At 35.4% G+C, this 288,358-nt stretch overlaps 1 protein-coding gene and 1 non-coding gene across 2 annotated transcripts; one reads left to right on the top strand and one right to left on the bottom strand.

Moving 5' to 3' along the window:
- Positions 1-183,825: 183,825 nt before the first annotated feature.
- On the bottom strand, positions 183,826-277,021 carry Gabrg1 (gamma-aminobutyric acid type A receptor subunit gamma1). Its single transcript, XM_048415233.3, has 9 exons — positions 276,784-277,021; positions 245,076-245,224; positions 217,528-217,595; positions 207,357-207,577; positions 205,872-205,954; positions 204,511-204,648; positions 204,247-204,399; positions 201,143-201,354; positions 183,826-186,331 (listed from the first exon to the last, which is right to left on the bottom strand). Exons 1-9 carry the CDS (start codon positions 276,885-276,887, stop codon positions 186,062-186,064), a joined length of 1,398 nt encoding a protein of 465 aa, XP_048271190.1. The 5' UTR covers positions 276,888-277,021; the 3' UTR covers positions 183,826-186,061.
- LOC148121154 (U6 spliceosomal RNA) lies at positions 195,772-195,878 on the top strand. Its single transcript, XR_015738657.1, has one exon. It is a non-coding gene; the product is annotated as a U6 spliceosomal RNA (small nuclear RNA).
- Positions 277,022-288,358: the final 11,337 nt, after the last annotated feature.

Raw genomic sequence — 288,358 nt, 5'->3', positions numbered from 1 at the left:
TCTGAAAAATTTTTGAATACCAACTTTGAAGAAATAAAAATAGATGATTAGATTGTCAAACCTGAAAAAATTCTTCTGAATAACAAACAAAATTAGGTAATATTCATTTCAAATACTGAAGAATTTTAGATGCAATTTTGAAAGAATTCTGTTGTATGTAAAATGTAGCAAGGAATATCTTCAAAATACAGCTTCTGATTTACGAAGTACACACATATCCAATAAAGAAGCAAAAGTGGGATGTAGAAAATACCATTAATAATTTTTTTTCAGGATTTGGAAAAGAGTCGAAGTTTACAGCTAACACTAGAGGCACTTGAAGAAACAGCACAGTAAATACATCTATAAGAAGTAGTCATGCCAAATATTTAGTAATTATCTAAAAGAAGATATATAACCAAATTATCTAAACTTAATTATACAATTACATAATTATATATACTTATATATATATCAATTATATATTTTATATATACACCAAATAATTATATATGTATATGTGTATATGCATGTATATAATTGGCATATGTAATATATAATACAAACATATAGATATATAAGTGCTCATTAATTAAAGAAAATACTATGAAGTGGGGATACATGGAAGTGTTTAGAGGAAGGAAATGAAGAAGAAAAATGATGTAATTGTATTTTGATTAGAAAAATAAAAGGTTATAAAGAAAATAAATTTAATCACAGATTAATTATTAAAATGCAAAAGTTATATATATATATATGTATATATATATACACACACACAAAGTCAAATATTATTCAGCCATAAACACATACTTATGTCTTTTGGTGGTAAGTAGATGAAACTGAAGATTTTAAATGTAGTTTAAATAACCTAAATTAAGAGATAAAATAATCATTTTTCCTCCATGTGTAGAATAAAAAATTTAAATATAAAACCCAGTATGACTTTTCTTTTTGCAAAGGCAGTTTTATTGAAACATAGATTACTTTATTCTGGCCATTTTAATTCACAATAATCATAATCAATGGCAAAAGTCTAGAGGTTTTATCTTAAATTGCATATAGTCTGGAAGTCTTAAGCATATGCATTCTTGATTTGTTTAAGAGAGTTTTGAGAACTGACTTAGGAGAAACTCTACTCTATTTTATTTTTTTTAAATCACTCCATAGCTTTATTTTTATTTGTCTTGAGCTTTTGTCTTTTTGTTTTTCTCTTCTAAAGTATTCTGGAAAAGTGGGAGACACTGCTTCAGTATGATACCATGAGTCTGTCCCAAATAGTGATAATTCTGGATCCATGTTCCTTTATTTGTGGTGAATCAATTGATCCAAATATGAGGAAGAGGGAAAATCATTCCTCATTTTCAGAGGAAAAATATGTAAATTGAGTAACTTACATTTAGGATATTAAATATTATACTAACATTCTTAAAGCCAAAGTTAGAAAACCCATTTCATCTATTACACTTTACATTTATGAACTGAAATAGGAAATAGCTTGTGCAGACATAGATGTGTACACACACAGGATCATCTGGTCATGGCATATAAACTCTGGAAAGTCAATAATCAAAATTACTTGGAATTTTTGAAAGAAAAGCATATAAGAAAATAAAGAAAAGTAAAAGTAAAGTGTTTTATTATAGGTGTACAAAATTTTGTAAAACCTAAATATTCATAGCCTTACTCAAGGAGTCATGTTTCTTCATAGAGCTGTAGATTTGCTCTTCTATGTCAGTGTTATATTAATTCTTTTCTACTGTGTATAGTATAGACTTTTACTCAAGAATATTTCATAACTCTGGATAAGAAAATAAGTTGTGATTAGTATTTGTGTAAAACTATGAAAAGATAGAATAAATTTGTTGCCTCTTAATGGACTTCATATTTAAGACTCTTTTAGGACCTGAGGAATTCAAGACATTTAATCTGAAAGAAAATGAAGTAAATATCATATTATAAATGCTGAACTTGTGTCTTCTAAATTAACAAACCCTACCTGCCTGCAGCATCACACAAGAGCATGGTGGCACATCTTCTTGCTTGATTTTCTGCATGAAGTCACAGATACAGAAAGAGAAAGAGAGACATAACCCTCCACTCTAAATTAGAAACCCAACTTCATTTCACAACAGAGATGCAAAGTTCATACGCAAGCATTTAAATAACTAGAAAATTAGCAATTATTCCATTCTCTTTGAACCAATGTAGATGAAAGAAAGCATAAAGTGTAATGATTATCCAATAGTTAAATATAAAATCAAGCCCCCCCCCCATCTATTTTCTTGTCATCAGAAAGATTTTAAGACAGCAGAGCTGAAGACCCAGCTTTTGTGGTAAAATAATTTGGTTCATATAAACAAGTACAGAAAAAGAGAAAAGAAGAGAGTTTAGTTCTTATAAAGAGTGTAGTATGACATCCTTAAATTTGTGCTTTTCTAAGAAGAGCAGCACAACCTGTGTGCATCAGATTTTACGAGTTAGTTAACTTTTCATTCTAACATCTGATTGAAACCAGCCTCCCATAGTGAATAATAAAAGAACATACATTTTTTTTTGTGGAATATGGACATAGTAAAAGCAGGAAAATTTTAACCAATATCAATACTAACAAAACAATTATAGTAAGCAATGAAATAAACCTCTCTAATAAAATGATTGCCTTTATTTGAGGAGATTGGAGTTCAGTATGTTGTGGAATATTCATTGTTGCTATAAAAAAGTATTAAAGAATTTAATGCACTGAAGAAACTATAAGTGAGTCTCATCAAAATTATATTCAGAACATATAATAGGAATCATAAAAGAGCAGCAGAGAGATTTTACTGTGAGTGTTGGTCATCCAGTTCACAATTAAATGTCATTTTTGTAAAAGATTATATCAGCAAAACTACATGCAAAGAAGTGAATAGCCTGAGATTGTAATGAACCGAGGAGTTGTTTCTACATAATGATTGCTGTGTCTGCCTACACATCACAAGGCAAGGCCATCATTTAAATACAATGAGGGAAATAAGAAGTCTATCTGTAGAACTGGTGTTTAAATTTCACTTTCAGGTAATGATCTCTCTCATCATATAGTATAGCTTTATAAGATGATTTTGAAGACATTGTGACTTTGTAAATGCTAAACAAAATGATAAATGAAAATGGGAAATAAATGATAGAGAAAAATTACAATCACCATCTCTAAAAATAGTGGCCCTTTTAAAGTGTGTGAATTTATTATATATAAGCACTTTTTCTTTCTTTTAATACATGTAAATTTTAATACAAAAGATAATTAAATTGACATTCCTCTTTGAAATTATATTAATATTAATAAACTAAATATAATTATAATTAAAGCTTATGAGGACATAGGTTTTATTTTCAGAATTTGAATTAGTTCTTATTTATAATGTATACCAGTTTCATAGAAGTCATCACAAGAATCAATGACAAGAAATTTTTTCTCCATATTAGATTTTTAGAACAGCATTATTCTCTTTAATACAATTTAGGATACTTAAATAGCACAAACTTAAAACAGAGCGCAGACTGTTGCATCTCTAATTTTTCCAAGCAATCCTTTACTAATGTTTCTAAGAACAAAACTTGCTTACAAATTACTATAAGAATTGCCCAAAATTCAGTTGTTAAGGAAAGACTTCTGTCTTAACCCTGCATATAAATAATTGGAGATTGGTCATTTGCATGGAATATAAACAATCTCAAGCAGTGTAAAAGGGGGTCTGGGTTAGTTAGACCCCTAGTCAAGGCTGGGTCTTAAGCCCTTCTTTTTCTAAAATCACATTTATCAAAAAATGTCTTGTGGCCAAGACAAATACTTTGGAAGGAAATGACACATAATATTTATTAAGAACATTGCAAAGACAGTAACAAAAGTCATCTTACAATATTAAATTTGAGCATTTGAACAAAATCCAAAAACTGAGTATTTAGAGAACTGCTAGATAGTGTATGAAATTTATTTTATTGAAATAATCTTCCTACATAAAATTCCTATCTACCATATTATATCATGGGGTTTTTGTTTGCATAATTTTAGGTTAAATAAGGTATTTAGCTTTTTTTTCTTGGCAATCTTTCTGGATAGAGCCACTGTGAGAAACTGTTACTCTGCCTACCCGTCTGTGTCAGAACTCGGATAAATATAGCTTTTCCTCTATCATTTATCTATCTGTCTGTCTGTCTCTCTGCCTGCCTGTCACTCCGTCATCTCCCTATCTCCCCTCTCCCTCATATCCACATTTCCTCCCTTTGTTTTCCTTAAAAAGAAAAGAAGCAGGCCTTCCAGGCATATCAGGGGAACACAGCATGACAAATTAAAGACTAGACATAGCCCTCCTATCATGGTTGGATTCATGCCATCCAGAACATAACTATGATCTCTCTGGTACTTTTGTGCTTCTTCAATCTTTTTCTGAACCTACCAAACATTGTAAATGCACATGTGATCATTCAAGTAGAGGCTAAATTAGTAAAAGCATTATTTTTCACAGGAAGACTGTCTCAAAGTAATATTGAGGGATATTAGGAAAATAGGCACTCTTGATTCTGTGTCTGATTTTGAAGGACCGATTCTCTACTATTTCAGCAAATGTTTTCTGCGAAGATAAAAGCAATTAATGTAATGGGCATACTAAGAAGGTAACATATACAAACATTTTAGATCAAGCCATTTATTGTTATCACATATATATGATATATATATGCATATATATATGTATATATATATGAATTTGAGAAGGGGTTGATAGGACAAGGGAGAAGTGTGAAGGAAGAGAAGAGAAAGAGAGCTCATGTACAAGGAGCAATCATATTCCGTTCCATCCAGATAATAAAAATATATAAAAATTGTCTGTTAAATTAAGTTACAAATTATTTATCTAACTAAAATGGGATAGCATAAGCAATATTATATCTTATACCAATGCAAGATTAGGTACATATAAAGATTTTAATCTTTGGAAGCTTCCATATGCATGTTGGATTTTATGGAATTATTTTAATAATCAAGTTTGAATCATTCATCTTTATATCATATGCCCCTTTACTTTACAAATTATTCTTTGCATAAATTCACTAATATTCATTACTACAGTATAACCCTGTGCTTACACAAATTCATACACACACACACACACACCTATAGGAGAGATTTTCATTTAAAGTAACTAAAAAAATATGTTTATTGAACAGTCAGGATTCTTTAACTGTCTGGTAGCTGTCATCTCTATTATAGTGACATTTCCAACTTTCAAAACACAATTAATTTATTAACAAAAACAACATGCGAATTTCACTATTTGCCTTTTGGACTTTGATTTAAATACCCATGTAAAACAATTTGTATATATAAATTGATATTATTATAAATAAACATATTTTCTTTTATTTTTATCATAAAATTGTAATAACCACATTCATTGCTTGATTTACAATGCATATATAAATGAAAGAAGAATAATATAAGCTTCATGTTAGGTCTCAAGCATTCACATATCATAATGGTGGATTATGTTTGTAGTCTAATCATATTTTTGTATTACATATAGAAAGAAAACATCCCATAGTATTTAATTTTAGTATTTGGAGCTTGAATCTGAGGTCGAAGATATTATTTTTATTTATTTTTTTTTGAAAGTAATTTTATTAAATTATAAAAGTTTCTATTTATGCCCCTCTTCCCAACACCCTCCCACTCCCCCCACTCCCTCTCCTCCTCCCTCTTCATCCCTAAGGGCAGTCAGGGTTTCCTGCCCTGTGGGAAGTTCAAGTTCCTCCCCCCTCCCTCCAGGTCCAGGAAGGTGAGTATCCAAACAGACTGGATCCCCAAAATCCAGTATATGCAGAGGAAACAAGTCCCAGTGTCATTGTCAATGGCTTTTCAGAAAGACTCCGCGCCAGCCACATTCAGAGAATCCGGCCACATTCAGAGAATCTGGTTGGATCACTTCCTCGTTCAGTCGCAGTCCAACTGGCCTTGGTATACTCTCATTAGATCCGTCCCCTTGTATCAGTGGGTGATAGCATCCCTCGCAGTCCTTATTTCCTTTTTCATTTTCTTCGTCCTTCTGCTCCTCATTTGGACCTTGGGGGGCTCAGTCCTGTGCTCCAATGTGGGTCTCCATCTGTATCGCCATCCATCGCCAGATGAAGGATCTGGGACTCGACTATTTCCTGCCTCCTGGCGGATAGCTAAATTTTTTATTTTTTTTTGAATGACACAAACTCACCATGAGCTTATGTTTTAATAAACATGATGTCCCTGTTTCCATGGTTACCTAATTTTCAAGTGAATGTTCTTAAGTGCATACTTCTGTGGCAAATGTTTGGAGATGTGTTTGTAAAAAAGTTTTGACTCTCACTGTCCATCCCTTGGTAGATGTAAGGAAATTGTTCAGTTAATACACCAATAAAGACAATTCTTATAAACTGTCGGCGTTTTTCAGTGGTTGAGTCAAATTTTCAACTTTATTTCTAGCTTGGGATCTCATAACTCAAACATCTAGGTAAGAGATAATTTTAGTGTGAATCAAAGATATTTGAGTTTTATTGCATGACGATGGTACAGTCATATGCTGTAATGATTAAAAATTCCTTTTGTGTAAGTATTCTAATAGATGAGTGCATTAAACTTTTATAAAGCAGCTGTTTATTCTCAAACACCAGACTTTCAAATGCACTCGTAGTACGCAATGGAGGCAAGAGTAGAGTCCTGGTTAATGAATTGTTCAATCTGCAGGGCTGTTTTTGGTGTTATTCAACACTTCTGGAGGAAAACGTGGGAAGGGCTCTATACTGATTGACTGTAAATCTGATGTTCCAGTTTTTATGTTTCATAGAGGAGCAAATTTTAATAGATTTATTTTATGGAAGTGCTGCTTCTGTGAAGAAACAGTAAAATTGCCTGAAAGGAAAACTCACCATTTTACACTAAACTATTCCATTATTCCCTCTTTGTTCCATTTTATTTACTTTATTATAAAAATTAACCTAAAATAGAATTCCAGTGCTCAGATGAAATATTGTGTAAGGGAGTAAGGATGTGGGATTTTGTTATTTAAAGAAGCTGCATCATTGTTTTAAATGTGCATGAAATTGAAGTTTTATGTCAGCAGGTGCCGTTTATATTGTGTCAATTCAGTTATCAAGTGTCTCTAAGCGAGGACTTACAAAAACTCTTTACACATCACATATGCAGACCTAAGACTTGACTTCACTGGATTCTTCCAAAGATCCATCTTTTGTCATGTGTGCTAGGACTGAGACATCACAGTCTACTATAGGAATTCCTACCACAAGTAGCCTTTAAGTTACCAGATTAATAGAAATGGGTTAAATTAGTATGTAAGAATCAATCAATGAGAGTTATAGCTAATGATCCAAGCAGTGATTTAATTAATATAGTTTCCGTGTTATTATTTCGGTTCTAGCCGGGTGGCCAGGAACAAGATGACCCTCCTCCAACAACAGTCTAATAAAGCCTCATAAAACTTATTCTACTTTCAACTCCCATTTCTGTTATACATGTGTAAGTAAGTTGGTGATGGGATCATGAATAATTTACAAAATAATGTTATTTTGCTTTTCACATCTTTCCTCTCTGCAAAAGACATTAGTGATGTTGGACATTCTTGCAACTATGGCAGACTAAATACAAAAATAAGCCTCTCTGTCTTAAAGCCACTGAAATTCAGTTAAATTTTGTTAATGAACAATGATTTTTAGTCAGTGATACACTACTGAATCCTTAGGAAACTGTTACATTATATTCTTAGTGAGAGAATCTAGAGAATGAAATAGAGTCAAAGTTTCAACTAGAAATAAGTTGAATCCAGGTTAATTGCAGCCCCATAGAAAGAGTTTGGCAATGTTCCTTCTGTTTATATACTGTGTAACAATTTGAGAAGTATTGATAATGGTTCTTCTGTGAAAATCTTCTATAATCCTGTGCGGAAACCATCTGGATCTGGGTTTTCTTGAGTTGGCACACTTTTGATGACTGTTTCTATTCCTTTAGCAGTTATAGGTCTATTTAATTTTCTTATTTGAACTTGATGTAACTTTGGTCAAAAGAACAAATAATCCAATAAAAAGAATAGCGTACAGACCTAAACAGGGAACTCTCAACAGACTAACTTAAAGAAATGCTTTAAAAAATGCTCATCATCCTTAGTAATCAGAGAAATGCAAACCAAAACTCTGAGATTCCATCTTATACCTGTAAGAATGGCCATGATAAACAAATACTGATGACAACTTATGCTGGAAAGGATGTGGGGTAAAGAGAACACTCTTTCCATTGCTGGTGGGAGTACAAATTGGTAGAGCTTCTTTTGATATCAGTATTGAGATTTCTCAGAAAATACCACTTTTGGGTATATACTCAAAGAATGCTCAATCATACCACAAAGGCATGTGCTCAACTATGTTCATAGCAGCATTGTTTGTAATAGCCAGAACCTGGAAAAAACCTAAATGCTCCTTGGATGAAGAGTGAATAAATAAAATGTGGTAATTTACACAATAAAGTACTATACAGTGTAAAAAAAATAATGGCATCTTGAAACTTGCAGGCAAATGGATGAATTTAGAAACCATCATATTGAATGAGGCTTGACTCAGAAAGACAAATATCTTATGTACTCCCCCATAAGTGTCTTTTAGATATAAAGAACAGGAAAACTAGCCTATACTTCATAGTCCCAGAGATCCTTCATAACAAAGAGGACCCTAAAAGAGACATACAAGGATCTAATCTACATGGAAATTAGAAAAAGAGAAGATCTCCTAAGTAAGTTTGGATCATGGGAGAGAGTAGAAGGGGAGGGGAGAGAAAGAAGGGGAGTGAAGAAAAATATACAGCTCAATAAAAACATTTTTAAAGCAGAAAATAGTAAATCCATGTAATAATACATAAAGAAGATATTTAACTACACTTCATCTATGGTTCCCTCACTTCAAGGTCCCAGCATAGTTACATTAATGGGCTAACACGCCAGTGTTAAAATCCAATACTTTGTTATGTCTGTGACATTTTTTTCTAGCATTAGAATCAGTGCTGAAACTTAGAAAAGTAAGTCCATTCTCAAGGGACCTGTCTGTCTGTCTGCCAACCTGCCCACCTGTCTGCCTCCCTGCCTCCCTCCTTGTCTCCCTCCCTCCTTCCCTCCCTCCCTCCCTCCCTCCCTCCCTCCCTCCCTCCCTCCCTCCCCCTCTCTCTCTCTCTCTCTCTTTCTTTCTTTCTCTCCTCCACATCTCTGTCTCTCTCTCTCATTGTGTGTGTGTGTTTTGTCTGCTGATCCTTCTCTTCCCAGTCATTTCCTCTCTCCCTCTTTTACACCCTCAATAACCTCCTCATCCCTTACTTTTCTGCCCTACCTCACTTTCATTGTTAAAAGATACTTTTACTTGTTAATCAAGAACAAGAACTTGTTAAGCAAGAACAAGAACCAGTAACCCTCTGGGTTTTCAGACCTGCACATTAGAGTTGAACTGGCTTGGCAGTTGTTGTATTTGTTCTGACTAAAGCTATCAAGTTATAGTTTGAAGGTGGCCATTGTGGGGACATTTTTTCTTCTGCACTCATGCAAAATAATTTTCTTATTTAATAATAAAATTAATAATTTTCTTGATAAAAGGCAATCCCTCCACTCCCTTTCGATATCTATCTATCTATCTATCTATCTATCTATCTATCTATCTATCTATCTATCTAGATATAAATATTTATATAGATATAAATAAATAATATATATAACTAATCTGCCAACTATCAACCCTCCACATACATATATATCCATTTATATTCATCTCTTTGTGTTCTCTTGCAGATATATTTGCAAAAACATCTTAAGTATATACTATTTTGTTTTCTTCCAGTAATAAAAAATAAGAATCATCAGTGAATTCATTTTTCATAATAAGCAAAAATACTTTATTATTTTCTTTTTGTATTTTTCATCCTTTTGTGTGGAGTGATTTAGGGAAATATATAGAATCTATTTAACTGCTGGCATGACAATTAATAGGCATATATCTGTAGTCTTCAATAAAGCTTCCCTTCATCTGAATTCTTGTATTCATATCAGAACTGTCCAATTTATAAAGCTACTTCCAGGCTTCATCTGCCAACAGTAATTCTTAAGTGATTATTATCCTAAGAGTGATCATATGGAAATTAATTTGTGTGAATATAATGAGATAAGTACTGAAGTGTATAATTTTGTTCAGTAGCAATTTGTTAACAGTCTTTAACTGTTCAAATTATTCCATTTAATTCAATAAAAAATACTCTTCCACTAATTTTATTTCCTGAATATCAATTTATTTAATACAGTTTTACACTTGTTTTTCCTTAGGTTTATTAGAAATATTATAAAATCAAGGGAAAATAAATATAAAATTCTAAGAGGTCATAATCATCTGTGCATTTTGATACCACAATTTAGCATTCAAAACAAAAGTTTTCATAGAGTGAAAAATATGTTAATGTTTAAACAACTAGGATTTAGCGTTTTAAAACTTTTTTTTGTTTTGTTGTGCATATTTCTTTATTTAATTTTCTTTTAATTTGGACAGGATCTCACTCTGCATCCCACACTTGCCTGAAACTTTAGATAGCCCAGGCCTTGGAATTCATGGCATCCTCCTGGCTTTCCAAGCACTAGAATTACAAGGATTAACATACACAACCATTTTGTTCTCTCAATGATTCTTTATTTCTTTAAAATGGTTTATATATACATAAACACACACACACACGTATATATGCGCGTGTATGTGTTTGTGCATGCACAATTGTGTCTGTGGAATTCCAGCCTTTTGTGACAAAGTATTTTCTTAAAATAATGATGCACATTACATTTATCATGCATGCTTCCTTCATTGTTATTAATATTAAGTTATAGCATTTAATTCTTCAATCTTCTAAGAAAATGTATTCTGTGCTATTAAACGGAATTCCTTCTATAACAATATATTTGAATATATTTTAATATGTAGAAGAAAAATAGCTCTCTGTGCTATGTATATTTTGCCCATTTTGAAGTTGTGATTCATTATGCAGATAGCCTTTAAAAAAATTTATAACCCATAATTAATAATATTTTATTACTTCATACAGAGAAATATTTCATATTTCATTCAGGGAAAGTAGTATAATTGAATTTATATACATCTCACCTAAGTTCAGTAATTATTCAGAATTTATCAATCATAGTTTTTTGTGTTACTACCTTTATCTGAAAAATTTTATCCATTTCTACATCCAGTCACATTCTCTAGATATGTTTGTCAATGTTTCATATGTTTTATGATGGAAATGTTATCATTATTAAATTCTTCTTGAAATGAATTAGTATTCCTTGTAAATACTCTTAAATTAACTGGTATCCTATACGTCATTTTTAAATACTCTATCTATTTTACACACTTTAATTCTTTGGTTATTTAAAGGATGATTTTTTTACTCATAACTTCTTCAAACTATAAGCCAAAATGTGTTTTTGCATGGCATTTAATTATGATTTATATTATATAAATCCTCAACTTTACTTTTTATACTGCTGAGCTACTTTTATAATACTATGGTCTCAATTCAACAATGAAAATATATAGACTAACAGAATAGTTGTGGAAACAGGATCCACCCTTCTGTTGTATCCAAGAAACATACCGAGCATCCAGAATGGACATCATCTCCAGTTAAAAGAATACAAAGAATACAAAGAATATCCCACGCAAATAGACCTAATAAGAAAACTAGTATATCCATTTTAAATCTAACAAAATGGAATTCAAACCAAAAAGAATCAGAAGATATGAGGAAAGACACTTCAAACTCATCAAATAAAAAATCTACCAAGGAGACATTACAGTTCTTGTCTATTCCCCAAACACAAAAGCACCCAAGTTCATAAAAGAAACACTGCCACAGTTTTAATCGCAAATTGACCCTCACACACTGATATTGGGGGTCATCACTAATACACTCTCACCAACAGACAGTTCATCCAAACAAAAATATACAGAAATGTTGGGGCTAACTGGCATTATAAACCAAATAGACCTATGAACAGAATATTTTGGCCAAACAAAGCAAAATTAACTTATTCTCAGCAGTCCGTGGAATTTTACTGAAAATTGTTCATATACTCAGTTACAAAGCAAATCTCAGCAGATACAAGAAAATTAAAATAGCTCCCTGTATTATATCCAACCACCTCGAATTAAAACTAGATAGTAATGACAACAGAAACAACAGAAAGCTTACAAATTTATGAAAACTGAACAAGTCACTACAGAATAAAATGGGTCAAGATAGAAATTAAAAAACTAAATACTTTCCATAATGGAATGAAAATTAGCATATGATATATCCAGGCTTCTTTTTAACTTTATTTTAAACACAATCTTATCTCATTTTACTTACCAATCCTAGTTACATCTCTATCCCCTCCTCATACTACCCCCACCTTCAGTCCACTCCACACCCTTCTACTTCTCAGAGAAGGTAAGGCTTCCTTCCTTCCCAAGGGGAGTCAACAAGGTCGAGCATATCACTTTGAGGCAGGACCAAGGCCCTTCCCCTAAGTATAGGCCGAGCAAAGTATATTTCCAGAAAAATGTACTCCACAAAGCCAGTTTAAGCACTAGGAATAAAATCTGGTCCCACTTCCAATAACCACACAGACAGACCCAGTCATACAACTGTCACCCACATTCATAGGGCCTAGTTTAGGCCTATGTAGGTTCCCATACTGTCATTTCTGAGTAGGTGAGCTGCCATAAGCTCAGGTCAGTAGTTTCTATGAGTATTCCCATCATGATCTTGACCCCTTTGCTTATATTATTGCACCTCCTTCTCTTTGACTGAACTTTGGGAGCTTGTCCCAGTGTTAGCTGTGGATTTCTGCATCTGCTTCCATCAGATACTGAAGGAAGTTTCTAGGATCATGATTAAGATAGTTATCAATCTGATTACAGGTTAACCCTCAGTTCAGGTACACATTTCACTATTACTTAGGGTCTTAACTAGATTCATCCTTGTGGATTTCTGGATATTTCTCTAGTGCCAGATTTCTTGCTACCCCCATAATGGCTCCCTCAATCATGATATCTCTTTCTCTGCTTTCCCTCTTTGTCCTTTGCTCAACTCGACCATCATCTTGTTCCCTCATGTTCTCCTCCCCTTCCCCCTTATGCTCTCCTCCACCGTGCTCCAAATTTTCCCAGGAGCTTTTCTCTATTTCTGCTTCCCAGTCTTCTAAGAAGCATACTCATAAGTACTAAATTCATATGTAATATATACATATGTGTGTGTCTGCGTGTGTGTATATGTAGTATATACTAAATGCACACACACACACACATATAGTATGTAATCTCATAATAGTAACTTAATAATAAACCTGAAAACTCTAGGGAAAAACAGAAAAAAATAGCACTCATAAAGAATAATTGCTAATTAATCAAATTCAGGGATGAAATCAATAAGGTAGAAATAAAAGAAAATCAATAATAAATGTGACCTCTGAAAACATTCTGCACAGCAAAGAGCACCATCATTCAGTGAAAACAGCAGCTAGCCAGATGGCAAAAGTTCACCAACTGCATGTCTAACAGAGGGCTAACATGCAACATACATAAAGAGCTAAAATGTTATATATCAAGGAAACAAATAATCCAATCTGAAAATGAAGTACTTAGGAAAACAAAAAATTAACAAAAGTAGAACCCCAAATGGCTAACAACTGCTTGAAGAAATGTTTAATATCCTTAATCATCAGAAAAATTGCAAATCAAAATTCCTTGAGATCTCATTTTACACACATCGCAATGTTTAAAATTAATAAAGCAAATGACAGTTGAGGCTCTATAGTATAAGAAGTAATTGGGCTGCTTATCTATTTCTGGTGGAAGTTCAAGTTCACTTGAACATACATTCAGTCACTATGGAAGACTATGGTGTTTCTTTTTCAGGAAAATGGAATCTCAAAATCCAGCTACATTACCCTTGTGCATATACCCAAAGACACGACATCCTACCACAGAGACACTTGTTCAATCAAGTTCATTGCTTCTCTATTTATAATAGCCAGAAATTGGAAACAACCTAGACGTCCTTCAATAGATGAATGGATGAAGAAAATGTCAAACTATGGAATATTATTCAGCTGTTAAAAACAATGAGATAATGAAAATCACAGAAAATAAATCATTACAAGTAAGGTAACTGAGAAACAGAAAAAGAAATATGGTATTTATTTGCTTATTTGTGAATATTATCTAAGCCAATGATAAACAATTTGTAAAATGTCAGAGGGTAGTTTGCAGTAAGGGATTAGAGGAAATAGAAAGATCTTTTTAAGAAAAGGATATTAAATAGAAAATTATGCATGAATGGGGGAATTATAATGGGAGTTTCAAGTGGGGAATGGAAGAGAAAGGGGGATCAGGCAGAGAATACAGAAAGAGACAGCTAAAATTAAGGACTGTATGTGGGGTAGTATGAAAAGCTTAATACAGGAGAAGCTTAGTAAAATATATAAACATATGAAAACAATCTAAAATGAAGTCATCAAATAACAGAGCCCAAACTGGTCGTGTCATGTCACCAAATGAAACTTACAGTACTGACATTGGGTTGCATTTAATTGACTTGTTTGCTGGAGGATCCCATGGGAACCCTCAAATATTCTAAGCTGTTGCCAAAACTAATGTTGCTCTCCACAACCCAACAGCAAAACTTACTGCTGAAGAGAACACCTACACCATTCATTGAACACAAAGTCAAACTAGTGCCTACATAGAAACTTGAGCCCACATGCTAGGGTCATTGGTACATGTATGTACTTTAGAAATGTAAACACCAACCCAGGTAAAATTCCTTTGATCCACAGTGATGTCATGTCTGCAAGACATGCTATTGCAATGGTAGTAAAAAGCTCATTGGAGTAACCAACCAATATCTGATTTGATCCACTCCACAAGATGAAACCCAGACCTGATACTGCTTGGGTGAGACTAGATAACTCTGCTCTCTAGAGTAAAACAGAAAACAAAGTTGAAAAATAGCAATAAAATAAATCTAGGGGCACTCATTCTGCTATTCTTAGTGTTTTGCTCAGCCATCCTCAGAGAAGCTTCCTCCTGAAGCAGATAGGAGCAGACTAGAGACGCACAACTAGATATTATACAAAGAATGAGACCTTGGAACACTTAGCCCTAAATAGGATATCTTCATCAATACCCTCTACTCAGGGCTCAGGAAATTCCATGGAAAAGGAGACAGAAAGTGTGTAATAGCTAGGAGGAATGGAGGACACCAAGTAACCAAGACTAAATCAATAGGATAGATACATGTGTGAACTCCCAGAGGCAGCATGCATAGGGCCGGCACATGTCTTTACCAGTTGAAGTCCCAGAGGCTAAAAGAGATGTGGACACATGTCCCCATTCCTAATCCAGAAGCTGTCTCCATTTGCTAATCATTTGCAATTAAAAATACTGCTTTCTACAAGGGACTATCACTTGGGAAATACTACTATTAAGCATAGGCTAAATGCCCAACACTAACTGGCCAACAGAAAGTAAACTCACTGGTATCATTGGAAATCCTAGTCTCATAATGCTATGTCATGTCTTTTAAAAAATATCTTATTTATTATTTTATATTCTTTTATTTCCAGTTTTCTCCATTTTTACCTCATAGGTATTTTGTATATTTATTATGGCTTCTAGTTTAGTGTTTTCATGGGATTCCTGAGTGTGTGACCTAGAGGGTCTCTGTGTCTTTATCAGCCTTAAATGACTTTTTTATGTTCTATTCCTTCTGTTTGTTTTATACAACTCTAGCATGTTAATTTTTGATTTATCTTTTTATAATTTATTTTATTATTATCCCTTATAGGTAGATCTAGATGAGAGAGAAGATGGGGAGAAACTGGGAGGAGTAGAGGGAGTAGCAACCATATTATATTAATATTATATAATCAGGGTATATTATATAAGAATAAAGCGCATTTAAGTAAATAAAAAAAGAAAGTGAATCAAATACAAATAAAATGAAAACAAAAAAAAAAGAGACAAGAAAAATTTGTGTCCTTTCTCTTTTTCTTCTCCAACACTGGAAATAAAATCCCATAGAGAAGATTTTCATACACAAGGAAGGAAGTTCCATTCCTATTATAAGAACGAAAAGTTAAACTGAAACAATATTGTACAACACACTTTGTTAAAATGGACCTCATCTTCTTTCCACCTTGCCACAGTTTCTGTTTTTTCCCCCCTCGTCTCTGTTCAACATAGAAAATAAACATTCACGTTTTCTTATTTAACTAACTATTAGCTTCCTTTTGAGGGCTTTCTTGGTCTTTTGAAACATACTAAGTAAATGTGTACAGTTTCTTCTTGTTAAAGAAATAAAGAAAGAAAAACTAACAGACAGGATAGGTTTTTTAAGGAATAAACAAACCACATCCTTAGTGCTGCTGAGCAATTTTAGTAGACCGAAACCATTTGGTTAATAAAATGATGCTCACATGGTTGAAGGGGAGGGGAGAGGCAGGGAGTGGAGTAGAGAAAAATGTATTGCTCAATGAAAAATGCTAATTCTCAAAAATATAAAATGTTGCTTACAGATGTCAGTAACTACTAGCAGTGTGAACTCCTTACAAACATCTCAGTGTTACTATCTTAAATAGTTGTCTCAAACTTTGGTTAACATCTGTTTTTGTTTATATGAACAGAATATTTGGAATTAAAGCATGCAGTATGAAGTCCTTTGGGTTTGTAAACTATTTCTCAATTGAGTGATCTAGCCCTGCTCAATGAGACATAATTATTTATGTGCTACTTTTAAAGTAATTATGTTCCACATAAAAAAACATTTCTCCAAAGAGAACAATGAATTTCTCTAAGACTAAGAAAACAGATTTCACAGGTAGCAGACCAGAAACATACATAATCTATTAACAGTGAGAATGATATCAATCAGGAGCTCTGGGACCATTATTAGCTTGGGAAGCTTTTCAGCAGCAGGTAATGAAGAGGTGTGGAACACCAGCACAATGAGGCTCATTTTTCACGGGGGCTGTGTAATAGGCAGCAGGAAGCATTCTGGGACATAACAAAATAATTAGGGGATATAGTTATACGGACAGTCGTCTATCTTAACAATGACAATAACTGAACTGGCTGAAAGGATCCTTAAAGTTTCCTAGAATGTGACAAATGTTTGTATTTACAGTAGTCTTTATTGAATTTTAAGTATTTTTGTAAAATCCCTCATCAATTTTAGAATGCCACATTAAGCATAATGCTCTACTTTCCATTTACTTCCTTAGTTCATGCCCTTCATTTCTTAAGTTTAATAGATGGTCATTGAGCATGATAGATATTAAGTAATGTGCACTGAATCGAGGTCCTCTCATATCCTAGATAATCTAGACATGCCATTCAGCACTGAACAACACCAAGCTTTACTGTATGGTCTATTTGTCTTTTTGCTTATTTATTTTAATTTTTTTCAAGACAGGGTTTCTCTGTGCAACTCTGGCTGTCCTGGTACCCACTCTGTAGATCAGGTTGACCTTGAACTAACAGAAATCCTTCTGCCTCTGCCAGTGCTTGGCTTAAGGGCTGACACCACCATACCCATCTTACTGTATGCTTTCTCAAATGACAGTATAATATAGAAAGTGGGCAACTTTTTTACAGAATAATATGAATATCATGAAAGACTGAGAGTTCACAGTAGTCGCAGAAGTTTCACTAGCATTTATAAAATGCATGAGTCTATTTCTATTGTCTAAGAATTCTGCATAGCTTCAGAAATAGGATGAACAGTGTCTAAGTCTTGGAACTAAACTCTCTTACAGACCGAGAGAGAAGATGAGGCAAGAAAGTGGACACCCCTGTAGGAAAAAACACACTTATAAACAGGAAAATAAGCAATGGTCAGAGATTGGAGACCTTTATGGAGGAATGACCTTCATGAGCAGAGAGTTGGAAATATCTGGAGAGATTAACATGTCAACGTACTTCTTTAAGTTTGCTTTATACTTTCCCAAAACCTCGTAAACAGTCATTTCTTGACGGTGCCTTCCTATTAAGGTGAATGACAGGCTCATTTGAATTTACTGGTCAGAAAGAGACAAGGGAGTACTTTTGTTCTTTATCAGAGTATATTCTGGTAGATAATGATTTTATGATCTTTTGGGGAGTTTAGAATATCATGTCTCAATTATGACAAGACTTGTGATTCAGGTGTTAGGATTGTCTTTTATTTTCTTTCTTTCTGTGGGTGTATTTGTGTATATGTGTGTTTTGGCCAAAGTCATGTAACATAACAAATTGAAAACTATTAAGGGAATGAAATTAATACATAAAAATACTCTAGTTTGAGTGAAGAAATAACCTTCCTTTGACTAACTTCTACAAAATCCTTCTGACTATATTTTCATCCATCTTATACAATATATTTGGTCTCAGAGCAATCTGTGATATTTCTCCCTCTGTTATCATGAGGAATCCAGGCTCTTCATTGGCTGGGTTCTCATCTTACAGGAGGAACATCATGGAATCATGAGAGGGCTCCCTGAGGATGGTTCAATCAAAGGCCTATTTATTTGTTGGGACGTAAAACTAGCAATTTAGTCTTTAGTTTCACAAGGATTTTTAGGATAAATCTTTTTCTGATGTCTTCAAACACTTTTTTCCTCATCACCAATAAGTTTATAATTTTCTTATTCAAAATTCAGATTTGTTACGTTGCAATAAAATTTGGGTTGCACTGTTTTCTATTTTTATTTATATCTTATTAATTTTTATGATTTATTTATCTTTATTTTATGTGCATTGGTGTGAAGGTGTCCGATCTCCTGGGACTGGATTTTCAGACAGTTGTGAGCTGGGAATTGAACCCGGGACCTCTGGAAGAGCAGTCAGTGCTCTTCACCGCTGAGCCATTTCTCCAGCCCGAGTTGTACTGTTTTCTTTTTAAGATTTTTCAAAACAATTTTGCTGTTGCTATTTCTCTTGTGGATTCTACTTTCCATTAAAATTCAGAACTCAGTTTGACTCTGGAGTACTTTAGGGGTTTCTGGTTGCATTTCTGTCACTGATTTCTATTTTCATTTCATTGAAGTTCAAATAAGTACTTCCAATTCTATATTTCCTCATGTATTTTTGATGTGTTTAATTACTACATGGGTCTGTCTTAGTGAATATTCTGTATAATGTTGAATCGAATGTATATTCTGCTGCCCTGCAGCATTCTGGTAACACCATTTGAGTGACACCCTTGCTCAGGTCAACTATATCTTCCCTAATTTTTGCTATGCTTTTCTTCCAAAGAGAAGAAAAGGATCAAAATATCAAATATCAGTGTAGTAGTACATTTTATTCTATACCATTGTATATTTGTAGCGCAAATACCATATATTTTGTATATTTATTGTTCATAGTCTACATATTGAATACTAGTATAATAGTATATGTTCTTTTATTTTTCTTAATCATTCTAAAAGCATTTGCTAATATATTTTAGTGTTATATAAATGACATACCAAGTGTACATACTAAATATATATATATATATATATATATATATATATATATATATATATATATATTCTTGGACAATTGACCACAATCCCTAGCATTTGAATACTCACATAAGATTATTTTTTCTTGTTCTGATCTTGACTTTAACTAAAATTGTTATATTTTATGAATTTAGTTTGATTTTTATTAAGGCAGTAAGTGTTTCTTCATTTATTTATTTTTAATATATACATTTTACTGTATTTTAATTGTGTGTTGAAAAGTAAAATTTTCTCTGTCTCATTTTAACCCACTATGATGATCATTACCTTGTCATTGGAGTACTCAGCCCATGGTCCTCACATTATTGTTGAACATGGAAACCTTGGTAAAAAGGATAGAGAGTTCAAGATCAATCTGAGATGCATTGTGAGTTACAGATCCATCTACCCCACACAGTGAGATCTTAAAAGTAAAAACGCCAGCTATCTTAGAAATAAAATCAAATGAAACAAAAATAATAAAACTTTAATACTGACAAAATTATATATGTATTTAAAACTTCATTTTATCATTTATGCTTCGACAATGCTTAAGCATGCATGGGCAGCCCATTTATGACCGTTCTCCAGTTGTTCCTCTCCTACTATCCAGTCCTAGAGACTGTGTTATCATCTTATTCAAGATGCCACAGTCTTCTGTTATGTTGTCTATTCAGTGTTTATTTTCTTTGGTTCTTCCTCTTTACCTTATCCCGTGCACTCCTCTAAGCAATGTTATCTTCGGATATTTACCATCATTCATTTCCATAACATGACCAAAGTATCTCAAGTACTTTGCCATATCCCATAGTTTGCTTCCATCTGTAGATGGAGATGATTTTTAATGCCATCATTTTGCAGCCTGTCTCTTTGTGTGATGCCTAGAATCCTCCTGAGACATGCCATCTCAAACACATAGCTGAATTTCATTGTCTAAGTTTCAGAGTTTTAATGAAGGCAGCTCAAGACAAGCATCCCATATAAATGTAATTTTGTTGTTATGTATATTGCTGTCCAAACCACTTCTGGTGCCTGCAGTGTAGCCCTTGATATACCTATGTGCCTCTTGACATCTGAAATAGTTCCTCCTTTGAACTGTGGTTTCTCCCCAGGTAGACAAAGTTGACTGTTTGCCTGAGGTTCTGAATATTTATTACAATGACACATCCAGTAACTATGATGCAGGTATATGCACAAATGGCAGGCGCAGAAGAAGATGCCATCAACAGTTCTACACAAATCTACAGAACAAGGTCAACAGTGCACATAAGAATGACATACTAGTCACGATGGGTGACTTTAATGTAAGAATGGGATCTGAAGAAAGAATAGACTATGGTGTCATGGGAACATGTGCATTGGAACAAAGGACCAAAAGAGGGACACAACAGTTTGAACTTCTGCTATGCAAATTGTTTGTACATATCCAGCATAAAATTCAAGCAGGTTAAACCTTCAAGATGCTGGACTTTTGAGAATCCTCTGAAAAACACAAGTACAGCCAAATTGACTACGTTCTGGTCAGCAGGATACTCTTATCTAGCATCAAAAACTGCCAGTCATTGCCTAGTGCTGACTTCGTGTCAGATCACCAACTTGTTCATTCAAATAAAACTTAGGAAAGTCATGCCAGTCAAGACAAACTGGCATATCAATTGTAAACAACTGATAAACCCAACTGTATGGAGGGAGTATAAAAGAAACATTGAAAAAAAAAAGGATGAGAGCAATCATTAAATAACCCTTTACAAATGTAGAAAGAGAATGATAGGAAATCAAGAGAGCAGGTTTCAAAAGAGACGTTTGGTTATGCAAAATAGTTTACTTGCAGAGATGATTGACCTGGCAGAAGAACGAAGGAAGTTAAAAAGAAATGAAGGATCAATATGCAGGCAAGAAAACACAACTACCTGTGAAGGAAGGCCAAAAGAAGAGCAAAGAAGGATAAAGAGCTGTATATACAAGATATATGTAAAGAGGCTGAACTCCATAATAAAACACATCTTGTCTACAAATCTATCAGACGGATAACTGCCAGAGATGCTCCTCAGATTCTGGTGATTACAGATGGGCAAGGTCATTTATTAACAGAACCAGGTGGAGTAAAACAAAGATGGAGACAATACTTTGACACCCTGTAAAATGACACTAATGCTGTCAATGTAGGCTATAATGAGAAACATTTAGGCAGTCCCTTGAACAAAATAGTAATCATATTTATGTTGAGTATATTGATTAGTAATTAGAACCTTAGTACTATAGTTGAGTTTGCTAAGTGCCTTTGCAGTGTACCTTTCAAAAAACGGGTAAATAATATCTCCATATATTATGGAATGCTTAGATAAATGCATGGACATATACTTTTAAAAACAAAAAAATGTGAGATTCTCTGCAACCACCCTGGTCAGTAAAGTAACAATAATGGGAGGAGAGAAGATATTTGGGTCAACCAGTATCTACTAACCAATTCAGTAGCCAGTTTTGGTTCAAAATCTGGAGTCTAACACCTAATTGTTTATTTCTGGCATAATTAAGCAAAGCAAAACTTGGTAAAATTTTTCCTTCTGGTAAGTCACTTGTGCACAATAAATCTTTAGACATTACTACACTGAACTTCTTTGTAAAGTTTCATGACATCTTCTGTAAATATCTAGTGTATAGTCTGAGAGCATATGACACCTTCCATAAAGACAGTATCTATATATTGACAAGCTGATGATAGCCTTATGAGGAAGGATCTAGTTATGGCACAGCCACACAGATACCACAAAGGTCATCAGGATTTTAACTACATCAGTTCCCAGTTTTCTGAGTGGGAAAGAGATTATTCATCTCTCTTGAAAAGATAAACCCATGTATTTACTATTCCTGTTTCCCCAAATGATTATTTGTGAAAACAAGAACCTGTGTATCTCCCACAAACAGTTTATTGTCTTAAAGAAAATTTAGGTGTAAGTAGCAAGGATATTCATTAACTTTCATGATACTGCTTATACACTATTTGATTTTTAAATTATTTTACATTTTATGATAAAATATGACATTACTTGGATTAAGAAGTATGAACTGAATATAAATATTGTGACAAGCACTTTTGATTTATATACTTGTTTATGTTTCATCCAATTCAAATATATTGGAGTCTCTTATTTAGTCAGTGTTTCTGAGAGGAAATATGACTGAGTGTGCCACAAGCTTATTTTACTCAGTGTTCTTTTCTCTGCTTATACTCAAGTTTGACACCATTCATGTTTATCTTACTTCATTGATTTAGACATAGATAATACATGCAGGTTTTTTTCAAGTAAGCCATTTTGATTGATAAGAGATATATAAGTAAATCACAAATAAATTGAATATATTTTACATATGTTAAGAAGCTTTGTAGAGGTGTACGTATATAATTAACTTTTACCAGGAAATCCTATACATTTGTTTTTAAAATTATTGATCTTAAAGAAGTTAACATATAATTTAACTGTTAATAAATATTAACTACTTTAGCCTACAAGGTATTTTAACTACTGCACAAGGATTCGAATGTAAATATTTCACGTTTTCTCAGTGTAATATTTTATTTTGAACAAGGTTATTTTGGTCCCTGTTTGTTTGTTTATGTGCAATTTCTCGAGTAGCTGATGTTGGCCAGGAAACCACTATGAACCTGAAGATGCCTCTGTCTTTCAAAGGCTAGGATTAAAGGCACATACACAGAGCTCCTAGTTTTAATTTCAAATCCTTAGTGACATCTCACAAAGGGTCATATAGAGAGGCAATAGGAATTTTCCTCTCCAATATTTGTATTTAATGTTCTGCTTTTTACTGTTCCAACTTTGTCTCCCTTGGACTCTTTGAAATGTCTCTAAACACAAACACACAAACAAACAAAATGCCCTCTTTTCCTATAGCATGATATTAGTTTTTAAGTTGCAATTATAATGGCATTTTTTCTTCTCTTTACTCAAGTAATTCTTGACTATCTTTGAAGACAGGGAACACTAGTTCCTGAATGCTACTTGCACTCTGTTACATACATATTCCCAAAAGCTTTATCATCATTCCATTTGCCATCACATAACCAGATTACAGTGACAAAATTAATAGAGCAAATTAACCAACCATTAAATTATTATCTGTAGCCCAGACTTTTTTCCTGATGCAAGATTTACATACAGATAATACAGTGTCCCTATAGATTTTTGAGAGAACTCTATAACTCAGCACACTCAGATTTTATTTCCTGATTTTCATACAAATTGGTTTAACCATTGGCCATGTCCATATTAGTTGTTTAAAATCTCAAAGCCTTTCTAACTATCATCAGTATTTCTGGAAGGAGTTCTAAAATATTAGGTTACATTTTAAAAGACACAATAGATCACAAAAATAGTCCTGACTGTAGTCTAATGGTTTCACAAATTCTGTTAAAGAACAATATGAAATTATACACAAAATTAGAGGTCCTGTCTGGTGTGGGAGAATTGTCTGTATTCTGTCAATTATGTTTAAAAAAATGCTGATCATCCAGGCAGGAAGTATAGGCGGGTCAACCAGACAGGAAGTAGAGGTGGGGCAATGAGAATAAGATAAGGCTAGGGAGGAAGAAGCCCACTCCTCCCATTTCTGCCCAGATCATGGAAGAAGCAAGATGTAATCTGCGAGGCTGAGAAAGGTACTGAGCCATGTGGCTATCATAGTTAAGGATAATGGGGCAATATACATTGAAGGAGCTAATACGAAGCCTGAACTAATGGATCAATCAGTTTATAATCTTATTGCGGGAGAATTGTCTGTATTCTGTCAATCATGTAATTATAAACTGATTGACCCATTAGCTCTTGTAGTTTATATTAACCCATTATTCTTATCTATGTTAGCCACATGGCTCAGTACCTTTTTTAGTGGACAAATCACATCCTGCTTCTTTGGTGATCTGGGCAGGAATGGCGGAGGGAGCTTTCTGCTTCCCAGAATACTCCTGTTCTCTTTGCTCCATCTATACTTCCTGTTTACTTTTCTCGCCTATACTTCCTGCCTGGCCAATAAGCATTTATCTAAAACATGATTGACAGTATACACACAATTATCACATACCACTTTCCCCTCTTATTTTTTTAAACAAAGGAAAATACTCATAGTTCATTTTTTTGCAAATCTGGCATAGTATTCCAGGATACTTCCGGCTGGTAGGGGGTGCTGATAATCTTATGGAGTCCTCTGTGTGATTTTCTTTGGGGCTAAATGGCTGGGGAACAGGGCAGACAGAAATCCCAACAAACAGGCCCTCATACTACACCTATCCATGCTAAAACTGTAAAGGGAAGCAATGTTGGTCAGCATTATGGCCTAATTTATAATTGCACAGTTTTTATATTATTGTATCCTTAATTTATCTTTGGACAATATGATATTATAATTATTATACAAGTATAATAAAAGAGAAAGCAATTTAATCCTAGTATCATCTGAATTAATATCATTAAATAATTATTGTATTTAATGGGTTGTTGAAAATATACTGATGCCAATTATTCAAATATTTTTAGTATTATACATCCTTTTTAAAATGTAGTTTTCTATAAACTGAATTGAAACTTGAAAACATGAAACAAACCAGTTTACTCTTTACTATTCTGTATCAATGTTTATTAATCATGTTCAATAGATTAGATTCCTTCGTATTGCTATGACTAAACAACATGACTGAAGGTATTTAAGGATGATAGAGTTTGTTTTAGCTTATAGTTACTCAGGGAGATGAGTCTATCATGGTGGGGAAAATATCAGAAAGAGTATGTATGACAGCAGAATAGGGAATGGAAATATCACATCTTCATCCATAAACATGAAGCAGATATATCAATGGAGAAGTGGGGTGAGGCTATGACATTTCAAAGCCCATTTACAGTGATGTACTTCTTCCATGAAGGCCAAACCTCATAAAGCTTCCCCAAGCTGCATCATCAACTGGGGACTAAGAGTTAAAATTCCCAAGCCTTTACTGAAATTTTCTTTCAAATCACCACAATTAGTATACGTAATGCTTTTATTCTTCATGAGGAAGGTTGTTTTATTCTGTCATAGGCAGTTCTTATCATGTGCAAATCTACCTTATTTGCTAAGAATATTTGCAATTATGGGGCAGTCAATATGTTTGGGAATGTTGGGGACCACTTGGCTTTAGACTATAGAGACAAGATTCAGACATCATTCCATTTGGCTTCTGCAGATATTTATCAGATTCAAGTACCTTACGTTAACTAAAGGCCTGGGGAAAAGTCAATACAGTTAATCTAGCTTCCAAAAGAAACTTACAATGAATGCCTATATCAGTTTTCAGGTTGTTCATGCTTTTGAAATGCCCAACATTTCTAGATTTTGATGTCTTTATCCCACCGTGACCACTTTTTTATCGGTACATAGTATTTGTTTGGAAGAAAACAGGCTCTCTATTTTTCACTTTGATTACAATGTATATAACATTCTTTCATTTATAGCAATCCTCAGTAGTTAATTAAGCAATTTCTTTTTTCTAGATAAATGTTCACACTGTTATCATTTTCAAGGAAATATAACATGACATCAGACTTCATCTTAATAGAATTGTGGAATATGTTTTATTTTTTAAATCTACCTTTAAAAGCTTGATTAAATTTAGAAAACACGGGGAAAAACCTGAAACAACTTTATTAAACTATGTGTAACATGAGGGGCTGGCTTATTGGTGTATCTGTTCCACCCAGCACCCCACAATCGGCATACCCCAAAGAAAATCATACAGAGGACTCCATAAGATTATAAAACTGATTGGCCCATTAGCTCAGGCTTCTTGTTAACTCTTGCAGTTTATATTAACACATTATTCTAATCTATGTTAGCCATATGGCTTGGTACCTTTTTCAGCTGTTAGCTCACATGTTGCTTCTCCAGTGATCTGGGCAGGAATGGCGGAGGGAGCTTCCTGCTTCTCAGAATATTCCTGTTCTCATCGCCCCACCTCTACTTCCTCTCTGGTTGATCCACCTATACTTCCTGCCTGGCCAAGCAGCATTTATTTAAAACATGATTCACAGATACAGACAATTCTCCCGCACCAACTATGAGTCTTTTAACAAAACAGTTCATACTCAAAAGGTTAATGTTCGTGGGAAAGAAGTAGAGAAAATGGGGGATAAAGGAGAATAATAATATTTTATTTATGTGTAGAATGAATATTCCTTCATGTATTCCCTATCACATTGAAGGAAAATACCCTAACCCACATTTTTTCATTAAGTAAATGAATTGTACCAGGTAGTAGACTATGCTTTTTTCATTTCTTTTTGAGTTTGTTTTTCTACTACCATGACAATGACCATAATCAAATAAACTTTGGTAGGAAAGAGGTTTAATTTCCACTTACAACTGTACTAACCCTGAATGGAAATTGAGGTGAGAATTCAAGGAAGGAATTTAGAGGCAGGATCTACAGTAGAGGCCATGGAGAAATCTGAGTGTTGGGTTGCAACCTATGACTTACTCAACCTATTTTCATGCACAATCTAGGACCCCATTTCCTGGGGTGGCATTTTTCCCAGTAGTTCGGACCCTCCTCTATCAATTAATAATCAAGAAAATGCTGCAAAACAAAAAATAAATTTCCATGACTTTGCAAATTTAAAAAAAAACAAGAGAAGAATTAAGACAGAAACTAGGAAAGAAGCTAAATTCAGAACTATTCATTTCATTTCAGAGATTAATTTCAATAATTAAGTTCAAGTGTTAAAAGAAAATGTTCAAAATTTCATATAGATATTAAGTAAGGATCAATGTAAAAAGTAATAGAAAACAAAGACCTAAGGGATGAAGAAACAATTCACAAAAATTATCACAAATAAAAGGATCAACTGTCCTCATCTTCCTACTAACTTGGCTGAAATTGAGTTCAAGTAGGGGAAGAGTTGGAAGACACAAGTCATAAGTCTTTCTTCAGGGAAGTAATAGAAAATAAAAGTACTGGATTATATTCACATAACACAAAGTATATACATATAATTAGAAATCTATCAAATTATTATACAAATTCATAAGATATTATTTGCAAAAGACTAAATGGAAAACATACAATTTTGGTTAGCAAAGATCTAATGAACTTAAAAATTTTGAGGACTTATTATGAGGTCAGCAATTTGGCCAAACTGAAGCTACAACATAAATATAGTACATACTAATGCTCTGGAATTAACAACCTGAATTGGGATGTCCTTCTGTTTATGTGTTGCTTTTATTGCTTAATGAATAAATCTGTTTTGGTCAATGGCTTAGCAGAATATAACCAGGCTGTAAGACATAGAGTAGGTGTAATGAGAAAGACATTATGTAGCTGCCAAAGGAAAAAGGCACCTGCCACCAGACAGAACCTTACCGGTAAATCATGCACCTGTGGTAAAATTAATAATAATAATAATAATAATAATAACAATAGGAATAGGTTAATTTAAGATGTAAGAATTAGTTATTAAGAATTAACTGAGCTAAAGGCCAACCAGTATTTTAATTAATATAATTTCTGTGTGATTATTTCATGTTTGGGCAGCTGGAAATGAGCAAATGGTCTCAGTCTACAACAATAACAAAGCTATATTGAAGTATGTTCTTTATTCCTTTTGCTAGCCAAGAAAAGAATGGCTCATCTAAAAACACTTATCAAATACAGGACAGCTTCAATGAACTAAGGTACTCTATCCTTAACAATTATATTTTTTATTTCTGAATGTAAGCCTCATGGTTTTATACTTAAAACCTCTAAAGGTCACTTGTACTTGTACTCAAATGAAATCTAATTTCAGAAAACTTTTTTTGAAATTATGATTTCAGATGTGTCAACATATAATTTACGCAAACTAAAAAGAAAACTTCTGAGTAGTGTTTTAAGTGCTTTCACCAATCTACATTAGGTAGCTCAGACAACAAACTTTTCCTAGCATTAAGATTTGGAAGATTCCTGGTTCTCTATTTCAAAGTGAAATTACATGATGGTGTATAAGTAAGTTTGTGTGTGTGATAAAAACATTCAGAAAAGGCACATTTGGGTTTTAGGAAGAGTACCAAGAATAGCAAATCAAACAAATGTACAGAACCACTCCTACTTCCCAAATCTCTCCTTTTCTTTCCCCTCTTCCTACCTCTCCCAACCTCACTCCTCTCTGCCTCTACCTTCCCCTTCTGCCTCTCGTTCCCTTTGTCCCACAATTTATGTTTCGCCAGCTTTTGATTATTAATAATAGGAAAGTATTGCACTTATTCCTTTGCAGTTATAGGTAAGAACTGTGTCAAATTCTTGCTAAGATGATGGAGAGAAATTTTGTGAGACAACATTTGACTTGCTGATTAAAATATCAAAAGTATGAGGACAAGGAAGATGGCTCAGTCAGTGAAGTGCTTCTCCCAGGAGTGTGAGGACCTGAGTGTGTACCCTGACACCCAATTAAAAACAGGGTTAGGTGGTGAGTCACACAATACTTGTCTTGGGAAACGTGACAAGGTAGAAGTTTTAGAGCTGTCAATCTGCTAACCTTGTTGAATAGGTGCATTCATAATGCCCTGGTAGATTATGTTACACCCATGTGTAAATGAGCAGCACTAATCAGAGTAGTGGTATCTTTCTCAAACTCTCCACCTGCATTAGGAACATATTAGTGGCTACGAAAACAGATAAAGGCACAGTTCCTCCAGCAGTCATCAGCAGCCAATAGTTTATTAGTTCAGGTTGGGACTTCTGTAGCTCCCACCTTCATACCATATTCTTTTAATTGGGTTGATATTTAACAGGGCATGTGTGGGTAACCAGAATGACTGTGAGTCATGTGTGTAATAGCTATGTTATGTTTAGGCACTTCTCCCTTATCTCCAGTTCTTATAAATGCTTAGTCCCTCTTCATTGATATTCCCTGAGTCTTTTGGGGGCTGGGTATTGATATAGATGTCAATCTACAGCTAAACCCTCACAATTGCTTATCATTGGCACTTTGAATGCTAAGGATATGGCATTGACCACTATACATTGAAATAAAAGTGCTCTTCCCACCCACCAATGGCCTGTTTCTATCTTCCTTATATAGGCTAGGTCAAATGCATGGAAGAGGACGATCTGCAGTAAAGTTCCACATATAAGAAAATATATAAGGCATTTGTCTTTTTCAAATCCCCATCTGTGTCATGCCTTTATTTAAAGCTCTCTAATGAATTCTAGTTGCTCTTGTGACAACTTTTTAACAGGATTTCTAAACATAGGCTGATTTGTATTTACTTCTCTACTGCAAGTTTTGCTTTCTCCTAACTCCCCATTCTAAATTCATGTTAAGTGCTTTACCACCTCTCAGATATACAATATTCTCTTCCATTTCTACAATCCCTGGTGTTAGATTGGATACACATAAAACAATCTTGAGATCTTTACTTCTGGGGAGTATTCTGTGTGGCCACATCTGTAAAGGTTTAAGACACATGAAACTTAGGAAATCAGAGGCATCCAGAAACTCAATGAATTCAATTACTTTTTGAGTCTCTGACAAATTGTATGGAGGATTCTGGAGTTCAGGTATTTTACTAGACTGGCTTTCAGTGGAATAAGGAGATTACACTTGTGTATCATTCCGTGAACCAGTTATCTAACTCTAGGCTCTTCCCTTGAGAGTGCTATGATATTGCTTATAAGACAATCCTCTTCGTTGTTTGGAATGATTACATATATGCCATTTTACCAGTCCATATTTCCAAAGTGACTCATGCATGCTTCCATACTGAAGATATTTCAGAGAGGACTGTGGCAGTATTGTTTTTCATTATACTTCAATGTAAGTTAAAAATCTTATCTACACAGGAATCATATCAAATATTACTTACTTTCTGTTACAAAATGTGTTTCTGAGACAGAGGGCAATTTGATTTTTTTTATATCTTTGCAACTTTCTGATTTCTTTAAGTATGGACTCTGAATGCACTCGTTTATTAGGGTGGGTTTACTTCACCTTCCATGTCTCAAACTCTGTATTGTCTCTCATAAAATATTTTCAGTGTACTCAGACTGGATAAGGAAATTTCTCACTTCATAATGCTTTGGTTCTGCTACACATAATCTTCCTATCCAATAATATATTATATGACATTGTATTGAAGGTTTTTATGTCTTTGTTTAAACAGAAATTGTCTTTTGTACTTGGATGCTCCAAGATGTCAAAATATTAACTGACAATAACTTGCTGCAAAATGAATACTTGTCTGAGTGATTGAATTTTACATGTTCTTTCCTTTTTGTTGGGCTATTGGTATTCCTGAATATAGTCACTTCAATTGAGAAGATATAATGAAGCCATGAATTGGTGTTGTGCTCAGTTTCTCCATGCTTCTGTTATTATTTACATTACCCACTAAGAGTACCATTTCACAGATTATACTGAAGATTTTATAAGCATTGAAAAGAAGTTTATGTACTGTGTGATACTGCTCTTGTACCCTATAAAGATTTCTCACTTGTATTGGTTTAATAAAATGCTGATTGGTCAGTAGTCAGGCAGGAAGAACAGGTGGGGTGACCAGACTAGGAGAACTTTGGGAAGAGGAAAGGCTCAGTCTGCATTTGACATCCAGATGCAGAGAAAGCAAGATGGTAGTGCTTCATTAAGAAAAGGTTCTAAGCCATATGGCTAAACATAGATAAAAATAATAGGTCAATTTAAGCTGTAAGAACTAGTTAGTAATAAGCCTGAACTAATAGACCAACCAGTTTATAATTAATATAAGCCTCTGTGTGTTTTGTTGGGACTGAAGAGTTGTCGAACCCAGAAAGACAGAAACATGTGTCTTCATTTGTCTGTCTGAGGTCCATGGTAAAATCAAAGTACATATTTTTACATTCATATGAAACACAAAGCACTCTTATTTAAAAGTGGAGAGGAATATAAATATTTCGGGGAATTTTAAAAATGACAACTTTAAGGAGCATATGTTGAAATGGGTTTCTCCATCTACTTAAGTTAGAATTGCTTTAGCTTTCTGTGATTTATGATTCTATAAGCCAGATATTATGTAATTACAGCCTAAACCCGAACTTGTATAGTGAACTGCATAAGTTAATCCTGCTAATTTTCTGAAGTATTAATACCAGGATTAATCACCTACTCGTCCATGCACATCAGGTGATGTTAACACTTGAAAACTACAGTTTGTTTAATTCAATTTTAAGATCAAAGAAAGCCACATTAGCTTAATAATCACTGGTTAATTGAAAATCAAAGTATTTGAATCAATTATTTCTAAATCCAAATATGTCCTTTGAGCATACTATTTCTATTTTAAAATTATTTTAGATATTCTATATTTCATTTTAGAGAATCCAATTTAACAATAATTTTTTTAACCAGGAATTCTCTAATACATTCTTAAGCAGAAGCAGAAGGAATGCTGCACCCTGTATGGGGGTTGTATTTTCCAGCTGTGCAACAAAGTGCCTTGTGTGAGAACAAGCTTCATTTCTCATAGGAAAGACATATCACTCCTGTAAAATATTCTCTAATAAGAAGAATGATAATTTTAACTTGTTCTTTGACTCTTCAACTTGTTAACACAATTTTCTTAATTTCCTTGACCTACTGCCGAAGTTCCTCAAAGGAGAGTTGATCAGATGCTGGAATAATTTCAAATTTAATGCCTTTAAACTATCCATTTAAATGACTACTTATTTTACCTTGCCTCAAGGTAACATGGTTATGAAAGTTCACTTTCCATGGTCCTTGAATAGCAATGTTATTATCCATAACTACTTAGTGCACTGTCCAAGAGAGCAGTGTGAGTAATTCAGTAAGTCTACGCACCATTTTATTAATGATACATTTTTTTCAATGCAAAGCTAAGCATGGCAGCATTGTAGAGGCATTTCAAGGGCATTTATTTCCTTCAAAGATCAAGTTTTGAAATTTTATGTGCAGCACAAGTTCATCCAACTACTGTTACGCTATCTGCCCCTTCATTTTGTGTAATTAATATTATTAGCTTGCAGAAGTCACATATATTCTTACATTTTTTTCTAGGGTTATGTGAGGACAATAGTATGTATATATATATATATATATATATATATATATATATATATATATATATATATATATTATTGTGACTAGGAATACAATGTGTCTTATCTAACTTCTCCTAGGAGCAAAATTTCATAAAAGTTGCTAAAATACAAGGTAAGTTCTAATTATATGTAATTGACTAAATTTCTTTCTGAAAAGGTTTTGTGACTCATACTAGGTAGAAAGTGACTTCCTACCAATTAATAATCAGTTTTTCTTTATCCATTATAAAATACTAAACAATTTCAAATCATTATTATCAGATAATGTGCCTTTTTAAGGTTGCTCTGAAGTAATTATGAAAACCAGTCATCCTTGTATGACAGATTTGAAGATTCTATTAGCAAGACCAGTTAACAAGAATGAGGCTGGTACAACTCAGTTAAAAATCATCTGAGCCTACAAAGATACTATTGCTTTGTGGATTGATTCTTGGTTTTCACAGCATGCACATATTAAGTTTTAGATTTGTTATCATTGTTCTCATGTATTTTTTAAACCAGGTTATAAAATTCTTAGGTATCTAGAGAAAGATGTGTTACTAAACTCCATCTGCCTAGGTTTTATGTTCAGTTTAATTTTCTTAAATGTTGCTTTTTATTGTGTTTGGTTCACTATTGGGATAGCCTCACAGAAAAGCAGAAAACAGACTGTTCTTTCAACACGTAGACAGAGTGTGCCTTACTGATCAAATCCCTAACAAACATCCCAACCTTCTGCTCATATCTTCATGTAAAGATCCTTTTATTTTTTTTTCTGTCTTCGTAAACTGTGGTCTTCGTAAATTCTGGAGTAGTTTCTCCTTGTCTATACTCACTCTATCGTAAACTGTGGTCTTCGTAAATTCTGGAGTAGTTTCTCCTTGTCTATACTCACTCTAAAATGCTCCCGAGCACCAGAACAGCTTTCTGTTGAAGTACTTCAGGACCACTTACCAATCCTCCTCTAAACCTGTAACACAACAAAATACTTCAAGCTTTTGAATAGGATTTTCTAAAAGTTTTTCTATTGGGCAATATGACACACTTAACATTAAAAAAATATTTCCACTCCTTCCGTATCCATAATGACCTTATTGTGGTAATCTAATATTAATTTCTACCTATAGCAAACTGAGGCCTGATGAGTACAATTAGTCTTTTCTCATTCCTAAAAACCCTACATGCAGTCTAAATAGAACAATACTATAAAGTTTTGCTTACATCAAAATTAAAATGACAATTATTTATTTATTTTTATTTAGTGTGAGTGTTATTGAATATCTGGGAGATGAAGTTACAGGTGGCAATTAACAGTCTGATAAGACAAACCTAAATCTTTTGCAAGAACAAAAAACATTCTTAATCACTGAACCATCTCTTCAGCCCATTATTGTTTATCACATTAAACACATAAATACATTTAATTCTATCTCATAGAAAGGAGTACAACATATTTTAGACTAGAATAGTAGAAACAAAATTATTTATGGTGTTATAAATAAACTCAGATGATTTAAAGTAAGTTCTTCAATATTCTGTGTGTTTTTAAACTGCCTTTTAAATATCTATACCTAGCCCCATAGTTAATTGTTCTGGACAACATGTAGATATTAGTGATAGTAATCTATAATAATTATTTTGAGAGTAATAATTATTTTATTTCCTTTAAAATTTTATTGACAAATTTTACCCAAGCAATTATTAGAGTTGCCTCGGAGGATTCATACATTGCATGAGATAGAAATAAGACATCAACACATCTTTTACATTAATCAAGACAGTTTTAATTATTTTTGATTCTGGAATGATAATTAGAAAGAAGTTAACAAATTGCTTTGCTTTTTTCTTTCATTTTGTATCTAGAGTCTAGAAATGGTGGGGGGGGGGCTCAGCACCCTCTCAGGGCTCAGAGCAGGATATTTATGTCAAGTGAAGATCTGATTCTAAAATCTGAGGGTAAATAAATTAACTCAGTACTCAGTACATTGCCTCTATATGATCTTTATTTCTTTGAGTGAAGAATCAGAGAGAGGTATGAGCGAGTAAGATCTCTACCAGGTTTTAGTTTTTAAACACATGGATAAAAAATTCCATGAAAATAAACAATGGTTTCAACATGCCTGTCAGAATCACAAAATAAGCAAGTAGGATCTGACAAAGCAGCCCTCCAGGAACACTTGACACCACCCAGGAAGGGCCAGTGTCCAAGGGGATACCTGACATTCCAAATAATTAGACAAAGTTAGCAAATGTCCCTGAACCCTGCACTCGCCCCTGCCCAGTAGTTAAGGGCACTGTCATCCTATCTTTTTGAAAATAGACTTTATGTATATTTGGTTGTTAAAATAATAAGTGTATGTTGTTGCTAAGGCCTCATAGTGTGGGGGAATGGAACGGTCATTCCATTGGCCATACAGGAAACTTACACTACTGAGGTATTTTAGAAATGGATTCCATTTTGAAGGGAAGAATCATGACTTCACAAGGTTTTTACAGATTTGACAGCAATTTTTCCAAAAGGCAGGTGTTCCTGCAGCTCTGCTGAATGGGTCCTCCATGTGTAGTGTCCATACTCGCATGGATTCATCTAATAGATGGATCAGCTATATATTTACTGTATAATACTTGTCAGATCACCACAATACTGTAGCATTTGGGCACCAGAATGTTAGGGCTTTTGGAATTAAATAGATGAGTATGAAAAGAATACAGCAGATGATTCCTAGCCATTAATGCAAATGGCAATAAGAAATCTTGTCACTGTTTTTAGACAAATAAGAACAAATTATAAAAAGAAAATAATGTTTAATATAATTTAATTGAAAGCATTGATGAAATGCCAAAAGGGTTCAGAGATAACTTCTGGAAGGATTCTGGTAGATGGAGGCTGAGCATGTGAACTTATTTTTTTCTATTTCTTTTTTTCTAAGAATGGTGTACTATGTACAAAAATAAAGGTAATTTCTCCAGTGGTTCGGAAAAAATAATGCCACAATATATTTTTGCTTTAAAAATTTCTAAATATAGTTATGTTGTTTATAAATATTGCAAAATTTCTAAACATAGTTGTAAAAACATGTAGAAGAAATAATGTGAAATAATCCTACTAGATCATTAATAATCTAATAAAATTAATCAATTATTAATTAATAATAAATAAATTAATTAAAATTAATTAATTATTAATAAAAACAGAGATCATGAATGATAATCAAATGTGAATCAGCACTTTTCATTTTATTAATTCAAAGTAGACAAATCCAAAACTCCTTCACTGTTAATTAAAAAGTAATTTGAAATAAAACATAAGTTAAAATCTAAGTATATAACAGCTTATATTCATACAAATAAAGGACATATTAGAATGGTCCTCACTAAAAGTGATTATCCACTCTGCAAAATGAACCATTACAAGAGTTTGTAATATTACATTCAGCAAAGAATGTACTTAACTTGTATGGTGTAGTCTATGATACAATATGAGATATTTGATATATGAGATTATGCTGCACATGCTGTCATTGACCAAAGTATTGTTGTGCAGTACATAACCATCTTCATGTGCATAGTGAACTTATCATGTGTAATGAAAGACATGTTTACAGCCAAGGTAGCTAATAGCTACTAAGTTCAGACAGAAAGAGAGAGAGAGAGAGAGAGAGAGAGAGAGAGAGAGAAGGGGGAGAGAGAGAGAGAGAGAGAGAGAGAGAGAGAAGAGAGAGAGAGACAGGCAGAACTTGAGAGAGGAGAGAGAAAGAATGAACCACCTAGTCATTAAGAGAGTCTCACACTTTATTTTAAGATATAGTTATAATTTTAAAATTGTAGAAGATCTGGGAAGTATTTGGTCTTAAATGTCTTTAATTTTGTAATACAAAATGTTATAATGATTCTAAAACTTGTATTGCCTAACATTGTGTATAAATATTTATGATATTCATAATTTATAAAAATATAATAGAATGTCTGAACTTTTATTGAGCAGGTCATCTGTTGTTTTGCTTTTTGTATTTGTTTTTTTGTTGTTGTTGTTGTTTATAGTTAAATTGCCACATCTCCCATTTGTCTACAAACACACCTTAAGCTGGAATCCATACAGGTGATGTTTATTTCCTTTGTTTTATTTCCTTAATTTGTACTTGATGCTATATCTTTGTTTTTGTTCAAAGAAGAAGTGGAATTTTGGAAATAATAGGATAAAAAATGTAGAGCATGTCATAATACAGTTGGAGGTATGCAAATGGGTTTTGACAATGTCAGTAATTTGGGAATTTAAGGACAGGAAAACAGTGTAAGTGTGGGTAAGTAGAGCAGGATGGCAAAATGATTATAAATAAGGACTAAACCTGAGTGGCAGCAAAAGTGACAGTGTGAGTTAATACGAAATGACTAAAAAAGGAGTACAGGACTTACAGGAGTGAACACAGTCAAATGATTCAGCAAGGATTCTGAATCAGAAGCCAGCCCTGTCCACTTCAGGGAAAGGTACTTTAGATTTCTGCCTTTTAATATGATAAGATAAAATAAATGTATGCTGTTTGTTGGTAATAAATTTGTTATGATTGATAACAACCATTGGCCACATTTTGTTATTATAAGAAATAAGGGAAGGACTGGGAGAGGAAAGAAGGAAGGAAAAAGATGGTGGGAGGTGTTGGTTGGTGGTAAAGTCCGTGCCTAAAAAACACAAGGCCTTGGCCTATAACCACAGCACTGTAGGAAAGGAGAGATGTGGAGGTAGATTCTTCATGGCAGTCTCTAATTCAAGAATTATGCAAAGAATCCACAAAACATCCACAGGGATTAAATGTAACCATCAATACTCTTTTGAGTTGCTTGTGCCATTGTAGGAGAAGACAGTGAAGCCTATTTTATTGCATTTAAGAGCTGTTCAAATTTTAGCCTGATGGAATGGTTTCTATGGAAACATACTTCAAATTCCAACATAAAGGAGAAAAGACAATATTTCCAGAGAGCAAATTAAAATGATTTCTGTAGCTTTGAAAATTGGTTAAAATTCAAATGTCAATTTGAGCACAAGAACAAAACTGAACAAAATCTGTTCTAAAAGGAATTATCTTTGATTGATGGGCCAGTAACAGAAAGCGTAAAGACATTGACATTGTTTATGTCTATTGGTTTGTCAACATTAATATGTTATTAGACTTTGTTGCATTTGATGAATCAGCTTGCCTCCATCTTAGGCTAAAAAGGAATCTTAAAGTAAAGATAAACTAGGTTCATCCTGTTTATGGTTAACCCTCTGTTTCTCAAGTATTGGGCTATGCCTACTACAAAAAGGTTCTATACTCCTGTTCCAGGAAAGAGAAATCATACCATGTTTCAAAAAGATATAACAACCTTGCCACTCTAACTTAGTTTCAAAAAGTTGTATATGGTATTATGAGTACCTTGTGATCACTTTGCAGTCACGTTTAGGAAGTTGTCAGAGCTGACTCCTGTGTTTATGCTCTGCTCATGTAACATCACCTATTTGTCTGCAAATCACCCATCTAGAAACACCCGTGAGCTTTAAAAACCCTGTTGTTCTCACATCCACTATGATCTTTAACCCTGCATTAGGTTAAATTAGAGATAACCTGTGTACAACAACAAAAACTTTCTTTAATTATTTTTGTCATGATGATTTGAGTCAGGGATCTTTCTCCTCACATATTTGTGATTTAACTTTCTTGACAACTAATGTTGTATTTATTCGCATTATCCTTGTTTGTACTCCTAACATTTTTATCTTAAACATTATGATTGTTTAAATTCGCAAAAGTCTTATCATTGCAATGAATTGAATGAATACTAAAATCTAGTCTGCTTTATTATAAAATTTGTTGATTTGAAAACATTTTAATGTATTTTCTTATTATTTTACATTTCTTAGTATTATATTCTCCTACCCAAACTCTGTAGTTACGCTTGGAAATTTTGTGATTCTAGTATCAAAACAAGAACTGTTTAAATACATGTCCTTTAAAGCACTAGGTTTACTGAGACCACAATAGAACACGTAATGTTTCCACATAGCAAGGCACTAAAGGTAATGATCCATAGCACCCTGGTACAAATAAAGTTTCTGCACCACCAGAACACTGCTACCATAATTAGACTAACAATTAAAACCTCACTGAGCTTTTTATCTCTAATAACTTACATAGCATTATTCATTCTCTTTTTTCTTTTGGAATAGGAAAGAAAATTCTGAGCTAAAGTCAGTACAGAATGATTTTATCTTAATCTTTTCTTTTGTAATTTGTTTCACCATTTTATCCTCAGGAATTAAGGCCAATTCTTAATAACCCCTTGATTTATCAAGAATGTCAACTTTTGTCTTTGAATCATCACCTCAGTCATCTTTCATTGCATTTAATTATGAGTCAAATACCTTGTTCCAGGATTTGAATGTGAAAGTTATCAAGATATAAAAATTTTAATCCTTTTATTACAAACCATAAGATGGGTACTGGGAGAGTTGTTAGCATGACATGGTTACATGATCGGTAAATAACAGACAGGCTTTAATTTCGTGCCCTGACTGATGAGAGCAGTTTCATCAACTGCCAATCTGCATCCTTTGCGATTTGTATCTCACCTTATCGCAGGCAGAGGGAAAGGAAAAATAAGAATATTCAAAATCTAAGAAAATAGGAAAAGGTAAAAAGATATTTAAAGAAACTACAATAGAAATAGACCCAGGAGACAACAGAGTAACCTAGCAAAGATGGAAGAGCAAACATTCTCGAAACACAAAGCCAAGCACAGAACATTCAAAGAGATTCCTTCGACACATTGTCTGTACATGTTACTTCAAATTATTCACAATAAACTAGTTTCTCAGCCATCCACGGCATCCCATCTTTCACCTACTTGTAAGCAGCACACTTAGCCAACTGTCCTACAACCACTTCATCCACATATAACTGATACCCAAACCTCTGCCCTGAACCAATTCTCTAGAGAAGGGGTGGGAAGATTTGTTGGAATTAAGCATGTGGAGGACACCATGAGAACACAGCCCAGAGAATCAGCTAAGCAAGGCTCATAAGGGCTCACAGTGACTGAGGTGACAATCATAGAACCTGTGCGGGTCTGTGCTAGGTCCTCTGCATATGTGTTCTGGTTGTGTAGCTGGATGTTCTTTTGGGACTGCTAACAGTGGGAGGGGGGATTGTCACTGAGTCATTTGCTTGCTCTTGGAACCCTTTATATATTACTGATTGTCTCATCCAGTTCAGTATGAGGGTTTGTATGTAGTCTATCTTGTACATGCTGTGTTTGGTTGATATCCATGGAAGGCCAGTTTTTATGAAGGGAAACCAAGTTGGAGTGGATATCGGGGACAGGAGCTATATTGGAGGGAGTGGAGAAGGGAGGGACAGGAAACTGCAATCAGGTGTAATGTATGAGTGAAGAATAAAATAAAAAAGTATATTAAAATAAAAATAAATGATTCACCAAAAAACCAGATCTTTGCTTTTTTTTTTCAGTTAGACTTGTTTATTCAAGTATCCAAAAACACTCTTTCCACTTCCTCCCCTCCTCCCAATACCCTCCCGCTCCCCCCACTCCCTCTCCTCCTCCCTCACCATTCCCAAGAGCAGTCAGGGTTTCCTGTCCTGTGGGAAATCCAAGTTCCTCCCCCCTCACTCCAGGTCCAGGAAGGTGAGCATTCAAACAGGCCAGGATCCCAAAAAGTCAGTCCATGCAGACGAAACAAGACAAGTGCCATTGTCAATGGCTTCTCAGCCTTCATTTGGCCTTGGGGGCTCAGTCAGCCCCCATGTCAGCCACATTCAGAGAATCCGGTTTGATCACATGCTCGTTCAGTCCCAGTCCAGCTGGCCTTGGTGAGCTCTCATTCGATCAGTCCCCTTGTATCAGTGGGTGAACGCACCCTTCACGGTCCTGACTTCCAGTGCTCCAATGTGGGTCTCCGTCTCTATCTCCATCCATCATCGGATGAAGGCCCCCTCTGATTTTGCCTTCCTTGCTCACGATCTCCCTCCCTCTGCTTCTCATTTGGACCTAGGGAGTTAAGTCCAGTGTTCCAATATGTGTCTCTGTCTCTATCTCCATCATTCGCCATATGAAGGTTCTATGGTGACAATGAAAATATTCATCAGTATGGTTATGCGCCAAGGCCAGTTCAGGCACCCTCTCCTCTGCTGCCCAGAGTACAATCTGGGAACCTCTCCTTGGGCCTGGGAACCCCTCCAGAATCAAGTCTCTTGCAAACCCTAAAATGGCTCCCTTAGTTGAGATATAAACTTCCCTGCTCCCATAACCATCCTTCCTCCCTTCCCCCCTCCCAGTCCCCCAAGCCATCCCCAATCCTCCCCCTCACCCCTCTCCCTAACCATCTTCCCTTACTTCCATCCCCCCACCCCCCCCCCCTTGCACACAAGTTTGCCTGGCAATCTTGCCTACTTCTAATATCCAGGAGGATAACTATATGATTTTCTTCAGGTTCACCTTCATATTTAGCTTCTCTAGGATCACAAATTAAAGACTCGAAGACCTTTAACTATGGTAAGAATCCACATATGAGTGAGTACATACCATATTCCTCTTTTTGGGTCTGGGTTACTTCACTCAGTAAAGCGTTTTCTATTTCCATCCATTTGCATGCAAAATTCAAGATGTCATTGTTTTTTACCGCTGAGTAAAACTCTAATGCGTATATGTTCCACACCTTTTTTAACCATTCTTCTATTGAACAGCCTAGGTTGTTTCCATGTTCTGGCTATTACAAATAGTGCAGCTATGAACATAGTTGAACAAATACTTTTGTAGTATGATAGGGCATCTCTTGGGTATATTCCCAAGAGTGGAATTGCTGGGTCCTGAGGGAGGTTGACTCCCAGTTTCCTGAGAAACCGCCACACTGATTTCCACAGCGGCTGTACAAGTTTGCATTCCCACCAACAATGAATGAGTGTTCCCCCACACTCCACATCCTCTCCAGCATAGGCTATCATTGGTGTTTTAGAGTTTAGCTATTCTGACAGGTGTAAGATGGTATCTCAAAGTGGTTTTGATTTGCATTTCCCTGATCGCTAAGGAGGTTGAGCATGACCTTAAGTGTCTTCGGGCCATTCGAAGTTCATCTGTTGTGAATTCTCTGTTCAGATCAGGACCCCATTTTTTAATTGGGTTAATTAGAGTTTTAGTGTCTAGTTTCTTGAGTTCTTTGTATATTCTGGAGATCAGACCTTTGTCTGATGAGGGGTTGGTGAAGATCTTCTCCCAGTCAGAAGGCAGCCTTTTTGTCCTACTGACAGTGTCCTTTGCTTTACAGAAGCTTCCCAGTTTCAGTAGATCCCATTTATTCATTGTTTCTCTTATTGTCTGTGCTACTGGGGTCCTACTTAGGAAGAGGCCTCCTGTGCCTAAATCTTGTAGACTACTTTCCACTTTCTCTTCTATCAGGTTCAAAGTGGACGGATTAATGTTGATGTCTTTAATCCATTTGGACTTGATTTTTGTGCATGGTGATAGATATGGATCTACTTTCATTTTTTTACAGATTGACATCCAGTTATGCCAGCACCATTTGTTAAAGATGCTTTCCTTCTTCCATTGTATACCTTTAGCTCCCTTGTCGAAAATTAGGTGTTCATAAGTTTGTGGGTTAATATCTGGGTCTTTTATTCGATTCCATAGGTCGACTTCTCTGTTCTTATGCCAATACCAAGCTGTTTTCAATACTGTAGCTCTATAATAGAGTTTGAAGTCAGGGATGGTAATGCCTCCAGAAGTTCTTTTATTGTATAAGATTGTTTTGGCTATCCTGGGTTTTTTGTTTTTTCATATAAACTTGATTAATGTTCTCTCAAGGTCTGTGAAGAAGTTTGATGGGATTTTGATGGGGATTGCATTGAATCTGTAGATTGCTTTTGGTAGAATTGCCATTTTTACTATGTTGATTCTCCCAATCCAAGAGCAGGGGAGGTCTTTCCATTTTCTGGTATCCTCCTCAATTTCTCTTTTCAAAGGCTTAAAGTTCTTGTCAAATAGGTCTTTCACATCCTTGGTTAGAGTGACCCCAAGATATTTTATGGTGTTTGTGGCTATCGTGAAAGGTGATGTTTCTCTGATTTCCCTCTCCGTTTCTTTATCCTTTGTGTATAGGAGTGCCACTGATTTTTTGGAGTTGATCTTGTATCCTGCCACGTTACTAAAGGTGTTTATCAGCTGTAGGAGTTCTTTGGTAGAGTTTTTGGGGTCTCTTATGTACACTATCATATCGTCAGCAAATAACGAAAGTTTAACTTCATCCTTTCCAATTCTAATCCTCTTGATCCCCTTATGTTGTCTTATTGCTATTGCTAGAACTTCAAGCACTATATTGAAGAGGTATGGAGAGAGTGGACAGCCTTGTCATGTTCCTGATTTTAGTGGAAAGGCTTTGAGTTTCTCTCCATTCAATTTGATGTTAGCTGTCGGCTTGCTGTATATTGCTTTTATTATATTTAGGTATGATCCTTGTATCCCCAGTCTCTCCAACACCTTTATCATAAATGGGTGTTGAATTTTGTCAAACGCTTTTTCAGCATCCAATGAAATGATCATATGATTTTTTTCTTTCAGTTTATTTATATGATGGATTACAAGATAGATTTGCGTATGTTGAACCATCCCTGCATCTCTGGGATGAAGCCTACTTGATCATAATGGATGATTTTTCTAATGTGTTCTTGGATTCGGTTTGCCAGTATTTTATTGAGAATTTTCGCATCGATGTTCATGAGTGAGATTGGCCTGTAATTCTCTTTCTTGGTTGTGTCTTTGTGTGGTTTTGGTATTAGGGTGACTGCAGCTTCATAAAAGGAGTTTGGCAGTGACTTTTCTTTTTCTATATTGTGGAATACATTAAGGAGTATAGGTATTAGCTCTTCCTGGAAGTTCTGGTAGAATTCTGCATTGAAACCATCTGGTCCTGGGCTTTTTTTGGTAGGGAGATTTTTGATAACAGCTTCTAGTTCTTCACGACTAAAAGGTCTATTTAGATTGTTCACCTGTTCTTGGTTCAACTTTAGTATATGGTACTTATCTAAAAAAATATCCATTTCTTTTACATTTTCCAACTTTGTGGCATATAAACTTTCATAGTGAGATCTAATGATTCTCTGAATTTCCTCTGTGTCTGTGGTTATGTCCCCCTTTTCATTTCTGATCTTGTTAATTTGCTTGTTCTCTCTCTGCTGTTTGATTAGTTTGGATAGGTGTTTGTTGATCTTGTTGATTTTCTCCAAGAACTAGCTTTTTGTTTCATTGATTCTTTGGATTGTTTTTGTGTTTCTATTTTGTTGATTTCAGCCCTCAGTTTGATTATTTCCAGTCTTCTAGACCTCCTGGGTGAATCAGCTTCTTTTCTTTCTAGAGCTTTCAAGTGTGCTGTTAAGTCTCCAATGTGTGCTTTCTCCGTTTTCTTTAATTGGGCACTTAGTGCTATGAACTTTCCTCTTAGCACTGCTTTCAGAGTGTCCCATAGGTTTGAGTATGTTGTGTCTTTATTTTCATTGAATTCAAGGAAGACTTTAATTTTTTTCTTTATTTCTTCCTTGACCCAGGGGTGATTTAATAGTTGACAGTTCAACTTCCATGAGTTTGTTGGCTTCCTGGGGTAACATTGTTGTTGATTTTTAACTTTAGTCCATGGTGATCTGACAAGACACAGGTGGTTACTAATATTTTTTTGTATCTGTGGAAGTTTGCTTCGTTACCAAGTATGTGGTCAATTTTTGAGAAGGTTCCATGAGCTGCAGAGAAGAAGGTATATTCTTTCCTATTTGGGTGGAATGTTCTATAGATATATGTTAAGTCCATTTGATTCAATACCACCAATAATTCTCTTATTTTTCTGTTGGGTTTCTGTCTGTTTGATCTGTCCATTAGTGAGAGAGGTGTGTTGAAGTCTCCTACTATTAGTGTGTGTAGTTTAATGACTGCCTTGAGTTCCAGAAGTGTTTCTTTTACATAAGTGGGTGCCTTTATATTAGGGGCATAGATAATTGGGATTGAGACTTCCTCCTGATGAATTGTTCCAGTTATGAATATGAAATGTCAATCTCTATCTCTTCTGATAGATTTTAGTTTGAAGTCAAGTTTGTTAGATATTAGAATGGCCACACCTGCTTGTTTCTTAGATCCGTTTGCTTGGAAAACCTTTTCCCAGCCCTTTACTCTGAGTAGATTTCTGTCTTTGTGGTTGAGGTGTGTTTCTTGGAAACAGCAGAATGTTGGATCCTGTTTTCTTATCCAATCTCTAAGTCTGTGCCTTTTCATAGGTGAATTGAGTCCATTGATATTAAGTGATATTAATGACCAGTGGTTGTTGACTCCGGTTATTTTTTTTGGAGGGGGGTAAGTAGAGTGTATGTTTTTCCCTTCTTTGAGTTGTGCTTGTGAAGGGTTGCTAGATGTCTGAGTCATTGTAGGCGGTGTTAGGAATGTTGGATTCCTTGGGTTGTGATTTGTCTTCTAATACTTTCTGTAAGGCTGGGTTTCTAGCTACGTATTGTTTAAATTTGTTTTTATCCTGGAATATTTTGCTTTCTCCGTTGATAATGAACGATAGCTTGACTGGGTATAGTAGTCTGGGCTTGCATCCATGATCTCTTAGTTTCTGCATTACCTCTATCCAGGACCTTCTGGCTTTCATGGTTTCCATAGAGAAGTCTGTTGTAAGTCTGATAGGTTTACCTTTATAAGTTACTTTATCTTTATCCTTTGCAGCTCTTAATATTCTTTCTTTAATCTGAATGTTTTGTGTTTTGATTATTATATGGCGAGGTGATGTTTTTTTTTGATCCAGTCTATTCGGTGTTCTGTATGCTTCTTGAACCTTCATTGGGATATCGTTCTTTAGGTTGGAAAAGTTTTCTTCTATAATTTTGTTGAATATATTTTCTGGACCTTTGATCTGCAGTTCTTCTCCTTCTTTTACCCCTATTATTCTTAGGTTTGGTTTTTTTATTGTGTCCCACAATTCCTGAATGTTTTGTGATGAGAATTTGTTGGATTTGCTGTTTTCTTTGGTCAGAGCGTTTAATTTCTCTATGGTGTCCTCAGAGTCTGAGATTCTTTCTTCTATCTCTTGTATTCTGTTGGTTATGCTTGTTTCTGTAGTCTCTGTTTGTTTACCTAGGTTTTCCATAGCCAGCCGGCCCTCGGTTTGTCATTTCTTCATTGACTCCATTTCAGTTTTCAAATCTTGAACTGTTTCCATTACCTGTTTGATTGTTTTTTCTTGGTTTCCCAGAATTTCATTTACGGATTTACTCATTTCTTCAAACTTTTTGTTATATTTCTCTTCCATTTCTTTACTCATTTCCTCAATCTTTTTGTTATACTTATCTTCCATTTCTTTATGCCATATTTTCACCTCCTGTTTAAGTTCCTCTATTATTTTCATAAAGATCTGCTTAGAGTCGATTTCTTCTATTTCTTCTGGAGTAGGGTGTTCAATTCTTTTAGTTTCGTGCTCCCTGGATTCTGGAGATGCCATGTTGCCTTTCAGGTTGTTGGAGGAATTCTTGCATTGGCGCCTGCCCATCTCCTCCTCTCTGGATGAAACTCCTCAACACTCTCTGGATAGGGATCCTCAGCTCTCTCTGGGTAGGACTTCTCAGCACTCTCTGGATAGAGCTCCTCAGCACTCTCTGGATAGAGCTCCTCAGCACTCTCTGGATAGAGCTCCTCAGCACTGCAGCTGGGATAGCTGGTATTTCCAGGACCCAGGAGAAAAAAGGACGGCAGCAGTGGGGACAGGGAGGGGTCCTGTGGAACAGGGAAGACCCTGCCACAGAAGCTGAAGGGGGAGGGGCTGTGCTCTGTTCCCAGACAGACCGCTCAGGGGAGTACTCACTCAACTCTCTGGGTAGAACTCCTCAGCACTGCTACAGGGATAGCTGGTCTTCCCAGGACCCAGGAGACAAAAGGGCGGCAGCAGTGGGCCCAGGGAGGGGTCCTGTGAAACAAGGAAGACCCTGCTGCAGATGCTCCGGTCTTTGCTTTTTTAATGCATTAATTTTTTAAGCAATGGGTACTTATTCTCTTCTGTATATTAGAAAATTCCTGTCGGTGATTAATGCATTTTGGGGGACCATTTTATGTTAATATCCACTAAGGAATAGTGATTTTTTTGGGAGAAAATTACCCAAATAGGTCTTACTCATATAAGAAGGTATTTAAAGTGTGTTCTATTATTTTTGTATTTCTATGAATGTTTATATGTTATTTTATTTTTATGTTTCTAATTATAGACCCATTGCTGAGAAAAAGAATTTTAGATGTATTTTGTCTGCACTTTCGTTGACCAGATGTTTAGACAATCTTTCAAAAGTGTCAACAACTTGTGTTATGCATAGATGGTCTGAGAAACAGAGTAAATTTTCAGAAAATATTTGTTCAAGAATAAATCAAATAACAACACATATAACTTGCTTCATTGTATATTTTGAAATTTATTGACTCAAGTAAGTGATATTATCTCTTTATTTTCATAGCATGAGCAATGACTATCATATATATAGACAGTAAATAGCTTTAAAAACATCCAAGTTCACTTGGATAATAATAAAAAACATTATATTTTAAATAGGGCCTGATGAAAATACTTCTTGATTAGCTGCATAGCAAACCTGTTACAAAGACCAGAAAACTGTAAGTAAAATTGGTAAAAACTTATTGCATTATCTTGAATAACCACATAATCTAAAAAAGCATTGAAATAAAGCTGCCAACAGCAATGGAGGAATGTTCTCCTTACTCTACACCCTCTCCAGCACATAACCATTCTGACTAGTATAAGATAGTATCTCAGAGTTGTTTTGATTTGCATTTCCCTTATGGTTCAGGATGTTAAGCAATTTCTTAAGTGACTTTTGGCTATTTGGAATTCTTCTGGTGAGACTCTGTTTAGATTGTATCTTATTTTTAATTGGATTATTAGGTATTTTTATGTCTAATTTCTTGAGTTTTTTATGTATTTTAGAGGTCAGTCCTCTGTCTGATGTGGGATTGGTGAAGATCTTTTCCCATTTGGATTTAGTTCGCTGCCACATTCTCGTATTGACTGTGTTCTTTGTCTTACAGAAGCTTCTGAGTTTTAGCCAGTCTGTGGGGCCACTGGCAGTGGGACTACATTTTGTCCCTACCACTTGTACCTCAAAAATGGGGTTTTCAAAGCTATTCATTTCATGAAGATCCTTTACAGTTGCTGGAATTTGCTAAACAAATGTATTTCACTTCCTCTTTCTTACAAAATCTAAAATCTTGAGTGGTTTTCTAAGTGTTCCCACAGGTGCAGCTGGATCTTCATGTGTCTAGTGTCTGAGGATCTAGATCAGGTTCACAACCTGATTACTTCCATGAACTTTTAATACAGTTTTTCATGTTGTGGTGACCTCCAAACATAAAATTATTCTCATTGCTACTTTATAACAATTTTGCTATGATTATTAAAGGTAATGTAAATATCTGGCAGGCAAGATATCTAATAGGCAATCCTGTGATAGGGTCATTAGATCGCCAAGGGGGTCATGAACCACAGGTTGAAGACCACTGATCTAGGTATTGACTTGAGACTGCAGGTGGAAGTCATCTGAAGGATCACTGTGGCCCCTAATCCTCCATGAACTCATCACGACAGCCCCACAGTGTGATTATTGCATGACCCGTACAAGAGAAGCTCTTTGGCCTGTTGTCAGAGCTCATTCAGATCTCAAGTCACTTTTCAAAACATCTGAGCTCTAAATAAATGATACGTGGATTGGCGTCGTGATATACAGCGAGTCTTACTTGATATTTAAAGCTAAAAACAATAAAAAAGTCCATGTAGACATGGATTAAAATGCCAGAATTAAAACATTTAGAGATTTGGATGGCTACTAGTTAAGAGCTATCAAAATACAATACCTCACTCTCCAACTTGACGAATCAATTTTCAAAAACATTCTTTCCATTTTCCCGAAACCATTTAACGTTCCAAATTCCTGAACCACTGTATTTGGGCTTAGGATATGATGTGCAGTTGACATCATTCATGTTCACCTTTGAGACCTCATAGTAAGACTGCAGACCAGGAGGAGACTAGCCCCAGAGAATGAGTCCCCAGTATCAGTACCTCACTCATCATAAACTCAAGATTCTAAAAAGAAAGTCTTTAACACTGAAATACTCAAAGGATGTGTTTGTCAGGCACATTGGGAAAATTGTTAACCTGTTCAATGGGAGCTTCTATACCTTTCACTGTTTAATAATTTTATTTGTTTATTGAAAAACAAACCACATTAAGACCCTTCACAACTAATATCACCTGAATTTTTAATTGCCACTTTTAAAAGTTGTTATTATGGTCTTCTTATTAAATATGATTTTAAGTTGAATATGCTATAATAAACTGGAAGTTTAAAAGTATATGTCATATAATAGAAACATAGTAGAATTTCTGTGTTGATTTTGGATAAACTTAATAAGCAAAACAAGTGCTTACCAGCCTTATTTTTTTTTAATTTTCCATTTGTACATTCTCATAATGGGTTTGAATTCACTTTGATTAGAGCAAATTGCTTACCCTCATGAACAAGAATGACATGAAAATTTTCCACTTTAGTAGTTTCTTTTGACATCAGTGCTCCATTACATCTATACAAAAATCTGTTTCCTTGGCAACAGGAAGCAAACTGTTCATTTCAAGAAAACCAGTAGCAGGAAAAGAGACATTTAATAAAATATCAGTGCTTCCTATGGGTATTATAATAATATAGAATATAGTGTGACTCAAATAACTTTAAATCATCCTTAAATAGAAAGTAAAATAATATTTTTTCCAACTTATATTCATTAAAATTTTTCCTTGGCTAAATTCAATATGCTCGAATATGTATATAATTAGACACATTTTTGCTCACAGTGTATCAGTTATTACATACATCCTTGAGACAGGAAGTCACCTTACCATTCTCAAAGTGTGTTTCTCCTCAGTGGAATAAGATAGCACTGATAGCTATTTACCTACTGTTGCTATAAAACAGAGTCTCTGCAGGTTCTGGATATACATCTTTCAAGTTTCCTAATGAAGATTTCATGAGACTGGAACTTTGTAGCAGCACATCAATTCTATTAACCCATAAAACAAATGAGGTCATGCAGTTATATGCTACAAGGCAGGAACAGTTGAGTATAGTACTCATATTGTCTATGTTCGGGCACTTAGTGATGGTTTGTTGGTGGTGATTAATAATATCTGAGTTAATGGAAAACAAGAAAATGCACTAGTAAGTGCATTTAATCTTAGAAAGTATCAAGAGCTGCAACCTTAGGCAAGCACAGTTTGGATAAATGTCTGTGTTCTCAAAATAAAGTCTAGGCTTTAGTATTGGTGTGAGGACTGACATCTGACAACGACTTATAACTGTTTTCCTTTGAATTATACTTAGCGATATTAAGAATGCTACATAGAACTTTTCATTCTCCACGTGTACTGCTTTCTTTTGTATCCTACTATGATTAACTGCTTGTGTTGTTCCATGTATTATAAACGTGGAAACTGAGGCTGCCATGCCTTATTTAAAGAACTTCCTGTCTTTCCCAGTTTAGATCCTCTCCTTTAAAATTTGTCTCCTTCAATAAAATAATTTCATCCAAACCATAGATAAAAAGAAGAATAAAGAAATATTAAGCTAATTGTTGATTCAGTACAAAGATGATTTTGCATACTAGATATAAAAGTTGATTCAGTAAAAGAATGATTTTGTATACTAGATATACACTTTGCTAAACTCAGTTTAAAAAGTGTATCTATCAAATACATAGGCTGTAATGTACAGTTTAGTAGCAAAACCCAGCTGGTTAAAGTACCATGAATTTTTCTTATTTTTCTATAATGGTAGGTTCTACTTCAAATAAACAGCAGGAAACATTGTTAAATTCATAAGGCTGTCATAAGCATCAAACACATATTACCTAATTAGCATAATGTCGAGTTCTTAAGGCTCATTCATTTCAGGTTAGCTATCATTATTTTTATTATACTCACATTAATCCCATGATAATCATCATGATTATAAAGCACTAACCTACATAAACTGTGTTTTACATTTATGAAGTGGAAGACAGTAGCCTTGATAGACAACAAGAGGCCTCAGGATTAAAACGTCTATTTCAAGATACATCCAGCCAAATGAGGGAGAGATCCAGCATTTTATTTGGAAGTCAGTGGTCCTAAGGATATTCATCAGTTTACCATAATTTTGGAGTATCTCTTTCCTATATACAACTTCTGTTAAACACTATCTCAGTAACACTAACAATATAAGAATGTATTAAAAAAAGAGAAAAATCTTGAAAACATTGCTAGTAATATGCTGAAAAATGTTTACTAGGCTGTCACAAATAATACTGACTGACATTAATCATAAACAAAATGAAGGTAAGGAAAGATCATCTATCTTCTAAAGCTCTAGGGGATAATAACCATGAAGAAAAAAAAATTCCTAAGAAATAGTGACACTTTGCTAGAGACATTATGCAGATAGAGATCCAGTTTCTTCTACCTTTGAAATATCTTTCTTTTCAACACTTATAAACATCAGCTATTGGAAAACACACACACACACACACATATGTATGTATGTATATATATATATATATATATATATATATATATATATATATATATATATATTTCAGAGAACATATCCTCAGGTTGTATTGGTTGGGATCCAAAAGTGTCCTGAAGAAATAACACAAAATAGATGACTCCAAGCTAACCTTTAAAAAGCAGGGTGGGTGCCCAAAACAAAATAAAACAAGAACAAAAAACAAATTGTGTCTTTTTTTTTCCATTCAAATATTTACACTTCCTTCCCTCCTCTCAATTCCCTCCTGCTTCCCTAGTCCTCCTCCTCCCTCCCCCTCCCTGCTTGAGAGAGGGCAGCGAACCCTGCCCTGTGGGAAGTCCAAAGCCCTCCCGCCTATATCCAGGACTAGGGAGCTGTGCATCCATATAGACTAGGGTCCCAAAAAGCCAGAACATACCAGAAAAACAAGTCCCAGTGCCTTTATCAATAGCTTCTCAGTCAACCCCCATTGACAGCCACAATCAGAGAGTCTGGGTAAGCTTCTGTAAAGCAAAGGACACTGTCATTAAGACAAAAAGGCACCCTACTGAATGGGAGAAGATCTTCACCAACCCCTCATCAGACAAAGGTCTGATCTCCAAAATATACAAAGAACTCAAGAAACTAGGCACTAAAACTCTAATTAACCCAATTAAAAAATAGGGTACTGAACTGAACAGAGAATTCTCAACAGAAGAAGTTCAAATGGCCAAAAGACACTTAAGGTCCTGTTCAACTTCCTTAGTGATCAGGGAAATGCAAATCAAAACAACTTTAAGACACCATCTTACACCTGTCAGAATAGCTAAAATCAAAAACACCAATGATAGCCTATGCTGGAGAGGATGAGGAGTAACAGGAACACTCATCCATTGTTGGTGGGGATGCAACCTTGTGCAACCACTTTGGAAATCAGTGTGCGATTTCTCAGGAAATTGGGAATCAACCTACCTCAGGACCCAGTCAAACCACTCTTGGGAATATACCCAAGAGATGCCCAATCATACTACAAAAGCATTGTTCAATTATGTTCATAGCAGCATTATTTGTAATAGCCATAACTGGAAACAACCTAGATGCCCCTCAATGGAAGAATGGGTAAAGAAAGTGTGGAACATATATGCATTTGAGTACTACTCAGCAGTAAGAAACAATGACATCTTGAATTTTGCATGCAAATGGATGGAAATAGAAAACACTATCCTGAGTGAGATAACCCAGACCCAAAAAGATGACTATGATATGTGCTTATTCATTTGTGGACTCTAGCTAAAACAAAGGACATTAAGCCTATAGTTCACTAGCCTAGAGAAGCCAAATAACAAGGTGAACTCAAAGAAAACCATATATAGATACTCCTGGAAATTGGAAGCAAACAAGATTGCAGGGCAAAAGTTGTGAGCATGAGGGTGGGGGAGAGGGAAGGGAGAAGGGAAGAGCTTGGGGGAGTGGGAAGGTGGAGATGGAGGAAGGGCGGATATAGGAGCAGGGAAGAAGATACCTCCATTAAGGGATCCATTTTAGGGTTGGCAAGAGACTTGACTCTAGACGGGATCCCAGGTATCCACGGGGATGTCCCCAGCTAGGTCCTTGGACAGAAGAGGAGATGGTGCCTGAACTATCCTTGCCCACTATCACACTGATGATTATCTCGAATATCACCATAGAATCTTCGTCCAGGGACAGATGGAGATAAGAGACAGAAACCCTCATCAGAGCAAGGGACTGAGCTCCCAAGGTCCAGTTGAAGGTCAGAAGGAGGGAGAAGATACTAGCAAGGAAGTCAGGACTGTGAGGGGTTGGTCCACCAACTGAGGCAGTGTGCCTGTTCTAACTGGAGCTCACCAAATCCAGCTGGACCGGGTCTGAACAAAAAATTGTATTTGTAGTCAGAAGAGAATTGACAGGTACCAAGACCTCTGAAGTTGTTCGTTAAGAAAAATTTCATTTAGTAGATTATTTTTCCCTGAAGACAGAGACACAAGATATAATTTACAATAATGGCATCAAAGTCCAAAATAGGAAAGTTAGGGCTGGGGTGATGTGTCAGTGCTTAAGAACACTGATTGCTACTCCAGAGGGTACACATTTGAATTTTAACGCACATATGACAGCTCAGAGGCATTTGTAACTCTAGTTCCAGTGAACAATACATGCTCTTTTAGTCTCCTCTGGCATTAGGTATGCAAGAGTTACACAGGGATATATGCAGGCAAAAAAACTTAGAAACATACAATAAAGAGATTTTTTAAATTGAAATATAAAATTTTATGATGACAGTCACCACAAAATATAAACAAAAAATGAATAATAAATTGAAATTGAGAGTACTTGTAAAAAATCTTTTTTATCTGATATAAATATGAGGTACAAATAATTGAATTAAATCATATATTAATAAAGTTGATGCATGCTGAAATTTAAAAAATCAAGTCTGGTAGACTCCTTAATGAAAAAATACAAATTTCTTATTTTATTAAGTATTATTTTTAAATTGATATAACTATCAAATAAATAATTTATTTAGTTTGGCTTTTCTGGACTTGTAGCTATGATTAGTTATGAAAAGCTAGCTAAAAAGAATTGGCCTAAAATTTCAGGTGTACAGAAGATAAAATTGGTGTACAAGCATTTGGTAATTGAAGATACAGATGGTATATGGTTCAGTTGTAGACCTACCTGTAGAAATTTCCCTTACTAGGTCATACTAAGTTGCTGAAACTGCTAAAAATCTTCTCTCTTCTGAATTCAAGATAATCATAACCATTTTTTGGCTTCAATTTTCTGTAGCAATGTTAAAGATCTGTGTATTGCTATGAAGTTTCCAACTTTAGTCTTAGAAATCAAGAGGTTTTGTATGTCAATCTGTTTTTCTTAGACTGTACTTAATTATAAGCAGGAAGTGTATAAAATTTACGCTTATTGTAAACATCTTTTTTAATATAGCATTTTATTAAATTTCTTGTTTGGCAATTTTGTACATGTACACGGCACATTTTGTCGCTGTTATACTTTGTCTCTCTGAACTCACCCTGCCCTTCCACAAGTACTGGAAATCTTCCTTACAAGCCCGCATTGGTGGTGAGATACTTTGGAGACAGCACTTTACAGCCATTTCCACCAGTTTGTAATGTTTGCATTATTTTGAGTCCATCATCCAAGATGTTTCTATACTTTGAAGGGATGATATAAATGTTCTGTTTAGTGCTGAGCCCTCAAAAGTCACTTATTTTCAATACTTTGAATGACTATGCATCTTTGTGTTTTGCAGATGTTGTTGCTGAGAGAAGTTTCTCTGTTTGAGGCTAAAAGTAGCAGCTGACAATGGATATGCACACAGATATTTAGAAGACAACTTGGTGCCTAATAATCTAACAGAGCAACAAGAGTAAAGACCTGGCTAGTTAGTGCCTAAGATCTCCCACGCTATGGGTCCTTACCTGTTTTATGCTAGCAGACATTAATTTTCTCTTTTGGAATGAGCCTTATACCCTATCAGCGAGCAGTCCATTTTTTCCATGACATTAGTGACAATGTTGCAAAAGTGAAAGTAATTTGCATGCCAGGTTAGTATTGTAGTTTGTAGGGAGCAAGGAAGCTAAACAATTGATTATTTCCATGAATCCTACATAGAATACTTCTTGATTTTTTTCTTCTTCCTTGAGACTTTGTAAGGGCATCAAAATTCATTAAGATAAGCACTTTAAATACATAGTGAGATTTTATTCTATGCCAATGGTAATGCTAAAAAAGCACAAGAACAAATGCTGCTGAGCCCTCAATGCAGCACAACTCACAAAGCTGAGTGATAATCAAAACCAGTAGTTTACAGGCTTCATAAAATATTTAGTTTTCTAAATAAAGAAACTTCAAGTTTCTGTAGAAACAGGTAGTGTACCCCCAGGACTTAAGTCCTGAAAGAATAATGAAAGGAGAGGTCATGAATTTGAAAGAGAGCAAGGAAGAATATATTGAAGGGCTTGGAGGGAGGAAATGGAAGGGAGAAATGTAGGCATATTATAGTTTTAAAAATAAAAACGTAAAAACCATTGTGCATAGGTATTTAGTTCATAATAGTGTCAAAGCAGAAACTATCCACATGTCTTAAGTCTGCAACACGTTATTGTCAGTTACGCACCTGTACCTCAGAATACTACTTGGCATAAAAGCAATCGAAGTTCCTGATAGGCAGTCAATCCAGACAACATCAAAGTACAATAAGCCAACATCACTGGTCTATTGTTCCATTCATTGGACCTTTAAATGATAAATTAATAAAGATGGAGAAGAAATGAGTGGTTGACAGCAACCTTCAGTTAATGGACTTCAAATAATTACCCAGAAGCAACAGAAGACAAATTTTTAATCACAGACCAGGCTGTATCTTTTTTGTCTCAATGTGAATATCATGTTTTAATATTTTGTTATAATCTTGTCAGATTATTTTACTGGAAAATAGGGTAAAAGCTTCTGTTACCACTGTCGAACATCATGTGAACCTATAATTATTTCAAAGTAAGAAAGAGTAAATAGTATTTAAAAATTCCTCCTTACTGCCACTATTTTAATGCTCTGCAAATTATGCGCAAGGTCACTAAAATATACATGATATTTAAAATGATGCAGTGAATCCAGATGGTATATGACAAAGACCATTTTCATAATATATTGAGAGATAAAATGAAATTAACATATCTGATCCGAAACAAGCCTACAGTGTTATTAGTTTCTAATCTGGTCTTTAATAACTTGAAAAGGTAGTTAAGGAGATTCATGTTCTTTGATGTTACTGATTCAAGCTTTTACATTTTGCTTGTATGAAATTCATTTCACAAATACAAAATTCAGCTATGAGCTCTTAGTACTGTAATTGAAGCCTGTGAAGTTTCCTAAATGAAAATCTACAAAGAGGAATCTATGGAACATTATGAATTATGAATAAAGATTCTCATATCAATCACTGACAAGGGTGTTACTTGGATATAGCCTTTTAGAATATTAAATTCCTGTTTGTTGTGTATTTGTCACCCAGAGGCACATATGAATCAGGGTTTCTGTGCATAAGTTAGTTTATGCAAATTCTTTGTAAAGCACATGAGCTATTATATTCCCTAGTCATAAAACTGCCTTCAGGCTTCAGGTCAATTATTTTGCATGCAAAATTTCTTGTGATTTGCAGAAGGTATCATATCTGTTTCTTAGCCTAAAACCTAAGAAGAAGTGGTTTTATTAAACAACAAAATGTGTTTGTTTTATTGAATGCCAGACAGTCACTCAATGTTAGAATCTGAAGAGGTTGAAACTTGTTTATTTCATATTTATCTAACTGAACTTCTTATAGAGTTTGATTATGACTGTGGAATGATATGGTTTATTTTTGTTACTGATGGATGCAGAGGATCATAGAAGTTTGATAGTACAAAACAAACAAGGAATAAATTTCTGGCTCATATTTCACAGACAGGGAAGTAGAAGGGAATCTTTATGTAACCTTCCAAAATCTTAAAAATAGGCAGAGTCTGGTAAAATGGGTGGTAAAGTAGATTGAAAGGAAAGAGATCTTTAAATTATTAATGGAATACATTTCAAACTCTTCTCAGATTTTATGCCATTAAAATAGCTATTGTAAAAAGAATCTTGTTGCTTATAATTACATTATCAATTTAAATTTAATTACAGTTGTAATGATTACCTAGACTCCATAAAAGCATATTAAATACTGATGAGTTTTGATGGGCTACTTATGGGGTAATTTAGTATAGAAAACAGAATTTTTTAAAGAAGCTTCTTTACAACTTTGATATCTTCACTAGGTGGGTCATTGAGGGAGATTGTGGAACCTAAAGACCTACCAAACAAAGAATATTTTAAATGTCGATACTAATAAAGCAATAAACATATTGCATATTTCAGAGAGGTAGCTTAAGATAATCCAGCTAACATAGGATAATCCTCATAACTGGAAGTCCACCGCACAGCCCATGGACTAGAGTAAAACACAGCAATATGCTGAAAACGTGCCAACAAACAAAGAAACTTGCACTGCAGAGACGTGTTCTTTCTTTTATTTGTAGACCTGTAAAAAAGAGAGTGGAGGATTCAACATGTTCTAACTGCCTCTATGTATACTTAAACCTAAGGAGTCTTCAGAATTATTACTCTTTATTTTTAAATCAAGCACAATTCTGTCATATAAGATAATTGATTACATTTTTATCATTTAATCCATTCCCCTTGAGAATTTCTTGATGCCAGAGAATTATGTAAATTATCTCTATGCTTGTTTTCATAGAGCACAGAATAAACATTATTGTAGCTACTGTATAGGAAATGGTCTATGTTATTTGCCAAATAAAATTGTTAGTAGATGAAAATGATTAAATATCATACCATTTATTGCATAATCTAGTCAATTAATATTTTCATATGAAGTTTAGCATGTAATATCACATTGAGAACAGACTATATTTTATAGTGATTTCCAACTCCAAATTAAGGGCAAGACTGAAATATGTGGTAGCCTTTGCATTATTATTTGAGGCTCTTCCTTTTTTCTAATGAAGAGAACGTGAGGGTAAAGCAAACAATTAATAAGACAGGTATATTTTGTTTCACATCCTGGTGATTTTTCCCTCAATTATAGTGATTACTAGTGAAAACACTGGCTGTGTATTTTTTCCAAGGTAGTAAAACAATTTGAAGGCCTCTCCTTAGATATTTTGCTCACTGTTTTACTAGCTACAACACTTACATTAAAAATAGAAAATACAGTGTGTAGAATGCGAAACATGAACTGTTGGTTTGAGGATACATGAACTGTTTCAGAGTTCAAGGAGAGTTAGTGAGGATGAGGTGCAAATATCAAATCATCACGTGGTGTCTAAAGATATTGAATATTCATTAAGTCAGTCTTTTTTAATATTAAGACACGTACATTTCAACTCTGTACCAAAGAATGTACAGGATCATTTTTACTCATTCTCCATGATCTAAAATCTTAACTCCTCCTCATGAAATATGTAAATCTATAGCAGTGGCTTGAAAATTGTTAAAAGAAAAGGGGTCAATTAATAGAGGAAGAAAGGTAAATGTTCATACTCAGGATTGGAAGACACAGGGATTTTCAACAGGGTGGGTTCTCTGCATCAGGACTGTATTTTTAGAAATAATAATCTGAAAAAGGGGCTGTGTGGGTTGTTTAAGAAGAACTGAGCTTATAAACAAAGACCAGAATATAAGGACAAGGATGTTAGAAATTCATACACCAGTTTACTTATTTTTAATATATTATAGATATATGAAAAATAGAAAATGAAATTCACTTTTAAATATTTAGTATAACATGAAATCATAGTCCTGTCATAGAATAGATGTATAATGAACAAAAATTGATTGAATACCTGAATAAATTTCAGCTACAAATAAGGAACAAGCAAAGATAAATCATTTTTCATTCATAAAAACCAGAAAATATTGCTTAAACACAAAGAGATAAAGGTCAAGGGTAAATATCAGGCATTGACTAGTAAGTAGAGAAAGAAAAATGTAGATAAAATCTATAAGGCTTCCATCCATCTATCTATCTATTTATATATCTACCACCTTTATTTATATATCTACCACCTTTCATTCTACCTCTGTATACATATATGTATATATAATTTACTGAGTCCATTTAATTTGCTGAATATACTAGTGTCCTAGGCTGGCCAGTTTTAATTGGAGAACTTATAGAGAGTTCACCTCTGGGGGAAACTAATTCTTGCTCTCAGAGTACACCTGTACTCTTCATCCATATGTGTGAACATGTGGAATTTCTCAAAGTTGGCATAGTAACTGGTGTCATTACGCAGGTATTGTCCAGGTAACTACATTGTGTAGAGTTCAGGAGGGCATTTTCTCTGTCATATTAAAGAGGCACAAACATTAAGCGTTCTGTGCCTCTTCCTTAAAGCATATATGGCCCCAATTTTGTGATTTTCCTTGAGATTTATATGCAGCAATGAAATGCAGATGTATCAATTTGGGATGGGCACTTACCATAATGTATTGTCTGCATTTTGTACAATTGTTGATCTCTGTGAGAGTCTGCATCTGTTGCAAAAGGAAGCTCATTTGATGAGGGATGAGTGCTGTAACTTACCTATTGGTATAAGGATAAGTATTTTAAAACAAACTGACAGGTGTCGGTTCTAATCTCAAATTTATGACTCTCAAGTCACAGGTACTTGGCTAGGTATACATTGTCAGGCACACATTTGCTTCTGTTAAGCAAATCTTAAGTCCATTTGTGTAATGTTTGGTTACCGACAATATAAAACCACCTCTGTGGCATCATTGTGGATATCATGATGGTCCAGTCATTGTTGTGGTTTCTGGCTTTACAGCTAGATAAACAGATGAATGTTCCTTTTCCTCAATAACATCCTCACTATGTTCTGATTCTATGAGAGATGCGTCTCGGAGAGGATAAGTCAGCTCCAGTCTGATACCTCCATGTACAGTGCCCTAAGTATGTTTAGAAATAGGGCCTAACCTTCCAATTTGGAGAAACAACCATAGGCAACAGCAATGCCTGTACCGTTGTGAGGAGCTTTTAGATTTTTCTGTTCAAAATAAAATTGAGAAGTTTTTTATGTCTGGCTTTAGATTATGTTTTTAATTAGAAATGGATGATTAGGGGAAGGACATATTACACTGTCATAATTTTATTTAAATGTATATCTATGTACATACATATATTAAATGTAATAGAATTTAGATGAATATAAAATATTAGTTTCTATGTCATTTTCAAGCATCCATAGTGTTAATTCCCCTCACTTTTTCTCCCTTCCTCTGTATTTTTCTTCTTTATAATATCCCTCCTTTTTTCCATTTTCTTTTTTAAAAAACTTATATTATATATGACACAATTTACTCTCTCATTCTCTCTTATTATATCTGTAGGTGTTTATACAGCTCAAATGTGAAGGTCAAAGGACAACTTGTAAGATTTCTCCTCTACTTTCCTGGTTCTATTAATGTAATTTACATCATCAGCATTGATTGCAAGTGTGTCTACATTGTGAATCATCTCACTCTCCCCCGCCTCAGTCTTTCTTTTAATGTGTTGATAATTTAGGCAAACTCCAGCAACCACCAAAGTGTATATTTTTCATTGAATTATAAAGTAAGTATATTTGACTCACAATGTAATCAGTGGTTTCTGTCCCACCCACCAGTTTCCAAATAACCATCCAGAGGCTTCATATTAATTATAAATATTTGGCCCATGACTGGGGTTTATTACTAGCTACCTCTTATAATTAATTTAACCCATTTTTATAAATCTATGTATTGACAAGTGGTTATGGCATTACCCCATTTTCTACATGTCTTGCTTTCTTGGTGGCTGGCTGGCATCTCCTTCTCATTGTCTCTCTGCTTGGATTTTCTGCCTGACTTTATTCTGCCTTGCCATAGGCCAAAGCAGCTTTATTAATCAATCAATGAGAATAATACATATTCACAGTGTACAGAAAGATCATCCTATAGCATCATAATATTTTGATCAATACTTCTCAGTCAAGAGTTGTCTTTTGTTCTGTAAATGTATAATGTAGATACAGAAAATTAGTAGGTTATTACCATCTTTGTACATTTTACGCTGAAAATAATTCTAAACTAGGCCTCTGAAAATTTTGAAAATCACTTTACTTAGCTGTTCTTATAGAAGAAATTTTCAATTTTGACTCTCGTGTTTCCTTTTCTTTCATTTATTTTGTTATGTAGTGTTTCATGGAAAAGACAGTGAGTTAAGAAATTAGCCATCACATTCATCAGAGACGAATTTGTTTTTTCTCCCATCCCTTGAACTATGTTGTATTTAGATATGAGACCTGTACAAAGGGGAATTTACAAATAGCTAAGTTGTAAAGGACAACAGCAGAAAGGATGTAAATGTATCAACAGGAGATGAATTAGATAAATATAACACATAAATTTTATATTGGAAAATTACTAACTTGTTTGAAGACACATTCTTATCAGATAGCTCTTCCCAGGAGCTCAGATCTCTGAGAAATGGGAACTACACAACAGGTTAAAGAAATCATGGGGAGACTGCCTGGTGGTGCTTTATTAGGGCTTAAAGTTTTACACTTTAAAAGGTAAATATATGAACATATTGATTGAGTCATTAGGCATCTACTCTACAAGCTAATAAGCACATTCCCTGAGCTTTTTCAAAGTGACATTTCAAAATGTCACTGAAGTCATTTGTCTAATTTCAAATTATATTTTTATATTTTCACATAAATCTAGCTAGCCTTGTATCTGTTAGGAATTTTAATATAAGTTCTATTTGATTCATAAAGCAGTGACTTTGTCCCTATCATTTATATTGTTCTGTTTTGTCCTAGAGTCTGATCATAATTGTGTGACAAGGTCTAGTAAAACATGAGTTATATGACACTGTTTTATACTCAATATTATTTGATAACTTAAAAGCTAGAAAACTATGTTATCAAAATATATTGATTTTGTTTCTAATTGACATTTTATTCCATTTTTTTGTTTTGATAGATATTTAACTATTCTTTCTACTAACCACCCATACTGTAGAAGTTCATAGACGTTTCTGTATCTAAGTTCTGAACTAGAAATTGTTTTATGTGTTCTTCTTCTTTGTTTACATACTTGTATATGTGTACATACATTCTTAAGTATATCAAATCATTTATTGATGCATGTATATGCACACATTTCTACTTATACAGCTATATAAATATGTATCTGGTAAGTCGACTCAATTACAGATGTTTTCAGGGATGGGAATGTTGTAAAGCACAGAATAATGGTACTGAAATTAATTGGATAGATACAGCAATTAATATATAACAAATAAGATTTGGAGAATATATTTGTATTTATGTTTACATATACATGTACACATATACATTATATATATAAACTTGTTAATTCTTTATCAATAATCACATTCAATCCTTTCATACATTGACAGTGTGACCCTGAAGCTTCTCTCAAGAAAAATTATAATTCATTTTCTCATCCTTCAATCCTGGTGTGATTTTTATGTTGTACATTATCAAATACAGTGAAAGAAAAGTGGTGATATCTAGTCTCAAGTGGAGTTTACCTCTTCTGGTTACTATAGGAAAGCTGCTAGTCACATGCTAAATGTCCTTCATATGTAGTGGAGAATAATATACTACATAAAATGCATCCAAGGTGCTCCATAAGGTAGCAAGAACACTGCTGTCATGATAGAATACTCAATGAATCTCAATATGTTGGTGATAATACATTGCATATTGTCAAATCACAAGACAGATATGTAAGTACTGTATTTAAGGACTAACTTTTGAAGACGTGTGCTATGGAATATGTAGCAGATTGTCTCAGCATACGGGAAATTGTAGAAAAGACTGACATCTTTCTTTATATCCCTGAATCTCCATGAGTACTCTTTCAGTGCAAGCACTCTAGTACTTAATAGTATCTTCCTTCTTAGCACAGAATTGCTTCTCAGCCTCCATTTCATTTAGAGATAAACCATTTGATTAAGCTTTCATAATTATACAAACAGAAAATTTTTAAAAAATATTTTTTTAATTTTTTAAAACTTAGTTTGAATTTCAACCATAGTTCTCTCCCCTCCTCTCACTCCCATTGCCCCCCCCCGCCCAGCCCACTCCCATCCACTCCTCCCAATGAATAAGGGCTCCCATGGAGAGTCAACAAAATCTGGCACATTAAGTTGGGGCAGACTCAAGCCCCTCCTCTCTGCATTAAGACTGAGCACAGCATCTCACCACATGGAATGGGATCCAAAAAGTAAGCGCACGCATCCTGGTCCTACTGCCAGGGGCCTCTCAGTACAAGCTTTAATGCTGTCTCCCACATATAGAGGGCCTAGTTTGGTCCCAAGGAGGTTCCATGACTGTTGGTCTTGAGTTCCCTCATGTTCTCAACTTCTATTTCCTCCCTTTTACCACACTCCTTGTCCCCAGGTTTCCCAGGAGATCTTATCTTATACTCCTTCCCAGGGCAAACCATGTGACCTCTAAGGATCTTCCTTGTTGCATAGTTTCTCTGGAGCAGTGGATTGTAGTCTCATTATCCTTTGCTTTATGTCTAATATCCACTTATGAGTGAGTACATACGATGTTTGTCTTTCTGATTCTTGTTTACTTCACTTAGGATGTTTGGATTTTTTGTTGTTGTTTGTATTTTTCTAGTTTCATCCATTTGCTTACAAATTTCATGATGTCATTGTTTTCTTTAGAGCTGAGTAATACACAATTGTGCAAATGTACTACATTTTCTTTATCCATTCTTCAGTTGAGGAGCATCTAGTATCTAGGTTGTTTCCAGGTTGTGGATATTATGTATAATGCTGCTATATAAACATTGTTGAGCAGGTGGTCTTGTGGTGTGATTGAGTATCCTTTGCATATATGCTCATGATCGGTATTGCTGGATCTTGAGGTAAATTGATTCCCAATTTTCTGAGAAATTCCCATACTCATTAGCAAAGTGGCTATACAAGTTTGTACTCCTACCAGAAGTGAAGGAGTGTTTCGCTGACTCCACATCCTCTCCAACATAAGCTATCCTCAGTTTTTTTGATCAAGAAACTTCTCATAAAATCTACTTTTAAAAAAGAAGGGTTTAAGGGGAATAAATATAGAGACCCACAAGTAGACATCATGCAGAGAGTGACAGACTTTGAAACACTCAGTCCTAAAAAGAATTTCTCCCTCAGAAGGCAGGAAACCTTGTAGAAGAGGAGGCAGAAAGAATGTAAGAGCCAGAGGGGATGGATAATACCAAGAAAACAAAGCCTTCAAAAAACAGAGGCCTGAAGCACAGAATAACTCACAGAGACTAGCCAAAGGCAGATGGCCTTCACAGTTCTAAGTTAGATGGAGTCACAGTATTAAGTATACAAGTACTCCCATCCCTACCCCATAAGCCTTCCCTAACTGATATTTGATGACAAAGTTTACTGAAGTATGGTATCTCATTCCATATACAGACCACACTTAAGAGCAGACCCCATTCCCTGCAGGAGATGACCAAATAAAACAAACTAAACAGTATTTCTGGAAATTCTTTACCTCATAGTGCTTTATTTGGGACATTTTTTTGTCTTTTTACCTAACAGGTCTTTTGTATCACATTATGGTTTCCGGTAGAGTGTTTTTATGGAATTTCTGTGTGTGTGAACATGTGTGTCTGCATTTATGTGTGCTTCTGGTGCTTAACATTTGGCTATATTTTCTTTTGCTTGTTTTATCCTATTACACCATTTTATTTTTTATTATTACTTCTTAGATGCCTGTATTCTAATAAAAGAAAGAAAGGGTGTGGATTTGAGTGGGAGGGGAGATGAGAAGATAAGGAAGGATTTAGGGAAGAAAAACTGTAGTGAAAATATATTGTATGAAAAATGTATTTTCAATGAAAAGGAGATAAATAAAATATAAAGAAGAGTTTAAATCTCTTGGTTTTTAATGTTTAGTTTTCAAAATTTACTTTGATAATTAGAGTTCTAGGAGCTATGTTGAACCAAGAAAAATACCCCTGATGTTCAACTATGTGTTGAAAAAAGCTAGAGGAAAAAAGTAGACGACTATATTATTGATTTTATGTAAAAGCCATCATGATTTCACACCAGTATCAATTTCAGATTTCTTTGAAAATTAAAAGTTAATTCATGGTGTAATTAGACCACTGTTATATCTCTTATGCAAATGACTCCAAACCTAATAAACATTTTAATGATTAGTAATAATTGTTTATTTATAGCAAATAATATAGGAGTGACTTACATATCAACAGTTAAAATACAAACAATGTGGTGGAAAACTTCACTAAAATCTATTTGTAACATTAAGGTAAGCAGACAATGAACAGAAAATTAAAAAATAAAAATAGGGTATTCATGACTTCATGTCTAATAGTTTTAGCTGTAATAAGCTTGGTACACCTGTGTCAGTGTGGTTGTATTTATAATCATCTTTTCTACAACAAACCTGAACAAGTTTAGGCAAGTCACCAATTTTATCCAGTATGTCAGAGAGATTTCTGAAACCACACACATATCTGAGGGGTTCTGGGGAGCCAAAGAGTGCTGAGAAAAGGAATGTCTTTTAATTCATGGTTATAGTCAATATTAGTTTCTTGTGTTCCAACAAGTAGCCCCAACACTCAAGCTCATGCAACAACATGGTTAATCTCAATAGATGAAAATATAAATGCTTGTAATCCATTAAAGTAGGAGGGGTTGTGGGAAGATGAAAGGTTTAAGCTGGAGAAATAGACAATAGAAGAGGGTAATGGAGGTGAAAATGACCAAAATTCAGTACAAACATGCTTGAAAGTGTCAAAAAATTAAAGAACAATAAAATAGCCAAAATATAGAGAATAGATGTTTTACCCCATTAAATTTCTGGAACTCTAAAAAAAGCAGAAAACATCAGTTCAGCCTCATTAGATTAGTAAACACTTTGATCTCATAATGTGGTCTCATAATGTGAAATGAGACGACCGTATAAGCCAAGCCCCTTTAGACTGATAGAGAGACTGTAAAACTAATTTGGTTAGTGATTTGACAACATCTAATTTATTTAATTATTCATTTTCCTCTGACTTTATATCTTTACTTATTGTTAACACATGACAAGTAAGTATCTTCACACTTTTAACACCAAAATCTACTTTTCTAAATATTATTTTCATCAAAGTACAGCATTTCTGCAATGTACTTCTGACAAAAGAAAAGGAAAGCTCATTTAACACATTCACATATAAAAACAGGATATTTTATTTTCATTTTCAAAAAACCAATGACACATGGCAACTGACCAGAAGGAGCTCAAAATGGTGCAATATGTAAAATATCAGTAGTAATAATAAAAATGAGTATAAACAATCCTGCCAAAAATATTTGTTAATCAGTATTAATGCAGGTTATTGTCAGAGTGAAAGAGTAGAGAAAAAATGTAGTTTGTCTTTTTAGAAAAATTACAATTATAAAAAACAGAAGTAAGGTTAATAGAAAATCATCAATAGAATATCTTTGCAGAAATTATTGCTGCAAGATTCACCACTAAGCATTAAAATTAGTATACGAGAATTTGGAAAGAAATAGGAAACTAACAGAGTCCACAAACATCTTCTCTGGGAAATTTATTGCCAGAAGAATGCTGTAGTGTTATAGCTGAGAAATTTAGTGAACACCATTTAAACAAGATACCAAGTTAGCATCACCATTAGGAAGACAAATTGACCAGATAAACCTCCTGATTTAAGGCACAGTGAAAGGACGAACTCTTCATCAGTTTTCGTGCCAAAAATGGAACCTCAATTTAATTATGAGAAAACATTGCAAAAGCCATTAGCACAGGACATTGTACTAAATTACTGGCAAGTAATCAAAGAAATGTTTCAAGGTCTTGAAAGACAAGAAACAACAAAGTAACTATTACAATCAAACAACAAGGACATATGAAAATTGAATGTCAATCCCCGATTGAAACTTGGAAAAGTATGTTTTCGAAACTTGGAAAAGTATGTTTTCGATAAGTACTGAAGAAATTGCAAGAAATGCACTCATTACTAGTAGGCTAAAGATAATTCTTAGGTCTTGGCCATTGCATTGCTGTTTTACACATTTTATATGTTAAATGAGGCTCACTAAAGATGTAAAGAAATTATCTGTGTAGTTGTGTTTTTTTTCAAGATTTCTGAAAATCTAAAATTGCATCAAAGAAATAGGTCAAAATTTGTAATTTATTTTCACTCTCAATGGAAATATACATATATATTTCCATTGCAGCAGTGGTTGACATCATAAGCAAATTCTATAGCCATTATTGAAATGCTACTAACGAACTATAGCTATACAATGGCACAGTTGCTAAAATGAAGGATTTTAACTATATACATTAAGATGAAATAGTTTGTATAGCTGAGTGTAAAGTTAAAATATAAAATGGCTATAATATTTAATTTAAACTCCACAAAATATCAAAACACCACAATCATGTCTATTTGTAGATAAAAATCCCACAAAAAGAGTGTGGATAGTGATCATAGCTTATAAATACAAACTTTGTTTTTTTTTTTGTTTTTTTTTTACATGCATATAATGCAATTTGTTTTTTTTTTTTTGGAGAGTAGATTTTATTAAATTATAAAAGTTTCCATTTCCGCCCCTCTTCCCAACACCCTCCCACTCCCCCCACTCCCTTTCCTCCTCCCTCTTCGTCCCTTAGGGCAGTCAGGGTTTCCTGCCCTGTGGGAAGTTCAAGTTACTCCCCCCTCCCTCCAGGTCCAGACAGGTGAGTATCCAAACAGACTTGATCCCCAAAATCCAGTATATGCAGAGGAAACAAGTCCCAGTATCATAGTCAATGGCTTTTCAGAAAGACTTCGGGCCAGCCACATTCAGAGAATCCGGCCAAATTCCAAGAATCTGGTTAGATCACATCCTCGTTCATTCCCAGTCCAACTGGCCTTGGTAAACTCTCATTAGATCCGTTCCCTTGTATCAGTGGGTGATAGCATCCCTCGCAGTACTGATTTTCTTTTTCATGTTCTTCCTCTTTCTGCTCCTCATTTGGACCTTGGGGGGCTCAGTCCGGTGCTCCAATGTGGGTCTCCGACTGTATCGCCGTCCTTCGCCAGATGAAGGATCTATGGTGATAAGCAAAATATACATCAGTATGGTTATGGGCCAAGGCCGGTTCAGGCACCCTCTCCTCTGTCCAGAGAACAATCTGGGGATCTCTCCTTGGACCTGGGATCCCATATATAATCAAGTCTCCTGTAAACCCTAAAATGACTCCCTTATTTGAAATATATTCTTCCCTGATCCCATATTCATCCTTCCTCACTCTCCCCCTCCCAGGCCACCAAGCTTTCCCCATTCCTCCCCTACTCCCTTCTCTCTAACCCTCTCCCCTTCCAACAACCCTCCCACCCCCCCCCCCATGCACCCGAGGTTACCTGGGACTCTTGTCTATTTCCTACCTCCTGGTGGGTAGCTAACTTTGAAATAAATGTCTTAACTGCGGTGGGATGGAGATAAAGAATAAGATGAAGTTGTGTAGGTAGGGATATGGTAGGATTGGAAGAAGTTGGGGAGGAGTCAAAATATGTTCATGAAAAAATAATAAAAAGTCCTTTTGATATGTAAATAGCCTCTGTGTTTGTAGCCAGTTCCTGAGTACTTCCTGCTGCTTTACTCCTGCTCTGAGGCCATGTGCTGAGGTCAGTCCTTATTGCCTAGATCTGACACTTTTTTTTTTTTTTTTTTGGTCCCTGGAAAAAGTAAACAAAATTTACCAGCAAGGCCATGGATTCAGGAGAGACCTACCCAAAATGTTTTCCGGCCTCTAAAGTGTACCCAACCGCAGGAAAGAGGAAACTTTATTATGGCCCGAATGCTACATAGGATCTAGAACCCTTGTTTTGTGAGATTATACCTCCATCAGCACTGAAACCAGATTTTGTTTTCTTAGTATCATCTCTTTTTCTGTGATCGCAGCCCCCCATGCCCTGACACTTTTGCCTGAATTACTCACTGAGCTATTACATCTCTTCTCCATTACAAGTGCTATCTTTTCTAATCTTTGTTTTGCTGCTGCCATCTATTTTTCACAAAGTTGATGCATTTGCAACTGAAGTTACAGTGTTTGTTATTTCAAGATCTGCTGTCCTTTCTGCCAGTTCCCTCTTTGGTAGATGCGCATGCTCTGGAACCGACCTGAATATTGTGCATCTTGGAACATTTTTCTCATCTTGGGCCCTCCCCAAAAATTTGATATTTTTTTCCTGTCTGCTCGCTATTGAAATTTGTATGACTTTCCATGTTCTCACTATCACAATCTCAGAGGATAGCCTCTCTAAAGATATTTTTGAGGTCCAGGAAGTTCTTTGAACCATATATTGTAGTCATCCACTGCTCCAAGAAAATATCTACACCTGAATTCAAGTATGATGAGGTCATTTCTATTTCTTTGTTCTTTTTGTTCTTCTTTATTGGATTTCTTTGGGGAAAGAGTGAGACACAAACTTTTTTCTAAGTATCTCAAACTGATGTGAAACTCACCTGGTAATATAAGCTTTCCTTTATCTAGTGACCCCCTTCCAAATGTTACATAAACTATAAATAATATAGATCACAGACTATATCAGGGAGATGTTTGAAGACTTACTAAATAATAAGTGAAAAAACAAATAATATTCATTCTTTAACACATTATAGACTTCAAATAAAATAAAAAAACAATGACAAAGAAGCATTACTAAAACTTAAATCACACATAAAACCCCACATACTAATAGTGGGAGGCTTCAACACCCCACTCTCACCAATGGCTACATTTGCCAGACAGAAACTTAACAGAAAAATAAGGGAACAGAAGTTATGATACAAATGGGCTTAACAACCATCTATAGAACATTCCACCCAAACAGAAAAGAATAAACCTTCTTCTCAGCACCTCATGGAACCTTCTCTAAAATCAACCACATACTTGGTCACAAGCACATCTCAACAGATACAAAACAACAAGAAATACCAGGCCTCTCAGGGATACCCACCAAATATGGCCAACCAAGTTATAATAAGATTAGGCACAAACCATCATATCAAGGGTGAACTAGGCAATGCAGTAGGAGGAAAAAAGTCCCAAGAGTAGTCAAAAGACTCAGAGACACCCCACACTCACACTGTTGCAAGTACCACAAGAACACTAAGCTCCACAGCCATAACATATAAGTGAAGGAGCTAGCTCAGACTCATGCAAGGTCCATGACATAAAAAGAAAACTGTTATATTTTCTATTATAACTTACTTTGCAATGTACACAAAGGAGTCTGTATTTTTGGCTTACATTAACATCTTCGGGTTACCTTTTTCTAGTACTATAGGTTTAACTAAAGAAATAAGACATCTGAAGGATATCAAGGGTATAGAAATGGGAAAGGAAGAAGTCAAAGCATCCTTATTTGCAGATTATATGATTGTAAGCATAAGTGATCATAAAATTTCTATCAGGAAACTCTTATAACTGATAAACACTTTCAATGAAGTGTCTGGATGCAATATTAACTGAAAAGAGAATCTGGAACTCTCCTAATAACAAGAGACAAATGGACATAGAAAGACAGAGAAACAACGCTTTACACCATAGCCTCGAATAATATAAGCTATCTTGGGCTAATTTCCTTAAGTAAGTGAACGACATATATGACATAAAAATCAGTCTTAACAAAAAAAATTGAAGAAGATATCAGAAGATGGAAAAATCTTCCATTCTCATGGATTGGCAACATTAACACTTTCTCAGACAATTCAACAAAATACAACCCAGTTCTGCCACTAGTAGCCATGTCTGGCTATAAGAGATAGTCAATTCATTGAATGTGGAGATGTTGAGCTGGTGCCTGCGTGGTGCCCTCACCCACACATTATAGTTTCCTTGGGGCAGGAAGGTACCCTGCAGGCTATTAAAAGAAAAAAAATGGGCACCATCCAAGACACAAAGCTTTTTTACTCCAGTCTGTCCTGCCTGCAAGTCATACTGTGGCAATGGTGGTGTAGAACTGTTGAAAGCGACCAATAAATGTCTAATATAACTTGAAGTCTATTCCTAGAGAGGGAGCCCAGACCCAACACTGCCTGGATGGCCAGGAACCAGAGACTGGATAGCCCAGAGATGTAGGGTAGAACCAACAGGACGTGTCTAAAACAAACAACTCGAACAAAACAATGAAATGATTTCTGATGTTATTTTGTTATTCTCGTAGATCACTTCCTTGCCTATTTGTCATTAGAGAGGCTTCCTCTGTCAGCAGATGGGAACCCATGCAAGACCCACTGCCAGGCATTATGTGTATAGGGAATCTAAATTGGAGTTCTCAATTGGTTTCTTCCCCTTTGAGCTCAGTGAATTTGTCAAAAGAAGAGGAGGAAAGATTGTAATAGTCAGAGGAGATGAAGTACACCAAAAGCACATGGTTCACTGAATTAACTATGTAAGGCAGATATGGGCTCATAGAGACTAAAGTGCCAAGTCTGCACTAGAGATCTGGGGGCTGTGCCAGGTCCTCTCTCTATATGTTGTGGCTGCTTGTGTGATAGTTTTGTGGGACTCCTAATGATTGGAGGAGGTGTTTTATTGACTCTTTCCCCCTGGTTGGGTTTATGTGTCCAGCCTCAATGTGAGAGTTTTTTCTTTTCCTTAATGTATATTGTTTTGTGGTATTTGACTGTTGTCTCTTAGTGGCCTGCACTTTTCTGAAAGGACATGGAAGGGGAATGGATTTGTTGGGGAGAGTGATGGGAGAAGTGGAGGGAGTGGAAACTGTTGCTGGAATTGAATGACTAAGAGAAGAATCTATGCAAAGAAAAAATAATAACAATGGAATAAGCTACTAAATAACTACCAACACCAAAAATTACCAGAGAGTGATGATGAGAAGGAAATTGAAAATTTTACTTTGGAAAACAGTTGGTCTATGCATTTCTTCAATTAATTTTCTATTACACTGTCCAATTGTTCCCCTATATATTTACACAAATGTAGAATGATGTATTTGCAATCTGAATACAGAAATGGGCTCATAGTGTTTTTCTTTTTTTTTCCTTATTTATTTATTTAAAGAATTTCCACTTCCTCCCCTCCTCGCAATATCCTCCCGCTCCCCCACTCCCTCTCCTCCTCCCTCACCATTCCCAAGAGCAGTCAGGGTTTCCTGCCCTGTAGGAAATCAAAGTTCCTCTCCACTCCCTCCAGGTCCAGGAAGGTGAGCATCCAAACTGACCAGGATTCCAAAAAGCCAGTCCATGCAGAAAACAAGACCCAGTGCCATTGTCAATGGCTTCTCAGTCAGCCCCCATGTCAGGCACATTCAGAGAATCTGGTTTGATCACATGCTCGTTCAATCCCAGTCCAGCTGGCCTTGGTGAGCTCTCATTCGATCAGTCCCCTTGTATCAGTGGGTGAACTCACCCTTCGAGGTCCTGACTTCCTTTTTCATGTTCTCCTTCCTTCTACTCTTCATTTGGATCTTGGGGGCTCAGTCCAGTGCTCCAATGTGGGTCTCCGTCTCTATCTCCATCCATCATCGGATGAAGGATCCCTCTGGTTCTGCTTTTCTTGCTCATGATCTCCCTCCCTCTGCTTCTCATTTGGACCTAGGGAGTTAAGTCCAGTGTTCCAATATGTGTCTCTGTCTCTATCTCCATCCTTCGCCATATGAAGGTTCTGTGGTGACATGCAAAACATTCATCAGTATGGTTATGGGCCAAGGCCAGTTCAGGCACCCTCTCCTCTGCTGCCCAGGGAACAATCTGGGGACCTCTCCTTGGGCCACGGAACCCCTCCAGAATCAAGTCTCTTGCAAACCCTAAAATGGCTCCCTTAGTTGAGATATAAACTTCCCTGCTCCATAACCATCCTTCCTCCTTCCCCCATCCCATTCCCCCAAGCCATCCCCAATCCTCCCCCTCTCCCCTCTCCCTAACCATCTCCCCTTACTTCCACACCCCCACCCCCCAACCCCCGTGCACCCAAGGTTGCCTGGCAATCTTGTCTACTTCTAATATCTAGAAGGATAACTATATGATTTTCTTCAGGTTCACCTTCTTATTTAGCATCTCTAGGATCACAAATTATAATAGACTCAAAGACCTATAAATATGGCTAGAATCCACTTATGATTGAGTACATACCATACTCCTCTTTTGGGGTCTGGTCTCAGTAAAGCGTTTTCTATTTCCATCCATTTGCATACAAAATTCAAGATGTCATTGTTTTTTACCGCTGAGTAAAACTCTAATATGTATATGTTCCACACCTTTTTTAACCATTCTTCTATTGAGGGGCACCTAGGTTGTTTCCATGTTCTGGCTATTACAAATAGTGCTGCTATGAACATAGTTGAGCAAATACTTTTGCAGTATGATAGGGCATCTCTTGGGTATATTCCCAAGAGTGGAATTGCTGGGTCCTGAGGGAGGTTGACTCCAAGTTTCCTGAGAAACCATCACACTGATTTCCACAGTGGCTGCACAAGTTTGAATTCACACCAACAATGGATGAGTGTTCCCCTCACCCCACATCCTCTCCAGCATAGGCTATCATTGGTGCTTTTGAGATTGGCTATTCTCACAGGTGTAAGATGGTATCTCAAAGTTGTTTTGATTTGCATTTCCCTGATCGCTAAGGAAGTAGAGCATGACCTTAAGTGCCTTTTGGCCATTCAAAGTTCATTTGTTGTGAATTCTCTGTTCAGTTTAGTACCCCATTTTTTAATTCGGTTAATTAGGGTTTTAGACGTTTCTTGAGTTCTTTGTATATTTTGGAGATCAGACCTTTGTCTGATGAGGGGTTGGTGAAGATCTTCTCCCAGTTGGAAGGTAGCCTCTTTGTCTTACTGACAGTGTGCTTTGCTTTAAGGAAGCTTCTCAGTTTCAGTAGGTCCCATTTATTCATTGATTCTCTTATTGTCTGTGCTACTGGGGTTCTACTTAGGAAGTGGCCTCCTGTGCCTATATCCTGTAGACTACTTCCCACTTTCTCTTCTATCAGGTTCAAAGTGGACAGATTAATGATGATGTCTTTAATCCATTTGGACTTGAATTTTATGCATGGTGATAGATATGGATCTACTTTCATTCTTCTACAGGTTGACAACCAGTTATGCCAGCACCATTTGTTAAAGATGCTTTCCTTCTTCCATTGTATACCTTTAGCTCCCTTGTCAAAAATTAGGTGTTCATAGGTTTGTGGGTTAATATCGGTGTCTTCTATTCGATTCCATAGGTTGACTTCTCTGTTCTTATGCCAATATCAAGCTGTTTTCAATACTGTAGCTCTGTAATAGAGTTTGAAGTCAGGGATGGTAATGCCTCCAGAAGTTCCTTTATTGTATAAGATTGTTTTGGCTATCCTGGGTTTTTTGTTTTGCCATATAAACTTGATTATTGTTCTCTCAAGGTCTGTGAAGAAGTTTGATGGGATTTTGATGGGGATTGCATTGAATCTATAGATTGCTTTTGGTAGAATTGCCATTTTTACTATGTTGATTCTCCCAATCCAAGAGCAGGGGAGGTCTTTCCATTTTCTGGTATCCTCCTCAATTTCTTTCTTCAAAGACTTAAAGTTCTTGTCAAATAGGTCTTTCACTTCCTTGGTAAGAGTAACCCCACGATATTTTATGCTATTTGTGGCTATCGTGAAAGGTGATATTTCTCTGGTTTCCCTCTCTGCTTCTTTATCCTTTGTGTATAGGAGGGCAACCGATTTTTTGGAGTTGATCTTGTATCCTGCCACATTACTAAAGGTATTTATCAGCTGTAGGAGTTCTTTGGTAGAGTTTTTGGGGATCACTTATGTACACTATCATATCATCTGCAAATAACGAAAATTTAACTTCATCCTTTCCAATTCTAATCCCCTTGATCCCCTTATGTTGTCTTATTGCTATTGCCAGAACTTCAAGCACTATATTGAATAGATATGGAGAGAGTGGACAGCCTTGTCGTGTTCATGATTTTAGTGGAAAGGCTTTGAGTTTCTCTCCATTCAATTTGATGTTAGCAGTCGGCTTCCTGTATATTGCTTTTATTATATTTAGGTATGATCCTTGTATCCCCAGTCTCTCTAACACCTTTATCATAAATGGGTGTTGAATTTTTGTCAAATGCTTTTTCAGCATTCAGTGAAATGATCATATGTTTTTTTTCTTTCAGTTTATTTATATGATGGATTACATTGATAGATTTGCGTATGTTGAACCAGCTCTGCATCTCTGGGATGCAGCCTACTTGATCATAATGGATAATTTTTCTAATGTGTTCTTGGATTCGGTTTGCCAGTATTTTATTGAGAATTTTCCCGTTGATGTTCATGAGTGAGTTTGGCCTGTAATTCTCTTTCTTGGTTGTGTCTTTGTGTGGTTTTGGTATCCGAGTAACTGTAGCTTCATACAAGGAGTTTGGCAATGACTCTTCTGTTTCTATAGTGTAGGAATTCATTAAGGAGTATAGGTATTAGCACTTCCTGGAAGTTCTGGTCAAATTCGGCATTGAAACCATCTGGTCCTGGGCTTTTTTTGGTAGGGAGATTTTTGATAACAGCTTCAAATTCTTCATGACTAACAGGTCTATTTAGATTGTTCACCTGTTCTTGGTTAAACTTTGGTATATGGTACTTATCTAAAAAAATATCCATTTCTTTTACATTTTCCAACTTTGTGGCATATAAACTTTCATAGTGAGATCTAATGATTCTCTGAATTTCCTCTTGTCTGTGGTTATGTCCCCCTTTTCATTTCTGATCTTGTTAATTTGCTTGTTCTCTCTCTGCTCTTTGATTAGTTTGGATAGGGGTTTGTCAATCTTATTGATTTTCTCCAAGAACTAGCTTTTTGTTTCATTGATTCTTTGGATTGTTTTCTGTGTTTCTATTTTATTGATTTCAGCCCTCAGTTTGATTATTTCCAGTCTTCTACTCCTCCTTGGTGAATCAGCTTCTTTTTTTTTCTAGAGCTTTCAAGTGTGCTGTTAAGTCTCCAATGTGTGCTTTCTCCGTTTTCTTTAATTGGGCACTTAGTGCTATGAACTTTCCTCTTAGCACTGCTTTCATTGTGTCCCATAGGTTTGAGTATGTTGTGTCTTTATTTTCATTAAATTCAAGAAAGACTTTAATTTCTTTCTTTATTTCTTCCTTGACCCAGGGGTGATTTAGTAGTTGACTGTTCAATTTCCATGAGTTTGTTGGCTGCCTGGGGGTAGCATTGTTGTTGAATTCTAACTTTAATCCATGGTGATCTGACAAGACACAGGTGGTTACTAATATTTTTTTGTATCTGTGGAAGTTTGCTTTGTTACCGAGTATGTAGTCAATTTTCGAGAATGTACCATGAGCTGCAGAGAAGAAGGTATATTCTTTCCTATTTGGGTTGAGTGTTATATAGATGTCTGTTAAGTCAATTTGATTCAATAACTCCAATAATTCTCTTATTTCTCTGTTAGGTTTCTGTCTGATTGACCTGTCCATTGGTGAGAGAGGTGTGTTGAAGTCTCCTACTATTAGTGTGTGTGGTTTGATGACTGCCTTGAGTTCTAGAAGAGTTTCTTTTACATATGTGTGTGCCTTTATATTAGGGGCATAGATATTCAGGATTGAGATTTCCTCCTGATGAATTGTTCCTGTTATGAGTATGAAATGTCCATCTCCATCTCTTCTGATTGATTTTAGTTTGAAGTCGATTTTGTTAGATATTAGAATGGCCACACCTGCTTGTTTCTTAGGTCCATTTGCTTGGAAAACCTTTTCCCAACCCTTTACTCTAAGTAGGTGTCTGTCTTTGTGGTTGAGGTGTGTTTCTTGTAAACAACAGATTGTTGGATCCTGTTTTCATATCCAATCTCTAAGTCTGTGCCTTTTCATAGGTGAATTGAGTCCATTGATATTAAGTGATATTAATGACCAGTGGTTGTTGACTCCGGTCATTTTTTTTTAGGGTAGTAGAGTGTATGTGTTTTCCTTCTTTGAGTTGTGGTTGTGAAGGGTCGCTAGATGTCTGAATTATTGTAGGCAGTGTTAGGAATGTTGGATTCCTTGGGTTGTGATTTTCCTTCTAATATTCTCTGTAAGGCTGGATTTGTAGCTACGTATTGTTTAAATTTGCTTTTTTCCTGGAATATTTTGTTTTCTCCATTGATAGTGAATAATAGCTTGGCTGGATATAGTAGTCTGGGCTTGCATCCTTGGTCTCTTAGTTTCTGCAGTACCTCTATCCAGGACCTTCTGGCTTTCATGGTTTCCATAGAGAAGTCTGTTGTAAGTCTGATAGGTTTATCTTTATAAGTTACTTGTCCTTTTTCCTTTGCAGCTCTTAATATCCTTTCTTTAATCTGAATGCTTTGTGTTTTGATTATTATATGGCGTGAGGATGTTTTTTTCTGATCCAGTCTATTCGGTGTTCTGTACGCTTCTTGAACTTTCAAAGGAATATCGTTTTTTAGGTTGGGAAAGTTTTCTTCTATAATTTTGTTGAACATATTTTCTGGACCTTTGATTTGCAATTATTCTCCTTCTTCTACCCCTATTATTCTGCGATTTGTTTTTTTTATTATGTCCCATATTTCCTGAATCTTTTGTGATAAGAATTTGTTGGATTTGCTGTTTTCTTTGGTCACAGTGTTTATTTTCTCTATGGTGTCTTCATAATCTGAGATTTGTTCTTCTATCTCTTGTATTCTATTGGTTATGCTTGCTTTCGACGTCTCTGATTGTTTACCTCGATTATCCATATCTAGTTGGTCCTCGGTTTGTGTTTTCTTCATTGCCTCCTTTTCAGCTTTCAATTCTTGAACTGTTTCCACTTCCTGTTTGATTGTTTTTTCTTGGTTTCCCAGGGTGTCATTTACAGATTTCCTCATTTCTTCTAACCTTTTGTTATATTTCTCTTCCATTTCTTTACTCATCTCTTCAATCTTTTTGTTATACTTCTCCTCTAGTTCTTTAAGTGAATTATTCATACCCTGTTTAAGGGACTCTATTGCTTTCATAATGACACTGTTTTCTACTTCTTCTGGATCAGGATGTTCAAGTCCTTCTGTCATAAGATCTCTGGGATCTGATGTTTTCATGTTGCTTTTCAGATTGTTGGAGGAATTCTTGCCTTGACACCTGCCCATCTCTTCCTTCAGATGCTCTCCAATGACTCTTCCCTTAGCTGGGTCTTCTGCTACAGAATTAATGCCCCTTGCTGGACAGGAATCACTTTGCCTGCAGTCCTACCTTGCTGCAGGCAGGTTATTAAAACAAAGGAACTCCCTCCCATTTGCACTCACTGCCCCATTCCGGCGGCGTCCACACAGGCTGAATTGGAGGATTTTATGCCCCGAAAAAGGGAGAGAGGAAGGGATGTGTTCCTGCCTGAAAGCGTGGATGGGGTAGGAGCAGAGAGGGTTTAGCTGAAGGAAGCTGCCCCTTCGGAATACCCAGGGAGATAAAGATGGCAGGAAAATTGTGTGTTCCCTTACCGGGCTTGAGTGGCGGGTCAGGAACACACTTACCCCTCCAATATATCTTCTGCTACATGATCAGTGCCACTTGCTGGTCAAAAATCTCCCTGCCTGCAGTCTTACCTTGCTGCAGGTAGGCTATTAAAACAAAGGAACTCCCTCACTTTTGCACTCACCGCCCTGTCCCAGTGGCCCCCACACAGGCTGAGTTGGAGGATTTTATGCCCCGAAAAAGGGAGAGAGGAAGGGAAGGGGTTATTGGATGAAAGCGGGGATGGGGTAGGAGGCTCATAGTGCTTTTTCTTTATGCAGTTATTCAAATCAAGATTTGAAATGAAATTAATATAAAAATTGACAATATGATTTTACATATTTACACAATAAAGATATTGCTACAAGAATATAAATATATATAATAACATATTACTTTAAAATTAACGGACTATGAAAATAAGCAAGATCCAAAAATTTCAAGTTGTATTTTCTTTTATTTTTATGGCAAATTTCACGCATTCATGTTAAAAACCTTCACATTTACTCTTTGAAATTCCAATCTATCTCTTCATACCACTTTTCTCTTTCAACTTTATTTGGACTTTTTTAAAAAAAATTACTGACTCCTATTAGTGCTGCGTGTATGTGCATTGCTATGGTATTATCTACTGGTACATGGGTAGACAATCAAGGACCACATTTCTGAAGTAAGCCTCTACTCCTTCCACAAGTAGACATTAATTTTCATTAATTTCTCACCTACGTGTAAGACTTCAAGAAGCCCTTTTCATTACATGGTAACATTTGTCTCGGTACTGGCTTGGTCTTATACTGATCTTGTGTATGCAGTCACAGGTATAGCAAACTCTTGTGTGCAATGGTCCCATCATTCCAGTATATTAGGCTTTGCTGTAGATGTACACTAACTCCAGCTTTACTTTTGCTTTCTTTCACACATTTTTTTTTTTTTTGCCTCATGAGAGGAATTGAAACACAGAAACTCTTCTGTCTGGTTATTGATCATCTTGCTTTGGAAGATGTAGTCTCTGGGGGAAGAAGAGATGTCTCAGTAAACATGCTTGCCTTGCAAGAGTGAAGATCTGAGTTTGATCATCAGAACTCATTTAAGAAATCTGCAAATAGTGATTCACTCTTATAATCCCTGTGGAAAGGAGGTATAAAGAGAAGTTTCCTTGAAGGTCACTCATTAGCCACAGTGGCCTACTCACCAGTAGGAGACTATCTCCAAAGCTAAGGGGGACAGGGCATGAGAAATAACACCTGATATTGACCTGGCCTGAAAATAGTCATATACATACACACAGATAGCCTTCCCCACATGTCGTCCATAGAGTTAGAATAATAAAATTAATTAATTAATTAATGAAATTGGGTGGGATCTTTGTCAACATTATTTTGGTATATATCTAATCAAATTTAATATATAGCTATATCATTAGGAGAATTTTTTCCTTTCAAACTATCTAGAATTGTTTTCAGCTTTTATAGATTAAAATAGAAAAATTACACATACGCAAAGATATGATATAATAATATGTGTGAGAAAGGACTCAGAGTCCCTCACAAAGAATGAACTTTCTAAAAAGTATGACCACAATAGCAATAATCATCAAATTACATAGACACAAATCAAAAGAGAATTATAATTTTTCTTGAGTTTTTCTTTTGGGGGGGAGAAGAATTCTGCTTGTTTAGAGCAACGGAATGTATTTTTCTTATTAAACCTCCACCCCTACCACCAGTACCAAAATTTAATATATAATATTAATTCATTTATCTATAACTAGTTCAAAGATTTCTGTCATGCAGTTTAAGATTTCTGGTATGAGATATTTGACTAACTCAGCTAAAGTATTTTATTATGAAAACTGTCCAGAGTGAAATTTTTAAACAGAAACAGCACACTCTACATATTGTCTTCTGAACCTCTGACACAGTTTGAAAGCTACAGAATTATAAAGAAGAGACCATCTGTTTTTCTTTTTCTGGTGCAAAGTGGCAAGACATATTTAGAAATGTATTTTTCAGCAGGATGACATGTACTATGAAAAGTATTAGAAGAAACAATGATGCCTTTTGCCAGAGTATCACAGCAGAGTTTACACTAAAGTAACGGAAAGAGCAAAAGATTCTGTGGCAGAGCATTGGGTGTATGCATCGGTTCTTTTCTATTTACTAGAAAGGGAGCAATGGTGAAGACAAAGCTTGAGAGACTGATATCCCACACAGCAAAATGCATAAAGCACTTTTAAATACCAGTGTCTTGAGTCAGTTCTAAATCTTAATGGAAGAAGAATTTCAGAGACTATTTTGCATTATATTATGAATATCTTGGTTCAAAATATTGTGACTCTTTCCTATAAACAAAAGTAATGAAATGAGCTAAGTAAATAGAGAGCAGATGGTGCTAGGAGTCAGTATAGTCCATCATTGTGTTCAAATGCAGGAATCAGTCTTGTGCTTCTATGAATAGTGACAGCTCTTATGACTTTACCTGTGATAATTTAAAGATAAGCCCAAGCAACATAATATTAAAAGAAAGTGTGAATATGTATGTAGTCATGGGCAGAACTTAAGTTGCTTTTTACTTCTCCATAATTCTATATCTATTACATAAATAGTCATGTATAATAATTTGCATGGGATATTCTACTTTGAAAAATAAAATTCCACCTCTCTACCATATGAATTATCCTTGCCTTTCCAAAATTTCATGACGCTAGTGAGGCTTCTTTGATTTGGTGATCGATTTTTTTCCCACACCGAGGACAGTATTAAAATATAGGTATTTATCAGAAACATTGAAATGTTCCTTAAGTGAACAACTCTTTTTTATTTTAATTTTCCAAGACGAGCAAGATTAAACATTCATACAGTAGGCTAACATTATACCAATGATCCCTTAAAACAATATCTTGATATGTATGTAGATAATAAATTACTTATTTTGTTTTGAAGTAAAACTAACAGTTGTGAATTTATAGTGATAAGGAAAAAAGTAAAAGGCTATGCACAAAAGCAGGGTAGTGCAACATTCATTGTTGCATCTTCTTCCTTACATATTTTATGTGCATGTTATATCGAAAAACATGGATTTTTCACTGTTATCACTCAGGTTTCTTCAGAGAAGCAAGTTGTTTGGGGCCATAGACAAGATAGATTTTTGGAGCTGAATTATAGAAATGATGACAATTCATTTGTATTGCACATACTTCTCTAATTGGTGTTTGTGATTTTTAGTAATGTTCCGATTACCAGAAAGGACTATTAAAGAATGATTTAAAATGTGAGCATTTCTTGTACTAATAAAGATAGTAAATGAAATTATCCTTAGTCCCCTTTGTAGTCTATGTATTATGAAATCTAGGTTAATACTTCAAAATTGGAGTTTAGTATATTGAAAAGATTGTTATATTGCAAAGTAGTTCTGACTAGCCTAACCTCATAATAGACACAATTAGAGAGGTAAGGATAATAGAGTTGAGGAGCATATAGCTTTGGAAGATGATAGAGATTAAAACCTATCCTTTAAATAGGGTGGAGGTAGCACATGCCTTTAATCCCAGCACTCAGTAGGCAGAGGCAGGCAAATCTCTGTGAGTTCAAGACCAGCCTGGTCAACTAGAGCTAGTACAGGACAGGCACCAAGGCTACAGAGAAACCTTTTCTCAAAAAAAAAATCCAAAAAAACAGAAAGGAAAAATCAACAACAACAACAACAACAAAATTTTTGCTAACTATGGAGCTACACAGAGACTCTACTCCTTCATCTGCTATTTAGTTAATGATGAACTCACATCAAAGTAATGCTGTGAAACTTAAATGGTAGAAATGCATCCAGTTTTATAACCTTAAGCTTTGCATATTGCATATCATCAATCTTTTATCTTTTATGTACCCCATTCATTTTTATAAATTTTTTTCTATTTAAACAATATTTAATAACTCTTTTTGAATATGAGCTATCTCTATTGAAATCGTAAATGCGATCCTAAATTGCTTGAAGTATATTCATGGTGATTAATTATTACAAATCATGACTTTATTGGTTCTAATAATTAGATTCAAGACTACTTGGAACATAGAATCATGCTTCAATGACTATAATTTTATGCAGTTATTGTATTTATTTCAACATGCTTGGGCAATATAAGAGATCTATCTGTTCATATATTAATGAAGTCCAATTAATTTCTGATATCTAAAATGTTAGCAGATTATTTCTTGCTTACATGCAACAACTCAGAGAGATTTTTTCCCCTATGAGTTTAAATTGAAAAAGTTACCAACAACACTTGAAAAACTTAGAAACTCCATTGGGTGATCATTTACACACTTTCAATTTCAGTGTGTTAGTCTTACAAATTTTCTAATCTTTTTAAACTATGTATTAAGTAGTACTCTGGTTTTGGTACTTATGTCCATACAAAGTTCATGTGTAGATCTAATTATGAATAAGCTAATATGAAAAAAATGCAAATCTTCTAAAGGTGGTTTGGCTGTAATGTGATACCTTCAGAAACAAATACAGTGCTTTTATAAAAGGGGATCAAAAAAGTTTACTCATTGTTTTCTTCATCAAAGAATGTAATGAGAAACGTTGAGAATATGCAGCTCAGCTGGGAAGTAGACACTCAAGACAGCAAATCTCCCAATCTCTTAACTTTGGAATCTACAGAGTCCCCATAATTTGTCACATCTTTGTGAAAATTAAATCTTTGATACATCTCTGCAGTTTATAGGTTATCAGGTTTTTAGTTTTGTTTTGTTTCTTACAATCTTATTTTAAGTTCCAGTCCCAGTTCCTTCCCTCTCCCTCCTGTCCTACAGCTCCCCCTACCTTCTCCTTACCCCACTTCTCCATCCACCCCTCAGAGAGGGAGAGGACTCCCATAGTGAGTCAACAAAGTCTGTCTCATCACTTGAGGCAAAAATCAAGGAGTAAGGAAGGAAGGAGAAACATGAGGGATTCAGAAAGTCAAGTTGGGTGAAGGACAAAGAGAGCAAGGAAAGAGATACTGTTGGAGGGAGAGCCGCTTGTTGGTTCGCGGCTTCTCAGCAGCTCAGATCCGAAATAATCACAGGAAACTATGTTATTTAAATCACTGCTTGGTCCATTAGCTTTAGCTTCTTATTAGCTAACACTTATATTTTAATTTAACCCATTTCTAGTAATCTTTGTATTGCCATATGACTGTGGCTTACCTGTTAATGTTCTGGTGTTTGTGTCCAGAGGGGCTATATGGCTTCTCTCTGGCTCTGCCTCTTTTATCCCAGCATTCAGTTTAGTTTTCCCCACCTACCTAAGTTCAGTCTATCAACAGGCCAAGGCAGTTTTTTTTATTCACCAATGGTATTCATAGCATACAGAGGGAAATCCTACATCTAGATACCTTGAAAGCCATCAGGTTTCTAGTATTTTATTTTAGCTATCAAAATCTCTATGATAAATGACAATTCAATTTTGTATATATTGGCCAAATTTGGTAACAAATATGTCTTCAGTTTAGTTTTCAAAGTACCTTTAAAATCATAAACAGTTAACTTACATCTAAATACATTAAATGCAGCTAAGAAAGGAAAATAAAATTTGACAAATACATTTTTATGAGGATACAGAAGTGTATACTACATTAAATTGACAATTTTATATGTTTTTCTATCCTTTAATATTAGCAAGTGAGCAGATGTGTAGAGATGTACAGTTTGCACATGGTTAATGTAAATCACACCTCCTTGAAGTTTCAGTGGGAAATGACCCCATATCCTTGTATGTTTGAGCATTAGACTCCAGCATTTGTCACTGTGAACCCTTTCATCGTTGGATTCTCACTGGAGGAAGTAAATCTCTGGGGAAAGGCTTTAAAGTTTATAGCCTGACTCCCCTTTTGTTTACACAGTACTTCGTGAATGTCAGTGCATTGTGACCAGCCAGCCTCTTTCTTCTGCCACCATGCTGTCTCTGTCTGTTGTCTCATCTTTCCCTCTAAGATAGACTCTATTCCACTGAAAATATAAGTCAAAATTAACTATTCTTTGTTTTTTTGTTAGAGTGTTTTCTCCAAAATATTAAAAGTACTATCCAAGAAATACCTCATGCCTGTGGTAAACATTTCTATCTAGTTTTATAGGTGAATAAAAGAACACACTTTGTTCTACAGGGAGGATTAAATCTAATATATTGTTAAGTATATTAACAATATGCTTAAAGCCAAAATAGTGATTCAGTAATTGTGGTATCCTACATAAATGCATAATAAAAGACCCCATTCCCTAATAAATCAGAATTTAGAACTCTAAAATTAATTTTGGAGAATAAATCTATAAACGCAAAAATCAAGATATTTAATATTTCATTTTCACTTTCCAGTGTTTACTAAATATTGTAATAGCTAACTTTTGTTGAACTCAAGATGTATATATTTAGGAATACACTGCCTTCTAAGTAACTTGATTAAGAAGCATATAAGTTAGAAGCTTATTTGAAAATTTACAGAATTACAAAGCAAATTTATAATTCTGGCTCTAATGTTCACTCACTTGGTAGAACTCCATTTAACTCTTTTCTTGGGGTTTGATGAATTATTTATTCTCAATTATACCTGTATTCAATTGGGACCATTTGCCAACTGTTTCTTCTATAAGGAGGTTTTAAGCCAAGCAATTCATAGAATAACAAGCTTGAATATCGTGTTTATTGGAGTTTATATGTCTTGAAGCAGTCTGTGTCCTCAAACTCATAGAGCAATTTACACCACAATGCTAAGAGATAAATAGCATCAAACTCTAGGAGACACTTAAATTGGCTTTATGATATTATTGCAACCAGCATATGTCTACTCCATGCTGCACTGTGGAACACAATTAGAGAATGTTTTAGCCAATGTTCTATTGCAGTGAAAATACAACATGGCCACAGCAACTTTTTGGGGGGGTGGGGGGCAGAGTTAATGGGCTCATTAACTCTGAAGATCAGAGAAGCAGAGCAGTAAGCCACTAGAGCGACATTTTACCTCTACCTTTGCTCAGACTGAAGAGGCAATCCACAGACTGCAAGACTGCACTTAGTCTCCACCAAACCTCAGGCTCCACACTCTTCCCCTTTACATTCTCCTCTTTGCCCAGCCATATTGCTCTTGTCTCCACTTCCCTAGTCCTGGGATAAAAAGTGTGTGACTCCCAATCACTGGGATTAATGGTATGAGCAACCATCACCTGGATCTGTTTCTGGATCAATCTTGGTAACAAACTCACAGAGATCCATCTGCCCTCTATCTCTGAAGTCCTGGAATTAAAGGTATGTGCTAACACTCTCTGGCCTTTAGTGGCTTGGCTTTGCACTCTGATCTTCAGCAAGTTTTATTTATTAAAATACAAATAAAAAGACCATTGCCTTTTCCCCTTTTCTCTATAATAAAGAAAGCTATAACTAATATAAGAAAAACTATAAAAATAAATGCAATAACAATATACATGGTACTTATACACAGCAACTTCTATACGGGACTACATAAAATACATGCAATAACTATATACACGGTGCTTATATACAGCAACTCTTATAAGGGACAATGTTTAGTTGGGACTGGCTATTATTTTCAGAGGTTTAGTCCATCATTGTTATAGCAAGAAGAATGGTTGCACAACGGCAGACTTGACGCTAGAGAGATAGGTGAGAGTTCTATATTCATATTGACAGGCAACAGGAAGAGAGAAAGAGAAACTGGGCCTTGCTTGAGCATTTCAACCTCAAAGCCCACTCACTGCCAGTGACATACTTCATCCTACAATGCCCCACCTACTCCAACAAGGCCACACCTCTTAATCCCTGTTAAACATACTCATTCCCTAATGATCATTCAAATCTATGAACCTATGGGGTCCATTCTTATTTAAATCCCACCAAAAGGTTTCTGAAACTTTCTAAATGTGATTTTCATCTTATAAAAGAAAAAAGAAGAAAAAAAAAAGAAAAAAAAAGAAAAAAGAAATCTTTAATCTTTTGCTGGAAATAAAATACCTCTTCTAGTTTAAGAAGAAAAAAATCAGATGTATACATGCTGGATGGACATATGAAAATGAATCTAGCTAGAGAATTTCTTTGCTTCTCCCATTTCAGGGAATAGCAATATAGATCTTTACACAGCAATCGTGAACTCAGGAACCCATTGCCTAGGTTAACTAGCCTCTTGCTCTTGTTTCTTGTCTCCGCCTGTTGTTATCTCCCCTGTCATGATAGCCTGAAACCTCTTGAAACTGAAAGCCAAATAAAGCAGTCCTCCCTTAAATCGCTTTTCTCAAGGTATTTTATTGCAACAGAAAAGTAAACAAGACAGTACATTTCTGAGTTAGATATTACTGTTCTCTTTGACAGGTAAGAAAGTTCATGCTGAATGAATCTAAGTGATGGCTTAGATGCTTTTTAAATTGCCAAGTCCTGACTACAGTTCTTGCTGTGACTTAACTTGTGATGTTTTGATCAGTCAGTGTTCTTTTATCTTTTATTTCTACTCATCTCTAGAGATGTAAATTATTACATTACATTGATGTACATCAATAACCTTCCTACACGGGAAGAAATAAAATAATGTAAAAACTGTTAATATGTAGAAGCAAAAATGTTTAGCATAAAACCAGATACTAATATTTTATCATTCTTCCTCATGTAAATTAGTTCAAAATTTCAAATAAACACACACAGACATACACAAATACATACACATACATACACACCATAGAAAAAATATAAAAATCCAGAAAATTTTGTTACAGGGAATTTAAAATGGGTAACATCTAAGTTCTCCCAAAAGAATAACAGTGAGGCTGAGCTGTGGTGGCACATGCCTTTAATCCCAGTGTTTGGGAGGCAGAGGCAGGCAGATCTCTATAAGTTCAAGGTCAGTCAAGTCTACAGAGTGAATTCCAGCACAGGTTTCAAATCACAAAACTACACACATAAACCCTCAAAAAAAATAAAAAAGAATAAAGAATAACAGTAGTAAAGTATTATGATACATGGGAATCCTAATGGTGGAAGAAGAATCTGTCCTTAAGGCATTGACTGTCTTCCAGGGAACTATTCCTCATAGTAGATTGCTTTGCCCAGCCTTAATACAAGGGAAGGAGCTTAGGAGCTTAGTCCTACCTCAAGTTGATATGCCGTGCTTTCTTGATACCCATGAGAGGCCTGTCACTTTCTGAACAGAAACAGAGAAGGTGTGCATCATGGGTTGGGGTGGAGGGAGGGAATATGAGAAGAAAAGGGAGAGGAAGTGTATTTAGAATGTAAAACAAATGAATAAATTTAATTAATAAAAAATTCAATGTTCGTCATCTTGAAGCAGCCAGTCTATGAGGTTTAAAACAAAACCAAAAATCTTCAAAAATCGTTAGGTTTACCATATGGTACAATGCAGATAATGTCCTTTAGCCATACCTTGTATGTAATAAAGGTTCAGTCATTGCTAGCATGTTTTTACTCATAGTAATGTTATTCATCTTAGAACATATATTACATATCTCTCATTGTTTTCTCTTTTATTGAGAACACACTTGTGATCATTTGGGACTTTATCTTTTGAAAGCAAAGTCAAGATAGACTATGCTTAATGTAACCTTCAAGCTGCAAACTAGACACAGTGAAAGCAAGTATTCACTGAGTTTTCAAGTCGGTAGGACCCAAGAGATCCTCACTGGCACAGTCTCCATTTCTGTAAACTTCAGTAAAGAGACTAATGTTTTTTCTATTAATGATTTCTCTTCTTTCTAAGTAAAAGACCAAATAAAGAAATTTGTACTCTATCTGTATGTAGGTACCCAGGTTTCTTCCCCTTTTGTTGGTGGCACTATGCAGGGCCATTTTACCTCTGGCTTCCTGGCTTCTCTGTTATTGCACCGGCCTGAGGGTTTAGCTTAGAAAGAACTTGGCCCTCTTTTGTTATGGTAATTCCACCTGCAAGCAAGGATCCCGCAATGGGCCCTCCCTCCCCCGCAGCTGCTCCTGGCCTTGGGTGCCAGACACCTGACAACCTCTTCCACTGCTCCGGATGGGAGGGGGCTTTGCCCCTTTGCCCCCTAGTATATATACCCGACTTGTGTTTAATAAAGTGGCCATTTAATCTTTGGTGAATGAGCATGGTCTCTTTGTGCCTGTCTATTTCAACCCTTAGGATATTCATCCATTCTCGTGGGCTCGATTCGGGAGAGTGCGCGCCTGTTTCGGGTTTGGGAATTCACAGAAAAGTGCAGGCAACATCTGTATATGAAGAACTGCAAAGATACAAGAAGCAGTAAATCCAGCCTTTCTTCTCTGATAGGACTGACACCAGTCCCTGCTTCTTCTCTTCTGCAATTTTCACAAATTCTATCATATTTCACAGTAACTAAGCATAGTTGATAAAGTGTATCATGAAGGTAAACAGACAGAAATCTCTCGGGGGTCATGCTCCAGAAAACTACTAATAAAATTATAAATAGTAAAGTTCCAAGAGTCACTAACGGCAAGAACTGAAAAGGGAAATGGTGTAAGAGAAGCAGATATGAAATTCTGAAGGCGTGCTCCTAAGGTCTTGAAGGGATTGTGGGGTTACCAACTGGAAAGCCAAGTCCTAACCTGAACATTGAAAGAAAGTCACAAGTGCAGTCCTGTGGGCATTTTATCAACTTCAGGTTTTTCGATTTTGAGTAACTGCATCATTCAGCTCTGATTCTGGCCTTTGTTTGTGTGTCCTTTCTAGTCTTCAGACTTCCTTATAAACTCTGGTTTTTGTCTCTGGTTCCTTGGGTTCCTCTTTGCTTTAAATAAAGGCCTTACTCCAACTTTGTTGTATAGAAAGCAGAAACTCAATGATCAATCATTCCTCATTAAAAAAGAATACTCATTTGGGGAAAATGGAGTCAGCTCATCAGTATAAAGTTACAAGTAAACCTAGATCAGACAGATGGATCTCTAATTTCAAGGAACCATTTGACACAAGTAATCTGCACCTTTTTCTAGAAGGTTCAATACCATCAACTACAAGATAGAGCAATATTTTCCAAATCTTGCTAGTTTTCTTTGTACATGAAATAAAAATATAAATCTTCGTATTAATTGTTCAATTACTAGATTTCTGCTAGTGCTGTCTTATTGGGATGTTTTCCTTAGCATCCTAAGTCTTCCTGGGGGAGTAATGTTGATGGTGATTAATGGAGATGGTGACAGTGATGGCTTCCTCAGGGCCATTCTCAGTCTATAGTCTGGGAGCCTTAGGACACAATTCAAGTTCTATGAGAATTTTCTGTACACTTCCCTAGGATCACTTTGAAACTTCTTTAACATTGGTAGTTTCATCTAGTGTTTCCTTAAAAGTATTTCCCCTGCGATGGTCTTTTAGTTAGTACTGCCAGAAGACTCCATCAAGTCAGATTATTAAACCATCTATCAACAGGTATGCTATTGGAACAATAAGCTGGAAAGTGATCTAAAAATCTAATCAGCAAATCCATAAATAACAAGATATTGGATGTTTCTATCATCTAGATGTAGTTGATATGCATTCCTATAGATGCCTTGGAATTATGAGTACTCTGTTATCACCAAGGACAATCTTTGAACAACACCATCAACTGCAGGATGTGAGAATTTCCAAGAGTATTTCATCACCACTTAGAACACCATGTACTTTCCTTTTCTTATGTATATGGGGAGATGAAGCAAGAGTTTCCCTATGATTTACTAGCTTAAAAACTTTCTCTCTTCTTAAATAACTTTATAGCTTAGAATCTTTAAAAAAAATATAGTCTTTGAGGGAAATCTGTTGCAGAAAAGAAAACAAAAATTGAAGATTTTGATTTTATAGAAGAAACCTTGTATTATTTATGTTCCCTGACATTCCCCTCTAAATAAAAATCATTTGTTTCATGCATTCACTAGATATCACTACAAAAGCACTGTTCTCAGCAGGATACACTTATAAGAGCTTGTACTCTGCTCTGCCCTGTGTCACCTCGGTAATATGTGCTAGAAGAACTAACATGGCTGTACACAAAATGTCCAACAGAGCACTGTTAGTAAAATAGACATTATGGGGGTAGAATGCTTGATGAAAAGAGAATGAACTCCACAGATGGCACATAATACAATCCAGGGATGTTTATGTAAGGAGACCCTGAGCTTTGATGCAAGGACTATCCTGTAAAAGAGAATATGAAGGGCACCGTCTGGAGCCATCAGCACAACAATGCTACTACATTTTCTCAAATCATTCGAATTCTGTAATTGCCTACTCATAAACTCTGTTTTATTTTAAAATATTTGTTTAGCAAAGACAAATGGTAAATTCTACCCACCCAAGAGCATGGGAGACTTTTTTCGTTTTCTGGTGTCTTCTTCAATTTCTTTCTTCAAAGATTTAAAGTTCTCATTATACAAATTTTCCCCATGTTGTGTTAGAGTGATTCCAAGATATTTTGTGTTATTTGTGGCTATTGTGAAGGGCAATGCTCCTCTGATTTCTTTCTCACACAGTAGCTCAGTCTCAAGCGGGCCCCAGGCTTATTGACTGTTACCTATCTGATAAAACTTCTAAATTTGAACACTCTGCTTATTTTTCAGTATGTATATGAAGACAACAGAGAAAGAGCATAAACATAGAAATAACCCAGATTAGCCTGTGCCTATATAAGGGCAATTTAGAGATCCTGTGAGCCATGACATTGCCTATGCCCATTGCAACAATAGCTGAGTTAGGTGTAGCAGCAGCAGAGCCATGGGACAAAGACAGGATATCTACAGAGGTAGCACAGAGCACCCAGGGTCTGTGGTGAGAGGTCAGCATGCTTGCCGGTTTGTCATTCTCATCTTTAGATAGTTCATGCAAATATTAAATCTTCTCCAGGGTGCTCTGAAAGGAAGAACTGATCCTCAAGCAATAAGCCTTGTCAGTAAATAATGAAAAGTTTAAACTATGTGTGTGTGTATATATATATAAATATATATATATATATATATGTGTGTGTGTGTATTATATACAATATATATTTCATATATACATGGCATATTGACCAGTAAACATGTTTCTTCAAATGATTAGGATATAGATTTAGAAAATGCTACAAGGTTGTAAAGTGAATATACACAGGATTACAAATATAGATAAAATTTTATGATTGTCACATTGAATAGGAAAGGATGCTAATCTTACATAAAGCTTTGGATAAATCAATTACTGTTGAAGAAACAACTTTTAAATTAGTTATTCCTTATAATAGAAAGTATATACACATACATGCACCCAGACATGCACGCACACATATGCAGGCATTATGAACTTTGTTCAAATCAAAGAGTCAGTTTTTTCATTTTTTTATGAGCAATACAAACTACAGAACCTGGAAGTATCAGGTTTTATTGTATAAACAGTATTTGAAATTAAATTCAGATTTATAAGAAACTTTACTGAAAATATTCTTTAAAAGTCATTCTGAAGATAATTGGTTTTTGATATAGTAAAATGGTTATTTGAAAACACTTTTCCTACATATGTATGTGTCAATGTGTTTATACGTATTGTGTGTGTGTGCCGTCTGTATGTTCAACTTTATGCATGTATATGAAGGTCTGAGGCTGATGCTGAACCTCTAGTCTGTGATCTCCAGAGAATGTTTTTTCTCAGTCTTTCACTGTAATCCTGGATACAAACTGTTCATTATAAAGGCTTGATACATTCCAAGGGATCATCCTGTTTCCAGTTTTCTAATTTTGGATTGTAGGTCCTCAATGCCATCCCTGGCTTTTCTATTTGAGTTCTTTGGATCCAACCTTAGGTCTTCATGCATACTCAGCAGCTGCTTTCCAACTGAATCACCTCCCCTGCCACATATACTTCAAAATAATGTATCACCAATTTATTTATTTATTTATTTTTGTAATTTTATTAAATTATAAAAGTTTCCATTTCCGCCCCTCCTCCCACCACCCTCCCACTCCCCCCACTCCCTCTCCTCCTCCCTCTCCATCCCTAAGAGCAGTCAGGGTTTCCTGCCCTGTGGGAAGTTCAAGTTCCTCCCCCCTCCCTCCAGGTCCAGGAAGGTGAGTGTCCAGACAGACTGGATCCGCAAAATCCAGTATATGCAGAGGATATAAGTCCCAGTGCCATTGTCAATGGCTTTTCAGAAAGACTCCGGGCCAGCCACATTACGAGAATCCGGCCACATTCAGAGAATCTGGTTGGACTGCGTCCTCGTTCAGTCCCAGTCCAACTGGCCTTGGTAAACTCTCATTAGATCCGTCCCCTTGTATCAGTGGGTGATAGCATCCCTCGCAGTCCTTATTTCCTTTTTCATTTTCTTCCTCCTTCTGCTCCTCATTTGGACCTTGGGGCGCTCAGTCCTGTGCTCCAATGTGGGTCTCCGTCTGTATTGCCATCTATCGCGGGATGAAGGTTCTCTCTGATCTTGCCTTCTTTGCTCACGTTCTCTTTCCTTCTGCTTCTCGTTTGGACCTAGGTAGTTAAGTCCAGTGTTCCGATGTGGGTCTCTGGCTCTATCTCCATCCATCGCCAGATGAAGGTTCTGGGACTCTTGTCTATTTCCAATCTCCAGGCAAATAGTTACATGATTTTCATCAGGTTCACCTTCTTATTTAGCTTCTCTAGGATCAGGAATACTAGGCTCAAAGACCTTTAATTATGGTTAGAATCCACTTATGAGTGAATATATACCATATTCCTCTTTTTGGGTCAGGCTTACCTCACACAGTAAAGCGTTTTCTATTTCCATCCATTTGCATGCAAAATTCAAGATGTCATTGTTTTTTACCGCTGAGGAAAACTCTTATGTGTATATGTTCCACACCTTTATTAACCATTCTTCTATTGAGGGGCACCTAGGTTGTTTCCAGGTTCTGGCAATTAGAAATAGTGCTGCTATGAACATAGTTGAACAAATGCTTTTGTAGTATGGTAGGGCATCTCTTGGGTATATTCCCAAGAGTAGAATTGCTGGGTCCTGAGGGAGGTTGACTCCCAGTTTCCTGAGAAACCGCCACACCGATTTCCACAGTGGCTGCACAAGTTTGCATTCCCACCAACAATGGATGAGTATTCCCCTCATTCCATATCCTCTCCAGCATAGGCTATCATTGGTGTTTTTGAGTTTGGCTATTCTGACAGGTGTAAGATGATATCTCAAAGTTGTTTTGATTTGCATTTCCCTGATCACTAAGGAGGTTGAGCATGAACTTAAGTGCCTTTTGGCCATTCGGAGTTCATCTGTTGTGAATTCTCTGTTCAGTTTAGTACCCCCATTTTTTAATTGGGTTAATTAGAGTTTTAGTGTCTAGTTTATTGAGCTCTTTGTATATTTTGGAGATCAGACCTTTGTCTGATGAGGGGTTGGTGAAGATCTTCTCCCAGTCAGAAGGTAGCCTTTTTGTCTTACTGACAGTGTGCTTTGCTTTACAGAAGCTTCTCAGTTTCAGTAGGTCCCATTTATTCATTGCTTCTCTTATTGTCTGCGCTCCTGGGGTTCTGCTTAGGAACTGGTCTCCTGTGCCTATATCTTGTAGACTACTTCCCACTTTCTCTTCTATCAGGTTCAAAGTGGTCGGATTAATGTTGATGTCTTTAATCCATTTGGACCTGAGTTTTGTGCATGGTGATAGATATGGATCTATTTTCATTTTTCTAAAGGTTGACATCCAGTTATGCCAGCACCATTTGTTTAAGATGCTTTCCTTCTTCCATTGTATACCTTTAGATCCCTTGTCAAATATCAGGTGTTCATACGTTTGTGGGTTAATACCCGGGTCTTCTATTCAATTCCATAGGTCGACTTCTCTGTTGTTATGCCAATATCAAGCTGTTTTCAATACTGTTGCTCTGTAATAGAGTTTGAAGTCAGGGATGTTAATGCCTCCAGAAGTTCCTTTATTGTATAAGATTGTTTTGGCTATCCTGGGATTTTTGTTTTGCCATATAAACTTGATTTTTGTTCTCTCAAGGTCTATGAAGAAGTTTGATGGAATTTTGATGGGAATTGCGTTGAATCTATAGATTGCTTTTGGTAGAATTGCCATTTTTACTATGTTGATTCTTCCATTCCAAGAGCAGGGGAGGTCTTTCCATTTTCTGGTATCCTCCTCAATTTCTTTCTTCAAGGACTTAAAGTTCTTGTCAAATAGGTCTTTCACTTCCTTGGTTAGAGTTACCCCACGATATTTTATGCTATTTGTGGCTATCATGAAAGGTGATGTTTCTATGATTTCCATCTCTGCTTCTTTATCCTTTGTGTATAGGAGGGCAACCGATTTTTTGGAGTTGATCTTGTATCCTGCCACATTACTAAAGGTGTTTATCAATTGTAGAAGTTGTTTGGTAGAGTTTTTGGGGTCACTTATGTACACTATCATATCATCTGCAAATAACAAAAGTTTAACTTCATCCTTTCCAATTCTAATCCCCTTGATCCCCTTATGTTGTCTTATTGCTATTGTTAGAACTTCAAGCACTATATTGAAGAGGTATGGAGAGAGTGGACAGCCTTGTCGTGTTCCTGATTTTAGTGGAAAGGTTTTGAGTTTCTCTCCATTCATATTGATGTTAGCTGTAGACTTACTATATATTGCTTTTATTATATTTAGGTATGATCCTCGTATACCCTATCTCTCCAACACCCTTATCATAAAGGGGTGTTGAATTTTGTCAAATGCTTTTTCAGCATCCAATGAAATGATCATATGGTTTATTTCTTTCAGTTTATTTATATGACGGATTACATTGATAGATTTGCGTATGTTGAACCTGCCCTGCATCTCTGGGATGAAGCCCACTTGATCATAATGGATAATTTTTCTAATGTATTCTTGGATTCGGTTTGCCAGTATTTTATTGAGTATTTTGGCGTCAATGTTCAAGAGTGAGATTGGTCTGTAATTCTCTTTCTTGGTTGTGTCTTTGTGTGGTTTTGGTATCAGGGTAACTGTAGCTTCATAAAAAGAGTTTGGCAATGATTCTTCTGTTTCTATATTGTGAAATACATTAAGGAGTATAGGTATTAGCTCTTCCTGGAAGTTCTGGTAGAATTCTGCATTGAAACCATCTGGGCCTGGGCTTTTTTTGGTGGGGAGGTTTTTGATAACAGCTTCTAATTCTTCGTGACTAACAGGTCTATTTAGATTGTTCACTTGCTCTTGATTTAACTTTGATAAATGGTATTTATCTAAAAACCAATCCATTTCTTGTACACTTTCCAACTTTGTGGCATATAAACTCTCATAGTAAGATCTAATGATTCTCTGAATTTCCACTGTGTCTGTTGTTATGTCCCCCTTTTCATTTCTGATCTTATTAATTTGAGTGTTTTCTCTCTGCCGTTTGATTAGTTTGGATAGGGGTTTGTCAATCTTGTTGATTTTCTCCAAGAAACAACTTTTTGCTTTGTTTATTTTTTGGATTGTTTTCTGTGTTTCTATTTTGTTGATTTCAGCCCTCAGTTTGATTATTTCCAATCTACTACTCCTCCTGGGAGAGTCTGCTTCTTTTTTTTCCAGAGCTTTCAAGTGTGCTGTTAAGTCTCCAATATATGCTTTCTTCGTTTTCTTTAATTGGGCACTTAGTGCTATGAACTTTCCTCTTAGAACTGCTTTCATTGTGTCCCATATTTTTGAGTATGTTGTGTCTTTATTTTCATTAAATTCAAGGAAGACTTTAATTTCTTTCTTTATTTATTCCTTGACCCAAGGATGATTCAGTAGTTGACTGTTCAACTTCCACGCGTTTGTAGGCTTTCTGGTATTCGAATTGTTATTGAATTCTAACTTTATTCCTTGGTGATCCGACAAGACACAGGTGATTACTAATATTTTTTTGTATCTGTGTAAGTTTGCTTTGTTACCGAGTATGTGGTCAATTTTCGAGAAGGTTCCATGAGCTGCAGAGAAGAAGGTATATTCTTTCCTTTTTGGGTAGAATGTTCTATAGACATGTGTTAAGTCCATTTGATTCATTACCTCTAGCAATTCTCTTATTTCTCTGTTGAGTTTCTGTTTGATTGATCTGTCCATTGGTGAGAGAGGTATGTTGAAGTCTCCTACTATTATTGTGTGTGGTTTGATGACTGCCTTGAGTTCTAAAAGTTTTTCTTTTACATAAGTGGGTGCTTTTATATTAGGGGCATAGATATTCAGGATTGAGACTTCCTCCTGATTAATTCTCCTGTTATGAGTATGAAATGTCCATCTACATCTCTCCTGATTGATTTTAGTTTGAAGTCAATTTTGTTAGATATTAGAATGGCCACACCAGCTTGTTTCTTAGGTTTGTTTGCTTGGAAAACCTTTTCCCAACCCTTTACTCTGAGTAGATGTCTATCTTTGTGGTTGAGGTGTGTTTCTTGTAAACAGCAGAATGTTGGATCCTGTTTTCTTATCTAGTCTCTAAGTCTGTGCCTTTTTATAGGTGAGTTGAGTCCATTAATATTAAGTGATATTAATGACCAGTGGTTGTTGATTCTGTTTATGATTTGTGTGTGTGTGTGTAGTAGAGTTTGTGTGTTTCTCTTCTTTGAGTTGTGGTTGTGAAGGGTCGCTAGATGTGTGGGTTATTGTAGGCAGTGATGGCAATGTTGGATTCCTTGGGTTGCGATTTTCCTTCTATTGCTTTCTGTAAGGCTGGATTTGTGGCTACGAATTGTTTAAATTTACTTTTATCCTGGAATATTTTGTTTTCTCCGTTGATAGTGAACGATAGCTTGGCTGGGTATAGTAGTCTGGGTTTGCATCCATGGTCTCTTAGTTTCTGCAGTACCTCTATCCAGGACCTTCTGGCTTTCATGGTTTCCATGGAGAAGTCTGGTGTAAGCCTGATAGGTTTACCTTTATAAGTCACTTGACCTTTTTCCTTTGCAGCTCTTAATATTCTTTCTTTAATCTGAATGTTTGTGTTTTGATTATTATATGGCGAGGGGACTTTTTTTTTGATCCAGTCTATTCGGTGTTCTGTATGCTTCTTGAACCTTCATAGGAATATCGTTCTTTAGATTGGGAAAGTTTTCTTCTATAATTTTGTTAAATATATTTTCTGGGCCTTTGATCTGCAGTTCTTCTCCTTCTTCAATCCCTATTATTCTTAGATTTGGTTTTTTTTATTGTGTCCCAGATTTCCTGAATGTTTTGTGAAGAGAATTTGTTGGATTTGCCGTTTTCTTTGACCAGAGCATTTATTTTCTCTATGGTATCTTCAGAATCTGAGATTCATTCTTCTATCTCTTGTATTCTATTGGTTATGCTTGATTCTGTAGTCTCTGTTCATTTACCTAGGTTTTCCATATCCAGCCGGTTCTCGTTTTGTGTTTTCTTCATTGCCTCCATTTCAGTTTTCAATTCTTGGACTGTTTCCTTTACTTGTTTGATTGTTTTTCTTGTTTTCTCAGGGTATCATTCACGGATTTACTTATTTCTTCAAAGTTTTTGTTATATTTCTCATCCATTTCTATACTCATTTCTTCAAACTTTTTGTTATAGTTCTCATCCAATTCTTTAAGGGAGTTATTCATATCCTGTTTAAGGGACTCTATTGCTTTCATAATGGCACTTTTTTCCACTTCTTCTGGGTTAGAGTGTTCAAATCCTTCTGTTGTAGGATCGTTGGGAACTGGTGTTTTCATGTTGTTTTTCAGATTGTTGGAGGAGGTCTTGCCTTGGCGTCTGCCCATCTCTTCATTCAAATGCTCTCTATTGGAACTTCTGGTAGCGGGTCAGGTTCCCTTGTTGGGCAGGGAATTCACTGATAGAATGCCTACCTTTCCTCAGGCAGGCTATTGAAGCACAGGCACTCCCTCTTTCCGGCATGTGCCTACAGAGCAGGTCCAGTGTGCAAGGCAGCTGAGCTGGGGAAATTTTATGGCCCCAGTGGGAAGGGAGAAATATAGGAATTTGTACCTGGATGGAAGCTGGGATGGCAGGCGGGAGAGCTTAACAGGGTGGAGTCAGCACTGCAGGGTGACCTGGGAGTCTATGGGTTCGGGGAAAGTCCGAGCTCCTCCTCGCAGGGCCCCTGCCGCGGGCCCAAAGCAAACTCACCCCTCCGATGGCCCTCTGGATGGAAGCTGGGATGGTTGGCAGGGGCGCTAGCAGGGTGGAGCCAGCAGAGCAGGGTGACCTGGGAGTCTATGGGGTCGGGGAAAGTCCGAGCTCCTCCTCGCAGGGCCCCCTGCCACGGGCCCGAAGCAAACTCACCACTCCGATGGCCCTCTGGATGGAAGCTGGGATGGCTGGCGGGGGGTATCACCAATTTAACTGGATACTTTTTTATTAATTTGACACAAGCTAGGGTCATCTGGGAAGAGGGAACTTCAGTTAAAAAAAAAAAAAAAACCTTCTATCAGATTGTCCTGAAGGCAAGTCTGTGAGCCATTTACTTGATTAATAATTAACATGCAAGGTTGCAGAAAATTGTGAGTTTTGTCAGCAATGGACAGGTGGCTCTGGGTTATATAAAAATAAGCTGAAAAAATAATGGGGAAAAATCCAGTACAAAGCATTCTTCCATAGTGTCCAACTCCAGGCTCCTCCCTTCTTTTGTTACTCCCTTATCTCTCACAGTGATGGTAATGGAATGTGGAAAGAACATTTAATAAAAACGAATCCTCTCCTTCCCAAACTGGTCTATGTTAGTGTCTTTATCACTCAACAGACAGCAAGTAAGGGTAGTGATGATTGTTAGCACACAAAAATATGCTTAAGAGTTCCATTGACATTTGCATCCGAGCAAAGATCGTTTTAGCAAATTAAAATAAGTAAAAACAAACTTTTGATCTTACAGATCACACCAAAATGAGGTGTGATATAGATGTTTTCCTACTGAGGACTAAACAATGCATAGTCAATTACTCTCTGTATTTTCACTATTTGTGAAACTTCGTAATAATCAAAGCTAACTTCAAAACCAGGTTGAAAGTTATAGTATTCAAAGGATAAAATATTTAGAAGGAATTTTATATATACACTTACAACAAAATAATAGTATTAGATTCTCCTCTAAGACCTAAGAGCTACTCAGCCAAGGACTCCTCACTCCATTTCCAGTGCCAGAAAAGTGTTATGTCTTAGATGACTTTAAATTCAATAAGAAAGTAGCTTGCTATCCTCATAACATTCTTACCACTCTTGTGCCAATGGGCATAGTGTGCCAGGTTGTAATTTTTGTGGCTTGCAGTGTCCACAGTCAGCAAGCTTTGATAAATTATTAAAGCAGCCAATGATGTTAATAATGCCTTATAATCTATCAACAAGAAATTTGGGGAAAAGAATGTTCTTATTGAAAAGATAGACTCCATCTTTATTCAGAGTAGTTAGGTAGCATATATTTAAGATGGCTTGTTCTCAAATAGTATTAAAGTTTCCATTACACTTTGTGTTTTGAACATAATATTTGGTGAGGTTTCTGAATAAGACCCTAAAGTGGAAGTAAGGAGAACCTATTATCACTAAGCTCATCATCATGAACAAAGTTGCTTCACTGTAGCCATGGTTTTAGTGAGAGTTATGCAGTAGCAATACAGGAATGAGACAACATTTGTGAGTCAAACTCCTGAGGGCAGAGCTAGACACCTGGAGATTCAAGCTTACATGAAATAACAAAGAAATGTACTTAAAATTCTTGCAAGTTAACAAATAGCCATTTAATCTCATGTTAGCATAATTTCCTATTCACATCTAAGATACCAATTTCAATCATATAAATATAGGAAATAAAAAGACTTCTATTCTCAAAGCTTCAGAACTCTTTATCTAGACCTTTGGTGATGTAAATGAAGTCTTTGAGACTGTCATACTGTGGAGTGATGCTCACTCTCCATTGTGTGAAATCTGAGCTCTACATTTCTGATATTTATGATGCAAATGCTAGCAGGCAAAGTGCAACTGAAATCAATATGACTTTGTTTAGTATTCAGGCAATAGGCTCCATCTGTACAATATTCCCCAAGCTGATATTTTACAGAACTATAGAAACTAATGACTGCTCAGATATAAATGACACTTGATTTTAACTGAAAAGCAATCCTACAATACCAAAGAAGTGCCAGTCATGTTCATTCTAAAGAGTGTCCTGTTTATTTAAAGTACCAAAGGCTTGGAGGAACTCAGATCGCCCACATATGCTTATGAGAAGCCTGACTCATCGTTGTCTCATAAACACTGCCAGTTTCAGGAACCCTCACAAAAATACACAAGGGGATGATAGTGTCTTAGTGCTCTAAGAGAGCACTCTCTAATGTTTTCTAATCTTGCCACGATACACCTGCTCCTCTTACTTCTCATGCCTCAATTTATGTCGAGCGTTAGAGAGCCTAACCACCCTGCTGCCAAGTCTGTCACTAAAGTGCACAATAGGCACCAGTGGATAATTCAGTGTTCATGGTCACACTCTGGCCAAACACACTGTGTACCAAAACAAAGCAAAGATTCATGAACATGGTGAGAGTGATAAAGGGATGTTGATGGGGTACAAAAGATATAAAAGAGTGAAGAGGATGAACTTTTCAGAATACATCACATCAATGTATAAAATTGCCAGATGACAAATTACAAACCATCTAATTCAATAATTACTTATGTATTTACTTTAATACCTTGAAATGGATAGAACTTATTCTACAGGAACTAATTTACCTTCTAACCCATTCATCCTTTAGGAGGTTGATGTCATCCTGACAATAACTAAGTACTTCAAAGGTTTCCATTATACTTTTTCAAAATTTGTATTTGTTCTTGGTGGGCCCCTGTATGGTTCCCCCTTGCACTTTAGCTGGTCAATTAACATTGCCATTCTTCAGGTTTTGATTGGGTTGCCATGTTTTTGAGACTTCATAGGTGCAGCTTCCCTGTAATATCCAGAGGATACCATCTCAAAGCATCTATTCTGCTCCTCTGGCTCTTATCATTCAGACTCTTCTCCTGATGATGCTTGAGCCTTAGATGAAAGATTTTCAGTGAAGTTTTGATCAGGTACATCACACTGAGTACACCACTCTGCATTTTGTCAAGTTCTGAATTTCTATAATAGTCTTCCTCTATTGTAGAATAACGTGTCTTTGAGAATGAGAGATGGTTACAGTTTTCTGTGAATAGAAGCATATACTTCCAGTATAGAGTTAAAAGTTTCACTGGTTTAGATAAGTGACAATAGGTTTTCTTCTTGGATTCATGACCCATCAGCCTTGAGTAACAGTACCAGGCATGAATTCCCTACTATGGCATGAGCCTTAATTACAATTAGAAAACATTTGTTTTCTCCAAGGTATGTGTCTCTATTATAACATTGATACTACCCTGGCAGTTGGTCATTGAGGTGTGTTGTCTGGACAGATCTTCTGTTTGTATATGCAGCTTGCATAGTAATTTTAGATACTATAAGAGGTAGTTTATAGCATAGAGATTTATAAATCAATTTCAACTCAAGTCTTCCAAGTTCTGGGTCCAAAGTAGGTTGTGTTTTCAGCAATATGGTGTTATCTTCACATTCCAGGAGAAACAGGGAGCAAGAACTTATATTGTTTTGGTAGAGTCTTTTGAAATCACTCAGGTAATGACTCAAAGGAAGGTTTCTATACCTGGCTTTGGGGTTTTGAAGATAGTCTTTAGTGCTTGGGAAAGAATTATTAACACAGTTATAACTTTACTAAAATATAAACTATATACATATACTTCCTCATCTATGTTATATTATATATATATAAACATAATATTGTATATGTCTCTACAGCTTCTTCAAACATCATTGACTGTCTATATTCCTCCCTTTTTCTCTGTAACACTCTCTTCCTCCATAGTTAAGACTCCATTTCCCTTTTGTCCTTCTTAGCTCCTTTTCTTACTATCTTCTACTCTACAATTCCTTTTTGCCACCCACAAATATTTGTTTTTATTTACATGAATTTATTTTGTTATTCCAGGTTATATGCTCACAAGTAAAATTTTCAAGCTAAGATCAATAAATAAGAAAGAAAATGTACCCTTTGTGTATCTGAGTCTATATTATCCCATGCATTATAATAATTTCCAATTTCATTGATTCACCTGCAACTTCTTAGTTTAATTTTTTACAACTGAATAGGAATTTCACCATGTATTACATATTTTAAAATCAGTTCAACAGAAGGGCAATTAAGTATTTTTGTTTCCTAGTAATAAAGTGAATAAAGCAACCTGAACTTCACAAAAAAGTGCATATGAAAGAAGATATCCAGTCTTTAGGACATATACCAAAAACTGATATTGCAGAGCAGATCTACCTTTAGATTATTTATGACTTTTTTCATACAATGTACTTATTCATTTTTCTTCCCTCTATCAACTCCTCTTAGATCCTCCCAACCTCCCTATCATTAAACTTTATGCTTAGTGATTTTTCCTTTGTGTTTATTTTTTAAAACAAACACAAAACATAAAGCTGAGAATCAAGATTTTAAAAAAAGTCATTGAGACAAAAAACAACCAAACAAAAACCCTACAGATTTCACTTTGAGTTGACCAAATATTCTTGGATATCGGTCCTGCCCTGAAGTGTTATTGATATACCTAGTGACATTTCATTTTAGAAACCCAATTTTCCCCTTCCCAGCAGATATCAATTGCAAATAGCTTTTTGATTAGTTTAGGAGATTCTATGTCCACTTCCAACTCTCAATGCTGGAACCCCCACTGCCTTGAACCTGTTCACGTTCTATGTATGCTCATAATCTCTGTGAATTCATATGTACACAAGGTTGTTGTAGTTGGGAGGCACTATTTCTTTGGAGTACAGCTTCACATTTGAACCTTACAATCTCTCTGTCTCCTCTTCAGCATAGATCCTTAAGTATTGAAGGCAGGTATTTGACATCTCATTCAGGACTAAGTGCTAAAAGGTAGTTCACTTTGCACATTGTACAATTATTGGTCTCTGTTCTTTACAATCTACTGCATGTAGCTTCTCTGCTGAGGATTGAACAAGGCACTGATTCTCAGTCAGATATATATCTATTTTTAGCTTTTTGAGATTTATCCACACTGACCTCCACAATGGTTGCACCTGTTTGTCGTCCCACCAACTGTGTATATGGATTACTTCTTCCCTTTCCTAACATTTGTTGTGAGATGTTTTCTAGATCTCTGATATTCCTAACAGAATAAAATAAAATCTCAATGTGATTTTAATATAAATTTGTAATTGATATGATGTTGAAAATTTTTAAGAGATTTTTCAGCACTTTTTTTCTTTTTCTCTGGGAATTTTTTATGGGGCAGTAACACAAAACAATTACTTGGAGGTTAAATATGTACAAAATCTATATGATGAAAGTATTGTCCTCTACCCATGATTCTATTGGGATCTGATAGATGTCCATTGAACATATTCAAAAGGATATTCGGAAAGTTACCTATTCCAAGGGGTGAGTTATTAATTGAATATATATGCTGCTGAAAGATTAATGTAATACCAGCTCATTTTTCCTTCTTTCTCATTCTTTAAAGTTTTGATAAAAAAATGTACATTGAGCCATGTCTCCTAAGCAATGATATACTGTCTCCACACAAGCACAAAATGAATAAGCCAAGACGCATCTACAACAGTGAACCAAAATACATCTTTTATTTATTTAAATGTATTCCCTTTAGTATTTGTCATGATAACATGCTTATGTTGACACAGAACAGCTATATTCTGTCACCAGAACCATTCCTTTTCAAAAAATTTGAATTAAAATATTGTTACATTGCTTGCTTCCTTCTACTTTCCTCTAAGCCTTCCATGTTCATCTGCTGCTGCAACTTCTTCCTAAATTTTGATCTCTTTTTAAAAAAAAACTATTATTGTGTTTTATATATATATATATATATATATATATATATATATATATATATATGAAGAACCATATAAATACAACCTGCTGATTAAGTGTTCTCTGAGCGTATATGCTTCCAGGGCTGACCATTTTATTTAGAAAACCAATCAGTGGCTAATTCCTCATGGAAAGTAATTTTACTTCTTGTAGTTATTAATTGCTTACAGCTATTTATGTAGGGATGAAGCCCCTTGAGATTTTATCAATATACCTTGGGATGTCAAGAGTTGTTTTCATTGTCCAAGTCTTGTTTAGGAAGACATATAGCTGATAGTTCAGTGGTGTGGCTTCCTTCCCATGGCTAGAATGTCCAGTCCCACTGTAAAGTTCCTGATCATTCTTAGCAACAGATTAACTGGAAGAGAATGCTGAACAACATAAACTACAACTACTATAATTGCATTTAATTTCTCATATAAGCCTATTATTTCAGTTCATTCCTAATTGTTTTCTACCTTCATATTTTAAAAATATTTCTTTAGCTATATATTTTCTTGTGAAGAAATAATTGGCATGTAGTTTGTGTGTGTGTAAGAATATCTTGCATGACATTTTTCCCTCATCAATATGGATCATGTTTTGGTCTCTGCCATCCTCTTCTACTCAAATGGCTGCCTCTAACGTCATTTGCACTCATCTGCTTATAATGCAAGATGCAGTTGAATGATTCCTAAACTATGCACCATAAGAAACACTAACTGAAATTATTTATTCTTGGCATGATTTATATTTATTTAGGAAAGAGCATACAAAAGGTAAATGAAATCTTAGAAATAGAACACTGGATGAAAAATATCTGTAACTACCTCTCATTTCTATCAGTGTAAAGTGTCATGTACATTGTAAAATATTTAATTCAACAACAAGAAATAGGTTTCCATTAGTTCAAATATTGGAATCTTTTCACTTTCTAATATCAAAGCTATTAAGACAAAACTTCAAGATTCTGGCAAGTATATTAGACAAAAGCTGTTGGAGTTAGTTTGCATTATTTATAAGAAGGGCATGCTAGAAATCAGTTAAGTTCTTTGCTATTTCTAGCACAATGACTAATACAATATGTCATAAAAAATTCACTGAATTTGAAGTTTGGATTGATCTAAAACCCATAGCCCATCTTCAGAGCTGCTTTATATAGTCAAACAGTCTCTGTGCTCATGAGAACCTGAATCCCATTTTCCCTGGTGAAATCCAGTTACCTTTCAGTGAACACAACAAACTTTTCAAATTGCTTAGCTTTCTACCACATTTCCTTTTTATACCAGTGAATGAGAAATAAAATGCACATTTCTCCTAATATACTTTTGAGTTTTTGTTGTATTCAATGATCAATGAACATGGAGTAGGTATGCTTAAAAGTATATAAACAGCCATCAAGGAATCAAGGTTGAGAAAATACTCATGTATTATTGGCTTGTTTGAATATGAACATAGTTAGCAGCTCTTCACTACATATTACACCCCATAGGCATTATCATTTTGTCTGGATTCACTTTTAAACTAACATACCTAGTGAATATAGTTACAACTTCTCCCTCATGAAAGCACATAGTAATATTTCTAAACAACATAAAGTAACAAAATGATATAATAATACAAAATAACCTTAGAAAACATTGCTATGTGTCATTTAAGAAAGAGGGGGTTTTCTATCTATTATTCATATGAAATTGGTTCTAGAAGCTAAAAGGTACTAAAGTCAACAGATTTTTCAATTTTTTCATGTTAGTCACAGAAACACAAATCTGTATAATTTAGAAACCAAGATTACATATAATATGTTAAGCAATGAAAGCATCTTTTGATATAATAAACAGTTGTTATACTTCATTAAAATTTGAGAGCATATGCTCACTAAGGTGTTTTAATAAATATATTTAATTTTAAGATCTTTGATATCTATATGTATAAAGCTAATTATGAGGTATGTTTTTTCTTTCCTCCCCATCTTTCTCCTTTCTTCCCTCATTTTGCATGATTTTTGTTTATTTGACTGTCAACATGTGTTTGGGGTTGGTAGTATGATGCATTACTTTCATTGTCTTAAGCTCTGCAATGTCCATTTTACTTTGATTAAATGTCACTCTTAGGTGTTTTATGATCAGACATACCACTTATAAAAAATGAATTTTAATTTTTGCCTCTAATGTTGCATTGTATTTGAAGAAAAAACCAGGAATGACATGAAACTTCTTTCTAATCATCAGTTTACCCATCTGAAACCTTGTCACCTCCATGAAATTACTATCTAATATTCTGGATAAAGCCTTCTGAGGCTGAGGCATTTAAAGTCATTTATGTGCAGATTTAACATTTATTATCAATAATTTTTAATATTTTATTATTAATGCAGTTTTAAATCAAAAATCAGAGTGACTACAGAAACCTAGACATTTTGTTTGAATACTAGAGTCTAATGACTATGTATGCTAGTTTCTATAGCTACAAACAAGTCATTATAAAATTTGTACCTTAAAACTTACTTTATAAATTCTGAGAACAAGAAGAAAACTGGTTCTTAATAAACTGTATCTAAAATTTTAACTGAGGCGTTTCATTTGTAAAGCATCTTTCTACATATAACTTAATTTCTAAATATTTTCCAGTCTTGTCATTATTATTAGTTTTGTGGTGGAATCTGGGAATTTGTGTTTTAACAAGTTCTCGATGAACTTCAGAGATATATTCACTAGAGCAATACTCTATAGATATTAAAAAGTAGAGTTGGCAATGAGTCTCAGTCTTGTGAATCTTTCTATTAATTCAATATGACATATAAGAAGCTTAGTAGCCTGGCAAATAGTGCCTCAATGGTTTTTTCACAGTACCTGTGAGGATACTATAAGATTCCCAGTTTCCCAGACAGGAAATTCAGTGAGTAATGTTGTATTCATAACAGGCAAATGAGTTAGATGTCTCGAAGACACTAGAAAAAAATTAACTTAGCTGACATAATAATATGTAATTATGAGGTCACTGTTATCTGCTTCTCTATCACCAACATTTCCAAAAGTATTTCCCTGGTGTAATGTCTAAGTACCGACGCTCTGCAGAATGTCTAAATAGACGTCTGTGTTGAGTTCTTTCTCAGGATCTATTTACCAAAAATAAAGTTAAAGTCTTAGAAATTATTAGGGTTTCAAGTTTTGAGACTTATATTAAGACATTGTTAAACCTACTCCTACCACAAACCAGAGTACTAACTCTGGATCTAGCTGAGATACCACAGAAATGGAGATAGAAGTGGGGAACAAATAGAGGTTGGACAGAAAAGAGAAGGAAACAGTATGTTGTGATGGTTTCAGTGAGAATAACCACATAGGCGTACATAGTTAGGTACATGGTTTGCAGTTGATAGAACTATTTAAAGATGCATTGTGCTGTAGTTGGGTAGGAGAAAGTATATCACTGGAGATAGGCTTTGAAGTTTCTTTAGACCCCTATCGTTCCTAGTAAACTCTCTTTCTTTCTCTGCTCACAACTTACTACTGAAAGATTAAAGCTCTCTTCTACTACTCCAGTTCCATGCCTGCATGCTTCTATGCTGGCTGCCATCAACACATTCCCTGAAACTGTGAAAATCCATCAAATAAATATTTCCCCCTGTAACACAAGGGGGCCGGCTTGTTGGGGTTTCCATCCCTCCCAGTACCCCACAACCGGCAAATCCCAGAAAGAAATCACACAAATGACTCCATAAGATTATAAACTGATCGGCCCATTAGGTCAGGCTTCTTATTAGCTCTTATAACTTATGTTACCCCAATATTCTGATCTATGTTAGCCACACGGGCTCAGTACCTTTCTCAGTGTGACAGCTTACAGGTTGTCTCTTCGGTGGTCTGCACAGGAATGGCTGAGGAACCTTCTTCCTCTGTAGCCTTATTCTATTCTCATTGCCCTGCCTCTACTTCTTGTCTGGTTGACCTGCCTATACTTCCTGCCTGGCCAATCAGTGTTTTATTAAAATACATGATTGACAGAATACAGATAATTCTCCTGCACCATTTCCCTCTTTTTTTTTTTAAACAAAGGAAAATACCCAGAATCCATTTGTTGGGAATGTGGACGTAGTATTTCAGGCTACTTCCTGCTGGTTGGGGGCGTTGATGATCTTATGGGGACCTAAAGAAAATTTAGAGTTATAATCAAGTCCTGACTGGAATATCCTGTGAGTCTTGATCATCTCAGGCAGCAGTCTTGAATCTGTTCTGGATGTAGAATTCAGACATCTGGGTCATCTGTTCCTACCGGAGATTGCTCAGGTGGTCTCCCTTGGCCAAAGATGATTTTTCTTAACTCTGAATAAATCCAGAGTATCTCATTTTCTGTGGAAACAAAAGCAAAATCTCTTCTCCAAAGTAACATACCTTTTGACTTCAATTTTGAAGCCAAGGTATTTTCAAAATACCTATCTTGGGTTAGTTCAGCAGTATTTATAAACAACAGTCCTTTAGCAGCTGTTGCTCCTTCCTCAGCATTCAAACAATTCAAAGAGAGCATAATAGCATACAGTATCAAGATTCTCTGTGTATTTTCCATCTTTATGCAGCTTTATTTTAACCTCTATTTCTTTTATTTTTACTTTTACTTTTTGAGACAGGTTCTCTGTATATCTTTGTCCTGGAATAACTCTGTAGACCAGGCTGTCCTTGAACTCACAGAGATCTGCCTGTCTCTACCTCCCCAGTGCTGGGATTAAAGTTGTGCTACCACACCTTGAACTCACAGATATCTGTCTGTCTCTGTCTCCCAGGCATTGGGATTAAAGGCGTGTGCTACCACACCTTGAAGTCACAGAGGTCAATCTCTACCTCTGTCCCTTGAAGTCACAGAGGTCAATATGCCTCTGCCTCCCAGGCATTGGGATTAAAGATGTGTACCACCACACCCTATTTCTCCCTTTCTTTTTTTTATATTTTTAATGACTTTAACCTTTAGCCTGCATATATTTTTAACACACTGTAAACTCTTGAGATGTTTTCTTCATCTTTGAACCTCTCTTTACTGTATCTCTCTTTCTTTTTTGACTACATGAGTCTTTAAGAAGAAGACTAAAACTGTGGCTTTTACGGCTGGAATTAGCCCATTCCTTAGCTTTCCAGCCCCGTGGCTGAGATACCAGCCAGAGCTGTGTTCACTGCCACAACTCTATGGCGTTTCAAGGTTCTTGCTAGCAAGCAAGCTGCAGCATTCTGCTCACAGACCACACTCAGTCGGACTGCCTGCCTGAAAGAGTCAGAGATTGCTTTGGCAGGACAGCCCAGAAAGCCGACATTTTAAAACAGCACAGATTTTTTTCCTGCTACAGCTTAAAACCGAAAAGCATGCGTTCAGCTTTTCATCAACACCATTTAAGTGTTTTGTGGCAACACCTCTTAATGAGCTGCAAGGTTTTGCAGCGAAAGCTGAGTCAGGAAGCCTCTCTTAGATGAGAGCACTTGCTTGCCTCTAGCAAGCACAGCAGACCTGAGAAATTGCTGCTACCAAGAAAACATGCTTTACTCTATTCTTTCCCAATCTTTCTCAAGCTTTCTGTGGATTCAGTTATCCATGTCTGGGCACCATATGTAACATGAGGGGCCGGCTTGTTGGGGTTTCTGTCCCGCCCGGTACCCCACAACCGGCAAGTTCCAAAGAAAATCAATCACACAGAGATCTCTATAAATTATAAAGCTGATTGGCCCATTAGGTCAGGCTACTTATTAGTTCTTATGACACATATTACCCCATTATCCTTATCTACATTAGCCATATGGCTTTGTACCTTTTTCAGCATGACAGCTTACATGCTGCCTCTTCGGTGGTCTGTGCAGGAGTGGAGAGAGAGCTTCCTGTGTCCCAGAATACTCCCAGTCTCTTTGCTCCACCCCTACTTCCTGTCTGGTTGATCCGCCTATACTTCCTGCCTGACCAATCAGCGTTTTATTAAAATACATGATTGACAGAATACAGATAATTCTCCCGCACCAGAGTTTCCTTGTTCGTGGTGTCTCTTTGCAACATTAAAATTGTGACTAAGATACATATCTTCATCACTGAAGTCTGAGAGAGTCCAGTTTCTGGTAAGTAAGCCATATTATCACGACTGACTTTATTTAATTGTCTTAACACTTTTTAGAGGAGCAAAGCTGAGAATATTAAATATGGTTTGAAAAATGATTAGTGTGAAAATTTCATCATTGCGAAGTTCAAACAAGTTTTTAACAGTATTACAACAAATATGTCAATATTTCCTAATATTAAACACACTAAAAATATTTAAAGGAAATTTAATTAAGATTAAAAACATAAATACTATGCAATTTCTGAACATATAGTACAATGCGAAGATTTAATATCTGTATAAAACCAAGATAGCTACCAATTAACTTGTTTATGAACCAATACAATATGGCACTAAATCTTAATATATGAGTCAGATAGTCTCAGAAGTAGATGTTGAGGAATATGTAAGGAACACAAGAGATTTTATTTGAAACATACTGCTTAAGAGATATGGGAAGTAAGATTAGACAGAGGAAGTGTCAAACTGCCATGAAAATATAGGACGGTGTGCAATAACCCACAGGACAGTCTGTATTGAAATTTACCTGCTGAAAAAGCCATGAATTAAGGAAATTTACTTAATTTTGGTGTTCCACTATGCTCAGCAACTGGCTTGGGGCTTCTCATGATGAATAGAGTTAGGTAATGCATGGTGTTAAAAGCCAGAGGCTGCCAACTAACTGTACTTGTTGCCATTGAGTCGGAAGCCATTCATGACAACAGATCCAATTGTTCATTTCCCTGGCTGCTACAATTTCTCTCTGATAGGGGAGTTCAGCCAATCACATTCTGTCCGTGGGGCGTGTTGCCCTAAGGCAAAAATTTACCTATAAACCTGGTGGGTGCGTTTCCCCTCCCTCTCTCGCTTGGGCCCTGCATTCTTGGATGCACCATTTGGACTCTGGTGTAAGTTTTCCTTCTGTTTATTAAAGCTGTATTTTTATATTAAGTTAGTCTGGCTGGTCTTTAATTACCGATCGACCTCGCCCCTTCATCTCTCTCTCTAAAAAAACATAGGCCAGAAAATCCTGACAGTGTCATATGCATATAAATAGGAGTAATCAGTCCTTTTAACAAATTTAATTGTGTGAGTGTATGTGTGTGTGTGTGTGTGTGTGTGTTGTTTCATTTTCTTTCTACAGTAGCTGGCAGCTGTTACTCCTGAAGTTAGACAGGACTAATAACTAACTCATTTTAAATATGTGGTCTACAGAGGCAGAGTGAAGTGAGGATTGTCTGAGATATCTCTGAAAACCTCCCACAATAATCTAAAAATAGAAAGATACCTCAAAGCCCAGTGCATAATGCTTCGCACTTAAGAAAGGAAGGAATTGTGTGGCATTTGACATAGCAGGAGGTCGGGGCTGGGAAAGTTACAAAAGCAAGCAACACCCATAATGACACCATTGTATGCAAAATGTGCATGTCATGGAACTTTCTGCAAAGTACCAGACCCTGACAATTTTTAAATTCTGTGCCATTATTACAGAGAAGAAGTTTGTTTCATCCTATGTACTTTTGTAGACAAATCTCCTATGTTGGTTTCTAGACTGAAGAAGGTGGCTGAGTGTTTGCCACAGATTTGCCTTTAATTTTTAGAATTTTTGCTGATAACTTATGAATCACTTTTACCTTAGCTCAAATGAAATTTTGAGGGGTCAAATGAAAATGCCAACTATAAAACACAATTATTTAAGAGAATTAGGCCAGTTTTCATGACAATTTCCTAAGAATCTGACTTTGACATTTTAACAAGGTCCACACATTCTTTCAGAATATGAAACAGTGTTTGTTGAATTTCCTGTGCTCTGTATTGAGTGCAGCCCAGCTTAAATGGTATTATCTGCAAAAGTTTGGAAGGAAAAATGAGTCAGTGGATAAAAAAAAAAGAACCAAGATGACTGGTACAGAAGATGTAATAATTTCATAATCTTTCAAATAGAATGCATTTTTAACTAGAAGTTTCTTTATAGAAACAGACAGCATGATGCAATTGCCCTGCAGCACATGGTTTGCCTTTCTTTTTTATATTTATTTATTTATTTATTAAACATTTCCACATCCTCCTTACCTCCCTTTTCTCTCCCCCTTTCCTCCTCCTCCTCCCTCACCAATCCTAAAAGCAGTTAGGGTTCCCTGCCCCGTGGGAAGTCCAAGGTCTTCCCCACTCCATTCAGGTCTATGAAGGTGAGCATCCAAACAAACCAGGCTCCCACAAAGCCAGTCCATGCAGCAGAATCAAAACCCAGTGCCATTGTCCTTGGCTTCTCAGTCAGCCTTCATTGACAGCCACATTCAGAGAGTCTGGTTTGATCACATGCTTCATCACTCCCAGTCCAGCTGGCCTTGGTGAGCTCCCATTAGATCAATCCCATCATCTCAGTGGGTGGACGCATCCCTCGCGGTTCTGACTTCCTTTCTAATGTTCTCCCTCCTTCTGTTCCTCATCAAGGGGATTCAAATTGGAAAGGAAGAAGTCAAACTTTCATTATTTGCAGATGATATGATAGTGTACATAAGCGATCCGAAAACTCTAACAAAGAACTCCTACAGCAGGTCAACACCTTTAGTGATGTGACAGGAGACAATATCAACTCCAAAAAATCTGTTGACCTCCTATACACAAAGAAGAAAGAAGCAGAGAGAGAAATCAGAGAAACATCGCCTTTAACGATAGCCACAAATAGCATAAAGTATCTTGGGGTAACTCTAACCAAGGAAGTGAAAGACCTATTTGACAAGAACTTTAAGGTTTTGAACAAAGAAATTGAAGAGGATACCAGAAAATGGAAGAATCTCCCATGCTCTTGGATTGGGAGGATCAACATAGTAAAAATGGCAATTCTACCAAAAGCAATCTATAGATTCAATGCAATCCCCATCAAAATCCCAACAAACTTATTCACAGACCTTGAGAGAACAATAATCAATTTTATATGGAAAAACAAAAAACCCAGGATAGCTAAAACAATTTTATACAATAAAAGTACTTCTGGAGGCATTACCATCTCTGACTTCAAACTCTATTACAGAGCTACAGTAATGAAAACTGCTTGGTATTGACATAAAAACAGAGTGGTTGATCAATGAAATCGAATCGAAGACCAAGATATTAATCCACAAACCGATGAACACCTGATTTTCGACAAAGGAGCTAAAATTATACAACGGAAGAAAGAAAGCATCTTTAACAAATGGTTTGCCTTCCTTTAGAACAATATCATAATAGTTAAGAAAATGGAAGTCACAGATTGAAATTTCACATCTAGTAAAATCTTGTCCCAATACTTAGCCATAACATCATTCTTCTTAGAAATCTAAGTAGTTATGAACCAATCAAATATAAACAATTGTTTTTAATCTTTTGAGATAGCTAGCTTTTCATTGTTTATGGAAAATCCATGTCAGGAGTTCCAGTAATTTCAACCTATTGGAATTGACCCTCCATTTTTTGGCTTTGATTTCTATTTTTTGTGTACTGACCACCACCTTTAGGCTTAGTAGAGTCCTTTCATATAATAAGAGGTCTAATTATATCTAGTTATGTATCCTTGCTTGATACATCAGTGAGAAAAGAACAGCTATTCGTGGAAGGCTGGATTCCAATATACTCACTCAGTTAAATTTACTGAAAAATAAAAAAAAATTAATACAGGATTCTATAGCTTGAAGAAAATATGCTTCAGAATTACATGCAGAAATTCTGGGAAAACATAACTGATCCTAAAGCATAACTTCATCTTAGGAGGAATCAAATACATGGTCTGCCTTGAAGTGCATGAATTGACTGACAATGTATGGATCTGTTTGAATAATGCACTAAGCACGGCTTCTTAATTAGGTTTTTATGCTTGGAAACTCTTATAAAGGATATCATTTAATAGGGATGAGATGGCTCACATTCTCAGAGGTTAAGATAATTATTGTCATGCCAAGAAGCATGACAACATGAAGGCAGACATGGTACTGCTGAAGGAGCTGAGTATTCTACTTCTCCATCTGCAGGGCTTAGAAGGAGAGTGCCACACTAAACCTAACTTGAACATATAAGACCCCATTAATCCCCACTTAGAGTACTCAAATTTCTAATCCACGGTCCAAATTATGCATTATTCCAGGCCTCTCCAGAACCTTTTCATTTGTTCTCCTTCTTTAGCTTCATGTTTTTGCTGGTTTACTTCACTGACTAAGTTTGTCTGCCCTGTAAACCAGACTGGCCTTGAGATCAGAGATCCTCTGCCTACCTCTGTTCTAGAGTGCTGAGATTAAAGTAGTGCACCACCACACCTAGGTCTGAGCTTTCCTTTAATTCTTTTTCACAAGTTGGAAGTTTAGCAAGATAGGTTTTGTTTTGAGGATCTATCCCTTTATTCCATTCACTATCAGGCTTTCCTTTAATCTATTTATCTCCTCAATTACAAGACGTAACTCCATTGTACTTCCTGCTGTGCCTTTTCTCCTTGAACTGTACATTTTGTACTTTTCCTTGTCTAGTTAGCTCCTTTAATAACAGTGAACACTAATAACCATACCTCAGAGTCAAAAGTAGGCTGTTTTGAGATTTCCTCTGCCAATAGAATTAACCCAAAACTCTTCAATTTAGCCTCAGGCAGACTTTTCAGACAAAAACAAAAAATCCACATTCTTTGCCAAAACATAACAAAACTGATCTTTAGGTTCCATATTATCATTCACCACTAAAGATTCTTGAACAAGGCCCCCAACAGTTCAAATCTCCCTCAGCTCCACTACCTTCAAGGTTTCAAATAATAGGATGGCTCATTAATCCCCACTTACAGTACTCAACTACCTTTCTAATCTACAGTCCAAAGTATGCATTACTCCAAACAAAAACACAGTCTGGTCTATCTCAACAATTTCCAATTACCTAGTACCAACTTCTGTCTCAGCGTTTCTATTGCTGTGAAGACATCAGGATCACAGCAACTCTTATAAAGGAAAACATTTACTTGGGGCTGGCTTACAGTTTCAGAGGGTTAGTTCATTATCATCATGGCAATAAGTATGGTGCATGCAAGTAGACATGGTGCTGGAGAAACTGAGAACTCCACATCTTGATCTTAAGATAGCAGAAGGACACTGCCACATTAAGTCTAGTCTGAACATTTAAGACCTCAAAGCCTGCTTTCACATGACACACTTTCTCCAAAAAAAAAAAAATCACACCTATTCCAACAGTCCATAACTCCTAATAGTACCAGCCCCTGTAAACCAAGCAGTCAAACACTTGAATCTATGAGGCTACTCTTATATAAATCACAACACAAACATGAGGCTCACCTTCTCTTATTCCATGAAGGGAAATAGTATATTTTGCATAGCCAGGGACTTGAGTTGATAACACAGTGACATTCACTTAGGCAAGAATCATCATTTTCATTTAAGTACTCACTCCGGAAGAGGGCCATTTCTCTCTTTGCACCGTCACTCATCTCCTGTCCCCACTGACTTGATACAAGAGGCACTCAATTCCAACATCTCCTTAGGTTTATAGCTATTATGTCTTTTCTCAGAAAAACAATTCCAGGTGGTTCTGCACAAAGTCTTCTTAGGAAAATGCAAGAACAGTGACAAAAGAAACTTTTGTCTCAGATTCAAAACTTTCTGTCGAATGTCTGGCATAAAATATTCTCTTGTATCAGGTTCTTCTGAATTTATTAATTCTGCCTCATTCCTATGGTCATTTGTACTCTGAGGATAAATTAACATATATATATATATAAAAGTTGCACATGAAACTTATCTTCTTCATTCACATTTTCAGTATTGGATATGCTGTGAGAACTCATTTAGCCAATAGCATTTAACATACCAGCCCACTTTGGGTGTGGTCTCATGTACTATAAATGCAGACAAAAAGCGTAGCTAGACCCGTTGGCTGCTGGAGTTGGTTCCAGTTCCCTGCTCACAAAGAGGACTGCTGACCACTGCTTTTTCTATGTGTCAACCCTTAAATAAATAAACCTTTATTATACTCCTTTCTGAGCTAGTATGAAACTATTTTATTGTAAATTGCAACAGATATGAACATTGTGCATTAAACCAAGGGATGCTTTCATTAAGAATATGAAGGCATAATGAGTTGGTACATGTATTCTATTTCTGACTGTCCTAGTAATTACAAACATCAATTTAAAAACTATCATGTATTGAATAGCATGAACACAGGAAGCATGTTGCTAGTAATTTTTAATTTTTAAACTTGTCATGCAAAAAATATTATTTAGAGGAAAGATTCTCAGCTCGGATAATCCAGGTGCTTAGCTGATTTATGAATGAAAATAGACACCCATACCGTGTTTTAATTCCAGACCTGTTTATGGTTAAAGTTCCTCATTTGCACGCTTTGGCTGACGTTTCTGCTGTGTCATCTCTGCCAAGAGATGACATAAAATATTTCCTTTCCAGTTTCAACTTTTCAAGTTTTATCTTCTTCTCACTGGCAAAAGGGCTTTCTCTCTGAGCTGCTCCTGGGTAAAAGGGTGCCCCTCTATAAAAGGCAAAAGGGATTCAATTATATCATTCTGCTCAGGAGTCCACATGTTCTTCAGGCTGTGCAATAATAAGCAATGGTTTGTATGCATCTTGTTCTAGAGAATTCTTAATATCCAAAAGTCTTTCGCCAGTAATTTCTGTGTCTGCAGGTGTGATTACACTGAGTGTTTTACATAAATTGTTATATTTAATTATATATTGGGCCTTGCACAATCTAGATAATTCTCTACCACTTAACTATATGCCCATTCTCTTTAAAAACCTCAGTATAGCTCTCTATTGAAATAAATACAGAGTCATACCATGAGCAAAAAACTAAGGAAAATAAACCTGTATTTGAAAATACATGTATGGAAGGTGAACATCCAAACAAACCAGACTCCCACAAAGCCAGTCCATGCAGTAGAATCAAAACCCAGTGCCATTGTCCTTGGCTTCTGTCAGCCTTCATTGCCAGCCACATTCAGAGTGTCCAGTTTGATCACATGCTCCATCACTCCCAGTCCAGCTGGCCTTGGTGAGCTCCCATTAGATCAGTCTCACCATCTCAGTGAGTGGACACACCCCTCGTGGTCCTGACTTCCTTACTCATGTTATCCCTCCTTCTGCTCCTGTATAGAGTGGGGAGGACCTTGTACTTCCCATGAGGCAGGGGCAGGGAACCCTGACTGCTCTTTGGACTGGAGAGGGAGGGATGGGGAGAGGGGGAGGAAAAAGGGAGGTGGGGACGAGGTGGAAATTTTTAATAAATAAGTAAATTTTAAAAAAAGAAAATACATGTATGAAAATGATGATGTGAATTATAAGTGTGGAAGAATTCAGTATAGAGCTGTAGGAGTTGTACTGTGATATATGAATATGACAAAAGGATTTATGAATAAAGTTAATCATTCTTTCCTTTTACTCTTATAGAAAATGTTTAATGCATATATTCTTATTCACTATGGAATTATGACCCCGGTTTTGACAAGCTCTCTTCCATATACATGAAGATTATCTGAGGCCTCATCTATCACAAGGTCCTAAATTACATTTGGTGGGCCACAGATGATGAAGTTTTACCATATGAAAAACATACATAGGATGACAAGTATTTATGTACAAACAGTTCAGTCTTTTGTTTTGTCTCTCTGTAGTTAGGAAATGGGCTAAGCAAGGAAAGGAAGGAACTGTACAGAAAATTGACTTTACCAAGATTCTGTGATTCTAGAATTTAAACATTAGAAGGAGATATTGAAAGTGCCTGTTAAATTAATTTTCTCATGCAAAAGTAAGTTACAGATATATCTATCCAAAACATTAGAGGAAATTATTACAAGTTTTGTTTACAAATATCAAATCGTTTTTGATTCAAGATTTTGTTCATAACAATTAGACAAATGTGACTTATAGGAACCTTTAAACTTACTTTAGTATTTACATCCAATTGTGTTTATCAACTTTGTCTTAAAGTAGATACTGATTTTGTATGTTCCTGAACTCCATGACAAAGAAAGTAAGCCATCTACAGGTTCTTCTGAAATCTTTTTAAAAAGGAAGTATAATATAATACATTAATTAAAAGTACAAAAAATCATCATTTTTTAACTTTAACTGACATTAGAAATGTTTCAACATTAAGAGTTTTGACATCAATGTGAAACAGACTTTGAAAAACAGCTTTAAAAACATTATTCTCATTTATTTGTAACTGTTTCGACCTTTGGTTATACCAACCAGTTTTTAATAGAATAGTAGAATGCATTAAACTTAGCAGGCAAAGGAATCCTCGAAAAACTTGGACACAAGATTTATTCAAACATTTAGCGACTCAGAATGGTAAACGTTGGCTTTCTGCATCCTCAGTAGGAAATGCAGCCTTACAATCTAAATTACTGTAGCACTTTGATTAGTAAGCAATCAGTGAAGCAGAGAATGAGGAATGGGTGAAACATTTGGTGACTGTGAACTAAAATCTTGTCTCCAAAGAGTGTTTCCATAGCTTACAGCAATTGCTTTAACCTTTCATATTTCATTATGAAAAATTAATTGAAAATAAATTTAAGATCTGCAGAGATACGTTCAGAAGGATGGTATATATAACAGAATCCACAGAGTTTGGTACTTTAATGCTTTGTTCATTTGGAATCAAAAGATAAGATGTTTTATGGAAGGTGAGTTGACTTAGAGAATTGACTGAACTCTTCTTTTGGCCCATAAATAATTTTGATGATAAGGAAAGCGTCTTGACAAACTAAAACACCTACGATAGTCAAATATTCAAAAAAGAAGTCTATTCTCTAGTAATTTAATAATTCAAATTCATCATCAGTGCCACCATGCTGAACTATATGAGTCCAGTGTCTCTCTTCTTCAAGAAAAACGAGAGGAGAGAAGGGGTTTGATTTTCTCTAAAAAGAAAAAATACAACAAAAAATAAGCATTAACTCCATTGACACACAAGATACTGATATTCTTTGCAACATATAATAAAACTATTATATTTGAGGAGTAATTTTCACATTTGTGTTGTTTCCATGTTTTTTTTCCTGGTTGGAAAGTAAAGAAAATTTAGATGCTCAGAACTGTAGAAATTTCTACTTGAACTTTCCAATAGGACATAATTAACAAAATAACAAAAAGAAGTTTTACAACCTCATAAATAGTTCAATACGTTGACTATATTGATATCTAATTAGCCAAATCAAGCTCCAAATCACACCTTACCAATTCTGTGTTGTCACTAAGCTGTATAAATTAGTCAGGAATTAATCAAAAACTGATGAAGGATATACACTTTGTAATAGATGGAAGACAAAAACAAACAAAAATGATAGTAGTAATACAAATGATCTGGTATAATTCTGATTTAATTGTTTTAATCATTCAGACAGACAATTTTCTGTTAGCAAATAAATGAGGCTGACGAACATATTCATATGAAGAGATTCCATTATTGGAGCTTAATTATGATTAATTATTAAATTATTAAGTAACATGTATGTGAGAAAGAGCAACAAAGAGAGGGATCCAGAGAAGGAGAGAGACAGAGAAAGACACAACAAACTCTAAATTAAAGCAATTTTCCAAATTGATACCTATTTATAATGACTTACTCTATTTTACCTTCTAGAATAAGGATATTGATATATATTAATAGAATAAAAAATAGGGTATTGTAAAAAATATGATTTCTAGGTCAAATGTGATATGATCTAGATATATGTGATTCACAGTTCTAGAAGCAGTTTTGTGTGGCAAAGAATCTTAAAACTGGAATTAAGAAATATATACCATGGGGAAAATACATGGCATAGAGTCTAGAATATTTTACCACCTGACACTTGAAAGGAAATGGTTGCCAGAAGAGTAATGTGCTTGTTTTCCAAAGGCTGTAACATATTTTTCAGCACAGTAAGAGACTTCCAAAAGTGGAAATTTATTCTCTCATCTCTCTGGAGTCTACAAGTATAGGATCAAGGAACTGGTCCTGTTGATTCCTCTTGAGTCTCTTTGGGACAGCATGTCCCATGCCTTTTCTGGTGTCTGGTGATCAGCAGCAATGTTTAGAGTTTCTTGCCTTATAGGACATCACACCATTAGAAATAACTTTATTTACCCTGTGAAAACAGTTTAGATACTTAAATTTTCCAAGACTCATTTATACACACACACACACACACCCATGTGCGTACACACACACACAAACACACACACACACACACACACACACCCCAATCACATTGTGAGGCTCTAAGTTTCCATCATGCTTAGAGGGTGGATGCTCCATGTTGATAGGTACAGATGTTTTAAGTTTTGGTATTTTGCAAGTATACAGAAGTCCTCAACACTTCCCAGTATCTGACCAAGAAAAAAACAGTTGAAACTTTGTATCCTGATTTTGTCATAAAAAGTTTTCTAAAGTCTAGAAATTATCTTAACACACCCTTGGTTGAGAAGTCCTCCATGAGGAGCTGTGCCATCACTATCACTTCTCAAGAGATACTGAACATCTAAGATCATTTATCTGAGGTTGTTGTTTAAGTCATAATCTCCATAAGAAATCCAAACCTAAAGGGATGGGCACCTTTATTATGACTGCACCATAGCCAAGCTAAGCTCACCATACTCCTGTTTAATGCAACCTTATCATTCTGCGTTCACTTCAGTAAGAGTAAAGGCATCTCAAGCAATCATTAAAGTATTTACTTTTGAAAAATTACTCCTTGTGATAGAACTTTGTAGGTAATTTGAGGCATCATGAGAAATTGTTCAATTAGATACAGAGATTAAAAAAATAATGTCTGTTTTTCTACAATGAACGATGATAATTAGTAACTATATCTCAATTAATCATTTGCAATTATAAAAATTCTCTAAAAGGAAGGAAGTTATGCATAAAACATGGCTTTTGATACAATAAGTTCCACAAAGGATCTATTTGGGCCATGCATAAAGCAAATATTAACAAATTAAAAGTTTGAAGATATAACAGACTAGAAATATAAATATTGTGAAAACATCTTCTAGTGTCTTTCAAATATGAAACTTAGAGGAAACACCATGCAGTATAAATCCCAAGTGTTTTCTTCAAATACTTAGGATAGTTTTTGGTTTTATTGATTTGATAGCTTTCCCCTGCAACATTTCCTTCATAAATAGTTTCACTGTTTTTAAAACTTGTCCATCATAAGAAGCACATAGAGCTAATAAAAATTAAAATTATGAGGCCTAATTTTCCTTCCTTAAAGAACAAAAGAAAACCTTTCTTTTATGCTTAAATGTTTGCTTAAATATCTGCTTTAGAAAATGCAAACCTAAATTATTCCTCCTGTTGTTTAGAATGTATAAAGGTTTTTGTTGTTGTTTACTTATTTGTTTGTTAAACTTTCTGTTTCCAGATCTTAGGCCCATAATTCTACTTTTCAAGGATCTAGAAATCATCTATTTCAAACACTGTCGTTTAAAAAACATACTCCTATCTCCCAGTTTCTGTGAGACGGGAGATACCAAAAGTTTACAACACAGGTCAGAAAGTACCTACCTATAGCTGTGAAGATGTTTTCCTTCCTTGTGGATTGTCAACTGATCAACCTCTAAAAGGTAAATGTTAGTATAGGACTCACTATATGTGACACGTGGTTCTGTCACGACTCGTGAGGAGTCATCACTGTGCATGTTAGCATGTATGTATCAGTTATATTTACAGAACTACACAAAAGGTAAGCATTTTTCTTATGATCTGTTCACAAATTACCTAGGAGTCATAAGAAATTTCATATGATCTTTTTTGTTTTGTAAAATATTTTCTACATTAGATAGAAATTTTGTTTGTAGTCACAGTTTCTAAATATACAAAATACTTAGCGTTCCATGTACTCTGAGTTATAAACCAATTGCACATAGTACTTACTTCATGTGCTCATATATATTACCTTACTACATTTATTGCTCAAATGGAATTTTCCAAAAGAGAACAATTAGGAGTCAAGTCATTTTTAAAAGTCTTATTTTGTGATTAAGTAAAAATAAATCCTTAATATCATATTACAAATTCACACTTAATAATTGAAAAAACACCTTATAAATATTTCTGACTTCTCATGTTATATTTTCAGTACTTTGTCTTATTATTAGCTTTGAAGTTCCTTACTAGATTGTGCAGCCTTTGTCTCACTGCACAGCTTCAGTAGTTGCCTGTTTTACACACGCAGCAGTCAGTGCTCTGCGAGCAAGCATTAAGTATAAAACACAGAAATGATTTTGATTACTGAAACCACACTAACTAAAAGTCTGCAAAGGCAAGAAATGGCAAGAGAAATTATCTTACTGTTGGCACCACAAAGACCATTGTGAAACTGTGTTCTACATTTCATACAAATTTTGCTTTGGCACCATAATCTTTATTGATTATGCAGAATGAAGACTCTTTGACCTTGAGTATAGTTTCAGAGGGTTCCAGGCTCTAGTCTTCAAGCTTCAGTAAAATTACTGTCACTGTGAAGGTCTTGTTCCTGTAAAATTTAGAGATGAAACACGCAATAGTGTGTTAAATAACTGCCAACTTCTATTGTTTCCTTGAGCTATTACTGAGCTAATAGTGTGACTTATTCTAGAATATGGATTCAGTAGAAAGAGCTTTAGAGTTACCTTAAAGATTTCCAGAACTAATGTGTATAAAAACATTTAGTCAATCAGGTACAGATTCAGTCAATCTTCTGGCATTAATTAGGTGTGTTAACTAGGACAAGGCTTCTGACTTCTCTGCTCATATTTCTCTGCAGCAGTACAAACAGCATAAGAATAACTGTGCCATTTAGTTAAGGCAATAATAGGATAAATTAATTCATTTCAGAGAACTAATTGAAAACGCCTAGAGCAGGCAATACTAATAACATGAGACATTTATACTTTACATTGAAGGGAGAAAGCTTACAGGGTAACATCCCAGCAGCAGATGTCTTCTCTAAATCCTCCTTCTCCCATTAATTATTTTACCAATGTATTCAAACTGTGAACTGTCATGTAGAATACTGGAGCAAACTATATAGAATGTTATTCTCCACTCCCTTTTCTCTGTTTTATAAAAGCAACTAAGGAGCGCTGATACTGGAAGAAAAAAAACCTTCCTTAGGTGAGAGGACACCAGTTGGTTTTCCAAATCTAAATGGTCAGGCCTTAGAAGATATACAGTCACACAACATTATACATAATGAATAAACTGTGTTTATACATTTAGGAATACACACAAACACACATAAACACACACACACAGAAGTTCTCATATGCTTGTTTGTAACAATAGTTTAAGAAAAAAAGATTAGAAAGAAAACAGGTAGGAGTTATCTTGAGAGGTTTGAAAGACTGATAGTGTAGAGAAAACCATAATTTAATTGTAATTTAAAACATACACACATGATGATGGAAGTCACAAAATAATCCCACACAAGTTCAGAACTATGAGTAATTAAAGAATTATTTATTTAAGGGAAAGCTTACAGACCACTGTCCTAGATAACAGTCCTTTGCATGAACAGAAAAGAGTCTAGCAGCTAGAAATGGGACTCAGAAGCAAGAGAGTGGGCAGAGTGGGCAGAGTGGGCACACATTTTACAGCTGCTTTTACAATATAAGAAACCATGCTCAAGTGGGCTAGTATCTTAAAAACTATTGGCTAAAGGAGTGGAATGTGTGCGCACACTCACACATATTTTATATTTAAATATATATATAACCCCCATCAAACCACGCCAGCACGCTCAATCTGCTGAACCATTCACTACTAAAATAGCACAGCCCCCTCTAAAAGTAGAATGTTCTGAAAGTAACTTATTGAATAAGGTGTTAAAACTTTAGGACTTCTTTTTGAGTGTTTTGAAATCTGGTGACATAATCAGTTTAACTTCTCCTTATTCTGTTTATTGTGAAGAAGACATTGATAGTGATATAAACATGGAATAAGCAAGGGGAGACACTAGTCATTCCTGCAGAAATGCAAGCATGTGAATGAAGGAAACAGACCAGACAAACTTTTAAATGATTTTAGCAACTGTCAATGGTATCTAACCAAAACAACCCATTAACCATCAATGAAAATTGCTGAGTCCAACAAACACATATGAGAGATTTATTTTCAAATGAAACTGTGTCTTTTGGAATACAGAATTGGGACCATAACAAGGATGGTCCTTACATGTAAAATTAGCATGTTGGTGTCTTCATGCAGGTGAAAATGATGCAGATGATTTTGTTCTGGCTTTTGTACTTGTTAGTCTGATGTTTTTAAGCCCGAGTTCTAGGAGATAAGATCACCCACGTAATAACTGCATTCATTGCTGTTGATCTTTGTTTGTGCTTTCCTTTTGTGGGAAATGCAGAGGTTTTCTGTCTCCTGATATCATTGGTACCTGTGCCAACAGAGCAATCACTGATGCCGTTCTACAACTGTGTTCTATCCTACTGCTGATTAGGCTGCCATCTTAAACTGTTTCACTCTGTGCAAGGTGTGTGTGTGTGTGTGTGTGTGTGTGTGTGTGTGTGTGCTAAAACTTAATATAAATTAAGGTAATCATAAAAGTGGAAAATTCATTTGAAAATATGCCTCCACCTAATTGACCTGCAGGCAAGTGTGGGAGGTATGGGTATAGTTTGATTAATGCTTGATATAGAAAGGCCCCACTCATTGTGGGCAGCCTCCTCTGGACACATGTTCCTTGGTAGTTTAAGAAAGCAGGCTGAAAATGGTGTGGAGAACAAACCAGTAAATAGAACTCCTCCATGATTTCTGCTTCAGGTTCTGAATGCAAGTTCCTGCACTGAACTCTAACTTTCCATCATGATGGACTGAGAAATGGAATGATGAATCAAGTCATATCATTACAACCAAGTTGTTTTTGTTCATGGTTTTCATAGCAATAGAAACCTAACCAGGACACCCATGCTTCAACACATCTACTACATTCTATCAACCTGGACCTACATCCAGTTTCTATGATGTTGCATACTGCTCTTTCTCCAAATCTCTATTATATAGGGATATGGTCTATACCTTAAGTATTCAAATATGGTGAATTCAAAATAATTAAAACTTAATTATGCATTCAAGCTCCTTGCTCATAAATTATCTGTGTGTCTTTTATTATTTCTCCTGAAATTTATCCCCAAATATGAGATGGGTCAAGAATCAATAACTGTTATTTAATTCCCCTTGCTCCCTACTCTACTTTTCTTTTCACTGAATATATAAATATGATTTCTATTCTCAGGATCATTGTTTTGCTCTCACTTCCATCCTCTATTTCTTCTCTCTCTTTTCTCTTTCATTCTCACCTCCTTTTATCCTCTTTCTCTCTGCTCTCATCTTTCTCTTCTTACTTTCTCTCTTGTTTGCTATCTTTCTAGCTCTCGTTTCTAGTATACTGTAAAGTAAGAGCCCTTATTAGATGCTGACCCTTTCAACTTGAACTTAACATTGTCCTTAAATGTAAGGCAAATTAATTTACATTTGGGATGGTTTACTTAGTCCATGATATTTTGCTACAACAATATGAAGCTGATAAAAGTAATCTCGAGTCTATGGAAGAATTTCTGCTTTAATTTTTATAAAATATTTTAAAGCCCCTAAGTATTTACTCATCAAAATAATTTTAACCATTTCTAACATTTTCATGTTTACCTGTAAGGAAAAACAATTTTAGCTGGCATTTCTTGATAGTTTATTCCAAATCCCAAAGTTTCTTCTATGAATATTATATGAATATTATATACATTGGTCTATGGAAATGCCACATTATAATAAAAATTAGCAAAAGGTAAGTTTTAAAAGGTGAATAAAATTACTGGATATTACATACTTAATATTAGATACTGTTTGATTTCAAAGTCTATAGATTTAATCACTAATAGTCACACACAAAATTTGATTAAGGTAATAACTAATTTGACATGAACTTTACAGTCTTTCTAAACTACTTTCATATAATATAAATGTTTCCCCAAAAGCTCATATGCTAAAATTTTAATTGTCAAATTTGTATGTTAGTATTTGAAGATTGTGACTTTGGGAGATGGTTATAATTAAAGAAGGTCAAGGGGGTGAGTAGGGACTATGTTGAGATTAGTGACTTTATAAAAAGAGGAAGTACTATACCAGGAACACAGATGGACATATGTGAGTCATCCTCAATGAAAGAATTTTTTTGAAAAGCAATAAACATGTAAGTTACATTAATACTATTGGCTGTGATTTGCCAAGAAGTTCAATTTTTCTTGGTTAATAATTGAAGAAAATTTGACTTTATTCACTACAAACTTAGCTACTAATATTAAATTTCAGGTCACACATTACCTCTCATAGCATCAATCTATCTATCTGACTGTCCATCTGTCTGTGTATCATCTATCTACCTATCTATCATTTTCTCTTTATGCTTCCATTTGTCTATATACCTAACTGTGGGGTTTACAGAATGACTACGAGGTACAAGAACACCAAAAACAGTCTGATGGCTTCCAAATAGTATTCACTGGATAAATAAAAATGTTAATAGAGATGGGTATTCATGTGGGAATTAGGTAGGGAAACCTGCTGATTTTGTTGTTGCCAAACAAAGCCGTTTGATCAGAGTACTGACAAGCCTTTCGATAAAGTTAAGCTGCAGAACTAAGTTGAACCTGGAAGACACTAGACCCTTAGTGTAGAAGTTCAAGCCCAGATCTGGATGAGTGAGTAAGAAAATGGACAGGTCAGATTTTAGTAGCCATATCAACTTGGGGACAAACCAAGATATGCCTCTTGACAGCATTTCTCTATGTAGTATATACGTGTACCTACATACCTCCCACACACAGTGTTGATGAAGTGGCAGGTTGGTGCCACTATAGGGTCTAGTGTCCTCCTCTTGATAGTTTGCAAATGAGGGTACTGCACCCTAGATTATTTGTTATGTTTTCAGTTACATTTTCCTAACATGACTCTAATATGCCTAGTTGGTAATTTCGTCCTAATTCAGATTTATAAATTTATGGGGTGGCATTAATTTTACTTTCAGTCATTAGCTATTTTTCTGCCTTCTATATGGTGACAGCCAGATGGTGGTCTTTACACAACCACCAAAGTATTGAACATTTGCATTCAAAGAAATCAAATGTTGTTTATAATATGGAGTCTCTCAGAGTAAGACACACCATAAAACCTCACTGACTTATATGCTATAAAGTAATTTGGAGCAGGTCTTGCTCTGAAATCAATGTCAAGCATACACATCCACTTATTATTAGAATATGATGCTTTCTCCCATGTTATGATGGATCAAGGAAGTCTTTTCTGGCTACTGGCATCTTGATACTGAATTTCCTAAGTTCAACATGCTTGATAAGCGTGCACTCTCACATTATAAATGTTGAACTTAGGAAATTCACTCTCCGGTCTTCTGTTACAGTGTGAAACCAAATAAACACTGTATTAGTAGATATTTTTAAAATTGGCTGAGCAGAAGCATACATATTATTCTACTATAGTAAATAAATTAGGAAACATAAGAATCAAACGATTCTACATTATGTAATGTCATGGAGTTTATTAATGGTAGAGGTTAGATACAAACATTCGTGATTCTTGTTGTAAGTTTTATGGCCATCTTTTTGTTCCTCTACTGTCCTTTGCCTCATACATATCCTACTTGCTTTGAAGAATGAATTCACTCATTTAAGAGGACTCACTATGTTATAGTTCCAGATTTTGAATTATGAATATGTACTTCTTCGTGCTCTTTGACAGATTAAAAGGTGTGGATTGATAGACACCACATGTAGGGCAGAGGGGAATACCAGAACTTGTCATTGTTTCTCTCTGAAGGTCTACAATACTGCTTTCTACAAATTATCATCCAGTTTCTTCGTCCTTGTTCAACATTTTCTCAAGTGTATTTGTCTGCAGTATGAATATTCTCAGTAGTTTAAAATCACTGACATTTTTGCAAATAAATACCTCAGATTTCTGGATTTTAAAATTTTATTTTTTGTGTTTTTCTTCTATTTAGTAAGATATTTTCTTAATTATTATAAATTTATTCAATATGTTTCAACTTCTTAATATTACATTAAAAATAAAGAGTATTTTTAGTACTGAACAAAAGGATAAAGTACTGTGTTAGAGGAATCTGTGAACAGAGCATTTTTCTTGGCATTGGGGATTTTGTACAGGCTTCATCTCATTGTGATGGCTGTTATTGCTTGTTAACTTGATTACATCTGGAATGAACTATAACCCAGACATGGAGGGCACACTTGTGATCCAGAGGATCCATATCTTGAGGTTGAATAACACAGGTCTTTAACGTGGACCTTGAGGCTCAAAGACTCACTTTAATCTGGACCACACCTTCTGTTAGAAGCTTATATAAGGACAATGAATAAAGATGTGTTCTTTGCCTGCTTGACCTTGATTTGTCAGCACGCCCATTCCTTCCTCCAGACCCCAGAAAACCAGTTGGGACACCCAGACTGAAGAACTACTAGATTCTTGGACATTCCATTCATAACTAGCCATTGTTGAACTGTAGCCTATCAGTCATTTCACTAAATTCCCAAGACGCTCATTCCATAAATTCTGTGACTCTAGATAATTCTGACTAATACATTCACTTTGTCAGAAAACAGTCACGATGCTGTTAAAGGTGCCCCAGTTATCTAACCTAAACACAAATGACCTTTGAGCAGGTGGCAGTGTGCTGCACACACCTGTACTCAGATCCTGGCATCGTGAATGTATGTTGATTGAATGACTTCACAATAAATAGCCAAATAGGAAAATGTGTTTCACCAGACTGAGGAATAAATTGTGGAATTAATCCACGTTCTTGTATTATTTTCGTGAGAGGAGAAAGATACAGAAGCACTTTGTTTATAGAAATCAATCTGGAGAGTGTTTTCAGAAGGTCCACTGATCTTAAAGAGCATATAACTTTATTTAGACCTAGATTTTCAGTTTGTTAAAAACCTAGGAAGAACATTTTTGGTGAAATTGACAGGGAGAAAGCAAACAGAAATGGTTCTGACTTGAGAGGTACATGTTTACTTTTCCCCAGGGACTATCTTTTAATAAGCATGATTAACTGAGAGGATGTAGGACTATGAGATTTTCCTATTTTATCTGATTTGAGTCTTGTCTCAGCACATTGATTTTTTAGAAGGTAGTTATGTAGAGAACCTATACAATATTGGTATTCAGGATAAGTAAATACTTCTAGATCATGTACATGTTATGGCAATTAATGGACAGCTCATTAGGTTTCTAAATAATGCTATCAAGTCATTTAGTCTTTACAAAGTTTACAGGGAAACAAAATATTTCTCAGCTGTATAATAAGGAAGGAAGATTTTACTGTTTTATATCTTTTGCTATCTTTGGTTATCATTTTTCTAATGGCTCTGCATCTGATAGATAACTATTTTCCAAATATATAAAGAACTCAAGAATGGAATATCAAGAAACAATTTATTTAAAAAAATGGTGTACAGATCTAAGGATAAAATTATCAATAGAGGAAACACAAATGACTGAGAAGGACTTTTAAAGCAATGTTCACTATCCATAGCCAGCAGGGAAATGTAAATCAAGACTACTCTAAGATTCCATCTTACGTCTGTCAAAATGGCTAAGATCAATAACTCAAGTGACATTCATGCTGGTGGTGGATATAGAGCAAGGTGAACACTCCTCCACTGTTTATGCAAATGCAAACTTGTATAACCACTATGAAATCAAAAATAGTGGTACCTCAGGAAATTGGGAATCAGTCTACCCCAAGATCCACTTGGTGCACATATCCAAAGGATGCTTTATCCAACCACGAGGACACTTGCTCTACTAAGTTCAGGCACCCTCTCCTCTGCTGCCCAGGGAACAATCTGGGGATCTCGCCTTGGACCTGGGAACCCCTCTAGAATCAAGTCTCTTGTAAACCCTAAAATGGCTCCCTTAGTTGAGATATATACCTCCTTGCTCCCATATCCATCCATCCTCCCTCCCCCCAGCCCATTCCCCCAAGCCATCCCCAATCCTCCCCATCTCCCTTCTAACCATCTCCCCTTACTTCCACCTCCCCCACCCCCCGTGCACCCAACTTTGCCTGACAATCTACAGCTCTATTCATAATAGAAGTAAACTGGAAACAACCTAGATGCTCCTCAACAGAAGAATAGTTAAAAAAGTGTGGTACATTTATACATTCATCTGTTAAAAAGAAGACATCATGAAAATTGCAAGCAAATGAATGGGATTAGGAAAAAAATCATCTTTAATTGGGTTGCCCAGACTCAAAAAGATAATGTAGATGAAGATATGGATTTGCTTACATAATGATATTTCTGTGGCTTGAGTATAAGCTATGTGTTTCTTAGGTAGTCTTCTTAATTAAAAATTGTTCAGAATTTAAAATGTAATTGAATAAAATATGAAAATATAGTTAATACTCATTTGATCTTATTTAATAAATTCTAGTAACCTGGGTAGAGTCTTAAAACAATATGTTCACTAATTAAAGACCAAAACATAAAATAAAAGTGGACATCTTTAGAATAGTGAAAGTGTTGTTTACTTTGATAAACTTTTTTTGAGAGTCCTTCCAAAAACATCTAACTGAAATTTTATAGACTTAAGAACTGGCTGGCATTTTTAACTAAACCTTTTATTAGAACTAGATGAGTATGACTTTGTTAGAATATATTACTCATATAAAATGAAAATGATACAATTACACTGTAAACTTTTATTTTATGTTATGCTTAATACTTCATCTCAATTTACGTAGAAATTTAGCTTGTTATGAAATAACTCTGTTAGTTTATATTAGCCATAATCAGAATTCCTCAAGCTTCAGTAGTTTATACAATACTACTATTGTATATTTGTTTTATTTAACAAATAGCCTATGGGGACATAATTATTTTCTCAAATGAGGAAGTACAATATTTAAATATGTCCTAGATTTTTTCTTATTCTTTTTGAGATTATAATTTAATTACATTTCCCTTTCCCTTCTAAACTCTCCTTCAAATCCATGACTCTTTTTCTACTAATTGTTACTGTATGCATATATGTATATTGTATACATATATTTCTAAGTATAGCCTATTCCATCCATATATTAACTGTATTAAGATTTCAGGACTGACTATTTGATGGCCAATAGCTCTGATCTTCCAAGGGGAAAACCACATCTCCTGCTACAAATTTTCTTGATTGTAATTTTATTTATTTCCTTTAATTAATTATGAACTCACACTATAGCTATAATTTTTATTTTACAGGTGATAACAATAAGATAATATAGGAAACTAACATCATACCAAACACACAGGCAATAAAAAGTCACAGAATGAATCAAAGAAAGTTCTTAACTGTTCTAAAGATAATTCCAGATCATGGTAGTGTATCTGCCTTTGTGATGAGTTAAATATTGACATGCCATCATAAAACACACACATACCGATATATGTGTATACATACACACATATATACATAGGTATAGGTATATATTTGTGTGTGTGTGTGTGTGTGTGTGTGTGTGTGTGTGCAAATACTTAGTTTGGTCTTTAAAAATGATACATTTAATATGGAGAAAAATACTCAAAGTAGTCAGGTGAGTTTTGTTTTTTAGCTTAGATATATTAAATGTCTTCGCATTACTTTTCCAGTGATGAAATACTGACGTCAAGCCATAGACCCTTGTTTTATTAATCAGTATATTAGATACACATTCCATTTGTCTACAACAAGCATGGCTAGGACAAATGCTGTTAATTTGAGAGAATTATATGTATAGGTGAACAGAGTCCTTCATGCCTAAAAATGAGAAGTATTAATTGCCTTTCTGTCTGAATATAAGGAAGGACTGAAAAAATAGAACTCATTGTGGGTGCATTTGACTTTTTTATCTTCTGTTTAGTAGGATTTTCTTTTACTTTTAAAAAAGTCATTGTTGTCACATTAGAAATGTGAACTGATGTCCCAACTCCAAATATACCAATCAAAACAAAAAAGAAGGGGCTCACTGTGAAGCACATTTGGTTGTGGAGCAATGACTTGAAGCAGCTCAAGTACATGCACTGAATGAAGAAAAGGGGACACTAAAAAGGAAATTGATCCCACCTTAGACTTGACTGCACAACAATCCCATAGGATAAATTTATTGTTTCAAAAATGTAATTTTGCAGTTATAAAGTTATGGCTCTAGGACTAATGGCAGCGTCCATGCAGGTAAAGGGGCTCCCGATTTCTTCTCAGACAGTGAATGTAAAGTAGTCATCCCAGGGTTCTAATTTGGAATACTGTGTGCATTCCGTTCCCAAAGTGTGAAGAAAACTGAAAGGAGGTAGCAAAACACTTAAAAGGAAGACAAAAATGAATGGAGATTTGGTGGTTTAAAAAATTAATCTAGGAAATAAGCAGAAAACAGAAAATGTATGTTCTTCTATCATACGCAGATGGAATGAACCACATATGTGTAAACTCTCCAGTTACTTGGCAGCACTCATTACGCCCATAATGAATTTGTTTTAAATTTTGACTTGCCTTTTTATTACCTGTGTGTTTGACAGAAAGTTACTATATATATTATATTATAGAACAAATAATATGCTATGTATAAATATTTCAAGCAATATTTAAATGGAAAACTGAACAATTGTTTCTTTGTTATTTATCTATGTGTGTATGTATGTGCCTGTGCAATCTTATGTGCAGGTGAATATGTGTGGATATGAGTGTGGAAGCCAGAGATCAACATCTGGTGTCATTCTTCAGGTGCCATAAATCTATTTTTTCTCTTTCTTTTCTTGAGAGGGGCTTTTCTTATTTGCTTAGATTAATCAGCTAGGCTAGTTTAGATTGTTTGGCCAGTGAGTACCAGGGATCCACCTGTTTCTACTTTTCAAGACTTAGGATTCTGCCACCATCCCTGGCATTTTGTGTGGGTTCCAGTGGACAAACTCAAATCTTCGTGCTGGCAAATCAAAGACTTTATTTACTGAACACTTTTCTCAGCCTAAAGAAATGTTAACTAATGTATGGACGTTTAGTGTAGGGAAACATGTTTTTACTATAAAATACTAATATTGGGGCTCTACGCCCCATCTAGAAGTACAATAGGGCTGACCCTGCTATCAGGGGTCCAAGTGAGCTGGGCTTGAGAACATGAGAGCAGGAGAACTGACCCATCTCCCCATTTCACATACAGCAATCAAAAGAGAAGGCTCTGCACCTTGACTGGGAAAAGATAGGATCTGGTCCTGGCGACATGAGTGAGATCAACCTGTATACAAAGGCCCTAGAGCAGAACTGTGCAGGCTCCTGGGTGTAGGCTGCATTGGGTAAGCTTGCTGAGGAAGTGGAGGAGACCTCTCCCAGGCAGTGACAATGAGGGAAAGCTAGTGAGCTGACCAACCCTGTTGCAAACCAGGCCTAGAACCCAGATTATGAGTTAGCCCACCCCAATGTCCACCATATCTGTGAAGGGGATAAATCTACAGATCCAAAACCGCAGGATCTCACAGACACAGCCCAACAACAGGATATCTAAGAGGAGCACAAGTGACAGCCCATAATCTGTCCTTTAGCAGAAACCAGGGCCCTCAAGCCAGACCAATGACTCCTGGAAATGAATACTTGCCAAAAAGATGAACGGGCTGAATGTAATATGTGACTCAACAGACCACACTACAGCTGCCAGGCAAGATATTTTTTTTAATGTTGTTTTTGTTTCTGTCATTTTTTAAATCTCTTTGTTTTGTTTGTTGCTTGGTTTTTCTTTTTAATTGGGTTTTAATTTGGGGGAAGATTGCAAGGGCAGAGAGCACATGTGAGTATATAGGAAGATAAGTGGGATTGGAAGGCATGATGTGAAATCCATAAATAATCAATAAAAATTATAAGAAAAAAGGCTAATATTTGAAGTTAGGATTCCCAAAACAGTATGCAAAGGATATTTCAGAACATAAAGTCGTAACAAGCAACAACAAAACTGAAACTGATACCTGGACTTTTCAAGAAGAGATGTCGGAGGAGTCAACACATGATTATGTTAGCCCTACCTACCTAGCTACATCCACCTGGGACTGGTTGAAGCTCCAAGAAGAAATTAGTGAATATTTTGGGTTGCTTCTAAAGCCTATATTCACTAAAAAAATGGCTGGAAGATTGGTCTCATTTCATCCTGAAAAAGAAAAAAATAATAGCAGAGGAAATCTGCTTCTTAAGAAGAGCAAAGAGAAAGCAAACACTCTGAAAGCACTTTGTGAAACTTTTGTAACAAGCTGAAAACTAGAAATGTGATTTTAACTCTAATAACCACACGTTGGGCTGATAGTTAAGAGTTCTATTACTAAAGAGACATGACAACAGATACTGAAATAAAAAGCTTTCTTCTCAGCCTCCCCAAAATATGTAAATTAATATCAGATGATTTTTAGTAAGGTCTTAATTGTAATAGGGCTTTAATGTGAAATGTCTGCTAAGGATGTTGTGTTAAACATTTATTCCCAAGCTGCTAGTGATGGAAATTTAAGGAAGTGGGGTCTGGATGAAAGGGTTAGATTACAGAATGTGCTACTTTGAAGATTATGTCGTCTCCTTTTCTCTCTGTTCCCTGTCCATATCAGGTGAATGAACTCGTCCACCACATAGTAAACTTAACATGTGACTTTTCGGAAGTATGTATAAACAGTCATCATGAATTAAATCCTATGAAACAATGGGAAAATTAATCTTCCTTAGTTCTGCCACATATGCTGCTCTATTAACTAGAATACTGCCACAACTTGCATTTCCAATTTCTTTCTATTTAAAAACCAAAGTGTAAAACCAAAAGCAATTCTGATATTCTTCCAATTTGTCACCAAGTCACTTATTTTGAAATCAAGTGAGTCCACAAGATCTAACTACATTTTATCTCCTCCTCCAAAAGAACTGCTAAATGACTCTGGTAGCCTGTAGGCTGCTGATGTCAAGAAATCCTATAGAAATGTCAAGAAATAAGAGGCGCTGAGTCACGGTTGGTGATTTCTTTCTTTACAGTTAACATGAGGAGAAACAAGTTTTCTATCAACATTGCTCAGCGGAGTTTTGATGACTTCTTTTCTCTCTCAAAAAAAGGTGCAATTCTGGAAAGATACAGGCCTGACAGTCTCAAGAGCCTGGAATTTATCAAAGTCAGTTTCACGGAGACTATTTTTCTTCTTCTTTTTGACATTTTTTTAAAGCAAGACAAATGTAAAAGTCTTTGCTCATTTGAAATCTGTCCTATAGTATCACTTTTAAGAATATTTATTATTGAATTCACTAAAAAATTTATAAAATCTGGTCAATAAAAATTTCATCTTACTGATCTTTGCAACCTAAAGGGCTATTTTGGTTATCATTGCCTGAATTGAACCCACCTGGCCATCAAAATGTTGTTCTTTCCTGTTCTATAAAGTCCCTGGCAATCTGATTTAGAGATTACTGTCTTATATATATATAAAATAAAAACCCAAAATATCTGTCTTCAGAGAATTTAGATTACAATGGTTGTTAATTAACAACCATGCTACTCTAATACAATACTAACTGTACAAATGGAGACTTATTGCTCTTCTAATGGCCGGTTTCATGGAACTCAGCCACTTTGGTCTGCCATTAAATTCTTTATCCTTGTGACTAGCATCCAAGTTCATTCTTGAATGTCTCATCTTGAAATAAAGGCCACCTATGACCAGATCACACATTTCCCAACCCAATGCCAACCCATCCTCATGAATGGCAAGGCCCACAGCCTGGAGATTCTGGTCTGTTATGGCACTAACAGCTTTCAGCAGGGAGACATTCACCTGACACCTTCAGCAACAGAAGATTTGTGGTCTTTGCCTTTTTATTCCTCCTGAGATAGGAACTCCTATAAGGCTTTTGGAGAAACCTTCAACTTTGGGCTTTTGTAAAGGGGCTTAATGTGACTGAAAGGCGAAACCTACAAGTGTGGTGTGCGTCTACTTTGGGGTGAACTTAGCCATTAACAAAGAGTAAACAGAACATGTCTAAAGCACAGCAGCATCTCTACAAGAGTGAGCAGCTGTCGCCAATTCAGAAATTCACTCTTTTAAGTAAGAATTCTCACTTTCCAATTTATTCTTCTTGTGATTTTTAAAATTTTTATTGGCCTATGAACTCACATAAAAACCACTAACTCAGAATATTTACATTTTATATTCTAAGAAATATTTTTCTATTTAAATATTTTCTCAACCTTTATTACATTATTATGCAAGTGTTATCTATAACTCAAGTAATAAAAGAATAATAGCATTTTTGTTTTTTTAAATGATTCTTACATCCCTCCTTTTTCTTTGTCTTAGTAAATTTTTTGTTACTGTGACAAAATGCCAAGGACAATTGTGTCAGATGGTAAAAACTTGGTCATATGATACATGGGGAATATGCACTTTGTTGACAATTTTTTTAAGAGTTTTATAAGGAACATCAATCTATAAGGAATCTCTTTTGATGAGAGGACTTTGAATGTGTTATGTAAAATTAAATTCTGGAGGCTGATAAGACTCCAGTCGGCTTCTCACCCTGATGATCACATTAGGCAATCAGTATCAGAGGGATAGACTGACTTTTGAAGACTCACATTTCCACAAGTTCAGAGACTCAGAATCAAGACCTAGTTATTCTCAACCATGACCGAAACTTCAAGGTACTTGAAGGTGTTTTCTGTACACTGCAGATTTAATACTTTTTCTCTACATTGATTTTGAAACAAAATCTAGTGTGAGGGGGAGTTTTATTATGCAATTTTCAAAACTTGAGGAATTAGGTACTATACTTTGATTTTTAACAAGATTTTAACAAGACTTTTTGAAAAGTAGACTATGAAATCTCTTAACCATGTACTGGAAAAGGAATGGCTGTATATTTTAAATTATTTAAGCTTCTGTCTTCAGAAGGCATGGTTAAAAAACCACCGAGAATAAAGCTATCGGCAGTGTTTGAGATTTTCTGACCTATGATCAACTGAAATATTTAGGTATGCTTTTTAAACCCGTCCTCATGCTCCCAATGAGGGATAGATTTCTGAAACTGTCCTTTGTTAATAAAAAATCACAGCAACTAGGGTAAATTCTTGCCTGCCTGTGTATGTTCTTCTTCAGGAGTGTGTGCAATATTAGACATGGTGCTGGTCTGTTTTATTGTTAAATTTTTTTCTTTTACATTTATATTATAGTATAATTACAATATTTTCCCTTCCCTTTCCTTCTTCCATATCTTGCCCGTATCCCATCTTGCTCTCAAACATTCATAGCTTCATTTTTTACATTTATTGATCACATACATATACACATGTGCACATGCACACATGTGCACACATACACACAAACGCACACATGTTGAAATCTAGTGAGTTTACCCCATCCATGTTAGCATGCCCATTGGTGTCATTCTCGTGCAACACATGTTTAGAAAGCCATGCATGTAGTTGAGTCTTTATGCATATAGATTCTTGTAGCATGATTCATAAAACCCAGAAACAGAAATTGGGGTTCAGCCTTAAGATCAGAAAAGCAAAACATCTAGCCATGGACCTTTACATCTACCTCAGTCTAAAATGATTATTCTGCCCCCAGGAATCACAGAAGGAGACTATCAGTGAGAGCTGTCTCTTCCTGTTTTGTATTCCTCTCTACTGCTGGGATTAAAGGCATGCACCATTACCACCCAGTTTCTATGACAAACTAGTTTAACTACTGGGATTAAAGGTGTGTGTCATTGCTGCCTTTTCTGTAAGGCTGACCAGGGCAGCTCTTTTACTCTCTGAGCTTCAGACAAGCTTTATTCATTAAAATACAGATGAAATATCACTACAGATTCTGACATTTATAGGAGAAACAATATCACAGAAACCCCCTGTTTTGCTGAGAGCTTGTATTCTTTCTTTCTACACTTCTGAAATGACCTGAAACCTTTGGTGCGGTCATTGTGTTGGAGAAGTATCCAAGTATCCACAACCCTGAAATTTGATTGATTATAACTTATAATTAATGATAATTGTAACCATTATAAGTAATGGTCTACTTATGCTGCAAAGAGAAGTCTTTTTGATTGTGGGAAAAGATTACACTTATCTGTTGGTATAAGAAAAATGTTTAGAATATAGTTCGTCATTATGTGTTAAGTTAATGGTAATTGTAGGTTCTTTGTCCAAGACCATGACTTCACTAGTCCAGTGATGTTGATTATATTTCTAGTACTAGGATTAATTCTCTTCTTGTTGGGTGTGTCTTAAGTTCAGTTAGAAATATATTGGTTGCCACCAAGGTATTTGTACCACTTACCATGTTGTGTTAGTTGGTATAGTTCATAAGCAACACAGATTTGTAGGACTGTTGGTTATTTCACTTCTTTGGAAGCTAGCATGCCAACCATGATTAAGCTAGTCCTCAGGAAGGAGACTTTCAGTTCACTTCCAGCACAGGGGTCCTCTGGGCTCTGCCTCTGTCAGGCACCCGTCTTCAGCAAAAAAGGGATTACTTTCCACATCTGGAGGGCAACCTGATAGGGGAGTTCAGCCAATCATATTCTGTTCGTGGGGCGTGTTGCCCTAAGGCAAAATTTACCTATAAACCTGGCAGGTGAAAGCCCCCGCCCTCTCTCGTCCTCTCGACCTGGCCTGGATCTAGCGTTCCAGATGGGTGGGATTTTGTGTAAGTTTTTCCTTCTGTTTTATTAAAGCTGTATCTTTTGTAAGATTGTCAGGGACTTTTCATTACCGATCGCACTGCATCTTCATCTGGCGCCCGAACGTGGGGGGTTGATGATGGGCTAATAATATATTGGTATTTGTGAGTTATTGTTTTTAGAAAATTGTATTGGTGTTGATTTTTGTACATTGATATATTGAATATTGTATGTGAGTATGCTTCTACCTCTATTTGTATTGATATATATATATATATACACATATATTTACATTTCTACCTCTGATTAAGGTATTTATGTAATGATATACATTGTTTACATTTGGAGGTCATTGTCCTCACTCATTACACAGTTGTTCATTCTCTTAGTCTTCAAGTTAGATAGATAGAAATCAATAGTCATATATGTTTGTTATATTTATATTTAGGCTAATCAGGTTATTTAGATACATAGAGATCATACTTAGTATAGGTAGTATAATCTTCAACCTCTTCGAAAAACTGTAGAAAACGGCCTTTAATCTAACCCATTGTTCTATAGTAATGAGACACAATCGGTCCTGGCATCACCGCTCTACTCCCGAGAGAACATTGAGCACCAAAGACACTCCACTTGGAGCTTGTCTTCTTCCTGGCAGAACTGGCCTTTGGGCAAAGAAAAAGCCCATACCTCGACCACTGACAAAATTACAGAATATCCATAAATAGATAAAAGCAGGATTGTCTTATCTTGCCAAGACAGGATGAGAGAGTTCTAAAAATTTTCTTGCCTTTAAAAAATGACATGTCAGTTACATCAGGCCTTAGCCAAAGTTGGTTGACTCAACATTACAAACGAGACTCTGGGTGATTGCCAGGTATTCAGTTGTCTCTTCCATTTGTTCCACATTTCAAAAGTTTCCCGCTTGTACTTCTGGGCTGCTTGAGTAAAATTCTTTCCCTTCTCTGATCTTTGATGGAGTTGAAGATTAGATAGTTGTAGTTACCATCTACATTATATAGATTTCTTGAAATAGAACATTTAGTAAAACTTTTGTTATATATTTCTTGCTTAATGTTGTTTGTTGTTTGTAACTTTATATTTATTATTTGATTCTATTATATATAGTTGTATTTGGTTTTGTTCTGTCTTTTTTAGAAAAAAGGGGACAATGATAGGGGAGTTCAGCCAATCACATTCTGTTCGTGGGGATTGTTGCCCTAAGGCCAAAATTTACTTATAAACCTGGCGGGTGAAAGCCTCCGCCCTCTCTCTCCCTCTCGACCTGGCCTGGATCCAGCTTTCCAGATGGGTGGGATTCTATGTAAGTTTTTCCTTCTGTTTTATTAAAGCTCTATCTTTTGTAAGATAGTCTGGGGACTTTTCATTACCGATCGCACTGCATCTTCAGCAACCAGAGGCAATAGCAATGCTCTATAATGTTTTGGGCATCTTTGAGACAGCCTATATCAACAACTCAAAAGAGGTCTTCTCAGATTGGAGTTCGGATTCTTTTCGATGATTATTGATTCCGGAAGGAGTATTCTTGCCTGAAAAGTGAAATTTCATATAATCAATATATGCAATACTAATATCTGACTTCCTTGTACTATAGATATTTTAGATAGAGAAAAATAGCATGAATCTGCATAATTTTAAGGCATTTTTATTGTTGTCTTACTCTCTCACTTCCTTAATTTGTGTTTATATCCCTTCCCTTCCCTAACTAGAGTGCATTACTATGTTTCCCATTTTCCTATTCAGACCACTTTTTCCCTACGATTCCCTTCTCCATTGTTTCTGCATACTCACAATGATCCCTTTGTTCTGGTGTTTCTACTTGTGTAGTTTTTCAAAAATTATTCATTTTATCTTTTAAATCATGAACATAAATTATAATAATGACCTAAGAAATAGAAATGCATATCAAAATAATAAGAAAGTAGCACTAGTTGTCATTAATTGGAATTTGGAGATCCTAAAGCTAAAATTTTGAAACTTATCTAATAGGCATTTATTATTCGCTTTTATAAGAAGTTTTCTAAATTAATTTAATTTTTATAAAGATCCAATGTTTAAAATATCCAGTGAACCTATATTGTAAGTCCTATATATTATTAAACTCATATTAAAGACCGTTTTGCTTTTGTTTCTATATAAGGTCCTCTTGTCTGTGATGGTATCCTTGTTCTGAGGTCTATTCTATAGTAGCACAGCGTCCTTATCATCTGTTATAGTCTCTACACAACTTGATATTTTAATGTCAGTCTTCCTGCTTGAAATAATTTTTTGCAAGTATATGGTATTTATTTTCTAGGTGATTCAACAATTAATGGCTTTCAATAAATTTTAATGATTTACAGGTAATGAAAATATTGGTATGTATTTTCCTTATTGTATTTTTAATCACATTCCTAATCACAATCACTTGAGGAAATTCTAATACCATAATTTAGCTATCTCAACAATATTTCAGTATAGTCTTGTTGAATATATATAATAATTCAAATTGTCAATATCTATAAAAGGATAAAACGTTTAAGTCTTCTAATTTGTCTAACTCTTTCATTGAGGAAACATTTCATTTTTGTTATCTATTGTAAATGTGACTGGATGTTAACAAATGAGTGGTCTAAGCTCCTATTTTAGAACAATGGCTTTGTAAAATATTTGTTTTGTTGTTCACTTCCTTTTTCAGAGATGGCCTTTACTTATATCCAAATACTTGATCCTCCTGTCTCTGCCTGACCCCAATTTTATTAATTTCTAAATCTAATTTCTGATTCTTATATTTCATATCAAATTTCCTTAGTCAAAGAAATGACAGGAATGGGCTTGCTGGACATACATAATCTAAGAAAAGTCGTAAGGAATTATCTAGAGCCGAGGTTTTCAACATGTGAATTTTGAACCTTTTGTGTGGTCACAGGGCCTTTTTACAGAGGTCACTGAAGACAAACAAAAACCCAGGATATTTACATTACAATTAATAGCAGTTGCAAATTTAGTAATAAAGTATTAAAGAAAAGAATTCTATGGTTGGGGCTCACAACACAAGGAGCTGTGTTAAGATTTCACAACGTTAGGAAAGTTGGGAACCACTGTTCTACAGAGTAAGACAAGTTCCTCATATACTCCCCAAAACATCGTGTTAACTGGAGTCTCGTCATCTTATTTCTCTAGGCTTATTTGAAGGGAACTCATACTTCTCGATTGTTCAATCGCCCATTTTTCTTATTTACCTTGAACACATGAGTGATTCAAAGTGACAGAATTTTATTTAAGAGAGATGAAATTTTTGGGGACAGGGTTGTGTTTTGTAGTCCATGCAGCCCTTGAATCACAAGCCTCTGGCCTCAGGTTCTCCAGTGCTGGGTTCATCACATGAGACACCATATTATCTTAGAAAAAGGAGATATGGAGACAAGTGACAGTTGCAGTATGTATAACTTGATTTAGTGTATTTTGTTCCTTTAGGCCATCATTTATTATTTTGTGATTTAGAAACAGAAGTACCACCTCCTGGCACTTATAGATATTTGAGTTAACTGTGTGTACTGCCTAGTATTATATCAACTGGACACAGCTATACTCATTTGAAAGGAGGGAGTTTCAGTTGAAAAAATGCCTGTGGAAAATTGGGTTATAAACAGACAAGCTTAAATTAATTTTTTTTAAAAAATTTGTCTTGTAGTTATTTATTTGTATTTTTTCATTTTACATGCTAACCACAGTTCCCCCTATCTATCATCCTCCCCGGGCACCATATCTATTTCTTAGCAAGGGTAAAACCTTCAGTGGGGAGTCAACAAAGCCTGGCACATCGAGTTGTGGCAGGACCAACTCCACCCTGCCTGCATCAAGGCTGAGCAAACATCAAACCAAAGGGAATAGGCTCCAAAACTTTTTCTCATACACCAGGGATAGATCCTGGTTCCACTTCCAGGGCTGCCACAAATAGACCAAGCCACACAACTGCCACCCACATGCAAAGGGCCTACGTCAGTCCCTTGCAGGCCTCCTAGCTTTCCATCTAGTCTGTGAACTCCAACAAGCTCAAGTCAGCCATCTCTGTGGGTTTCCCTTTCATGATCTTGACCTCTTTTTCTAATATAATCCCTTCTTCCTGTCTTCAACTGAAATCTTAGAGTTCAATCTGGTGATGTAGATTGTAGCATGGTTATCCTTTATTTTATAACTAATATCCACTTATAAATGAGTACATACATATTTGTCTTTATGGATCTGATTTACTGCAGTAAGGATTATTTATTTTAGTTCCATCCATTTAGTGGAAAATTTGTGATGTCATTGTTATTAATAGCTGAATAATATTCCATTGTGAAAATACATCACATTGTCTTTATCTGTTTTCATTGAGAGACAGCTAGGTTGTTTTCAGGTTTTGGCTGTTAGGAATAAAGCTCCTATGAACATTCCTGCACAAGTATTCTTATGGTATGATGATGCATTCTTTGGATATTTGCACAAGAGTGGCAGATCTGGCTTTTGAGGTAGATTGATTCCCAATTTTCTGGGAAGTCACCATATTGATTTCCAACTTGACTCGAGAAGTTTGCATTCTCACCAGCAATGACAGAGTGTTCCCCTTACTTCACATCTTCTCCAGTATTACCTATCACTTGTGTTTTTGATCTCCACCATTCTGAGAGGTGTATGATGGATTCAGAGTGAAGCATAATTAATAAAATCACAGAGAGAGAAACTGGGGAGCAACCTGAAGATTTAAAAATTAAAGCAATCAGCCACTGGCTCTTACCTTGAAATCATTCTGAAAACAGTGATCCTTCCTCCAGTAATCTCTGAATGAGACTCTGCTTGACAGCTGTCTCCTCCCGTTTTATAATCCTCTCTAGTTCTGGGATTAAAAGCATGTACCACTATTGCCTGGCTTCTATAGCAAGATAGTGTATCTACTGGGATAAAAAGTGTATGTTATTGCTTCCTGGTCTGTAAGACTGGTCAGTGTGGATGTTTTTCTTTTTTGATCCTCAGGTAAGTAATTTATTAAAATATAAGCAAAATGCAACAACACCAGAGTCATTTTTACTTCATTTCAATCATGACTAAGGAATTTAAACATTTTATGTGTTTTATGGCTATCTGAGTTTCTTATGCTGAGAATTTTCTGTTTAGATGTACCCCATTTTTCAATTGGATTATTTGTTTTGTTTTTTGATGTGTAGTTTCTTGAATATTTAGTATATTTTGGAAATTAGCATTCTGTCAGATATGGTGAAGCTCTTTTACAACTCTGTAGGCTGTTATTTTGTCTTATGGACTGTGTCCTTTCCTTCCAGAAGTTTTTCAGTCTCATGAGGTCCCATTTATTAAGTCTTAATCCTAGTGAGTGTGCTACTGGCATTCAGCTCAGGGAACTGTCTCCTGTGCCAGTGTGGTCAAGGCTATCCCCTACTTTCTCTTCTATCAGGCTCAGGGTATCTGTATTTATTTTGAGGTCCTTGATATACTTTGACTTCATTTTTGTGCAAAGTTATAGATTTGTATCTATTTGCATTCTTCTGCGTGTTGATGCCAACATCTAGTTATCCCAGAACCATTTGTCGAAGATGCTTTCTTTTATTCCATTGTAAGTTTGGTTTCTTTGCGGTATTCATAAGTGCATATATTTATATATGAGTCTTTGAATCAATTCCACTGACAAACCAATATATTTTATGCAAATATCATCAGGTTTTTTTTATTACTGTGTCTCTGTATTATAGCTTGAAATCAGAGATGGTGATAACTATAGAAATCTTTTGTAGTACAAGACTGTTTTAGCACTTCTAGACATTTGTTTTTCCATATAAAGTTGCAGATTCTTCTCTCAAGGTCTATAAAGATTCGTGTCAGGATTTTATCAGGAATTTCAGTGAAGCTGTAGATTGCTTTTGGTAAAATGGCAATTTTTACTATGTTAATCCTACTGATCCATGAGTATGGGAGATCTTTACCTCTTCTGTTATCTTCTCTAATTTCTTTTTTCAAGGACTTGAAGTTCTTTTCATACAAGTCTTTCACTTACTTGGTTAGAGTTATACAAATATATTTTGTATTATTTGTGGCTATTATGAAGGGTGTTATTTCAGTGCTCTCTTTCTCTGCCCATTTATTGTTTTTATAGATGAGGACTCCTGATTTTTTTTCAGTTAATCATGTATCTAATCACTTAACTGAAAGTATTTATCAGCTATAGGAGTTTCCTGGTAGAGATTTTAGGGTTGCTCATCTATGCTGTCATATCATCTGAAATAGTGATACTTTGACTTCTTCATTTCTAATTTGTATCCCCTTGATCTTCTTTAGTTGTCTTATTGCTCTGGCTAAATCTTCATGTACTAGAGTGAATAGATATGGAGAAAATGGGCAGCCTACTCTTGCTCCTGATTTTAGGGAAATTGCTTTGAGTTTATTTCCATTTTAAATTTGAGGTTGGCTATCAGTTTACTGCTATAGAGCTGGGAAAGATACTGGGGTTACTGGATCACAAGAGTAGTAAGGGAGGTTTGGATCTGCCTTCAGTCTACTTATTTGCCTGGGAGAAAAAGTGCTCAGGTGTCTGATGAAGTTGTGGTCTGGGCCAAAACAACAACTGGAGGTTAGGTTAGATGGGGAGGATCTGTGGGATCCACAGGGGAAGGGAACAGGGGACAGGGAAGTCTGACACTAGTCTGCCGCAGAATTGGGGATGAGATTGGTGATTTGGTCTGAAAGAACAGAGAAAGAAGGTCTGCAGGCAGCTTGCCTGGTTTTCTGGCAGGCATGGTCTATGGTACCATGAGCAGAGGTAGGTACCTACTTGAATTGGAGGATGGAATACAGTGACCAGTTAGAGAAAAGTAATTAGGAAGGATGGTCCGTTGTTTCCACAGGAGATGTAGGCACTGGGGGAAGGAGAATGCTGCTGGTGATCTGTTGTAGTGCTAGGAATGAGACTGAAGGAGTGGATCTAGGGGAACAGAGAGAAAACAGAACATCTATAGGCATCTTTTCTCATTTTACATGCCAAATCCAGTCCCTATATCCCTCCTCCTGTTCCCACCACCTTCCCCTCATCTCACCCCCTATTCTACCCGCATGCACTTCTCACAGAGTGTTATACTTCCCATGGGCAATAAACAAAGTCTACAACATTGTTTTGAGGCAAAACCCAGGCCCTCCCCACGAAATCTAGGCTGAGCAAGATCTCCCTCCAGAGATAATGGGTTCCAGAACAAGCAGTAGGATAAATTCTGGTCTCACTGCCAGTGGCTCCACAGTATGTCCAAGACACACAACTGTCAGCCATATTCAGAGGGCCTAGTTTGGTTCTATGCTGGTTCCTTTGCTGTTAGACCAGGATTGACAAGCTCCCATTATCTCAAGTAAACTGTTTCAGTGTGTTAAAAGTGCTGCAAGATCCCCGGCGCCAGTAGGCAGCGGGCCTGCAGAGCAGCTAGTCCCAGGCAGAGACATCTGCTGGCCCCAGCGGTGGCTGGTTCCAAGCAGGGAGACACATGGCGGGGCGGGCTGGTCCCAGCAAGCCCAGAGGTATGAGCAGGCGGCGGGTAGAAGGCACATGGACAGACACATCATACAGAATAGAATTGAATATTTATTACTTAGAGGAGAGGGCGGAAGAAGGAGAAGAGGAAGAGAGAGGCAGAGAAGGGAGCGGGAGAGAGGTAGCGAGCACACCTGCAAAAAGGGAAAACAGTGAGAATCAAGATGGCGAGAGGAGGGCAGCAGTCGCCAGGAGTGGGCATGGCTTGTCTCTTAAAATGACAATTAACCATAACACGGTAGATATATCCATCATGGTCTTGACCTCTTTGCTCATATTTTTACTCCTCCTACTGCAATGATTAACATTACACCTACTCTTTGACTGAACTTTGGGAGCATAGCCCAGTATTCTACTGTGAATCTCTGCATCTGCTTCCATCAGTTGCTGGATGTAGCAGTAGTTCACTTCCTAAATATAACACCAATATCACAGACACAGAGAGCAACAACAAATAAATGGAACCTCCTGAAACTGAGAAACTTCTGTAAAGCAAAGGACACAGTCAATAAGGCAAATGGAAGTCTAAGTCACTCATGAATATGTGTGTGTGTGTGTGTGTTTCTGTGTATTTAACACTGATCTGTGCCAATAAATATTCTAAAATATATGTGTAAGAGGAGATGTTAATCTTACTAACCATTAGAAAGGGTCAGATTGCATAAATACTGGCTTCATATACTCCGCAGATAGTCTGCAAAATAGTTGATAAAAATTGTTTAGGGTCATGTGACAAGAAATTTCTTTGTGGAAAGTCTTGTTAGTGGAAGTGAAAACAAATTCAAGACTAATAGAATTTCTTGTGTGTATTTACATGAATGAGCACTTGTAGTCCTAATTCAAGAGAAGACTTGAAGGAAAAAAAATTAAGGAATTCTTACCACAACATTTTTGTTTGTTTGTTTGTGAGGAGTAGAGAATTGTAAATCTTCTAGGTGTAAATTAGAGTCACTGTGCAATGACAATATCTTCAGACCCCTGAGCCTGAGCTGCAGTTTAAGACTTGCCAAAGGCGCCTGATGAAACATAACCCATGTGTTGATGGGCACTTAGGTACATAAACTCAGCACCTCAATATTCTTGTATTTTAAAAGAATTAATAAACAGAAGTTTCTAAAGAAAATGGACAAATAGATTTTGACAAAATATAATATAAAAGTTTAATGTCCTTTCTTCTATGTCTATGGCCATTTTAGCATTTGTATAAAGCCTTGAGACAAAGCCTAGAGCACATGTAATTTAGTTGAGAGATAGATTAAGAAGTCTTTTCCTTGGTTGAAGAATTTCTAAGGCCCAGGTTACTTCTGTGGTCTCCATTGTGTTACAGGCATTTATTATTCAAGTGTCATCTGGGAGAAATAGGGTTTTAAAGATCTTCCTTTTTTGAAATACTGCCAGTGTGATATAGAAGTTGCTAAAGTTTGCACCAATCCCGAGCCTGGGAAAATTTTTGTCATGAGGCCCATGGTCCATTCCTTTACAGACGTATGGAAGAAGCCTTTTGCACTTTTTTTTTTTGAGCACAGTTTTCCAATCAGATCATGTTGTGTCTCACTTTGCAAGTGAGAGACGGTAGTGGTCTAGCAGCCAAAGGAAGGAATTTCTGAACCTTTCTCCTATTAGGAAAATAGAGCCAGGTAGTTCTGAAATCAAGATGTGTGGGTTTCATAACTTGTAGGAGAAGCTCAACAAGCCTGGAGCAAGAAAAAATTACTTATGGTTGGGGTGAGGGACCAAGACAGGCAATGAGAATGCAGTGTCCAAGAAAGGAGCTTTCCCTTTTTGGGGACATATGATCTAGAACTGGACACTTCCATAGCATAGCACCTATGTGTTCCTATGCTCCTCTAGTAACCTTTCATCTAATTCCTGAGAATAATTCCAATTAATATCATTGATTCACAACCAGAACTTGGGTGGAATCAATTTATTATTTTGTTGTCAACACGCTGGTGTATAGGTAAATATTTACTTTCATATAATATGAAATAGCCACAAGCAGAGAGCCCCAAGTGTCTTTTTTATATTGTCTCATCCCATAGCAGACACTAAATATAAAGTCTCTCTCTCTTTCTCTCTCTCTCTCTCTCTCTCTCTCTCTCTCCCTCTCTCTCTTCTCTCTCTCTCTCTCTCTCTCTCTCTCTCTCTCTCTCACACACACACACACACACACACACACACACACACACACACATAAACCTGAGGTCACAAGAGCTTGAACCCAAACATGCAACACAATATGAGTACCTGCCCCCCTCCAAGATCAGAATATCTAGAGATTGAAGATAGTCATGTGTGTATGCACCAGCAATCTCTTGACATTGTAAAATTAGGGGAGCTGCTCCTCAGTGTCCTTCAGCAAGTGGGACAAATGTTTATGATATTCCACTGCCACTGGCAAATCTGCAACAAGTGTGGCCTGTGGAGACATCCAGACTTCTGTGTTAACATTTTAGTACAAGATTGTCTCCTGGCATCTCCTGGGGAAAATGTAACAACTGTACAAAATGTAATGGCCCTTATAGCATCTAACATAATAAAGAAAAAATAAGCTTTTGTAATATCTCTTGGTTGATTAAATACAATATGACTTATCATTCAAAACCAAGATCAGTACTTTTAATAATTGGGATAGAATTTACTCTTTTTAAAAATTTATTTTAATTGGTAGGCTTTAAGTAGTATCTTTTATAGTGACAGTAGTTAAATCCATTTTTAGTTTATAAAAATTCAGGTCTAGAGATTTATTTTATGTACCACTCTGAGCAATGTAAATGAAAAGTTGTTCAACGAACATATCTTGTAATAAATCATATGGTTTTCTGTTTACATAGAAAGCACTATCACAAGCTTACGGCATTTTTCTCATATAACTCATGGGAAATCTGAATTCTTATGAAACCATGTACCAAATATTTATGAATAATGATGTTTCAAAAAATACATGGTTGACATTGTTGAATTTCATTTTTAAGAGTAAAAGTCAAAAGCAATTCTTGCAGGTCAGCAACTGGGTTCATGCTTCAAAGTTGAGAGCAGAGTGAATTAAAGAGAAATTGTTCCTCTCTGCAGTATCTGATGTAAGATCCTCATTTGTCTATATCCATCTAAAATACAACAGACATCTGAATCTTTAACAATTAAATGTATCATGTGAGTCCAAGGTTGAACATAAAACTGTATTTTTTTATATTTTAAAATAGATCAATCTATTATAACCTTAAAAACTCTTCTATGTTGTGCTAAACTCAAAATAAAGTTATATTTTTTTGAAAACTTTTGAAAATTGTAGAAAACAGATAGTAAAACCAAGAATACATTTAAATACAGGAATATTTTTATTCCTAGTTAGATACCTTAGTGACAATGTGACATACTAAGAAGGAGCAGAGATTCTGTGCTCTGACACCTGAGTTAAGATTCTGAAAGGGCCACTATGGAGCATTGAATCCATTTGCATGTTCTTTGTCTTACATTAAAAGGGTAAGGTGATGAAAAAAGGTACTTGCTTGGGGTGACTGTGAAGATGAGCTCTGGTCAGACCTATAATTCAGGGAAAAAGTGACACCTGCATTTTAAGTGCAAAAATAATTCTAAATATAGAGTCAACAGAAAGAATGAAGCAGGATAAATATATGCTTAAAGTAACACCCTATGTGGCTATACTAACTTTTTCATTAATCCAATTGAAATATTTAAATAGGGTAATGTAGAAAAACATACACAGCTAATTAAAAATGAAGCATAGGTATTACTTGCAGAAAAAGTGAACTTAATCAGGAAGGAAAGAAATGTACACTTAAAAATGATAAATAAACTTTATTTCTATTGAAGTAGTATGGGTCTGTAAGTATATAAGAATATTCTAAATAAACGGTTTATGCTGAATAGACCTTTTTAAATTTTATATTACCTTCTCAGAGAGAAGGCAAATTAATAATCACTATTATGCAAATAAGTTTCAAAATATTTATCATGGGATTTGAAACATTTTAATTATTTTGCCTAAAAATAAAATTTTATAATTTTGCTTTCAGATTATAAAGCACTTTGGTTATGTGAAGGTGTAACAACCTTATACATCTTATAAACTTAATATTTTTGAAACTACAAAAATGCAAAAGTTACTGTTAAAGATAATTCATTAATTTAAATTACTAAAACACATTATATAGAATACATTTTAATATGTGCCATGTTCATGAAGAATTGTTGACTTACAAACACAGCATAAGTTATATAACATGATCAAGGCAAACTAAAATACGAAAATAAAAATGAATTATTAACAAAAAGTGAAAGATATACATTAAAAGTTAATTACATTTCTGTGGTAGTTTCAATGAAGACTGCCCACATAAGCACATATATCTGATTACTGGGTTCCAAGTATGTTGTATTATTTGAAAAATATTTAGAGACTTGGCCTTATTTGAGGAAACTCACAGGGTATGCTTTGAGGCTTGGAAAGCTTGTGTCGTTCACAGTTAGCTCTCCATCACTGTTCCCAAAATGTGAGCTCTCAGCTACTGCTCCAGCGACATGCTTTTGCACTTGATTCTCAACATCAAGTTATGGACTCACCCTATCTGGGCTCCAATAAACTCTTTCTTGTATTATAATTGCCTTAGTCCTGGGATCTCTTCACAGTGTGGTGGCACATGCCCTTAATGACAGCACTTGGGAAGCAAAACAAGGAGATTTCTGTGAATAAGGCCTCTTCTCATTGTTACTCAGCTAACACAATGTATTATTACAGCTTTACTGTGCCATATTGGAGTATGTTGTACATGCCCCAACACAACAGAGACATTTTACCATGGACTCACATACCTAAAATCATGAATTAAAACATTTTTATACTTTAAAAGGTAATTCTTTCCGATATATTTTTAAAATAACAGAAATCCAATGAGCATACAGCACAAATCTGCAAATCTTGAAATTGTTAATTTATGGGTGTATGCAAAGAAACAAAAATGTTTCAAATACATATAATAATGGAAATGTTTGCCAGCTTCCCTGGAAGTGTAGCAGAAGCACAAAATAAAAGATGCTTAACCTGAGGTTCTGACCTGGCTTTGGAGATGGTGATGTATAAATAGCATCTGAAGGATCAATAAGAAGATAGGGGACAAAGAGCAGCTGTCACTTTAGAGAAATGATAGCTAACCAAGAACCTGAAAGCGCCGTGTACTAAAGAAGCTCTAAATCAAGTCAAGAACATGAAGATACTTGCAGACCTTCTGTGGGAACTCCTGAGAGATTCAGAAGAGATGGAAACAAAAGGAGTATAGAGCATTAATCTAAAAAGAAGAGTATCACTTTCGTTTCAGAGTTTGCCACACATGATGTGTATTTGTGGGAGCATAGAGCACAGTGTAATGGGTAAAAATTAAAATACACAGGCACATATTATACCTATAATTGCTAAGTAGAATGTGGAGCAAGGACTTTATGGATAACTTAAGCACTATACAGAATGGAAAACTGACAACTGTGTTCTGACCTGTGGTTTGTAAAGGTCATATTTAAGATGATATGTAGTAGGGGGAGGAAAAAAACACTTTGCAAGTCCCAGAAACTTTTAAGAATGTAGGTAGAAGATAGAAGGAGGTAAGAGGATTTTAAACTGTTTAATCAGAAGTGACATGGTAAACCACAGCCTTGTAATGGAAGAGAAGGAATTGTTTTAGGACATGAGAAGACATGTGTATTTCTGAGTGAGGACCCACATAACAGCATGGGGAGTAGATTGGATAATGTATTTGGTATTAGTTAGATGTGTGTTATAGTGAAGAAGCAAAGAAAAGTAACAGTTTAAGCTCAAAGGGAATAGTGAAGAAGTCAATTTAATTTAACATTCCTTGGCTTCCCTTAGGTCTTCCAGCAAATAAATATCTCGACTAGAAGAGCCCATGTCACCTTTCTGATGAAAATGTTGAGACAGCTTGGTTAGTTGTTCTGCCACAATGAAAAGAGCAGTGGTCCCTACCACGGGAATCAGAAAGTAATGCAAGGAAAATTAGACTTAATGTGGAGCAATGAGAGACCAGACAGAGTTAATTGGAAAATGAAAGATAAAAAACAGCCCCAAGAGGAAGAAGGAAGTTCTCTAACACACCTGTAGCCTAAGAACTAGGGAGACTGGGGTAAAGATCATTATTACTTTAAAGTCAACTTACCTATAGTGGAGTCAGGGTCATCCAGTGTTGAAGGAGCCCACTTGTTGGTTCCCAGATGTCCATCCCCGAAATAACCACACAGAAATTGTATTAATTAAATCATTACCTGGCCCATTAGTTCTAGCATCTTATTGGCTAACTCTTACTCATTAATTTAACCCATCTCTATTAATCTTTGTATCACCCCCAGGCTCTAGCTTATCGGGTAAAGTTCTGGCATCTGTCTCTGGTGGGGCTACATTGCTTCTCCACTCTTCACTTTCCTTCTCCCAGCATTCAGTCTGTTTTTTTCTGCCTACCTAAGTTCTGCCCAATCAACAGGCCAAAGCAGTTTCTTTATTCACCAACAGTATTCACAGTGTACAGAGGGAATCCCACATCAATCCAAGACTACATATTTAGATCCTGTCTCAAAAAAAATCCTCCAAACTATAACAACAATAAAATTAATAATCTATATATTCTACAGATACATGCAGTATCACCACATCTCCTATCAGGCTGGACTCTTCTGTATTATCCATTTTAATATTTAATGGAGTTATGAAAATATATGTAAGAATCATAACCTTCACTACATAACAACATTAATGAACTCATACAACTACTTTTTGTAATCAACAGAGTTGAAAGGTCATGGCGCCTTCTACTTTCTCAAATATTCCCTTAAAATAGAACTGAAAAAATAGGCAAAGATGCTACATGCTTTATTTCACAATAAGAGCCTCCTTCAGCATACCCAACTCCACTTTTCCATGGATACAGCATCTTTTCAAGTCTTCTGATGCTCATGTGCTAAAATAGTAATGGTATTATTTTCAAGAAATTCTCTGCTCTAACATACATATTGTCATCACCCTTCTAACATGTAATCCCACAACTGATTACATGCCTCACTTCATTTTTGCTCAAAGCTACTTATTAGCAGGGCTTAAGTGTTCTTCATTTTTGAATCTCAACTGATTGATATTGTATCTGGTGAAATATAAAAACAACATGAATATCTGAAGCAAGAATATATACTTCAAAATACTGACAAAAGTAAGTATTCTGTATTAAATCAAGTAAAACATGCAAAGACTGGGGAGATGGTTCAGTTAATAAAAACACTGGCTGTGCAAACCTAAGAACCTGCTTTTGAAATCCAAGACACTTTATAAAAAGCCTCTGTGGCTATTTGTGAATATAACCTCAGTTATATACTTTAATATATGGGAGGTGAAGTCCAGAGAATCCCAGTTAAATGAGAGATCCTGTTTCTTTTTTTTAATATACCAATTCAAATTCCCACTCCCTCCCCTCCTCCAATTTCCTCCACATACCCTCCTGCCCCACCTCCTCTAATTCTAAGAGAGGATAAAGTGCTTTGCTTTGTGGAAAGTCCAAGGCCTTCCCTACTCATCTAGGCTGAGCAAGGTATATATCCAAAGAGAATAAGATACCCAAGAGCCAGTACAAGCAGTAGAGATAAAATTTCAATGCCACTGCCAGTGGCCCCTCAGTCTGCCCGAGCCATACAACTGTCAGCCTCATTCAGAGGGACTTGTTAGGTTCTATGCTTGTTCCTTCCCAGTCCAGCTGAGGGATCCTGTTTCAAAGGAAAAATACAGAGAATTAGAAGTTAAAGGAGGGCACTTAACAGCCTACTGTGGTTTCTGCAGGCAGGTGAGTGAGTGCACATACCTACATACATCTGCAAACAGTTTTAAACAAAAGAAAAAAGAAAAATTAATTCGTGAAGAGATATATCAGGACCTGCTTTCAAGAAATCCAAAATTGAGAATTTTTGTGCTTAATGGTATCTATGTGATTTTGTTTTAGGGATTTTTGTTTTTTCAATGTGTTCCAAATCTTTTTATGTTAAAAGAACAAAACAAAAAAGGAGGTAAGGTAAGAAATGATACTAGGTCTTGTCAGTTGAGTATCTGTTCATGTAATGATATTATACACTTTAATATGTGTTTGTGTGTTTATACATTCACACTCTTGTGTCCACATGTGTTTGTGCCAATGCACACAGTGAGTAAAATCTGATGTCAGGAGTCCTGTACCTTTTTGTTTCTACATCCAAGGGTCTGCGCTTATTTTTTTATTTAGTGCTGTGATCTGAACTCAGGCCCTCATTTTTGCACAGCAAATGCATTTTATTCACTGAAACATATAATTATCCTCTTCCTTTCTCCTTCTATCTCCCACAAGAATGTTCTCTCATACGTATACACACACACACACACACACACACACACACACACACACACAACAGTAACTTTAATTTCTTTTTATTTATTTATTGTGTGTTAATACAACGTCTCACTGTGTAATCTGGGAAGAACAAAGCTTCAACGTAGAGATAAATCTGGTATGAAGGCAGTAGTTCTAGGCAAGCAAGACAATTTGTCCATTGTAATCCCAAGTCTTCGTAGCTGGAATCACTGCTGCTACACAAAGAAAGACACTTGTTTCTGCGTGAAGAAAATGAAAATTATTCTCCTGAATTCGATTCAAATTAACAATCTTTATACTACTGGTAATTATGCTAGCATCTGGGACAGCACACCCTGTCTAAGCCTTCCTTGAATCTTTATTGAAACAACAAAGATCAAAAAACTCCCTTAGTTTTCCCCATTTCCCAACCCATAAAAGGAATTATTTTGTACTGTTTGATGTGTGAATAAGCTATGTTCTTTTTAGTTTTGCCCCATTCGTATCATTTCTCTGGAGAAATGTTCTAGATTGTCATTTTTTTTCAGAATATATTTGCACCATTAGAACGTGATTAGTTTCCACTTTTGCAAAAATGGAAAAAGACGCTGCTGTGATCAAATAGTTTAGGGACCTTTGTTAGACATCTCTGATGTTTGTCTTCGTAGGGAAGAGAGAACACACTCTCCAGATTTAATGATTGCGATTCAGTCTGACAATGTCTTATGAGGGAAAGAATTATTTTTAAAACACGTATAAAACTTTTTGTGTCGGTGGGAGTGGAATGGAAACGAAAAGAGAAATATTAGTTGAGAAAACTGAGCTGAGTTAATAGATAACAGTTGCTTTATAAAATTATCACTGTATACAGATATATTGAAGCCCAGCTCACTACAATGAATTTGGTTTTTTCCTGTTTCTGTGTTCATTGTCATGTCTCTCATGGTAAAACCCCTCACTACAATACTCAGTGCTATCACACACACACACACACACACACACACACACACACACACACACACACACACATATTCTGACTTTATATACTATTAAATAATTTACAACAAGGGGATTTCAGTCACAATCAGCACGCATCACAAATGTGTCTAGCTTCCCAATAAAGGGAAAGGACTAACCCACTAAACTTCAGAAATGTCTTATTGATCCAAAAATTTTATACTCATTCAAAAATAAGGACTGGTTCTAAAATATCCAAATAAACATTGTGCTGAATTTCTTGTTCACCTCCAAAACAACTAATGCCTCCTGAATGAATATTAAATTTTATGAACTATTACAAATTGAATATAAAGAACAACATGTATCACATATAACATTAATCATTTGAGGCAGACACATAATTTTAACAGGTAATATTTGGGAGAAAAGGGGTTTGAATTTTTCTGGGTGAAATATATATTTATATCAGTTACTTAATAGAAGAAAAGAAAAATATATCATTCTTCTTAGATATAGATAATTCTTTATCCAATCAGTTGAATACCTGGAAAAAAAGTTCTGTCTTCTCATGGTTAAATGTTGACACTGGCTCTCTACATCTGTTTTCATCAGCTGCTGGAAGAAACCTCTCTGTTGATGATTAGACTAGGCCCGAGTCTACCATAATAGCAAAATATCAATTGGGATCATTTTTTTTAATGGATTGTCCTGTGTGGTTCTATCTGGGTCTCTGGACTAACCTCTGGATCCTGGCACTCCAGGTAGTGTCAGGGGTAATCTTCCTCTCATAGGATGAATTTTAGGCTGGACCAGTCATTGGTTTCAAACCCCACATCTTGTAGAAAGGACAAGTAACCAAAGAAGGGAAGAAAGTATTATAGCAGCCAGAGGAATCAAGAATATCAACAGGAAAACCAACAGAATTTACTAATCTGGAATTACAGAGGCTCATAGAGACTGAACCAACAACCAAGGATCCTACATGGGACTGACCTCAGCCCTCTGAATATATGTTATAACTGTGCAGCTTGGTCCCCTTGTGTAATTTCTAACACTGGGAGTAGGGGCTGTCTCTCACATGGGATTTTATGAGCTTCTTCTCTGCTTATGCTGGAATCTGTGGTTTGATCTTGTATATGTCTTGTGCATATAATCACAGATGCTGTGGGTTCACGTGTGAAACAGTCCTATAATTTGTAGCAAATACTCATTCATTGAAGACATCCACTACCTTTGGCTCTGATATCTTCCAGTTCCCTCTCCCTGAGCCTTAGAGGGATGGAGGCAGTGATACAGATGCCTGAGTCAATGCTTGGTATTCACTTTTTTTTAGACTAGAAATATATACATGTGTATTATACACCCAGAACCTATTATAGTTTGGATATGAGATCAAAACTATACTTTATTCATAGAAATAGACTGTTTTCCTAATTTGGATATCTTTGATGGATATACATGCACACCTAGAATATCATGAGTCAGTCCAGCATTCTGTCATGATGGACATCCATTTTGTCATCACTTATAATTTAATTTGAGGTAACCTCCAATATGCAGCTATTAACAGGAAAGCTTATAAGAACAAAAAATAAAGAAAATGTATTGTTTGTTTTAGTATGAATAAATCTGGCCAAAATTAAAATTGTTATACAACTCCTTGATTTATCAAATTTGCTTTTTTCCTTTAAATGTGAAGCTAGACACTAAGGTGTTTCAAAGTAGCTTCTCAAAAAGTGTATCCTGTGGAGTAAAATGTATCCACCTAGTTCTGGAGAGATGGTTCTGCTGTTAAATGTCAAACTCACAAGCAAAGGGACAAAATATATCTATCAAGAAAATTTATATTCTTACAGATTATAGTAGCAATTAGGATTTGTAGTGTTGTCAAAACTTATTCAAGCTTTTAAGACATTTTGTATAGATCATTTTTAAAAAATATTTTGTTAGTGAAAGAATGTCAATATTTTTTATTATCATCCAAGATCAAAAGGGTATCAACTTAGACCTTATTTTTAAAAATTCTCTTACATTTTCCAATTTTGTGGCATACAGGCTTTTGTAGCAAGATCTAATGATTCTCTGAATTTCCTCAGTGTCTGTGGTTATATCCCTTTTGCATTTCTAATCGTATTGATTTGCGTGTTCTCTTTCTGCCATTTGATTAGTTTGGATAGGGGTTTGTCAATCTTGTTGATTTTCTCCAAGAACCAGCTTTTTGTTTCATTGAGTCTTTGGATTGTTTTCTGTGTTTCTATTTTGTTGATTTCAGCCTTCAGTTTGATTATTTCCAGTCTTCTACTCCTCCTGGGTGAATCTGCTTCTTTTTGTTCTAGAGTTTTCAGGTGTGCTGTTAAGTCTCTAATGTGTGCTTTTTCCATTTTCTTTAATTGGGCACTTAGTGCTATGAACTTTCCTCTTAGCACTGCTTTCATTGTGTCCCATAGGTTTGAGTATGTTGTGTCTTTATTTTCATTAAATTCAAGGAAGACTTTAATTTCTTTCTTTATTTCTTCCTTGACCCAGGGGTGATTCAGTAGTTGACTGTTCAGCTTCCATGAGTTTGTAGGCTTCCTGGGGATAGCATTATTGTTGACTTCTAACTATAATCCATGGTGATCTGACAAGACACAGGTGGTTACTAATATTTTTTTGTCTCTGTGGAAGCTTGCTTTGTTACCGAGTATGTGGTCAATTTTCGAGAAGGTTCCATGAGCTGCAGAGAAAAAGGTATATTCTTTCCTATTTGGGTGGAGTGTTCTATAGATGTCTGTTAAGTCCATTTGATTCAATATCTCCAATAATTCTCTTATTTCTCTGTTAGGTTTCTGTTTGATTGACCTGTCCATTGGTGAGAGAGGTGTGTTGAAGTCTCCTACTATTAGTGTGTGTAGTTTGATGACTGCCTTGAGTTCTAGAAGTTTCTTTTACATAAGTGGGTTCCTTTATATTAGGGGCTTTAAAAATTCTCTAAAACAATGTGTTAATCATTCTTGAATAATTGCATCAAATACTAGAAAATTTGAATTTCTTATAATTGGTGTCTGTTTATCTTAGAAAGAGGCATAAGTGGAAGAAAATTCTGCCAGGTACCTTGATAAGACAGACAGTCCAATAATAGACTATATTCATTATAAATGGTAACAAAACAGCTTTCTATGAGGCATCAATATAAGAAATATCATAAAATATCACTTATGTGAAATTACAAACAATTTTGGATTTCCAAAAACTCAGAAACACAGGAAATGAAAATCAATAATTTCTGCAAATCAAAGACAATTTATTTTCAAATAATATTACCATATAAAGACTTTTCATCTGGACTTAACTAAGTGGTAAGACCACAAATCATTTCCATAGTAGATAAGTTGAGACTGTAGGAATATAAATCAAAAACTGTGCTTCTTCATGTATGTAATGACTGACTAAGGGACTGATATGAAAGATGAATGTTCTCTGAATACAGGAATGGCTGAATACTCGGCTGAAGAGATTAAAGATGTTTGTTTTGTTTGAGAATGATACCTTCAATGTCTTTTTATGGCTTGGTTTGAATCTGATTGCCACTACAGCTTCATCCTTTATATTTCCCAGGTAATGACAATATTTTCTCAGTCCTAGACTGAGTCCTAATATGGTAAACATCCAATCCATCATGGTTTGAACAACCTCCAATATACATTCCCAAGCTGTGATGTACATTGATCAGGCTTGGCTGTTCTAACTTTTTGGAAAGAAATCAACAGAATCTTTGATACAAATATAAATCTTCAATGTGAGGATAACTAATGCAATACATTTTATGAACATTTTTACATGAAGTTTAATTTTTATTCCAAATGTTAGATTTGTAGGAAAATTAATACTTTATCATAAGAAGATAATTGAAGAACAATCTAAAGAAGGTAAGATAGTCAAAAGAAGAAGAAGGAAGTGATTTCAGAAAGAGAGAATGAACTGTACCACCTCCATCACATCTCACTTGGTTAGATGGAGCTTAGTTTGCTTCCTCTATTTTCGATGCCATAGCAAGAGTATGAAGTACATGAAAATCAGATGATTCTAGTCCTACACTTGAAACATTTAATGACTGCTTATCTTCTTATCTTGCTTGAAGTAATAATTCAAAGTCCTAAAAATTTTCTTCACTATTTTATGAACTACTTTATTACCATCTGTCCCCTTTCTCATCCATTCTGCTCTAGCTGTATTTGTACAGCCATACATTGTTGTGACTCTACATTTGACAAGAAAGAAACCAAGAAAGGAGGACTTACTTGGCTCATTGCTTGATGGTGCAGTCCATTCTGGTGGAGAAGACACACAGTAGGAGGAATGACTCAGAGCTTTAGTGAAGGAAACATGCTCACATGAGGGGCGAGCAGGAGGCAAGGTCGGCAATCAATTATCTTTTCCCTTCTTCCCTTTAATTACCTAGCTATGGTGTGGTGCCATCCATGACCTATATACAGTAGTTCCCCTGTCTAAAAATATTCCACTGTCATATTTTCCATTAATGTCATCGGTGTTTTGGAATCTAATTAAATTGTCAATCAAAGTTAAGCATCATGCTTGCCTTTCACAACTTGCTAAACGACACTGTGCATTTTCCAGGATAGTCTTTGTATATGTCATTGTGTTGTTCTGAAAAGGCTTCTTTCGGCTGTATTTCCATAGTGTCACTATGAATAAAACCATAAAAGAAATTTTAGACACGACAATCACAGTTTAGTGGAATTCATGCAAGATAAAACCAAATAATAATAGATGTCAAAGTCTGTTTCTGTCCCACCCTGAAACTTACTATCAGATGAGTTCTGTTAAAATTCCCTTGTCTCTCTGAGTTTCAATTTGTATATCTCTAAAATAAACTTTATTTCAAAATTGTTATGGGAATCAATAATCTTGTACAGTTAAAATGACTACATTATGCCACCAAATGCAGTATGACTTTTACTTAGTATGAGTTTTAAGGCATTGGTAAAATATATTGGGTTTGCCATTGTACAACAAAAGTCCATGATTTCTGAAAGGTCCAGCCATATTTCCTCACCATTGGAGTCTGCTCTATATAACTTCCTATCCAATATAATGTCTTCAGTTATTGGTTTATTAAAATAATATTCATTTTATCCCATTCATAGAGCATCCTCTCTTTGAGAATCCCCTATCTGCTCCCTTGGACTTTACCCTTCAAGAATATGTTAACTAATCAGGTTAAAATGAGGGCTCAGTAACCAAGGAAATGTGAGGCACTAGAAAAAAGAAACAAACAAACAGAAAAACCAAAACACAACACTGAAGTTGTTATCTAAAGTCATTAAAACACTTTGTAAAAAAAAATTAAGTGTTTCTTATTTCCTTAAGTGTATATTATGCTACTGATAATTCTGGCTGTTCTTAGCTCTATTAAAATAAAATGATATGCTTCCCCCAAAGTAGCTTGCATAAGCAAAGCACACAAATAGGGGATACTATCCATAAGATAAAATCATCATTCATAGAAGGAAGATATTGATGATTCTCTAGAATATTGTAATTGGTCAGAAGAGGTATATATGTGTTTAACACAGACCACATTTCCAGAAACAAGAAAGAAAAAGACATTCTGATTTGTTGAGTACATGAGTAACTAAAAATTGGTGGCATATTTGACTGGAGAGGTATTAAACATAATTTATTAAAAGTTGAAGTGTATATATGCCACCCATTCAAATATTTATTTATACACACGCAAGTAATTTTATGCTAAAAGAATGCAAGGTACAGATAGTAAGAGCTGTCATTGTATTTATTGTTACAGCTTCCTAGAAATATCTTTTTTTATGGATAGTAGAGTAGCAAGCAATATTTGCATGATTGCTACTTTGTTAACATAGGTTTCTATATAACTACAAGGAATGCTGCTTACAGAAACTCCAAATAAGAAATTTACAATCATAGTTCATAAATTTGGCATTGTTTGTTGTCAATATAGATTATTCATTCTTGCCAATACATTGTACATATCTACTCTATAAATATTAATATTGGATAGGAGGTAAAGTTTGTTATTTGTGCATATATATACAGTTTATATGTAATAGATACCAAGAGATATCAGCCTCTAGCCATGTTCTATATAATACTAATGGCAAAAAAAAAACATGAGATGATGTTGATTGTCTCTCTGATTAAAGCTTTGTGACCAGTCCCAGACAACACCCGGAAGGTTGTTCAAAGCTCTCGACATACGTTAATTATCCAGAGAAACATGACACAAGAAAAGGATGTAGCAGTGTAACCCATAGTAAAGAGACAGGCTTGGATAAGAAAATGGGAAAAACAGATTTGAAGTCAAGTAGTTTATTAATCTCTTAAAATAAATTGATAAAGCAAGGTAGTTTCTCTTTTTTGCAGTAGTCACATTTTTGAATTTGTGCCACCATAAAAACTAATATTGTACGGAACCTCCTCCATGGGAAATATAATGAATAACTCCCATATGTTTCAGTCCCTGGACTCCATGGAGTCTCATGACTCCAGGGAATCACACGTTTTTACAGGATTCAGAATTGAAACAGTACATGTGAGGATCATTTTATAAATTATAATCTTTACAAGGGGAAGATAATGCAGTCAAGCAAAGGGTGAGTTTTTGGGACAAAGCTGTGTCTAATACTAGGTGATAACAAGTATATCTGAGGAGTAAAGAAAGCAATAATTTGAGGAAAAGAATGAAACACATGAACAGAATGTATACTGTGTGCCACAATACATTCATAGTAGCAGGCCATGGTTAAGAACTTGTATTTGTTAGCTTTCTCACCAAAAATTTGATAATGTAATTGAAAGAAAAAACAAAAAAGCAGCACAGTATTATAGTTTAGGTTATTCATACCATTGTATTTTTCTAATTATAACATTTAAATGTTTGTGATACAACTATCTGTGTGTGTCTCATATATATATATATATATATATATATATATATATATATATATATATATATAGAGAGAGAGAGAGAGAGAGAGAGAGAATGCCTGTCTTTGCATGGGTAAGTGTGCACAAGTACAAATGTCATAGGAGATGAGACACTTTAGAAACTCCTAGAGCTAGACTTGTTGGTAATTGTGAGAAACTAGCCATGCATGCTTGAAATCAGTCTTGGGCTTCATGCATATTACTCTTACACATAACTACTGGGAATATCTTTAGGACCATGAGAATGCTTTTTCACGCAATAATGTCATCCTGCCATACTAAATTGTACAGACTAAAGAAGAATAACGGCACTTGAATCAGCAAATCATCTCAGGTTTTCTGTAAGCTTGGCCAGTGGATGACAGGTGACATAACCCAAACTTCTAATGTGGATAGTTAATTCTATCTGCTCACTAAAGAGAAAAATGGGACACCAAGCATTCCTTCAAATGTTCTCTCAAATGCAGAGTTCTCTGTGACCACCAATAAGCCTCAGTATAAACTCTATCATAAAGAAGAAAGTAGTCCTTCTCAGAGGGAGAGAGCTAAAAGCCAGGAAAGGCTGCTAAGCTTTTAGTTGAGAAATTTGGATGAGTTCTTAATGTAAAGTTTGTAGAATATTCCTTTACACTGTGTGAACATATGACACTGTGATTGGTGTAAGAAAGAAGCCGACTGACCAGTATCTGAACAGAATAAGGATACGGGGAGTGCCAAACAGAGAATGCTAGCAAGAATGGAGTAGTCAAAGGAGTAGCAAGTAGACACTAAAGGAAGCAAGATGGGTATGCTGTACTGAGAAAAGATACCAAGCCACACAACTAAGCATAGATAATAAATATGGGTTACTTTAAACATAAGAGTAAGCTAGTAACAAGCTTGAGTTATTGGCGGATTATTTATAGTTAACATTAAGCCTCTGTGTGTTTACTTGGGAGCAGTTTGCAGTACAGAAACTTCTGGCAATGAGAGTCATTAACAGAACACTGCACAGATCTCCCAGTCAGGAATTAGTGCTAGCTGTACATTTCTCCAAAGTGATTCACAGGTGCTGTATTAGAATGGCAAGAGCCCTAAGGTTTTGTCCCTTTTGAGTCTCAGAACTATTCTAACTGGAGAAATGGTTTTAATATTCCTCTTTGGTGTTGCCAAATCTTTCTTGAACTTGGACTGTAGTTATAATTGTTCTAACCCGTTTCTTCCCACTCCATTTCTTTCACAGATGTTTAACACCCACGGTGACTGGATGCTCTTCGTCTTCTCTTGCTCATTTCAATTGGCGCCTCTTGGGCACTGCTCCCAATAATCATTTGCATGTTTAGTCTCATGGCAGCTTCTCTGTTTGTTGTAACTCAACTATAAAATTATATATTTTTCCTGCACCACACCATTGCATATACACCAAGAAATAGACTTAATGTGTAGATTAAACTTTCAGAATTTACCTCATCCCTATAAATTGTGTGAAATAATCTAGTAGTGTGGAATGCAACAAGAGAAATTCAAAACTATTGGCTCTGTGATCTGATAAGTCCATAGTGCTGTTCTCAAAGTATGAATTACAGGTGAAATTGCTGGGTTGTTTGATTTTCCAAAGGTTGATTCCCGTAAGAATTAAATTGGTTTAGTTTCCGTTCACTTTTGTTAGCATTGTTTACTTTTTTTCTTTCTGGGTATCAGGCTCTCTTCCCCTTGCTATGTAGCTGGGGATATCCTCCAGTTCTTGACCTTGCTGTGTCTGCCTTCTGAGGGCCTGAAATACAGGCAGTGTTATCATTCCTGATGTACTATGCTAACACTCCCACAATAAAATTATTGATTGATTGATTTTTGTATATATGTGTATACCTATGTAAGTATTCATTTGTTCCTGTGTACATGTGTATAATGTGAGTGTGGATGCACCTTTGGTGTGCTTGTAGGAATCAGAGGAAGATTTTGTAGAGCCATTTTCCCTTCCATCTTTCATGTGGGCTTAAGAATTTAACTCAGCCTGTTCAGAAAATACCTTGATCTGAGCCATATCCCCGCCCTTGTCACGCTGATTCTTCATATTTGCTTGATGTAATTTTTTTTATCTGGATACCTACTGAAACAGAAATGATTAACAGATGGTTTCTTACTGGAGGGGGAGTATTGATGGAACTCCAGATTAAACTTCTCAAAGCAAGTTCAAAGTACATGAACATATTCCAAGTTCCTTTTCTGTTTAAAACAAAAAGAAAACACTACCTTAAGTAACTTGGGGAAGGAAGGGCTTATTTGAATTAGACTTCCAGTCAGTCCATCATGAAGGAAGTCAGGGCACTTACCCAACTAGGAACTGAAGCAGAAACTGGCCTGCTAATCTTGGCTTGCTTCCTTATATAGCCCTGGCCCCCTACTCACTAGCTGAACCCTCTTACATCAATTAGCAATTAAAATGTCTCACATGCATGCACATAGACCAGTATAAAAGAGACAATCCTCTGAGATTCCTTCAGGTAACTCTGGGCTATTTTGAGTTGACAGTTGAAGCTAACAGGGAAAGAATTGAATCCTGTTGTGTTGAAAACAGTAAACGGGACACTCATTACCCCGTCTGTGAGGCTTGAAAAAAGTAGGACTCCCCACAACTTTATGACCACTCTAGTCAATTGGTGAGCTCCGAGCTCAGTGTGAGGACTCTTAAAAATATGAAGGTGGGAAAGATGCAGAAAAACACCTGACAGTGACCCTTTGTGCACATGTGCACTGGCAAATGCATGTAAACACACACATAGTTCACACACATCAGAACATGCACTCCCTTGTACAATATATACACATATATACATACAATTCTAAAGTGCATTTATTATAACTTAATATTCTATTTTAATACTTTTCCATTTGACTCTAGTGGATTTTTATCAGAATTCTTAAAACTACTACACATACTAAACATGAACTAGTTACTATTAACAGAAGTATGAATAGCCTTAGTACTCAAGGTTTAGAAATATCAACCACCACAAAACACAAATGTAATTACCACACACTGGGTTTTATTCATGAAAATTCAGAGAAGGATAATATATTTAAAGTTACGGAGGCAAAAGAAAAAGAAGTGAGTTGGAGGCTTATGTTTATTTATTTGTTCATGTTGGCTGATCACCACTGACAGTCATCACCCAAAGAATCTAAGTGTAGATTATAATAATTTGAATAGGAATTAAAATGTTATCGAGACTACTCAAGTAGTTAATTGTTATTAAAATATTATTTCATTTTCTGATGCTCACTAGGAAATTCAGACTTTGTTGACATTACTCACTGTTTTTCTTTTAAATGTATCATTTCACCAGCAGACGGCTTCACCAACCCTGAGACTAATGCTCCTTCAGTCTCTTACTTTGTCCATGTGCTTCGAAAATGACAGTATCTTTGTGCTTATAGCTGTTTGATGATTCGGAAATAAGATATCTTCAGAAACAATATCTTTTAGAAGAATAATGCTTTGTTCACATTGCTGCTGTGTATGGAGTCTTACTGTTTGTGGAGATTTGAATTTAATAGAGCCCCCCATAATCTCACAGGGAGAAGCACTATCAGGAGGAGCGGCTTTGTGGAGTGGTTATAACCTTGTTGAAAGATGTGTGTCACTGCAGGGTCAGGTTTTGAGGTTTCCTATGCTGAGGATATGGCCCACTGTCTTGGTTGACTTCCTGGTGTCTGCAAGATGTAGGACTCTCAGCTAATATTCCAGCACCACAACGGCCTGATGTCACTGTGCTCCCTACCATAATGATAATGAACTGAACCTCTGAAACTGTAATCGAGTCCTTTCAAGGAAATATTTTCCTTGTAAGAGTTGCCATGGTCCTGGTGTCTTTCTACAGCAATAGAAAACCCTAAGACACTGTTTCCAGTGTGAATATACACTCATTGTTTTTCTCTTTATAGTCAGTGAGTTTCTAGTAGAAAATGTTTTTACTTTGTTTCATTTTGGAAAGAAATTGTTTTTGAGAATTTCACATGAGAACTGTGTTTACATCACATGCAACCACCCTCCTCCTCCTCAGGCTGTAACTGTGCCTCTCTCACACCACCCTTTCAAATTCTCATTGCCTTCAATAATTGACATTACATATATACATGCCCACATATTATATTATTTTATGATGATTGTGAAATAGCAGATTATGGGATATGGAATAAAGAATGCGTGTATGGTTTCTGCCATCAGGCTACCTCCAAATACAGATCTTACTACCATGCCCTTAACCAATATCTCCGGTACCCAAATTTTGTTCCTATTTTAAAAATAGCTTCACAGGAGGAGCTAAAAGAATGGACTGAAACAATGACCAAGTGTTGCTAGTGTTCAAGCACATGAAACAAAGAGTGCTTTTTCTTCGCACGGCTCTTTTCTTCCTTCATCCCCTCTCCTCACTGCTGCACTAGGCATTTTAAAGAAATTGAACCAAATCATTCACAGAAAGAGTCCACGTGGTTAAGATGACCTTGAGAAAAAGGAACCTACGGCATGAAGCTTGTCTGTGGGAAAGAAAAATTAAAGAGGTAGGATTTGGAGGTTTAATAGTCAGTTTAGTGTTAATTTTTTGAATTAAAATGATTTTAAATCATCCCTTAAAACACATTTTTCTTTCTTTTTTGTGATGTCTTCAACACTTGTAAAATTGTCTAAAGTAAATAGCAAATCAGTTTTGCATAATTTTCTTTGAAATGCTAAAGTTAAATTTGTATATGAACATATATATTACTATCAAACTTTCTAAAACCTTATGCAAGTTATGCTTTTTAAAATTATCTCTCTTAGTTTTTGAAATTATAATATAAATGCATCATTTTCTCTTCACTTCCTTTCTTCAAACCCTGCTATACACCCCTGCCTTTTCAAATTCATGACTTTTTTTTCAGTAATTGTTATATATATACACACACACATACTCATACACACCCACAGAATCTCTCAGAGTGACAACCTGTTCAGTCTATATAACACTACCTGTATCCTTGTTTTCAGGGCTGTTCATTGATTGGCATTGAACAAGTTTGTATTCTCCTCACTGGAGAAGGCTATTTCTCCTTCTCTCAGTATTACAGTGTTGCTTGCAGTTCTTTGTGGATGGCTGAAGCCTCCTGGGCTTTCTTCCATCCATGTTTGCATGCCTATTGTCATCCTTGTTCAGTTCACATCCAGTCATCTTCCTGGTACTTTATAAATATAACTTTTGACATTCCTAGAACATTACAGAAAATTACAAGGAATCAAAAATGCAGTTATAGAACTCAATCTAAAGATGAACTTCAATACATCTTCTGTACCTGAGGCTCAAGGATCATTGTAGAAGACAGTGGAAAAATTATACAAGCCAGAGCATCAGGGAGTTTGCAATTAATTTGTGTCTTCTATGAACAACGTGCCTTTATTTGTTATTGTAGGCTAACAACTTAGCTTGGCGCATGAAGTCACTTACTGCCAGGACTGGAAACAAGAGTTTGATATATGTGATTCACTTGGTAAATGAGAGAATGGACTTATCAGATGTATTTGTTGACCTCCAAAATATGCTAAGGCATCCACGTGAATAACCCCGCCCCACATACACAAACATATCAACCACATACATATGCACACAGAGACACACATAAACAATACACTATGTAAAAACAGAAAAAACTTTTGAAAAGTTAGATTATTATTTGCATGAAGTCTCATTTCTGTATTCAACGCATATTTTTAGAAATCTAGTCTCAGGAACTTGTTTGTGGAAGCCACAGCTTGTGATCGCTGAGAGTTATTGCTAGTCACAGACTTCATTATCATTCCAGAAGACCACGGTAATATTTAACTAGTACTTTGCCTGCCATGAATCTCTAGTTGACGAATTTCATTTGCTAGAATTTTATATAAGGATGTATCGACTACATGCATTAATGCTGAAGCTTGAAGCACAGTAAAGGTTTCTGAGATCTGCTTTTTCTCTTTTGTATTTTAGCAGGCCATTCCCATGACAACAAAAATGTTTGGTCTCAAGGTTTTACCAAAGGTACTCACTGAGATGTTTTAATAATTAACTATTGAATTTCTATGGCCCCAGTGCCATTGTCTCTTGAAGCACACTGGTGATGTTACTGTCCCAGCTGATGTTTACACATCAATTCTAGACCTTCCACGCTTCACTGTTACTGATACTACCCGAAAATGTCTTTCAGGTGCCATGGGTTCAACTGTAATATTTTGCCTTCCTTTTAAGTCTCTCTAGATTTTCAAGAAGCATCCCAGGTATGACTTGTTCATGAGACTCCTCAAAGTCTTACTATTAGAATATATGCATTGGGAAATATTGCTATAGCCGTTTCTGGAAACCACGCTGGAACATGCTAGTTAAGTAAATAATGAGCTCTGAAATATGTTAGGGCCTATGTCTCTTTTAAAGAACCAGAAACATCTTTACTTCACTGAACAACACATTTTAATTTAAACGCTATCTTAATTTTCATCCTGGAGAGATGAAATCAAGGTCATGGTTGAGAGCCACACCATTTAAAAGCCATTAGGAAAGACACATATTCCAGGAGAGCAGAAAAGGCATCCAAGGTTTTCATTAGCTTTTCCTATGATAAATTATAAAATGAATCAGCTTTACACTAGGAAGTCAGCACAGCTCAATAAACCAATCATTGAACTAAGGCTTGAGCATATGGCAAGGACACTCTACTCTCCATGAGATATTTTAAGATTCATCAAAATAGTCCAAACCGGATGTACTTTGAATATTTTTAATGCAACAGTGAAATTCATATTCAGAATGATTTTGTCAATCCCTTCCGAAGTTTTTACATTACACTGTTATGATCTTGGAGATTTGTTTCTATAACATCCCAATGAATCAATCAGGGTATATTGGCAGTTGGCAACTGTGGTAGTGCAGGCATGTATGGGAGACAAAATAGGAAGATTCTAAGAATAAGCCATCTTGCACATCTTAGTAAGATTGTGTCATGAAAACAGGGGCTGGAGATGTGGCTCAGGAGCCTTACATTCACTATCCAGTGCCACAAAGATGAAAATCAAAATCACAGGTTGGAATAAACTCTCATGAAGCTGATAAAACCTATGGTACAGTTGGCAATCCTTAGTACTGTGACTGAAAAGGGTTAAGACATTAGTACAAATATTGATCACCATATAACTATTGATTTCTTGTAAACACATCTTCTCACCAGTGCTCAGCATCAATGAATGTGAAAGATGAAACATCCGAAGTTCACTTCCTGGCCTGCCTATCTGCTGTGGGCGTGAATGAAGTCACCATACAAGGCGCTCTCTACCATTGGCTCCTTTTAGTCTTGTAGGCTTGGCTTCTGCTATTTCAAATACACGTGACTTTTTTCTTTAAAATTTAACCCATAAAGGCAAGAAGTTCTAAAATAGGTGGTCTAAGATTTAAACAGCAATTACATAGTACCATAAATTCACTCTTTCACCTCTGGTGCTTCTGTCTTAATTGTTCAAAGGATTAAAGAGTAAGGCAAGCGATGATAGTTCTAAAGACTGCTTTCATACATCAGTCCAATAAATTTATTAAGAAAAACAATAAACACATAAGAGCCTAGTTCTTACTTTAGATAATGTTAATTGTTACTAGATTACATACTCATTCTTATACTGTAAAATCATTTATTTCATTTCAGTTTAAACACGTATTTTGTGTTTATGTGTGTATGCATGTGTATGCTTGCAAACTTGCTCATGTGACATTCAGACCAACATTATAGAATTTGTTTTTAACCCTTCACTTTACAGGTTACAAATCAAACTCTAGTTACTTAATTGACAGTTTGTTTTCATTAGTTAGTTGGTTTATATTGTTTGCTTTCATTTTTTTTTTTTTTGGAGACAGGACCTTTGTTGCTCTGGATGGCGTCATATTAACAATATAGTTGCAGAGGACTTTGAATTTCCCTTAATCCTTTGTCAACCTGCCAAATATTGGGATTTCAAGCAAACACCACCATGGGCAATTTCATGGCAACTGGAATATACACCCAGGGCTTTCGGGATGCTGTAGGAACACTCTACAAATAGAGATTCATCCAGAGTGGCCAAAAGGAATCTCAGGAGATATTTTTTCTTCTCTTTAAAGAAAAACAGGGAAAGCATTTGGTAGGACTCAGTGTACAGTGTCCATCCTTGGTGCTGACTGAACTAGAGTTCTGAATCAAGAGATTACTGTTTCCAGAGATCTCCTTTTTCTAAACGTTTTACATAAGCATCAGTGATGATGCCTGAAAATTTTAAGTGTCTGCAGGATGCCGAATATTTTCACGAATATTAGCTTTTTAAAGTCATCAGGAATATATATTACTCTTGAGTTAAGGTGAAAAAGCAAGATTAGAAGTCTAGGTGATTTCTTTATAGTTATGTAAATAAAAGAAGCAGCAAAAATTCCATTCTGCAATTTTTCAAATTTGTTTCCTGAAATGGGATATCATGGGTATATCATGAGGTGAGCACCTGCTGAGTAATCACAAAGCTATGGGTTCAATCTGAAGTGTGAGTGAAAAAGGAAAGTTGTTTTCATTTATGCTACTCAGCAAAGCTTGCAATTTTACTACCTCATAACAGCTCTTGACTGCACATGCCTACATCCTGTATGGAAGAGCATGGATATAACTATATATAACTATATAAATAGATAGATGGATAGATAGATAGATAGATGCATACCTATATATATTCAAAATTATATATACATGTTCAAAAATATATATCCATATATACCTATGCATGGGGACAGAAGTGTTTAATCTCAAAACTTCAGGAGCCTGATACAGATGATTGTGAGCTCAGTAGCCTAAACTGTAGCAGAAGATTCTTCGTCCCAAAGCAAAACCAGAAACAAACAATTAAAATATACAATGTGTATCGTGCAAGACTGAAACCCCCAACATAGTCTCAGACCAGACCCCTCTTAGCTGTCATTTTACTTCTCAGTTCTAGAGTTTGACTACATTAAATTCATTGTAACAACAGGATTGTTCTTTGATTTTCTTTTTGTAACAGACTACCTTAATTACCTTAATTTAATTACCTTAAATACTAGCTTCAACACCCACCCATATTGTTATGTATCATATTTTCTTTCTTTTTAAAGAACTAATAATATTTCAGTGCATATTCCACCCACATTTTGGTCATCCAACCAGCCTCATATGAGTTTTTGGGGTACTTGGACAGGCTGACAATTTCTCCAGTGAATTCAGGTGTACAGAATCTTTTTGACATTCTTTGTAACATGTGCATTCACACACAAATATGAAACTCTTGAAACACCAAGGAGGTAATTTTTAGCTAAGTACAGAATTTAAAGCCAAGAATGATGTCTCTTGCCTGCAATGTCAGAGTGAGAAAATGGGGAAGACTAACTGGGGTAGGGGAGAAGAGATAGCACTAAGGATGGTTGAAAAAGTCAAAAGGAAACATATTTTACGGGCCTACTCAAAACTAAAAATGTGTATGTGTGTGTGAGTGTTTAATGGAATTATGTCTCATGGGTGATAAAGTTTACTCCACTACAAAACATAGACTAACTAAGAAAAACCCTAATGTCAGGCATGGTGAACTTTTTGGATTTTGGGTCCAAAGAATAACAGAGACTTCTGAAAGCAATACTAACCATTGCTATAGCCCTTCCAGAACTTGAAGGTAGACTCTCAATGCTAAAGGTAATAGACACTTTGACTCTAGTGTTGGAAAACTGGCTCTCACATTATGTGAAGGTTCTAGGCAAGCGTCCAAGGAATAGTAACAATTGTTAGTCTGACACAGGTATAAGTTCTTTTTTTTAAAATTGATTTTTATTGAGCTCTACATATTTCTCTGCTCCCCTACCTGCCTCTCCCCTCCCTTCAGTCCTCTTCCAAGGTCCCCATGCTCCCAATTTACTCAGGAGATCTTGCCTTTTTCTACTTCCCATGTAGATTAGATTCATGTATGCCTTTCCTCATTATTGTCTAAGTTCTCTGGATTGCAATTTGTAGGCTGAGGTTTTCTTTGCCTTATGTTTCAAAACCATTTATGAGTGAGTACATATGATAATTGTCTTTCTGTGTCTGGGTTACCTCACTCAAAATGAGATTTTCTAGCTCCATCCATTTGCCTGTAAATTTCAAGCTGTCATTATTTTTTTCTGCTGGTTAATACTCAATTGTGTAAATGTACCACATTTTTCTTATCCAGTCTTTGGTTGAGGGGCATTTAGGTTGTTTCCAGGTTATGGCTATGACAACCAAAGCTGATGTGAACATAGTTGAGCACATGTCCTTGTGGCATGGTTGAGAATCCGTTTGATATATACCCAAAAGTGGTATTTCTGGGTCTTGAGGAAGGTTGTTTCCTAATTTTTTGAGAAGTTGCCACACTGATATCCAAAGGGGCTGCACCAGCTTGCATTCCTACCAGCAATGCATGATTTTTTTCTCAGTCCAGTTATCATTTGTGTACAGGGGGGTTACTGATATTTTGAGTTAATCTTGTATCCTGCGACATTATTGAGTTTAGGCGCTGTATATGTTTCTTGGTAGAATTTTGGGGGTCGCTTGTATAAACTATCATATCATCAGTAAATAGTGAAAGTTTGACTTCTTTTCCAATTTGTATCCCTTTGATCTACTTTTCTTGTCTTATTGCTCTATCTAGGACCTTAAGAACTATATTGAAAAGATATGGAGATAGTGGACAACCTTGTCTTGTTCCTGATTTCAGTAGAATCACTGGGAGTTTCTCTCCATTTAGTTTGATGTCGGCAGTTGGCTTGTTGCATATTGTCTTTATTACATCTAGGTATGTTCCTTGTATCCATGCTCTTTCCAAGACCTTTATCATGAAGGGATGTTGTATTTTGTCAAAAGATTTTTGGGAATCTAATGAGATGATCATGTGGTTTTTATTTTTCAGCTTGTTTATATGGTGGATTATGTTGACAGATTTTGTATGTTGAACCATCCCTGTCTGGGATGAAGCTGACTTGATCATGGTGGATGATGGTTCTGATGTGTTCTTGAATTCAATTTGTCAGTATTTTATTTAGTATTTTTGCATCAATATTCGTGAGTGAGATTGGTCTGTAATTCTCTTTCTTAATAATGTCTTTCTGTGGTTTAGGTATAAGGATAATTGTAGCCTCATCAAAAGAGTCTGGCAATGTTTCTTTGGTTTCTATTGTATAGAAGAATATAAGGAGGGATGGTATTAGTTCTTCTTTGAAAGTCTTATAGAATACTGAGCTGAAACCATCTGGTCCTGGGCTTTTTTTGGTGGGAGACTTTTGATGACTGTTTCTATATCTTCAGTAGTTATAGGTCTCTTTAATTTGCTTCTCTGGCCTTGATTTTATTTTGGTAAATATTTATCCAGATAGTTGTCCATTTCTTTAAGTTTTCCAATTTTGTGGAGTACAGGTTTTCAAAATATGATCTGATGATACTCTATATTTTCTCCATTTCTGTTGTTATGCCCTACTTTTCATTTCGGATTTTGTTAATTGGATATTCTCTCTCTTCCTTTTGGTTAGTTTGTATAAAGGTTTGTCTATTTTGTTGATTTTCTTTAAGAACCAACTCTTTGTCTCATTGATTCTTTGTATTGTTTTCTTTGCTTCTATTTTGTTGATTTCAGCTCTCAATTTGATTATTTTTACAGTCCATTTCTCTTGGGTGAGCTTGCTTCTTTTTGTAATATAGTTTTCAAATATTCTGTTAATTCGCTAGTGTGAAATTTTTCCAGCTTCTTTATGTAGGCATTTCCTCTTAACTCTGCTTTCATTGTGTCCCATAAGTTTGGGTATGTTGTGTGGTCATTTTCATTGAATTTTAGGAAGTCTTTAATTTCTCCCTTTATTTCTTCCTTGACCCATTGATTTTTTCAGGTGAGCATTGTTTAATTTCCATGTGTTTGTGAACTTTCTGTAATTAGTATTGCTGTTGAATTCTAGTTTTAAGCCATGGTGATCTGATAAGGTACATTTGATTATTTCATTTTTTTTTATCTGTTGAGGTTTGTTTGCTACCAAGTATGTGGTCAATTTTTGAGAAGATTCCTTGAGGCACTGAGAAGAAGGTATATTCTTTTCTGTTTGAATGGAATATTCTATAGATATCTATTAAGTCCATTGAACTCGTGACATCTGTTAGTTCTGCTATTCTCTGTTCATTTTTTTTTTTTGTCTGAGTGACCTCTCCAGTAAGGAGTGTGGAGTTTTGAAGTCTCCCACTATTAGTGTGTGGAGTTTAATGTATGATTTCAGCTTTAGAAATGTTTCTTTTACATATTAGGGTGCCCTTGTATTTGGGGCATAGATGTTCACTATTGAGATTCCTTCTTGATGGATTTTTTTCTGTGACTAATATGAAATATCCTTCTTTGTCTCTTTTGATTGATTTTAGTTTGAAGTCTATTTTATTAGATATTAGGATAGCTACACCAGCTTGTTTCTTAGGTTCATTTGATTGGAATTTTTTTCCCAACCCTCTACTCTAAGGTAATGTCTGTCTTTTAGCTTAATGTGTGTTTCTTTATGCAGCAGAAAATGGATTCTGTTTTCCTATCCAATATGTTAGCTTGTGCCGTTTAATAGGTGAGTTGAGCCCATCTATATTAAGGGATATTATTGACCAGTGATTGCTATCTTCTGTTAATTTAGTTTTCATTGTTGATGATGTTAATTTTTGTGTTTTTTCCCTTCTTTGGGATTTGTGGGTGTGAGATCTTCAATTGTCTGTGTTTTCCTTGATGTAGCCAACTTCCTTGGGTTGGAGTTTTCCTTCTAGTACTTTGTGTAGGGCTGGGTTTATGGCTAGGTTTTGGTTAAATCTGGTTTTGTCATGGAATATATATATATATAGTCCTCCTATGGTGACTGAAAGTTTTGCTGGTTACAGTAGTCTGGACAGGCATCTGTGGTTTCTTAATGTCTGCATAATGCTTGACCACGACCTTCTGGCTTTTATTGTCTCCAATGAGAAGTCAGGTGTAATTCTGATAGGTCTACCTTTATGTTACTTGGTCTTTTTCCTTTGCAACACTTGCTCCAGGTTAGTCCTGCAAAGGTCTCTGGCTCTGATCTACTCTCTCAGAGTTCCCAGACTCGTGCCCAGACCTACAGAGGCCCTGGCTCAGGTATACTCCCAAGAAAGTTCCAGATTTACTCCCAGATCTGTGGTGGTCTCTTACAGCGGCCCACATGCTCAGCAGCTGCTCCCCTGTACCTGCTTCAGTGGAGCTCACTGCCCCAGCCCTGTTCCAGCCTACCATGCTGTCCTAGGCCTGGATCCACTTTTCTACCCTGGAGTTCACATTCCCAGGGCCACTCTGGCCCAGGTCACTGGTTCAATCCTGCTCTTGTGAAGTTTGCTGCCTCAGACCTGTTCTAGCCCAAGGTTGCTGGATCAGACCTGCTTCTGTGGCTTTCAGCTATTGCAGGCCTGCTGCAGCCCTGGTCACTGGTTCAGACCTGCTCCTGTGCAGTAAGGTGCCGCAGGCCTCACAGGTATATTTCTAAGAACCACAGATGTTGTTGACCTCTTTCTCTACCTTCTTTCTATCCCTTAGTTCTATGTCCTATTTTTTACTATCTAGCTCATTTCCAGAATCTGAGAATTCTTTGTGTGAATTTTCTGAGTCTTCCCTATATCCTTTAAAGTGTGAAATTATTGTGAGCTTTCAAATCAGACAATTTCAGCATCATAAAGTACACCTAAAAGCACATTGAAAGCATTTTGAGATGAGTATAAATTCTCTAATGTTCCTTATTCATCCTTGAGTAGCAAAGTTAGGAAAGGAGGGAGAACTAAAGCCAGAACCTACACCCTTGCACTTAATGGTATGTAAGCTCCAGGGATCCCTGCATTTTGCCAAATAAGCTATTTAATATAGGTTCATCCTATTCCACAGGTTAGCGGATGGCAACTTGAAATCAATAACAGAAAAATTAATATGTTACGTGAAAAGCCTTTCAAGTTATAAATTTTGTATTATTAGTAAGCCTTTTAAGTGACATATTTGGAGGAACTGGGAAGAATAGAGGGAGGGGAAACTGTAATCAGGATATATTGTCTGAGAAAAGAATGTGTGTGTGTGTGTGTGTGTGTGTGTGTGTGTGTGTGTGTGTGTGGTTTTTCAAGACAAGTTTCACTGTATAGCCTTGGCTCTCCTGGAAGACACTTTGTAGACCAGAATAACATCAAACTCACAGAGATCCACCTGTCTCTGGCTCCTTAGTCCTGGGATTAAAGACATGTGCCACCACTCCTGGGCTAAGATTCAATTTTCTTTTCTTATTTTTTTATTTTATCTTTAAAACAATTTTATTATAATGCAATCCCAGTTTCTTCTCCCTGCCATCCTCCTGCTCCCCACATCCTCCCCACCCCCACCCCCATCCTTATCTCAGAGAAGATGAGGCCTCCCATGGAGAGTCAACAAAGTCTGTTATATTACTTGAGGCAGGACAGAGCCCCTGCCTCAGTATCTTCAGGGCACTAGGGAAATTCCAGGAATCCCCCAAATGACCCAAACCAATATTTTAAGGAATAGTGGAGAGGGCATTTTAACTACCTTCCCTTGTAACCAGATTTATGGCTACCTTAATTGTCACCATAGGACCTTCATACAGTTACTAATGGAAGCAGATGCAGAGATCCACAGCTAAGCACTGGGCCAAACTCCTGGACTCCAGTTGTAGAGAGGAAGGAGCAATATGAGCAAAGGGATCAAAAACATGATGGGGAAATTCACAGAAACAGCTGACTCCTCTCTGAGTGCTGGGAGAACATGCACAAGACAGAACTAGGCCCTCTGAATGTGGATGACAGTTGTGTGGCTTGAGCAGTTTACTTACAGTGGAACCAGTATTTATCCCTAGATCAAAAACTGCCTCTTTGGAGTACATTCCTTATGGCAAGATACCTAAAAATACATTTTGAATAAAAGAAAAAATGTAAATAAATAAACAAAAACAAATAATAATGATAAAGAAAAATTGATGAAGCATCTTCAGTGAAAGATAAATAAAAGTAGGGGTTTATTTTAGACATATTTAGACATCTGATTTTGACATAAAATCTCAATACTAATTTTTAGCATTTATACTTAGGGGTAGTTTTTAAAGCCTCCTATTAATTTTTATAATTGTCATTTTTAAAATTTTGAATTTTAATTTAATATTTGTTCGTAAAATATGACCAAGGCAGGCAGTGGTGGCACATGTCCTTAATCCCAGCACTCCACAACTTGGAGGTCAGCCTATTCCACAGACCAACCAAGACAACCATGGCTTCACAGAGAAATCCTGTCTCAGAAAAAATAAAAACAAAATCAACAAAACAAAACAAGCAAACAAAGTACCAAAACTTTACAAATTCAAGTATTGAAATGGAGTAGACAATCTACCATACAGCATCAACTTCAGAAGTATCTCCTACTTTTTCATAATGTATGTTTTCTTAGAAACTGTTTGTGTGTATTTGAAGCACTTATTGGATTGGTTAAAATATACACAGTGAAGTGAAGAGAGGAAGCATGATGTTGTGCAATGTGAAATAAACCTGATGTCAAAAATGTTCATGTATAACTGCTTGGATTTAGTGATAATGCAAGTGTTTAATAATGTCATAAGCTATTTTAATGAATAAATCACATGTTGTCTCAAGGGAGAAGGCATGAAATATTATTTACAGCTATAACTTATGTTTTATTTAAAGAATTTTGTGTCAACTTAAGTGACAAAGAAGTTATAAACTCAACTGTAGATTATCCTACTGATTTATCTATGCCAAGTTACATGGATATAATTTTAATTAACCATTTCTATTAATAAAACAGATATATATGTTGATGTACAAATCTTCTCAAATGGATGTAGATGTGATTTATCAATCTTTGTCAGATAAATTGACAGGCAAGGGAAAAAATGAATTTCACCACTTTATAAGAAACTCAATTTAACCAAGATCTTTTGAAAGTTTAAAAATTAAGAAAAGTAGAAGATAAGTTATATTTCAGATATGGTGCTTTCTAATTGGCACAGTAAATCTGTTGTTAAATGGGAGAAGTAACTCTGGGTTGTTGTAAGGAGTCATTTGTTTGTTTCCCAGCTGCTCAGTACCACAATAACCACACAGAAACTGTATCAATTAAATCACCATTTAGCCTATTAGCACTTCTTATCGGCTAGCTCTTACATATTAATTTAACCCATCTCCATCAATCTGTGCATCACCAGTGGCTGTGGTTTACGGGCTAAAGTTTCCATGTCTGTCTCTTTCAGGGCTACATGACTCCACCCTTCTTTCTCCCAGCATTCAGTTTAGATTTCCCCTGCCTAGCTAAGTTCTGCCCTGCTATAGGTCCAAAGCAGTTTTCTTTATTCATTAATGGTAATCATAGCCTACAGAGGGAAATCCTATATCACTGGGTGATACGTAAATGAGCAGTTGTGCTTATAACCTAAGAATTAGTAGCCTGTATTTTATAGTGTCTTTTCCAAAAGTCAGAACATTTGTATTTTGATTTGGTTCATTTTTATTTGTTTATTGGTTTGTTTGTTTGCTTGCTTGTAGGAGGAGGCTGTTTGTTTGTTTCAGGAGCCCAGAACTGAAGTAACCACACAGAAACTGTTTTAGTTATATCACTGCTTGGCTCATTAGCTCTAGCTTCTTATTGGCTAATCCTTACATCTTTAATTTAACACATTTCTATTAATTTGTATATCGTCATGTGGCAGTGGCCAACAAAGAGTTGGCATGCCTGACGTTGGCAGCTCCATAGAGTCCCCCTCTGACTCTTTCTTTTTTTTCCCCAGCATTCAGTCTAGTCCTCCCCGCTTATCTAAGTTCTGCCCTACCAACAGGCCAAGGCAATTTCTTTATTCATTAATGGCAATCGCAGCACACAGAGGGGACTCCCACATCACTTGCTTACTTGTTTAACTTTACTAAAGGGCCTCTATGGGTAGCCCAGTTGCTTTCAAACTTATGATCATTTTATCCAAGTTGTCCAGGGCTGAGATTCAAGGCATGTGCTACCATTTCCAACTAATTAGTCTTTCTAAAAGCTTATTCACTATAGGTGGATTTCAGCTGAAGCAAAGTGCATTTTTTAAATAAGGAGGTGATTATGAAAATATTCCGATGGTATCAATCAGTAGCTTGCAATGTTGATTTTATCCTTTAAACAGAAAATAACAGCTGTCTCTTTTTGGAACTCACTTCTTTTTTGTGAAAGTAACATATTCAATAGTTAGAAAATGAGCAATCACTTTGCCATCAGAATGACTCTGTATAATTGAAAAATAGTTTATGTGAGCAGAGGTACACAAATTCAATTTATTTCCAAGTACATGAACTTGTAGAGCTGATGCTCCATTCTAAGTCTCTGTTTTCTCATTGTGAAACAAATCTCCTCTCCTTAAATTTAAAACACTAACATATAACTCATTAAAGGTCAAGCACACCGAAGGTATCCAAGCAACCACACTCTCCTTCCTTCCTTCCTTTGAATTCATCTCAAAAATTCTGATTTGACTTACCAACTTTTAGAAAAGTCCAGAAAAACACACTTAGCAATGAAAATCATGAACAGACATATTTACCTGATCTCCTGTAGCTTAATTCTTTTAAAAATTTCCTAATAAAGATGATTGATTTTTTTTTTTATTTAAAAACCATGAAACAACCTTAACCACTATTTAACTTTATGCTGATGTCACCAAAGCAAGGGAATCATTCATGAAACTATCAAAAGGAAACATTTTAAGAAAATGTAACCTGGAACTCTTTATGTCATAAAAAAAAGTTACAGGATTTACTTTATATTTAGAATCAGGAAGGTACAAAATGTTTTCAAAAATTGCAATTTTTTTCTGAGACATTTGCAAATGTTCTGCAAAATGAGGAGGCAGAAGCGTAACAAAAGTCACTGTAATCACAAGCCTGATACTTTATTATGCAAAGTGGCTGTGCACACTTAATGGATGCAAATAACTGTTATTACAGTGACTTATCAAGACAGGAACTATTTTCTTTTAGGTAAATTTTGTCTTACAGTCTTTGTATAATCCCTCCTTGCTTACCTGTTTTTTAGTTATCACAATCTTTCTTATTCACAGACTCATCTAGTCCTTATAAATTTCACTTCCGAATAATAAAATATTCATTTATTCTTGTGACAAATAATTACAGGTTGTTTTTCTGTCAAAATTTTTAAAAAAATCCACTTCATGGATTTATCAGGTCCAATAGTAGTTTATCTATATAAAAATCATATGTGTTTGTGTGTTGGTCTGTATGAAATTGTATATGTGTTTGTTGTATGCATGCGTTCATATGTGTGCACATGTGTGTTTATAAGTGGATGTGTGGAGTCCAAATGTCTCCTGAAGTGTTTCCTTGATTGGTCCCTAACTCAACACTTGAGACACGGTTTCACATCCATCCTCAAGTTCACAGATTTGAACATATTGAGTCACTAGTGACCTTGAGGCTTCTGCTTTTCTCTGGCCCCTAACACAGGGATTTATAAGCAGATAGCACCATGTATGATATTTTACAAGGGTGCTTGGGATTCAAAACCAGGTCATCACATCTGTGCAACAGCCATTTTACAATCTGAAATATAATAATATTTTCTTTCTTTTTGTTCAAATGTGTGGGAGGAGGGAGTGTGTATTTCTTGGTTGTAAAGAATTGATATTTGCAGTGGGGAAGTTTTAATAAGGAAGATATTTATAAAAATTGAAATTAATCAGTAGATCACCTACCATTTATATTTTGAGATATAATTTCTTTTCTTCATCCATTAGACAAAAATACAGATGATAAAATAGATTGCAGTAACAGCAAACATGACTGTAATACATCCAAAATTCATTTTAGTGTCTATTCACAGACATGCAAGAACTGAACTTAATATGCTTATTAATTTTGTCTATTATTTGAAATTTATTATCTAACCCTTTTCTCTTGTAATCCGTGCTAACATCTGTCAACAGTGTAATCTTCCTCTTTTAGTCCTAGACTGCACTTCACTAATTTTCTCATTTCACTAATTCTTCACTAATTTCTTCGCTAATTTTCTCAGCCTCAATATACATGCACATTCTTAGTAAAAACCTCTCCAATGGTATTAGTACTGGCTTCTTTTGTACTCATATATCTCAATGCAATGATCATTAACCTAAAAATAATTAACTAATCTAAAAATGTAATTAAGTTAACAGAAAATTTAATATATTTGAATTAAATCTCTATAGTTTCAAATTGTTTAAGAATAGAGGAAGGAGTAGAATATCTGAAATTTCAGTGGGCAGAGAGGAAACTTCTCCAACTAACCTAAATAATGAAGCTTAGCTGTAAAAGTTAAAGAATTCATTGAATACAGTTCAAACTTAAAGAACTCATAAGTACATTTTAAAATTCATAACTAGACAAAATTAAAGTAAGCAAAAATGTTTTCATTGTGTTCCCATATTCTGACATCTTTGTTCCAAATAGATTGGTCAATTCTTTCTTCTTTCAGAACAGCCAACGTTGAAGTTTTCATTTTTGCAAATTTCTCAGCATCAGAAAAGCAGAATCCTTTCAAGCAATGGATATCTCTCAGTAAATGTATCTAAAGTAAAGACATTTGACTTTTTGATTATTATGAATGTATCTAAAGTAAAGACATATTTGATTATACAAGAAATAACTTTAAGCATGATCAATAAAATTTAAACTCATAACAAGGGATTAAATAAACAATAAAATAGCAAGTATATCTTTATATCTGTATTCCAATTTTCTCTGTTTATGCCTATTTCTATATATGCACTAAATCAAATTTCTGTGACAGTGCTTATTTTCACCCTGCCACATTTTCTGCAATAGGAAAACCCATTCACAGTTATCTTTTTGTTCGAGATTTGGGGTTGAAGTGCTACAACATCCATTTTAGGGTTTTTAGAATTTGTTCCACTAGAAATTGAAAGAAATTTCTTCATTTTTTTTCTGCACATCGTCAACACAAAATATTCAGCTCTTCAGAGTCTTACCATTTGAAGGGCAGACTCAGTTGGCATTGTGTTCCTGATTGCCATCACTTTATTTCTATTGTGAGATGATATGGGCATGTCACTTAACATTGGGAGAAAACAAACTCAGTCACAAAGGTCATTCCAAATGGTCAGGCTTTGCTAGCAATTGTTCTTGTGTATGCATTTTAACATGTGAGGGGCACATTACTGTTTAAAATAATGTTTGGATACAATAGGGTATATAGAGAAAACCACTTAAGACGCAAATCAAGAATATATAAATGCTACTATAAAGATAAAATGCTAGTATGCTGTTATATTTAGGTGGATAAAATATTTCTATGCACATTCTGCTTCCCAAAATTTTTAAATATTGATTGTGTAAATGGAAACTGAGTCTATATGAATTAACACCTTTTCAAATGATTTTACATCTTTCTGCATGACATTTACTTGTCATTCCTAGTGATTGTATTTTTGGTTTATGTTAGTATTAAAAATAATTTTCCCATGTGTATAGGAAAAAAGTCCACAAGAACCTAATTAATTATTTCAAATCATCTAGATAAAAAAGTCATATTAATTTAAATAATTCACCATAGTTGACTTTAAATTTGAAAATATGGACTAAAACAAGAATTGGGTTTTATTCCCTTAAAAATAAGCTATAAGTTTTATCTGTGTTATTAAGACCTAAATAAAATTTTACTTTTTTGGTTCTAGTTTTCAATGTAATTAGGTTTGTGTGCCTCTTTTTCTAATCTTTCTAATTAAATATAATACCACTGGCTTTGAAACAAAGTGCTTATTTGATAATCTACACACACATATACATATACACATGTGTGCATGCATATATACAAGGAATATATGTAAAAGCACATAATAATTTTAACAATTTTATTTCTACTGTTAAATATTGTCAACATTATAGCCTAGTTAATAAAACAACAATGAAAAACTCCAGGGTACTTATATCAAGCATTTAAAAGTATTTTAACAATTAGTCATGCTTAGATACAATTCAAAGAGCCACTAAATTAAACACCATTAACGAGGAGCAAGCCAGCACTACAAATATGGAAAATAGCCATAAAAATATACTGAAGCATGTTATGTCCTAACAGATACTCCATATTTCATTTATCCCTTATGTGAATGTTCATCTTACTAACATATATAAATACTTAATGTTGTCAACAAAAATGAGTGGAATATCTAAAAGTTATAACCAAAACTTTATTTGGCACTTTATTTTTTTAAAGTTAATATTTATTGTCCTTCAAACCCTGTGTATGTTTTAGAGGTTTGCGAGAACGATGGAACATTACTTAGCTTGCAAATGCACATTGTAATACATTCGAAGCTCCGTCCAGAGACTGCCACACCATATGGAGCAATTATTGAAATACAAACATGTGTGTCAAACACGCCCATGGCAGCTTCCTCTCCAAACTCAACATGCCCTTCCATATGAAACCTTTCATTATAATTTATGGCTGCTGTGAATATCGAACATTTCTTCATTTCTGAGATTTACGTATTTATTTGTACTATATGCGAGCATTTGCCTGCATGTCTGTATATATACCATGTACATGCGGCAAGGCTCAGCCACACCAGAAGAGAACTTCTACTTTGAAGCATTACAAATTGTTGTAAACTGTCATGTGGATGCTGGGCTCTGAACCTGGGTCCTCTGCAAGAGCATAAAATGCTCTTATATGCTGAGCCATCTCTCTAGAACCACAGTGAAAATTTCTACTGTTTATATCCAAGCTGAAGCCTCTGCTTCCAGATGTAGCATTGACTTTCCCTACAATGAGTCTCTCTACAGTCTTTCTTCTGCTCACTGGAGGGATTTTGAGATGTCCTTACTCAAGTCCATTACAGATAACTCTCACAAAGTCCACTTGCAAGGTGAATTTTGCGGCTTTCCACATGTCTAACAGAGAGAGCCCAGTGATTGTACTACATCTGTAAAGCTCACCTCGGATTTCATTGGGTATATAAAACATTCTGACAAAGTTTCCCAAATATATCTGCCTTATAAAATGTCAATGGAATATATTTAAGTCTACCTTCAAAGACAACCTGCAGCTTAGATTGCCAGAAGACTCTTTAAGCAGAGTTAAATCAAACACTTTGACGTAATGCTTCTTTGAACTTGTAATACTCTTTTGTAGCACATAATGAGAAAAGGAAACATTTCCCACTTGATTTTTTTGTTGGTACATTTTTAACCTCTTTATACCTCATAAATCCTACAAGGCAGAAAATAACTTTGATATTTTTCTCACCTTGCATAACAAACAAAGTAAAAAAATGGCTTTAGTATTTTCTATCCAAGTTTGAAAATCTTCAAATTAAATGTGGCTTGATTTTTTTTTAACACTTGAGCAGGAAAGCAACTGGATTACAGATAAAACTGTCCATTTTAAAAATTGCAATTGACAAGGAGCTTGATTTAATTGTTTCATATATCCATCATAAGACATAATAGCACTTTTTATACTGTAAATCCATAAACATGTACAATTACAAATTAACAGTTCACAAGGGAAATTATTTAAAAAGGCATTAATACACATATTATTTTCTTCTCAAGAGTAATGTATAATGTAAATAAATCCGAGAAAATCATGGCTTTGTTTTAAACAATCTAAATCCCAAACAGAGCAAGTAAAAACAAGAAATAAAATCAAATTAATGACTAATCTAGGCAAAGAGTACTTTAATACTAGGCATTAATCTTTCATTATAAGCAATAATTATATTTAAATAAAATATGTATTAAAATTATTTCATATTCAAAATATGTCTCACAGAAGTATTAAGTTTCAATATTAATAGAATACAAGCAAAACTAAAAAAGTAAAGTAAAAATATATGCTATAATTTCAGTGTGTTATACTTGACAATCAATTTTTATGTCCATTTAGATAAATTAACCTGAATACTTCTGCCTTACTCTTGTATAAAAGCCCTAGTCTTATAACAGTATGATTCAGATTTTGATCAAAAGACTCTTTTCTTTTAAATTTAAACTTCATATTACTGGAATATATCTGAGTCTATTGGACTAAGCCATACATTTGTGATTTTTATCTATTAGTGGAATTTACAGGTAAAGGTATGCAACCCAATAAACCAGATTGAACAAGGCAAAAGCTGTTGGGAAAAAGATTCTTGAGTAGGAATCAATTTTGGCTATGCGTATGTGTATCCGTCCTTCCCTCCAGGACCCTGTCCTGCAGTCTTCGAAGCAGCAGAAAAAGCTAGCACAATCTTTGCCCTCCAAACATTGGTAGCCGTAATCATCTTCTCCTTGAGGCAGAGAAATGTTATTCATGGGAATCAGAGTGGATCCAGCATGGAGACCTGGGGATACCTAAGAAAATGATAAATGAGACTTTGAGACCAAAAAAGAGGATCTAAGAAAATAAATTTATCCCTGCCAGGGAGGCACTAGAAAACTGAAAACCAATAAAAAAAAATAGTGTGATTTCCAAATATTGATTATTTTCAACTGTAATGTATTTTTAGATTTTACATTACTGGCATAATTAACTTTTCTTCTCTTCCAAAAGGTATGTAAAGAAAAAAATAACTTTAGAAATAAAACTCATTATATGCCTCTAGAAAGTTAATCTATGAAGATATTGTCAACCATTAATCTAAACATGAAATGACAATAAACTTTATGTTTCTATGGTGTTGAACACATATAATCATAATGTCACAAATGTTTTTTATACTGAATGTTATATAATTCACTTAGTTACAATGAGAATCAATAATGGAAAGAGATACTCTGATGTTGAAAAGAGTTGGAAATGCCAGAAAAGACAGAAAAAATATGACATATATAGGAGTGAGTGAGTGCAAAGAGCCATGGTATAAAAATTTAAAAACACAGTTTCAGAACCAATAGATGTGAAAAACTAGGCTTATTTGAGCAGTGCAGCAATTCTCTCTGCGTGCAGCATATGAGCACCTATGTAAATTTTTAGCATATTATAGACAAATCAAGCTCAGTTTGATGGTATCTATAATTTCTATTTTACCAGGATTATTTGAGGTAAATACCAAACTAAAATCTCATAATAGGTTCTGAGTAAAAGTTTTATTTTAATATATGTCTTTGTGCATTTATTTATGTGTACATCTGTAAGAACGAACATTCTGTTACAGGACACATGTAACAATTTTAAGACATGATACTGAACTCAGATTGCCAGTCTCTGTAGCATCTATCTTTAGCTTCCGAGAAACCATACTGACTCAGGATCTGAATAATGAACTGTAGTCAAAACAATATTGGAAAATCTCATAGTACTGGCAAGATTCAAAAACTGTGCAACATAAACCAAGCACTTAGAGTCAGACCCACTTGGGAGAGATGTTTCCCATGAAACAGTGCTTGTGTGAACTTGAACAGAAAATGTGGCTGCTCTTCTGCCTTTGAGATGCCTGTATTGCAAAGGTGGTTATTGCCATCCTACAGACCAGACTGATGATTAAACGGGGCATGTATAGCAAGAAGACAGCCCTGACTACTGCCGTTGCTTTTCTGTTGCTATTGCTCTCTGAAAAGGTAGTGTCACAGTATACTACACAACTCATGGCAAAGCACACATACTCACACTGCTAGCAAGAAGAGTAGTTACTAGAAAAAAAAAATGAATCACTCAAAACAGCCAAAGGACTGCCATTTAGTCATCCTTGATACTTCAGAACTTCTGAAAGTCTTCATTTAACTAAGCTGTGCGTTGGAAATCTCACTATAATCATTGTTTCATTGTCATATCGGCAGCAAATTAGAAGTCAAGACTATAAAAATCCTTTCTCTGAGCTTAATTCTTTCTAATATAGATGTTTACCAATTTTTTCTTTATGTTAAAATTTGAAAAACTGTATCTCTCAAACATGAAATATTTTATGGGAAATGTTTAAATATCAAACAGATAAAGGATTTCTTAAAATCTGAACTTTCATTCAAAGCTATTGGGCTTGTAATTGTAGGAAACAAAGACTAATTAATACTTACAATCGAGCACACGCAACACATGGAAAATGGATCAGCGGATAGAGCATTGGCTCTGCAAATTCAAGCAGTCAAGCACAGATTCTCAGAACCCAAACAAAATGATGCGCAGGTGTGGTGGATGCTGGTTACAACAGAGCTCAGGAGCCAAGAGACAGAGGCTCTCATCGCAAACCAGCTACCTCTACTAGCCTACTCCGTGAGCCTTGGGTTCAGTGAGAGATCACATCTTAATAAAGTGGAGGATACTAACTTCTTACCTTCTGTTCTGGAGTACATGTGAAAGTTAGGAAACTAGAAATGGTCCAGAGAAAGGGATTCAGTGAGGAGAGAGGGGGCAATGAGAGTAACCTGAAAATGAAGGTAGAGAGGAGGGGGAGTAGAGGCACAAAGATCCAGGTTGGTTATAAAACGATGGAGATTGTGGAACAAGGGTTGACAGAAGGGGTTAACAAAATGAATTGTAGACATTTTGTAATGTAAACATATAGATGTGAACATATGATCTTGCCACCAAAGTAAAATTTATGAAAGCAGGATAGAACACAGATGATATGAAATACAGGGTCTGGACAATATTAGGGGCTAAATAAAAGTTTATGCTAGAATTAAAGCAGGAGATGGGAACAGAATTAGGAGAGAAAACTTTTAGGAGGCGTAGGATAAAATTATAGAAGAGGGAATGGGTATCTACTTGATCAAAATATAAGCAAGCATACATGAAATTTCCAAACAAGAATAAAAGAATTAATGACTACTTTTAGAGAATAAAATAGATATTTTCATAATAAATAACCAAGAAAAGACTTTAAAACGCCTCAGTATTTAAGAGTACATAAGGCATATGGTTTTTTCAGAGGAGCTGAGTTTGAGTCCTAGCACCCCCTTTGAATGGTCCGCAAATGCCTGTAATTATAGTTCCAGAGGATTCACTGTTCTCTTTTGAACTCTAAGGTCCCCTGTACTCATATACACATCCATGCACAGTCAAAGAAGATAAAATAAATATTTGAGAAAATTAATAAAATTCACATCAATAAAAAGTAACAATATCAGGTAAAAAGATAGACAATAAACTGGTCTTATTTATTATTTTACATTATAAAACTTGATAGAATTTAGAGGTAATAAGAAACAAAAGTGACACTAGAATTGTTCATAACCATGAATTTAAATTTAACGTATATGAGATAAGATATATATATATATATTATATTAAATATTTTTTATATATACATGATAAAAAGGAAAGAAAATGGCAAAAGTTACCTTTCATATAAAATAATTACTCTCCCTTTTTTATTATTGATGCTTTGAAATAATCTATACAAATATTATAAACAAGTGAAAGTATCCATCAGATGAAAACCACAAAAAATATTTTAATTCTGAAATCTATGACCGAGAGTTATAGGCAGTGCCTTCATTCCTCATATAAAAATTATTTGTTTATATGATTCATTTTCCATTTGATTCAAATTCATTCAAATACCACTATTCATACAAATTTAGATTTTTAATGAGAGTTTTATGCAGCGATCAATCCATTTATCGAGTCTGTGAAGAGTAACGTGAAAGGCTGCTATTATGATGTCAGAATGGAAAGCAAACTGTGAGCGGGGCCCAGTTGCACGTAGAAACACGTCACCTGACTGCCGTTGCAATCGACATCTAATGATTACTGTCTCCTAAAATATCCCACCGTAGCTGACATTTTATAATTAATTAAGCCGACCTTTTTTGTTGTATTTCTCATATTACCAATATCACAAAAGACCTCCTGGGAGCTTTGCCAAACACCATTTAAGAAGAAAAAAATCTTTTATGATTTGTGAAATTGCAGATTGACTCAGGTGTTTGTAATTCCATTACATCCTCTGAAGGGTAGATGGATGTTGATTCATGTAGACATGTACCAGCTGGAAAAGATGTTAGCCTTTTATAGAAAGGAGTCTGTGAATTGAGGAGTTGGGAGACCCTGTCACACGCTGTCTTCCCTTGAGGGTTTGGTTCTTATTTTCAGTAATACATTACTTCTTAAGCTATTCAGTGGTCTCCAAATTGAGGTGCCACCTCATCCGCAATTTAAGAATACACACTGTGTACTTACCTCCAGTTATCTTTACAGCACATAGATGAAACTTTGCCATTCTGTTTCGAAGTTTCTCTGGCACACCAGAGTGAAAAGAGCAATGTCTTAACATGACATTGGAAATCCACAAGCTGCCTACAAACACTGTTCTGTCTTCCACATGGATGATTTTGTCCCTAAAGCTTCTGTGCTGTATAAGCCAGTGGTGTCCAATGGAACTGCGAAAATACCCCATATTGACGATGCCCAGGATGAAAGTCACATGTGACTATTAGGCACGTGGTGTAATGATGCTATGGAGATAGATGGTACATTTGGAACTCTGTTCAGTTTGTATCAGTTTGGACACACCTAATCAGTTTATAATAGCTACCATATTAGAAATTATACAACTGAGCAGAAGTTTATCTTGCCCCCATTCCAATCTACAAGCCTCAACTAAGGTCATGTGATTTTTCTCGGTTTTAATTCCCCCAAATTTATTCTTCCGCCACTTCAGCTTATTCTTCAGATGACTGCTTCAACAGTGTTGCACTGCCTCTGAAGTTTTTCCCTGCCAGATTTCCTTTCGACTGAGTGTAAATGTTTTATAAATGAATTCTTCTCACTTGAAATGAAAGAAAGACTTTCTGAGTGCCATGTGACCCACATTCTCATGACCTTCTTTGCAATGCTGTGTGTCTATGAATCTATACCACATAGAGCATATTTCACAGTGTCTTCTGCAATTCTTGAATGCTAGGTATAGCCAGTGTGGTCACAGATTCATCGTGGTTGTCTGTTTCGGTAATTGCAGCTCTTGTGCTCTTTTAAAAATGACTTCACCTTCTTGGTATTTCTTTTAGTGAAATACCTTGCTTTTAAAAAAGTTTTAGAAACTACCATTATCATTGATAATTTTTTTCATAGTCTATATAATTACTTTGGGTTTGCAAATTATTTTCTATTTTTATGTGTATGTATGCATGTGTTTATACATGGGTGTACATGAGTGCATAAATGAATTCACACGCATAATGTACATCCTCAATTGGCAAAAGAGGAAAGGTGAAAAATTTGGAGACTATTGTAATAGCTCGAGAAAATGTGCTATTGAAAATAGGAACTGAAACCAAGTGAAGATAGCATGTGGATGTCCTCCTAACCCTCTAAATCATGGTCTGCATTCTTTTAAAAGCTGATGTTTGTGTCTAAGGGAGTGAGAGGTCACTCTTGAGTGCTAAACATGAAGTTTCTACATGTTTCTTTTTTAAACAGCATCTTCCACTGGGGGCTGAGGAAGGTAAATGTGCAAGACTTCCTGCAGAGAGCATTTCTACATTCAGTCTTTACATGATGGTTGAGGATATAATTCTGGACACCTTACTTATCTGTCAAACTTGTCTACACCTAGCTCTAAACACTCCTGGAAGCAGAGTACACATTCAACTTCTTTTGTTTAAAAACTGTCTTTGCATTGGTGAAAAAATAAATACCCATAATTTTACACTTTAAAAATCTTGAGAGCCTAAACTTCAGCCAGTACTGTCCAATTCTGCAACCAGTCCCAAAGTGTAGTTATCTCATGGCTTTATGAGATTTATTATAGCCTATGGATATTGAAGCTTCAACATGAAATGTTCATCATTTGTGATGTGATGGGGTTTACTGATATTACATGTCTACAATTCTTACCTCTTTTGCAAGTGTCTGAATCAAAGTCCAGTACACTTAACACAACTTTTCAAACTTTATTTTCAATAACTACACACAAATAACTTAATAGTGTATGTATTAACAGATAAAACTCACATAATGAATGGGACTTTTTTTTAGATGACAGGTATAGAAAGAGTAAAAATAATAATTCAGATAAAGCAGAAATGAGAAATAAAGGAAAGATTAAATGAATAAAGAAAAGAGAGAGAAGGGAAGAGGGAAAGGAAGATAGAATCAAATATTTAATGTGAATAGTAGAAGATATTTTTTTATTAAATGCATATCATTATTATTTAATGATTGTTACTCAGACGTCATCTCTTAATATATGAATATATTCATGTGATTATATATGAATACATACACATATATTCATATCCATATTCAGGACACTATTTCCTATCATAAACAATTGAGAGGGAAAGTTATGAACTACAGACTATTCAGATTTTCTAGCTTCTTAATGAATCCTCCCATATGGAAGGAGAAAGAGAGAGAAAAAGGGTAGTTGTAATCTGAAAGATGAGAATCAGTGTAAGCACACATGCTGCAGGAGGTGAGTCTGGGTTGGAAAAAATGGAAAATGTAGATTCCACAATATGTTTAATGGAACACGTGAGCCAAAATGGACAGAGCTGTCTATCCTCTATATCAGTGCATTAGATTAGCTAGGCCATTTGGCAGAAAACAAACCAGGCAGGAATACAAATTTGATTGCTGGCCCCAGTTTTTCAAATTGTCACTTAATGCTGTAAGAGCGAATGAAGTATGTATCTCAGGAAGCATGAAAGACACATAAAGGCTGTACTGAATGTCTATAAAGTACTTTTACACTCTCCAGTCAATTAATATGTCAACTGTGAACTATTGCTATTTGCCACTTAATACTTCAATACTGTCATCTCATTGTTATTTCTTTTCCATTTTAGTATTTAATTTGCTGAGGTTGTTGCTAAATTTAACAGACTAAATATGATTTTGTTCTTGAATATCTGTAGTAAAATTATGTCTAGACTTTGGGTGGTACTTAATATATTTTTGATAAATTAATGAATAAAAACACCATAATTTTAAGTTTCCATTTTTATGCTGCAGCTCTCCTGAGTCAACATGACACTTGGAGCTATGCTCTATATTTTATTACCTGACGTTGCACTCAGTAACTGTTCAAACACCCATAAGGTGTGTTTCAGTAATACACCTGGGTTACATATCTGTGTAAAGAAACCATAAAACTCATATGACATTACATATTGCATGTGTGTTAATGTCATTTATTTTTATTCTTAGAATCTCTAACAAAAGTTATAAAAATTAACTAAATCAAATATAATAGTTACATACAAGTGTGGGGATTTACATTTTAAAATGAGGACTAAAGAATGAGATGAAAAGCAGAAAAGAGGTTCGGTTTGTGTGATAAGAAAATAGTAAGAACGTTCGGTTTCTTTCTTTAAAATTTATCAGTGGACAAGCAGGCAAAACGACTCAGTAGGTAAAATCCTTGCCTTGTAGACATGACAATCTGAGTCTGATTTCTGGAATCCACACAAAGATGTAATGAGGAAACCTATCCTGCAGTGTTTTCATCTGACCTCCTCATGTTTGCTCTGGTATGTGTAAGAACACACTCCACATAATCAGTATTCACATGATAATAAAATTTATTTTAAATCTAATAAATCTAGCACTGATTATTCAATTGGAAATCACTGTTCTTTTGTACTTTTCCATAAAATCATAAACATGATCTTTTAAATTGTTGTTAATTTGTGACAATAACAGATCTGTGGTGTGAAGCAAATTCTCAGATCTTTATACTGGAATACAAAGTTTACTAGCCTTAACTCTTAAAATATTATTATGAAAAATAAAGAATTAAGATATATCCACATTTCTAAAATAAAAATAATAAAAAAAGAAAAAATAGAAAAAAAGTCCCCACACTTAAAGAAATCTGATCCCTTGAGTCTCATGGTATACATATTATAGCAGCTTTACAAGCTGTTTGTCAAGGATGGATGTCTTGCACTGTTTTTATCTGAGTTTTGGCATAATCTGTTCTGAAAGTATGTACGGAAATTTGTAGTATAATGTCACATTGTCAATATTGGTGAAATGAAAGTCTACTTTTCTAGTGTTTGGAACAAAAGAAAATGTTAAAATGAAGGCTTAAAACAATGGAGCACTCAGCTCACAAAGAGACCTGAGCATGAATCTTGGATCTATCACTGACAAAGCCGCCTTGTGAAAGGCAATGAACCTGCATTTGTAGGGTTTCTTTGAGCACAAATGAAACCATGTAAAATGCTCAGATCTGCCTGGAACCCTCAACGAATGTTAGATATTGCATTCAGGTTGCTATAATTGCTATTATAAACCTAAATTACGGTCAATCATTTTATCATTCAATCATTACATATATTAGAGCTATTATAATCAATTTTAGCATATAATTTGACACAATATGAAAGTTAGTCATTGTGATTGGGAATGTGGATTAAAAGTATATAATTCTACAGAAACTAAAGAAAATGTAACAACTATGACTTTCTACTCTTGGTAGGCTTTAGCCTTAAAAGAGATCTTATTCTCTAAAGGTGAGTTAATTATGTATGCTATTCATTCTTGCAAATTCACAGGTACTTGTGAAAGAGAAATCTATTAATATTTTGTTTTGTTGTACTAATGCAAGGTCTGAATTTATAGCTCATCATGCAAGACAGTCTCCCTATCTCTGCCTTCCAAATGCTGGGATAGCAGGTGTGAAAAACCATAACCAGCTTCAAAAATATATCATAAATAAGTTTAGATACAATTACACTTTTTATAAAGAATGTAGCATTAAAGAATCTTGTAATTGAATATAAATGATGAGAACACATGTCTTTTCTCTAATCTTAGTAGAAATGCTTGAGTTTGTCTTTCTTTAGAAGGATATTAGCTATGTGTTTTTATTATACATACCTTTATTATGTTGAGGCATGCTTCTCCAATCCTATATCTCTGTAACTTTTGTCATTTAGAAATGTTGAAGTAATTTTGCCAAAGGCATTTACATTTGTCGAACCATGTTTGCATCTCTAGAATGAAGCTTTCTTGGTCTTGATGAATGGTCCTTTCATATAATCTTGGATTTTGTTAGTCAGCATCACATATTATTAATGAGAGTATAAACTAGTTCAGCAACTCAGAAAACCAGGAGGCAGGCTTCTCCAAATGTTAAAAAGAGATCTACAGATGTCCAAGTTTAAATCACTCCTACACATACGCTCAAACCACTTTATAGCTTGCAATAAAGATACTTAAGCAAGTCATATGTTTTGCTACTTTATTCACAGTGGCTAGAAATAGAATCAACATTTATGTCTGTCAACTGCCAAATGAAATGTGAACAATGTGGTACATATATGCAGTGGAATATTACTCAATTATAAAGGAAATAGAAGGATGAAATTTGCAGGCAGATGACAGAACTAAAGATGCTATACATTGAAGTCACATAGGCCCCTACAGAAAAGTTTTGCATATTCTTCCTCAATTATTTTTCGCTCTATGTGTAACAAACATCATATGTGAAGACTAGAAAACATGAAGAGGGCTTTTGCTGAGGAAGATACATTTAGAGAAGGGTGTGTCAGAACACATTTGAAATGAAAATAGAGAAGGTGAATTCTTGGGGCAGAAACACTGAAGAACTTAGTGGATTAATGGGGATTGTAGATAAGATGGCCCATGGGAAGGCTTAACTAAAACGAAGTGTGCATGAAAAGCATATTGGGAACCTATGATCTTGTAATTCACATCAAATTACAGCAAGAGAGGATGACAGAAAACGTGGAATATCAGGTTACAGTGGCACAATAAGGATTAAGTGGGAATGGGGGATTGTGGTGGCTTGAATAAGAATGGCCTCAGAGATTTGAGTGGTTCCTTCCCAGTTGGACTGTTAGAAAGGATTAGCAAGTGTGGCTTTGTTTGAAAAGACAATGGGGTGCTCGCTTCGGCAGCACATAAACTAAAATTGGAACGATACGGAGAAGATTAGCATGGCCCCTGCGCAAGGATGACACGCAAATTCGTGGAGCGTTCCATATTTTTTACCATTTACCAAAGTTAAATCAAGACCAGGTGAACAATCTAAATAGACCTGTTAGTCACGAAGAATTAGAAGCTGTTATCAAAAACCTCCCGACCAAAAAAAGCCCAGGACCAGATGGTTTCAATGCAGAATTCTACCAGAACTTCCAAGAAGAGCTGATACCTATACTCCTTAAGGTATTTCACAATATAGAAACAGAAGAGTCATTGCCAAACTCTATTTATGAACCTACAGTCACCCTGATACCAAAACCACATAAAGACACAACCAAAAAAGAGAATTACAGGCCAATTTCAATCATGAACATCGACGCAAAAATTCTCAACAAAATCCTGGCAAACCGATTCCAAGAACACATTAGAAAAATTATCCATTATGATCAAGTAGGCTTCATTCCAGAGATGCAGGACTGGTTCAACATACGCAAATCCATCAATGTAATCCATCATATAAATAAACTGAAAGAAAAAAAGCATATGATCATCTCATTAGATGCTGAAAAAGCATTTGACAAAATCCAACATCCCTTTATGATAAAGGCATTGGAGAGATTGGGGATACAAGGATCATACCTAAATATAATAAAAGGTATTTACAGCAAGCCAACAGGTAACATCAAACTGAATGGAGAGAAACTCAAAGCCATTCCATTGAAAAAAGGAAAAAGACAAGGCTGACCACTCTCCCCATACCTCTTCAATATAGGGCTAGAAGTTCTAGCAATAGCAATACGACAACATAAGGGGATCAAGGGGATTCAAATTGGAAAGGAAGAAGTTAAACTCTCGTTATTTGCAGATGATATGATAGTATACATGAGCGACCCCAAAAACTCTACCAAAGAACTCCTACAGCTTCTAAACACCTTTAGTAATGTGGTAGGATACAAGATCAACTCCAAAAAATCAGTTGCCCTCCTATACACAAAGGATAAAGAAGCAGGGAGGAAAATCAGAGAAACTTCACCTTTCACGATAGCCACAAATAGCATAAAATACCTTGGGATAACTCTGACCAAGGAAGTGAAAGACCTATTTGACAAGAACTTTAAGTCTTTGAAGAAAGAAATTGAGAAGGATACAAGAAAATGGAAAGATCTCCCTTGCTCTTGGATTGGGAGGATCAACATAGTAAAAATGGCAATTCTACCAAAACAATCTATAGATTCAATGCAATCCCCATCAAAATCCCATCAAACTTCTTCACAGACCTTGAGAGAATAATAATTAATTTTATATGGAAAAACAAAAAACCCAGGATAGCCAAAACAATCTTATATAATAAAGGAACTTCTGGAGGTATAACCATAACTGACTTCAAACTCTATTACACAGTTACAGTATTGAAAACAGCTTGGTACTGGCGTAAGAACAGAGAATTCGACCTATGGAATCGAATAGAAGACCCAGATATTAACCCACAAACCTATGAACACTTGATTTTCGACAAGGGGGCTAAAGGTATGCAATGGAAGAAAGAAAGCATCTTTAACAAATGGTGCTGGCATAACTGGATGTCAACCTGTAGAAGAATGAAAATAGATCCATATCTATCACCATGCACAAAACTCAAGTCCAAATGGATTAAAGACCTCAACATTAATCTGACCACTTTGAACCAGATAGAAGAGAAAGTGGGAAGTAGTTTACAAGACATAGGCACAGGAGACCACTTCCTAGGTAGAACCCCAGTAGCACACACAATTAGAGAATCAATGAATAAATGGGACCTACTGAAACTGAGAAGCTTCTGTAAAGCAAAGGACACCATCAGTAAGACAAAAAGGCTACCTTCTGACTGGGAGAAGATCTTCACCAACACCTCATCAGATAAAGGCCTGATCTCCAAAATACACAAAGAACTCAAGAAACTAGACACTAAAACTCTAATTAACCCAATTAAAAAATGGGGTGCTGATCTGAACAGAGAATTCTCAACAGAAGAACTTCGAATGGCCAAAAGACACTTAAGGTCATGCTCAACATTCTTAGCGATCAGGGAAATGCAAATCAAAACAACTATGAGATACCATTTTTCACCGGTCAGATTAGCTAAAGTCAAAAACACCAATGATAGCCTATGCTGGAGAGGATGTGGAGAGAGGGGAACTCTCATCCATTGTTGGTGGGAATGCAATCTTGTGCAGCCACTGTGGAAATCAGTGTGGCGGTTTCTCAGGAAACTGGGAGTCAACCTCCCTCAAGACCCAGAAATTCCACTCTTGGGAATATTCCCAAGAGATGCCTTATCATACCACAAAAGCATTTGTTTAACTATGTTCATAGCAGCACTATTTGTAATAGCCAGAACCTGGAAACAACCTAGGTGCCCCTCAAGAGAAGAATGGTTAAAGAAGGTGTGGAACATATATACATTAGAGTTTTACTCAGCGTTAAAAAACAATGACATCTTGAACTTTTGCATACAAATGGATGGACATAGAAAATGCTTTACTGAGTAAGATAAGCCAGACCCAAAAAGCGGAATATGGTATGTATTCATTCATAAGTGGATTCTAGACATAATTAAAGGTCTTTGAGCCTATTATTCGTGATCCTAGAGAAGCTAAATAAGAAGACGAACCTGAAGAAAATCATGTAGTTATCCTCCTAGAGATTGGAAATAGACAAGAGTCCCAGGTAACCTCGGGTGCTTGGGGGTGGGTGGGAGGGTTGTTGGAAGGGGAGAGGGCTAGAGAGAAGGGAGTAGGGGAGGAATGGGGAATGCTCGGGGGACTGGGATGTGGGGGAGGGAGGAAGGATGGATATGGGATCAGGGAAGAATATATCTCAACTAAGGGAGTCACTTTAGGGTTTACAAGAGACTTGATTATAAATGAGATCCCACGTCCAAGAAGAGATCCCCAGCTTGTTCTCTGGACAGAGGAGAGGGTGCCTGAACCGCCTTGGCCCATAACCATACTGATGAATATTTTGCTTATCACCATAGAACCTTCATCTGGCGATGGATGGAGATAGAGACAGAGACCCACATTGGAACACTGGACTTAACTCCCTAGGTCCAAACGAGAAGCAGAAGGAAAGAGAACGTGAGCAAAGAAGGCAAGACCAGAGGGAACCTTCATCCGACGATGGATGGCGATACAGATGGAGACCCACATTGGAGCACCGGACTGAGCCCCCCAAGGTCCAAATGAGGAGCAGAAGAAGGAAGAACATGAAAAATGAAATCAGGACCGCGAGGGGTGCGATCACCCACTGATACAAGGGGACTGATCTAATGAGAGTTCACCTAGGCCAGTTGACTGGGACTGAACGAGCACGTGATCCAACCAGATTCTCTGAATGTGGCCGGATTCTCTGAATGTGTCTGGCCCGGAGTCTTTCTGAAAAGCCATTGACAATGACACTGAGACTTGTTTCCTCTGCATATACTGGATTTTTTGGGATCCAGTCGGTTTGGATACTCACCGTCCTGGACCTGGAGGGGAGGAACTTGAACTACCCACGGGGCAGGAAACCCTGACTGCTCTTAGGGATGGAGAGGGAGGAGGAGAGGGAGTGGGGGGAGTGGGAGGGTGTTGGGAGGGGGGCGGAAATGGAAACTTTTATAATTTAATAAACTTTGAAGAAAAAAAAAAGAAAAGACAATGGGCATGGTTTCAAGAGCCATATTTGGTCAAGTCTCTGTCTGTCTCTGTCTCTCCATCTCTGTATGCTTGTGTGTGTGTGTGTGTGTGTGTGTGTGTGAGAGAGAGAGAGAGAGAGAGAGAGAGAGAGAGAGAGAGAGTCTGATGTCCATGAATAAGTGTGTAAAGCCCTCAGCTATGGCTCCAGTGCCATACCTGTTTGCTCCCTGTCACAGTTAGCATGGAGTAATCCTATGAAATTCTAATCAAGCCCCCAACTAAATGTTTTCATTCACAGAAGTCACAATGGTCATGGTGACTCTTCACAGGAATAGACCAGTAACTAAAACAAAGACTTGGGGGGACGGATAGACAATGGATTTACCAAAACTAAGGACGTACAAAGAAGCCTCATGAAACCCAGTCATCTATAAGCTAATTTAAAAACTTTTTTTTTTTAAAAAAAGAAATTTGAACAGAAGTACTCTGGAGTAGTGGACAATACTATTCCTAGCACAGATGGGTTGTTAAAAGAAAACCTTGGAGAAATGAGGTTATTTCCCTGGGAGTTTTGGTCAGGGACTCTCAATACCATCCCAAACAATACAGTACTTTGCCATCACTCTAGGTTGTTTACCATAACTAGATCCTGTTGCTGAAGAAACCAAATACATTGGTGGCATTTAAAAAATAAATCACCCCTGAGATAACCAGGAAACTCTACCTATTGCCTATTTTTCATAGCATTGCAAGGTGTTATGCAGGCTTGTGGGGGAAGAAAGGACATCAGTGATGTTATATAGCTCTGTTTCTGACCTGCTAAGCAGGGTCTGTGCACTGTACAATAATATAATTCTATCTATATAAGTTGCTCCCTTGACTGGTCTTGAGATCTGATTCACACGAGGGCCATTGGAAACAAGACTAATTTCAAAACTAATCAAAACTAATGGCTAGGGAAGAATTAGACGATAGAGGAGAACCTATTGATGTTGTTCTGCTAATGGTCATGTTATCAAACTGCCTTATAAGTTGTTATGTTTATGTCCATTGTTTTGACCTGGTCCCAACTTTTGCCAGAGAAGCTTCTTATGTCAGTAGGTAGCTTTGCAACCATGTTCAAGCATACCTATCCTTATAACCACAGATAAGTGTAACTCTCACTGCTTGTCAAAGAAACTTCTTTCTGCAGGAGATAGAGAGCATTGTATTGATATACATAATGAAAATTCAGAAAATGAGTGACTGTGGTATACCCAATCCCAAGTGATATATATGAGTACAACTCCTAAAACTGAGGCTAAGTGAAAATTATGGAAGAGAGGATAGAAACATTATACTTGACAGTGGCTAACAATATCTGTTAAGAGACTATGACCCATATAAGGAAATATACCTAAGAATTATCGGCAACCTACTTGCCTTAACAAGATCACATTGACAACCCATGTTGACAAGCCAAAACAAGCAGAAGTAAAGCTATAAGGTCACACCTCTTACAACTTATTATTTCTCATATGTATATATGTGTAATGATAAAATTAAAGAAGAGATTATGAATTTGGAAGGAAGAGAGGAGACGGAAGAAATGAAAGGGAGAGAGTAATGTAAATACAACATTCATGTATGAAATTCTCAAAAATACTATTAAAAAAGAATAAAAATAAAACATACCGAAGTCCTGTTTTTACGCTTCCTCTCTCTGGTGGCTTTTCCTTTATTATTGCTAGTAAAATAATGCAAGGTTCCATATTCCATCAGTGCTGCAAACACAAAAATAAAACAAACAGAGACAAAAAGATCCATTGCTGTCACATAAGAAACCTTTGGTAAAGATTTCCTGGCAATTGTACTGAGGGTTGTCATAGTCAAGACCGTAGTGATACCTGTGAAGAAAGGGAAAAATAATAGTTGATTACAAGTAATTTAGCAGAACATTTTTATTCTTTTCTTCTAATTTAACAATAATGTCAGCTGAAATAAACAATGGAAACAAAAGAATATGATTGCCAGAAAGAATTACTAGTAACCATGGCTACAATATATTCACTGTGTTCTTTGTGTAGGAAATTTAATGATTCAAATTACTATGGATTTTAGGTTGGCTCCTGATATTCACTCTTCCCTTCCTCCATGGTTAAAAAAAATAAACATTTTTAGTTGACAGAAGGTTTTCTTTTTTCTTTCCTTTTTTGACTTTCCGAGACAGGGTTTCTCTGTAGTTTTGGAGCCTGTCCTAGAACTAGCTGGCCTCGAACTCAAAGATCTGCCTGTCTTTGCCTTCCTAGTGCTGGGATTAAAGTATGTGTCACCACTGCCGGGCTGACAGGAGGTTTTCTTAAAGTACAATTTCATTGGGCACTTCTTTGGCAGAGTGTGGCCAGAAGGTAAGATTGTACCATAGGAACTAAGCCAAGAATTAAAGTCTAGAAGACACCACAATGTAAGAGATTCCTTGCTTTATTCCCTCTTTATTCTACTGCAATACCATAACAGAAGCCAGAAGACACCTTAAATGATGAGATGACTATGAAAATTCAAGTCAAGAACTACACACACACACTCTACACAGCCAAGAACCAGATGTCTCTGAATTCCTCTCCCAATGGAATATGACACCACAGTGAACACTTCTGAACCTGTGCATTAGAAACAAGTACTTTTCAAATTACTTGAAGCAACAGTTATTGGAGGGTTTTGCTGTTTTGTTTATTTGGCTTGTTTATTTTTTGTTTGCCTTACTCGGTATGAGTAACCTAAACTAATGTATTAATGTAATAGTTTCTTTTGTGATAATTTGAACTTAATTTAAAAACTTCTAATTTAAGAATGCAGAATTATAACAATATATATTTTGCATTTCAAATACACTGAATGAATTTTTATATTTCTAAATATTTAGTATGTGCAATTCTGATACAGGTAAGAGCCAAGTTCATGTGCCCATCTTTGGACTCTTACTCTTTATATGACAGTCTTCTTATTGTTCTTACCACTGATAGTCTTAAGTCATCTAAATGAGAAGAAGCTCTGTATTTTTTTTGTGTGTTGAAATCACAGCCATTTTCATTCTACAAATATGCTTATTTAAGGGCTTTGTGTTTGAGTCTTTTGCTTGTATATTTGTATGTGTGACACATGTCTTGGAACCCCTGGAACTATAGTTATAGATGGTTGTGAGTCACCATGTGTGCACTGGAAATCAAACCTGGCTGCTTACAAGAGCAGCATGTGCTCCAAACCACCAAGTTAACTCTTCAGCTACCCCCAACTCCAATCTTATTCTTACTGCCGCAACCATAGCTCTGTGAATTGAAAGTTTAACTTTCTTAAATATGCTAAGTATAATGCTAAATAAATATTTCTTTGTAAATATGAATATAATAGCAAGATCTTTAATTCAAAAAAATCAGTATAAATGGCTACAAATAATCTTTATTATAGGGGAAGTAATGGGAATCATTTTTTTCTCAAATGTCCCTAGAACATGCTGAAATAATTCTCAGACAATCTCATCAATTTTCTCTCATGGATAATTAGCATTAGAAAGAATATGATAGAAATGTAGTAGGTTTTGAAGACTGAAGGTAAATTTAGATTCAATTCTAAATCTCCACTTCTCACTCTTCACTTATTTACTCTGTAATTTTAAGAAAAACAGGATAATGATTTATCCTTATGCCAATAGATTAGTATTATCAGTATCCACATTTCCTAAGCTATAATTTTATTATAATACAAATCAGTTTCAATAAGTCTTTTTTAATGAAAAACATATAATATTTGAAAGAATTATGATAAATAAAATTTAGATATATAGATTTTGTTGACTCACTTTCTCTATACCTATGATAAGACCCCCTAAATTGTTTCTGATACTTAATGTTTCTGGATTTACTACTGACCCATTTATGTTATTTTAAATTTACTATGTTATATGAGTGAACTTGTTTTCCAGCTATCACAGAAGCCACAGGAAAAGCTATTAATTATTAAAAATAAAACTGATTTAACTTTACATTTTTAAGATAAAATTATAATTACAATGTGATTGAATTTTTACCCTGAATATGAATCAATTGATTATTAAGCTTTTCTTCCACAATATTGTTTGCAATCTATAGATTGTCACTTTCTTAAAGCATGCATAAAATCAGCCATTTATTTGCTTATATATTATGATGACTATGGTACACTATTATAAAAACATTGTCATCAACTTTTTAAAGGATGAAGCAGAAATTACTCTTGTAATCATTGGCATTGTACAAGAAACTCTAAAAGGAACACACTAATTCCACCGGTTTTGATGTTTTAGAAAGCAGGAAGCTCATGTTCTATCCAGATATCTGTCTTTTGTAACAGCTGGTCATCAATTTTCAATTCCAGTATTAGCCAGTAAATTAAATGCTGATGATTTTTGATCCTGCTAAAACATAGTCAACATTTGTTATAATGCAATTAAAATATTTATTAAATGAGATTCAGATGTTTTCCCTTCTCTGCTTTTTATGTGTTAACTCTTATACACACACACACACACACGTAAGTAAATATGTGTGTAAATATCCTGTTTACAGGAAAAATATGAGTGTTCTAATTCCAAGTTCTTTATTATGCTAAGTCCTATACTATTTGAAGTCCTTTCAATTTTGTATAATACTGATTTTTTATCTGTTATTACCTCATTATAGCATAGATGATATTTCTATAATAAGCATCAATGAAGTTTTATTTATTATTTTTTAAGAGCTTGTGATATAGCAGAATAGTCTTACCCAGTGATGTTCTGGCTGGTACTGCATCTTTATTGATCCAAAAGGAAACCCAAGAAAGAACAACTGTCAGAATGCACGGGATATAGGTCTGAATCGTGAAGTAGCCCATCCGCCTGCTCAGGTCAAAGAAAATTGTCATGATAATATAATCTCCTATAAGAAATAGATATGTTTGACAGTGAGTAAAACATACAAAAATCTACATTCTGCTTTCTGTACCTAAGTGACAATGACATTCACGGCCAGCTCCTATTTCCTCCTTACCAGAAATTGTGTGAGAGATTTCAGTAGAATTTCGTAATCCTACAAATGCAAACTGGTATAACCTCCAGTACTTAGGATCAGCCACTTCCACGGAGGGCTTTTTCCACTTGTACTCAATTTCGTTTTTAGGATATCCATCTAGAGAAAAAATGGCAGGAAAATATATGTAGTTTAGGAAATTTAAATTATTTTAAATTATTATTTAAATCATCGCAATACCAACACCATCCAAACAATGACTATGTGTAATTCTTCTCTCATTCAATACTATAAAGTTTGTCAAATATAAAAAAAATACTATCTGAAGTGTGTGTATGTGTGTATGTGTGTGTGTGTGTGTGTGTGTGTGTGTGTGTGTGTGGTATGTGTGTGCTTTAAAGAATTTTATAACAGTTATGATGATTACAAGTATGAGTTTTGTTTTGGCACCGAGTAGTTTGAGAGAGAGGGAAGTTTGATGTTGTCCTACTGTCCTTATTCATTAATCTCAGATTGTTTCTATTATTATTTACCTGGAACTTGGGAACTATCTCAGACTCTCATGTGCTAGAATTACTGTGACCTGGTAGTTACTATTTAATCCCCAAAAATACTGTCAAAATCAACACAGGAATTCAACGTGTTTATAAAATATTCTCATATCTGGGTTGATTGTAGGCCTGCCTTTCTGCTTATAATTTTTTATGTGAATTCCAGTGGCTAAAATATTTTCCTATTTGTAATCATTTATAAAAGCAAACACCTTTTCCTCAACAAATTTTTGAAACTTACTTTAAAATCATGTAAAGAGAGATATTGCATCAGGAAGATATAGTTTGAACAAGTTTTTTAGTCTAGCTGTGTAAAATCATTTGAATGCAAACCTAAATTCATAGCTCATTTGAGTATTCAGAATGAGAAGAAGGAATGTTTGTTTACTTCCTCTACTCCAGTTTATTTGCTTTAATTAATTTATTTATTTATTTTGCTATTCTTTAGAAATCTATTTGCTTTCCAAGAAGAGACAGAATGGGTGTGACTCAAGTGGGACTGGAGGTGGAAAGCACTTAGGAGGACTTGAGGGAATGGGAATTGTAATTAGAATGCACTGCATAAAAATCTATTTTCAACAAAGCAAAATAGAAAACTAAAGTAAAAGGCATTGAAATAAAACTGACTTATAAAGATTATGTTGCAATATGTATATTTACTAAAAACTTACTTTCAATTTTTTTAATTTAAAATCAATAAACAAATGTAGTTTTAAATTTAAAAGTGGAATAACATTAAACACATTTCTAAGATTATATTTTATTTAATTTTGTAAGTTGATAAAGTAATTTTAAGCCCAAACTTATAGGATTATCATTTCTTTCACTTACAGCTTGAAAATTCCAGTGGACAGGAATGTTCATCCATCGGAAAGTTATGAAGTTGAAGATAGCATTCTGCATTAATTGTTAATCTATTTAGAAGAAAAAAATAAGTATTCTACAAAGCAGAGTTGTTAAGTCATCAAAAACTACTTATCTGATTTTAAAACATCATTTCAACATCTTGTAATGGACTATTGTCTAACAGAAAATAAAGATAACCTTAAATTTAACGCTAAATATTACATCACACACTACCGAGTATGAAATTCAAACACTTCTTCAGTCAACTAAGTACCTACTTTGCCTATGTCAATCTCTGCAACTGCATAAAAATAAAGCTTTTGCAACTTCATAAATTATATGTTCATAATATATATAGTATATATATGCACAAATAATATGTTCAAAGGCACACAAAAAGTAATACATTATACAAGGCCATGCATGATTTTTTCTCTGAATTTCACATGATCATTTGCAAGGATGACACCATGAAACATGCCAAAGTAGAAATAGAAAATGCTGCAAGGCCTCAATCCTATATACAAAGTCGTACAGACAATAAAGAATGGCTGGGCAAATGAGTGGTCTTCTTCCCAGAGAACAGTACACTCATTGGTTGTCCATGCCAAGTGGTTATCCCTAAAAACGTATATAACACTATATATATTGAGCATGCTGTATTTAAAAAATATATTTAATGCATATCTATATACACATATACATAGAGATATACACAAATATATGTATGCAATAACAATCAGTAAAGTAAGAGGCCAAGTATTTGAAGGAGAACTGGGAAACTTAGATGGAAAGGTTTGGAGAGAGTATAGGAAAGGAAGAAATGTAACTTTAAATAAAATTTAAAAAGTAAAAACAAAGTAGTAATTTTTAATAAGCATATATTTTGAAGGGGATATATAAGACAGATTTGAACTCAAGGATCAGTCATTTTATGGTGATGTTTCACAACAGTTCTAAAAGTTAGAATAATGAATTACAAGGGAAAAAAATCACAGAAATTTCCATTATACACTTATAAATATTAATCATGGCTGAGTAGAATCAGGATTTAAACATTCACTGATCTTGCAGAGGACCTGTATTGGTTCCCAGTACCCACAGAATGACTCACAACCATCTGTGACTCCAGTTTCAGGGGATCCAAGATTCTCTTCTGGTTTTCACAAGGTATTTATGTAGTAAAAAAAGCAAACAAAATTTATATACATACAAAATAAAATATTTAAAGCATCGTCAAATAAATAAATGAATAAAAATTAAAATATGAGTCAAAACTTTTTCTGCTTCCAAATAGGAAGTGCAAATATTTTTGCCATTCTTTCATTTGATAGTAACTTTGAATATAAAAATGTATCACCGAAATAGTGCAGCATTTTAGATTTTAGCAAATGAAAGAGGCCCCTGTGCTGGTGTGAAGAAGGCTATTCAGGAGCTGAAAATACAAGTGCATATTGTTATGAATATTACCGTAGAGTGTATAGAACTCTTCCATCACTCCAAATCCGCAGCAGGCGATTAGGTGTTGTTATCCAATGTGCATCGGATTTTCTTGAGTTTCTGAAGAAAGTGTCTGGAATCCAAATTTTCCCCACCATGTTGCTGTTAAGCACAAGCACTTTCATGCTGCTATTGAACTTTAAACGGCTGTCAAACCAGGTTTGGGCAAAAATTATATCTATGGTGTACTCCTACAAAATTGAAAGATAACGACATTAATAATGCTATCATTTTAGATGTTTTCCTTAGAAATTAAAATTTTTACAGTGCAAATTTCCTATAAATTGATAGCACTTAGATTCATTCTTTGGAAGAAAATAATTTTGATATTTTAAACTTCTTTGCAAATTATTTCAAGTGATTCATATAAAGCAAAATTCATAAATTCTAGATGCCTTCTCTGGCCTTAACCTTTTATGCTTTTTTCAGTATCATAATTCATCAATTTCAGCAATTAATAACTATCTTATTGTTAGCCTTGATAAATTTGGTTATATTTACACTATCCCTCCATAAGCATGTCCAAATTCAAGGGGTAAATATCCATCAAATTACCTAAAATCACTAAAAATGTCTTTAGTCTGAGCATTAGATTCCCATCATTTCAAGACAGCAACATTAAATGTCTGGACAGTAGTGTTTAGTGTCTCATATTGACCACAACGGAACCAGCTAAACAATTACAACATGCTAAATATCACAATAATCATTCTGAATGCTATCCTGTTGTTAAAACTTTCCAACACTTTGTGAAGCAAATGTCACAATAATAAATGTTTTCCAAAAATATCAAATGATGAAAGGTAAAGAACCTTCCCCATATCAGAGTTCATAATTTCTGATGGACATTTACAAAGCTAAACCTTGTGTTCATATTCCAGTTCTCATAGCAAGGACCTATGTCTCAACACTCTGTTCACAGAAAGGAGAAAGTCGTGCAGTTAAGAAAGAGCCCTGAGATCAAGTATTACCCATGTCTGTGTCCTGACAAAATGCCTACAATCTTATTATAAGCATTAAAACTTTCTACAAAACTTAAGGGAAGAACAATAATATGTGGTATAGAATAAAGGAACTGAAAAAACTTATCATCTCTGTGTGACTCTTTGCTTGCATGTGTACACAACTTAGACATTAAAAGAGGAAGGAAAATGCTTAAAATTATGAAGTACTATATTGGCTACATGTAGCAGGGAAGATTGAGTTGTCTTTCTTGATGTGATATTTGCAATTGGTCAATTGGCTTGAAAGGAAATATTTACCATAAGAAATGGAAGCATGACTGTGAGTTTGGTTAATGAATATTTAATATCTATTTTTTAAGCCAGGGAGATTAATGAGGAAACAGTCTGGGATTCAACTTATCAGTAGGAAAGTTGGATCAAATCCTAGATTTCTGCAAGAATATTTATAATTTGGTTACTGGAATATAGAGATAAATTGAGAGGGAAGCTTCATTTTATCACACACTTGTGGCTTAGATTCTTAATCATTTAATGAATATTATCAGTGGCATGCTACATAATCTCTATATTTGTTTACTAAAGCTAATGTTACTGACCTGACTGATTCCTTGAATCTTATGGAAAATACATGGACATATATTATCTTTAACACCTTTTCTCACTTCCTTGTCAGGACCAATGGCATTTAATAAATGTTGGAGATAAGTGAGATTTATTTAAATGTTCTTTCCACTTACTCAAATGATTAGCTCCTTTAAGTCCAACACTGACTTTGCCAATGATGGAAAGTTGTTTTGTAACAATAAATATGAACAGAAAGAAGGGCCTGTACAGGTTGGAAAGAGAATATAACCAATGCTGTTTAGCTGAGGTCAAATCATATATTTGAATTGGGGAAATATAGCAGAAATTTCATAAGAAACGAGACAGGATTGTGGTCTTGGGAAAAATGAACATTGGCTAGTATAAAGAGCATCATGACACTTAAGCATACTTAATTTCAAGTTCCTATGATATCATCAGAAGTAGCCTTTGAGAATTACATTTCCAGTAATAGAACTTTGCAAACATCATAAACACCATTCAGCAGCTGAAGGAATGTATTAATTCCAAAGTTGGGCCACAAATCCAGATCTTTCTAACTGCACAGCCATATGTTCTGCACAGAAATGTGTTTTATAATACATAATTCTAATGTGCACACAGCTGTTGGAGGGATTATGATTTCTAACAGGTCAGATTTCCCTAAAGATAAAATGTTAAAGAAAAGTAAAAGGATCTACTCACAATTAATATGATCAAAAGAAAGAAATGCAGAGCACATTTCTTGATAAGCTGTCCTTCACAAAGCCTTGCAGGAGCTATAGTCCCAAGCCCTTTAAACTGTTAATCCTTAATAAATGCCTAGCTGAGATAAGAAGGTTATTAAAGTCTGTGCCATTTTATTTGTAATCAAAAAATCCAATTTTGTTTACTCATTCATAGTAGAGTAATTTCCAGAAAATGATCAAACTCTGTTCTTGTACTTCATGTTCCTATTTAAAGGTTATAATCATCTGCATTAAAATAAGAAAAAAAATTGAAATTGAATTTCTGTTGACTCAGAACAAGTACAATACCTTCTAGAAGAAACATTTTGAGAGAGGAACAGTACATTTAATACTTGAGGCTGACATGACATGAAAATTTTACTGTCTCCTTGAAATTTAACCAACAAAAGAAATAAATGTGAAAAGTGTGCTACTCTGATTTATAAGATAGTCAGTAAACCCATAAATGTATATTACTACAGTAACCAAAATTGCATATTGCTGCTATGTACCTCATCTCACACTTATAAGTACTGGTTAACGCAGTCTTGGAGGTGGGATTCTATTTGCTTTTGGAATAGAAAAAATACAAAAGTCATAACCCTCCTAAGCAATTGATACAGATGCAAAACTTTATTGTGTAGTTAGAGTGATCCTGATCTTGTCTGTCTACATTCATATTAATATTTACTCAAACTAACTGATCACGTGACTAAAATAAAATTCTAAATTAAACCATGGCCAGCAGTATACTCAGATAAATGCAGGCAGAGAGATGAACAGTGAACCCATATTATATGAGTGTTAGTAAACATTTCACAGATATCAAATATATTTTGCTAAATTATTGTAAGAACAAAAGCTTCTTGAGAATATCACAATAAGTAAAATATTTTGATGACCTTATTCTCTCAAATGTTCATGGAGGTCATATGACAATACAAGAAAGATAATCAATAAATCCCCATGAATCCTTGATTCAAATGGGAAACTTTTGGCTCTGGGGCCTGTTTATTTCTGTGAATGGAGCTTGGAATTATCATGCATATTAATTTGATAACTTGTTCAGCAAGCAATTTTTGACAGTTTAGTTAATGTAATCTTTCAATTTGTGTGCTTCAAGAGGACAACAGTGGAAGCCTCTTAGATATGCATCTGAGCTTACTAAAAACTTGAAATTGGATTAAAGTTGAGATAGGTATAGATAAAATGAAATAAACTGGTAGAGATTGTGTTCAGCTGGGAAAATTCAGAAAGACTTGATATAAGGTACATTCAGTCAGAAACTTGAACAATACAAGGACTGTGATTAACAAATGGGTCACAAGACTCTAAAACGCAGAACCTCTTAAGATGGTGAAGGAGTGTAAACCTCACATAACAAAGGAGTGGTTTTGTTTTGGTGTGTCAGAGATGTACTTTCCTTGAATTCACAGAACATTTTATATCTGTAATCACTCTTGCCAACTTAATATAAAATTCTCAATTTTTCTGAGATATAAAAATAGCTATAAATACACATAATACAAAAATTGGGGTAAAAGAACCCAAAGTACTAATAAATCATTGTTGATTCTCTATATCATAATTAGTCATGTATTTACTATTAGATACAAATTTATGACCATTTGCTTGTAATTTAAGTGTAAAACATAAAAATTAGTATGGTCACAGAACTCCTAATAAAAACCCATAATAAAAAAGATATGTACTTCCCTGGCCTTAGAGAGACTCTGACTCCACTGCAAGGCCAGCATCAACATGCATGTCCAGACACTAAGCACTCAGGTTTGCACAAAGCTGCGTCATGGTTTTGTATTTGATCAGCTTGTCCAGAGAAAGAGCAGATAGGCTAGAAGGGCAGGTGAAAGTGAAAATGGCCACTTATACGGAATGGGCTCCTGTGCTATCAGAAGTGTGATTAGTCTAAAATCTGCAGAGCAGACAGGAAGTTAGCGATTCAGGAGGCCAAGACTGTCCTTGAGGAACTGAATTTGTTCTCTTAAGTTCTCATGTGATTGTGTGACACTCAACCACATTATAGTAGCTAGCTTGATTTATTCAAAACTGTTGGTGTTAACATAAAAAAAAAACTTTCTGAAGCGGTCAGAGGTAGTATTGTGGACAAACAGCTGGTAACCTTAACCAAGGAAAAATAACTCAGAAATTCCCATCATGATGCCATCATAGGAATGGCTTAGTTTCCTGTGACTTTGGAACGTGTAACAAAATTTATCACCTATCTATTTCCAGACAAAGGAAAATGGGTACTTTGTTGGTGGTCTGAAGAAATTTATCCTGTTTTCCAAGAGTGCTCATACTTGTTTTCATGTCCTTTCATGTCATCGTTTCAATTGGCTTTGTTTCATATTTCTCTATTAAATGGAAAAAATAAACTAAAGATTTATACTTACAGGTTTATGTTTGTATTTTCACTGTATAATAAGTTTTACCCAAATGATCATCAGTTCTGAAAGAATTGAGCAATCCTGAAGTGATGTTCAGAGATACTCAGAGAAATTCCCAGAAAAATAATGAAACCTGAAAAGCCATTAGGACCCATGTTTCTGTGTGTGAAAAACACTATTTGTAAGACATAAGTGTATTCATATGCACATTTAAATATTTAATTTCACAGAAGACTAAGTATAATTTTCCACAAAGCATTCTTATTTTATTTCTAGTGCCTATAATATTTTTTTTACAAAATAATTATTCTACATTTTCAATCTCCGTCTTTTTATGCTCACCTGATTTTTCTTGCCCAAATTATATTGCAGGACAAATATAAAGGCCTACCATGTTTTGGAAATTTTGATCATAGATGCCACATGTGTAACTTCACCATTACACTCCTTGTTCTTTTCTCCTTTATTTTCTTCCTTTCTCCCTCCTTTTTGAACTTTCACCCTGCCTACCAGGTTTACTGGTGACTGCATTACTAGACTGAATCCCAACTCCACGTCTGTTTTACAACATAGGAAAGCTACTCATTATCAATTTTCTTTCATAACAAGTGGCACTGGGCTCGCCATTTTAAATCAATATGGATTCATACATATATCTTGACATTTATATTTATCTACTTGCTGAAAGATCAGTCTCTTTTTTTCCAAAATAGAGCAACTTTTTTGATATTTTTTCATCTCTCATAGAAAGATGCCTTATATTTCTGAGAAGTAACTGCATAAATTTTTATAAGACAATCAACAATAAATATGATAAAGTCTAAAAAAATGAGTGTTGGGCCAATGTGATTGATCATCAGGTAGAAGTCTTTCTCATGTCATTCTAGCGACTCAAGTTTGATCTTCAGAATACAGGTCATAGGGGGAAGAACACAACAATTTCCACAAAGTTGACCTCTATACACACATCATAAATGCAAACAAAAGGCTTCAGAAACATAGAAAATAAGGTTGACAAAACAACACCAAAGGAGGTTTTATTCTAAGGCAAGGAAATTTTAAATTGTGGGCACTAATAACATGGCAAATGAGCACACAGGATCTAAGAGGCCAGGAGAAGGAGATGCTACTCATGTACAATTTTAATTTGTTTTTGATAGTGCTATATTAAAAATATGTTACATTCTTTTAAAATAAGATTTGTGGTAAAAAAAAAGTAGATTATAAGCAATTGGTGATAAAAGTTAATACAGATGCATGGGTAAGGAAACTCATCTGTGGTGGTAAGACTTTAAGTACCATAAAAGCCAAGGGAACAAACATAAAAGTCAAAAGTTCTGGTGTATTTCTTCAAATCTTACAGCTGTACATCATCCCCCAAGTACCAAAATCATTTTCTCCCCTCCACAGCACATGCAATCTGAGAAGAAGAAAAAAAATCAGTCTTATTCTTGTGCCACATTTCCTCCTCCTAATTTTTCAAGTTAATGTACTTGGCACAGTGACATTTCCTGTTTATATAGTAAAAGCAAAGAAAATATTTTCTTCGATGTGTAAAAGCTATATCTCAGGCTTTTTCTTCCTAAATGCAAAAGCAACTGAATAGAAGAAAGGAGAGACAATGGGACAAGAGTCAGTCTACAAAGAGTGGAGGTAATTTTGCATCTGCCTTTCTTATTCATAGGACAATACAGTGAAAATAAAACACATCATTTAAAAATTCTCAGCACAAATATTCAGACATAGACATGGGCACATACATATACTCCCAGTCTCCCCACCTCTCTCTCTCTCTCTCTCTCTCTCTCTCTCTCTCTCTCTCTCTCACACACACACACACACACACACACACACACACACCACAGTTTTGACAATTTCCCATTCCACTAAACACTTGAAAATAAACAAAACAAAACAAATTCTCTTCCTTGTGATTGCTGAGGGCCACCCTCTCCCTCCATTCCGTTTTGAACTGTGCTTCTGACTTTGCTGCTCTACTTGTACATTAGTTTAAATTTTTTCCTGGGTTTCCTTTGCTTTTGATATTAATTTGAAAATGATTGTGCTTGTTAATTATTTACAATATTGACTAGTATATTTTCACTTTCTTTAGTAAAATGACCCAAGCTTGTTTGTGCTGTTTGCCATGTAGTCTAATCTGTCAGTTTGTTATTCTGAAGTACAGTTCCACTGAGTCTCCAAATGATCTCTGAATTATAAACTTCACATCTGGATTCCTGTTCTCACCCACCTATCAGTTCTCAAAGCCAGTTAAAAATTCTATCAAGAAGGTCTATACAGTTTCAGAAACTGTATTCTTGACTACATGAGAGGCCAATCTTATGGCTAGGATAGCAGGGATTACGTTCAGCAAATGTGAGGTGTTTTCTCCCTCCTAACATGTTTGTAAAGGTCGCTTCTCCCTGTCTTTCATTTCCAGTGTTCCCACTGAGGAGCTCATATCCAGTGCATGTTTGTAATTGTCAGTTGAAGTTGTTTACACCAACTAATCTTCTGTTTAGTCCCCTATAGTTGTACATGAGCTCTTCAGCTTTCTCGATACCTACTTTTTGTTGACTTTGCTGCAGGAATAACTTTAACCCTTGATGTTTTTTATGCACAGGTCAAAAGGTATTTACGGGGCTATGGGTGATCAACAAAGGAAAATCATACCTACTTCTCAAAGACTGAAAATTCACTAGGCAGAATTTTTTTTTCATTTAATTAATATCATTTGACATTATGTTGCCTTCAGATCTGGGTATATCTGAATTTCTACTTATATTTAAGCATTTTAATTATAATGTAAGCAAATAATAATGCTTCTTAACAGTACTTAGTTTTTTTCAAACCTTCATTAGATATTCTGTATTCATTTTAGTGTAAGTTCTCAAAACAATAATTAAGAAAATTATCTATTAATTGACTGATCCATTCATGCAGTTAATATGAAATATCCCATTTTTACAGGAATATGATATGACAAATTCATAATCGAACCCTGAAACAAGGGGAAGAAATCTGTATTCAATTATGACAATAAGTTTTACTTCTTATAATGTGTTCCTTAATGTAGTAATCTTCCAAAGGAAAAAAAAAACATTTTTGTAACAAAGAAAATATCTGGTCTAAAAAGCAGTTACATGAATATTTTTGGCCTCACTGCAATTGTATGGGCAATTACTGAAAAAAAATGTGAAGCTACCCTCTTGTCTGTTGAATTGTGCTCACATCCTATTACTCGACTACACTCACAGCAAAACAATTTTGTTCATTTTATGAAATGTGAGTTTTGTTTGTCCTAAATTCCTTAGTTAAAATTATCTTCCACACAGGCTTCTTATTAGACCTTTTATGACTGTGATTTTCATTTTTCCCAGCATATTTAGTGTCAGTTTCAATAGCACTTTCATTTAATTAGCTTTTAAAAAGAAAGAGGTTAAGATAATTCTTGACAAAGACCTAGTTGTAACCCTGTCTTTCACCTGAGCGTTAGCCCATAATTAAGATCATTTTCTAGGTCAGTCCAATGTGGCCCCCCATTATCAACTCAAATCTCTTTAACAAAATCCTGTTCATACTCACTTGCCTTAAGGTGACTATTATATCCGTTATGGTTATGAAATGATCAGTTATGGTACTGTCCAAATGCTGGCATTGTGGTCATCAATGAAGACAGCTGTGGAAGTTAGTGCCACCATACTCAGAAGAACAGCTCAATAATTATTTGAATGCATGTATGTCTTTCCTGCATATATGTCCATGAAGTATTTGTGTGCAGTTCCCCTAAAAGAAGGTGTCCGGTATCATGGATTTTGAGTTATAGATCGTTATGAGTTTTCATAGGGGTGATGGGAATCAAACACAGGACTTCTGGAGAAGCAATCAGCATGCTTCACTGCTGAACCAGGAATAAGATAAACCGAGTATGGTGTAGTACTATTATGAGAAAGACAAACAGGCAGACTTAACCATATCATGCTACTTCTCCAGCTATGAAGAGGTTAATGAGCTAGGCACATAGTTCATTTGTAGACTACTTGACAAGCCTGTTTGGGACTCTAAGTTCTATCGCAAGAAAGCACCACATGTGAAAAACAATTGTGGAAATGAGTCTCTGTGTACATGTGCTTGGATATCCATAATTGCTTTTAATATGTAGTACTCATATCCACAAAGACACACAAAAGACAGTCAAACTGGCACATACACACATGTGTGCATACACAGACACACACACACACTTTCTTCAATTTAAATTTTTGATTTTTAAGCATTTCACTCATGAATACTGTATTTACATCACATCATATACATATTTTCAAAGAGAAAAGCAATTCTTTAAAAACATACTGAAAGAGACACAAACAGACAGAACATAGCAAGGGTAGAGCGAGAAAGTATCTACAAGCAATGCCCATGAAGAACTTACTTCTCCCCTGCATAGTTTTGAAGAGGTTTTCTCTGGCATAATCATCTGGTTGCTTACAGCAACCCAGGAAAACTAGACTATATTACAGCACATTCCTGACCCCATTCTGTAGACAAAGGGTATGGCTCCTAGAATGGGGTAATTGTAGCTTCCCTATAACATTAAAAAGTTTTTTCTTAGTTAAGTATTATTTAATTTATTCTTAATTCTAAATTTATTTATTTTTAATTAATAACTTTAATCAATATTGCTGGTATAAACTATGTGTTTTATTTGTTTTTTCCCTAAATGCCTTTTCAATCTCATAACCCTTTTCCATTGGGCTTCCTAATTTTTCTTCTTCCAGATTTCATCAGAGATCGACTTTTGATAGAACCAATAGTAATTATTTATGCATTATAAATGCAATCCATTGCAATAAGAAGCTACTAATTCTTCCATAAGGAGTGTTTTGATTCCACTGGCCAATACTTGACACAGTTTTCCTAGTTTGTTTTCTATTGTGGTAATAAAGACCACAACCAAATTCAGCTTGATAAAGAAAGTGTTTATTTGGCTCGCAGGTCACAGTCCATCACTGAGGAATGTAGCATCTGTAACTTAAAAAGTGTAAAACCTTTGTAGAAGAAATTTGAGCCTTGATCATGGAAGAATTCTGCCTACTACTGGCTTGTTCTCCATAGCTTGCTCCTCCTGCTCCTTGTACAACCCAGGAACACCTGCCAAGAGGTAGCACCGCCCAAAGTGCTACATGTGGGAAGTGAGTTTGGTCCCCCCACATTGATCATTAATTAAGAAAATCCCCTGCACACTTGCATACAGGTCAATCTGATAGTCCCTTTATCTCAATGAAGGTCCTCTCTGCTCAGATGATCTTGCTTGTGTCGAATTGGTAAGTTAACCAGTACAATAGTAATTACAATCTTTAAAAAAAATTGCTTCACCATAAACTATCTTAAATCACACACTTCATTTTTCTAGAAGGCAAGCACTCAGGAATCCTGTATTATAACAGGCTGTACTCACCATGTTTATTGGGTCAACTGGTCCAATGCTGTTTACATAAACATCAGTTTCAATTACTGTGGGCCTCACTGCAAAGTAACACAGAATGGTTTATGTTATAAAGATTTGTTCTAAAGAAACCTTAAATTTAGTAGTGAATCACATTTTATTATTTCAATCATAATCTATCTATTATGAATTATGACCGAAAAGTCTGTTAAAAAATCATAAACACTTTCATTTGAAATAAGTTATATAGATATAAATTAATGAGTTAACTAAATATTTCATGGGTATAATCTGAGGATATTATGGATGTCTGAAAACATCCCAACTAAATAAGAGTCTTTAAATTCAATAAAATTTTTAACATATTTCCCCTTGTTCTAGACCTTTAGAGTTAGAATATATTTTGTATATAATATTTATTATTATTTAAAGCTAATAAAGAGTTTGGTGGTGAGTGCTTAACAGCCTTACTCTCAGAAAGTAGAGGAAAAGGCCTTGATTTCTAGCTTTTTCTGATTTCTAGATGGTTAATTATTCCAAGATGGCTAATTAAATAGTGAGTCATTCCTCAATGACTAATTTAAATGTACACTGTGAAATCCCTGAATACAGAGTTGAGAAGGTAAATAGTCTCTACTGAGAGTCAGTTATGACATACATTGAAACCTATAGAATGGGTATCAAAAGAGACAATGTAAGATGCTGCTTCCAGGACTGACTTACATGAGGACCTGTTAAATATTCATTCACTCATTCATTCATTCATACTTTCTGTTTTGGTAACAATATTCCTTTTTCTTGTTGATAGTTGAATTTTACTGATGACCACCTAGATATATCTGTTGTTCTCATCTACCTTAATTTGTATGTTGCCTTTAGGGCTTCTCAGGTACTTTCACATGGTCTATCTGATCTTTGCATATCCCATCAAAAATGCACTTCAATGGCCAGCATTTTAAATGGTTACAAAATGATATAGTTTATAATTAAAGTTCATCCACTACAGTCTCAAATCTGATGATGATAGTGGTTCTTTGCTCCTTTTTAAACTTCCCTCTAATGAGATTTACCTGGTGTGGGAGAATTGTCTGTATTTTGTCAATCATATTTTAATAAAACGCTGATTGGCCAGGCAGGCAGTATAGACAGGAAAGCCAGACAGGAAGTAGAGGTGGAGCAAAGAGACTGGGAGTATTCTAGGAAGCTCCCTCTGCCACTCCTGCGCAAACCACCGAAGAGGCAGCATGTAACTTGCCCAGCTGAGAAAGGTACGGAGCCATGTGGCTAATGTAGATAAGGATAATGGGGTAATATAAGTTATGAGTTAACAAGAAGCCTGACCTAATGCACCAATCAGCTTTATAACCTTATGGAGTCCTGTGTGTGATTTCTCTTTGGGATTTGCCAGCTGTGGGGTACCAGGCAGGACAGAAACCCCAACAAGCCGGCCCCATCATGTTACATATGGTGCCAACGTGTGGACAACTGTATCCACATAAAGCCTGAGACAGCTTGGGAAGTAATTCTAGAACAAAATAACAGCATTATGCATGGTTTCTTGGTAGCAGCAATTTCTTGGGTCTGCTCTGCTTGCTAGAGGCAAGCAAGTGCTCTCATCTAAGAGAGGCTTCCTGACTTAGCTTTAGCTGCAAAATCCTGCAGCTCTTTTAAGAGGTCCTGCCACGAAACACTTAAATAGTGTTGATGAAAAGCTGAACGCATGCTTTTCGTGTTTTCAGCCGTAGCAGGAAAAAAGCTGTGCTTTTTTAAAATGCCGACTTTCTGGGCTGTCCTGTCAGGACAAACTCTGACTCTTTCAGGCAGGCCGGCTGACTGAGTGTGGTCTGTGAGCAGAATGCTGCAGCTTGCTTGCTGGATAGCAAGGACCTTGAAATGCCATAGAGTTGTGGCAGTAAAAATGGCTCCAGTGGTACCTCTACCATGAGTCTGGAAAGCTAAGAAATAGACTGGATCTAGCCGTCAAAGCCACGGCTTTAATCCTCTCCTTAAAGACTCATGTGGTCAGATAAAGAGAGATATACAGTAAAGAGAGATTCAAAGACAAAGAAAAACCTCTAAATATTTTACAGTGTGTTAAAAATATATGCAGGATAAAAGTTAAAGTTCTTAAAGTAAAAAGAAAGAAAGTAGTTGGGTGTGATGGTACACACCTTTAATCCCAACACTTGGGAGGTAGAGGTATATTGACCTCTGTGATTTCAAGGTGTGAGAGCAGACACCTTCAATCTCAATGCCTGGGAGGCAGAGACAGATCTCTATGAGTTTAAGGTGTGGTAGCACATGCCTTTAATCCCAGCACTGGGGAGGCAAAGACAGTGGGATCTCTGTGAGTTCAAGGACAGCCTGGTCTACAGAGTTATTTCAGGACAAAGATATATACAGAGAACCTGTCTCAAAAAGCCAAAAGTTAAAAGTAAAAATAAAAGAAATAGAGGTTGAAATAAAGCTGCATAAAGATGTAAAATAAACAGAGAATCTTGATACTGTATGCTATTATTCTCTCTTTGAATTGTTTGAATGCTGAGGAAGGAACAACAGCTGCTAAAAGACTTTTGTTTATAAATGCCGCTGAACTAACCCAAGATAGGTATTTTGAAAATACCTTGGCTTCAAAATTGAAGTCAAAAGGTATGGTACTTTGGAGAAGAGATTGTGCTTTTGTTTCCACAGAAAATAAGAGGCTGTGGATTCATTCTGAGTTACGAAAAATCCAGTATGATCAAGGAAGGCCACCTGAGAAATCTCCGACAGGAACAGATGGCCCAGATGTCTGAATTCTACATCCAGAACAGATTCAAGACTGCCGCCTGAGATGATCAAGACTCACAGGATACTCCAGTCAGGACTTGATTATAACTCTAAATTTTCTTTAGGTCCCCATAAGATCATCAGTGCCCCCAACCAGCAGGAATTAGCTTGAAATACTATGCCCACTTTCCCAACAAATGGACTATGGGTATTTTCCTTTGTTTTAAAAAAAAGAGGGAAATGGTGTGGGAGAATTGTCTGTATTCTGTCAATCATATTTTAATAAAATGCTGATTGGCCAGGCAGGCAGTATAGGCGGGAAAGCCAGACAGGAAGTAGGGGTGGAGCAAAGAGACTGGGAGTATTCTGGAAGCAGAAGCTCCCTCTCCCACTCCTGCACAGACCACCGAAGAGGCAGCTTGTAACTGGCCCAGCTGAAAAAGGTACCAAGCCATATGGCTAACATAGATCAGAATAATGGGTTAAGATAAGTTATAAGAGTTAACACGAAGCCTGACCTAATGGTCCAATCAGTTTATAATCTTATGGAGTCCTGTGTGTGATTTTCCTTGGGGTATGCTGGCTGTAGGGTACCGGGCAGGAACAGATACCCCAACAAGCCGGCCCTCATGTTACATTTACCAGAATAATTGAAATCTTCTTTTCTGTCATGAACAATAGCTTGACATAGTATGTTAAAAAACTACTCATAAAATCCATAATATAACATGTAGAGGATAATTTAGTTTTTATTTCAATAGCTTCTAGTTGAGAAACAAAGTATTCACAAAGTAGACCCAACTGAACAAGAATTGCAAGAAGATCCTTCATGTCTTCCAGAGAACTTGATAAAGAAGTATCTCCTTGAGGTTAGATGTTTGTGTGCAATCACAGCATGGTGTGAGCCATGTTTGTTCAGTTCACTTTTCTACCACTGTAAGCTATGGACACGTTCCCTTTCTGACCTGATATTCCTAACACATATTCAAGGACTGTGTGATTCTTCACTGGTTGCCTTTGTTGCTACAGAGAATCAAATCTGTCCATCTCAATATTTTTCCAATTTTATTCATCTATGTGGCAAAGCTCTCAAGCTACAAAATATTCACTGGGATTTGGTAAAATTCAGTGGAAAAACAGTGCTCGCAAACCATGATGTTTATTTTTTGAATATCCTGCAATGATTAGCATCAGCACTTGGAGAACCATTCATTCTCTACATATATTTGTTTATGTGTTTCCTCAGACAAAAAATTATTAAACAGTACACAGATTTACTAACTGGAAATATAAATAAGTCATTTTGAATTAGTTTAAAAGAAAGTTGCACTTTCAGACTGACAAAACACAAGAAGGGTAAATTAACTTTCTAGCCTCAGGTGGTTGTCTTAAATAAAAATAGGTTACATGATTAAGAGGAAATTTATATGAGAGTGATGACTTCTGAGATGAGTGCCTTTAATTGTCATTTATTTCTGTGAACTATTTACTGGAGGCAATAAATAGATAATTAAGCAAATTACAGCCAAGATTTAAAGGATAATTTTTATGAAGCCAATTAACAACAATATAACATGTTCCTTATTTGAATTTGTAAGTGTATTTATTGCCATTTCTAAGCAATTACAACTGATCTAAACACACAAATCTTTCATAATCCTATTTTTTTCATTTATACCCATAAATCAACAAATATTTGATTTCTACATTTAATGAACAACACTTAGCACTGGATCCTGCCTACAGTAGAAACAAAGAACTCGTTAGGGTATTTATTTTGCAAGACATGTTTATCATAGTAAAATGTAGGACTTCCATATGTTAAGCATTACCATAATTTGGGATTCCTCTCTGTGTGTTGTGATTACCATTAATGAATAAAGAAATTTCTTTGGACCTATAGCAAGGTAGAATTTAGGTAGGCTGGGAAAGCTAAGCTGATTGCTGGGAGGAAGAAAGACAGAGTCAGGGAGATACCATGGATCTGCTGAAATAGACATGTTGAAAATTTGCTGGTAGGCCATGACCTCGTGGTCACATACAGATGAACAGAAATGGGTTAAATTAAGATATAAGAGTTAGCCAATAAGAAGCTAGAGTTAATGGGCCAAGCAGGGTCTTAATTAATACAGTTTCTGTGTGATTATTTCGGGTCTAAGCTACCCTAGCAGCTTGGAACAAAATGAGTGCCCTCATCCAACATTATCCTGACTCTATAATATCAATATTTTCAAGCCTATTATAAAATGAAGCTGTGTTTGTTAGGCAAATATTAATTCTGGTGCTACATGGCATTCTGTTACTAGTAGAACTACTGACCAACATAATAAATCAAGGCCACTGTGGATCCAACAAGGGAAGTAACATTAGTTCAAGATAAAATAATTGCTGTTGATAGTGATATTCCAATTCTTATATTAGTGTTATATTAATATGTAAACCAATAGTTTGTTGTATAAGGAAAATAATTAAAAACGATATGTACAATATATTTTAGCTCCCAAGGTCCTTATGAGGAGCAGAAGGAGAGAGAGCATGAGCAAGGAAGTCAGGACCACGAGGGGTGCGCCTAACCACTGTGATGGTGGGGCTGATCTAATGGAAACTCACCAAGGTCAGCTGGACAGGGACTGATGGAGCATGTGATCAAACTGGACTCTCTGAACATGGCTGACAATGAGAGCTGACTGAGAAGCCAAGGACAATGGTACTGGGTTTTGATTTTACTGCATGTACTGGCTTTGGGAGAACTTGGTCTGTTTGGATGTTTACCTTCCTAGAACTGGATGGGGTGGTGGGGGCTTGGACTTCCCACAGGGTAGGGAACCCTGACTGCTCTTTGGACTGAAGAGAGAGGGGAAGGAGGAATGGAGGGAGGGGGAGGGAAATGGGAGGCGGGGAGGAGGTGAATTTTTAATAATAGTAATAATAATAATAAAGACCTTGAAAAATAAGAAAATGATACCAAGATAAAAAAAAATATTACGTGGTATAGGAGTTCCTTCAGCTTGTGTGTTGCTTTCATTGGTTAATGAATATAGAAGCTGCCTTGTCCTAGGCAGTTGATAGGGCAGAACTTAGGTGGAGAAAACAGAACTGAATGCTGGGAGGAAGGACAGAGTCAGAGAAGTCATGGATCCTCTGCTGGAGATGGACGCCAGTTAGAATCTCTGGTAAGCCACTGCCACGTGGCGATAAACAGATTAATGGATTTGGGTTAAACTAATATGTAAGAGTTAGTCAATAAGAAGTTAGAGCTAAAGGTCAAGCAGTGTTTTAATTAATACAGGTTTTTTGTGTAGTTATTTTGGGTGTAAGCTAGCCGGGCAACAGGGACAAACAAGGGCCACCTTCCCTCCTCCAACAATTGGCGCCTCTAACATGGTCAACTAAATCCACATAAAACCTGAGAGGACTTGAAAAAGGAATTCTAGAAGAAAAAATATAGAGAGTTCAACATGACTTTTTGCTGTTTGCTGATGGCCTGCCATAGCTCCTTTAAAAGAGATTTTCCTGATTCTGCAGTCACAGCAGGAAGAAAGTCAGTGCAGTTTTCAAATGTCAGCTTTCTGAGCAATGCTGCTAGCATGACCTCTGGCTCTTGTGGGAGACAGATCATTTGAACAGGGTTTGTGATAAAGTACTATGATGGATGTTCTTGGTTTTATTGTTGTTTTGGGGTTTTTTTGGATTGCTTGTTTGTTTGTTTGTTTGTTTTTTAAAGAGGGGGAAGTAGTGTGGGACCATGGTCTGCATTCTGTCAATTATATTTTAAATAAACATTGATTTGCCAGTAGCCAGGTTGGAAGTATAGGCAGGACAACCAGACAGGAAGTAGAGGTAAAAGAGAACAGGAGAATTCTGGGAAGAAGGAAGCCCATTCCTCTACAGCCCTGGCCCAGTCACAGAAGACACAAGATGTGACTGCCTTGCTGAAAAAGGAATTGAGCCATTTGGCTAACACAGATAAGAATAATTGGCTAATATAAGTTATAAGAGTAAATAAAAAGCCTGAGCTAAGGAGCCAATAAGTTTATAGTTAATGTAGACCCCCTGTGTGATTTCTTTGGGACTTTATGATTGTGGGAACTGGGCAGGACACAATTATTAATAAGAAAATAGTCTCTATGTTTGTTTATAGAAAATGGGCAATTTTCTCTTTATCCTCCTTGCTTTATAGTGCTGACAAAAATGTTCAATTAACGGTCATAAAATGTATATTTCCTAACTTTGAATCTATTTTCTAAATCTAAATATGGAAACTATTGCCTGATGGCATTAATCAGATCTTTTAATCTAAAGCCCTACAGAAGATGAGGAAATATGAATGTGAAATGTAAAGAAAATATTTCAAGCTAATTTGGAAGGCAAGCTTAATTATTATAACATTCAAAATACAGAATTAACGAAAATAACCATAAATCTGTCACAGTGACTTATTGCCTCTATGATTAAGTTATATTATTAAGATTGTTTATAATCAAAATTACTCAAAATTAAAAGTTTTTAAAAGTTGGAAAATACTTTTTCTTGGCATCATGTTATTCATCCAGAGTCAGGTAACTGCAGCATTTCTAGGAAATTTGAAAGGAAAAACTATTCCAGCCCAATCCAGAGAAGTGCAATTTAGAGGGAATGTCATCTGGGCTCATTAAATGATTTTTAACAGTCAGCAGAGATATTGTTCAATTCATCAATACACAGAGATATCAAATATATTCTATGTCACAGTCTCACAATAAATAGGAAACCCATGCACTGACAATAAAAACTACCTTTTTTATAGAGAGAAGATTTTAGAGAAGTCTGCATAAGTTTTTTAAGGTTTTTTCTTAGCTGTGGTTTTAAATATTCTTTTCTGGGCTGCTAAAAATTTAATTAAATTTCTAATTTTATTGGGGAGATTATAATATATTTACAGCATTTCTTCCTTTCCTTGCCTCCCTCCAACCTCTCTGATAACCAGCACTCTTCTTCAAACTCATGACTTCTTTTGTCACTAATTGTTATCACATGCATGCATGCATGTGTATATACATATGTATTCCAAAATATGATCTGTTCCCAGTAGACCTTTCCTGTGTGTGCGTTTTCAGGGATGTGAAAGACTACCTCTCACTCTCTAGCCTTCCCTCAGTTTCCTACAGTGCAATGTATAGGATTGAGGCCTTGTGGGCCTTTTACCATCGACTTTGGAATGCCTTGTTCAGTTCACATTGGGACTAAATATTCTTCTATAAACATACACCAAGACTGTAAAAGACATCACAGAAGGAGTGAATATACAGAAAGAACAGCCATTCAGGACAACTTAATCATACACCAGACGGAAAGTAGAGCACAAATTATACTTAAAAGGTGTATTAGCTAGGTAGTATCTCTACAGCAAACTCTAATCTTGTATTCATAAACTCTATTGTTCAGTCTCTCTCAGATTGTTTCAGTAAAGTACATATCTTTTTAAAATAAATGTTTTGAATATATAGTTTGCATTAAAATAGTCCTGCTGCAACCTGTATGTATCTTTTTGTGCATTTTCGTTTGTTAAGGCAGTTTATTTAAATCAAATAATAATACTTGGAAGAAAGTTTTACAGACTTTTCTTATCAAAATAGTCTTTAAGACAATGAGACCATAGAGTTGAATGAGACATTTTAGGTAAAAATAAGCTTATAAATTATATTTTATTTAAAAATAATTTGGTGAAAGATTAAATTATTGTTTACCAATGGTGCGAAGCCAAATTACTTTCATGAAAAGAACTGTGTCTAATCACTCTTAGGCAATGATTGTTATCACATTCTCAAATTTCCCAAAATGCAAATTTTAGTTACTATGCTATCCTTAAAGGTTTATGAATCTTTGCTTAAAGTTTACTGAAGGAATTAAATATTTGTAAAATACCTCTCCAAGGAACTATTTTATCTCTCTCTCTCTCTCTCTCTCTCTCTCTCTCTCTGTCTGTCTATCTATCTACACACACACACACATATATATATATGTATTAATACATATATAATATATATTAGATAGAGATGTGCACGTCAGGCTTATTTAATAGGTTTTTGCTAACTTACTGTGATAATATATTTTAGTATTTATTTAATACAAATCAGTTAGAGTCACAAAAAAGTCAAAAGCCATAGTTGCTATTTCCCCAGAGCCTTAACCTATAAACATATGACTGAAATAATTGGAAAAACAGTCTCAGTAATCAATATCAATATATTAGTATTACTATTATAATTCTGATTGTTGTACAGTGCATGCATGAAATTAAACTAAATACAAATATATGTTGATAACCTCATATACTTGTATATGAAAATCTCAATATACTTTGGATGTAACTTCACAAAATAATGCAGAGATAAAAAAAATCAAGGGAAACAAATGTTATAAAATGAAAGCACAGTCAAGTTAGTGATCACTGTTAGGAATTATTGAAGAATCCATGTATTATTAAAGACTTTGAATTAGTGATTTATCCTCTTTCAACAAAGAAAGCTTTAGGTTCATATCACATCTTGTACTACCTTACTAATGTGAAGAGAAAATAGGAGTGAGAGCTGTTGAGACAGCTAGGATTTCTCTGTAATAAGGGAAAGGGCATGGAATGGGATTCGGCATTCTGCGTGAAACTTCTCCAAGCATCTGACATCCCAAAGTTGTATATATGATACTACAAACCAAATATGAACAGTTGTGTGAAATAATTATGATAATTCAGAAAAACTTCAGTTACTTTCTGTGCTTCCAAGAAAGCTGGCTCTGAACACATATCTTAAGACTAGAAAATTAAAGAACTACTGCTCAGTAGAAAAAATATCCAATGATAAAAAACTTCTAAAACACTGATAATTTATTAAGATTAATCAATAATCATTAATTTCCCATGTTTCTAGGAAGAAAAGAGGAATAATCTCAATGTGGCCAAAGCATTGATTAAATAAATGTATATAATCTGTCTTAGGTTTCATCATTTTCAGCAAAACAGTAGACTAGCAAAAAGCAACAAATAGTACAGAGAACACAGATAGGGTCTATGTTCAAATTTCAAAACATGTTTCCGGGAAAAGACAGAAAGAGAGATAAAGAAGAAAGAAGTGAGACAAGGAATGAGGACAAATTCTGTTAGAAATACCTCAAGCACAGTCTCACTCTGTGTAGACTTTGTTTCTGCCCACAGAGTGAAACCAAGTTTGTGAGAGATGGGAATCAGTAACAAGCTTAAGACTGATGTGAAAATCCCATTAAAGGGAACCTGTGTACCATCCATATGAAGGTACTTAAAACTGTGCTCTGAGGCTAGAACAAATAGTAAGAGGAAAGAAATCTAAGACTAACTGTGTTATAAAAGAACACTCTTCAAAACAAGGTGTTTCTGGACAAAGCCCAGTATTAAAAATGAAAATAGAAACATGCTTTAAAAAATAGATGGAAAAAGAACAAAATGAGAATTATGTATTTCTATAAGAAACAGAATCCAATAATTTAAATGCCATTCAATCCTCTTCCAACACAAAAGAAACACCACCATCACACCCACTAAGTCCATTAAACTTTTATAAGTGACCATATAAGAACATCAATGGATTGAAACTATAAAGCTATGGAAAATATCTACAAAGCACAAAATAATTAGACAAAAGAAATACTGCAAAAAAAGATTTAAGAATCACTCTAATCAAACTATGGAAAAATGCTTACATACAATAAGCAGTAGAAATTTCAGAGAAACATACTCAGAGTAGCTGCTTGTATTTAACAAGCTTTGGAATATGATAACCACTCTGAATCAGAAATTCAGGTAGTAACCCTGGGGTGCAGTTACTGTCCTTTAAGTCAAGAAACGGAAGATGGCTGGAGAACTGTGTGAAACAGACACAAAAATGGAATCACACATGACCAATGGTGAATACAGGAAAAAATTAGTAATAGACTGTAGTCACTAAAAAGAGTTAAATACAATATAAATACATGGCAAGTAATTGTTATTAACTTATCTATAATAATATTGATAAAGAAATCAATATATCAGATTAGAAATAATAATGGAGCAGTATGAAATAAAAAAAGTTCTTCCTGGCATTTTAAGAATAATTCATTAGTCTTTAAAGAAAGAAATTATTAAGTGTTTGGGAGAGAGGTTAACCAAACTGGGCATTTGATAGTAATGCTATTCTTTTAAAATTAATTTTTGTTAATTTCAGGAATCTCCAGAAAGAAAAACTTAAGATAAAATGCAATAAAGCATTTAATTTTTAACACTTTTCAAAAGAAAGAAGCCAAGGGTGCCAGAGATGAAATACCTGACCAAGAAGAAAGTCAGCAGAGAAAGGGTGAACTCCAGCTTTTGCATCTGTATGTTCTACACTTAAAGACCAAGTCAACAGAAAACGCTTTCCACTCATAAACAACGTATGGAAAGTCTACTTACAAAAGCAATGACTCCAAAAAATTTCAAAAATAATGGAAAGGATTAATAAATGGTAAATATTTAAACTTAAATAATGCAGAAAACCCTAAAATATTACAATGAAATGAAAGCTAATTTGAAAATAATGTTTTCTGTGAGGTAACAGAACAGGTAAAATAAAATACTAGTGAATATTATTGAGACTACATATCAACTGAACAAGCAGAGGGTAGTTACCTTTATAGGCTTAGATATTATGAAAATAATGTGTAAAGCAAAAGTCATGTTATGGTAGAGTATGTAATGAAAAGATGATTTTATAAATCAATAATGGGGGTGGGGGGTGGAAGTAAGGGAAGATGGTCAAGGAGAGGGGAGAGGGGGAGGAATGGGGAAGGCTTGGAAGAATGGGAGGGGGGAGGGAGGAAGGATGTTTGGGGGAGCAGGGAGGTTTATATCTCAGCTAAGGGAGCCATTTTAGGGTTTGCAAGAGACTTGATTCTGGAGGGGTTCCCAGTAAAAATTAAATAAAAAAAATAAAAAAAATTAAAAAAATTAAAAAAAAATAAAAAAAAAAGAAAAGAAAACGCTTTACTGAGTCAGGTAAGCCAGACCCAAAAAGAGGAATATGGTATGTATTCACTCATAAATGAATTCTAGCCATAATTAAAGGTCTTTGAGCCCATTATTCGTGATCCTCCAGAAGCTGGATAGGAGGGTGAACCTGAAGAAAATTCAGGTAGTTTTCCTCCTGGAGATTGGAAATAGACAAGAGTTACAGGTAACCTCGGGTGCATGGGGGGATAGGAGGGTTGTTGGAAGGGGAGAGGGTTAGAGAGAAGGGAGCAGGGGAGGAATGGGGAATGCTCGGGGGAACTGGGAGGGGGGGGAGGAAGGATAGATATGGGATCAGGGAAGAATATATCTCAACTAAGGGAGTCAGTTTAGGGTTTACAAGAGACTTGATTATAAATGGGATCCCAGGTCCAAGGAGAGATCCCCAGATTGTTCTCTGGACAGAGGAGAGGGTGCCTGAAACGGCCTAGGCCCATAACCATACTGATGAATATTTTGCTTATCACCATAGATCCTTCAGCTGGCAATGGATGGAGATGGAGACGGAGACCCACATTGGAACACTGGACTTAACTCCCTAGGTCCAAACGAGAAACAGAAGGAAAGAGAACGTGAGCAAGGAAGGCAAGATCAGAGGGAACCTTCATCTGACGATGGATGGCGATACAGATGGAGACCCACATTGGAGCACCGGACGGAGTCCCCCAAGGTCCAAATGAGGAGTAGAAGGAGGAAGAACATGAAAAAGGAAATCAGGACCGCGAGAGGTGCGATTACCCACTGATACAAGGGGACTGATCTAATGAGAGTTCACCAAGGCCAGTTGACTGGGACTGAACGAGCACGTGATCCAACCAGATTCTCTGAATGAGGCCAGATTCTCTGAATGTGGCTGGCCCAGAGTCTTTCTGAAAAGCCATTGACAATGACACTGGGACTTATTTCCTCTGCATATACTGGATTTCTGGGATCCAATCTGTTTGGATGCTCACCTTCCTGGACCTGGAGGGAGGGGGGAGGAGCTTGAACTACCCACAGGGTGGGAGACCCTGACTGCTCTTGGGGATGGAGAGGGAGGAGAGGAAGGAATGGGGGGAGTGGGAGGGGGTTGGGAGGAGGAGCGGAAATGGAGACTTTTGTATTTTATTAAACTTTGAGAAAAAAATAATTCTTGCTACAGTGGAAAAGGAAAAAAAATGCTTGAAACACTAAGGCTACTACGATTAAGTGGAGCACATGTAAAAATAAACCACGTGGAAAGTACTTCAATTATTCCTGGAGTTCATAAGGTAAATATGGAGAAATGGAGAGTCAATCTACATCTTATTTTAGCCAATGCCAGTCTAAAAAGATGTCAGTTCTCTCAAAGAAAATTTACAAATGCAGTACAACTACAATAAAATTATCACGGATTTTAGGACAAATATATTGGTTGTAAAGTTGATACTTTCAGGCATAAATGCAAGAGTTACCCAGAAAACTCAGAAAATTAAAGACATCATAAAATTATGATGATATTTGCCTTAAAATATATTAATGCAAATGGTTTAATCTCCATATCATGCTTATTATCCATGGTTAATGCTCTGTTGATGTATAAAAACAATATACTAGAGAATAAAAATTAGAATCAGATACTTAAAATATAATTACAAATAAGAAAATCTCAAGTAATAAAATAACACATGATTCTGAGTCAGTGAAATAACAATTTGAAATGTAGCTAAATTATGTGGGAGTTTTGTCGCTGTGCTGCTTTCATTGGTTAATGAATAAAGAAACTGGCTGGTCATTATTCATTTATAAGTATTTATAAGTAGAACAGAACTTAGATAGGCAGAGAAAACTAAATGGCAGGCTGGGAGAAAGAAAGCAGAATCAAGGGACTCATGCCATGGATCCACCGCCAGAGAGAGACATGCTTTGACGATAAGCCACTGCCATGTGGTGATACACAGATTAATAAAAATGGATTAAATTAAGATGTATGCCTTATCCAATCAGAAGCTAGAGCTAATGGGCCAAGCAGTGTTTTAATTAATACAATTTCTGTGTGGTTATTCGGGGTTAAGCTAGCCAGGTGGCCAGGACAAACAAACGGACCCTCCTGTTACAACTAGATTTAGAATTTATACCAAACCCAGGAATTTATTAAAATACTCTTGTATTTAAAAATAAAAGCATATAATTGTGTATGACTTGTTCATTCATTAGGAAATTTGCTTTCAAATATATATATATTGTGCATAGAAATAAATTAAGTTCTAAAATTATATGACTTCATAAGGATTTGCCAAACATGAGACTATATTGTAGTGACATGAAAATCAGGTTATTGTTGTTGGAAATGTAGGCTATAAAAAGAAGGAATTGAGGGTTATAATGAATACTGTGATGTTTGTATTTGAGTCAAAACTACAGTACAAAGTCATGCCTCATAGTACATGTATAAAAGAAAAACCCATGAGTATTGATGCCTATAAATGTGTGTGGAAAATACACCATTTTTTTACTCTAGTCAACAGAAGAGATTAAAAAAAGAACTGAATAAAACTGAATAGTGATGAATACACCTGGGGCTTAGATCTTGAATTCCAAATGTTTTCTAAAAATAAATAAAAGTACAAAAGAACTCAACGTCCTTGGAGGATGAGTTAATTCTAGTTCTGGGTCAAGATGAGCTAGAATGTCTGATTTGAGAAAAGAAACCATGAGCTTCTAAAACAACAGGAACACATATCGATTCAAAGGAAACAAATTATAAGAAGCTCCTGTGACTAAATGTTTCGCATTGTACAGTACAATGAATAATGACAATGATGAATTATGAAATGTAAAACAAAATAACTGCTCATGGCCTTTGATGATGCTAGTAATAATGGTAAGCAATTGCAAGAGAAAGATCCTCTGTACCTTATGGTAGTATTATAGTCAATATCTGTAGGATGAATAATGGCACTGTTGAGTCTGTTTGAAAAATAGAGCAGTTTTAAATGTCACAGGTGTGACTCATTGATGATTCTAGAATAATGGAGGGGTGTGCTGAAAAACTTTTGTATAGTTTCACAGTATACCTTTAAAAATATTAATCAGAAAGGGAGAAAATAATATCTTTAAGTATAGGAACTTGAAAGACTAAATAATTATGGATATTAAAAACATTGCTATCATAAGTAATAAGTTGAACTAGGATAGAACAGTATCACAACCCCCTGATCCAGTGGACTGAAAAGGGACAACATCATTGTGGAGGTACTGTAGGCTGTTATGTTGCTGTTACATATTATATTGTTATATATTGCTGAGGCATTCCAGGACTGTAATAAAACTCTTAGGTAAATTCAGACTCAAAGACACTCAAGTGTCTCTCTTTAAATTAAGGTATAATTATATAATTTTCTATTTTCCCTTTATTCCCTCCATTTATTCCACTGTACCCTCTTTGCTTGTAACTGGACTCATGAATGGGTTATCTCCATCAAATCCATCCTCTCAGGGCTCAGAGACCTCTGCAGAAGAGGAGGTGGGAAGAATGTAAACCTATAGTAAATGGAGTACACCGAAATATCAAGGTCTTCTAGACACAACATAGTTAGCAAATATATAAACTCAGAGAGACTACGACAGCATGCACAGGGCCAACAGTGTTCTGCGCCAAATGAGGTCTTAGACCTGCAATGAGAATGAGACCCAGCCTCTTCTATAACCCAGAAACCATCCCTCACTGTTAGCAACTTGCAAATTAAAAAAATTGTTTTCTCTAGAAAAGTCTCATTAGGGAAACAAACCACGCTTAAGAAAAAGCCATAAATCTGTTGCTAGATGACCAACACAAAACAAAGGCAAAGGCATCTTTTGGGATTTTTTTTGTCTCATAATATTAATTAGGGACTACATTTTTAGTTTTATTACAGTTCTGTGCATACATATTATAACTTATGATTTGTATTTTTTGGATTATTTTATTTTATTTCTTTGGGTGACATAAGGCCATTTTCATCCTAATATGTAATATACTATTTCTTCTTTTAACTTTTTTATTTTAAAAAAGAAAACAAACTATCTTTTTTATTTTACATACCAATCCCAGTTTTCTCATTCTCTCCTTCTCCCATTCCCTCCACCTTCCCCCCCAACATGTCAACCCCCATATGCTCTTCAAGGAAGATAAGGCATATTGATTTGTGGAAGGTCCAAGCCTCCCCGTATTGTATCTAGACTGAGCAAGGTATCCACCTAAAGAGAATGGGTTCCCTAAAATCAGTACAAGCAGTAGTGATAAATCCTGGTGTCACTGCCAGTGGTCCCACAGTCTACTCCAGCCATACAACTGTCATCCACATTCAAAGGATCTGGTTTGGTCCTATACTGGTTCCTTCCCTGTCCAGCTAGAGTTTGTGAGCTCCCATTAGCTCTGGTAAACTGTTAACAATGGGCATTCCCTTTATGGTCTTCACCTCTTTGTTCATATTCTCACTCTTCTCATTTTTCAACTGAACTTTGGGAGCTCAGTCCAATGCTCCAGGATTTCTCTGCCTCTGTTTCTATCAGTTGCTGGATGAACATTTAAGATATTCATATATCTCACAACAAGGCAAGGTCAGTTCTGACAACTTTTCCTGTATTGCTTAGGGTCTTAGCTGGTGTCATTCTTGTGGATTCCTAGGTATTTCTCTAGTTCCAAGTTGTTTGTTAGCCCCATAATGCTTCCTCAATCAAAATATCTCTTTCCTGGCTCTCCAACACTGTCCTTCCTCCATCTAGACTATCCTGTTCCTTCAATATCTCTTCCATTTCTCTCCTCTTCTTCCCCTTCTGTTCCCCTTTAACTTCCACCGCCATGCTCTTGTCTATTTCCCTTTCCCAGGGGGATCTATACATGTTTTTCTTAGGTTTCATAATCTACACACTTATGAACACATGACTTTGACAAAGAAGCAAAAATTATACAATGGAAAAAGAAAAACATCTTCAACCAACAGTGCTGCATAACCAGATGTCAACAAGTAGAAGAATATAAGAAGATCCTTATCTATCTCCATGCACAAAACTTAAGTCTAAATGGATTAAATACCTCAATATAAATTCAACCACACTGAACCTGATAAAAGAGAAAGTGGAAAGTAGCCTTCAATGCATGGGCGCAGGAGACCACTTCCTAAATATAACCCCAGTAGCACAGTCACTGAAAGAAACAATAAATAAATGGAGCCTCCTGAAACCAACAAGCTACTGTAAAGCAAAGGACACAGTCAATAAGACAAAATGGCAGCCAATTGAATGGGAAAAGATCTTCACCAACCCCACATCAGAGAGAGGACTGATCTTCAAAATATATAAAGAACTCAAGATATTAGATATCAAAATTCCAAATAATCCAATTTAAAAAATCAGATGCAGATCTAAAGAGAGAATTCTCAACATAAGAATTTCAAATGGTAAAAAGACACTTAAGGAAATGTTGAAAATCCTGAGCCATCAGAGAAATGCAAATCAAAACAACTCTGAGATACCGTCTTATACCCGTATGATTGGCTAAGATCATAAACGGCATAGATAGCTATACTGGAGAGAATGTGGAGTAAGGGGAGCACTCCTCTACTCCTAGTGAGAGCACAAACTTGTACAACCACTCTGAAAATCAGTATGGCAGTTTCTCAGAAAATTGGAAATCAACCTACCTTAGGACCCATTTATACAACTCTTGAACATATATTCAAATTATGCTCAATAATATTACAAGGACATTTGTTTATAACAGCATTATTTGTAATAGCCAGAATCTGAAAACATCCTAGACACTCCTCAACCAAAGAATGGATAAAGAAAATATGGTACATTTATACAATGGAGTACTACTCAGCCATGAAAAGCAATGACATCTTGAAATTTTCATGTGAATGGATGGAACCAATTTGGAATTATATGTGACTTCTGTACATGCAGACATGTGTGTCTCTGTGTCCATATTTGCTTATTATGCTTTTACTTTGACCTTTTTTTTTGGTTTGGCTGTTTTGTTATATACTGATTTGTTCATTTTGATTCATCAGATTGTATTTTATTTTAGTAATATTCCTCAGGTTTAGGCTTTCTAGTGTGGATCAACATAGGAAGAGAAGAACGGTGGTACTGGGAGAAGTAACTGAAATGAGACTGTACTGTATGAAAAATATATTTTCAATAAAAGGAAAAAGAATATAACTCATTAACTGTTATAATTACATAATATATACATATATTTATGTGTATGTTTGCCTAATTATATAAATATATTCACCTTATAATAGTGTTTAGACTTAACTTGTATATTAATACATATGTATACATAAGGGATATATCATAGATAGATAGATAGATAGATAGATAGATAGATAGATAGATAGATAGATAGATAGAATTTAGGGGCTGACCACTGATCTTCAGTACCCAGAGAAGGCTATTTCTTTTTCTTTATTAAATTAATGTCATAAAAGCACAGACATTTTAGGGTACAGAGAAGCATAAAGTTAGAAGATCTGATGATTAAAGAGAAGTCTTTTATCAATGTTCTTCCCTTCATTTCTCTTAAATTGGGTTTGTAATATTAACATTACAGGTTACTGAAATACATATATAGATACTCTTAATTTCTCAATTTTATTTTGAAATTATTTAAACAACACATAGAAAGAGGTGATGAAATAGTAACAAAATAGATTAATATAATAAATCAAATATTTTTACAGCAATAAAGTGGTAATGTGCTCAATATAGAAAATTGACCCAGGCAAAATGAGATCTTATAACATAAAAATTAAATTTAAAGTTTATTCAATATTGTTTCATAAATAAGGGAACATATTGTTAATAATAGGAATACTAGAGAGAAATGCTAAAGTCCTGGGAACACTAAAAATGTGAAAGTATTATATAAATCAATTTAGAATGGGTAATTTAAAAATACAGCAACTTCATAACAAAGTTTGCCATCAAAACATGCAAAAGAATTTTTAAAAGTTTCGTGTAAACACATCTACCATAGCATTTACATATTTCAGATCTTTCTACCCAAAATCAATTTCTGAAGATTAAAACAGAATATTTAAGGAAGTATTTGCATTGATCATAGATATACAGAGATTTTTAATGGAGGTAAAAGCTGTTTATATATTCACTAAAATAAGTTTCAATACACATAGACAGGACAAACAATAGCGTGACTACTCACTGTCTTACATAAATACAGGTATAATCATATAAAATGCATTATGGTTTATAAATTGATATGTGTGGTTTACACTGGGGTAGAGATGTCATTAGATGCATGAATAAAGAAGCTTCATCCTAATTGTGTTCCATGAAAAATATCAAATATAACTTAATGGCAGGTTTTAAAAGTTACTGTAACAAGTCCCTTGACTAATTTTTGAAAGATGAAAATTTGCCTTTTGGTTGGAGAGTTGACTCAGGGGTTGAGTACATATTTCTCTGGCAGAAGTTTCTGGGTGCCCATGTCAGGTATCTTAAAATTTACTTTACTTTCAACTCCAGAGGCTCTGAATCCTTTTGTGACCTTAAGGGCACTGCACTAAAGCCTACAAACACACACTCAAAAACACATATCCTTTTAATAAAAAATTAAATCCATTTAAATTAAATAAATGATTGAATTTTATTTCTAGAGGAAAGACCATAAAAAAGTATGGACAAAATATGTATGTTCTGCCTTATCTCCCTGGCTACTCCAAAGGGGCGGCTTCCCCCAGCTAAACCCTCTCTCCTCCTATGCGATCCCAGCTTTCTGCCCGGAACCCCTACCCTTCCTCTCTCCCTTTTTCGGGGCTTAAATTCCTCCAACTCAGCCTGGGTGGGCACCGCGGCCTGAACGGGCAGTGAGTGCAAACAGGAGGGAGTTCCTTTGTTTTAATAGCCTGCCTGCAGCAAGATAGGACTGCAGGCAAAGTGATTCCTGGATAGCAAGGGGCACTAATCCGGTAGCAGAAGACCCAGCAGAGGGAAGAGCCATTGGAGAGCATCTGAAGGAAGAGATGGGCAGGCGCCAAGGCAAGAATTCCTCCAACAATCTGAAAAACAACATGAAAACACCAGATCCCAGCGATCTTACAACAGAAGGACTTGAAGACCCTATGCCGGAAAAAGTGGAAAACAGTGTCATTATGAAAGCAATAGAGTCTCTTAAACAGGGTATGAATAACTCACTTAAAGAAATAGAAGAGAAATATAACAAAAAATGGAAGAAATGAGTAAAGAAATGGAAGAGAAATATAACAAAAAGTTTGAAGAAATGAGTAAATTCGTAAATGATACCCTGGGAAACCAAGAAAAAACAATCAAACAGGTAATGGAATCAGTTCAAGAATTGAAAACTGAAATGGAAGCAGTGAAGAAAACACAACCGAGGGCCAGCTGGATATGTTAAATCTAGGTAAACAAACAGAGACTTCAGGAACAAGCATAACCAAAAGAATACAAGAGATAGAAGAACAAATCTCAGATTATGAAGACATCATAGAGACAATAAACGCTCTGACCAAAGAAAACAGCAAATCCAACAAATTCTCATCACAAAACATTCAGGAACTATGGGACATAATTAAAAAAACAAATCTAAGAATAATAGGAATAGAAGAAGGAGAAGAATTGCAGAAAAAGGTCCAGAAAATATATTCAACAAAATTATAGAAGAAAACTTTCCCATCCTAAAGAACGATATTCCTATGAAGGTTCAAGAAGCATACAGAACACCGAATAGACTGGATTAGAAAAAAACATCCCCTCGCAATATAATAATCAAAACACAAAGCATCCAGATTAAAGAAAGGATATTAAGAGCTGTAAAGGAAAAAGGTCAAGTAACTTATATAGGTAAACCTATCAGACTTACACCAGACTTCTCGATGGAAACCATGAAAGCCAGAAGGTCCTGGATAGAAGTACTGCAGAAACAAAGAGACCATGGATGCAAGCCCAGACTACTATACCCAGCCAAGCTATTGTTCACTATCAATGGAGAAAAAAAATATTCCAGGATAAAAACAAATTTAAACAATACGTAGCTACTAATCCAGCCTTACAGAGATTATTAGAAGGAAAATCACAACCCAAGGAATCCAACATTCCCAACACTGCATACAATAACTCAAACATCTAGCAACCCTTCAAAAGCACAACTCAAAGAAGGAAAACACATACACTCTACTACCCAAAAAAAATGACCGAAGTCAACAGCCACTGGTCATTAATATCACTTAATATCAATGGACTCAATTCACCTATAAAGAGGCACAGACTTAGAGACTGGATGCGAAAACAGGATCCAACATTCTGCTGTTTACAAGAAACAAACCTCAACCAAAAAGACAGACATCTACTCAGAGTAAAGGGTTGGGAAAAGTTTTTCCAAGCAAATGGGCCTAAGAAACAAGCGGGTGTGACCATTCTAATATCTAACAAAATCGACTTCAAACTAAAATCAATCAGAAGAGATGGAGATGGACATTTCATACTCATAACTGGAACAATTCATCAGGAGGAAGTCTCAATCCTGAATATCTATGCTCCTAATATAAAGGAACCCACATATGTAAAAGAAACTCTTCTAGAACTCAAGGAAGTCATCACACCACACACACTAATAGTAGGAGACTTCAACACTCCTCTTTCACCAATAGACAGGTCAATCAGACAGAAACCAAACAGAGAAATAAGAGATTTATTGGAGGTATTGAATCAAATGGACTTAACAGACATCTAAAGAACACTCCACTCAAATGGGAAAGAATATACCTTCTTCTCTGCAGCTCATGGAACCTTCTCGAAAACTGACCACATATTCGGTAACAAAGCAACTTTCACAGATACAAAAAAATATTAGTAACCACCTGTGTCTTGTCAGATCACCATGGATTAAAATTAGAATTCAACAACAATGCTTCCCCCAGGAAGCCAAAAAACTCATGGAAGTTGAACAGTCAACTACTAAATCACCCCTGGGTCAAGGAAGAAATAAAGAAAGAAATTAAAGTCCTCCTTGAATTTAATGAAAACAAAGACACAACATCCTCAAACCTATGGGACACTATGAAAGCAGTGCTAAGAGGAAAGTTCATAGCACTAAGTGCCCAATTAAAGAAAATGGAGAAAGCACACATTGGAGACTTAACAGCACATTGGAAAGCTCTAGAAAAAAAAGAAGCTGATTCACCCAGGAGAGGTAGAAGACTGGAAATAATCAAACTGAGGGCTGAAATCAACAAAATAGAAACACAGAAAACAATCCAAAGAATCAATGAATCAAAAAGCTGGTTCTTGGAGAAAATCAACAAGATTGACAAACTCCTATCCAAATTAATCAAACGGCAGAGAGAGAACATGCAAATTAATAAGATCAGAAATGAAAAGGGGAACATAACCACAGACACAGAGGAAATTCAGAGAATCATTAGATCTTACTACGAAAGTTTATATGCCACAAAGTTGGAAAATGTAAAAGAAATGGACTTTTTTTTTAGATAAGTACCATATACCAAAGTTGAATCAAGAACAGATGAACAATCTAAATAGACCTGTTAGTCACGAAGAATTAGAAGCTGTTATCAAAAATCTCCCTACCAAAAAAAGCCCAGGACCAGATGGTTCAATGCAGAATTCTACCAGAACTTCCAGGAAGAGCTAATACCTATACTCCTTAATGTATTCCACAATATAGAAACAGAAGAGTAATTGCCAAACTCCTTTTATGAAGCTACAGTTACCCTGATACCAAAACCACACAAAGACACAACCAAGAAAGAGAATTACAGGTCAATCTCACTCATGAACATAGACATGAAAATTCTCAATAAAATACTGGCAAACCGAATCCAAGAACACATTAGAAAAATTATCCATTATGATCAAGTAGGCTTCATCCCAGAGATGCAGGGCTGGTTCAACATATGCAAATCTATCAATGTAATCCATCATATAAATAAAGTGAAAGACAAAACACCATATGATCATTTCATTGGATGCTGAAAAAGCGTTTGACAAAATTCAACACCCATTTATGATAAAGGTGTTGGAGAGACTGGGGATACAAGGATCATACCTAAATATAATAAAAGCAATATACAGCAAGCCAACAGCTAACATCAAATTGAATGGAGAGAAACTCAAAGCCTTTCCACTAAAATCAGGAACACGACAAGGCTGTCCACTCTCTCCATACCTCTTCAATATAGTGCTTGAAGTTCTAGCAATAGCAATAAGACAACAAAAGGAGATCAAAAGGGATTCGAATTGGAAAGGATGAAGTTAAACTTTCGTTATTTGCTGACGATATGATAGTATACATAAGTTACCCCAAAAACTCTACCAAAGAACTCCTACAGCTGATAAACACCTTAAGTAACGTGGCAGGATACAAGATCAACTCCAAAAACTCAGTGGCACTCCTATACACAAAGGACAAAGAAGCAGAGAGGGAAATCAGAGAAACATCACCTTTCATGATAGCCACAAATAGCATAAAATATCTTGGGGTTACTCTAACCAAGGAAGTGAAAGACCTATTTGACAAGAACTTTAAGTCTTTCAAGAAAGAAATTGAGGAGGATACCAGAAAATGGAAAGACCTCCCCTGCTCTTGGATTGGGAGAGCCAACATAGTAAAAATGGCAATTCTACCAAAAGCAATCTATAGATTCAATGCAATCCCCATCAAAATCCCATCAAACTTCTTCACAGACCTTGAGAGAACAATAATCAAGTTCATATGGCAAAACCAAAAATCCAGGATAGCCAAAACAATCTTATACAATAAAGGAACTTCTGGAGGTATAACCATAACTGACTTCAAACTCTATTACAGAGCTACAGTATTGAAAACAGCTTGGTATTGGCATAACAACAGAAAAGTCGACCCATGGAATCAAATTGAAGACCCGGATACTAACCCACAAACCTATGAACACCTAATTTTCGACAAGGGAGATAAAGGTATACAATGGAAGAAGGAAAGCATCTTTAACAAATGGTGCTGGCATAACTGGATGTCAACCTGTAGAAGAATGAAAGTAGATCCATATCTATCACCATGCACAAAACTCAAGTCCAAATGGATTAAAGACATCAACATTAATCTGTCCACTTTGAACCTGATAGAAGAGAAAGTGGGAAGTAGTCTACAAGATATAGGCACAGGAGGCCACTTCCTAAGTAGGACCTCAGTAGCACAGACAATAAGAGAAACAATGAATAAATGGGACCTACTGAAACTGAGTAGCTTCTGTAAAGCAAAGGACACTGTCGGTAAGACAAAAAGGCTGCCTTCTGACTGGGAGAAGATCTTCACCAACCCCTCATCAGACAAAGGTCTGATCTCCAAAATAAATAAAGAACTCAAGAAACTAGACACTAAAACTCTAACTAACCCAATTAAAAAATGGGGTACTGAACTGAACAGAGAATTCACAACAGATGAACTTCGAATGGCCAGAATACACTTAAGTTCATACTCAACCTCCTTAGCGATCAGGGAAATGCAAATCAAAACCACTTTGAGATACCATCTTACACCTGTCAGAATAGCTCAACTCAAAAACACCAATGATAGTCTATGCTGGAGAGGATGTGGAGTGAGGGGGACACTCATTCATTGTTGGTGGGAATGCAAACTTGTGCAGTCACTGTGGAAATCAGTGTGACTGTTTCTCAGGAAACTGGGAGACAACCTCCCTCAGGACCCAGCAATTCCCCTCTTGGGAATATACCCAAGAGATGCCTTATCATACTACAAAAGCATTTGTTCAACTATGTTCATAGCTGCACTATTTGTAATAGCCAGAACATGGAAATAACCTAGGTGCCCCTCAATAGAAGAATGGTTAAAGAAGGTGTGGAACATATATACATTATAGTTTTACTCAGTGGTAAAAAACAATGACATCTTGAATTTTGCATGCAAATGGGTGGAAATAGAAAACGCTTTACTGAGTGAGGTAACCCAGACCCAAAATGAGGAATATGGTGTGTACTCACTCATAAGTGGTTTCTAGCCATAGTTAAAGGTCTTTGAGTCTATAATTTGTGATCCTAGAGAAGCTAAATAAGAAGGTGAACCTGAAGAAAATCATATAGTTATCCTCCTGGATAGTGGAACTAGGCAAGATTGCCAGGCAAACTCGGGTGCATGGGGGGTAGGAGGGTGGTAGCATGGGAAGATGTTCAGGGAGAGGGGAGAGCGGGAGGATTGGGGATGGCTTGGGGGAATGGGAGGGGGGGAGGGAGGAAGGATGGCTGTTGAAGCAGGGAGGTTTATATCTCAGCTAATGGAGCCATTTTAGGGTTTGCAAGAGACTTGATTCTGGAGGGGTTCCCAGTAAAAATTAAATAAAAAAATAAAAAAGTAATAATAATAATAAAAAAAGAAAACGCTTTACTGAGTCAGGTAAGCCAGACCCAAAATGTGAACATGGTATGTATTCACTCATAAGGGGACTCTAGCCATAATTAAAGGTCTTTGAGCCCATTATTCGTGATCCTAGAGAAGCTGGATAGGAGGGTAAACCTGAAGAAAATTCAGTTAGTTTTCATCCTGGAGATTGGAAATAGACAAGAGTCCCAGGTAACCTCGGGTGCTTGGGGGGGTGGGAGGGTTGCTGGAAGAGGAGAGGGCTAGAGAGAAGGGAGCAGGGGAGGAATGGGGAATGCTTGGGGACTGGGAGTGGGGGAGGGAGGAAGGATAGATATGGGATCAGGGAAGAATATATCTCAACTAAGGGAGTCATTTTAGAGTTTACAGGAAACTTGATTATATATAGGATCCCAGGTCCAAGGAGAGATCCCCAGATTGTTCTCTGGATAGAGGAGAGGGTGCCTGAACTGGCCTTGACCCATAACCATACTGATGAATATTTTGCTTATCACCATAGATCCTTCAGCTGGCGATGGATGGAGATGGAGACGGAGACCCACATTGGAACACTGGACTTAACTCCCTAGGTCCAAACTAGAAGCAGAAGAAAAGAGAACGTCAGCAAGGAAGGCAAGATCAGAGGGAACCTTCATCTGACGATGGATGGCGATACAGATGAAGACCCACATTGGAGCACCGGACGGAGTCCCCAAAGGTCCAAATGAGGAGCAGAAGGAGGAAGAACATGAAAAAGGAAATCAGGACCGCGAAGGGTGTGAACACCCACTGATACAAGGGGACTGATCTAATGAGAGCTCACCAAGGCCAGCTGTCTGGGACTGAGCGAGCACGTAATCCAGCCAGATTCTCTGATTGAAGTCGGATTCTCTGAATGTGGCTGGCCCAGAGTCTTTCTGAAAAGCCATTGACAATGACACTGGAACTTGTTTCCTCTGCATATACTGGATTTTTGGGATCCAGTCTGTTTGGATGCTCACCTTCCTGGACCTGGAGGGAGGGGGGAGGAGCCTGAACTACCCACAGGGTGGGAGACCCTGACTGCAATTGGGGATGGACAGGGAGGAGGGGAGGGAGTGGGGGGAGTGGGAGGGTGTTGGGAGGAGGGGCGGAAATGGAGACTTTTGTATTTTAATAAACTTTGAGAAGAAAAAGAAAAAAATATGTATGTTCTATATTAGAAAGCATATGAAGTTTCAGTGAACTAAGAAACCTTGCTCTGTATGAACAGAAAGTAACAACTAGAGGGTCTTAACAATTTCTCATAGGCATCATTATTCCTAATGATGAAATGGAGGTTGGCTTCTGATAGTCAGAAACAATCCAAAACTATTGAACTTTGTTCTTTTGTCCTGCCAGAGCACTAGGAATGAAATTAAACAAGTATTCATTATTGTAAAATAATCACATTTTTATATTACTAACATAAATGCAGAGTTATCTCACATTAAATAATGAAGTTTAATCAACTGTGAGTAAATATACAAAACTGATTTTATTTATATAAGCTGAGTACTTATTTTAGGGAAATATGATTACTATTCATAAAAACTTCAAACATATCTAATTATATTTAACAACACTTCTTTTTTATGTTCATAGCAATTTTATTCATCTTTAACATAATTTATTTTATTGAATCTTTAGGAATTTTACATCATTCATTATAATTCCACTCAGCTGTCAGTCCCTCTATGCCCTCTGCTCACCCCTGCAGTGCCCCTGACAAAAAATATAACAGAAAGAAATCAAATCAAACCAAACCAATACAAGTAAATAAACAAACAAATAGATAAAGACAACGTTTCTTACCATAGTAATTTAAGGAAAAATAATTTACAACATTAAATATCTTATCCCCAGGAAATTTAAATATGTTAAGATTTCATTGTTACCAGTAATCTTAACAAATTCCCTTTTTTTTTTTTTTGCTTATTTGGTTTAGTTTTAATGTTACTCTGAGAAATTTATCAGTTAATTGTACTGTTAAATGTATCCACATTTGCAAATAGACTTAGAGACACAGTCTTGAACAAAGTTGATTGCCTCCACTAACTTTGCCATCACTTCTGCCACTGCCACGAAATTGGAACCTTTCAATTTTTTCAACACAATTACTTTCATGAACTTCTTTTTCTTCCGAAGAGTTTTATCAGAACTCTCTGCTAACACCCTTTATTCTACCAACTGATGAACCAGCACTCTAAAGGGGTTTGTTTTCTGTTTCCTCTATGCCTATGAATTCTTTGAAGACCCTGGCCACTGCAGGTAAGTACCCTCCAGCACGATAACAATCTGTATCATGCCTTGGATATTGGAAAAGGACTAAAAGTGCACCAGGGAAGCCATCAAAATCCTAGATCAATCCATCAGACTTACCTCCTATGTCTGGGCGAAGTTTGTTATCATAACCTTGAAGTAATGAATTGAGAATTTGTGTGATATCTCCTTCATGAATTTTTGGTGCCAAGACCCATGTTTTATTCATAGTTAAATCTTCATCATCTTCATCATCGGCTTTATCAACACTAAATGATTCAAAGAGAACATTGAATAGTAAAAGTTTCATCAAAATCTTTTCAATTAAAATATGCAAGCTATTTCAGAATTATTCTAACATATAGTAGTATGATCATATATAATGCTTCAAAATAGTATTAGCTGATAAAATAAATACATCAAAATCAAAAATTAATAAGCATGCTAAAGCAAATGTTGATGATGTCTCCAAAAGATTTTCTGATTGTCACATCAATACAGGGACACTTGCATTTCTAATGTATTTTAAGGGAATGCAAAGAACCTGAGTTCTAGATATTAAGAATTTAGTTTCTAAGTGAGAAACTGAATAACATAGGAAACCAGATAAACATAAGTCTCCTTACCCACAAAACTGGGATCACAACTGGAACAGTCTAGGTAATATTTTAATGTTTCCTTCCCAGTTTTATTCTTTTAAAATGATTTATTGATTCTTATTGTTTCTATTTAATTTTATAAAGTATATTATAAAACTTTGCAAATAAATAAAAAAATCACACCTTATAGTTAACAAGACTTAAAGTCAATACTACTCAATGAATTTATATAGAGTGTGAACCATCATTGAGAACATAGCCTGTGCAGCTTCTTCTTAAATTTTATACATTCAGCAACACATATTTTTTATGCAATTATACACCACCAAAACCAAAACTAAAATCTCCAAGACAGAATTAGAATTTGAAAAAAAAAACCTGACTGTGTGTCTTTTCTCCAAACTCATACCATTTCCCTACATTCAGTCCTCACTCATCCCCTTCCAGTTAACTTTTTGCTTTCTCTTTTCTTCATGTTATACTGTACCCATATGTATATTTGCTTACATCTATACATAGAGACACAGGTACGTTACTAATAAGCATAAGGATTCGATTTATTATCAAATAATTGTAGAGATATTGAAGACTGATTAGATAAAGTCATAGCTGTTTAGATATATGCAAAAATGATAACAAAGAAGTTTCTTTAGCACAAAAAATTAATTATCCCATTCTTATTTGATGAAAATCTTTCTAGACATGGTGACAGATCTTACTTTATTGTCTTTACTTATTCAGAGAAAAAGGTCCAAAATCTAAACCTAACATTGATAAGTTTAAGGAAATGTGCTATTCTAAAATACTTACATAAATTTCATACAGAATGTCTAAACCATTATACTATTTTTTCACATCAATTTCTATTTCCATGAATTTTGAGAAAATGCACACCCTTTCCCATAAATTGCATGTGTATGCTTATATATTTTATGTTATCTGTCATCTGAAGACCAGTGAATAAAATTTTGGTCCCTAGTTTGGGAACCACAGAAAAGTAATACAGTCTTTAAAGATTGGGTCTAATGCTACAAAATTAGGTAATTGGAAGAGGGTTCTGGGACATCATTCTCTTGTCTTGTTGCTTCCAGACTTCCAGGAGGTAAGCAAGTTATCCAATCTTGCCGTTATGTTCCTGACATGTGGCTTTACCTACCCATCATAATGGGACCAATAATGATGGGATGAAACCTCCAAAATCTTGTACTAAAATGCATTTTTTTACCACAAATATTGATTGTATCAGCTATTTTTTTACAATACAAATAGCTGAATAATGCAATGCTAATACAATAAATCAAAGCTTAATTTTAAAGAATTTTATTTCTTAGCTTATCTCCTCAGTAATTCTGATATTTTGAGCATATAATGACTTGGTTTTTTTTTTCTTTCTTCTCAATGTTTATTCTTCTCTATAGAGAAACACTTATCAGCCCACTAGTTTCTGACTTGACCATCCTTTCTGCAAGAGGATTACACAAACCTTGGCATCTTAAACTCATATTTGACTCTTTAAATGGTTTTGAAAAATATTTATCACTACCAAGCAGAAAGTCTAATATATTAATTTACCACCCCAGGTGATTTGTTACATTTAACCTGACATCATCTGTTTAGTCCAAGATTGAGAGTGGCATGAACAAGACACACTTGAACTATATAATCAAGTAGCCTAAGTTTGAAAGTCACAGCTATTTCAGGATAGCTTGTTACCACCACACTTACAGATCTAAAGTATCTGTACGGAGCTTAACAGAGAACTCTTTCAACAGAGGAACCCCAAATGGTTGAAAGACACTGAAGGAATTGCTCAACATCCTTAGCTATCAAGAAAATGCAAATCAAAACAACTCTGAGATACCAACTTACACCTGTCAGAATGGCTAAGATCAAATCCACTAATGACAGCTTATGCTGGAGAGGATGTGGTGTAAGGGAAACACTTCTCCATTGTTGGTATGAGTGCAAACTTGCACAACCACTTTGGAAAACAGTATGATGATTTCTCAGTAAACTGTGAATTAGTCTGCCTCAAGGGTCAGCAATTCCACTCTTGGGAATATACACAAAGGATGTTCAATCATACCACAAAAACATTTGGTCAACTATGTTCATGGCAGCCTTATTTGTAATAGCCAGAATCTAGAAAAAAACCTAGATGACCCTCAACCAAAGAATGGATAAAGAGAATTTACATCTACACTATGGAATCAGCAGTTAAAAAAAAAAAGAAATCATGAAATTTGAAGGAAATAGATGGAACTAGAAAAAAAATCCCAAATAAAGTAATCCTGATCCATAAAGACAAACACTGTGTGAACTCACTTGTAAGATAGATATTAGACATAAAGCAAAGGATAACCAGACTACAGTAGACAACCCCAGGGAAGTCAGGAAACAAGGAGGACCCTAAGAGAGACATAAATAGATACCCCATGGGAAGGGAAAATATGCAAAGTCTTCAGAGTAAATTCGCACATTTCAGAGTAAATTCCCCTTACACAAGGGTGTAAGGGGAGTGGGGACAGGAGAAGGGGTGGGTGAAGGAGAACATGAGGGATTTGTAAGTTTAAGTGGGGAGGAAGGACAGAGAAGGGGAGCAAGGAAAGAGACCTCTTGATAGAGGGAGCCATTATGGTGTTAGCAAGAAACCTGGCACCTGAGAAATTCCCAGAAATCTACAAGTATGACCCCAGCTAAGAATCTAAGCTATAGCGGAGAGGGTGCCTTTACTATCTTTCCCCCTGTAAGCAGATTGGTGACTACCTTAATTGTCATCATAGAACCGTATACAGTAACTAGCGGAAGCAAATGCAGAGATCCACAGCTAAGCATTGGGACAAGCTCCTGGAGTTCAGTTGTAGAGAGGGAGGAGTGATAATATGAGCAAAGGGGTCAAAACTAGAATAGAGATACCCACAAAACAGGTAACCTGAGCTAGTGGCATCTGACCCTAGATTGAGAGGTCAGGAACCTATATAGGACCAAACCATGTCCTAGGAATGTGGCTTACAGTTGCGTGGCTTGGGCAGTTTGTGGGGCCACCAGACATTGAACCAGTATTTATCCCTAATGCATGAACTGTTTATTTAGAGCCTATTCCCTATGGATAGACATCTTGCTCAGCACAGATACAGGGATGAGGGAATAAGTCTTTCTTTAAGTGATGTGACAAATTTGATTGACTCCACATGGGAGGCCTCACCCTCTCTTAGGAGTAGACTTGGAATTGATTTGGGGGAGCAAGAGGAGGAGAGTGGGAACTAGGATTTATAAGTAAAATAACAAAGGTTCCTAAAAATAATGCATTTTCCTATTTTATTTATAGGAAAGTCTGTTTGACTTTTATTTCATATTTTAGGAAACAAATGAACATGAGTTATTTACTCGTGCCTCAAGCTGACGTCTCTAAATCCTCATCAGTTTCTTTCATCAAGGCCACAACAAGTAACCAGGCAACCTGAGTTAGCTCTTTGCCCTTTCATTTTTTCTTTTTTAAATGATTAAATTCAATTGAATAAAATGTACATTTTGTACAACATCAAGAAATATCCTTTGAGGAGTTAATAGGCAGTTGCTAGGCCACAACACTATACTTCTGCCATATTCTCTATATTCTGTACATTATAGAACTGGAACAGCCCCATTAGAATTAATTGTTTGACCAATGAAACACAGGTGGTTCTGAGATTCTCACACTTGCACTGCTCAGTAAAGACAGTTAAATATTATTTAATATTTTTTCTTCTTTGTCAAAATCAAGTGTTCAAAGGAATGTGGATTAATTTCCAGGTCTTATATTTGGTTCCATTGGTCCTCCTGTCAATTTTTATGCCAATACTAGGCTGTTTTCAGTACTGTGGCTCTTTAGTAGGGTTTGAAGTAAGGAATTGTGATGCCTCCAGAAATTCTTTTATTGTACAGGGTCATTTTGGCTATCGTCAATTTTTTGCTTTTCCATATGAAGTTGAGTACCTTTCTTTAAAGGTCTATGAAGAATTTTGCTGGGATTTTGATGGGCATTGCATTGAATCTGTAGATTGCTTTTGGTAAGATTGCCATTTTTATTATGTTAATTCTACCTACCAAAGAGCATGGGAGACCTTTCCACTTTCTTGTGTCTTCTTCAATTTCTTTCTTCAAAGATTTAAAGTTATTGTCATACAAGTCTTCCAGTTCCTTGGTTAGAGCTACTACTAAATATTCTATGCTATTTGTGGTTATTGTAAAAGATGATGTTACTACATTTATAGCAGCATTGTTTGTCATAGCCAGAACCTGGAAACAACCTAAATGCCCGTCTACTGAAAAATAGATAAAGAAAATGTGGTACCTTTACAAAATGGAGTACTACACCATAGGAAAAAATGACAACTTGAAATCTGCAGGCAAATGAATGAAGGTAGAAAACATCATATTGAGTGAGGTAACTCAGACCCAGAAGACAAATATCATATGTACTCACTCATAAATGGGTTTTAAACATAAAATAAAAACAAAAACAAAAAAACAGCCTACAAATTACAACCCCAGAGAACCTAGGCAACAATGAGGAACCTAGGAGAGACATAAATGAATCTAATCTAAATGGGAAGTAGAAAAATGCAAGATTTCCTGGTGTAGGAGGTCCTTCTGCCTATGTGTTGCTTTCATTGGTTGAATAAAGAAACTGCCTTGGCCTTTTGATAGGGCAGAACTCAGGTAGGCAGAGAAGACAGAACTGAATTCTTGGAGGAAAAAAACAGAGACAGAACCACCATGGAGCTGCCAGAATCAGACATGCTGAATCTTTTCCAATAAGCCATGACATTGTGGTGATATATGCAGATTAATATAAATGGGATAAATCAAGATGTGAGACTTAGCCAATAACAGGCTAGAGATAATAGAACAGACAGTGTTTCAACGAATACAGTTTCTGTGTGGTTATTTCATGTGTAAGCTAGCTGGGTGGCTGGGACAAAAAGCAGTCCCTCTCTCCCTCAGCAACTGGTATTCCAACATGGTAGACTGGCTCCATGTGAAGCCTGAGAGGGCTTTAAAAGTAATTCTAGACTCAAATACAGAGTTTAACACAACCTCTTGCTGTTTGCTGACTGCTTGCCACAGGTCCTAGAGAGATTTTTCTAATTCATCTGTAACAGTAAAAAAGCTGTGGCAGTTTTAAAATACTGGCTTTCTGGGCTGTGCCACCAGTAACACCACTAACTCTTTTGGCAGATGGAGCATTTGGATGGGGTTTGTGAGTAAAGTGCTATGGATGGCAACTGGACTCACTATGTGCCTGGAAGGTGGGACTGTGCAGAGCTCAGAGGCACAAACAGCTTCACCATGCTAGCTGTGAGGTATGCAGGGCTCAGGGGCATGAGCAGCTCTGCCATGCTTAACTATGCTAATATCAGGCAGGAACTATTGTATTTATCATATTAACAGCACAGTTAAGGTTTAGACTGGGCAGGAAACAGGTGGTACCGTATTACACATACATGGCACAACTTAAGTTTTTAAAAAGCTCTTAGCATTTTAAGAAGTGCTCCTGGACAATAAAAAAAATTACAGATTCACAATAAGACAGATTCAGACAGAAAAGACCTCTAAATGGATCATAGTGTTAGATAAATGTATGTAGGCTTGGGAGAGAAAAATAAAGAGTATAAAAAGTCATAAAATAAGTTAATGTTTAAAAAAAGGTAAAGTCTTTAAAGAGACAGAGCAAAGTAATAAAATAAAAATAAGCCACGTAAAAATAGAAAATTCACAAAGTCTGAGTCTGAATTCTGTATATTATTGTGTTTTCTTTAAATTTTTTTGACTGTGAAGGAACTACCTGCAGAGAAACATTTCATTGTGTGTGCTAAGCTAAACCAGCATGGATATTATAATGGTATTATGACTTTAAAATTTGGGTCTAAGGATATAATGCTTTGGAAAAGAGGTTCTTCTTTTGTTTTCACAGAAGATGAGAACCTGTGGATTGCCTCCAGGCAAATATGGTTTGATAGATCATGCCCTTCTAAAAGGTTGCTGTGAACACCCTCAAATGCTTACTTTGCTCAACTGCTGACTGAGATGAACCTAGCATACAGAATACACCATGAAAGACCTGATTAACAGCTCCCCAAAGCAGTATGAAACAGTTTGGAGAAAAAAAAACTATGCCCATATTTTAAAATAATGTTTATAAATGTTCTTTTATGTTTAAAAGGGATATGATATAGATATGAACAATTTGCATTGGTATGAATTTTGCTTCATTGATATAAATTTAAGGTCAATCTTGATATATGTGTATTTCTGATCTTGATTAAGGTATTGTGATTGTGTAGTACATTTAAACATGTAATGTATAATTAAGAAATATAGGTTAATAGATTATCATCTATAATAGTCAAGTTTTTAGTCATGTTAGATTTTCTAGATGTGCATAGATATATTTCAGATGGGCATTCTTCATATCTTTCAAAGACTACAGAATATGGCACTTAAAATGTTTTAAGAACTTAGGACTTTTCATGACAATGAGACACATCTGCTCCTGGCAGCACCAAGCTACTTCAAGAGAAAGATGGGCATCGAAGAGGCTCCTTATGAAGTTGATTAGCCATTTGGGCAAGAAACTGCTCTTGCCTGGACTGAAGCTGGACATGAAGAACTCGTAGAGAGAGGACTGCTGAACTTGCCTAAAGGTGAGATGATCCTTCGGGGTTCCTCTTTCATGAACCCTGAAGGACATGATGCAGGACACAGAAAAACGTGACTAAACTGTCTTTGAAATTTCCTGAGTAAATTGGGAGGATGGGAGAGGGTTGAAGGGGAGAGGAGAGGAAGAGAGCAGAGCAGAGAAAAATGTATACTTCAATAAAACCAATAAAAATTGAAATTAAAATCAAAAACTAGGAAGTATATATTATCTATAAAAAGACAATTAAATACTGCCATCTTTGTGGTAAAGTTTAAACTGAAGATGAAGGCTTTTGCTGCAGTTCAACGGCTTCAATAACTATCACAGCGAGTGTAAAGGTAAACCGCCATACATATGCAGTTACTGTATTTTATTTCTTGAATTGTTTTTAATATATTCTGTGCTTCTCCTCATAGAACTTTAAATTATTTCTTTTACCATTTCTTATTGTTTTCTCTAAAATAAATAAATACATATCTAGGTAAACTGAGATACCTCAAACACTGAAATTCTTGGGTTCCAGGCTGGTGAGTCACTGTGGAATAATATTATATCAAATTATACTAACTGGAAAATTGTAAATAAGCTGTGTTTTAGTCTTCCTTACATCTCTCAATCCCTCCTTCATAAAAGGAGCTATTTGCTGGATATGGAAGAGTCATTGAACATATAAGTGTCCAATCTTCTATTGAAACATGATTGTAGTCAAATTTCTCAATAAACTAAAGAATGTTCACTCTAGTTTGTATGGTAACAACATTTTGAAAAAGAAAATCACACATTCACAGGGAGTTATATTCTCTCTTCTGCAAGTAGCAGAGAAAACTGACCTTGGTTATATTACAGAGCTTTCTTTTCTGATTTTATCTCAGAACAAAAAGGAATTTCAATAGTGCTAATTTCTTTACAGTTTACTTCAAGCTATCCAAATCAGTTTCAGAAAATTTGTTAATTATTTTAATATTACATTGGTATTATGTGGATAATTAAAAACACCAGTTTTGAAAAATAATTGTTACACTGTCCTGGATATGTAGGTCTTGCAATAAGAAGGGAGAATAGTGCAAAATTGGGTGTATTTTAGACATCTAGTAATTTATAGGAACTAAATATTCATTATTAGTTTGGTTTTTTTTTTACTGACACTAGAAGTGCTTCTGAATTCATTTTCAAAGAAGTCTACAAATAATTTAAATTCAAGCAATTGTAACTTCAATGAGTCTTTGTGTCTTGATATGTGATTTTCTTAATTGTATACTATAACTGATGGTTTAATTGTTATTATCATCAATTGAGCATAACAAATATTATTGGTTTTAAGGAACTGAACCTTAAAAGTATCCTGTGGCAATTCCATCCATATGTAATGTCATCTAATCTCCATTAATTTTGGGGAAAGCACATTTACATCTCTAGTTCAAAGATAAGAATGGGCTTGTTTTACAGGACATCACTATAAATAGTAGAAATACATTTTTTTCTTCTCTAAAATTTCATATAAACTGTAAACATGTTCCTTATGATAATTTATCTTTTCTGAATAATCCAAATGGTGGGATTTGGATTTGCTTCGAAGGAGCACAACATGCATGGCATGCAATTATAAAGCTTTTTAGACTATATAAGTTTATAAAGCTTCCTCACTCATCCTTTTGTACCAAGAAGGTAAAATAATAACCTCAAGTGATCACACTTCTGAAAGTGTGACTATTAATGAATCACATCTTTTCCTGTGAAAAAGGCTTTCTAAGAAACTGTCTCCAACACAGAATTTTCATTCATTTATGGAGCAATTACCATGTATTTAAAAAGTGTGAAGTTCTGGAAATGCAAAAAACAAATAATGAGACGTTCCTGTTCTAGTGAATATTTCCTAGAATGGGGCATTAGAATATTTCCTAGAATGTTTGAATTTCTTATTCAAACAAATGATATAGAAAAACATCAAACACAACAGTGGTTACTGAATTAAAAAATGGCATACATTTTAAACAACATGAGTATGTTTTAGTAAATAGTGAATATGCATATAATATGTTGTGCACATTTAAGCAACCAGTGTTTTTAGATGACTTGTAAAAAAGGCTAGAAACTTAGCAAAGCAGTTGAGAGCTCAATTATTTCTCTATCATGCATAAGATCTGGAAATCAGTCTTCAGGATTGTTGTGGAATAATCCTTTGGTTAGTTGTGAAAATATGTTGCTTTCATTGTTAACAAAAAGTCGATGGGTCTAGAGCTAGGCAGGAATTTGGGGGCAAAGAGAATGCTGGGAAGAAGAAACATGGAGTCTGAGGAGTCTCGAGAGAAGCAGAGAGAATGAAATGAACATGCTGTGCTGAAGGCAAATATCGTCATGTGGCTGAGGGTAGATAAGAAATATGAATGTGAGGGTTTGATAGTGGCAAACTTGAGCTGTCAGTCGAGTATTTATAATTAATATTAAGTCTATGTTTCAGTTATTTGGGAACAGGCAGGTGGAAAATAAAATTCTTTTTACATACCATTACTTAACCAAGTCTGAAAAATATTATAATCACAATGTCCTTGGAAAAATAATAGTAAGAAGTTGGTTGCTATCATCATTTATGTGTAAAATGATTCTAAATGTTTTGTGAAGACACAGATAAGAATACATAATATTCTACATAAGCAAAACTATGGAAGCTTTTTTATTCAATAGTATTATATAGTTTTCCAGTACATAATTTATAAAATTAATACGCAGGAAGGAGTTAATATAGTAATCATCCGAACCTAAAAATAAACTGCTGCTCTGTCTATACCAAAGACTGTTCTGAACTGAAATTCTAATCTTAAAAAATAAATAACTAAAGGGAGCCTTTTTGCGGGAGAGATAGAAAGTTATTCTGTCAACAAATTGTCATGACAACCCTGAAATTGACTGCTAGCTCACTGGCCTGGGAACACTGCTCTTCAGGCCATCCAGCTGCAGGCACCTGGGAGCAGCCCGGAGACTATGCAGATCCTCGCTATCAAACCTGCTGTCAGTGAAGGTGCAGTAGTATATCCACACTTGCCTGATGCCGCCCTCTGTCTTTCTTAGAAGAGCAATGTCCTCTTTAGTCCTCCATCCTACACTTTCCTCTTCCCTCTCCAGTGTCACAGACAGGAAAATTGTGCTTTCGCACAAAGCTTCTCTCTCCTTTATGCCTCCCCTCCCATTAATTTTTCTCATACCTTTCACTGAGATATCTCAAATATGTTTTGTCTCATTTTGGCAACTGTATTACACTCAGAAGCTTCTGCTTCTACGGTTCTTTACAACTAGTTACCAGAGAAAGTTTTTGAGTCATATGGATCATGCCTTTCTAAACTCTTACTGTAAAGCACTATGCAATATTCTGACACATAAAACTACTTTGATGGCTATATTAATATTTTTCATATCGCAAGTGCTTTTACTGGTATTTAAGAGATAATTTAAGTAAAGACAAATGAAAAGATGGGCTTAGCTTATCACTATGGCAACATACATGTGCCTAAAGCAAATCAAACAACTACTGCAGACCAATGTTCACATATAAGATAAATATTCTTAAGTTTTCTCTGGACAAGACTGTGGTAGAACTGTTTCCCTGGAATAGTTTCAGACACCTCCCTCTCGCTTACAAAATGACCTAGTTTGGATGATGAATTATAGAGCAACTCCATAGATAGCTCACAATAAAAGGGCAGTGTGTTCTGATTCTGACACACGAGGGAACCTCTCCCATTAATCTACAAGGAAACAGAGTGTAATCCAGATCAGTTTAATGAATTGCCTAAGGAATTTCTCTAAACTTTGAAGTAGTATTGATCTGCCTGCTTCCCATAGTTTGAACAAAGGTTATAATTTCAAGAGATATCCACTGACAGGGCCATAAATTTTATATAGGTATTCCCTGTATATTTTCTGGGAAAAGACAGGCTCATTACAGCCTATTGCATTGAGTATATATGAAAAAATCTCGGGGTAACAAATACAATATGTATTTTTCTATTGTTACCCATACATTAACACTTTGAGACTAATTCATTGATTACTACTATACAATCACACGAAAAATTTCTACTATTGCTACTATGCATATAAAAATATCAAATTTCATAATTTACATTATCATTAGTATTATTTTTGGATATTATACTAACTTGACTCTCCAGAAATATGAATGAGTAATAGAAATTAAGTGATGAAGGAAAAGTATACTTGAACAGTAAACCTGAATTGACACCATCAGACATTTTCAAAGGAAAAATAATAACCTCAGATATTGTGACTGCAAGTTTTGATCTTATTTTAACACTATTTATATATGTAATTATCTGAACTTTTTGATCTTAAATAATGTTAGTATTAATAAATAAAACTAACTAGATAATTTGGTGTAGTCATTAGTGTCAGTTTACTGAGCTGAAAAAGGCATTGTGATTAAATACCCTTTCAAGGAGAGTAGAGTATCAAAATAAGGGTTTTACATATTTTACTATTTTTATAAAACTTTCTTCTTAATTTAATTTAAATGATAATTAAATATAGGACACAAATAATATCCTCAATGGTTTTGTAGGCATTAAATTGTCAACTTGCAGCCCTACAGATAATTCAGTGTGAAAAATATTTGTTACTCAAGTGTGAGGGCCTGATTTCAAGTACAGACAGGTAGAGCTGTATGAGTCTATAAGTTCAGCCAGCATTTATGAGACAGAATGAGATTTTTACCTTTTCTTTTAAAAATTCTAGAAATCTTTTAGAAATTTTAAAATCATAGATAATAATACAATTGTCAACTATGTACGAACTCAACAACCATTTAGAGCACAACCATCTGATTTACTCCCTCTTTATTGCCAGAATATTATAGCAAATTTAAGTATTAGAGTTGTATTTTACTATATATATATATCACTAAATAATACATGCACATATTATGTATTTATGCATATAATCACATAATTTATTTTATAAATTTAGTGACTATGAAATAATACATAATTCCATTAAATGCTAAGAAAATGGGTTACTGATAATAATACATGAGTGAAATAGAATAACATTCAACATATTGCACCAATTTATTTGGAAAAATTGCTTAGACAACTGAGCTTCTGTGAATTACAGTCCATCTTCAATTATAATGCTACTTTAACAAATGATGTATTATATAATTGCATTTGATTATATACACAATTATTTATAATATAACAAATGATACATTATTATACATTGTATTATAACAAATTATATTACTTTCAATAACTATTGGGTAATTATTATGGACTTGTCCTACTTTTGAATGATTAGCATATAAGGGTGAATAAAATAATTCTCACAGAGAAAACTCTGAAGATAGAAGGTTTACAGTCTCTATTAGTATTAATCATTTAATGAAATTGTGAGGCTTTAACAAGGCATTAAATTTTTTGATACAGAGTTCTTATATTTTATGTATTTGAAAGTCTTTAGAAAATGGGCGAATACTGCATTTTTAAAGGTACAGTTTTATGGTACTCTGTGTTTCTCAGAATCCAATCACAAGTCATAATGTGGGCAAATGTTTCCCAAGCACTACTATAGCCTAGCAAGGAGATTTCTAAAACCCAAACTCTGCAATGAGCAATGGGGTTGTACCCATCTGGGAATCTAGAGAATGATCCTTTCTGTAGTCAGTGGTAAACCCTCCATGAAAAATCAATCAAATGGACTGGCAGCAGATATGGGTCTTTTCTGAAACTCACTTGCATAAAGCAAAATAAAATGAAAGTCAATTCAGTGAGGCTGAAAGAACAGCAAAGGATAACAACCGTAGCACACACAGCTGTTTTTACTGAAGCGGGAGAGGTGCTGTAATGTGAAGAGCCCCATAGTTGCCTAGCTTTGCTGCCAGCATACATCAATGATGTGGAGAGTAGTGGGAAAAATAGTAATTATTATATTTAAACTATAAAACTTAAAGACAATTATTTCAGAGTTTCATGAAATTCATTTTTCCCAATTATTGAAAACAGCTTCCCTTCCCTCTAACCCCCCAGGTCATATCCCACCTCCCTGTTCATTCAGAACCATGCCATTTCTGTCTCATTAGAGAACAAACAGGTTTTCATGGATAATATTATATAATAAAATATAATATAATAGAGAAGATAAAACAAAACCTAACACATTGAAATTAAGCAAAACAAACTAACAGAAGGCAAAGAGAGAGAGAGAAGACAGAATAATCAGAGAGTCATTCATTACACACTTAGGAATTCCATAACAACACTAAATTGGCATATATACGTGTATATATATGGAAGAACCCTGCATTTCCATGGAGGCCTTGCATATGTTGACTCAGTCTTTGTGAATTCTTATGAGCTTTCTTCATGTTGATTCAAGGATTGTTTCCTTGGTGCCCTCAGTCCCTTTGGCTCTTACACATTTTCCAACCCTTCTACAAGTTTGTCTGAACCCTGAGGGGAGGGATTTGATGGAGACCTCTATTTAAGGCCTATGTGTTCCAAGGTCTCTATATTTCTGTTCAATGTTTGACTATGGGTCTCTATATTTGTTCCTTCTGCTGCAGGAAGAAGCTTCTCTGATGATGGATGGGCAAAGCTATCAAGAGAGTATAGGAGAGTGTTGTTAGGAGTCATTTTATCTTGTTTTTAACTGAGGTACCTGAATTAGCTAGTCTTGGTTCTAAGGCACATAAGTGTTAAGTAAGTTACTATTGTCACAATTTATGTAAATGATACATAGGGACTTGATCAATACCACAACGTTTCTCACCCACACACACACTGCCAGTTTAAAGAAACTACATTTTGTGAGTTTGTATGAAATTGCTTAAACAGATTCGACAAAAGGTCAAATTTAAGCAAGGAATTGAACAGAATTACTTTTTCCTCAGGGTTCTAAAGAACCTTGTTGTCCCTTGCTAAATGGTTAATATTTTCTTTAATTAAATATGTTTAATATATTTGGATCATTCTTTCCCCCTTTCTCCAAGTCCTTCCAAATCCTGCCTTTTCAAAAACCATCGAACTTCACTCTTGCTCAATCTCTCTCAAAAACATAATAACAAAAACCAAAAAAGTATCAAATATAACAGCACTCATGCACACACACAATGCACACACATATACATACACACATGTGTTGTGTTATTGAATAGTTCACTAACACAGTGCCTGTCCTTGAGTGTTTAGATATGCTCAAAGTATCACATTGAAGAAAACTAATTTTTCTCCTCCAAGAATCAATTGTAATACCTTCCTGGTTGGTGTGGAACTTTGCGACTACTTCCCCTTTTCCAGTTTGATTTTGTTTGACAATATTACATTTGTGCATGTCTTGTGCATACTACAGTCTTTGTGAATTTGCACGTACATCAATCTTATTGTGTCATGAAGAGGCTGTTTCCCATTGTATCATGAAGAAGCTGTTTCCTGAGGTCACTAGCTATGGCTCTTATAATCATCACATCACCACTTCTATGTAGATCATGGACATATACTTGACTTATTTGGTTTATTTGAATGCAGTTTGTTTTAGGATGAGTATAACTATATAGTAAAAACACATTGACAAACAAACAAATTAGAGGAAAAAGATATGTGATCTGTATTATATTTATTGGTAGGGGAGAAGCAAAAGAGACATGATTCCAAAACATGAAACATAAGTGTAATAAAAGAATGAATTTTCTGGCACATTCTGAGCATTCAGAGAACATGTAAATATTTCAAAAGTAGTGTTAGAAATGCTCCTTATTTCATAAACAATTGGAAATATTTAATCAAGATTTTGTGTAACAGACAATGAGAAGTGTGAAAGAAGTGTGAAATATATAATTACTCAGAATCTTTTACTACTGAGGAAACATTTAATAGAAAAACAAAGTGAGTTCATATTTCCTAATACATATCTTTTTTTCTTAAGTTAATTTTAAGAGGTGTGGTTCTATTTTCCTCAACTTAACTAATCTGTGCATACTCAATATTTTATGCTTAATAATTACTAGGTGTTGAAATTTTTCTTGTAGATATTCAAAGAAAGAAATTATACAGTCATAGTAAATCCAAAAATTTTAAGGTCCTGCTCTTTAAATGTGCCATAATTTTGTGACAGTAAATCTTTGAGAAGCAGTTGTAGACTCAGACTTTGCAACTGCAGGTCAGTCTTTTTCAATCCATGTTTTCTTACTGCTGTGCACGTATACATTCAGCAAGTAGTAGATAAGTGTACATGATTCTTCCACTGAGTATCTTGGAAGTTGTTTAAATTGAAATGAATTCATGTCTTCAAGACAATCTTAAAACATAAACTCTCTTCTGATTTCTGAGCATGCACTCCCAAAGGAACCCTGTCTGTTGGAGTTTGCCTGTTTTGTTTTCTGATGCAGCCTTATTGTCTATGACATTCTTTTGCAAAAAAAAAAAAAAACAGGCTCTCAATTATTATTTGCTCCATAACTGAATAAATGTGTATGCACCATACATAAGGGATCTCCTATGGCCTAATTTTATAAGTAAACATAAGGACTTTCTGAAAGGTGTAAAGAAATTACCCAAATTCATACTTCTATTTGCAAGACAGAATTCACTAGAAAGTCCCAAATTGTGATGGAACTTTCATAGATATCTCTACTTCAACTCTTGCATTCCTGTACTCAATTATAAACATAATAACAACTAAAATGCTCTAAAAATACAGGCACAGATATCAGAATATATATGTATATATATACTTGTATAAAATATATGTGTGTATACACATACATATATTCATATATACATATATGTATATATGTACATATATCAACTTATTTTATAATATATATAAATTCTCCATTTTCAGAGTACTGGATCCTAGTGAGATGGTTTTCTATGTAACTAAGAGCAACTCCACCAGACCACACAATCTAGTCTCCCAACTTCTTTCTTGCCAAACATTTACTTTTTTTGCATAACGCTTCAGCTACTTATATTGTTTATGAAATATTTGATAATTTGCTGTGAAATTTTTAATCTGGCCCACAAATTCCATACCTCTATGGATAGGGTATTTTTTTATTTTGAAACCCAATTATCTTTCTAAAATCCACTTGATTCATATTAAAATTATATCAACACAGAAAACATTTGATGAATGCCTATGAATATATATGTATAGACACACATATACACATACGTATATGTGTGTGCATCATACATATTCAATGTATATTACTTTATCCCCTTATCAAATATCAAATTCCAAAATAACAATTTAGGTAACAGATCACATATAAATATTTGAGGAAAATTTTCTGAATTCATAAATTGCATTTCCTCCACAGATCCCACTTGTGATCTGTTGCTCTAGAAAAACAAACAAACTTAATGTTTATTTTCATTTATATTAGATCTTTGAAAATTTTAAACAATGCATTTTGGTCATATTCAACACCCTATTAAAGTTACACAGAGTCACTTCTTTCTCCACATAGATAGCTCTGTGTTGTCTCCATCCCCTTCAAGTCCAAATTATGTTGCTCATATTCCTTCAGATGTATGACCATCCCCTGGAGTAAGGTCCAACTACCAGAGTCCACACAATGTAAAAAAACTGACTATCCCTCTTCCATCAGCTATCTGTTGCTAATAGCTCCTCATTAGAAGTGAGATTTCAAGTCTACCTCCTTTTTCAACGCTGTGTTTTGTCAAATTTCATCTTGTGTTTTTTTACTGCTAATACTCCATTGTGTAAATATACGACATTTTCTTTATCCATTCTTTTGTTGAGGGTCATCTAGGTTGTTTCCAAGCTCTAGCTACTATGAATAAAGCTGCTTTGAATATAGTTTAGCAAATGTCCTTGTGGCATGAATGTACTTCCTTTGGGTATATGTTCAAACGTATTGCTGGGTCTTGAGCAATGAAGTCATACTCAGTGGTAAAAAACAATGACATCTTGAAATGTGCAGGCAAATGTATGGAACTAGAGAAAACCATCCTGAGTGAGGTAATACAGACCCAGAAATACAACACAATATTTACTCCCTCATAAGTGGATACTAGATGTACAGCAAAGATAACCAGGCTACAATCCATAATCCCAGAAAAGCTGGGTAAAAAAGGAGGACACTAAGAAGGATACACAAGGAAGATCCCAGGAAGAAGAATTAGATAAGATCTCTCGCATAAACTTGGAGGCAGTTACAAGGGAGGGTATGGGGAAGGGAACATGAGGGATCCGGATGGCAAAGATAGGCGAGGGGCAGAGAAGGGGAGCAATGAAAGAGCTATCGTGGTAGAAGAAGTCATACTGGGTTAGGGAGAAACTTCGTGCTAGGGAAACTCCTAGGAATCAGCAAGGATGACTCCAGCTAAGACTCCTAGAAATAGTGGAGAGAATCATATTACACCCTGACTCCCATAATAGAATCTATATCCTGTAACTGATGGAAGAAGATGCAGTGATCCAGATCCAAGCACTGGGCTGACCTCCTGGATTTCAGCTGAACAGATGGAGGAGGGATCATATGAGCAAGGAGGGTCAAGATTGTGATGGGGAATACCACAGAGACAGTCAGCTCCAGCTAGGGGTAGCTCAGGGACTATTGACTGATATTTGGGGAAGCTGCATGGGTCTTAACTAGGTCCTTGGAATGTGAATGGTAGTTATGTGGCTTGATGTGCTTGGAGGGGTGGATCTGGCAGTGGGACTAGGACTTATCTCAGGTACATGAACCAACTTTTGGAGCCCATTGCCCATGGTGGGATACTTTGCCCAGCCTGATTCAGTGGGAAGGGGCTTGGTCCTGCCTCAACTTGATATCACAGTCTTTGGTGACTCCCTTTATCCTCTCTGAGGAATGAATGGGGAGTAGGATGGGGAAGGTAGTGAGGTTCATTCTACCTCCTTCCCAAGCTTCATGTTCTCTTTTTGTATTTTGTTTTTATTTTTAAAACCTGGAAAGTTCTATTAGTGTTCCTCTTGTACACGCAGATATGTGTCTGTCCAATGGGGCTCAAGAGGCCGACCAGCAGCCAGGCGAGTGAATCTCCTTCTCTTAGCATTTACCAACTGTTTATAGCTTCTCTCACAGGAGTGGAGCCTTCACAGGTCACTGTTATTTTAGAAAAGCTTTTGGACAATTCCTAAGCTTTTGCAACAGAGTTTATTTAATCATATTAGAGCTATCATATTGAAAACTTTGTCACTTATGAGAAAGAGACAAAATAATAGGAAAGCAAATTTTCTTCAAAAAAATTCATGATGATAGGCATATATTTAGAAAAAAGATTAAAAAGATCAAATGATAAAAATACTTTTCTTAATATGTTAGATACTAATTATGAAATTTATATTTTCTTTATTGAAAAAATACTATTATAACATACTAACAGCTATTTATACTATCATCACAACTCTAACTAATAACATGCAACATACCAACATTTGTATTTTTGTCTGTGTTTTATTTATTTTCTTTGTTAACTCTGTCCTTTAAATGAAAGATTATTTTTAACTCTGTCTATGTGGAGGTGGGGGTAAACACACATAATGTGCAAATTCCCTCTGTGTGCTGTGATTACCATTAATGAATAAAAAAAAAACTACTTTGAACCTATAGCAAGGCAAAACTTAGGCAGGCTGGGAAAGCTGCGCTGAATGCTGGGAGAAAGAAGGGCAGAGTCAGAGAGATCATGGAGACACTGGAGACAGATGTTGGGAACTTTAGCCAGTAAGCCACTATCATGTGGCCATAAACAGATTAATAAAAATGCGTTAGATTAAAATGTAAGAGATAGCCAATAAGAAGATAGAGCTAATGGGTCAACAAGTAATTTAATGAATACTGTTTCTGTATGGTTATTTCGGGTCTAAGCTAGCAGGGTGGCCAGGAACCAACAAGTGGCTTCTTCTTACTACACACATAAGCACAGGTACCTCTGAAAGATGGGGCAGGGTAATGAACAGACTGGAGTGGAGATGAATTTGAAGTTTCCAGCCACTCAATATGAATTCTAGGAACTGAATTCTGGTCTTCTGAGAACTCTTTGAAATCAATCAACTTTAGAAAATGAACAATTATGTGTTTTATGAAAAGTGTTCAGGAATATGGCAAATACTCAAATATTACAAACACTTTTTGTAAATACTTCCATATAAGCATTATTATACTTTTTTGAGGAAGAGAAAGCTAGCATAATCTTTAGTATAGTATTTTTTAAGTTACAACTGTGTATAAATTATATTAAAATAAACAGCCAAGTCACCATTTCAATTTATAACCAGAGAGCCAGATAGGACATAAATTAGATTTATATGTGATGCAATCCTTAAAGATATTCACATTTTCTAAATCTTTGATGCTTTTATGCATCAGATAAATGCTTTAAGTCTGCAAGAATTGTGTAAAGGCATCATGTTGATTCTTATTCAATTACAGAACATTTTGAAATATCTTAAAAGTAAAAGAATTGAGTATGAATATATCCAAATAAGAGGCCCACACCATTTTATTGTCTTGGGATCTAAAATAAGACCACAATATTCATTAGCATAAGATACTCTTGGAGCACTCTCTTCAGAAGGCAAGGGAGGCAAATGGGTGCCACAGCAACATACAATCCTTCTTCTTCATCTATGCTAATTGTGGCAGTCTGAGGCTGTTAAGGAATTGCTGCTAACCAAATCCTTGAAATAAGCATTTATTTACATATCATTTCCTCGAATAGCTACCTACCTAATAGATTGCACTTATATGAGATCAGATTTAACCTAGTCAATATGCTACTTTATAGAAAATGTAGTTCTTCTTGAAGACCCTGAATTACACATGTTAGATGAGTCTTCAGTGAGTACATGCATCTAGGAAGACTAAGGACCAGATGCATCTCTACGTTTACACAATTCAGACATCACAACCATAAGAGATCATCTCAGAGTACACACAGTCATTAATGAGTTTCCAGAACTCTCCTTCTAATACATCTAAAGATATTTCAGAAACTTGATCACACCAAGAGTAAAACGAAAATATATAACCCAACATATCTTAAGTATTATTTTTCTTTTTTATTTTATTTAAAAGCTTGTTTTTCATTTTACATACTAATCATAGTTTCCCCTCCCTCCCCTCCTCCAAATCCCAGTTCACCACCTCACATACTCTTCCCACCTAACCATCAGGATAGGTAAGGCCTTCCATGGGGAGTTAGCAATGTCTGGCATATCAAGCTGAGGCCTGACCAAGCCCTTCCCCCTGTACCAAGGCAGATTAAGGTATCCATCCATCGGGAATGGTCTTCAAAACCCAGTTAAAACCACTGATTTTCTGACCTACCTATAAAGAGAAATATCAAATTGCATAATACACTATTTCTGGGAGAAAAAGATTTCTACACATCAGAACTTCACTGATAGGAAATTAAGGAACCCATACTATAAGGCTGCTGATGCTTAATGCTAAATGAGAAGATCAAAATAAAGTTACCTCTACTACCAAACAGACTAACATCACCTCCCACACACAAGTTTTCATTTTGAGCTCTGTCCTGAACTCAGCTTTAATAAAGCTCATAGAATATGATCTTTGTTCGGCTTTGCATTGATGGCAGAGCATTCACCAATAGCACTGTACCTCCTTGAGCATGTGGAACATGGCTTTACATGTTTCTATCAACAAGCACCAATACACAGAGCAAGAGAACTCAGACTCAATAATAATAACACACCGTACCTCTGCCATTGGTATCTAGCATTTGTGTATCGTCTATGTCCTTCTTGGTTCCTTAAAAACACAAGGCACCCAAGGATTTTTTTTTTTTTTTTTGCTTACCACTTTAGCACCAGGTTCCACAATGCTGTTTAACCCATGGTGAGCACTGAGTAAATAGTTGTTGAATGAATAATGGGCAAGAAATATTCATTGACTGGATTAATAGCTAAGGCTATTTGTTAAAGCATTAGAATTCAATTGGCCAAACTATTTTTGTACCGAGAAAATTAGATACTGCTTAAAAATAGATAAAACCCATAAATCTCATCAGCCTCCCACTGAGTACAGCACATTCTAACAAGCTTCTGCTCGAATAGGTCTGGTGATGAGCCATCCTTTATCTCTCTGCAGCGAAACTGTGACTTCCTGTTACTTCCATTATTGGTTGTAGTGTGCGGTATAACCACACCTAGTAAATTTCACCATAACTTTCTATAGAACACTGAAAAATAAGGAGCCACTTCTTAAAACAAAATGTACCCAAACTGCAAGTTCTTACTTTTAATTCTTTTCTCTGTGGCAAATTTTTAATGATCAAGTACTCCAGGTTGCCTAACGTTTTCCCTAAACAATGAACCTAGCATTGCATAAGAGAGTCAGTGAACCATGTGATAAGTACATAATAGATTTCCTACCTATTGTCCTTGCTTCAATGAACACACAACTACACTACCATAGGTTTTCATTACTGTCTCTTCTTTTCTCCCTTTTCTCCTAAAATTATGTAATAAAGATATTGCATAGTATTTCCATGGTTTCTTTCTTCTCTCCCCAGTTAACTCTATTCAGAACCACACCCATTTATCTGACTTACAAAGTATTTGTGTTATGAAATGTTTGGTTTGGAATTTAGGTACTGGGGAAGGATCCATAAGGTGCTGAGAAGGAGGCATATTCTTTTGTGTTTGGGTAAAATATTCTACAGATGTCTGTTAAGTCCATTTGAGCCATGTCATTTGTTAGTTCCTTTATTTATTAGTTAAGTTTCTGTCTGGTAGACCCATCCAGTGGTGAGAATGGGGTACTGAAGTGTCTACTTTTAATGTGTGGGGCTTGATGCACGATTTAGGCTTTCATAATATTTCTTTTGTGATTGAACATAGACGTTCAGTATTGAGATTTCATCTTTATGAATTTTTCTTGTGATAAATATGAAATGACTTTCATCCTCTCTATTGTCTAATTTTAATGTGAAGTATATTTTGTTAGATATTAGAATAACTATACCAGTTGTTTCTTAGGTTCACTTGATTGGAAAATTTATTCATACTGCTTTACTCTGTGATGATGTCTGTCTTTGAAGTTAAGGTGTATTTCTTATATTCAGCAGAAAGATGAGTTCTGTTTTTGTATCCAATCTGTTAGCCTGTGTCTTTTTATAAGTGAGTTGAGTTCATTTATATTAAGTATTATTAATGACTAGTGATTGCTAGTTTCTGTTATATTTGTTCTTTGTTGTTGTTGATGATGATGGTGGTGGTGGTATTGTGTGTGCTTTTCTCTTCTTTGGGTTTTTTTGGTGGAATTTTCTATTTCCTGTGTTTTTTGTGGGTGTATCTGACTTCCTTGGAAATTGGAGTTTTAATTCTAGTACTCTCTATAAGACTGGATTTGAGAATAGCTTTGGTTTAATCTGGTTATGTCATGCAATATTTTGTTTTCTCTGTCTATATTGACTGAAAGATTTGCCAGGTGTAATAGTCTGGGCTGGCATATGTGGTCTCCTAGTGTCTGAACGATACCTGACTAGGACGTTCGGGCTTTCATTATTTCCACTGAGAAGTCGAGTATAATTATAATAGGTATGCCTTTATATGTTAGTTGACCATTTTTCTTTCCAGATTTTAATATTCTTTCTTTATTTGCATGTTTAGTGTTTTGATTGTTATGTGGCAAATGGACTTTTTGGAGGGGAGGCAGGTCTAGACTATTTGGTGTTCTGTAAGTTTCTTGTATCATCATAAGCATGTCCTTCTTAGGTTGGGAAAGTATTCATCTATTATTTTATTAAATGTATTTTCTGTGCCTTTAAGTTGAACTTCTTCTATCCCTATTATTTTTACATTCAGTTATTTCTAGGTGTCCCAGATTTCCTGGATATTTTGTGGTAAGGATTTGTTGGATTTAACATTTTCTTTGACCAATGTATCTATTTCCTCAATCATATCTTCAACACTTTAGATTCTCTCTTTCATCTCTTATATCCTGTTGTTTGTGTTTGCTTCTGTAGTTCCTGATTATTTACCCAGATTTTCAATTTCCAGGTTTCTCTCAGTTTGTGTTTTTTTTTATTGCCTCTGTTTACCCCTTTCAAATCTGGAAACATTTTTTAAATCTGTTTGATTTCTTTTTCTTGGTTTTCTTTAAGGGATTTATTGATGTTTTCCAATTTTTTATTTGCTTTTTTATCTATTGCTTTAAGGGATTTTTTTCATTTTCTTTTTAAGGGCCTCAATCATTTTCATAAGATTATTTTTAAGGTCATTTTATTCTGCTTCATCTGTGTTAAGATACTTAAGTCTTGCTGTTGTACAAACACTAGTGTCTGGTAGTGTTGTATTGTCTTTACGTTGTTGAGTGTATTCTTACCCTGTTGTCTATTCATCACTTCCTCCAATTGGAACAGATATTGGAACAGACCAATATCATTCATGAACATTGATGCAAAACTACACAATAAAATACTGACAAACTGAATCCAAGAATGCATCAGAAAAATCATCCACTATGACCAAGTTGACTTCATCACAGAGATGCCAACATATGCCATAGTTCAGCATACGAAAAATCTATCAACGTAATCTACCATATAAACAAGCTGAAAGAGAAAAATCACATGATCCTCTAACTAGATGTTGAAAAGTCTTTGTAAGAACACAACTTCCCTTTGTGATAAAAGTCTTGGATAGAGCAGCAATATAAGGAACATACCTAAACATAATAAAGGCAATATACAGCAGGCCAACAGCCAACATCAAACTAAATAGAGAGAAACCCAAAGCAATCCCAGTGAGATTAAGGACAAGACAATGCTCTCTACTTTCTCCATATCTATTCAACATAGTATTCAGCATTCTAGCTAGAAATGTAAGACAACAAAAGGCAATCAAAGGGATACAAATTGAAAGAAAAAGTAGTCAAACTTTGACTATTTGCTGGTGATACAATAGTATGCATAAGTGATCCCCAGAATTCCACCAGGGAACACCTACAACTGATAAACACCTTCAGTAATGTAGCATGATACAATAGTAACTCAAAGAAAATTAGTAGTTCTTCTCTATACAGATGATAAATAGCCTGAACAAAAAATCAGAGAAGCATCACCCTTTAAAACAGCCCCAAATATCATAAAGTATATTGGGGAAATTCTAACCAAACAAGTGAAGGACCTGTATGACAAGGACTTTAAGTTTTTGAAGAAAGAAATGGAAGAAGAAGTCAGAAAAGGGAAAGAGCTCCCATGTTCTTGTACAGTTATGATTAATATAGTATAAATGGCAAGCTTACCAAAAGCAATCTACAGATTCAATTCAATACTGACCAAAATCCTAGCAAAATTCTACACAGACCTCAAAAGAAAGAAACTTGATTTCATATGGAAAGGCAAAATAACAGGATAGCCCAAACAGTCCTGTACAATAGAGTATCTTCTGGAGGCATCCCTGACTTCAAATTCTACTACAGAGCTACAATAATATAAACAGCTTGGTCTTGGCACAGATGGGGACAAATGGAATACAATCAAAGAACCGGATATCAATCCACACAACTATGACACCTGACTTTTGACAAAGAAGTTAAAATCAGAAAATGGAAAAAAGAAAACATCTTCCACAAATGGTGATTGCATAACTGGATGTCAACATTTAGAAAAATGCAAATAAAATCATACTTATGGCACCATGCACAAAACTCAACTCCAAATGATTCAAAGACCTCAACATAAAACTAATTACACTGAACCTCATGCCAGAAAAAGTAGGAAGGTCCCTTGAATGCATTGGTACAGGACAAGAATCATTTCTTAAATATAACTCTAGTATCACAGTCACTGACAGCAACAATTAATAAATAGGACCTCATAAAACTGAGAAGTTTTGTAAAGCAAAGGATATAGTGAACAATGTAACATGAAGGGGCCGACTTGTTGGGGTTTCTGTCCTGCCCAGTACCCCACAGCTGGCATATCCCAAAGAAAATCACACTGAGTCTACATTAGGTTATAAACTGGTTGGCCCATTAGGTCAGACTACTTATTAGTCCTTGTAACTTATGTTACCCCATTATCCTCATATATGTTAGCCACAAGGCTCAGTACCTTTTCCAGCGGGGCAGCTTACATCTTAAGATCTCCCTCATATTCACATCCAACAGATAACTGATCCCTAAAATATATAAAAACTTAGGAAATTCAATACAAAAATACCAAACAATCAAAATTAGAAAATGGGGTACAGCTCTTAACAAAGGATTCTTAATTGATGAATCTCAAATAGCCATAAAACACTTAAGGAAATGTTCAACTTCCTTAGTCATCAGAGAAATAACACCTATGAAAAAGGCCAAGAACAAAAACACTAAGGACAGTTTATGCTGAAGAGGATGTGGATTAAGAACACTCCTCCATTACTGGTGGGAGTACAAACTTATATATCTGCTTTGGAAGTCAGTAGAGAAGTTTCTTAGAAAATTGGGAATTAATCTACTTCAAGACCCAGCAATACCTCTCTTGGGCAAATTCTGAAAGGATGCACACTCATACTACAAGGTCATTTGCTCAACTATGTTCATAGCAGCATTATTTAAAATATCCAGAACCTGGAAAAACACATATGCTCATCAATCAAAGAATGGATAAGGAAAATGTGGTACATTTACACAATGAAATACTACTCAGTGCTAAAAAAATAATGACATTTTGAAATTCACAAGCGAATGGACAGAAATCAAAAAAAAATATACTAAGTGAGTTATCCCAGACCCAGAAAGATAAATATTGTATACACTTTCTCATAAGTGGATATTAGACATAAAACAAAGGATAACCAGCCTACAGTACATAAGTCTAGAGAACGTAGACAACAAAGAGAACCCTAAGACAGAATACATGAATCCACTTAGGAAAGAGAAAAGGATAAGATGTCCTGAAAAAATTAGGAGTGTGGGGGGCAGGGAAAGGTAGAAGGTGAGAGGGGAGGAAGGAAAGGGAGTGTAAAAAAATCTATAGCTCAATAAAAACAATAAAAAATGCTCTACGTTAAAAAAGAATGTACGTTCTCGGCGGACACGTGAGTTTCTATCTTGAATTCATCACTTAAGTGAAAGATGGCTCTTAATATATTCTAAAAGTATCTGTGCCTTTCTCTTTCCTTTTCTCTTTGGTAAAATTAGGCAAATAGCAGTATCCAAAATCTTATCCCCTTTCATATTTGACTTTCTTATTATATGTATATGGCTAAGCTCGTCATAGCTAGAGAGGCGATAAATCCTACTACATATATGCATATCCAATTGAATCTATTAAGTGTTGGCCTTATATACAATGGCTGAGCAGTTAGATTAGATAAACTAATGGGAAGCTCTTTCATGGAGAAAATTAATTTTCACTTTCTCTAACTTAACTTCCAAAACAGATCAACAATAGCATGGTACTAATATCAACAATTAATAAATGAGACCTCATGAAACTAAAAAGGAAAGAATACCATCAACGAGAGAAAATGACAGCCTACAGAATGGGAAATAATTTCATAATTCCACATCTGACAGAGGAGCTAATACACAAAATATATAAGGAACTCAAGAAACTAGACACAACAAACCAAACAGTCCAATTTAAAAATGGGGTACAGATCTAAACAAAGAGTTTTTAACATTTGAATCTGAAACAACCAAGAAACACTTAAAGAGATGTTCAACATCCTTAGTCATCAGAAAATGTAATTCAAAACAACCCAGAGATTCCATCTTACACCTGTCAGAAGGCTAAAATCAAAACCACAAGTGACAGTCTATGTTGGTGAGGATATGAGAGAAGCAGAAAATTCTTTCATTGTTAGTGGGAATGCAAACTTGTATAGCTATTTTGGAAATCAATATGAAAGTTTCTCAAAATATTGGGAAACAATCTACCTCAAGATACAGCTATACCACTCTTGGGCATATAGCCAAATGATGCTCCATCCTACCACAAGAACACTTGCCAACTATGTTCTTAGAAGCTTTATTCATAATAGCCAGTACCTGGAAACAACCTAGATGTCCCTCACCTGAAGAATGAGTAAAAAAAAAAATAATTGTGGTACATTTACACAATGGAGTATTACTCAGTTGTTAAAAATATAATATCATAATATTTGCAGACAAATGGATGGAATTAGAAAAATTATCCTGAGTGAGGCAATGTTCATAATGATAGTCATTATGGGGTTATAATGTTCATCCCAGTAACCACAGACTATCTAACAAAACTTCCACATCAGTAATGAGACACTGCCTGTCAGGTGGGTCAGATAGACTCTCAAAACAATATAGGCTATTAGCATTACTCTTGGCTTACGTCAAATGTAAGACAACATACAGTTCAGTCACAGGACTTGAAGCAACCAAGATGGAAGTGTCTGAAAGCCTCTTTGAATGCTAGCTTCTGTATTATCAGAAAATGCTGTGTAACCTGCCAAGAGAGAAAAGCAACTGCTGTTCCTACCCAATCATAAAGCCAGTTAGCCACAACAATTACTAACTGATGAGAATCTGCTGCTGGTATAATAATGAGTTATTTAATTGGAGGGTTACCAACAGCTGTCTAATCATAATTAAGGCCTACTCAATAGGAGGGAATTAATGACTGATTCTTCAACCTAACCAACCACTTTTGACTAGAGATATCATAAACACTAGAGGAACACCTTCTAGCAGTTTTTCCTGAACTAATATAATAGTTAACTGTATCCTCAATAATTATTTTCATACGTAGGGATAAGAATATAAGCTCATCCAAAAACTTCCTTTTCCAACAAATTGAGATGATTGCAGAGATCAACAACTGGCCAAAATGCAGAGTCCATGGAGTACCTCATCACCAGTTAACACATCTACAATGCAACCCATACACTAAGTCTAGGGGAAAATGGAAGAAGAGAAGATGGAAGAGTGTAAAAACCAAAGAATCAGGACACCTTCTGCTAGGAAGGGTCCTTTAGACATAATGGGGAAGCCACACCCACGAAATCTCAACCGTATAGTTGACCAAACAAAATTTAAATAATAAATTTTATTTAACATCCCAACATAGGTGGGTGACATGTTACATGGTCTCACCATTAATGGAAGAACAATAAGAAAGACGCATTTCCTAAATATACCACATATAGAACCAAACAAAGAAACACACTCCATTTGGGAACTTAATAATATCTAATATTCAATATTCAATTCCATTGTACTTCAAACCACCTTAACAAAGAAAAATAATATGAGAATTATCATGAGTCCATAGAATATTTCTTACTATGCCCTTCTCGAATTGTTATGGCCTGCTCCTGAATATTTTTAATGTTCTTGAAATAATTTTGGAAAATGAGTTCTCTGTACCCCAAAAGTTTGCCTGAAATCATTCAGAAAGAAGTGACAGCTGGATGTGAAATTGAAACTGGACGACAAAGATCCGAATTCTCATTTGATATCTCCCATGTACAATTTTCACCTGAAATCTTTCATTTAGCTTGTTCCCACTCATTCCCTTTCATCTAGGAAGTCATTTGCCACATGTGACCCTCATTTTACCACGACCTACAGAGCCCTTATTCAGCTTTCTATTCTACCTTGCCTCTAGCACCTTGCGGCTCTACTTTTATTCTTACACTCATAAACAAACATCATTACATGTATATAGATACAAAATGTTTAGGAAATTTGAATGCAGTATGAAGCATTTCCATTTCTGTTTAGCCAACAGGTGTTTCAATCTGTGGAACGGAACGCAACTGGACTGGATTTCATGTTTGGATAATTTAAAAGATTTTCTATTGGGGACTTTTATCAATTGCAATCTTATCATCTCAAAATCAGTTTATCCCTGGGTCCTTTGAACAAGTAATTGTGTAACATTTACATTGGTTTATACTACAAAAGTAAGCTTAAAAGCTAGAAACATAAAGAAAAATCCTTTATTAACCAAAATACCCCAAAACTTATTTATGAAATAACCTAAAATAATACATTTTAAAAGTTAGTGCATTTGAAATTAATGTGGAAAATTGGATGACAATGTTTTTTATCGATGGAAAAATTTTAAATATGTTATATTTCTTTGGCTTTCTACTCAGGTAACTTCTCAAAGGTCACTATGAGTTACTTTCTAGAAAACCTAAGATCTCATGATACTTTTCAAACTCTTTCTGAACTTGATTACACTCATATTTGTCTCAAGATTATAAAGAGTGAAATCAAGCAGATGAAATATGAAGCAAGTTGTCAGGATGCCACAGACTCTCCTGGAGAATAAAGAACGGCATCCATGGTCAGAGCTTTTAGATATAACACGAGGATCCGTTTTCATAATTCAACAATGAGGAAAGTCAATACATTGTCTCCCTTCACTCTTCATGAAAAGTAATGAGGAGGCAAGACCTGCCCATTGATTTTATATAAAAAGTAATAGAATCTAACTTAGTAATCTCCAAATAGATGTCATTGAATGTGTATTTTAAAACTAGTATGACATTGAAATTCCTTCAGACAGAACTGTCTGTGATTTGCTATAAAAAGAAGCCACAAATGAACACACAAGGAGGGAACAATATATATGATCATACATAGTTTATAAGTATTGATGCCAATTTTCTCCAAATCTATATTGAAAGAATATAAAATTCATAACAAATTTGCCTGCTTTATAAAACGGAGTCATAAAAACTCATAACTGAAGCACTCAAACCATAGTTATAGTAGCAACATATAATATATATATATATGTGTGTGTGTGTTTCAATATTTATTTGTTCATCTGACAAAGAAATCCAGTTTATCTATACAATAAAGATAAAATAAATTATTCATAAATTTGAACCTTGTAATTTAATTTCAATCTTTCAAACAACATACAGTAAAAAAAGGGAATGGTAGTCATATTAGAATTTTCTTCTTTACTACTGCTCAGACCTGTGAAGAGACCCTTAAATCACTGCATATTTCATTTCTAATCTGAGAAGTATTGAATTTGAACATCTGAAGCAGTCAGTATTGTCTACTGCTATAATACATGTTACAGAAGAAACTATGCATGGAGAGTGTGTTTAAAGAGCTGTGGCAAGTCAGAGTAGGGCATCCAGTGAGTGCCCTGCCTACTGCACCGCAGCGCACTTCACTCTATATCAGCTTGATGAGAGTTTGGAACGTGGCAACAATGAATGCTATGTAACTCTCTTCCAAACAAAGCACTATTGGGACAGACAATATGCTCTCTGTGAGGCAGGATCCTTACACGATTAGATAGAAGTGTGCAGCAATAAAGACAAAAAGAGCCTGCAGGTTGTTACTCCAGAAAACCAGTGGGCCAAACTGATTTTACTTTTCCTTTGGTGTAAAAATACCTATTCTACTTAAATATTGTCTATAAAATGTGATATATTCAAAGGCATAACCCATTACTGAATATTATATAGAATGAAACATTCATTACATTGTCTGTACATAGAGAACATTTAAAATTCGAAGGCAGAAAGATAAATAAAATTGCAATTCCCAAATGAAACACAAACATACCAAATATCAAATTTTGAATCCAGGAAGGCCAATTTTAATTATGATCTTATTCAGTGCCTACATTCTGAGGCTTTGCAGATGTTCTACCTACTGGTAAAGAGAAGGAAAATCTATATAAAATTATCTTCCTAGTAATTTGGCTTTACTGGAGTTCTAAACAGCACTAAAGCATCAAATGCTACAACCTTGAATGTAAATGTATAAAACAAATGATACAATGCATAGATAGTACATTTTTAAAAAGCTATTGAAGAATCTATGTCTTAAGCAAATGTGGCAACTTCTTCCACACTCTGTCTGCTCCTAGTCTAAGTGTGAGCTTTTTCTTTCAGTATCAGCACAACTTCAAAGTTTTTGAGATGTTTTACAGTCCACTCTTGTTCCTGTCAGACTGTAGATTTGTGCTTGGTAGGATCACACAAAAATGCAGCTAAAGATATTCATAGTATTATTAATTTTAATTAGTAGGCAACCAATTACAGTGAAGACTTTCAAAAGTGATCCTAATGACGCACACAGAACTCTTTCTGAGATATATATTTTTTCATAGCTGATACATACGTGGTCAAATATAGCATATAAAAGATTGACTTAATCAAGAAAGTTACCCCAAGATGAATGAGAAGAAAATCACAATATTGGCTTATATACAAATAGTATATACATGATGACATATAATAAGAAGTTTCTGAAATAACTTAAAATGCAGAATCACTGATAAAGTTTGTCAACAGTATTCGATTCCAAATACAGCAGGAAAGTCATTTCTACTTCTAGTTCCCCTTTAAGAAAAGGAACCTCTCTTAGTTTATAACCCGATAGAATTCAAAAACAAGTGAACACCCCTACTTCAGAAAAGGCTGATTTCATGTTGTCTTCAAGTAAACAGATAGATCAGAAAATACAATGATGCAAACATTGCACATGTTCCCGGGAAAACGCAAATTTCTTATAATGATTGAGGGACAAAATAAATAAATTAATTAAAGGAAACAGTTTCAAGTCTTTGAATTTACTCACCAGTTTCCCAAATGCAGGGTTAGTAACAGGAACATCAACCTCACTCCTCTAGTTTGACTCCACAGGAGCGAAGGAGAGAAGAGGAAGGCTTTCCTAGAACCCATCGGGTCCCTTTTATGGTCCCTCTTCTGCTAGCTCAGTCCCCAAGCCCAGAGTTTGCCTCAAGCCTCAGCAGCCGCCCAGTGAGTAAAAGGGAGAGTGTGGAAAGACAGGACACCTCCTAACCAGGTAGGATGCGACTCCCAGAAGAACTGAGCCGAGGAGCCAATCAGACAGGGAGGACGCCGGCATAAATTATCTCAAAACGACTTGGACCAATCAGTGCTCCAGAAAGGCGGGGTTTCCCATACTAGAAATCAAGCCCAGCCCAGTGGGGAAAAGAGCTCCGCTTTTTTTTTTTTTTTTTTTTAAATGAAAGAAAAATAACCTCTTCTCCGTTCCAGCGCCTATAAGAAACATTGGGGTGGCCTTGACAGTCGGGCTCCCAAGGGAAACGCTGCTATTTTGCTGCCCTTCCGTATATTGGAATGCATACCTCCTCCTTCTCCTGAGTTAGGAATGATTTATTTATTTATTTATCCTTTTATTTACTTATTTATTCTTTTATTTTTTTTAATTGCCTTCAAGAAATGCCCAGGTAACTCTCCCTCCGTGGAAAGAGCCTATTACACTTTATTAGGGCTCGTGAGAACTCTGTTATTTTTGATTGATTATCGTTACTTAATTCTGATTCCGGGATAGTGTCTTGTTTCTTTTTGCAGATGTAGGATCGGACACAACGCCCTGCACAAATGAACTCTCTAGAGGTGGACAATGTAAAACTCAAGTGAATGAATGAGCCGTCTGGGTGCATTCCCGTTAAGCACGTTCTGCTCCCTCCCCCTGCTACTGTCTGCGCTCTAGTGTGCCGATTTGCAACGTATTATCTCCCATCGCGGAAAGATGACAGTAATGAAGAATACCAGGCAAGAACTCTCTCGTTTTACAAACACAAAACACACAAAACTGATTGTAGTAGCTTCCGCCGTCAAAGACGCCCTAGCATATGACATGGGCGATTCTTGCTGTGTTTCCCCTGCTCAAGTGCATTTCATTTGCATTTGTGGAGCTTCTGTGTTTGGTTCCTAACTTCAGAGGCTTTGCTTTGAGTTCTCAACAGAGCCCAAGGGTTGCCATGGCAACCAGAAAGCCTCTGGCAGCTGGAACAACTGTACTGCAAAGACCGGGGCTATGGAGAAAAGGGCTCAGTGCCCAGCCATCTTCTGCTTTTACGCCTTGCTAAATCTCTGCTTCCCAGGGATGTCGCCCAAGGATGGGGTCCTAGGCTGCATCATTAATCACTCCACACCACCTGGAGGTGCCCACATTCAGAGATGAAATGAAATGTACCGTGTAGTTACTTGAGAAGCAGACAGTTCAAAGCAGAAGTAACTGTTTGTGCATGCACGGCGGCGGCAAGGGAACTGTTGCTGCAACAGCCACTGAAATCCATTAAAGGAGCCAGATGAGCATAACGGGGTTACAGACTGATAGACTTTCTCTCTTTGTCTCTGTCCCTTCCTTTCTTCCTCTCTGGTTGCCCAGAATAGCAGATATTGCAGTATTTTTCTTTTCTTTGACTCCCTATCATCTGAAAATAGGTAGTGACCTTCCTTGTTCCTATTCTCTTACTCCACACTATTTAGCATTTTTCTCTTCCATGAAGTATGTTAATTAAAGCAGCTCATACCTAATAATAATACAAATAGCAATTAAAATACATTATAATAGATTTTGAAGCAAGTGCATTCAGGTAGCCTGTGACGTCAATATAATTAAGCTGTTTTTATTTATTTTTCTATGTCAATTAACAGTGTGGTGTACATTATTATTTAACTATTTCACAGGGTGCACATATCAATTCAAGGATATGATTAGCCAGTGAGGCAGGAATTAATTCCCTGGACATACCTAGTGGATAACAAATACTTTCTGGTTACTCCTGGCATTTCCTAATATTAAATGTGGTTTTTCCACATTTTAATGGAAATATGATGCAGTCTAACATTCTACAGCAGTAATCTTAGACAAACCGATCAAAAACTTTCAAAAAGGTTTTGTTATTCTCATATGTTACTGGAAAGTGCTGACAGCAGTTCCAAGAAATTAATGGAAAGGAAAGGTGAAGGATGTTTCCTTGGATGCTATACTTACACTCATAAAACAGAAAGGGATATAATAATAGGAGTTTTCTACATTTTCCAAAATGAAATTTCCCCAAAATGTGCTGAGGTAGTCTTCTAAAAAAAAAGTCTCCCTCTCTATAGCTAGAATGGCACAGCTGTTATCGTTCCCTCTAGTCTACGTAAAATGGATAGAAGCCCTCTGTTATCTGAAAGAAAAGGCCATGATAGGTTTGTGTTCTGGTTACAACTTGATAATTTGACCCGAATAGTCTTTCTTTTTGGACAACATAAAATATCCACATATTTATATATGGTGACTAACGACTAGGGAGCTTTGGTTGTGAATAAATACAGTAAGTACCACTGTATCCATCAAATTGACCACCTTTTCTCAGGAGGACACACATAGGAAGGACAGGCCACGTGTCCTAGAGTTCAAGGTGAAGAGGCCAGAAGTAGCCTGAGGTGAGGAACTGGAGAGAGGACTATTGTGGTGGTTGTTTTCATTTCAGGACAATTTTGACAATTTTGTTAAAGTTGGGAGATAGTTTTTGTTGCTGCAGCTGTGGAGTGAAGGAAGGTTGTAGTCAACTATTGAATGTTATTAAGTGGAAGCTAATATTTTGTTTGCAATCTGTAATATACAAAAACTCAACCGATGGTGAAGAATTCAAGCATAAACTCTCAGTGGTGCCAAGGAAAGGAAGGCCTTTGCTATGAAGAAAGGGGATGGTAAATATACTATACCACAGTTACATATTATTTTTTCATTGACTGTCATTAAAGTCACCCTTCACTTTCTCATTCATTTGAATGACTGGATCACAATCATTACCTGTTAATTTTTTATTTAAACAGTTTTCATACAATACACTTGAGCATATTTCCACTCATAGATCATCCCTATTTTCTTATCGCCCAACTTCATGTTCTTTCTTTTTCTCAAAAATAAGACAAAATACCACAGCAAGCTAAACAAAAGAGTAAAAAAGCTACACATACTAAGGTATTTTTTTATTTAAAATAAAAAGAAATATGGAGTCATTTTTATGTTGGTCAACTGCTACTTGGCTTGGAGCCTGACCTGGAATACGGTTGACATATCAGTAGAACTCCATTAAACAACAGTGATTTTTTTTCTCTCCCAGCAACTATCAATTAAAAAAAGCTTCTTAGTTATGGTAAGACTTTGGGTCTACTTCTTATTTTTCTGTCCTAGAAATCTGCATGGTTTTAGCTTTTGCAGGTTTTGTGTGTACCCTCACAGTCTCTCTTAAACCTTATGTACAGCAGCTTTTCTGTATCTGGAGTTTCCTTGGAGTCATCCACCACCACTGACACAGTGCTGACTGCTCCAGAAACTCAGTCCTTATATGTTGTCAAATGTATGTCCTTGAGCTAATTACCATCATCAGCAAAATAAGCTTCAATCACACTGGGTGGTGAACAATTATTTATCTTATTTTGTTAAAGGCACAAAGCCATATAGTAATTTCTAATGACATATTGCTTTGAAAATGGAAATTTTTGTCCTGCCCAGTTCCATAGCCAGTTAGTTCAAAGAAACTCACAGAGGTTTTTATTAATTATAAACTGCTTGGCCTATTAGCTCAGACTTACTGTTAACTGGCTCTTGCAACTTAATTTAACTCATAATTCTTACCTATATTTAGTACATGGCTTGGTACATTTTCTCAGTGAGGCATTTCATCTCTCTTCCTCTGTATCTGGCTGATGACTTCATCTCTGTCTTCTCCAAGTCTGATCATCCTACCTATATTTACTGCTGGCTACTGGTCAATCAGCATTTTATTAAACTAATACAAGTGACAAAACTTTACAATGTACAAGAGTTTTATCCCACAGCATTCCTATACTCATATCTATTGCATATCTATTAGTTTCATATCTAGGTGCAATGACTATCAACTTGAAGTCATACTACTTTCATTTTAGAAGGTTTTGTGGGTTGTTTTTTCATTTTGCTATCACTTTAAAATAGTTGTTATACCTACAGGTGGTACAAACAGCTTCACTCTGGACCTAATGGATTACGTGTTATAGTAATAAACACTTAAGGTTTTCACATGCTAGAATTTGGGAGTAATTGCCTTTCTGTCATCTTGTAAAATGACTAGTGATAGAGTGGCTTGATGTTGCCACATGCAGCCCGACACTAAGCTGACAAGAACTACTAAAGATCCAACTTGTCATTCATTAACTGTGATCTAGATAAAAAGACTGATTTTAAAATACAATGGTGATAAAAGTACAGACTTATGCCTTAGTTTCTTTCTTTTGTTGCATTAGTTTTTCTGTCTGTGTGGAATGGTATTTCTCCATGTCTGTCTGTGTGTGTGTGTGTGTGTGTGTGTGTGTGTGTGTGTGTACAAGTACAGGTATATATGGACATGTGGAGGTCAGAGGTCAACAACAGATGACTACTTCTATCATTGTCCACCTTATTTTTTGAGACAAGGTATGTTAGTAAGCATGGGGATCTTTGATACCTATTCACATATGTGTGTGTGTGTGTGTGTGTGTGTAGATTCTACCTTTTCAGAATTTTTAGTTATTTTCAGGATTACATTGAGTTATTCATATAATTAATTGCCTTTATAATAGAAATAAATCCAAATTCTAGTTATTATTGCTATGCCTAATTCATGCTATATTTAAAATACAATAAAGTTTGCCTAACTGACAGTACAGTTAAATTCTGAAATTCTAAAGAAGATGAATGAAAATGATGACATTATACCTTCAACATTATCCCTATATCTAACTTCTTAAGGTAAGCTTTTATTTAATTTTAATCTGTAAAGGTATGTTTCTTTTATGAACCCCATGATCCTAAACTTAACCACTAAATAGCACAGTATTTTCTTCTATTGCATATCCTACCTCTTAGGCTATGAGATTCCCATCTCCATTGTCAGCATGACACTTCATTTATCGAATTGTCATTTTTCTGAGAAATAATTACTTATTTCTCACTGAAGAATATTATGAAATATAGGAAAGACATATGACATTTTGAGTACTGGTTACACATGTTCATTTGTGTTAGTTTTTTGTCACTGTGACGTAGTTTGCAAATGCAAGCTAAAAGAGAGAAGATTTTCTGATTCACAGCTTTTGAGAATATAGTCCATAAATGGTTGATAACAGGGGGTAAAATATTGTTGTGTATAATATAGCATAGAAATGTGATCGCCTCATGACTGTCAGAAACAAAGACTCAGTGGGGGGACAAGTAAAAAACATAAATAATACAAAATTCACAAAAGCATAGATTTAAGAAAAAAATTTATTGTTCTTTTGTTTACTTAAAAATTTATTTTTATCATTTGAATTTATTTCATTTTCTGTTGTGTGTTGGGGCTTTTCATTAGTTTGTTTTTTATAAATGGGTTGACTTTTTGTTCTTTTTGCTTTCATTTTGCTTTCTGATTAGTGTGTTGTCTATTGGTGTCAGAGAACAAACTTTGGTATTAATTACTTGTTTCTCTTCTAAGTTCCAGGGATCCTAAGCGGGCCCATACTCTTTTTTCCTGCTGAGTTATCCCACCAAACTATTACTCTAGCCCTTTCTTTATCTTTATAGAATAGTCAAGAACCTTGTCCCTATTAAAAGCTAACTCAGGGGCAGATTGTGCAGTTGATAAGGTGTTGCCATCAAGCCAGATGATCTGAGTTTGATTCCTGAGGCCCACATGCTAGAAGGAGATAACCAGCTCCAGCATCTTATCGCCATACCTGTTTGACCCACAATAAATAAGTAAATATGATAAATAATTTTCAAAGGATATGTTATTTCTTTCTTGGGGATTAAAAAAATAAATCTCCCATCTAAGAGTTGGGAATAAAATCTAGAATCAAAATATAGTCTTCAACTATTGGCTCCCAGTAACCAATTTCTTAAACCAGACTCAACCTTCTAGTACCACAAACCCCAAATAATCACATCAGATTCTGTTCCTACCAAAATAATATTTCAGTAATTAAGCTTTCGAGTTTCACTAACCTTTTTAGTGGTTACTTTTACAAACCAAGGGCACAGTCTTCAACTTGCAAGCTTTCAGGGCTGTATGTGACAATTTTCAATAGTATTTTCATTAATTCTTTGAGAGTTTCAGACAATTTATTCTTGCATGTTTACATGATTGTTCCATCATTCAGCTCCTCCAAAATTTATCCCAACTTCCTACTCACCAAACTTTAAGTCTTCATTTCCTTTTATTAACCCATTGAACCCAATTTGTGCTGTACAAATATTCTTGGAGGAGGAGCTATTTTAAGATTCTTAACAAAACTTTCTCTCTCTTTTTCTCCATCAATTATATACCAATATCACCTCACATAGAGTTTGGATTACAAGTCTGCCTCTTTTCTACAAAGTGGGCTTTGGTTCAGCATGATCTTGCTCAGATCTTGTGCATGCTTTCAGCAATATGTATTAATTTGTGAAACTGCAATGTTTGAGTAATAAACCCTGTTTCCTTGAATTAATCTACCACCTCTTAAAAACACTTTGTCCTCTCTTTGATGCTATTCTTTGAGCTCTGGAAGAAGGAGTATTATGGGTATATACTTTTTAGGACTGAAGACTGTTTTCTTATTTTCTGATAAAGGCTGAAAGATGCACTAGTCTATGGGTATAACAATACATCACTACAGTCATTTTAATACTATGTCCATTTAACATGATAACAGTTCTTGACATAGGATCTATGTCCTAGCTAGACATAGATTCTAGAAAATAAAACTGGTGTTCTATCTTGTAGGTCATGTCTTAAAGCCAGTTTTTTAATTAACATGCAAATAGATCCTCATACGTATCAGGAATGGTTACTTCCATAACATTTGTGCCACTAGTATAACAGGATGGACATTCTAGTAGCTCAGAAGTTTCAGTGATGGGTAATAGTGATTGTAAATTTGTGCAACAATAGTATTCGTTACACCATTATATATAGAAATAAAGATTCTTCATCAATACCAATTTGATTTCTCTATTTTATGAGTTGACTATGTTGTCTTCAATGAGAGATATTATTGGTAATTTTTGGAAGGTAACCAAGAACATTGTTAATACCCTGCAATTTTTTGAGTGCAAATGGGAACCCACAGGCCAACAACTCAATCAGAGACAACCCATTCCTATAATGGATTTTTATTTGCTACCACTTATGTCTAACTGAGGTATTGTCGAGTGTATTTTATATGTAACTTTCCTTTGGGTCTATTTTTTTCCTCTTAAATGCAAATAGATCCTCATGTATACCATTAACACTTGCATACACAGTTTAGATGAGTCTTTGCCTTCTTGAATATGAAGGAAACTAAGGACAGATAAATAGGAGGGTTTGGAGGGTGGAAAAGGGAGAAAAAATGCAATTAGATTATAATCTTAAAATCAAAGAAGTCTTTATTGCCTTCACAGTTTGACTCTCATTCATAGATACCCTTTTCTCCTGCCTCATTATATGTTCACTCACTAAACACTCTCTTTTGGATTTTGTTTCTGTGACACTAATGCTTCACTGCTGACAAAACCTGTAGAAATTCTGGTATCGTCTCTCACCTGCACAGGAACCAACTGGCAATCTCCTCCTTTTCAAAATCATTATTTATAATATCTTGTTCTCCCATCTCTACCTGTGATTGTCTGTGTTTTCAGTCTTTTTTAAATGTACTTCCATCTTCTTAATATTAATATTTTTGTTTTTTGTGAAATATCAGTTCAGCTTATTTTCTTATTATACCAACATCTTACCTTTTCCAATATGACCCACATCAATATCTGCATATATTAATATTAATATTGAATTTTGTCACCGAACTTTTAGACTTCTACAAACAATTACTTGAAGGGGCTTCAGTTCCTCTGTGTCATTTAAAACACTGTTTATTTTCTGTTTTGTCTATATTTATTAGAATATATTGGCAAGAATATTTATTTTGAAAGTGAAAATCTGAAATTTTTATTTTGTTTAAACTATTCAGTCATTTCCTAAATTCTTAGAACTTGTCTTCTGATAAATTCTGGCATCTCAAAGTGAATTAATCCTCCAATTACAACATCTAATGGCACTCAACACGTTTCCTTCCTGACCCTACTGTCTTTATAATAGTTTATTAATTCAGTTAAGTCAAGAAGGCCACAGAACACCTGGGACTCAAGAACTCTTTAATATGCTAAGGATTCTAGTAGAAACAAAATAATCATTCTATCACATTCCATAGTATTCCTTAAATAGTGATGTAGTTTTGTTTTAAAATATGCTCACAATCATTAATTTGACCTGTATCTGTTATCTAGACTATTCCAGTTTGACAATCAGGATTTTGTACTACTTTTCTTTTTCTAATATCTAACTTGCAGGAGTTGACAGTAAATATGTGTAGTTTACTGCGGATTAGTTCTTCTTGATTTGGGTAGCTTTGTATATTGAAATATTTTCAAATTTCTATCAGTTGTCTATTATTTTTCTTTATGTTTCTTATGAGAAATCTGAGGAGAGATAGCTAATTTTCCTGGGTTATTAAGTGACAGACAAAACCAGAATTTGAACCTAGAGAATAAGGTTTCCCAATTCGTGTCAGGAATTGCTACATAGTATCCTCTACGAAAGAATTATGGCACATGCTTCTAAAAAAATGTTTCATAGTTCTTCTAATTTCATCTTTCCTCCTCTGGTTAACCAGTACTGTTACTACAGTGACTACATTTTACACCATATTTGACATGAAAACCCCTCATATTTCAACTTTAAATGGTCATTGCATAAAAATGTCAAAAGTGAGAAAGGGTTTCAGAAGAATGCCCTTCAATCAGCTATTTTTCAAAGGTATACAGTTCTGTTTAAGATACAGGACACTAACAGGGAAGAGGTCCAATACTGGAAGATTTATTGTAGTCTGACATTTAATGAAAACCCTCAGGGTTTTGATGGAACTTTATTATATAATTATTCAACTCACCTCATATATAGTCTAATATATTTTATTTTTAAAATGTCTTACTAGTAGATCTACGTTGAAATAGTAGCCCCCAGGGCACCTCTGATGGGTCCTATCCAGTACCTAACTCCCTACTCATCAGGTTTATAGCCCATAATATGCCTTTCTATGTGACTTTGACTAGCAGCTGAAGAATAACAATTTCTCATGACCATTGTAACAGAGAAAATACTGAACAACTGAGAGAGGAAGGGAGATTCTACTTATATTTTCCTCTCATTTATTCTGTCATTGGCTTATCAAGAAACATAAAAATTGCTCTAAAATTGTAATGAAATAATTAATATTATCAAGTCTCTTTATTCCATTAGGAAGATGCCATAAACACCAAAAGAGTTGCTAGACCTTACACAGAGAAATCTGGGAAGGTCCTGTGAGAATTACTTCTAAAAGTATTAGATCAACATGGAAGGATTGCAATACTCAATTGACAAAATGTATTGAAGGGTGAATACATGGAGGAGAGATGTGAATTTGATATTATATTCGTATTACATTACTGGGATAAAACACTCGAGTTAAACAAGTGCAGGGATGTTTATTTTTGCTCATGGAGTCAACACGTTTAATGCTTATCCCTTTGCTTCATGGAAGCTTCCACTATAGAGGCAGAAAGTGTATCACTGTGGCCAATGTATTTGGATGACCTGGCTATTCAACTCGTGGTGAAATGACTAGAACATATTGAACCTTTCCTCACAGGCATGTCTCAAATTACCCGTTTCTTCCACCTAGAAAAAAAAAAATGCCTAAAGTTTCCAGAGCATCTCAAAATCCAGCACAAGTTAAGGAATATGTTTTAACACATGAGTCTTTGGGGGAACATTAGTTCTGAAATCATAAAAAACTGTTACAACAGGGAGTACAAGTGTCTCTTAACAGTTTGCTTTTCTGTTTTCCTAATAGTTTTATGGCAACCTATACTAATTAAATTGAAATGCCATTGGACAAAAAGTCCCTTCCCAAAGTTCTAGGGAGAAATGATTAGATTTTCAAGTTTTGTAAGACTTGCTAGGCAACCCCCATGTACACACTTGTGTTTTCTAAACATACTTTGTTAGCCTAAATATGCTATGAAATAAGTCCCACCAGATTATAAAAACACTGTAACAGTTATTGCCCATAGATCAAGATTGCCATTGGGAAATACTTCTGAGAGTCAAGATAATGAAGTTTCTCGCATTCATTGGGATGATGATGTTAGAGAATTGCAGGAGTAAGTAGCAGAAATTACTGGAGCCAATTGTATGTTTGGTTGCAGCAATGCACAGCAGAGCACACAAAGTAGACATAATTTGAAGAACAAAAGTGTTTCATATAGAGACTGGGGATATAACTCAGTCCACAGAATGTTGGTGTTTTATGATGCGGCCATGGGTTTGATCTCTAGACCCACAAAGAGTGATACAATACCATAGTGCTTGTTTTTCTCCCTAAAATCCACTAAGTTTGAATATCTGACCAATTTGATGATATATAAAAGAGGAATAATTGTGATGTAGCTAGTTTGATGGCACAGTAATTACAGATGAGACTTCTTCCTTTACAAGGTGGAACATGAGAGAGAAAATTTACCTTGGTTATCTGAAGAAAGAACTAGAAGATAGGTTTTTATCAGACAACAGATTTAATGTCTTCATGAGCTTATATTTCCTAACCCACAGAATTTTAAGAGTCACGTGTTTGATGTTTAAGTTACTTACTTATTTTTGATATTATGTGATACTAGCTCAAACTGTATAGATTTTTTAATGTTCATGTGTGTTTGTAAGTAAAAGATCATTCTATTTGATGAATACAGGAGAAAAAACATTATCACAGTATGATAATGAAATCTATCATCTGAATTACTATAATAAACTCTAGGACATTTTACCTATTTCTGTTACCCCTTATCAGTCTATAGGGTATTCTAATAAAAGGAGACATAATGAAGTTACATAAACAAATGTTATCCTACATATTTACTACCTAGTCTTTGTTGTCCAAAGAATGAAGCTATCATTTATTAGATGTGTAGATGGAGTTAAACCAGACTCTGGAATTAGGGCACATTGATTCTAACTATGTAATTCCTTGGAAAAAGTCATAGGATGGCAGTAAATTAACTTTGGTAATATAATGGGAGTTTTGTTTTTACCAGGTTTCTATCTAATCCCAAAATGCTGCTCCTCTCAAGAAATATCTTTCATTACTCTCCCCATTTTCCCAAGCCCCAAGCTGATCCCTAATGCTCTCATCTCACCCACTCCTAGGTTACATGGGAGATCTCATTAGTTTCCCCTTCCCAAGGAAATCCATGCTTCCCTCTTTGTAAACCTCCTTGTTACCTAGCTTCTCTAGGGCCATGGATTGCAACTTGGCTATCTTTTACTTTAAAACTA

This window comes from Myodes glareolus, chromosome 8 (genome assembly GCF_982192425.1).
Source record: "Myodes glareolus chromosome 8, mMyoGla1.1, whole genome shotgun sequence".
In the NCBI taxonomy this organism is placed as follows: domain Eukaryota; kingdom Metazoa; phylum Chordata; class Mammalia; order Rodentia; family Cricetidae; genus Myodes; species Myodes glareolus.
This window is presented reverse-complemented; position numbering and strand designations above follow the sequence as displayed.

Coding starts and splice junctions, on each gene's coding strand:
- Gabrg1 (XM_048415233.3), bottom strand. CDS start 276,887: ATGGGTTCTAGGAAAGCCTTCCTCTTCTCTCCTTCGCTCCTGTGGAGT. Junction 245,225..276,783: donor ACCCTGCATTTGGGAAACTG/GTGAGTAAATTC, acceptor TGAATCATTTAG/TGTTGATAAAGCCGATGATG. Junction 186,332..201,142: donor AGCGTAAAAACAGGACTTCG/GTATGTTTTATT, acceptor TCATTTTCTTAG/GTATCCCCAGGTCTCCATGC.